The following is a 288,358-nucleotide window of genomic DNA, read 5'->3' as shown; positions in this document are numbered from 1 at the left end:
GAACAAAACACAGATGTGAAGCATTGCAAGTATTTCATTTTGTTTATTTCCCTTTTGGTGCAGAAGCAGGTTTAGCACAGATGTTGAGCAGAGAAAATGTGTTTTTGCACATTGCCTCACCTCAACGTGGGAGAAGGAAGCAGAGCTTTGCTGTAGTGATCATTGAAAAAAAGCATGTGGGAAAATGTTCATGGTGGGTAAGCCTGAAGAGAAGAATATGCAGGAGCGGGCCTCACATATGACTTGGTAGCATTGTCACCGTTGCTTCTACAGGACACCAAAGGGGCTCATTTTCTTTCCGTCTTTCTCTTATTCTTGAATTCTCTCATGTTTTATGGTCATGAATTTCTAATGTGCGGCCAGTGAAGGACGGCAGCACATCAACTGAATGGAAATGTGTATCGGATTAGACATTGTGGCAGTGCATTAACCTTGCTAGGTGTCCATGCACGGTCTCAAACTGAGCGCTAATAAGGTGTGAGGATGCTAGCGGTCAACACCTCGACCTCCCTCTGGGTTAAACGTGCTCGCAGTCTAAATTCATTGAAATGCATTTGTTTTGACTGCTCCGCAGTATTTTACATATATTACATTTACAATTCACAAGTTTTTCGAGGTACTTTTGTTTTTTGCTTTGATTTGTGAGTGCAAACTGAGGGATAAGAGTGATTTATATAGTGGCAATTAGCTTAATGCTAATAAACAATGCAAATCAACATTGACATGCTAAAGGTTAGCTGCACTAGTTAGAAGCAATGGATATTTGAACATAAATGAGGATGCAATTCTTGTGGACAGGTAATACAACAATACTTTCATGTATCATATTCTTCATCTTTAATGACAAATGGCCAATATTGTATTACAGGTTGATACTGAGTCACATAGTAAAAGTAGAAGACGAAGTACTATGGGGTTGATGCCACGGACTTCCGACTTCTGGGTTTCACACATTAGCGTAGTTTCCAGACATTCCAACACTCGCCCAGGGGCGTCTCAACTCTCTGAAATGCTTCCGGCAACTGAGACAGACACACTACACACTCGCACCCGCCGAGAGGAAAGCGCAACCGAGGGGCACAAAGGCGGAAGCCCAAGAACAGGGACGCGGCTTGCACGTCGAAAACAGGAAACAAAGCTGATGTGTCAAAACCAGGAAGTCAGAAGTCCCGCCTCCGCATATACCCTATTCTTCCTTGGTTTGTGTCTACATGACTGCAGCATTATACTGCCTCCCAGTGGTCAAGAAGGGCACACCAGAAGGAGCAGCACAATGGAAAGGATTACAGCATTTAAAACATGATACATTAAACATTTTAGAGTCTTTTAATTATGTTATTAACTTATTACTTTATGTTTTTATATAGTACAATATAGAGTTAATTTTTCCTGTATATATATATATATATATATATATATATATATATATATATATATATATATATATATATATATGTAGGCCAATCACGGCTCACTTTTTTTTCTGGGTTTGGTCATGTGATTGCTAGCTGAGCCTGTGATGCTATTTTCATTCAACAGCAAATGGCAAAATGGTCACCCCTTGCAAGAGATGGATAAAATGGGTGGATTTTGCTGCTTAACTCATATTCCACAAATTCAATATTAATCATATTAATGTCGTGTTTAGACTAGTGTGGCCGAATAGTACATATTATTACAGGCCTTTTTTTTTTCCAACTTGACAACATTCTCCCTACAATTACATTTTACAGCAAGGTGTTTATATCTTTTTTCATTTTGCTTAATTAGATAAAAATATTTGAATTTGCTCTGATGTAGTGCACTACAAACTACAATAACCACCACATTGTTGATAAAAAACTAAATAAGCAGCACTATGGCTTTTTCATTCACTTTTTAAAAAATTATTTCAAGCAAAATTCACTTATTGACTGAAATTAACGAATCCTATGGAAATCCAAAATACTTGTGGTAGTTCCCTGATGGAGCCATTCATCAAATATTCATATTTGAGGTATTATCACGTAATTCATCACATAGTCGGAGACAGTGCTGAATATAATTTTGCCGCTTGCCTGTTTGAAAAAGCGAGCAACTTTACAAGACAATACTTGTTCGTCGTGCTTGTGCCCTCTAGTACTGGCCAGCTAATGCAGATCTAATTTGAGTTTTTTGTGGCTCATTATATTTCTATGCCTTAGCTGTAAAAAAAAAAAAAAGAAAAGAAAAGAAAGAGAAAAAAATCACCACAAGCCTCTGATGCCATTACTGCAGTCTGGATTATTCATTGCTGATTATTGCCGGGGGTCCGTCTGTCTCGTTGGTAATGTTGTGCCACTAAATGGATGCAATCACTCAAAGCACAGAAGTTACTTGTCATGCAGAAAAATCATTTTGTATAAAATGTTTTAAAAACGCTTTGTGAGGCTGCTTCCTTTTGTCTTGATGCTGTGGGATTTTAGAAATAAGATATTACTATACAGCTACAGCTATAACCTAGCTGGTAACCCATTTCTTGGTAGATTCATCTTATCAGTATACAGTGGAACCTCAGAGTTTGAACATCTCGGAACTCGTACAAATCGGACTTCAACCAATAAATCGGAGTAAAAAAATGCCTCGGAGTTTGAACTCATTTTTGGAGTTTGCCAAGCCAAGCTAAGCTGAACATACCTTGAAAATGTGTAGCCGAGTGGAGCGGAGTAATGCCGAGTGCTCACGTTGCGGTAGTTGAGACGATGCACTGCTCGTTTCCAGTCAGATCGCGAATACTCCCGGAGGTGCTCTATACTCGCGAGTGCATTTTGATTTTTCCACGACAATTTTCTTTGCCATGGGCCCAAAAGAAAGACAACAGTGCCAGTGGCAGCAAAGAAAAACATACAGTGCTTCGAACCACAGTGGAATTAGGAAGGAGATTATCGCGCCATTGTAACTACTTCTGTAAATACTGGCACGAGGACCCCCCTAGCTGTTCAACAACGTGCCTGACGTTAACGCACGTAAGAACCGCTTAGTAGTCTAACAATATGCCCAATGCAAAATACACAAATTCAGCATTGAACTAAAGCTAGCATTAACATAGCATTTATCATCCACTGATGCCATCACACCACAACAAAAAAGGTAAGGTATTATTTATTGTTTAAATACTGTACTGTACTGTAAATGTAAAAAACATAAATAGAAATTAACAGAGGATTTTTTTGTTTTTGGAACGGATTAATTGCATTTACATTATTTCCTATGGGAAAAAATGTTTCAGAGGTTGAACAATTCAGACTTTGAACACTTCGCAGGAAAAAATTATGTTCAAACTCCGAGGTACCACTGCATATGATTTTTACCCCTTGTTGGATCAAAATCTTGATCTAACGCATAGTTGTCAAACTCCGGTCCTCAAGGGCCGCCGTCCTGCAGGTTTTGGAGGTTTCCCTCTTCCAACACAAGCTCATTCCAATCAGCAGGATTGTTATCAGAATTATGCAGAGCTTGCTGATGAGTTGATCATATATCAGCTGTATTGGAAAAGGGAAACATCCATAACCTGCAGAACTCAGGCCCTCGAGGACCGGAGTTTGACACATATGATCTAACGTGTTAGGTCAAATCCTCAACCCAATGGGTATAAATAACCTGGCATTGGGTTGGTTTCTTTTGGGTCCAGCGCTAGGCTAGGGTAACAAGGAGATGTGTACTAAGATGTAGTTGCTTACTAAGCAGGCCACACTTCACCATTTTCGTATTTGAAGCATTTATTTATGCAAGGTTGATCTCATTATTGCCTTTAAATAAATGGTTGTAGAAAAATCCCTCATCTTCCGGAAACAAAAGACAACAGGGTTACATTTTCTGTCTGTTATGTCTATAAATGCTGAGCAGTATCTTTTGTGCTGATGCAGCAACGTTTACACTGATACGACATCTGAGAGATGTCCTGGCTGGTCCACAATCCTTCTTGACGACTATTCACTCTCACATTCCCACCTTTGGACAATTTAGAGCACAGGTGTGGAACTCAAGGCCCGGGTGCCAGATCCGGTCACAGCATCATTTTATGTGCCACACTAAAGTGAATAAAGTGTCTACAGTAAAATTCAATACAAATCTTCACTTTTAACAGATAATACAAGCATTTTTTTCATTTTTCTATTTGTCACGTTACGTGTGTGGGGGTGAGAACTCAAGTGCAGGGAGGCAAGGCAGGCAAGAATGAGTTTAATAAGGAATAATGCAGGGAATTTGGTGCACTTCATCATAGCCTACTTGCTGTTGTTGTGATGGTACGTTATGTGCTTTCTTTATTTTAATTTGGGGTGCCAGGCAATATTTTTTTTAATAAGAATTAATCACGTGACTTCAAGAGTTAACTTGCGATTCATTTTATATCTGTTCTACATGTACAATAAAATATATTTTTAAGTTTTATACTCTTGTTAACATATAAAGTGGAAAAAAATGTTAAACTAATAGAAATGTGGCTGTACCTTTTAGTTATTGATACAGTAATTTCTTAATAATTAATAACCTTAAGTTAAAATTAAAAAGTTGCATAGTACTGTAAAAATGAGTGTAATATAGATTTGTGTTGAGGTCATTTTTCTGCCACTAGACGGCACAATTACATTTGTAAGACGGTGGTAACAGCTCAGTGCATTTTTCTTTTCATATTAAGAGCTATCTAATCTTTAACATGATGTAGCTAAATTCTGCCCATTTTTAAAATTGTAAAATACAACTTGACCGCAGTCTCCACAAATATCTGCATTATTATTAAATTTATTACTGTTAATTTTTTTTAATTTTTTTTTATTTTTTCTTCTGTTAAATTTTGACGTGTCTGCTGTGTTGCAACTGGAATTCCCCCAGTACAGGCTTTCCAAGTAAGGGGCGGTCATTAATCGCGCATTTAAAAAAATTGTTGCGTTAAAGAAACTTTAAATTAACTATAAATTAACGCAATTTTCACACACCTTGAGGGCCGGTAGTTCTGCAGGTTTTGGATGGTTCTCTTCTCCAACACAGCTGAAGCTCATCAATAAGCTCTGCATAAGCCTGATAATGATCCTGTTGATTGGAACAGGTGCGTAGGAGCAGGGAAACATCCAAAACCTGCAGGACCGAGCTTGGACAACCATGATCTAAAACATGCAGCAAACATGGCCTGAGGACTGGAGTTGAGACACCTGAGGGTCTGACTGGTGTCCTCCAAGTTCTGATAACTTCATCTCTTCGGGCCATTGAATGACAATCCTTGTGTGGCGTCCTTTAACGTCAAATCCTTATGCAAGTTCAAGACTGGACCTGGACGGGGGCCAAGGGTTAATGAGCGTAAATGTGGCAGATGACGAAGCCTCCATGATTCTAATACTAATATGTAGCACATGAGATGACGCCTGCATGAGATCATGTCCAACTGGTCTGCGGCGTTGTTAACCTTTGAAAGGCAAGGTTGAGGTTGGAACTTCTTTCTCGATGACTCTGAGAAGTTCCTCTTTTTTTTTACTGAATTTGATTTATTGATTCAAATGTTATCAACAAATAATAAGTGGATCTTCGTCGGCTGTGCTTCTCACTGATTTCATAGTCAATCTGTCTGCATCCGTCTCACAGTTTGAAAATGGTATTTTGGAGGGCTAAAGAGGCTTTAACATTCAGATGAATCAAGTGTTTGCACAAAGAGGCTTCTACTGGCGGGGAGGAGCATTTCCATACCTTTTTGCTCTATTTACGTGAGACGGTTTCCATAACAATGACGCCCTTGTGAGGGAGTTTGAATGGCAACTTTCCTCAACCTCCTGTCAATAAACACCTCTTGATTGCTTTGACGCCACATGAAAGCTTGTATTTAATGCATTCTTAGAGGCGCATTTGAAGAGAAGATTGATATTCAGCTTACTATTCTTTGGCTTTAATTATTTATTGCTCTTTTTTTTGCAGGCTTATTTGAAACGAGCAGCAGAGTGTACGCTTTTCCCTTGAAGTAATGAGAAAAACAGATACAATTAAACAGCGGTTGCCTCCAGAGATGCATTTCAGCAACTCGCTGTTCATGAAGAGGAGATTAAAACAATTACATTTTAAAATCAGGCTATTTGCCAACTTGTCCGTGATTAATTGATGGGTTTAACTTCAAATTATACTTTAAAGATATTGTCTAATCTTCCACTTGAAAAGTCATGTTTGCATTTATAAACAACGTAACCAGAGGCTAATTTTGTGCCAGATAGAATCTGGAAGACACATTTTATTTGCTGCCGCATCCATGCGGACACTCAATGTTCACATCTGGCAGGCAGCATATTACACAGCTCTTCTTGTAACTCACGTATCAAAAGTATAAAGCGTCCTTGGCATGTGTTTACGAAGCAGCTGTTCAACCACTCCAACCTGTCTACCCTCAAACACGGCACACACCACATGCTCGTCCGCATGCCGGCGAAGTCATTTCAAGTGAAACCGCGTAACTCCAAATTCAATTTATATTAAAGCAAAATACAATGATGAAAAATCAGTCGCTACTGTTTTTTTTGTTGTTGTTGTTGTTGTTTTTTACACCATCTGTTTGGACGTTTAAGGATATGCTTCCAGCGTGTGTGCAAGCAGATGGATTGTGTGCTTTGCCGTTAATTCAGTGGCTCTTCATATTCACATGTGCACACTGCTTTCATTAGGCTCATCAAAACAGAACGTGCCTTCATCTGCGTAAAGAAAATTGTGGCCTTAAAAGTTATTGCCGCATTTAACCCACAGCCCGATGACTCATTCATTTAGTGCTGCCGTGTGTGAGCTAAACACTAAACATTAAATCGGTGTACACCAAACAATCAGGCAATATTTTAAGAGCCAAGGTGGTAACATAAGCGGTAAAATACGTTTCGAACAATAAGCCAAAAGCGGGAAAAAGACTGAAAGTGTGACGCATCTTCACCGTGACGCCAGCTGTAATTTCTGTCGTCCGGCGAAATTGCCGAGAGAAAGAAAGGACCACAGGGAAAATGAATAGCTTGAACCTGGGAGAGATGAAAGAAACGTGTTGAGACAATTGTCGACTTGTATGACAGAGAAGCTGCAGGGTGGAAGAAAAAGCCCAATTACAAAGTGGAAAAGACACTCACACGCACGCTGGAATGTGCTGCAAGAGTCACATCCCGCAGACTAATAGCACATTAAACAGTCAGCATCCTTGCTGGCAAGCCTCCATGGGAACTGTGTTAAAGCTTCTCAAGAGCTGAGTGATGTTAAGCAAAGTAAACACAATAAGATAAATGGTGCAAAGAAGCACACGCTGCCAATCACTGTGTGGCCGTGACAGTGGCCACACTGTGTTAATAGAGGTTGGCAATGTTTGGAAAGATAGATTACTCCTTCTTCGTTTGGATCACAAAGTACATTGCAAACAGAGAACAAGTTTGAGTGTCAACACTAAAGATCGACCGAAATGTTTTTTTCAGGGCCAATATTAATTATTAGTAGTCAATGAGGCCGTTAACTGATATTTGGAGCCGATATAATATTAGCTCTTTTTCTTCTTCTTTTTTTTACACAAACTCGTATGTTTTAAAGAATATGTTTGTCAAATAACTTTTAAAATTTGCTAAATATTGGAGTTTTTTTTTTAAACCTTAGTCAATAAACATCTTTTGTTTTACAATTCTAGCAAAAAGTTGAGTTAGCTCCCAGGGTCATTAGCTTGTCTTAAACAATTAAATACAAAGCTCCATGCTCCATATTATTTCTACAGTAAAAATAAAAATAAAATAAATAAAAAAAAGCTACATGAAATAAAGTTTCTCAATTTTTTTAAATATCTGGAATATTACATTTTTACTTATCTTAGTTTCAATTTCAAACAAAAACAAAAAATGTGTTCACAGGGTCAGCAGCATCTCTTATAAAGTTAACTGAAAATTTTAATGAATTGTTCCTTAAAGTTAACTGTTTTAAATTGATCTATTGTTGGCCATATTATTTTTCAAAAAGGCTGATGCCGATATTTGTCAAAATGCTGAATATTGGCACACTGGCAACTTTATTATCTCACAGTAAAAAAAAATATTTTTTGAATAGGCCATTAACATAAGAATCTTTGTTGAAAATTACCCATGATGCTTTTTTTCAGTTTTGTATGCAGTTCTTTGCATACACTAATGTACGTTTAATCAAATGAAGCAGCAAAGTTATGAATTGTCCATAACTTATAAATATAAATTGTTCCAATATAACAGTATGAGTTGTGGCCACGCAGGTGACTTTTCCACCGGCAATTAGCAGCAGTGCAAAATCACCACCTTTGTTCAGATGAAGGTTCCTCAATAGTTTTTTTTTTTTTTTAAATCTTGTAGGATAATAAGGTGTTTAGAAGTATTATTTACTCTACTAAAGGCCATATAATATTTAAAAAATGTAACTTTCAGGTACTATATATATATATATACTATATACTATATATGTGGCGGCTCATTAATATGGCTTTGTAGCTACAAGGCTTCTACTTTTAAACTTAGCACATTAAGTCAAGTTCTCGTGTTCAAATTGTACCTTTTGTTTGAATAACTCACCTCAAAGAGCTATTCAGCTTTGAACATATGAATATACGTAACAACTCAAACATGTAGTTATGTGTGAAAAAGTATTATGCACTTAAGTTACAATAATATAAAGGCTAAAATCTATTCATTACATTTTCCAGGGTTGTGTGTGTTGCTGTGAGCTAGCTTGCCTTAATCAAAACGAACGAATATATGTTGTGTTTAAATATTTAAAACTTGAATTTCAAATGCCCCATAAAATGTATAATTCCAACCAAAATTTTGGAGCAAACTGCCATGTTGCGTGTGCGCGATATAGACGGCTAAATTAGCTTCTCACGTTAGCTGTTAGCTAGCCCTATACTATAACCACTTATATAGCTTGGCAAAACATTTGGGAGTGGTAAAACAAACAAACAAAAAAAAAAGGCCCTAAGGCGTGGTTTTTCAGCTGATGTCGGTGGGTCTGGGACATATCCCAAGCCATAAACAAGGCTTCACCGCGTGACTTACTAGCAAAAGCGTCCGTTTCAGTACTCCCACGGAAGCACATCAAATGAAGCAAGCAGCCACAAATACTGAATGTAATTGTCAAGATGTCCACCCCTGACACATCAAATTGCCCTCATCAGTCCAGGAGCCAAGATGATGATGATAATAAAACTACTGTGAGCAATGAGCATGTATGTCATTTACCCAATAACTTGTCACTATCTAGGAAGTAGCAACTCAGTGTTAATGATACTGTTGACAATTCATAATTGCGCCTGTTTTTGTTTCTTTACAGTATTCAAATGAAGCTTTGAAAATTTCCTATAAGCCACTGACACAATGCTTTATAGTACATTTCAATGATCTGCAAAGGTCTGTTTACAGAAATAAAATTAAGCAGCTGTCTTCCCTGAGACATACTGAAGGACAAAGAGGCTTCTCCATGGTTACCTCTATCTGTGCAAGTGCAAAGCGTCACTGAAGCTTGGATTATTGGGATAACGCCAAATGAGGCAGAACGGGGCTAATTCTATTTGAACTTCTCCTCTTGAGTCAACTTTACGGCACGATTAGCTTGCTGACACGAGAGACGGGAACAGAGGGGTTGTGGGAAGGCGACGACGGCACCAAAAAAAATAAAAATCAATTTCCTCTCTGGGCAGTTCAAAACAAATGTTATGAAATTAATATCCTGCCTTTTACTGTAGTTGACCCACTATTCCTCTGTGTATCATTATAAGGAAAACATACTGACCTCAAGTTTTTGCTACTTATTTGTATTAGATTGCATGATAGTAAATAATTTAAGCTGTTTGAAACAATAATATCAACAATTGTGGTAATAATTCATTCCAAACATTGAAATAGAATTCCTACTACTGGCATACATCCTCTTGGTATACATTTCGGCTCAGCATATTCTCATGAGAATTGAGTTCCTAAATGAAGATGTAATATGTGATGAAAAGTCAATATTTACCATAAACTCATTCCAAACTGGTTAGCGCTGGTGTATATGTTATCATTTTATCCACTCATCCATTCATTTTCTATAGTGCTTCCTCATTAGCATTGCAGCTGGGCACATAAATAAACATCCATGCTTACCTTCACACCTGGATCATTTCGAGCACAGGTGGGCAAAGTAAGGAAGACATGAAGTGAGTTTAGCAGACGGGCAAGTTAAGCACCCCTTGTTGCTAAGAAACCATTTAAAAAAAAATCAGCATGTGACTAGATTTTTTTAAGATGAAGACTCCATTACATGAAATCTGAGACGAGAAGAGCCACATGGCAGAAGTGGTAAGACATTTATGTCCAAAATAACTTTTTTTTTGCTGATGAATGTTAATATACTCTATCATAAGGTTCATTCTGATTGTGTAAAGAGCAAAATACATACTGTAGCATTATTTTTTATTTTATTTACATCAGTTAGGTTGGCTATGAGCTGCAAAATTGGATATTTGATATTGCTAGCATAAAAAGCGCACAAAATTAGCGGTGAGGGACAATATATTCAATACGGTAGCCACTCTCAACTTACCCCATCGATTTTATTGGTGTACTTTGGCTGTATGACAAAGTAATAGATGTAAGCTCCAACAGAGCGTGCGTCAATGTGCATTGTCATATTTGATTTATAAACACATATGAACGGGAGGGGAAAAACGTGAAAAGACAAAACAGGTATATGAAGAGGGGTTGCCCCCGCTGAAGGACAGGAGAGAGCAGAAGTCTGTTTGTATCCTGCAACGTGGACAAATGGAATCTCGAGTAAAGTGGGGAGTTGGGAAATGGATGGAGAGAAGGGATAAATAGATGAAAGGAAGGAGGATGGATGAAAGGAGCATGAAAATTGATGTTCATGTTGACAGGGACAGCAAGCAACATCCTGTTTTAAGAGGAATCAGCTTTCATGTTTTCTTTTAGGGCACACATTAGAGCATTGTCAGACCGTTATTGAAAGAAAAGCCTGCAGTTAATAATAATAATAATAATAATATAATAAATCAGAACGTAAGTATTTGAGAAAATGACTGACTTAATTTGATACAGACCAAGGTTGGAATATTTAAAAAAAAACAACAACATTTTTTAAGTTGTTTTTAAATACTTTTCAGAGTGAGTTTGTCAGTTGTTATTAGTTTTTTCCAAAAACGTTTTGCTTTAGTTTCATTTTTATTAGTTGTAGTTACCGTAGGCTTTACACGTTCAGGATTTTTCAGCCAATCACCAATCAGATATCATTTAGTTTGAAAAATATGATAACCGATCGCTGATTCAATCAGAAGATCGAGAAATGTATCTATTTCATTTTTAACTCTTTCACTGCCATTGACGGCTATAGACGTCAAAAATTCATTTGAACTATTTCTATTAGTTTTAACATTTTTTTCCACTTTTGTTAACAAGAGTATGAAAACCTAGAAAAAAAATTATTACACATTTAGAACAGATATAGTTTTTTTTTTTTATCAATCATGAGTTAACTAGTGAAATCATGCGATTAATTACAATAAAAAAATGTAATCACCTGACCCCCCTAATTTTTAATCTTTTCTTCTTAAAAAAAAAAGATTTAAAAAAGAAAAGATTATTAAAAATTAGGGGCGTCAGGCGATTAAAATTTGTCATCGTAATTAATCGCATGACTTCACTAGTTCATTCAAGATTTTATATTTGTTCTAAACATACAATAAAAAAAATTATTGTTAATAAAAGTGGAAGAAAATGTCAAACTAATAGAAATGCATTTTTGACGTCTATAGCCGTCAATGGCAGTGAATGAGTTAAAAAATATTTACTCTACAGTTGAAAGCCCCTATTCCCGGGAAATAGGGACTGGCCCGGCCCACCAATAGCAAAAAGCTGCGTATAATCGAAGTCAAATCTTAAAAAATGCTGATAAACAATAAATATGACATGGATTGTCTTATTTCGTGGAGCCGTTCAATGACATCATTGATTTAATGAATTAAGACATTACAGATTTTTCATAAAATGTGAAATATCATCCGATCCTGATCCAGCTGGTCTATTTTCAATATTAGATTTAGTTAAAAAATAAAATAAAATATATATTTTTAAATGTTATGGTAAATATTGTGTAGTAAGAACTTAAAAACAACCATTCACAAATCAAATACAGGTATTATATAACAGTCCACAGATGTTGAAGTCTCCACACAAACACTGGCAGAACATGCAAACTCGACACAGGCCAGATCGCTGCAGCTAAGAACCAAACCCAGAACTTCTTCAACTGTGAGGCGGACGTGCTAACCACTAGCGCATCATGCCTAGTGTTTCCTTCCTCATCAACATGAAGGTTTGCTCGACAGACTGTCAGGATAATAATAATTTAATGATCAATTTCAGAGTGAGAATGTTTATCAAAGCACATTCTTTAGGGGAAAAATAAAACGACTACTGTAATTGGCTTAATAAATGAAATGTTCATGAGGTTTTGCCTCTCTCTCATCATATCACAACTAAACGTGGTAGCGGCCTTGAATCCGTCCTCAGGAAGAGTTTTACTGTTTAGAAAATAAAAGCTATGAATCAAACCCGTGTTCTAAAAAGCATCATCTCCAAAGCGAGCCGCCTTTCCCGGCGAGGGCATCAATCAGAAAATTCACAATCTGCTGGGGAAAATGGCCAGCAATAATGTTAAATGTGCAATTTTCTCCTTTGCACAGTGGGCAAGACAACGTAGCAAACAGAGCAATCATCGAACGCATTTGCATCACAATTTAGTCAGTGTCATAGAATATAAAGTTTGAGCACAATTTGGCTGGAATAAAAGACAAGATAGAGTGTCGTGCAACTGCAGGAAGTCAAAGGTGAAAACTCCCGAGCCACATCATCCATCAGCGCATGTGACATTTGCTGTCACATTTCCGCGGGCGCTGTTTGGCACTTCTCACTTTTAGAGTATTTACATGAACAAGGCTGCTTTCAGAGGCAGAAAATGACACATAATTATATTTACTGTCATTCTCGCACAACGCTGACCGCCTTCCATGTTTGACCCCTGGCCTTTTGGAACAAAATACGACCTCGCTAGTTTCTCTCTTACATGTGGCAGACACCTCAATGCTCGGTTACCGTCACCTGGAAACAGATAGCGAGAGAGCGGAGGAACTTTTGAACCATTATTTTGTGTGCGTCATTGCTTTTAGACAGTCGCATTACAGCTGTGCTCGTGTTGTTGTCTTGCTGATGGATTATTTCCAACAAATAAGCCCTTAGAACAGCATGATTTCCATTTGCGCTTTCATGAAAGCCCGGGTAGAAATCTTTTTTCATCACAGACAGCGACACACACATCACCGACAGATTTTGCGTGTCTTTGAAAAAACAAACAAGAGTTTCAATTCAGCGGAGGCAGTTTTTGAATGCATTTCGCACGCACACAAAAAAGCCCAAAGGCGACTTGTAGTACGATCCTCAACCTCGAGGTTTTGATGGTTGAAGCCTAAAAAGTTGATTACGTAAGCGTAAACGATTTCAAGTCATAAACACGAAAAAGTTCTTCTTTTACAATGTCAGGAAACAACAAGCCTATCAAATGTCTGGATTCGAGTGGTTTGGAGACATCAACGTTCAATGAAGCATTTTTGCTTCATTTATCAACACCAATCAAATGTTTCACGGAGGCTTCGACCTTGACGACCAGCGATTTCAAGCCCGCGAGCCGGACAGTTCTCTCACATTAGCCAGAAAACATAATTTCGCAGATGTTGCATCATTGTTCCTTAACTCACTCACTGCCATTGACGGCTATAAACGTCAAAATTCCTTTGAACTATTTCTATTAGTTTAACATTTTTTTCCACTTTTGTTAACAAGAGTATGAAAACCTCGATTTTTTTTTATTGTACATTTAGAACAGATATGAAATTTGTGATTAATCGTGAGTTAACTAGTGAAGTAATGCGATTAATTACGATTAAAAACTTTAATCGCCTGACGCCCCAAATTTTTTATCTTTTCTTCTTCTTTTTTTAATTCATTCACTGCCATTGACGTCAAAAATTCATTTGAACTATTTCTATTCGTTTAACATTTTTTCCCCACTTTTGTTAACAAGAGTATGAAAACCTATAATTTTTTATTGAACATTTATAACCGATATAAAATTTGTGATTAATCGTGAGTTAACTAGTGAAGTAATGCGATTAATTACGATTAAAAACTTTAATCGCCTGACGCCCCAAATTTTTTATCTTTTCTTCTTCTTTTTTTAATTCGTTCACTGCCATTGACGTCAAAAATTCATTTGAACTATTTCTATTCGTTTAACATTTTTTCCCCACTTTTGTTAACAAGAGTATGAAAACCTATAATTTTTTATTGTACATTTATAACCGATATAAAATTTGTGATTAATCGTGAGTTAACTAGTGAAGTCATGCGATTAATTACAATTAAAAAATGTAATCGCCTCTTGCCCCAATTTTTTTATAATCTTTTTTAAAAATGAATTTATGGTAGTGAATGAGTTAAGGGTTCAATAGCTTGCCATTAACTCATTCACTGCCATTGACGGCTATAGACGTCAAAAATTAATTTAAACTATTTCTATTAGTTTCAAATTGTTTCCCACTTTTGTTAACAAGAGTATGAAAACCTAGAAAAAAAAATATTGTACATTTAGAACAGATATCAAATTTGTGATTAATCGTGAGTTAACTATTGAAGTCATGCAACTAATTACAATTAAAAAAAATGAATCGCCTAAGGCGATTAATAAAAGAGAAGAGAAAAGATTATTCAAAATTAGGGGCGTCAGGCAATTACATTTTATCTCCTCCCTAATTGCAGATGCTCTCTGCTGCTGGAGGTGCACCCTCACATGTATCTGTTTGTTGGACGGTGATGTTGGTAGCAGACCAGTATCGCAGTTGTCGTTGCTGCCATCATGATTACTGTTGATACGGTTCATTCTGTCAGTCCATCTGAAACCAACCGCCCGAGGCAGATGGTCACCCCACATAGCTTGGGTTCTGATCCTTGGCATTTCACTTTTTCATTTGTGAACTTTTTGGACAAATAGTCCAAGAATTCCATTGGAGTGCATCTGGAGGGATGGCATGAATTTTTCATTTTCTGTTTGCAACCTTGTATACTGACTGAGATTGAATTATATATCGATACTTGTCTGTTTCAACACTGCAGGCTCTGTTCACCAAGTCAAATGTCAATCATTTGTTTTTTAAATATGATGGGAAAACTCATGTTAGTGCCACCCAATGAGGTCATTAAAGTAAATCACTAATCAATTTACCATAATTAATTGTATTACTTTATATATATCAATTATTTTCCAATGGATAGACGGATAGTTCTAATGTAGTTCTCAAGATCGTTTTTGGTCTTGAAACCGGTCTCAAGGCCACTTTTTAAGGGTCTCAGAATCAAAGGCATTTTTGCCTGGTCTTGTCTCGGTCTCGGACTGGGTGAACTCGGGATTTTTGATCAAGAACGCATTTTGTTTCCCGACTTGTGTAAAATTAACACATGATAGAGGATCAGTTAACGGCTCGATTCCGCGTTTTAATTTGCAATTTTAAACGAGAAACGGCTCGTTCATCTTTGGTTGCTGCACGGATCTGTATATATTACTGGATAGTCGATAGGCCAAGACTTTTGAAGCCGCCATAGTGCTTAGTAGAAACAGCATGATTTATGATTATGTTTTAAATTCCTTAAACATACACAAAAGGACTTCAGACACTTGAATACATGTATAATTCATATCCTTAATGATGTTTACAGGAGGAAACTTTTATATTTTTTTTTATTAAAGAATTATAAACTGTAATTCAACAAAAGATGCATCTGCTAAATTGAACATTGGGTTCTAAGGAACTGAGCGATAAATAAAAAGGGGGTCTTTAAAGCAGCACAAACCGTCCACTTATATATATATATATATACAGATCAGTGGGCCGCTGCTGCTTTAGTAGCGTAGAAGAAGAAAATTTTACAGCAGAAGAAGAGTGTCTTTCGAGCGAAGGCAAAACAAGCTCAAACAAACTACGGTCGCATTTTGTTTCCCGACTTGTGCAAAAATAAACACATAATGGAAGGTCCAATAAAAACTCGATTTTTTTGTTTTTCAATGTCCAATTTCAAACGAGAAACATTCCCGTTCACTGGAGAGAGCAACACAATGGAGTAGCAACCAGTGCTACTCACACTGGTGTATGGAAGGTGCGAATGTTTGGTGGTGGTCAGAGGGACCGTAGGCGCACACTGGCAGCCACGCTTCCGTCAGCCTGCCCCAGGGACTATTTTAGTAGCTTACCGCTACCGCAGTGCATGAATAATGTATCCATTCCATTGTAAAGCGTCTTTGAGTGTCTAGAAAAGGGCTATATAAATCTGATGCATTATTATTATTATTATTATTGCCTCCCTGTGGACGGCGGAGGAACGGGCCTTAGACACGTGTGTGTGTGTGAATATCTCAAAACAGCGTGATGTTTGTCTCAAAAATAAATGCGCGTGCGCAACGATCCACAAACGCACTTTTGACAACTCGCAGGCAAAAGTCATGGAAAATGCACGCACAAAATCAAAACAGACGTGAAAATCACGGATATACTTGTGGATCTGAAAAACACGTGTGAAAATCAAGGAAATGTTTGTGGATCTCAAAAACACGTGAAAATCACAAATTTATTTTGTGTGGATTTTGTATGTCCCCATGTTTCAGTGTACTATTTCAATAACATAGCAGAATTAGTTTTTGTTGAAATTTTTTATATTAATAAAATATTTAATGAAAAAAAACATTGGTCATTATTGGCTGTTTTTGTTGTTGTGATTTTTTTCCCTTTGAAATAGTCTTGGTCTTGTCTTACTTACATACTTTTTAGTCTAGGTTGGTGTGGTCTTGACTACAATGCGTCTCCTCAAAAACCTTTCTGATGTTGGAAATATTTTGTATGCAGCGAGTCAAGCCAAAGTGCGTGTGTAACAATAACCAAACAGAAGTCTTCAGCTGTTTCAATCTTGCGGGCAGAGCCGCTGCCCCTTTTTTTTCAAACTGCAATACTGACGGCGTGATGCACTCTCCATTTATTCATTGTGTTTAACTCATCTGGGAAGTAGATGTGCAGAAAAGGAAAAACTCACTTCTACACACATCCTCTCACTGTTCTGGTGATTGTTTCAAATACTAAATGTTAAAAAACTCAAAATTTCTACTTGCACAAAAATGAGATGTTGACTTTGCCTGAAATGGCAAGGACCAATAATGCTTCTTTTGGATGCCGGTTACAGATAATGATATGGAAAAGAGCCCTTCTTTCTGACATCTATATACAACCAACGTATATGTTTTCGAGAAAAAAAACAATACTTCACCATTGCCGTGCCGCATACTGTCACACTGACAGTTATTAACGCAGACGTACAGTACTTGACCTTGGCAAACATCCAACCTGAATGGGGTCATGCGATTTTCTACCTTGAAGCCACTTTGGCAGCAATGAGAGCAAATTGGCTGGTGAATGTCACAATCTGTCACCCGCTCAACTTCAGCACAATAAAAGTGTTTGACTGAGGAAAAAGCTCACACGCTGACAGTCGTTCTTTATTTAGATTGTCCGCCATGTCGCTTTGAGATGCAGTGGAGCTCATTATCCACTCTTGTTTGGCCAAGGTGATCAGCGTAAGGCCATGCTGGCATCTTTTCCAACACCCTGACAGCAAACTATTCAAAAAGACGGTGGTGGCCCTGACAACAAGGCACTTCCCAATCGGCATAATTATAAGCATCTGTCAATGTTGACCGCCTCCTTCTTTCTCTCTTTCCTGATGCCAGCTAACAAACATGACTAGACGGGCAGTCTTGTCACAATCTCGACTCTTTCGAAGCAAAACAGCACCATCTGTGCCTGGATGAAGAGAGTAAATGCTTACATGCTTGTCACTGGGCTAGCACGCTTCAGCATCAAGCGTTTGTAAGCAGCATGTTGGTTACTTTTAACTCATTCACTCCCAGCCATTTTCACTGAAGCAATCCCCTTCACTCCCGGCTGTTTTACTGGGTTTTGACAGATTTTGAAGGGCCCACAGAATATTGTGTTCTATTGCTATAAAACAGCAGAGCTACCAAAAGAAAGATTAAAGTCTCTTCATTCATTAGGAAAAAAGGCATATTTCTATCTGTTTCCGTTTTGCAGCAATTAGCATTAAAATATAGCTATGTTTCATCATTATTCACAAATCTATTTAGAATCATGAGTAATTGAGGGTTTTTTTTCAACATGGCCCTGGTTGATATTTTTTGCTCTGATGCCACCTGCTGGCCGTTTATGAAATAACTACCATTTCTTCAACTGTTCTTTACAGTTGAATGGCTGCATCAAAGCCTTCTGTATGCTAAGGCACAGGTGTGGCCAAGTTCGGTCCTCGAGAGCCACTTACCAGCCTGTTTTCCATGTGTCCCTCCTACGGCGCAGCTGAATCTAATGATCAGTTCATCAGAAAGCTTTGCAGAAGCCTGATAACGATCCGGATTATGAATCAGGTGTGTTAGTGGAGAGATGGAAAACAGGCTGAATAGTGGCTCTCGAGGACCGAACTTGGCCACACCTGCTCTAGTATTAAAAAAAACTTTTTTTTTTTTAAATGCATACATATGTCTTTGGGGCATTTAAAACATTTAAAATAGAACATATTTATACGTTTTGGGGAGAAAATGAGTTAAAGGGGAAGTCAACACCCACAAAGCTAGTCTAAACACGTCATTCTAATTAATATTGTGTTAGTGGAATATGAGTTAAGCAGCAAAATTCTGCAGTTTTTATCAATACCAGAAGGCGGCCATTTTGCCACGAGTGAAAATGACATCACAGTTGCTCAGGTCTCAGGTAACAACCAAACACAGCTCAGCTTCAGAAAACAGGTGAGCCGTAATTGGTCGCTGCCTCAGCCTTGAGCAACTGTGATGTCATCTTCAGTCAATAGCAAGTGGCAAAATGGCCGCCCCCTGAGATGGACAAAAAGGGCTGGATTTTGCTGCACAAGTCATATTCCACAAATGTAATATAAATCAGTTAATTATTGTCAAGAAATGTTTAAGGTTGATTTCCCCTTTAAGAATGCACTCAGATTGAGTGCACACGGAGACTTTCACTTTGAGGCACTTTTTATGCGACACACACAATCAGACGCTCCCAAATTATATGTCAGAAAAACTACAGTTGTGTCAAATGCGGTGTTCTTAAACCTTTAACTCATTCAGTGCCATTGACGGCCATTGATGTCAAAAATCCATTTTAATTAGGCTGGCAGTGCATGAGTTAAGTTACATTTGTATTCATGCGCTAGTATACTGCAGCACACTATATTGAATAACTACTTAAATCCTTTGTGAAACTTTTCATGGCATCTATGAATATTTCACATCATTAACAACCACCATAGATATAAGTTCTCTGTGAAAACGCCATTTTATTACATTACAGGGTCTTGTTTCCTTTTCATGTAATAATAGAACTTGGGAGAAAGACAAGCAAATGAGTGAGCAAAATAATTAGTTTATATGCAAAGATTTGAGTGCGCATCCTCCTGAAATATGTGCAAATTGACATCTCCTCACTGGCTCATGTGTTGAATAACACGCTGCTGTTTAGGAAACACTTGTTGCCAAATTTGTGATTCTGGTGCAACCGACGAGTGTTTTACATAAACACATGAAATATAATTAACTGGCACTTGTATCTCCTCATCCGTGTGGCAGCTGGTGACACGCTTGGACCCCTGCGCGCATATTTTTCGCAATATTATAAAAGACTCCAAGATGAAGCACTTTGAAAAGTTGTGTGCAAAAACACCTGCATGTTTGCATGGCAACTCTCAAGTTGTGGTTTACAGATATTGATGTGCTGTGAAGTTGTTTATCCAAACAGCAAGCGCCATCATAGGTTGAGTGATCAGGGGCACCAAAGACTCCCCTGGGAGACTGAAAGACTCTTCCGTTGCGTTCTACAGCCAAATATCGAGATAGACATAATTGTTCCTACACCATTCCTGAAACCATGACAACAAAGGCCCTCTAGCCATCACCATACGGCTGTCATTTAAATCCAATCCAGCCCAAACAAGAAGAATTATTTTGTTCTTCTTTGTCGCCACTTACTACGTTACTCCCTTCAGCATTCTCCTCAGTAGGTAAAATGCATGCTGTATTGAGTTAAGGTCCTGCGATTGACTTGGCCACCCTAAGACCTTCCACTCTTTCCCACTGAGGAAGTGCTTTGTATTGCTGGCAGTGTTTTGGGTCTTATCTTGCAATGTGAAGCTTATACCCAATACATTTGGATGCAAATGCCAGCCCAAAAATTTTAATAAGTATATATATATATATATATATTGTCATTGTGGAAAAAGCTGCATTGACATTGAAACAAGTATTGGCATTGTAAAAGGTTGTATTGAAAAATAAAATACAGACATAAAAAAAAAACACTATTTTCTTTAAGCATATTTTTTTTTGTATTATGATGTCTTTTTCAATGCCAATCTGCAGATTTTTTCACTCTTTTTTCCCCCCGAGTGTCACAGGTTTTCAGTTTCTCTTCTCTTTTTTCCCCAGTTTCAACTTATTGGCAGTGTTTTAAGCCTCTCCAGGCAGGCGTTGCATATTTGAAACAACTACTTGCTTATCCCCTAATTATTCCACATTCATAATTTTTTTTACTCAAAAGTACCACTGCAGACCTTTGTTGTGCATTAGCAACCAACAGTTTCCCAGAGTAGCTCACTCGATGGCGAGCCCTCTCACTTTCAAAAGATCTGCCTTCTTGATTTTCTAGGCATCAATTTCATGTACGTATCACTACCAATCTAATTTATTTTGAAACCAATACTGCATAAGATGACTCAGGAGAATATAGAGATAAAGTATATGCCAATTTGTAGGTTTGATCTCCTCTAGGTTTTACCCCAGGGGCAGCTGTATTTCATTCTTGCAGATTTGCAACGTGTGCCCGGACATGTACCAATGGATGCCATATGCTTTATCTATTAGTTTGCCTATATTTTGGGCAACAATCAATACTTGGGTTATTTTCCTATCACCAGTGTTTTCTTATTACTTTGAGGTGTCATTGATGGTATACTATATCCTATGGAAAATGAAATAATTTGGAGTGAAGTTACACACAATCAGAGGCAGATTTGATCAAAAGTAATAATAGTAATAGTGATAATAATCATAGTAGACTAGACCAGTAGAGGGCAAACTCGGTCCTCGAGGGGCGGAGTCCTACAGGTTTTGGATGTTTCCCTGCTCTAACGCAGCTGATTCCAATCAACAGGATCGTTATCAGGCTCATGCAGCGCTTGCTGATGAGCTAATCATATATCAAGTCCTAATGTGCACATATGCGGTTGCAAGCCTAGCAATATCATGTGATTTAACGTAATGGAGGCGGCCATTTTTAACCTGAGCTCCCCACAACATTAACACCGTCTGTCAAAGAATAAACAAGCACACGCCAAAACATGTGACTGTGAGAACTAATGAGTGGATAATGTAGGGAGGGGGGCACTGATGGACAAGCTCCATTATGTCGGCTGCAAATAATGGAACGCTGTCTGTCTAATGTAGGAGCAGGACACTTTACTGGGGGTTGAGGTACCATGGAGAACCTGATCCCATTTGTTTGTACTCCTGATGGGTTAGGATCCACTTAGCAGGGATTTTGCACCTGAAACGAGTGGAGGGGGGTGCAAGCTGATGAGGCGATTGCTACTTATGTGCAATCAACACACCACACCATATCCTACATGTACTTAACATGCTAACCTGATTTAGCTTTTTCTCCACTAGTGTTGTTTCCCCCCTGGTATGTATGAATAAAAATGAGCTCAAAACCACATGATTTATTCGCATAAACATTTTTTTAAGTTAAGCTTTTAATTTTGTTTTCATCAAAGATGATCTTGTATCTTTTTAACAGTATTTTTGTCCGATATAGCTTATGTTTTGTTGATCATGAGTCATGTTTTAAGACTGCAGTGGATGTTTTCCCCTGCTCCTTCTTAAAACGAATAAAGGCAAGGCATCTTGTCCAAGGTGCGTTCTAACAGCGGTAAAAATCTGTATTTTTACTTCCTGGTAGGCTGCCTTCTCATTACTTCTAAATATGGGCACGCTGGAAACCGGTAGTTTCGCGTTGCTGCATAACTACTTCACACTGAGTGAGTGCAGTGCGAAAAGGGCTCACAGTGAACCTCGATATTTCCAAACAGTTTTCCCAATTTAAATAGCAACAATCACTCTGCAACATTTGAGGTTTTTAAATTGTTCCAGAGGTTAGGTTGTGTGCATTAATTATACTAAAATAATCATGCCATTTCCTGCCACGTTCCAAAAGCGTGCATGGCAGGTTAATTGAAGGCCCATGGCTGTGAATTTGAATGTTAATGGTTTCTCTATACGCTGGGATAGGCTCCAGCTCACCCATGACACTTACTGTATGTGGACTATAGAAAATGGATAGATAATTATGTGACTATTAATGGTGACTTAATGTTTTATGGGATTAGCTATAGCGCATATGGGATGCTAAATAAGCTGCTGGCTGAGGCTTTGACATCGGCATCTTGTGACAGTGAATCTTTGTCAGTAATATAATGATGGCTGTACATAATCAAAATGTCAAAGGCTTCATTACCAGGCTGACTGACTCGGTTGCATAAATGAGCGGAGAAGCAGCTGTTTGCCTTTCTAAGCCCAGCTAAGACAGAATTCTCCCGCATGAACAAAAGCTTCCAAATGCATTTGCTCCAAGCAAATACACACGCACGCGCTGGTCTCGCAGCATTGACATAATGAGATCTGGTATGGACGGATGTCAGGCCGGATCTCTCGTTACCACAGTGTGAAGCCACTGTCCGCTGAGTAAAGACACATAAATCAACACAAAGTGTGTGTCTGCGCATGGGAACCCAGACCGCACATGCTAATGACAATGCCTGCACAACATCGTTTTTTTGTCTGACAAGAGCCGCCGATGGGATGCGAAGGAAGTTTTGGCTGTGCGCCTTGGTTAATGAACGCAACGGGGTGGGGGGGGGGGGCGAAGCATTTTACCAACACTGCTGACAAATCATTATTTAATAAATTGGATGTTATCAGTGCTCGCATGATGACTTCCAACATGTTGCCAATAACCTTTCAAACGGCTCATGGAGAGTTCATATAATGCAGGCCATGTTGACGATTAAGGAGAATAAGATGCACTGAGTAATAATGTGCTCAAGTTTAAATAGCTGCTACAGTATTCTTGTTTGCAGCATGGTGGGTGAGTGGGTTGTATATCTGTGAAAACGGTCCTAAAGAATTATTTGTTTTTTTTTTTCTTTGTTTTTTTTTAAACAAGTTTGTGTGTTTCGATATGTTACAATATGGTTAAAACGTTAAAAAAATGCAGATTTTTTTTTTTTAGGATTTACACGTACGGGGGTGGGACTGCCACATTTCTCGTTATAAGTTACACACACACGCACAAACACACACAGTAATGACAGAATTGGACCTACACTCGCCTTTTGAAGACGCTAATGACAACAATCTGCTCATCTTGCACAAATCAATTACAAGATTCATTAAGTTATGATGTGCTGGCAAGTTGGTCTGTTTAACAAGACAAGATGACATTCATACATTATTCTAAGCAGACTCCTTGTGTTGCAAATGAAGGCAAGCTCGCATAAGTTCATAAATCCTAGACTGAAGGTCTGCATATGACAAAAGTGTCAATGCGGGGTTTTGTTGGCTAGTGAAGAAAAATGTCTTGGGCACAAACGTTGCAAATGAGGGAGAAAATGATTTATATGTTAAGCTCGTCTTTGGTCTAGTTGGTGTTAGATACAGAATCAGACACAAACTCCGAGATCACCGGAATACCGATGGTCCTTTGATTTTTCAATTATGACAATCGAATGTGTAAAGTTGTAAATTTTCTCCTCTCGCCAGTCGTGGTTGTTTGTCCATATGTGCCCTATGATACACGTATGACTAGACCTGTCAGCCAAGTAAGCTGACATAGCCTCTAACTTCCCGCAACCCTAAATGTAAGGATAGAAAATAATGTTTGAATATAATACTTATTTTCCCACTTCATGACTGTTAAAACATTACCTGTATGCTATAAATGTATGTGTGAAGGCTCAAGGTTGTTTTATAAAACCGCTTATCCTTTTCCGAGTCAACTGGAGATGCAGCGTTTCCCTGCTAACTAGACAAGATACTGGACTACACCCTGACCATTTGTCAGTCGATCATAGGGAAGATATAAAGGCAGACAACCATTCACACTCACATTTACACCAAGACTGAGTGTGTGGGAAGTTCAGTTCACTCGTGTTAGTTTACTGACGGCGCTGCCACATCAAACATGGCGGCTAACCCACTCAAGGCAGTGTCTATGTAGCGTTGTCTAGATGTAGCTTACTATGTCGGTAGTTCCATAGTAGAGCGACAAAATCAGTATGTCATAGTTGTTGTTGTTTTTTATATTTGAAGTTGCATGTTGCCTTTCTCCTTTTTGCCTGATATTATGAAAAACATCATCCTTGAATTCAATTCAAGATCTTCCTTTATATAGAGCTTCATGAGGTAGCCTCTCCTCTTCACGTAATAGCACAGCGGTTAGCAGTTAGCATAGCTTAAAAAAAAATCCCTTTAAAAAAAATCTAAACAATCCCATCAATTTTAAGAGTTAATAGTAATAACTATCTTAAATATAACCTGAAGCCACGTCGCCCCAGCAGTGCACATAAATGAGGTTTTCATGTGTTTTAACTGTGAACGGAAAGGCTGCAATTAGCCTCCCGAATGTTTGCAAAACTTGACCGCACTGATGCTCTTTGCGACCGCCTCTACATCCTGCCATTAAGATGGTCAATGGACACTGGACAGACGCAACTACGGCATTCCACAGTTGACATCATTTTGAAGGTCGACCTTAGTCACGTGACCACCATTTAGTGATCTCGCTTTGGACCCAACACAATCGAATCTCACCTGCAACCTTCACAATTTAGAAATCATTGTGTATTGTTTCTTAATGCTGCCCCCGCCCACCCCGATTTCTCTCTCACACAAATGCAACACAAAACAAACGCTCCCTCCACATCATGGGATATTGCAAATCAGTGGAGCCTGCCCAAAAATTCCACACGGACAACTCGACAGTTCCAAGAACTCGCATCAGCAATTAAAAATAGTTCTTGCGTGTCCCTGTAGGAGCATGTGTTATGTCACTAATACTTTGAGTCATTTACTTTGCAGAACCTGCGCTATTATTTCATCCTCATTACTTCTCTTCTGGTTTAAACCAAATACGTCATCCTTGACTAACAACTCCATGAAGTGATTCTTTCAGAAAGTGAGAGTTAAAGACTTCAGCCTAGCAGAGAATTTGCCACCTATTTATTACATTTCCTGTATTATCGCAATAGAAAAATCCTCGCAGACAAAGCCAAGCCAAAACTTTCAAGCAACATTAAGTACTACATCATTCTCATAATTCACAGGTTTGTTGTAATTGAGAACAGCTCATGGGTCAATGCCATGCCAGTCCTGTTCCCCTACAGTGATTTATAACATCCAAATTTTTCATTTTGGGTTTAGTGAGAGAGCTCCAAATAAACTTGTGGCCAGATTATCACGTCACATTTGGCCTCGCACATCTGGAAAAACTGCCGCTAATCCTATTTCATCAAATCCCGCTCAGCCGTCGGATGTTTGTGGAATAAAATGCTCCTAAATCAAGTATCGCGAGGCGAACAATATGTTTGTTCCCTGGAAGTGTCCTCACTTTTTGTGTCCACTTTTCAGACAGGATCACTAATGTTAATCTTCAATGCGCTCCCAAAAAAAGAGAGACAAATGTTAAGCTTCCTATTTTTATGGCTTGCAATCTTCACCTGCGGCTTTCACACCTCATTTGCACCTTCTGTCCCGAGAGGATAACGTACAAATGCATAATGTAGCACGTCTCCTGAGTTATGCAAAGCCATTAAAGCTCAACTGTACTGTACATCTGATCACCCCCTCCTTATCTCATTAGTGGCAATAAGGTAAGCAGCGGTGGGAAATGAAGTTGATTTTTCAGCTGCTGTACTTTTATTTTATTTATTTATTTTTACTTCCTTCTTTTGAATACTCAGATCTGTACTTTCCATTTCTTTACTTTACAAAATAGGCTCATTACTTCTTCTTTTTTCAACCTCCACAGATGAACACGCAATGTAATAAATAAAAAGCTAGAGAGTGGTAAAGTCAACTTTGGTGGAGATTTTTACCGGTTGTTAAAAACAGGAACAAAAGCAACATGGAGGTGACAGCATTGTGTCTTGTAGCCTAGAAACTGCCAACTTCTGCCTAAATCTGTTAAAAACATGAACAAGAGCTCTTCAGTTATTAGCTAATTCAGCTCATTTAGCTACGGGAACACGTTAAGCTAATGTTAGCTAGGTTGTCCACTTCTGACACCACAACCTCAATTTCCACCGTTGTAAAATGCTTTCTACGGTATTAATTTTTGGGGCCCATCTCTCCCAACTTCAAAATTCTCACCAATTTCATTTTTGATGCATCAAACGGAAGGTAATAGCATGAGCTCGTTTCTGTCCACCTGTTTTCCAATATGCACTTTCGCTGGAACTCTCCTGAGGAAATGTGTGACACTTGAGCTGTTAAATCATCGACTACGCTCCACAGCTGCGGTATGTTTCTGGCGATGATGGGCAGGTAGTTACCAGAGCGCTATCACTGTAGCTGTGAAAAATGCGTGCCGACTGTGCTAATGAGATTTGACAGAAGTAAAGCCGCCGGATGGTCGGCTGCCAGAAACGAGTGGAAGGATGCATTACAACCTCTGCGCCTGTTGAGTTACACAACTATGAGAACGTTTCTTTGACAAACAATCGAGATGATTTACTGTTAGACTGGCCAGACATCAGTATTTGCACTTCCACTTTCGGAGACCTGAAAAGAGAGTCTGTCTGGGATCATTCAGTACTTTCATAAGCTGTTAACTCATTCACTGCCATTGACAGCTATAGATGTGAAAAATTCATTTGAACTATTTTTATTAGTTTAATATATTTTTCCCCATTTTTTGTCAACAAGAGTATGAAAACCTAGATTTTTTTTGTACATTTAGAACAGATATAAAATTTGTGAGTTAACTAGTGAAGTCATGCGATTAATTACGATTACAAATTTTAATTACCTGATGCCCCTAATTTTTAATAATCGTTTCTTTCTTAAATTTTTAATTATTTTTTAAATTATTTTTTTAAAGAAAAAAATATTAAAAATTAGGGGCGTTGGGCGACTACAATTTTTAAACGGAATTAATCGCATGACTTCACTAGTTAACTCCCGATTAAAATAAAATAAAAATATTTTTTTTATTTTTACTGTTTTTTTTAAGAAAAAAATTATTACAACTAATCAAAAATGTATTAAATAACAAATAAATACAATCAATCAAATCTTTTATATCTGTTCTAATACAAAAAAATCGAGTTTATTTTTTTTTTTAACAAAAGTGGGAAAAAATTTAAAACTAATAGAAATAGTTCAAATGAATTTTTGACGTCTATAGCCGTCAATGGCAGTGAATTAGTTAAAAGGCAACACAGCTTTTCAAATTTTACAACCTAATTGATTTACGGTATATACAGTGTTTTTTAGATTTGCCATTTCCTGGACATTTATTGACAAAGAACAATTAGGCAAGACTTTCAGATTTTATTTAGTTTGTTTCATTTACTACCATTATCTTGTTGTGTTGGCCACTATTAGCTAGCCACCAACTGTCTAGCTGCAATACACACCACTTTTTTGCCCTTTCGTGATTTCCTTTTATCAAGAACGTGACAAGCGACAAATCCAGCGACTTCTGGCTAGAGATTTCTATGATATATTGTGACATCTTAATCAGTGCCATTGTCCTCACTTTCTTTCATTTCAGCTACATTAACACAATCTGTCAGCATCAACACACCATTTCAAAGGCCATTGCCACGGCTAGTTTTCAAAGCTGTTTTTGTGATAATTACCTTGTTTGATCACATTAGATTGCGAACATGATTTTGCAGATACCGACAAGTCAATAGTTTACACTCATTAAATTGAAGTCAGAAGGGTGACACATGATCGATCAATCTATTGATCTATAGTTGCCTATGGGGTCATTCCATGTCAATTCACGCAAATTGACTGACTCTCCCCAGTGACACCTCTTCAACAATTTGCCCGATTTTTTTTGCATTCGTACCTCATGATGTTAAAAGGAAGAATCTGAAGTTTGTGTCTCCAAGCTCACAGTTTTCGAGTTATGGCTCTTCAAAGTTTGAGTGACATGCCCATTTTTGAGATCTGGGAATTGCACACTAAATTTTGGACCATATTTGGAGGCTCATATCTTTTTGTTTTAAGGTAGGTAATGTACAGACCTGTAAATTGCTATATCTACGTATTCTGGCACTGTCTATCAGAATCTGCATTTTGCACATTTGTACTATTTTTAATGATATTAACCCTTTAAAAGTGTTTTTTTTCTTATGACTTATAACTTATAAATGTTTTGGGGTATTCAACAGTATTTGGGGGCTCTCCTATGTATTTAGAGAGTTTCAAGGCACTCAGGCCTTTGGTGGGGGTACATTAGGGCTCCAAATATGGCTACGGGCCAAAATGACCATTTCGGACCCCCTACTTCAGGCCACTTGTTGGCCATGTGGGCACATGAGGATCAGAATGAGCTTTTTACCCCATCATCAACATTTGAAGCCAATAAAAAATCCTTCACTGTGAAATAAGGCTTTGCGGTGGATATGAAGTCTGGAAAGTAGTCGATTCATGTTTCTGGCAGCAAAAACAGACCGTTGCCATAAAAGAATCACATCATGTTGTCATGTCTGAATGACTATATTATTATTGCTGCCTTCTCCAAATGGTGATGACGTTAGCCATTACAAAAAGGACGGCACATACAAATTGAAACAGATGAGGCACATAGTAATGCGAGTCACACAGGAAGACAAAGGAGAGAGCGGGAGGAAGATGAAGACTGTGACAAGGAGGGACAGCTTCTCTCATTAGCGTAAAGAGGATAATTGTAGCCTGACCCCTGAAACCCTCTGCTGAATAGCATGTGATGTGACTAGTACATCAGGAGAAAGTGCATCACGTGCATGCATAAGCACTATTGGTAACCCCTTCATCTCATGCCTCCTTATTTTCACACATGCAATAAAACATGTAACATTACATACCCTCTTCTTATTTGTATGCATAGTGCATATACACTGATGCTGGACTTGTTACACACTAATGCGTTCAATTAGGGCTCCAGCACTCTCAGCCATTTGTGGTCTTCTGTGATAAAAGAACGGATTTCAATACACTCACTGGACATAACATTAGGTACATCTGCGCAATCTAACATAGCTTGCTAAACAAAAAGCGCTTTAATAAAGAACATTTTGAATTCATCTTAAATAATACACATCAACACTCATTTGTACTATTGTGCCACTGAGTGTATTTGAGTCAGTGGAAACCTTCGGGATGAATCAATACATGACACATTCACATACACTTTACACCAAATGTGATTCAGTGTGAAGAGACGGTGTTAAATTTTGAGCAAGTCAATGGTGACTCCAATAAGTGAGTGCATTCGGACTTCCCGAGTGCATACGATGCAGCCTTCACACCACCTTGCCATGAGATAACTTGGAAGGACATTTTTATAGACGTCATTATTTGGGGTGGGAGGACATCTAGGGAAAATAATGTTGGGACACTGTCACTGGTTGGGCCATCCATTTTTTGTATATTACTTGTCCTCATTAGGGTCATGGGTGAGCTACCTCTAAAATGGGTTTGTAATTTTGAATACATACAACAAGATGGCGGCGTAGTACTTACAACAGAGAGGATCATTAAGTATCAACACCGTGCACCTAACATGTACACAATCATGAACCCGATTAATCAGTACTTTTGTTCAATCATTCAGCACAAACTTTCACTTGAGCCTCATTAATTGTATTAGCTAGCACATTAGCCTAAATACTGTAACATGCTAGCATAAAGTGTTGTGAAATCTCACAAATGGACAAACAAATGTATGCACTAGCACTTTTCACAATTGGTTTTAAATCAGGGTCATATCGTAAGAGTACATATTTATGCAGAGCAACATTCCTTTTTTCAGATCTTCAGAGTTCTTTGCTATAGAAAAAGCGCACAACTGCCAATGTGGAATAAATATTTGTGACTGGCGAGTAGGGGAGACCGGGGCTAGTTGTATCACGAGTAAGTTGTCACATTGCAATTTTCTTTTCCACCAGAGGGCGCAACGAAAAATTGGAATATTAGTTTTCTTCATATAAATGGTCAGGGGTTGTGTACTGTCTGAGAAGAGAATAGCACATTGTGAGCCGACATGAGTGCCAGTTATCTATTTTACACAAGCCAAAGTAAAAAGTTTCAACTTCATATATTTGGAAACAGGTGTCGTGCAAAGACAAATTTTAGCAGCAAATCATGTGGACAAGTTAGAGGAGAGATTCAGGCATCTTGTCATGCCTCAGTCACTGCTCTGTTTTAAGCTAACTTTAAACTAGAGCAAGTATTAGCCAACATGGTAGTTTGGGGCAACTTGTCTCAGTCATTTCGGGGTATGTTGTCACATATGCAAAGAATGGGCCAATGAAAAATGCACCTCTGGCAATTCGGTTTATATATGCCAGAATTGCCCTTTGCATGATGAGTCTTAGGAATGAGAAAATTAATTTGCCAGGTTTTGTTTCATTGTTTAAAAATGGATTTTCCAGTTGTTGTAACTACAGTATGCCCACGTCAGGACTGGTTAAGATGAACATTAACCGAAATGCTTTATTTTTTAAAAATTCAATTTAATCTGAAATTACTAGTTCAAGGGAAGCAAAACAGGCATTTGAGGCTGAGAGCTCAGTTCTTCAGGACTCATAACATTTTTATGTTAAAGTTTGCTCAACTACTATGGTAAATTTTCAAGATCAATGATAAACTATGTTTTTTGGCTGTAAACACAAAAAAACAAGCAAAAACAAAACAAAACAGGAGAATAAGGATAATCTTGTCCTTGTTTTATTAGTTACCAAATGCAGTGTGACATCTTACCCCATATAGTGTGACAACTACCCATTGGTGGGGCAACATGTCACATGTTCACTCCCTCTTTTTGATAGCTTATAGCGCTGCACTAACGCAAGGTATGAAAATGACATCAATACAGGAAATATACCAAAGACGTTGATCTTTCATCTGGTATACATTTTGTTTATATATGATGTATTGATTCTAAGAAAATATATAACATTATAAAAAGTGATACAACTAGCCCTGTTTTCCCCTACATATGAATGTATTTGGGAGTATGTTAGAACATACTTGCGAGTACTTTTGAATGTACTCGTCGGCTAAATGCTACAAACACAGCATATTTTCCCATAATGCCACGGGGTATTGCACATACGCATGCAATACCCCGTGGCATTATGGGACAAAATGCTAAACCTATATCATGCACTGCAGACTTGTAAAAGTTACGAATAAATAATGTTTTTTTTTTTAACTTAATTTTCAAACGTATTGCTATAATGTGAGCCAAATGCTTAAAAAATTGTTGTTGTGGTTTTGCACTCGGCATTATGGGAAAATATGCTTTGTCGCATTTAGCCTACAAATACGTTCAAACGTGCTCGCAAGAATGTGTGAGGGGAGGGGTGGGGTGGCGTGGCGTGGCGTGGCTCAGTGGTAGGGCGGTGATCTTGCAACCCTGAGGTTGTGGGATCGATCCCAGGCCACAGTGACCATGATGAAGTATACTTGAGCAAGATATTGAACCTCCGGTTCCCATGATGCTGCGTCATGAGAAAATGTAAAGCACTTTGAGGGCCTTGTAAGGTGGAAAAGCGCTATACAGATGAAGTAGGAAAAAAAAAAACACATTTGCCAGTATGTTTGAACATATTTAAATACATTTGAATGTTTGCTCCACATTAGCAGTTCCACGCTTCCGTACTTTGCCATGTGGAACTTTCAGTGACCAGTTTGAGAGCTGTAATACCAAATTTAACACACCTGCTTCCTATTCACACCTGAGCCATTTGTAACACTAACGAGTCACATGGCACTGGCAAGGGAAAAGGACTAACTGTGCTCACATTTTCACTTAGGGGTGTACTCACTTTTGTTGGCAGGGTTTTAGCTAGTTATTTTAGACAATACATTTACAGTTATATAAGCTCTTACAGTGGCTTCGTTTCATTTGTGCCAAAGTGTCATTTCTTCAGCGTGGTCCTATAAAAAGTTATAAACATAACTTTGAAATAAAATAAATAAGTACATAAAATACCTGTTGGGAATTTTGCCATTCAGCTCCATGTTAGAGAAGAGCAAGTTGAGCAAAAAGAACTGAAATATTGAACAGTTGTAGATGTGCCTTTGAAAGTTGAGGGAAGGGCAAATTTTGTTCACCTGTAAAGATTATACAGCATTTTTATACTGCAAGCCCAATTACCCCAAACCGTTTTCTTTTTTCCCCCTAGTAGTCGACAATATGTGCCTTGTCTCAGTTCAGATTGGGAAACACTGCAGTGCACCATCAATGACTCATGTTTGGACCAGACGCTCTCTGTCCACTACCTTCAAATGTACAAAACTCCGGAGGTGCAATTTCAGAACACTGAAGTGAAGTCATTCTGCGGAGAGCTGCCCAGGACATCACTATAATTCACAAGATGAAAGCGTACACTTTGGTGCATCTGTCCGTTCGTTCCTGAAGGAGCATCAGCCATGGGTGAGGAGGCACGTAATCACCGCAACAGCTTGCATTGGCAATCATGCCACACCGATGCAAGACTCCCAAGTAACACAAAACCAAGGCCTTCAACAAAATGACTATTTCCAGGCAGCAATGTGTTTCTTTTGAGTATCATTTAAGAATATGCCATTACCATATTATATGTTACGGATTGACCAACCAATATGGGTTATACCTCAGCAGAAACACCGTCTGATGTTCGTCAACTAAATAAGAGGTGAGCCCCGTACAAGTCTCTGCAAGTGAAGAGTGCGAAGAGGTTCACAACTCGTTTCTTCGTCTTTCTGCTTTCCATTAAATGAGCTTTAGTTCAGCTGTGTTCCCGTGAAACAATGGGAAGTTTTAGGGCACCAGAGTTTCAAATTGCTTCATCTCTCCACTGACATGCAGTCAAGCACAAAATTGCAAATCTGCATGCAGCCGCTCCTCCAACATTTCAGCTCAGTTGCCTCTGACGCTGATTTTAAATATGTAATTACCTCATCATGGTGCCATAAACTATGTTTCTTTCTATGCACACAGATGCATGCTTTGATTATGTTAATTCATGCACTGCAGATTTAAATAATGCTAAACTAAAATCATTGGTACATTTGAGTGGAAGTAGACTTGATGGAGGAACACTTGTACAGAAATATTCTTAAAAAAATAATAATAATTGAGATTTTTTTTTTTAAGTTAGTACGTTAGGGTGTGTACACTTGTGCAACCAAACATATCAATTGTTTATTTTTACTTACCCACCCTCAAATATATATATTTTTTCCAATTGAGTTGTACAGGTTAAAGGTCACATAAACTTTTTTTTTTCTATATCACAAGAGCCTGATATTTGTACAGAGGTGCGTACTGTGTAAACTTTTATATCCACTGATGTCTTTAATTAGATGTTGCTAATGTATGCTTAGCACGTCTGCCTTACAGTTCAGAGCTTCAATACAATCTTGACGAAGCATGTATAGAAATAGAAAAACAATGGATGCATTTAGTATGTCTCCTTGTGCATATAGTCTCGACTCTTAAGTTATTTTCAGGAACAAAAAAAAATCAAGTCAAATCAAATGTCTACCTTAAATTGACTCCTGAAGGGGAAAAGAATGCTGCTTCCCTCTGCTGGAGAACAGGAGTACTGCATTATTGTTGGGCGGGTGGTGAAACGGCAAGTTTTCAAGTAATATTCATTATCTGAATTACTTTTTTTAAGAATAGTGTATTTAAGAGATGCATTGGTTTATATTTAGATAAATTTGCAGGTTATATAAAACATCTATTTATACTCACCTATGAAATTTGTCAGAAACATTTCAGGACTTGTGTTAACGAAACGATATACTGTATTTCAACTCCATTGGGCGGAGGGAACTCATGAAACTTTTCCGATGCACCTCATATCATGTATATTTACTAATAATTGCTTACATTCACAAATCAAGAGCAATATTTAAAAATGAATATTTTTATACAAAAAAAGGTCATTTAAAAAGTGGCAATTCGTGTGTGTATATAGCGAGTGACTTTCCCCCCATAGCAAACAAAACGAGCATACTGATTGTATATTCACAAAGGTCATGCCATGCCATGTGTCATGTCAAGACTTTATTTGCATTGAACACATGCATCAGCTGTTCCTCCTTTAGCTGGCCCAATGTTTTATTTCATGTCATTGGTCTTGCTGGCTAGAGTGCCCAAGGCGCTGAACATGGTGTCAGGGGTTTCGGAATCCTCCAACTGAGCTTTTGTACAGAAGAAAGGCGGGTACAAGTCCATTGGGTTGGTGATGCCAAGTACCCAGTTGAAAGTGCTGCAAAAGGAGGGAAAACTATTGTTGAAATTGTTCAGTTACTATGTATGTACAGTATATTATTAAATAAAAAAATTAAAAAAGCCTCTTCAAGAACCTTTGCCATGGCATGCCAAGTCATACCTGACAATGGTCCATCCACTTGTTGGTGTGTAACTAGTAAACGTCATTGGAATGCAGCCAATCTCCGTGAAGACGCTCATAAAGGTGCCTGAATTTATGCAGATATACAGCATTTGAGGGGTTAACGGCAAAAGCAGTTGCCTCATTAAATTTAAGGAATACAGGCAAAGCAATTCTTAATATTTCTCATGCACATGTCATAGATCCATCAGTGGTTCTTCTCACCGTTGCCGGGCAGATCTCCGTACCAGGTGTTGACCAGCACACCCATTCCCCACGAGGAGGAGGAGCCTAGAATGACCTGACCCATCAAATTGGCATCATCTGGCACTTGCATGGGAATGAAATCTGCACTCAGACGGCGCTTCTTGCAAGACAGTTTGCTCCAGTCGATCTCATAATAGACTTTCTAGGAAATAGAAAAGTGTTGACCTTTAATACATTTTTACGAAGAATTCAATGTTTATTGTGTAGGCAGTGATAACGATTATCAAGCTTAAACGCCCATAAAGAAACCAAGACTCTATCCACTACTTTGAGGGGGCTGAAGGAATTTTTGGCAAGTACTGGCTGTTCAGTACACGAGACAACAAATCTCCAGTCGTCTTCATACTGTATGTCCGGCCAGTTGAGCAGGATGTCAAGATGGACAAAATGTGTTATTGTCCGGGTGAACTAAGATTGACCTTTTTAGTTAAACTTGCCAACAGTATGCTTACTGTAAACAACACTGCTCATTACCATTTGGTCCGTTTACAGGAACCTTGGGCGAGGTGATGGGAATTGTAATCATTTTTAAATACCACAAAGTTTCAGGCTTCTGCTAGAAAGCAAAAAAAGAAAAAAGAAGCAGAAAAAGCCTACTAGAACAGCTGGACTGTATTTATAATGAAAATCCATCAATCCAATTTCCTCCAGTCAGATCTCAGACATACACCCCAATTGTCTCTTCCTACAAGCAGATGCATTGTGCACACGCAAATACCTTGTTGAACAACATCAGCTGGTCCACAGCAAAAGTTTGATTTCCAGCCATGCCATAGTTTCGAACCCGAATCTTCTGACCAAAAGCATCATAGGTGATCGTTCCTGTAGACATGACGAGGCCGTTGAAGCCCATCTGGAAGACAAGTTGCATGTTTATTGACTTGGTGTCAATAAAGTAATATATATGCAGAATATGGCTATTATATTTCTTTATTTGGGGGGGGGGGGGGGGCAACTAACGGACTTACCACAGAGACACCTCCACTCATCAAGGGAGGAGACTCTATGCAAAAGGAAATATAAAGAAAAAAATATATCACTAAGCATAGACATTAATGGCGGCATTTCGGTTTCTCCAAAGAGTGACTAAAAACTGATTGAACATTTCAAAATTTCACGCACTGGCCACAACATTTTAGGCACACTAGCAAAACCACAACAAGAGCTATATCACAAGTTCTGCCTTGACAAATGCACAAAAAGACAAACAAATGAGCGTCCATATGAAAGTCACTGGGTTGCGGAGGTAAATTTAACATTACCCAATAATCTACAGATCTGTTTTATAACAGCATTTCAAAAGGACAACAATGCAGATCTAAAAGCAAATACAAGCTGAGGGATATAACCATCCATAAATATTCAATCCAGAAATGGTCAAAATACAGTACATTTTCACAGCACTTCACTTTTCCCACATTTGTCATAAAACACATTTTGTATACAGAGAAGCACAATCACTGTGTAATAATTAAAATTTCAATCCCAATCAATGTCAATAGATGCATAGAGTGGCAGTATTGAGTCAGACTCACCACATTGTTGGGGTTTCTGGGCACTCGCCGCCGCAAACAGCAGGCCGAGGATGGCCAAAGCACGGGTGACGGTCATGTTGAGAGGCTGCAAACACCTTCCAGTTACAGAGCAACAGGCGTCTACAAATATATCCCATCACATCTGGACAGATCCCACCATGTGTCCACACCTGACTCTTGACTTTTAGCTCCCAGAAAAGGAAAATGATCCACTCAAAATGGAAACTGATCACCTATGGCGTATGATGTTACGTCACTTATCACAGGAAGATAGCTCTTAATTGATTATACTCACATTCAGACCTTTTTTCAACAGTAATTGAAATGTAGCATTTTTTTCTTATTTTAAAAATGATACACATTAAGACAACGATCAAGAGTTGTTGAGTGGAAGCCAATGCAGCTGGAAGAATTCCCACATTCTCTCAACCTCCACCTGTTCTCCTTCTCAAACTGCGCCATCTGCGTCTCAACGTTACCTCGCCGCAAGTTAAACTTCTCATCACTCTTCATAGTTACTCATAGAAAAAATTACTACGGTACTGGAATAATGGAAATGAAACTATAAATATATATATTTTTAGACTTTAAAAGGGGAAAACTTTTTTCTTACCTTTTTTTTGTTGTATACAACAACAAAAAAACAAGTTAATGGAAAACTCACCAGCCCCTTGATGATTTTTCCCTCACCTATTATGACTCCTCAGTCCTCAAACAGCGCTTGAATGTGTTTTTGTTATCAGCACGCTACAGGAAGACCTGATAACCAAGATTTGTGTTTTTTAATGCCAAATAAAAAGGTATTTTACATTCATAAAAATGAGGCATGTGGTGCTCGATCAAAATAGTTTTTTCTAAGCTATGGCAAAGGCGTCTCTGTTTATGACTGCAACAAAGCTGAACTTTCGTGTATTACACAAACAGCACCTCTCTGCAGGCAAGTACCTTCCATTTGAAACATTCAGCAAATGAAAATGCAGTGTGGCATTATTATGCATAATATTTATTTTCCAATGTGCATAACATTGTTTTTCATCTTTATCTTCTCATGTTTGCTGCTTTGTCAACATAGATAATTAATGAATGAAAACCAAGCATCTGATGAGCAAGGAATATTATCACTATTTCAGTTTGCATCCTAATTAAAACCCCCACCACACAATTTAAGGAAATTCACACACAAAAACAAATCAAGTAGTTAATAAAGTTAAATTATGTTTTGTTAAAAAAAACAAAAAAAACAGTCTTGGCAAATAAACAGTAAAACTGTTTGACATGACTTTTGTTTGCATGTTGGTTTTGCAGCGAAGCATCAGAAATGTACACCTGATGTAAACGTATGAATATCAACAACAAGTCCATACCATTTCAGTTATATGAGGAGATTTGTACTCGAGGTGCTTTTGAGTGGAGTCTGAGACCAATGAAGTTCAACATGGGGATTCACAGTGTTGCATCATATGACCATAACCTGCTGGGGGAAGCTGCATGGGGTTTCTGTACAGTCAAAATGAAAATGGACACTTGGTGGCAAGGTTTGGGGGTTGATTAAACATTGGCAGCAAGGTTTCTTCTGCAATTTGACTCGCACTCATCCAAACCAGTTGGATCACTGAAAGCTACTCAAGCAATCCAAAGTTTCATCACACATTCATTCTCTCACCGCTTCCCTTTAACAACTACTAAAAGCAAGCTGCCATTGTGCATTAGTCTGAAATAAATTAAGTTAAAATGACACTAAATTACTGCTCTGTTTGTTTTTACTTCCTTAAAAACACATTAGAAAACAATCTCAGGTCCCTTTTACATCTTTGTCTTCCAACATCCATTTCACCAAATGCAACCTGAAATGTTGTCAACATTAGCGTTCATCCTTCCTACAGTTTCTTGACATATCCGCCTGCCAGTGTCCCGCTACTAATTCAACATTCAAGCATCTCACACACTCGCTGAGACAGTGTATATGAATACAGTGGAGGCATGCATTGCAGTGTCTTTCTGGCCATTTCGTAGCCAAACACTGCAGTGGCATGCAAGGTCCTCCTGCGTGGAGGGCGGCTTGGTTATTAGAGTCCATTTGGGCTTTGAGGAAAAGAGTATGTGAAGTGAGAGGGCTCCTTTAAAATCCATCTTTGAAAAATCCGCTTACCTCCTTGTGGGACAGACAGAAAACGCCACTTCTTGTTGGATCAGAGGTGACTGAGACAGCTGAGCGGATGAGTTCAAGAGAGAGAAGAAAGGATTTCCAGAAAAATCTGGAGTTGAGCACATTGTCTGAGTTCTTTTTTTTTTTTGGCCCTTGATGATCCAATTGAAAATCTTCCAATGCGGTTTGTTGTCAGCAGTCAGACACTTCTGAGGCGTCACTGGTGAGTTTCCTCCGTTGCCTCACACTTTTCTCCTCATCCTGCACAGTAAAAATACATTGTTTCTACGGAAAGTACAGAGGCTGACAATTTAGGACACTACTGCGCCCCCTGTGGTGCAAAATTAGATGATAGTAATATTCCCTCCAGTAATGGGAGAAATTAGGAACCATAATCTGGGTTGCATATCACATTTTAGCCTGAATTTTAGCCTTTTCCTCCTTGTCCTGTGAATGTTGACATGTTATGTTCTTACATATACCTGTAATTGTTTGTGTGGTATTAGTTTAGGTAAGACTTTGTTTATTCTTGTGATTTAGATGAAAGATCAGACCACATTTTATGACCACTTGATGCAGACGTTTAAGAAAATCCAAAGGGTCCCCCATCCAACTACATCAGTGTAGAAGACCACGAAAAACATGTCGAACCGCTTAACTATTGAATGACTTTGAAGTTGTTTGGTCATTACAGTTGTACTCACAGTCTGGAAGACTCCGTTGGGTCCCCACTCTCCAGGGGACTGGTCCTCTGTGTCGTCTGCCTCTTCTTCCTCCTCATGCCCTTCCTCCTCTCTCACAGTGTCCATCCCGTCCTCCTCATACTCCGTCAGACAGTCGGACTCCTCCGCTGAAGGGAAAGATATTACCGCGATAAATTATATAGAGGCTGAACGAACCCACCAACATCCATCAAATGTCAGGGACGTGTTCTGCTGTGTTCCAATAAAAGATGTTTGGTGTAGGTTGTAAGCCCTTATTTATTATACAAGTTAAAGCTGATGAGATCTTGAAGGTGAAATGTGCAAAATGTTGTCTAAAATATGGGGTGGGGGAAGCACATTGTAAGCAATAAAAAAATTGAAAAATTGAAAAAATGAATGAATATTTCACCCTCAGCAGAAACGTAGTTTTGGACTGGCTCGATCCTGGATACAATCTCTGCAAGGTCTGTGAAGTCGGCTCCTTGACATGTGCATGACTGGGACACACATTTTTGGATCATTCAATTATGATGAATATTGATACAGTCATAAAAAAATAATCCACAGAACAACAAACCCATGCAGCATATTACTAGTATTACAAGTAAGTCTCCTATCCTGAAGGTTATGAGCATCCTTTTCACACGATTATTTATTTTAGGGGAACCTTGCAGGACTCTGAGCATTTATTTACACAATCAAGTCGAGTATCTTATAACGGTATTTGTGGCTCTCACATCAACTCTTTTGCTGTCGTTGTAGTCGGCCGATCGGTGGTCCCTTAGCATGTTTTCAATGATGTCACCACGGGCCCAGCCGGTGAACACCAGCTTGCCGTGCTGGAAGCCCACATCCTGAAACAGCACAATCAATCGACAGGAAATGATTGGAACAAAAGGAAAGACAAATGTGCTTTAGTTATAATTAGGGGTGTCAGGCGATTCAATAGTTAACTCACGATTAATCACAAATTTTATATCTGTTCTAAATGTAAAATAAAATGTACAATAATTTTTCCCCCCTAAGTTTTCACACTCTTACCATAAGTGGAAACAAATGTTAAACTAATAGAAGTATGGCTGCATCTTTTTGTCATTGAAACAATAATTTCATAATAATTCATAAAATTGAAAAAATGTACTGTACTGTAAAAAACAAGTGTGACTTTAATTTGTTTTGAGGTCATTTTTCTGCCACTAGATGGCATAATTGCATTTGCAAGAGATTGGTGACAGCTCAGTGCATTTTTCTTTTCATATTAATTAAGTGCTATCTAATCTTTAAAGGATCTTTGTGCAGTTTGTCACTTTTTTACTCGTGACTGCCACCTCTGGCCCAAGGCGTAACTGCAGCATCTGTGTCAGGCTCGTTCATGGTGCGCGTGCGAGTACGTGCATGATCTTAACTCATTCACTGCCATTAACGACTATAGACGTCAAAGATCCATTTTAAGCGACAAACGAAGACATGACTTCAAATGAAGTAAGAAAAACTCCCCAAAGAAACTGTGGAGTGTGCAGGGTCCGCACACTCTGCTATAAAGAGAAGATATAAGATGACAGGTGCAGTCAAGAGTAAAACAGTCAGGGCTCTTCGTACTCATCTGGGCATTGATGGAGCATGCATGATTTAGAAAAAGCTTTAACATTACCTTTTTAAATGGCACAATGCACCTTTAACATGAAGCAACGTGAAATTGTGCACATTATTAAATTTGTAAAATCCAACTTAACCCCTTTCTCCACAAATATATGTATTATTATTAAATGTATTGCTGCTAAATTTTGATGTTGTTGATGATGAGGATTCCAAGTAAGGGGTGGTAATTAATCACACCTTGGAAAAATTGGTGGCATTTAAGGAACTTTAAATTGACTAAAAATGAATGCACTAATTTTTACACCCCTCGTTATAATACCTAATAGTTTATAATTAATATTATGTATGATTGAAGATGATTGCCATAATAAAACCCCTGAAGCCACCGTGACATATATTTATACGAGGAATGTCAAACAGTTGTTCAGAATGTGTTAACATGCGCTTCCATACTCAAACTGAAAGAGGAACGTCTTATAAAGCAACTCACGTAAATCTCGTCAAACTTGCCAAAGTCCATTGTCTTGAAGCGATCAATGGGCGGCCTAATGTACTCGCAATAAGCACTTTTCTTCACCACCTCTAATTGTCGCACACAAGACACATAGGCCAGCCGAGATTGGATCTCCGCCATGTCTGGCACCTAGATGAGGTCGTAAAGATGACAATTACAGTACAATAACTGTAAAACTGCCAAAAGAAAGTCATTCATCACCACAGCAATGCACTGAATGCAAGTTACACATTCATCATGGTCAACACGGACATGCTGCCAAGCCGGACGTACCTTGACTTTTTCAGCCCAAGGATTGATTCGTTTCCACAGCAACCACCAGCCAGACAGACAGTCGCCATAGTTACACAGGTCCGTCTCGTCTTGGCTGCCCACGTCGATGGCAATGACTGTTTTGGCGCCCATGTTCCTCGCAATATCCGCTGCCATGTCCGTAACACAAACACCAGAATGGAGCCGCAGATAAAAGATAAAGATTCCTTCAATAAAAGTCGTATTCTATTGCTCCACAGTAAAAAATAAACTAACGCCACCAAAAGGATTGCCAGCAGGGAATGTAATGAAAGGCCAATTAGTGACTGACTGATGAGGACATTTTAGAAGAGGGATGGAAATCATCATCCGGCTAATGTTAAAAAACCGGGCCTCAACATTGTGGTGGCGTTGAGCCTACTTCAAGACAAAGTAAAAAACTCTAATCCAGTGTCAAGAAGGGCCATAAATACTCTTGATTGATCAAACTTTTCAGGGAGACGGCAGCCCAACAGTTAATCAATAAAGAGGTGCTGATTTTACAAGACCACAAGTCTGTTGGATCAATATTTTGAGGCACGGAGCGCCATATTTCACAAGCTTTACTGACAACTATCGGCGGAAGATGAGACAGGATTGCCGTTCCAAACAGAGATTTGCGGTGTGGAGCTTTGTGAAACGTGGCTGCTCCGTTTTATCAGCATTGACACCGAATCTCGAGGAAGCATTTTCATCTGCATAACAGATTGGACTTCAAAAGTCGACACGTTTTACGCACGTAGCTGTAATGTGCATCTTTAAACAATGATTTGCAGACCAACCAACTCAAATTGTTTTTCCACGAGTTGAAATGCGGAAAAAAGCTAATTTTAGAGTTTTGCTGAGTAATAATTTCCATATGTGAGGACCAAAGTCCAATGTCAAAGATTTCCACATAAATTTCAAAATAGCAAGGAACATTTTCAACTGTGTTGCTCTGTTCTCAGAAAAATGCACATTTCAACTGAGGGCACAAGGACCTGATGTCAGTGAACTGGTGTCAGCCAGTCAGAGAAAGACAGGAAATCAATTTTTCCATGTTTAGAATTACACTGGCAGATTTTTGCACATGTTTCTAGACGTCTAAATGCACAAAGAGATAACTTGACACTTCATACTTCCAACAATTTGACAATAGTTCACGAGGCAGAAATCAGGTCCAAAGTAATACTTCAAAAAAATATGTATATATATCTTTGTAATGTAGTGCAGTGGCTTACCCTCCTCATCAAATGTGTCTGACAAAGACTCTTTTTGGGTGTTTTACAAGAGTTCTTAAATTGAATGTGCGTTCACAGTCAAACCAACCACAAAGTCTTGTTTGAGATGGTAATGTATTCAAACCACACAAAATAGGAATGTTCGATACCACATTTATTCAGACAAACACCAACATCAGTACTCAACTCTTGAGTTCTCCCCAATACAAAGTACCGATACCACTAGTACTGAGTACCCCCCCCCCCCCCCCCCCCCACAAACACACACAATTTCCTATTCTATTTTTAGCTCTTGATCGTAAAACGTCCACAAGGGGCCGCCGTCGCAGAGTCCCGACACCTTGAAATAAGTCCAAGTATCGGCCAGGTATCGGTACATGCCCATTCCCGAACAGAAACCGAGGACGAACATGACAACGACAAGTAGACAAATGAATATCGCAAAATTAAATACAACAATTGCACAACATACGGCCTTACATTTTTATTTATCATATTACCACCTGTAATTTGTTACCATCTATCCACAACTCACCCATTAGTCTTTTTTGCCATGTAGCTAAAATTGCAAGCACTTCCACTGATGCCAGTGTCATTTCAAAGGCCAACAGTAGAAGATGCTGGCTCTTGATAAAGGACACATGTGTTCCATCACACTTAATTAAGTCATGTGTCCTGCACACACGCAAAACAAGTCCGCAGCATCGTGACAAAACAAACAGATTTGAGGACATGACAACTGTATTATGTAATAAGAAAGTTTATATTGTTGCATGGGAATTATTTCTGCCGGGAGATGTTTATTTCATGTTTTCTTTTTTTAAGAAAATAACTTTAGCCATAGTTTATACAAGGATGTATTTATTTGTTTCCCTTTTGAAGTGGATTTAAAAAAATATGTTCTGTATAAGCAAGCACACCATGACGATGACTTTCCAAACCATCCGAAATTAGATTACGTTGTCACTCACAATCATGTTACCCGCTTCAGAAAGAAATACAACATAAAAGGTAGTAGAAGGAGTTTTGAAATTGTGTGATTTTCAATCCAAGTGAGTTTGCAGTTCTTTAGAATTGAGGGGAAAAAAATCATTTTGTTTTTCTCAAATAAAGTACAAACACTGATAGTGTACTTATTTTAAGGTATACACGACGATCGCCGATACCAGTAATGTGGCCATTTCATTATCAGGAGCTAGAAATGAGAAATCTAGTAGAAATACATTTGCTGCTAATTTCATGCAATTTTAAACAGAGAAAAAAATCTATATTGGAATATATAGGCCTCTCTTTAACATTATCTGTCATTGTGGTTGGGGGAGTAATTTTATGTATCAAAAGTGGTAGTCGGTGCTTGGTATCAGTGAATTCAAGAGTTGAGTACTCATAACGGTTACGGTCTGGGAAAAAAAAAAGAAGTGGTATCGAACATTCTTAGCAGTAATATAAATTTTATATATAATTGACATTGGCACTGATTTGACTGAACTGGACGCATTGAAATTTGGTTTGACGAAAACTAAATTGCAGATGTGAACGTACCCTTCTATGCTGATCTTAGCGGTCTGCCTCTCATTCGAAAAACAATGTCATACTCACGCATCATGTGCACATTATTTATAGTACCTCAAACCACCTAACAAGCTTCCGGCAGTCCACTTTAAACCATCCTTCTGGGCCAGGGACTCGGTGGATATTGAGAGAGGGTACCACCTGTACTTGCCTGGCAGGTTGTTGATGTAGCCACCATCCATTAGCAAGTTCCCATCTTTGGGGTCGCAGAGTGGCGGCAGGTACCCGGATAGGGTCATGCTCGCCCGCACATAGCGCCACAGAGAGCCTGGCACACCGGGGACGGAAGTAGGGAGGAGGAAGGGGGGGAATAACATCTCAATTTAAGCTGATTCATGTTAGTGATGATGCAGACCACAATCCCGACACCAGCAAGGATCAGTCACGGATGGTGAGGCGATCCCTGCAAAGTTTGGGACTATGGTTCTGCCCGCCTTCACACTCTGCTGTACACCAAAGCATTACCGAGCACAGAGACCCATTTGTGACTTGTGCGGCAGGTAAAAAGCAAATGGCAGCCATCACAGAGCACCAAGGCTGTGCACATCTCCAAACTGTGTCTTAACAAGAGCAGCAATAGCCATGAAATAAACGGTTGGTCGAAACTACAGATAGACCGATTATCTTGACGCATATCGGCATTAGGTACTTTTTTTTTTTTTTAACTGCCAGCCAATAAGAGATCATCAAACCGCAGGTAATTATTTATTTAAATGTTCAGCTAACTTCCTAAGAACTGGGAACTGACTTTACTTTTAGCATTTGTATAAAACTTAAAACAAAGCTATGTAAGCGAAACATTAACATTTCATTTGGACTGAAATATTGGAAAAGACTGTAAAAAACTAGAGGGAGCTATTTACTAAGTTTTCATTGAACTTTGTAAGACATGCTGTTGAGCCTGGAAGCTGCCTGCATTTTTGTTGTTGTTGTTTATAATAACAATTAAATAATACGATAGCTATTGTCTAAGATAAAAGAAAAATAACTTTTACATGTTGCAAATCTGAAAAGCTGTTTAATAAACATGCTTAAAGACATTTAAATGAAGTTAAATGTTGGGAGTTTATTTTATACTGAAAATGAATATTGGCTCCTGATAATCCATCCATATCAGCCCTAAAAGGGGGGTGGGGGGTGGCAGGGGTATCGGTCTATCTCTAGTCCAAACATGTTGTGCAAAGAAGTCAATGTCAAAGGTGCAGCAGCTGTTTTGTGACAAGTTTGAAGATAGTGCCAGGGAACAACCAGCCTGCCCAATTCTGCAGTACAGTTCAGTGCCAGCAGGGGGCAGGAGGAGACAGAGAGCTGCATGGGTTGGAAGGACAAGGAGCACAGCAGAGATGTGCCAGGGTGTAACTTTGCATGAAGTATTTGTGAATTGGGAAGACATTTAAAGCTATCGTTGGAAGTTCTCTTAATCTGATTTAATGGTCATTTCCAATCTATACACTGGTAACACATGGGCAACAGCAGGATCCAGAACACTTATTCCCAAATACTTGAAGAAACATAAATAAAAAAGATAAAGCAAGTCGAGGTCAAGCACTTTTATGAAAATATATTCATTGAATCAACATGTCCAGAACTGGCATGCACATAGACACAAGCAAAGCCAGGGGAGGAGACAGATTTGCTGCAGGAGCGAATCAACATGTTCCTTCAGGTGAAGATGAACTGAGAGATGGATTGAAATGAAACAGTGACAGCTTCTTCGACAGCAAAAGAAGAAGCCTTCCTCATGGGGAAAGTAGACAGACACATTTCAGCCAAATAACAGGTGCAGTTATCCAAGCCAAAGCAATGTCGTGTAGACACAGTGCAGGGCTAACCCAAACACATCACACTGTGCTAGTTGTTGACTACGACTAAAAATTAAAGCAAATAGCTAATCAAATATTTTGAAAAAGAAATGTGACATTGTATAAATGGACATGAACTTTGAGCCATTCATGCATCCATTTTGTAAAGCATTCATCCATCCTCATCTGGAGCCTATCCCAGCTGAATTGCACTTGCGCAAGAGGCAGGGTACGCTACGGATTGGTCGCCAGCCAATGACAGTGCACGTATAGACAAACAATAATTCACACTCAGATTCACTGGACAATTTAGTATTCACTGAATTTAACATGCATTTAATGTCCACCTTTTAACTACAGAACTTCATTCATTCTTATTATCATTTAAATACAAAAGCTACGTTCAAAGTGCTGGAGAGGACCGGTAAGCCTCCAATCAGATAAAACAACACAGCAATTACAGTACACACACAAGCAAAAAAGCTCTGGTTGGTTGGGTATTGGGGCACTGTGGAGATTCCAAGACCATGCCACCTTCTCTCTCAAGAACCTAAAATCAATCTAAAAGTACTTAACAACTTAAAAAACTGGCTTTAATCTTCACAAACTGCAGTGACTTTCCTGAAGTCGCCCCCAGATGCATGCCACACAGTTTAAAAAACCGCTGTACATGAAAGCAGTCCAGATTTAGAGATTAATAGGACATTTCAAAGCGCACACAGGAGGCCAGAAGCAGCCAAAAGATCATGCAACTAACTCTATGATCCATAGATGCCCATACAATCAAGAGAAAATGTATCCAAAGACAGTTGTAAATTTAAGAGCGAATTGACAAGTATGACATGTCCTATTGGCCATTACTCATTGGAGGATTATAAATGTGGCAGGCACAATCCAAAGACACATCAATAAACATTGACTTTCCTTCCAAACCATGGGCTCCCCAAGTCTAACTGGTCAGGATGGGGTTAGTTAGGAGGGAACAGGAATGGAGAGGGAGACCATAAATCGAGCCACTGTTTGTCGACCTGGAGGGTAAGGGAGGAGGTTTTGGTGCGCGAGCGTTTTCAAATCTGACCTGGGACATTGTTTACATAGCAACCGTCCACAAGCAAGTGGCCATCCTTGGGGTCGCAGAGGGGAGGTAAATAGGGGGTGTAGGAGGCGCTGGCTCTAACATACCGCCAGACGCAACCTGTCAGGAAATTGAGATGGAGGAGGAACACATCAAATCTGGGTTGGACTCAAAAGTAGCAGGTGGGAAAGAGAAGGAGAGACAAAGAGTGAAAGGAGAACACAGGAAGGTGCCATGCGCATGAATCAATGGAAATGTGTTGATCAGCTGGCATTTACCGTCAATGTTTTCACGCTCAATGATCACACTATAATAACTCTGTTACATTGTGTGACTACTAAAAGAGCAATAAAACCCAAATATGGTTGACAAGTCAGTCCATAATACAGTATCTAATACAGTATGTGTAAATGAACACCTTGTTGATTTAAAGTGTTTATAATGAATCATATTAGCATTGTTAGATAACAAGCACGGAAAGCGGAAAATGAGTACAGTAGTGTGTAAGATTGACAGAAAGAAGAGGAAAGGAAGAGGAAGTCCAACACTTCACCAAATATCACTTGGGCCTTCCACTACAATCTCCAAACTGTAGCGCATAGACACACAACTGCAGTTTACTAGCTTCAACATATCTGCATCAGATTGTAGAATCTCAGTGGATTAAAACAATATGAAATGGAAGATTATGAATTATGACACTGAGGGGGGAAAAAAGAAGAAAAAAAGAACACTACTACTAGAAGTAATCCCACTATTGCAAAGTTAGGCAAATACCCACCAGTTATACTACAGAAAGCAATACATAAAGTTAATAAATGAGTGAAGGAAACGTGATGGGATGCCATTTTAGAGGGAAAAGGTTGGGATGGAGTGTTCTGGATCCTACATGCTGAGGTGCACATGGGAGAATTAAAAAGCATTGAAGGGACTGAACAGGTTAGTTCTGCTCCAAAAATCCGATGGGATGTATCTATGTACTGCTTCGAAGCACAGCTGTTTAAAAACCAGTGACAAGATAAACACTTTGATAATGCTGATAAAATGAAAATGGAGGGAAATTAAGCAATAATAAAAATTAACCACAGGGAAATAGAAATGAAAGAAACTGGTCTAGTCAATGGGAACAGTGAGACAGAGAGGGAAAGGCTTTGCTTTCAGCTGTTAATATACATGCCACGATGCAACATATCTATTTTAGCATTATATAGTTTATTGCCCCAAAGCACTCTGTCCTGCAAACCCCTAAGATCCAGCATGCTTTATATTAAAACATACGTTTACAAAACCAACTTTTAATTCTTGTTCCAGAAAATAATTCAAATTATAATATAGCACATTGGTAATCATTTATAGTATGCTGGATTTGTGAGGTGAAGAGGGCAGCGAACTACTGTTAGTGGTGATGCATATTCGTTAACATAAACACCTCCAAATACTGTTTTTGTCTATATAAACAAATCATTTGGTTGTGGCGCCCTAAAAACAGCATCATAGGAATTCTTGCATTATCCGTATGTACCGTTTAATCTATTATTCTATGCACATTTTTTGTTTAGAGTGTGCCACAATAAGTTATAAAACCAAAAGCATGCCAGTCAGACAAAGATTTTTCATATATGTAAAAAAGGTACAGTAAAGTGACAATAAATAAAGTACATTTACACATGGGACTGGCTTATTATTCAATATAGAGACTAAGTAGCATACTTATGAAAGTATTTTTGCACTGTGTTGTCAAGGCCCGAAATAAGCGTTCCTGCACTGCAATTTTCATGTCATAATGTGGAGCCAAATGCATTGACTAGCAAAACTGTGAGCGGGTAACTGTGAGCGGGCCCACCACCCTTACGCAGGGATTATACACCCCAACGGAATTTTGTCATTAAATTAAAAAACAAAACAAAAAACAGACGTGTTGCGCTTTTACAGAGAGTAGCTTTTTACATAGAGAATACCATTTGTGCACAGTTAAATGCACTGATGCTGTTGCATCTTGTCACAATGATGGTGTATTGACAGCTGGAATTTGTAGAAATTCTCTAAGTAAAAGATGCATGAAGCAATCGAACCTCAATAAAAGTCATTGTTGCATAAAGGCTGTTTATGCCTTTTTTATGCTAGAAATGGTAAGTTTAAACAGAAATGTAAATTTGTGTTTGAAATTGCTTCACTGAAAATGGTTCTACACAAGAAAATTGTTTGCTGTTATGCACAATGTGAATTTAAGAAATAGCAACTGTAGATTTTATTTTTTTAGGGTTAGTAAAATATTAAATTTTATTTTTTGTATTAATAATTGCTCTTTAAATCAAGTAAAAATATATGTTATCCAAATATTTAATTATTTGATAGAATTTTCAGCAGGATACTCAAATATTCAAAAGCTGCATCTCTACAACCCCTCCGTTATATTGTCATATTTTTATTGTTAAAATAAACCCTTGTTTCAGGTCACCAGGATTAACCCGCAAAAACTGCTCTTTAATATTACAAAATTGCGCCTCAAATGACATCAATGTCATTGATTGGCAAATAGGCATAGTTATTTCGAGCCTTGTTGTTAACATGAAGTGCTGCATGCTGTTGCTGAGCAGGTTTTTTTTATTTTTACTTTTTTTATTAGAAATATATCATTTGTCGCCCTATATATACTGCCTCAAGTAGTTTGAAGCCAAAATACAAAAGAAGGAATGTCAGTTGTCTCTCTCATGAAATCAGGTGTCACTTACCATCTTGGTGAACACGCATGGCGGATGCGGTGATATCTGTCGTGACGTTGAAATATGGCAGCCACAAGTCCTTAACACACAAATGGTTCCATAAGCATTATGTTTCTACTCTAATATTAATGCATGCAAGTGCTGTGCAAAGCAAATCACCTCAGCTTGCTTGTCCTGGAAAACTTTGTAGATGCTGGTGTTGAATGCAGAGCCAGAGAACATGGAGGTGATGGGATAGGTCAGGTCCAGGACTGTTTTGAATACCGAGTTCATTGCCTATGAAAATACCAAAAAGATAGCGCACTTAAACGTGTATTGTATTCAACAACTATCGGAACTAACTGAACTATGTTCTGTATATAAACTGAACGTGAACATTGGTTAAAATTAGTGCTGTCAAAGTTAAAGCGTTAATTGATTAATTAATCACAAAAGATTATCGCATTTATCATGAATTAACGCAGATTAATCGCACTATTAATTTTGACCATAGACTATCCTTTAGCGTGACAGCGGAGGGCTACGTTTAAGGTAGCACAGGTTGTGTTTGAGCAATAAACATCATTTCATGCATTAAAGTAAAGCATTTAATGAATGTTTGTGTATTACCTTTAGAATATTTGTTCATGTTAAAATATCGGGGTCATTCTTTTTTCCATTTTAAATTATGCAAGTAATTAACCGATTAGAAAAAGAGGAAAATGAGCATGTGCAGTGGATCAAAAAATGTTGAAGACGTCCTCATAATATTAAATATCAAAAAGAATTATCACATAACCGGTGCTCTTCAAATTTGGCGGGGAAAAAATGTTGATAAAAAAGCCTTTTTTATTAGGCGATTAAACGTGATTAATCAGAATTCTAAGATGTGATTAATCTGATTTAAAAAATTTATTGTTTGACAGCTCTAGTTAAAAAAAACAGATACTTTTATAATATATAATATTACAAAACATAAATGACAATAAATCCAATGCAGCCCAGCGGGTTGCAATATCAACATAAATATGAGTAGCACACCTTTGACCACTCTCTGGCTCTCTGCTTGGTTCTGACGGCACTTCTCTCTTCAGCGTACAGCGCACCAATAAATGATCCAATGGATGTTCCGCCAATAATGTCAATGGGAATCCCCGCTTCCTCCATAGCTTTAATTACACCCACGTGAGAACAACCTCTGCAGAGGACAAACAGATTGACATCACATACAGAAGTACATGGTGCACATCTCATTTCACGGTCTCACCTTGCCCCGCCTCCTCCCAGCACAAGGGCTATACTGTTTCCAGTCAGCTCTCGGGCCAGCCGAGAGAAATCACTGTGTCTATCTGCTGTTTTCTCAAAAACCTTTTCGTAAACTTCTCTCTGCAGGACACATGAAACGTGTGTGACAACATTGCAGTAACACCAGCTTCAGGAATAAAACGTATGGTATGTGACAAATCCTGTAAAGAGGTCTCGTTGATCTTCTGTACCAGTTTGCTGGGGCTGCGTCTGGAAAAGATCCTGCGAGGACACTTCAGGTGAAGATGGCCCGAGCACCAGCTACGCATGTTAAGCCACTCGACTGTCCTGGAAGGACCTGGACTATCCTCTCTGTGAAGAAGGATCAGCTGTTTCAATGCACGGACTGCCGTGTTCTCCAGCATCTGCTCCAACTGCAGGCAAACAAAAGAAGAGGACATTCGCATTTGTAAAATCACTTGAAAAATCCAGTACCTGCGCTCTTCCCGTGACACAAACCTCTCCAACGGTCGGTTCCTGTTCTCCCAGGCCAACAATAAGGATGCAATCTGCTTGACGAATGCAGCGCTGAGTCCATGGGGTCATGCTGTTGTCAGTCTGGTACAAGACAATTCGATTGATGTCCTCTTGCTGGGCCAGCCAGCCGGAAAGGCGGTACTCATGGATGCTGGTGGATAGGAATAGAGAATATCACACTTAAAAGGCAAGTGTTATATGAGTATTAGTATAACACAAAAAGGTTATTTCAACAATGAGGCCAAATTATATACAAATGAGATGATGCTGACCTGTCCAACGCAGATGCTCCAAGTCGCTCTCTGATTATGTCACTGGTCAATAGCAAAGTTGGCCCTTTACGGTAAAAACAAACAAAAAAGCAACATCATAAACCAGAAAAATCCAATCAATCATTCAGTAGGAATCCGATCAGACTGAAATGACGGAGGCCTACCAATGGCACTGAGGGCATGGCTGAGCTCCAGGTTGAACGCATTGATTGGCACTTCATCACATACTGGTAGCACAGCCACAGTAGAGAGGTTGCTAGCGGGGTTGGTTACATCAGCACTGGTGGTCATACTGGGCAGACTCAGGGTTGAGCCTGCAAGTGAGCCAAGGGAGACGTGTGAGTGGCAAAATAAAGTGTTATTCCCTCGCGAAACCGACATCTGATCACACTTTATAATCCTCAACATAACCACTTTACCTGAGAATGGACCTCGACCCTGCTGGAGGTTCCCCAGAATTTTCTGACCCAGTAAGTGGATCAACCTTGTCACCACCTGAACAAAAACAGTGAGCCACAGAACCACTTGAGTACGCCTGCAGACAAATACTAGACAACTCTTATTTTTACCTGAGGATATCTTCTTTTGATGTTGTTGAGTGTTCCCTCAGGAAGCTTGACCAGTTCAGTGTCTCTCACTGCATGCACAGTCGTGGCGCGTGGCTGTCTGGTTAATGCCTCCACCTTAAGTATATGGATATTCAAGTATAAGGCTAGCATTTATTTTTGGTATCATAGTAATCACTACTGTATATTGCTATGTCTTCAAGCTCTTGTCATGGGTTTCAGAGGGTCATTAGATGGTAAATGTAAAGGTTTCTGGCAATGTGCAGATTCACACAAGCATTTTTAATAGTGGGCAAGCAAAAATATCTACATATTATAATATTTACAGCGGAAAATAGTCTACACACCCCTGTTTCAATGTGAGGTTTTTGTGCCGTATAGAAACTAAACCAATCTTTTTAGAGGAGAAATAACAAACCAAAAATAACCTGGTCTCTTTTTTTATATATCACACAAACCTGGTATTTGAACACCGGGTGTGTATACTTTTTATACCCACTGTTCACTATCCAAATGTTCACTGTAAGTAAACTCTCACCACTCCAATAAGGTCTCCTCTTCCATATTCCCCCACTAGTTCTTTCTTGCCATTTGCCTTGCGGATAACTGAACGCAGACGTCCATTCAGAACGATATACGTGCAGTCTGACCGATCATCTTGTCTGTATGATTGTAGACACAAAACACATACTGTACATGATATGTTCTAGTTAATTATTACATTTGGCGTAATGCATGCAAACCAGTAAAAAGATGGACAAGGGTACCTGTAGAGGGCTCTACCCGCTTCCACAGCCATCCAGTCAATAGCAAAGTCCATCTGTCTGACAAATGGTGACATCCGGATGGCCACAGTGTGAGCTGCGCTCAAAACAACGCTGGGCTGCTCCCTCATAATCCTGAACAGTAGAATTACATCATTAATAAAGTTGTGAATGAAAGTACTAAGTGAAAGCTTTAAATGAGCATTTAGTTCATCATTTGAATAATGCTTTAGAGAACTACATGTATTGATGCAGTAATGACCGTACATTAGTGCTTCCTTGTTACGACTCGGACAGGCAGTATATTTTCAGGAGACCAATTTGTTTGCTGGCTTTCAAATGATGCATGCAGAAAAATACTCACTCATAGAAATCAGATTTTGATATCTTGAGGTAAGTACAGTCTCGTATGGCCTTGATGGTGAAAATAAGAGGCTCTCCAGTAAGCACAGCGAGCTGTCCCACCATCTCCCCTGGGTGGGTCACAAACAGGCAGACGGCTTCTTGCTTATTTATCATCCGCTGATAGACATGCAGGCAACCAGACAGAACAAAGTGCAGACTCACATCCTTGGAAAGTGAAGAGAAGATGGGGGGGGGGAAGAAAGCAAGGATCATATAGTTTTCTGTGCTTGACATGATTTACTTTTTCCACTTTGCATTGTGATAGTTACCTGGTCTCCCTGTCTGGCCAGGACAGCTCCAGCTTTAGCATGATGTAAAGTAACTTTCCCATTTAGCAGAGAGGGATCCTGAGATTGAGAGGATATACCATAAAATTTGTTAATACATAAAAGGAATAAAAAAAAAATAAAAAAAAAGGAACACTATCGGATTTATTTAAGATTCTTTTTATTTGATTCCAACAAAGCTTGTGCCTAAAAAGTGAAGGATTAGCTACTTCCACGGGTGCACGTTTTTGCCTCAAATGGATAAAACAGAAGTGGAATTTGTTGACATTGAGCATGTCATCAAACGTTTATGTCTATGAGTGTCCTCTTTTCACCATAAATGAGTATACTGCACAATTCCTCTACAGGGGGCCTGCTGACTGACCTCCTTTCAGTATTATAATCTGCAAGCAGATGCTGCTGGGTGATTAATGTCAATCGGCTCATTCATGCAACAAGTGTCTTATTTCTCAATCCATAGGCTAACAGTGAGTGATCTGTCAGTTTCTCAAATGGCATTACAAAAGCACACCGTTTCCAATTCCATTTCGGGAAAAAATACATTTTTGGACTGTGGATATGAAAAGTTGGCAACCCCGTGGGAAATGCCCAGTTTTAGAAAAATGAGCAAGATTATAAATAAAAGTCCTTCATCCCAGGAATGCATTTATTATTACTGCTCGCAGTTTCAATAGTAAATCACCATTTAATAGATACCGACCTCAATCCTCATGAGTTTAAGGATCTCTTTCTGTGCTTCTTCAAACAATGCTGAACTGGACCGACAGGTTACAGTTGTGAAAATATTATCCACCGCTGTCTCTTCCTCTGGATACAGGTAAACCCCTGAAGGAACCTCATCCACTGTCACCTTCCTCTCCCGCTGGTCCTGGGAAGCAGATTGTCATGATGTGCACAATGTTTCATTAGTCTCAATTCACTGGTGAATCAATAACTTGTGACAATAACTTTGTTTTTAAATCAGTCCCATGGTAATTACACAGAGCCATTTGATTATACGATCTAGAATACAGTAATTTCTGGACTACAACCCGCTACTTTTTTTCACTTGCATTCAACCCTGCGGCTAATACAAAGGTGCGGTTTATCCATCAGATCACAAGGGGGCGCACTATAAAGGAAGCGCAAGAGCATCAGGCAGAGCAAAACAAACCAAGTGAGCCCAAATACGGTAGGAGAGAGAATGAGAGCAAGACAATTTGCGCCCTCATTATGGAAAAGAAAGTAGCGGGAACTCGGTGCGGTAACATTAAAAAGACCTGCGGCTTACAGTCGGGTGTGGCTTATATGTGTAGTATTCCCCAAATTTAGCTAGCGCGGCTTATAGTCAGGTGCCCCTTTTAGTCAAGAGATTACTGTAAAAAAAAAAAAAAATCCACAATTTATCACTGGTTAAACAGTATACAATAGTGCAAACTGACCCGAGTGAAGTTGGGTGAGGTGTTGCCATCTTCTGCTGACATAGAGATCCGTCCTCTTTCATATGCCATGTCAAAGTCTGATCTCAGACCTTTCTGTATACCTGCACTGACAGAAGTACACATTAGACATCTCATTCCATTATGAAGAGTTGTCCAAGCAGGATCTAACTAAAAGCTAACAGTCATGTAAAAATACACAATTCAATGACAGTCTGTTAAAAAACAAAGAAAAACACCTCACCAGCAATATCCACAGGCATGGAGATGGTCCTACTAAGAGTCGGTCCATCCTTGGCTTGATCTCCTATTACATACACAAACAAATGCCAGTTGAATAGGCCACCAACATTTAAGCCATAAAGATGTAATTGATTTTCTCAGTATCGCATATTGGTATTTGATGGTCTTTGAAACACATTTCAAGGCTTCAGTCTCATTTCCTTACCGGCGAAATCACCTTTTATGGCAGCTTCGCGTTGCTCCTCAGGCACTGTCAGGCTGCCGAAGCGCTTGCCATGGCGGATGGGACTGGTGCGGGTCGGGTGAGGAGATGGAGGCAGCGGACGTGAGGGATGCAATTCCTGTCATATCGTGTATGTAAGATGAATGATGCAAGATAGATGACGGACAGAAAGTTAGCACGAAGTAATACATAATAATGATAGGCTACATGAATGCGGCCTGTGCTAGTGAGTAGGGCTGGGCATTTAATAGAAATTAAATAGTGATTTCAATCTTAAAAACATATGATTAATGTGCATTGTAATTGTAATGTGCAATGGCAATCCGTGTTTGTAAGTTCCCTATGTTGTGAAAGTATGTTGAATGTATGTTTTTTTGCACAGCAAGCGTGTGTAATTTTGCCCTCCCTGAGCATGCTTTAATCTGTTGAATGACACCCCGGTTGGAGTTTGGAGGGGAAAAAAAACAAAAAACCCAAAAAAATATTATTATTTATTTTTTTATTTTTAAATACAAATTATTCTTAGTTTTAAAAACATTGTCAGAGTTAAAAGTAATTGTAATCCCTTTGACATGCTAACAGGAAATTACCATCAACTTGTTGGAGTGACCTTTCTTCAAAAACCCATTACTATACACACACAAACGCAGTAGGGACACGTACAGACAGGTAATATAACAAAACTCCAAATCACCTATTCTTTCTGATTTGCAAAATGAGTTACATTAATGGGGTAGATGCCACGGACTTCCGACTTCCGGGTTTTACACATCAGCGCCGTTTCCGGCCACTGCTGGCAGCGTTCCAACACTTGCACCCCCACCCCTGCGGCCCCCAACCGCTCCGGCTCATCGGCGGGGGGGCATCTCGGCTATCTGAAATGCTTCGGTCACTGAGACAGACACTACACACTCGCAGCCTCGCACCCGTCGACAGAAGCGCGAAACCGAGGGGCACAAAGGCTGAAGCACAAGTATTGGGACGCGGCCCTCACGTTACAAACCGGAAACGGAAACAAAGTTGATAGGTGAAAACCCGGAAGTCGGAAGTCCCACCTCCTCCATGGCATATAGTCCATGGAACTCAATCAAAACTTCTTCTTTTTTTAATGTACTCTTATCTCATTTTAGGCCATGCATGCACGGCACCACACTGCCCTCGAGGCCAATGCGCGCACAGCAGGAACAGCCACCTGTGCGAACTACATTGACTATAAAGTGCAATCGCACCGCCAGAAAATGCTCAATGCTCATTTGTTGTACAATTAGCCAACATGTCTGCGGTGTGGACACATTTCAATTTATATTGTGCTTTGTTAAAATGCCAGTGTTAAATAAATATTTTATAATAATGTTATAATTTTAATGAACTATAATAAATGCAATGATGGTAAAATTTGGAATATTTTTTTCGGCGTTTCGGCCAAGCATTTTTCATTTTCGGACAAACATTTTCATTTCGGTGCATCCCTAATAGTATAGTATTGCTCTTATTTTACTTTGTTACTTTTATATTCTGGTTGTTATTTATTAATTTATAAGTTGACTTTTCAAGGATTCTTATTATTATTATACCTAGACACATTTCCACATGATATGGCACAAATTGCGATACCCAGGTTAGCCCAGAAAGTCCCAAGATTTATGAAGAATAAAGTGTTCAAAGGGCAGGGGTGAACGATGGAAGTTTTGTGTAGTTGAGTTATAGTATAGTATAAATGTAAATATATATAATAAATATATAATAATAATAATAAATAATAATAAAATAAATATAGTATAAAAAACAAGTTTAGAAATCAATGAATAATTGTTTTAATAATCATTATTTGAGTATCAATCAAAATAAACGTGATTATTATATTTTCCATAGTTGCCCAGAACTACTCCTGAGAGTGTGTAATGAACTCACATGGCTGAAGAGCTCATTTGTTAGGCCCAGGTAGTTGTGAAGGGCTAAGACTGTAACTCTCTGAAGACGAACCATGATAATCTGAAAGACAAAAACTTGACAGATGAGTTCATCCAAAACAAATCTGGTGCGTGAAGTCAGACACTGTATGTCCATTTACATTGGATCTATTAAAAAACAAAAACATGAAAACGTGGGCAGTGTGCTCAGCTAATTTTAAAACTTTTCACAGTATTTATAACTTGAATCCACAGAGAACAAACGTCACCTGTACAACCCGCACCAGACTCTCAGGGTACTTCTCAAAAATAGACAGGAAGGCCTCGACTGGTAAACGAAGAACAGTGGAGACCTCAGCAGCCCGTGCCGACACTGTTCTGTAAGGCTTCTGGTGGCCCTGGAAAGACAACAATTAACAATATATATATATTTTTTTTTTAATGTGTACAAGAAGACGTTGAATAAAGTTAATTTCAAATGATTAATTTATGTAATTATAAAAATGAATATGTATACCATTTTGGGAGGAATTCAAATGAAGTATGAAGTTAATCTTCCATTTGTTTTACGGTGCAACTTTTACAACGTACCGTGATGACGTCCAGAATGCTAAGGAGGCTGTGCACACTGTCTCCAGGGAAAACCTCCTTCACCACACTTTCTTTGCCATCCTGGAAGAAAAGAGTCAACAAATGAGAGACCACAACAGCCCATTGACTATCCAAGAAGTATTTTGAAGTCTGCGCTGAAAGCTAAGAAACAACTGACATTAACCCTCTTCCCAACCAATTCCTATTGCATGGAAGTAACAATTTACCAGCAGAAGAAGAGTGTTAAAATTCAGTTGATACTCTTTACAGCAATAGATACAACTTGTGTAAAATGTTTATACCGTTCCAGTAAGGCACAATTCTAGTTTTCCATCTTGAACTACGTAGATGCTGCTGTCGGGCTGGCCCGGCCTGAAAACATACTCCCCTTGTTGGAACTGTACAAACACCATGTGCTTACAGAGCTCTAAAAAGAGGGGCTTCTCAAAGTGGCCCAGCACACTGCAATGAAAAGACAGGATGAGAATTCACTTTCGGAGGGCATTTGTTCAAATCAGCTGTGTGATCATGCTCAACCTACCGGACATTTTTCAGCATGTAAAGCACCTCAGAAGGAAGGTGAGAGTTGGCCACGTCAAACTCGGTCAGATCTGCCTCCAGCACGGCGGGAGGAGGCTCCTTGGCCTGCAATATAGGCACTTCCTTCTTGAAACGCAGAATCCTACAAATGGAGAACACTTGGGATAAGATGACAGAAAAGCAGTGCTGTGGTTTATGAGATGAAGCCTTTTTTGTACTTTTTGGCAATGTTGAGCATCTTCTGCTTCTTTTTCAGGCGTGGTCGAGAGGAGGAGGATGTACCCACCAGGGAGGAGGTAGACTGGGAGACCTTTGGGGAAATAGCAGTGATGAGAGGGAATGAAAATGAGAATTCCTGAGACATTCAATTCCGGAGAACAAAACATACTTTACGCATGATCTTTCGCCCATAAAACATGACTTTGTCCCTCTTACGAAAGCGGTACTTGGGAGCCTCCTGTGCTTCTAAGTCTGTCAACAACAAGAATGTATCTTAGGAATGTAAAAGCATAAAAGTTGTAGCAAAAAGAAAACATCGCAAGCAACCACTTACTTCTTAGGTGGATCCGCCGCAGAATGAAGAAGATGAGGATGGCGATGAGGACTATGACGACGCCAGCACCAATCACGATTCCCATCATCTGCAGGAAAAAAAACACCAGTGTTAGCTGCACAATGACCCAAAGAATTATACCATCAATGTACAAATTGGTAAAAACAGGGCTAATGAAACCTGTTCACAACACTTACCATGCTGGTCTGGAGTTCCTCCTCCACAATTGACTTGATGTCATTAAACTTGTCCTATTAGAAACAGTGGGGCAACATGATGGTAATCAAGTTGTTGCAACATCTCAAATTTTCATTTGTGGGCTACCACGTGCATCTCCCTCATAAGTTTCCAAGTAACTGCCAAATTTCTGCCTCAAATGTGGTATAATTATATTGTAGCTCTGTGAAGAGCAAGAAGGTGTTTCTACGTTCAAAAAAACAATACGGGCTCACTCACTATAGATAAAAAACAAATAACTATAACCAATGTTGAATATTCAATAAAAAAAAAAACATGCATTAATTTTGGATCATAGGAAGAGGCCGGAGAGCCCGGAGAAAATCCAAACAAGCACATTCCACACAGGAGGGCCTAGACTGATATTTGAGCAGAGAGCTAGCCACAAGACCAGCTAACAAGACATTTAAAAGCAAAAATGATCAGACAAAAAAAAAGTATTTAAAGGAGCCTATCCTAGACACAGAAATCACTCTTCTGTCTCATTTTAAGGATGCATTTGTCTCTTGAAGTCGATAACAGAAAAATTGGAAAATCTTAATAGAAAACGAGGAAGCAGAGGTTTTGTAGCATTCCAGTCAATGAGACTAAATGGCTACGAGAAGAAGATACTGATTATGCAGCAAATACCAAATACAGAATCTTTGGATACTGAGAGTAGTGTTGACAGATTGTAAAAACAAATACAGCATGTGCACTTAAAGTATATTGTATATAAGTAATGTGGAATTTTTGATATGTTGTGTATACTTCTGCATTTTCTTTGACTAAACAACAACAAAAATCACTACAATTTCAATGACCCGCACATTTTTCCAGAACTGCTGCATGACAAACCAACCTCTGCGCCATCTGTTTGGACCTCGTGTTCCGAGGTACTCTGTCCCATTGTAACCTTGTTTCTTCATAGGGGTGATCCATAAAAGGCCGCTGGAAGAAAATCATGGGAAACATTACTGTTACATACATAGTTACAATGTAGTGGTGGTGTTCAGTATAGAAATAACTCAAAATGCAAACACCCTAAAGTATGTCCATGCTCATGTGATGGCTGATGGGCCAGTCACACACTACACTGAACACAGCTGGGTGAGTTTGTTTGTTTGTTTTATTCATTTTTTTTCTTTCGGACACATTATTACATCGATCACATCATATAATTTGCAACATTGAAATCCGAAAAAAGGGCTGACGGGTAGAAACCGTGGCTTATTAGTAACCCGTCCCCATCGAGTCTTACTATACGCATCAGTCATATACATTGATTATGAAGGTCATTGATTCATATCGTTATCAATCCCAGACTTAAATCCGCACACTCCTCGCTCAGTTCATCTTGAGTAATGTCCGTGTATAAGTTACAGCTAGTACCAATCATTTGGAATCTGTAAATCGGTTCCCGAACGCCACCAACAGGCCCACCCAACCAGGCGAGCGCATGTTCGTTCGCCAGTAGCGTCTTCGCTGACCTTGGATCAGCTTTCATACATGTTGCGGTTTCCAGAAGAGTAGCTCGGCTTGCATTCTGCCCATTGCATCCACAGCAATGTTCACGCCATTCTGGTCAGCTCAGCCGCCAGCCCACCATTGTAGCCAGCATCCAGATGATGCTTAGATCTTGACACACCTTAGCGCCCACCACGGCCACCCACCAGCTGAGTAGGCCCCGCCGCCTCCATCCCAGAACCATGTTTACCAACCCATTGTAAATATTTACAGCAGATGCATTGCAGCCACAATACAACCTCATCGCGACAGCCTTGCATGTTACATCAAATGTTCAAACTGAAATAGAGCCAGACAATGTTTACATTCTTACAGAAACAGCAATACATGTTTATCAATGCACGTGTATAAACAAGAATCACCCCTTGGCAGTGTCACATGTGCTTGTGTTGTATTTCTTCAGATATCTTACTCACATATTTCAAAAACATGCCGTTCAAGTTCAGTGTAGACTTTGATTGTCCAAATTGTGACTACGAAAAATTACATTATTTTGAACATTTACAGCATAAACAACAGTTTGGACATTAGACAAGCAAGAGAATATTGGCCATGGTGGTTGAACAACTGCTTGTCAGATTGCATTAGCAAAAACAGAATTTTTGGTTCAAATCACTGAAATGACAGCAAGTGACACAGAGTCAAATATGATTGCATTTTGCAGCAACAGGAGCCAGAGGACACTGAGATGGGCCTTTGTCTATGGTCCATACGTGAAACACAGGCACCATTATAGACAACATATAATAAACCCATGCAGATGGTTGCTCCACACCCCACCTCCATCCACCCCCTTGATGGAGGATCTTACAATCCATCCATCCATCCATCCATTTTCTTAACCGCTTGTCCTCACAAGGGTCGCGGGGGGCGCTGGAGCCTATCCCAGCTGCCTTTAAACAGTAGGCTGGGTACACCCTGAACTGGTTGCCAGCCAATCGCAGGGCGGATCTTACAATATTAAAACAATTATTTATTATTCATCCTGCCGGTAACCAGCTTGCCTATGGTTAGTTTTTACTACAAGATTTCTGATGATATGGCTTCTGGCTGGTTTCACCTCAAAACTGGTATCAATTGAATTCATCTGTGAACCAACACTGTCTGCAATGAGTACTTGCAGCATGTATTCAACATGGAGCAGCACCACAGTCTGGGATCAGCTGCATGAAAGGCCTGATGCACTTCCTGCTCAATCTGGATCATCAGCGGATGGTTGAATGTCACTGAACTGCTGTGTAGAGATCAAATTGAATTACTGAAAGGCTGGGGGGGGGAGCGTCATGTTGCATGAAGTAAGACACAGTGACAAAATAACCCTCCGGAAAGGATGCTGTTGCAATACAGCGAGAAAGGAGGCTTCATCTGTGAGTCATTATCCATCAAACAAGAAGCTTTCAAGGTGGTAGAGCACTTCTGTTAATTGTAACTCTGAGTTGTACCATTTAGACAAGAAATAGGAACACTGCAGTGAAATCTAACTGACCTTGTACTCAATGCAAATGACAACAGAAGTCAGTTAATGGAAATCAATAGCAGCCATAGTCTGCAATTACCGTATTGGGGGAAGTAGCCATCCATGCTCCAAAGTGCGCTGTTGGAACATGATGTTTGCTTTTTAGTTTCAATGTGAGTGTATTTAACTTGCCATTGTACCCTCCCAACTCTGCACCCAAACTGCATTCATGGGCTTGTTACCCCACAGAGATGAGGCAAGAGCCAACCTCTTGCCTCCAAGCAGTGCCTCCCTCCACAAATGCCAACATCTATTGTTCTTTATGAAACAACGCTAGTGTTGACAGTGACACCACTGTACAGAGACGATGCACACACAAACATGCCTGTGTAACATCGTGCAGGATTTGTAATGTAGGGTTAGTTAGCAGATTAGACAGTGCTTGAGCCGACATGAGATTGGGCCTGAAATGGGGCAACCCCCCCAGTAACAACAACAGAAGATTTGAGTACTTGCAAAAACATGTCAAAGAAGTGACCTTGTGGTATGATCAAATGACAGCAAAAAGTTGTTGTTTTTTAAAACAGCGTGTGTACAGCACTACAAAGGTGAACCGAGCAGGTGTAAACTCAAATTTCCCCCCCAGTAGCCAAAATTGTTTTGCATAATTTTAACTTCTTGAAGTATTGCGTAACTGACAATTTGTCTGGTCCTGTTTTAAGCACAAATGTTAGTGGCTAAAATAAAAATAAAAAAACAACAAAAATAATCCATGACAACAAACATTAATGCTATATTTAGCCCCTCAAATTAGCAACGTTAGCTCGTTGCTACCCCTCCCCGAAAACTAACCTATGCATTATATTAGAACGACTCCAGCACAGAAGGAGGGACGCTGTTGTGTTTAAAATTGACTGCTTCTCTTGTGATATTGCTGCATTTGAAAAAGGAAACCCTGTCAAGCACCTTCCTTACATTCAGGGCAGAGGGCACCTGGCTGCCTGTCCCATATTGGTAACGTCATCCCTGGTAGCTAACACTGGTCAGGAAAACATAAGCTAGCGGTCGATGCTACTGATAGCGGTTTATTTCGGCCTTCCGCTTGGTAGATAAGAATGAATAATTCCACGTTATACTGTATTGTAATGCATTTATTGCATTCATTATTGTCTTTCGCTCTGACAGACTTTAGGTATTCAGATAAACAGATGTACTTTGCACCACTCGCTTCTCCTCTAATGGAAACTATCAGTCGGTCAATGGTGCGACTAATATACATAAAATCAATACACAGACATGTAAACACACTTGCAACAAAAGTTAGTAGGAGGGGGGATTTACCTGAAGCTGGTGGACTCCAGATTTTTCGCCAATGACTGTCAAATAACCGAACAGAACTCATATTTGATTAACTCCTCCTTTATTCTTCCGCAAGACGCTAAACCAATCAGCAACTGAAAAGCTGCAGAAATGAACCAATCACAGCGCGTTAATGCGAAAGGGGTCGAACATAGGCCGATAGCGGTGTAAATATACCCTCGTTGTCCAATGAGCATTGAGCTACAAATTCTGTCGCTAGGTTATTGGGTGGCAAGAGGATTGACAGCGGACTGTAGCCTACTACTGCACGCTGACAAGCTTCCGACAATGGTACAGTATATTATATTTATTTTTTAAGGTACAACGACGAGTTTATTTGATCATTTGTTGTAAAATAACTGGCCGCTATTCAGAAGGAAATGCGACAGGGCTGACCCGGGCCGACCCACAAATATCGAATATAAAATTTTGACAACAGGGATGCATCAATTAGCTCAAATCAGTTTTTCCACACAAAAAATAAGGTTAGATTCCCCAGAAGAAAAAAATATATTGAAAAATATACCCATAGATTAATCTGCATGTGCCAAACCGCAAGTATGCGGTCCAACGTACACCCCAAATCCGCCTACACAAAAATGATCAAAACAATTTGATTATTAATTCAAAGTTGGAATGTCTACACATGATCTTAATTGATATGGGAAACAGTGCAATGGCATACTTCAGTAAAGTACAATTAAATGTAGTATAGTACATAGCATATTGTTTCAATACAAACACTGCAAGTATGGAAACAATTTTTCTTCAGCCTGCATGAATGCAAATGGTACATACATGGTGGTTTCATGTTGACAACGGGAGGCTCTGCTGCAACACTAGTATTAAAAAGTGTAAATATACGTATCAAAAGACACATACTCAATACACTTAAAATACGTATTTTTTATTGTGGGTTGAGTGTCAAGTCAATTAATTAATTAATTACAAGTCAGCAATGGGCTTATGGGGCCAATATGGATATTTGACCGTGTCCAACTTGGTCTCTGGGAAGGCCTCGTTGAGGTCGTCAATGGTCATCTGGTCGAAGGGGATCATATTGTTCAATTTCTCCAACTGTGAGCAAACAGGGAGGAAAGAAAAAGATAAAGAGAAAACATTAATAATTTCATCAGGTTACTCATGAGATATTTTAGCAGCTATTCACTCTCACCTTTGCCTCATACTGAACAATGCGACCTTTTGAAGCTTCTATGTAGGTTTTGGCATCTTTGTCCTGGCGAAGGGAAATAATAAGAAACTCAATTCCAGTTAGGAGGATCTCTTTTAAATGATGTTTGGTGATGGCATTCGTTATTTGATGTTAACACTTACAGCCTCCACCTCCTGCGTGTTGATGGCACTTGTCTGCGTATCAACAGGCTCAGGGATCTTCAGTGCTTTGAACTATAAACCAGACAAAACAATGACGCAACCAGGAAAATAAACAACTGGATTCAGTCAAAGTTGACTTGTAGATGCTGGCTTGAAGTTCCATTCACCTTCTTCTCAAAGTCATCAACCATCCCTGCTTTTGCCACAGCGCTCTTGTAATAGCTCCAGTCGATGGCAGCGGGAGACTCTGGAAGGGAAGCTAGTCTAGACAGGGAAAATAAGAAAAACATTAAATGAGCATGTGCTGTTTTACTTAGAAAGGCTCCATGCAAACAAAAGTGGAAGCTTTTACAAATTTAGCGAATGAGCTAAAATGACAATCAATGCTGTCAGAATATCAGCAGTTGTCAGAACGCCTTAGGTACTACGGTAGATCTCTTTTCAGATGGTCAAGACCAACTCTGGTTTTATTGCTTGTCTGACATTTTGTCTTTTAACCTTTTGGAGGATGTTACGAGCACAACTTGAGCAAAGCAAGCATTTTACACCGCAATATTTTTGCTCACAGTTATCTTACCGTCACAATCTAGCATCAGACCATGCCTTTTGACTACAACCGCATAACTGATGTCATAAATGCATTGATCTTAATGAAGACCCAATGAGACCCTAGTTCTATTATAGTCTCACTGGGTATTGGTCAACCAACCTAGGCACCATTAGTGTCGTATTAGTGCTAGCATCAATGCTAACAATGTTCAAGGTTGTGTTCCATGCTCACACGAACATTCAAACAATTTATGTGAAGTTTGAATTATGCGCATAAAGTTTGTTTAGCTAATACAGTCATTAACTGTAGGTACTGGCCAATTTCTATCCATCACAACTGATAAGAGTAAATTTAAATTTACAACTATACAATACAAGGCATTATTTATTTATTTGTAATTTGTTTTAAACACTAGCAATCCTTTTGGCTCCTTGTTTGATCAGTTTTGTCAACAGGCGGCAAAAGTTGGAGAGGAACAAAGCATACGTGACAATTAAGTGCAATGGTGATGACATTTAACTGACTTAGCAGAAATTGCATCAGTGCGGGTCTTCAGGGCATTGAACATGCCCTTCTGGTTGGGTGGAACGCGCTCAGCAAATGCCACCCAGTCAATGGCCTTCAGGGCTACACGGCGGCTTGCCATCTTGACAATCTAGAAGACACAATTGTACACATTGAAAATATTGGACATATACAGTGAAGGATGTATAAAAATGTTATGATGTGCAAATGTTGTTCAATAACAAAGATCAGTAAAATATTTCTATATTCACAATTGACTTAACTATTAACCACTGTAAATATTCAAGTAACTTCTTAACAACTTCCATTAACACAGAAAAAGTGCCATTTAATTTCTTCTGCAATCATGACAAATTGCATATCAAATGTAAAATGAGTGTTTCACAAGCAGTCTTTCATCAGAACGTGCTAATAAGCCATATGAGTTTGCCAACACAGATTATGTGGATATCAACTACTCATTTCACTGTTGACATAATTTCCCAAACAACTGGGTTTAGTCGAGGCACTTTTATATTACAAATAAAATTCAATGTCACACTACCAAACATAAATCACACAAGAAGTGGCTGGACGGGTTAATTATGTACATTATGCCGCATAGTGGAAGAACATTTATTTATTCAGTCTGTCACTAAGCCACTTGCGTACATACTGTTGATGAAGACACATTATTTGTAGTACCTCAGAGCAAATAGGGGAAATTGTGTCGTTTTCAGTGGAACACCTGATGAACTCTGTCGACACACTGCTTAGGAGTAATCCATGTATGTTGATCAAAACGCTACATTAGAAGGTGGGCTAATAATAAAGTATTGGGGATATTCCAATTAACTCGTGTCTCGTGTCAGTTTAACCATCAGAATCTCACCAAACACCAAAACGCTTAAAAGTAAAGTAATCGGGGGAACTACCGTATTTTATACCACATTTTTTCCCTCGTCCTTGGCGTGAAATTGAAATTGGCTGCAAAACGACGCTAGCATTGTTAGCCGGCTAGCCAAGGTCAGAGAAGAGCTTTTCGAACGCCAAGGTTTCAGCCAAACATCTATTAACAACAAGTTCACGTTTGCACAGAAAGGACATGCAACAGATACACTTGCACACCGGCTCGTTATTTAAAATAAATTTAGCTCCGTTGCTTCTATGAAATGGACTGCGTTGCGGCGAACTCACCTCGCTTCACCAAATGAGTCTCTGACAGTACTGAGAAGCGGAAGTGATTTTTCTAAATCTTCTTTGAACCAAAAAACTCTGTGATGAACCAGTCATCGCCCTCTTGTGGTCATACGGAACAATTACATTCTTTATTTGTTTCACCCGCGTGTGTGAAGAGCAGTAGTGGACAAAATTGTGCTCAAGGACTGATAGACGAAACTATCATGGATGAAAAGAAAAAAAAGTTATTTATAATAATAAAATAGCAATTCATTCATGTTTTAAATGTAATATTTATAATTAAATTTAATTAGAGTTTTAAAGAACATTACTTAATTAAATATATAGCCTACTAATGTTTATGTTTAATGTTATTTATAATTAATAACTTAACAGTTTAACAACTTGTTTAGTACATGTTAAATGCATATATGTAAAATGATTCATGACCAACTAACTATCTAATGATATTAATCCATAAGCAAATTTCAGGGGGGAAATAGTGTCATTAATTTAATAAATAAGTAGTTTACTGTCAAATAAATGAAAATAAATATTCAGCAGATTGCGTGAATTTTATTATTTATCGTTACTTTTAATGTAGCAAAGAATAGGCCTACATTACATTTGTTTTGTATTTATTTTTTGCAGTAGATTAATCAACCATTTTTAATTAGATAAATAAATTTAAACATTTATTACACTTTTTAATTAAGCAGGTTGGGGGGAGCGTGTAAATTAAAACAATTATTGTAGGACGCTTGATAATAAATACATAAAAAAAATAAGTTTTTTGAATTACACAACAGAGGGCTCTGGGGCCCATTGGCCATACTTTTTTTAAACCATAATTTTCCTAAACGTGGCGTCGTTTTTAACTCCGAGAGCCACAATTAAATAATATCCATGATTGTATAATTTTTTTCGCGATTCTTTGCAAAGATGCAGTTGAAATCATCGCTGTCTGTTTAATTTTATTTTGAACACCAACGTGTGCGAATAGCCTCAGGTGCCCAAAATAATATTCCAAATGACTTGAATGACACTACGTTCCAAATTTCCAATTTACATAAATTGTTCGACTCAGAGAACACGTTGTTTTGACTCATTTAAAATAACAATAAAACGTTTGCCAACTGATTAACTGGTTTACATTAAACAAAATGAATCTTTTACAACACATTTAAAGAAACAAAACATATAGGCTATTCGGATATTTTGTAAGTTTATTTACAGGTCACTAAAGATTTTCAGAGAAATGTACACAGTACAGATAGAAAAAGATTCAATAAATACAAATGTCCTGCTTTTCCTCGATTAAGACTGCGGGACTTTTTTATTATTATTATTATTTACATACAGCAAAATCCCATAAAATTCTATTGTAATCTTCAGAAAGGCAACGCTGGGAGAGTAAACACTTGATACACACATTTTTAGAAAATTGTCTCTCTGTTGACAACTTCGTGGTAAGAAAAATAAACAGTTGAACAATTAAGATGACAAAAATTTGCTGGCAACTCTTGAAGGCACTTTAAGTGACTGAAATTCATACAAACACACTTTCCCCTCCCACAAATGCACAAAAAGTGTATACGTGTCCAACCATATCAGTTTTGGAGGTAAGAAGAACGTTTGTCTAAACGTATAGGCTTTATGCCTGTATTAAAAATATATATTTTTTTCCAGTTGGAAAACATTTATTGTGCCTTTAAGTGTTTTTTGCAATCATGTCCTATTTACTAATAAAACACACAATCCTACGACAAATAGTACATCCCGTACGTGACAGGTCCACCAAAGAGTCCCGGTACCGGCAGACTGGGCCTGGAGAATGGGTTCGAGGGCCCCCAGGCTGCCGTGCCCTGCACGTGAGCGCTCAGCGGGAAAGGCAACGCGAAGGCGGACAGGACAGGCTTGGAGGCCATCTTAAACTTCTCCAACTCGGCTTCCTGCAAGCGCTTGGCTTTGGCCCTGCGGTTCTGGAACCAGATCTTCACCTGGGTCTCGGTCAGGTTGAGCGAGCTGGAGAACTCTGCTCTCTCGGCGATGGAGAGGTACTGCTTCTGGCGGAACTTGCGCTCCAGGGCCAGCAGCTGAGAGGTAGTGAAGGGCGTGCGAGGTTTACGGTTGTTTTTGTGTTTGCGTAAAGTACACTGGGATGGACTGGAACTCCCTGGCACAGAGACAGAGATAGAAGTCAGTCAGCTATAGGGGGCGAAATACGCACAATTGATTTATTGGAAATGGATGGTAAAGAGCTTGTAGCCACTGCAAGACAAAAGTCCTAAATAAAGTAAGAGGCCATGCTGCTCGCTGTGCATTTGCATTAAACAATTCTTCAGGTTTTTTTGCAATTCAGTGAAGATGTGTTGGCATGAACTGATCAGTTTACAGTGCCGTTTATTATTTTTTATACCCTCTGGATGTATTAACTTTATTCATAAACATGAAAACACGAATAATCCAGCAAGAAAAATAGTCCAAAATTTATTAAAAGGTTACACTTCAAATTGCTGGGTCAAAAACAACATTTAGGTTAAAAAATTGGCCTAACCCGCTAAATCATTTGGGTCAATTTGACTCAACTTTTGTTTTGTGCAAAACAACCCCGAAAGATGGGTCAAATACTGACCCAATAAGTTAGCAGATCGGTCCAGTTTTTTTAACCCAGCATTTTTAAGGGTGTAGCTTACACAAGGAAGTAATTGCGCCATACATAACTTTTAATCATTATTGCCAACATAACACGACAGTCAGTGGTGCACTTACGAGAGTTGGAAGAGAAGCTATTCGCCTGGAACCAAGTGCTCTGATCGGTGTCAGCCGCGTGCGGCGTGTCCTCCGCTGAGCTGCTGCAAACAGCCGGCGAGCCCTCTGCGTAAAAAGTCCTCGGAGCGAAGTGCGCCGCGGGCTGCTGAGCAAGCCCGGCCGACTCGAAAGAAATCCTACAGGTGCTCTTTTTGGAAATCAAAGACTCGACGCTGAACGGGAGGCGGCTCCTCTCCTTGTCCCTCGTCACGTCTTTGGGCTGCGCGTCCTCCGTCTCCTCCTTCGGATGGACAACTTGGGCGTCTTGGGACGGCGTTTCCTGCGCTGCGTTCATCGTCAGGCGAGGCGATGGGGCCATGCACCTCACAGCGGCCCGCTGGAAAGAGTGACGGAGTCGGTGGTGCGTTCACGGAACGATGCGCGTCTCCCGGGTCAGCGACTCACACTTTAACTTTTAGCCAGCAGACAGGAAGAGGTGTGTTTCCACTACTCACTCCCACCAATCAGCTGGCTAATTTGGGGTCAGAGCGCGGTTTGGATTGGCTCGCAGCCTTCTAAAAGAACATCAATAGGCCTTTGAAAGGAAGGAGTAGTTAATCATACAGACCCCATGCTGCGAGAGGCCATTCATGGCCCTCACAAAGTAGCTTAGACCAATTTTAGTGTAATTAACCAGTGGGGAGGACTCTCTCGACCATTTACATCCATTAGCCGGACACTCCATCGGCAACAATCTCCCAAGTAAGCGGCTATCACGTCTCAGCGGAGATAATGACGTAATGAATTGAATAACAATATTGTGTCATGCATGCACCACGTGATCATGACAATCCATGTGCTTAAAAAAAAGAACTAGAATTAAAAGAAAAGAAAAGAAAAGGGGGAAAGCTGTCTAAAAAGACTTTCGAGAAGAGTCCTCTAGAAGAAAATCATATTAAACACGTCCACGGACAGCGACGCGACGGCCTGATTGGTTCAAGCACGCATGCAGTATCACAGCAATTAAAAGCCTGTCACGACCCTTTCTGCCTTCACAATGGCTTCGGCTGAGAAACAACAGGCCTTTTTCTTCCTCCAGCTCCAACTATTTAATAAGCCAGACAAGTTGTGTTTTGCAGGCGCCAGGCTCTGCTGGATCTCAAAGGAAGATACCTCCGGGAGAAAGGACTCCACTAAACCAATTGTCCACCCAAATATTACATTGAGCACTGCGTGGATGGAGAAACGTTTCTCATCCTGCCTGGAAGTGCAATTGGGTGTTGTTTAATATGGTTTGGAGTTTTTAATTTTACACACACGTATATATATATATATATATATAATCTATAGGCTAGTACATGAAATCCATAATGTTACATTCCAATCATGCATTTTTCGTAACTTGTAGCTAATGCAGCCCCGTTTTAATCTGTGTATCATATATCGTATTTTAATCTGCCATACATTGGCGTAGTCCACTGATATATGGCATATTCTAAATCTCTGTGATGCTCATCGTTCAGCGAGCATAATTACCCTTTTTTTCCTCAAGGATGGTGAAGCCATGACACACCCTCCTCTGCCTCTAATTGGCTGGTATTCCTTGCCGTCACTGATTAGATTGCCTAACTTTAGGCATGAGGACTGATGAGCCAATCAGAGGCAAAGTAGGGTGGATCATGTCGGGGAAAACAATTCTTCAAATAGTGAATTTTAGCTCACGGGAAGCTCTCTGCGCTCTTTCACCAGAGACGTACTTGCAGCGTGGGTTCGATCCCCAGGGATGGATGCTGCTGGTTTCATACTAACTACATGATCATGTTTAGTTTCATAGTAGCTAGGCTAAGTAATTCAAAAAACAAGAATGGGGAGAAATAGTTTGAGTTTCGACCTAAAACAACATTGCAGTCTCTCCAGACTTTTTTTTTTAAATTATTGTTTTTGTTCATTGTTCACAAAAAATTCTCACATGTCACCAGGACGTGGACTACTTAAGAAAAAAAAACAACTTAAAATTGAGAGTACACCTTCTCAAAGTACCACTACTCATGCTGTCACATAATGTGTAAAAAGAAGAAAACTATAATTGACAAAGAATTGTTGCAGACACTTGTGTAACTCGTTATGTATTTTGCTTCCTTTGTCTTCATGAAATCACTTCCAAAATCTGCATTAGGTGGCTGATGAAGAACTGGCCCCCTCCGGTGTAAATGTAAGGGGCGCACCTTTTGACTGGTGACTCAACATGAGTAAATCCTCATGTGTCCATTTGACAAAGTCAGACCTCTGTCTCCACACATACTGGGGCCTCTTGTTACCCACATGGTTTGGGTTTACGTCTCTTGAAGGCGCCCTTCTATCTACTTGAAGACTCAGGCAGGGTTTCATCTGGTGCATTCAGGTACACAAAGCCATCGACGCAGCACACAAGTTGACAGTTCGGTTCTCTCCTCTGTTTTATGCCCGAAAAAAACCCCAAAAACATTGATGCAACACTGTGCATGGGAGTAAGACATGTCAGAAGATGTTAGTGAGTTTGAAAGCAGATTTATCCATCAAGGTCACACAAGCATGACAGGAAGCATGTTCCCGTCAGCCGGCGTCACAAATGGAAAAGCATTCAAATGCTGACGCAGCGCTCACTGGTCACTTCATAAAGCGCGCGTTCACTATTCACTGACATGCAATCATGTAAAATAGCCTCTTTACAAAGACATTCACGGGTTTGGTAATGTTGGAAAGGTTCAAATTTAAGATTATGATGTTGCCCAAATGCAAATGAACCACAAATGAACCACAAATTAATATGAAAGACAGTTTATTTGTTTACTTCTATGAGAGTGTAAGTAAATCATGAATCAGATTATAACAGCAACACAAAAAAATAATCTGTGGCCAAAATTTGTCTTTACATATGTTATATATAGCTCCACTAGTATAAACATGGCATTCAGATAAATACTGCATTTCAGGAAAATTAATAAAAGCAGCAAAATCCACCTATTTTTTAATCCAACTCCATTTTTCATTATAGTTGTTCAAGGCTGGACTGGCACAAACAAAAATCGGCCCTGGCATTTTGACTTCAGCCCACTGGCCCAGCCAGTCTTGCCTAATATGTAGTTCTGCCACTAATGTTTATTGATGATGTTTTTAGTTTGCTATGTATGTTCGAAATGGATTAATGGACTGGCCCTTCTATATTGTGGGCCAGTCTCTTGTGGTAAAATGTAAAAAAAATAATCATGAAAAAACAGTGCATTAGCCCCAAAAGAGGCCGGCCCTCCGGGCACCTGCCCTATATGCCAGATGGCCAGTCCAGCCTTCAGGTGAGCAACTGTGATGCCATTTTCACTCGACAGCAAGTGGCAAAATGGCCGCCCCCTGAGATGGTAGAAAATGGGTGACTTTTGCTGCGTAAATCCTATTCCACAATCACAATATTAATCATAATGCCATGTTTAGACTAGTGGGGGCACAAAAAAACTTATCTAGACACGAAATAATAAAATAAATGAGGCCTACCAACAGAAACGAAGCGTTTATTTTATTTTTTAATCCATTATTTTAATGCTTATTTGAAAATGGCATTCGACTATATTGCGATGTCAAACTCAATTTGATTAATTGTTAAGCCCTGGAATCAGAAGAGCACAAGTGTGCTGCGTGTAGTGAGTGCATTCGTATGATACATGTCATACTAAAAAAGTCTCATTTCTTTTCACGTTTGGTCTTCTTCAGTTGATATGAGGTGACAAGGAGCCCAACTTGGGGTTCCACGACACTATAGAATGTGCAATATCATGAACTTTCATTTGACATCACAACTTGATCCAAACCAGATCAGAATTGCTTCAGTCCAGGTTTTAAAACCTGGAGTTGACTTTTTCTGCCAAAGCCACTACCTCAGAAATTTGAACTATTTTTTGCCTGGCTCAAACAGAAGAAGCAAACTGACATTTTTTGGGAACATATAAAAGTAAAGTGTCCTGTGGCGATATACTGTAAATGTGTTTTTGACGCAATGTTTGATGTCTATGGTGAAACAATTAGTATTTAAACCATAGCAACCTTTTGAATACATATTAAAAATCACATGCAACATATTTGTTTCTCTCAACTCAAAATAGGAATCTCTCATGTCCAAACCAATTGGCTGATTTTTCTTGGGCGTAGGCTTGACAAACAATGCGAGTTAGCCAATTAGCCTGAAGTCTGCAGGACATTTAAATGACCATGTGCACACTGTGGTCACATTCCCAAACTCAAGAATGCTGCTGCATTTTTATTTGCTCACAGAGGCTTAAGATGTGATGCAGTATAGCGAGAAACATGGCAGCAGCAGCAATTTTCATTTTCATATGTTACAGTAAAATCTTGATAGGGTCAAAACCAGCCATTGAATAACTGATCTTAAAAATAATTCAGTATTTTTTTCCCTTTTATTAGGCGTGTCAAAATTAGTGGGTTAATTTTGAGTTAATTTAAAGTTCCTTTAACGCCATTACCAAAAAAAATAAAATAAAATATATATATATATTTTAAACCCGTAACTACTTGGAAAGCCTCTACTGGGGGAATTCCAGTCGCAATGCAGCAGACATGTCCACGTCAAAATTTAGCAGTAATCAATTTAATAATAATGCATATATTTGTGGAGATTGGGGTCAAGCTGTGTTCCCTCGCTATAACGCGGTTCACTTTTCGCCGCCTCGCTGTATCTTAGATTTTTTTTGTGCGATTTTGCATACATTTTTTTTTACAGTAATGTACCTAAAATTTATTATGGTTTGAACATTGAGAAAGTTGAGAGAAATGTGAGAACATGTAAATGCCTTGATGAGAAAAGTGTATAAATTGTGTGGTGAGGGGTTGTAGAGCCTTAATACATTTATAATAAATGTAAAACATAATGCTTACTACTTTGTGGATTTCATTTATTGCGGGTATTTTCTGGAACCTAACCCCATCAGAAAACGAGGGAACACTGTATTACAATTTTAAAAATGTGCAGAATTTCACAAGTTACTCCATGTTAAAGATTAGATCGCTCTTAATATGAAAAGAAAAATGCACTGAGCTGTCACAAACGTTTTACAAATGCAATTATGCCATCTAGTGGCAGAAAAATTACCTCAAAGCAAATCAATATCACACTTGTTTTCTACAGTGTAGTATAATACAGCTTTATAATTTTAACTATATTTTAGGAATTATTGTGAAGTTATGAATGATTAAAAGATGCAGCCATATTTCTATCATTTTAACATTTTTTCGACTTTTATATTAGCAAAAGTATGAACACTTAGAAGCAAATATTTTATTGTACATTTTATTGTACATTTAGAATAGATATAAAATTTGTGATTAATTGTGAGTTAACTATTGAAGTCCTGCGATTAATTCCGATTAAAAATTTTAATCGCCTGACACCCCTACTTTTCAGCTAGCAAAATGATAATATTGACTGTGGCTGGAGCATTTCAACCACTTTTAATGTTTCATATCATATCATATCAGTTGAAGTTATTATGAAGATTAGAATAATTTTACTTACTACTTCTGGTTTTAATGAAACATTTATATTTGGATTTTTTGTAACTCTGGAGGGGGAAGTAAAATATGAATCACAATCAAAACAGAACTCATCATACATTCGCATTTAAAACAAATGAATATGACCATTAATGTTGATCCTTCAACTTTAATGCATTTCAATTAAAACATGTTCAAACCATTATCAAATCTTTTCATGACAGTGGAATTACTAACGTGAATGGGTACCGCTCGTCTTCTAGCGATAACGTTATTGCAGGCCCCGAAGGTCCAAACAAATGAAATGTGTGTGTTTGAATATGGTGAGATTACAATTTCAAAGTGTTCCCCTTGTGAAGGGGAACAATGGCGTGGGTGGGAAGTTAAAAAAGCGTCTCTCTTTCAAATAAACAAGCATGGCTTGCTTGTGAATAGGACTGCCACGGAGCAGCCGCATTGGTTCTCAGAGAGCAGCCACAATCTTCCTCCCCCTCTTCCACACACGGTAAACCCAAACAACCTGATGGAGCACTTTGGTCCAATTCTTCGACTTCACTTTAGCCCCCGCTGAACATAGCACGGACGGGAAAGTTGATTTTGGGGCGGGGTGGGGGGTGTCAGAGCTTCCCTGTTTTTGTGCTCTTGCTTAATGAGCCTGAAAATACTATTGAAGATAGCCTGCAGGCTGGTGTAAATTAGCAGTGTGAGGAAGCCCAGAGGGTTGAGTCTTGCTGAGCGTGCAGAATAGGAAGATGGTGAGTGGAGAAAATCCTGTTAGGAAACTGACACGGAGGAACCACGGTGCCTTTTGGACCCCGACTGCGGCCGACGGGCTCACTTGCTGCACTGGCAAATCCCGGATTTGTGACAATGGAGCGACTGAACGGCAGTTTTTCAACCCGCAATTCCAGAACCACCTCACAATGGCGCTCCCGTAATCATCACTCAATTGAATTTTCTATGCTTGCGTCCAATTCAAGTGGTGAGAGTGTCCCACCTAGCATATGTCCTCTCACGAGCGCTGGCTGCTCTTTTGACCGCTCCGCTTGGCATCTGCTGCCCGTAGCCTGCCGATATCTGCATTCTAATGCACATACCCTGCTGGGATGTTAACTTTAGGCCCTCCGTAATTGATGGCTTCCACACTTCAGCCGGGTCCCCCCCCCCCCCCCCTTGCCCTCTCCCCACCGATTGTTGGTATATCTCCGCGGTTTGGGGGTCTTTCACTCTGCCATTGTTCTTTTATGGCGGAATTATAATAGACTAAAGTAGGGGGGAGCAAAGAGAAAGAAGTCAGGGAGTAGATAAAAAGAGAGTCACTGCTGATATTTAGTGGACTCTGAAGGGGGAGTTTTCATTCTCATTCTGCAAGTTTGGCACATGCCTTCTGTTACTAAGTGGCAGAGCATTGAAAGAGGGTCTTGCATTTCCCATTCTGTGGCTCTGCTAGGTGCCGAGACTTACAACCCTGGCAGCTGTTGGGCCTTCTATGAAGCTATACACTCCTCTCCACAGGTGAGCTGCCCTACCCAACTCACAGTCTCCACTCAATAGAGCCCCTTTCAAGTCCTGGACTGTGTGTGTGTGTAATAACAGCAACACAAACAGTGACTTTAAACATAACACCTGCAGTTTGATTCAAAACGATGGATCGTGCGTCATGCATCTGTTTGTGACAACTGTCTGCCTGCGCCTTGATCAAATCTACAAAAATCATGTTACACCACCAGCACCACAACTTAGACCTGGTTTCACCTGGTCTCAAGTCTAGTCTACTATCTGTCACAAAATTGTCTGGTGTGCCGGTGGTGTGTAGCAAAAAATGCCTTCAGTCCGTTCAGACGTAGCTTGGTCTGTTAAATTCCCAAACACGCTAAACTAGACTGAAGATATGCTAGTTTTTCATGTGCGTGTGCCCATCTACCAAAATAGTGTTTTCATTTTCTTTGGCATTTTTGGCAAAAAAAATTGGCAAAAATAAACAGGCAAGACCTCAGCATTCTGGGTAATGCCTCAGTGTACCTCACGTGACCTTAGTTCAACAAGTATCAAAGGAGTAGCTCTGTGCTTGTGTATTGCTTTTTCTCTGTTTTTGAGCAGCTCAGCAAGGGGTTTGAAAAGAAGAAGAACATGAGAAGAGAAGAAGATAGGAAGTTAGTGTATTTGAGGACTCACATTCAACGCAGTAAGACTCCAAGGTCAGCATACCTGTCGTCATTTGTTGTCAACGTTTTTGCATTTTTACCAAAAGAAAGAAAATGAAACAAAAAAAACATTTATTTAATCATGTAAAATTTACACTGCTGGGTAAACGCAAATTGAGTTTATTAGCTAAGCTAACCCAGTGCTTGGGTTCAAAAGGGATTGAGCCAGTGCTGGGTTATTCATTACCCAGCGCATTGCGTGGAGAATTTGACCCAGCACATTGAGTCAAGATTTTGATCCAACAAAACTATTCATACATAGGTCTTAAAGATACACAAAAAGAACCCAATTTGGGTCAAAAATTGGACCGACCTGGTACTTGGATCAATTTGACCCAACTTTCTAGGTTGTTCCGTCCAAAACAACCCAAAGCTGGGTCAAATTAACACAAGTAGAGGGGTCAAATTGACCTGAATATCGGGTAGCACCTTTAAAAATGTTCCAAAAGTCCTCTTCATAGTCATGGGTCAAAATAATACAAATTTAATTTCTAAAAAGAATAAACAACCTCTCCATGTCAGGGGTCAGCAAGTCACTTGTATGGTGTTTGGCACAGTTTTTCACCGGATACCCTTCCTGATCCAATATGCCAGGACCAGGATTTGAACCACAACTCGTGTGTCAAAAGTTAGTCACTGAGCCACCATTTTCTTAGAAATTTACTTCAACTTCAGTATGCAACAAAACTGTCCAAAATGTTGACCAGCTTCACCTCTTCAGCTTTCCCAAATCTGATCTTCAGCTCAACCGGCTTTGTGTAAAAGTAACCCAATCTGCTCAAAATCCACAGTGAGTGGGTTAGGGCTTTAAAAATGTTTTTTTTTTCTTCGTGTGTATGCATAGCTGGAGAAATCGGAGGTTGACTAGCATCCTAGAAGGAATTGTGTTTCAGTTTCGAGTCTGTTGTCGTAAGTGTGCATTGTGCAGTAGCTAATTTGCGTGAAGGTCATGAAAACCATTTAACTAGTTTGATTAGCCACTTTAAATGAAGTTTGTTTGTTTTTCAGGGCAGGTTTCCGCACTTTTTCCTCTGAAGTCGGTGGCAGAATATTCCCCTGTTTATTTTCTTCTTCTTTTCTCCTGTGTGATGCGAGCTGTTCCGTATTACTCGTGAGGTGTGGTGCCGCTTCCCTCAAAGGCCTCCACTGTTTCCCCCAAACTGCTGCCAAGCTGGGCTATCTATTCATTTGGTTACTTAAGTGTAATTGCTTCCCTTTGAAGCCTCAGAGAGGCAAATCATTTGCTTTGGCCCCGGGGCAGTAATGGTCACCGAGCCAGCGACCCCCTCCTGGTCCGAGAGCGTCGGAGAGACCGCGAGAGGCCAGAACCCATACAGAGAAGAAATAATACAGCCAGGGCCGCTCAATTTCACCTCCCTTTTCATCCCATTCTTTGAAAACTTTTTATTAACAACAGCTTTCTCTCTCAAACCGGAGCGCCAGGAGAAGGGGGGCACAAGCAGGGGCGGCGGCGGCGGCGGTGGCATGAGAGGATATCGGGGGGGGCGAAGGGGGTGCCGGTCCCCCCGTAGATGTCTGCTGGATTCTCACACACTCTCGTGCTCGCTCACATGCACACATCATCAATAGTGACAGGTCAAGGAGGCACTGAACCCCCCCTCCCCGTACACTCCCCCTTTTGGTTCACACCGCTAAGCAGGGACTCAAGTTTCGTATACCACAGTCTTACATATATGAATTTACTTAGCTTTATATGTGCTCACTTTCAGCCATGACAGGCCATAGAAATACTTTATATGGTGCACAAAGAGCCCATTTAATGCTGAAAATGACTGCAGCACTTACTGTAATTGTCACAACTCCAAGTGCATTGACATTGTAATCTCATAATAGCATAATGGCGGCTGAAACTGTGTACAGGAGGACAATTAGAACTGTGTAGCACAGGGAAAACATTTTCCCATCCAAGCAGAGAGGGGGAAGATTGTGTTGGTGTGTGCATACATGTGTGTGTTTGCGCCAGTGTGTGTTTATTGCTTGAACCAGAAAAAAAATGGAAAATGAACTACAGTACAGTCATGGCCAAAGCTTTTGGCAGGGACACAGATGTCATGCTTCGCTAACTTTGCCCCTTCAGAGTTTATGTTTGTGATTTATATTGATTCTGTATTACTGCATTGTGCGGCTTTTATTACATTTTCTTCCCAAAGTCCCAAAAGTCAGAATTACCTTAGAAGCTCATATTTACACTAAGTCAACACTGTATTGACTTTTTGTACAAACTTGATTTATTGTAAAATCTAGTGAATAACGTTGTTTTTCTTTTTAAAGGATCCCAATTTGAGGTGGGGTATTATGCAAGCTTAATCTAGCCTTACTGTGGAAAAAGTGTTTTCTACTGTAGCTTAAAAAACAACAACATACATTTCAAAGACTCATTTGGAGTCACATCTTACAAACAAAGTACAAGGTTGTGTGAAGTAGAGCTGAAACTATTGCAGGTGGTCCCTAAATTTTGTAATTATAATTCGAAGCAATGTACATTATAAATATTAAGTTTTACCAATACAGTAGTAACAGTTAAAAATGCAAGGTAAACACACACACGCACACATATATATATATATATATATATATATATATATATATATATATATATATATATATATATATATTAGAAACATTTAAAAATCCCGAAGCAGTGAAGTTAGTAGATTACTTTCAAGGTTTTTGTGCCAAATCAGTGCAAGCATGCATTTTCCTCTTATAATTGTAACTTTGAGGGTTTTTTTGTTGATGTTTTTTTTGTTGTTCTGTTTTTAAGAGAGGAGATTTCCCTGCAGTCAAGCCAGATGGGAACAATTCTTGGACATATTATGGGCTGTTCCGTGCCAAATAGCATACCTTTGGGCTATGTTTTCAGCGGGTTATAAAAGCCAATAAGGTAATTTTGATCTATTTGATCAAACATCACCCTTCCCTGGCTACACTGACACCGAACAAGAATTTGATATATTTTACTTTTTACACACCCTCAGTGCACATTTTCAATATCTGTCCTGCTGTGTGCTTTTGTTTGTTTGACTTTTGCAATGGGATGAAATATGCGGAGATTCAATGCCGTAAGGCTTTTAATATACAGGATTAAAAGTTAAAAGGTCGTGGTCTGTGAATTCATGTGAAGGACACTTGTGAGTGGAATTTTTTTTTTTAAAGCCTGACCTTCACATCCCAGAGTAATGCTGACACAGTAGCAAACTATCTTGAGTGGTCCACCATCAGCTCCATGACTCACCACTGACCTTGCAATACCTTTCCAGACGCATTTACCAACCTTAAGGGACCATCACACGGCCCTGCAATCCATATGAGGTTCCGTGATACTAAACACATCGGAGAACTTCATGTCAACCTGCATAAAAACAAACACATTACAGAAAACAACCAAATCTCGGAGAACTTTCCCACGAAGGAATGTGCAGTCGCAGTAAAAAACCACATCAAGGTGCGACAATGGAGGACATGAGCTCAGGTTTTCCATTGTGAAAGTTATTTTCTTCTCGGCCCATCGCATGCACGAGTGGAGGCCTGCTGGGTGGAATTGCCGGCTCTAATGGCACTACACACTTTTGTAGCAGGAAATGGGACAGCCGCGTCGTAACTGCTAAAACGGTGATTAAAAATACTCAAATTGCATCATGATGTGGCGGAGAAAAACAAGCCCTGCGAGTGGAGTGACGGACCCGTTCTGGGATGTGTAAATGTAGCCGTTTTGTGGAAAGTAAATAAATAAAATCCTCCGAATGTTGGCCAACTAGTAAAGTCTAATTAAAGCTCACAATATTAACTCTGTAATTTGCTCGTCTGAAGAGTCATTAGGCGTCTCCCTGGCTCAGTTTAATGGGATACAAAGTGCACTTAATGAGACAAATACTTACCCAAGTTGTGCCTGGCTAAATGCTGGTTGTGGATGCTGGAAAGTTCTTTGTACTCTGTTGAGAGAGTCATCGTCTAAATGATGTGTTTTAGATCACTTTGGTCAGGAAAAGAATGAACGCCTTGTAGAAGACAAAAAAGGGTGTCGGAGTGTGGTGCATTAAAAAACATGGACTCAATTTAACACCATATGAAAAGTATAGCGAGTGCCATTTTGTGGTATCTTGAAGATAACAAAACAATTTTCCTATGATAAACTGTCTTTGTCTGTCATCTCCAGCGGTCACTTAAAAAGACGAGCGTCCGCATCCACGGGAGTCGGACTTTTTTTGACCAAATGTTTTTCCTCTTTATTCCCCTCCTCGCTGGGAATTTGTGGTTTTGTGCAAACCTTTAATGAACTCCATCTTTGACCTGGCTTGTACCTTCCCGGAGATGTCATGTCTCCAAAGTCAAGGAACGGCTTTCTCTGTCCTCATGATTTAACATGAAAGGAAGGCAGTCAAAAAACAGGGCACAGTGCCCAAGACATGTAAAGATATCCTTGTAAAAGAGAAACTGTAAATGCTAAACACATACAGATCACAGGAGGACAGCAGCAGTGGGACGGTGAAGCCTCCAGGATTGAACAAATAAAGCAACATGTGACTCTAGTTAACGTTCATTTTTCATTTTCTCACTAACTTGCTTTTAAAACTGCATGCACTATAACGCAAAATCAGGTTTAGATGAAGTTCATTTAGAAATTACTCACATCATTTTTAAAGTTCTTCCACTGCCTTTATTTTGTATTTGTATTTGGAACGGAACACGATTTTAAGTGACATGATTGCTGTCATATTGTTTGAGGTTTTTGCCAACATAATCAAATTTGGGATGGTTTGGAAAGCCATCGTCATGGTGTGCATCCTTATGCAGAACATATTTTGCAACATATCCACATTAAATGGAAAAAGAAGAAAAACATCCTCTGATCAACTATGTCTACATTTATATTTTCTCCAAAAAAAAGAAAAAGTGAAGAAATAAACCTCCCTCGGGATAAATAATTTCCATGCAACAATATAAACTTTCTTATTACATTAAACAGTTGTCATGTCCTCAAATCTGTTTATTTTGTCACGTTGCTGCAGGCTTGTTTTGTTTGTGTGCAGGAAACATGACTTAATTAAGTGTGATGGAACACATGTGTCCTTTATCAAGAGCCAGCATCTTCTACTGTTGGCCTTTGAAGTGACTTAAACGGGGGCTTCTCTAGGGCTGCCCCACCATGGATGAGCTGATTCCTGGTGTGTCTTTAAACTTGTTAGTCAACGCGTGCACACATATATATATATATATATATATATATATATATATATATATATATATATATATATATATATATATATATACTATATACTATAATATGCTAGCTACACACATATACATATACATACTTATATAAATAATTAATCACATGACTTCAACAATAATTAACTCTCTTAAAATGCTCTTGTTAACATAAAAGTGGAAAAAATGTTAAACTAATATAAATATGGCTTTTAGTCATTGATACAGTCATTTCATCCATCCATCCATTTTCTTAACTGCTCATTCCTTAAAAGGGTCGCATGGGTGTTGGGCCGCTGGCTTCGGGCAGTAGGCGGGGTACACCCTGAACTGATTGCCAGCCAATCCAGGGCACACATAGACAAACAACCATTCACACAGTAATTTCATAATAATTCATGAAATTTAGTTAAAATTATCCTTATTTTATTATTATTATTATTATCATTATTTTCTTGAATTGAGTTAAAAAAAAGTGTACCATACTGTAAAAAACGAGTGTGATATTGATTTGTGTTGAGGTAATTTTTCTGCCACTAGATGGCATAATTGCATTTGTAAAACATTGGCGACAGCTCAGAGCATTTTTCTTTTCATATTAAGAGCTATCTAATCTTTAACATGACGTAACTTGTGAAATTTTGCACATTTTCGAAATGATAAAAGACAACTTTACCCCCGTCTCCACAAATAAGTGTAATATTATGAAATGTTGTTACTGCAAAATTTTGACATTTGTGTTGTGACTGGAATTCCCCCAGTATAGGCTTTCCAAGTAAGGGGCAGTCATTAATCGCGCATTAAAAAACATTGGTGGCATTAAATTAATTCAAAATTAAGGCACTAATGTTGACACTCCTATATAAATGGCTTCAGAAAGAGAGAGAGAGAGAGAGAGAGAGATATTTTTTATGGCCTTTTGTATTGTATGTTAGCATTCATTATACGGTTTGGTTGAATATTTTGGTGTTTAAAGATACTATATTTCATTACCTTTTGTTTAGTGTCTGTTAACCTTGCTTGAAGCAATCATACCTTGCCTCTTAATTGGATTCTTGTCATTCTTGTCTACCATTTCTTGACAGTGTGAGATTTCTCAGATTTGCACTTATTGCGGGAGAGCCTGGCATTTATCTCCCAGGATGAACGCGGGTTCAATACCTTTTATTTCTGGTCCTTAACTCCTATAAAAAATAAAATGTGACAGGGTGGTCAATAAGGGAACTGCACTTTCCTTGTTGTGGGTTTGATTGTAAACAAGCAAAGAATCCTGGATCCTCTCTTACTGTATATACAAGTAATCATGCACACACACATACACACACACGCGCAAACTTGCACACACAGCTCATGACTCAGATGCGCCTGGTAATTCCCAAATCAACAGCACCCACAATGGAGCAGTGTTTACTGTTATGCTGCATTCATTTCACATTAACAAATCAACAATTTTGGCTGGCTAAACAATAAAAGTGACAGCAAGCCTGATTTTCATTGGTGCTTAGAAGCAAGTGTGGGGGGGGGGGGGGGCGTAATCTTTGGGAAAATAGATTCCCAGCAAAGCTCTTGTGTCATCTCTCATCTGCGCTCGGCATCACATTAACCGACAGTCCAATCATGTCCGTGCCTTTGCTGGCAGCCTGCTTCATTTACCAAAGTTTGATTTTGTTTATCCATTTTTTTTTCTTCCTGGCACAAAAGAATGTCCAAATCTGCCAATGTTTCAGAAGCACACATAAACTCCTAAAGCGTTTTCCTAATAAATAGCACTAGATTTAAGTTTTACAGCAAGAGCAGTCAACAGGAAGAGTGAGCGGCATGACTTGGGGCCAACAACTTTAATTGGCTGTCTGCAGGAATTTGGGCTGTGGCAAACTAATTGAGCCACAACTCCCTGGTGCTTTATCAACAACGCCAGGAACGCCACTAGGCTGATAAGCAGCCAGTCTTGTAAACCAATATATAACCATTGGCCAATTTGAAACATGTGTTATTGGCTATTTTTTGATGATTCCCTTCTTCTATTTGAGTGAATGTTAGCCTTGAAGCGGTTGTTGGTATCTGAAAAAGCCCTTAAATTAAATTAAATTAAATTAAATTAAATTAAATTATTATTAAAAATAATTTACTTCATTTTTATTATTAGTTTTATTATTTGTTTTACTTTTATTTTTGTCTAACAATAGAACATGTTCCCTTTCACTGCTTACTGTTACGTAACGGCTTTTAGCTTCATAAACTGACCGGCTAGGCGTGTTCTCACAAGCTCGTGTAGAGTCACTGATCTTTTGACTTGGGACAAGAAAAATGATGCCATAAACGCTCTGAGTGGGTGCGACAGGTCTCAGTGATCAAAACCAGCTGCCAATTAACTTAATGACTGAATCTATCACATTCAATTAGAGGGAGTCTACGAGCTGCCAATCCAGCCCTCGGATCGCTCTTTAAACAAAAACACAGGCCGAGTGATCATTTTAGGAGCCGATGTCTGTGTCTTTGTGATCCTTATCTGGCAGGCCCTGCGTCGTATTTGAAGCAGCTCCCCCCCAGCAGTCCCACGGATGAAATGCTGCATGGAAGGGATCACCTCAACCTCTGGAATCCATCGGCCGCTTTCTGTCTTGCCCGGCTGACAAATGCTTTCCAACAGCACCCAGAGAGAAATTCCCCGATGTGTGACTGTGGAGAGGGTAGGAGCAGAATATAAGCGATCAATCCATCCTAAGCAAGATAGATGGTGCAAAACAAAACACATAACGAGAGCCACTTTCGCTCAATGATCGGACCTTGGCAAAGGGCCTTCTTTTATTCCCCAGAGGAGCAGCTATCTGACAAGGGTTTGCTCCATGGTCAGTGTCTTTAACCCCACATGATAACACTTAGCCCAGTCATAAAGAATTGGCCCCTTTAACTGATCCATTAGCGTCTGATCCCTAAGAGCGGACCCGGCGGTGTCTACTGAAACGTACCAGAAAAGCTTGAAAGGAAACAGCATGGCAGACGAGCGACAAGATCAAAGCGCGTCTCCCTCCTCTTCCTCAGCTCCCAGTCTCTATCTGCTCCTCTCCTATCTGCACATTAGACACAACAGTCAACGTAAATCTGGTCTTCAGCTATATATGTGCCATGTTTTTTTTTTCATAAATTAAATAAAATTAAATGGCTGGAATAGGTCGGCCTCCGATTTATACACATTTGAAACTAATTTGAATAGGAAATAATATAAATACATCTGTTCCAGTGTAGTGGTGGTAGTAGAAGTAGTAGTAGTAATAAATAAATAAAAATAAAAATAAAAATAAAAATAAAAATAAAAATAAAAATAAAAATAAAAATAAAAATAAAAATAAAAATAAAAATAAAAATAAAAATAATCCGGCTGGGATAGGCTCTGGCGCCCCTGCGACCATTGAGAGTGGTACAGGAAAATGGATGGATGGATGATAATAATAATAATAATAATAACAATGTTTTATTTTTGTATGTGCAGCAAAGTGTCTTTGACTGTCAAAAGAAGTGCTAAATATATTTGAATAATAAGAATAATCATCATCATAATCATAATAGATTTAGCATTCTTCACTGTCAAATACAATGGCACTGAGTGCCACAACTGCGGGGTTTCAAGTCATGAGTCCACACCTGGATGATTTTTTATTTTTTTTACTTTGAGTTGCAAGCCAAAATTAGAGGTACGAGTTACCGTCAGATCCGCCATCAATTGAAAGAAGTGGAAAAAAATGGAGCAAGTAAAGTAATGTAATGCCCTTGCATGTGGGAAAGGAGAGCTACACTTGCCAAATTATTGCAAGCTCCGGGACAAACAGTCAAACATACAAAAAACACAATGAGAACACTCACATGGAGTTGCTATATAACAACTCATATACCAAATTTTCGCATCACAGGCAAATTAGCATTTTATGCTAAATCAAAACACATTGAAATACAAAACTGAGAATCAGTCAACCTACATTGTCCATGAAAGCTTCACTGGGCTGGATGTGCACATGCTTGGAGCAACATGCCAGTCGGGGGTCGAGGTTCAAGTAGCTTGGTGCTACTTACGCAACACCAGCTAGCGAGCAACAAGTAGCAAAAAGCTTCGGCTGGCTACTGCTGCAGTCACTTCTAATTCAGTAATCATCACCTCTGTGGCGGTGAAAAAGTATCTTTCTCACGAAGAGGAGACGAGGAAAGACGGAGAAGTCATGCTAATTGCTATGCTAACCTAAGACTGACATGGCTAGCGTGTACAAAACCGGAATTAAGTGCTTGGGGTGATGGAGTCAGTTTTTTTTTTTTTTTTTTTTTTACAGATGTCTTGCTGAAACCGTGTTAAAGCGGAGAACATCCAAATTAGAACATCAAAACAGCAGGCAAATTAATGAGTGTCAGGTCTCAGGAGAGAAAATCTACTCGCTAAAGAACCAGAACTGGAAAATAATTATGGTACGCTACAGCCAGGGAGAGTGGCTTAAAAGGATGAAAATACATTAATATCAATAATATTATTTTCTGAATTTTGATTTTGACATTTAAGGTCTGCACAATAAATATAAATGGTCTCAAATTGTATTAAAATTGATTTTATCTTTAGTGTTGCTTATAGACAAGAAAATGCAATTTGATGTCATACACAATGTGGATTTGAGAAATAGAAACTCTCAAACTGTTGACTCGTATTGTCATTTGGGTTTGAAGTTTAGCTGTCATGACCCACTAAAAATGATTGATGGCTTGTTTTATTTTGCTGAGTCACTGCTATCTTTTAAGATATCGTTGAGGAATCAATTTGCAGTACGATTATAAAATGACTGAGGACTGATTTGTTGCTGAGGGATGATGCAACGGATCAAGCTTTTCAGAATGTAACAGTTCGCAACTGTTTGAGGGATTAATTGAACAACGTATTTATTGTTGTGTGTGTATTTTCCAGTGGTGCAGAACGGTATTGCGTCATACTAGAAGCTGTTTCTAATAAGTTTTCCCTCTCATGGAGCCAAGCAATAAAAGCGCCGAAAAGAGATGATTGACGGGATGTTTTTTTTCCCAAAATTTCCTTCTCATCTTCACACACTTGTCATTGGCCCTTGATACAAGCAGTTAGTGGTATTCATTTTAAGTGTGCTACTTTTATGATGATCAGATATCGTTATGATCAGACACGACTCTGAGGGCGAGAACACGTTGCTGTCATAGCTGTCGTGAGACACCGTAAACGCAACTTCTTGTTGACAATTTCTCTCTGTTCTTTGTCTTAATCTTTCTGCCACTTTTTTTTTTCTCCGGAGCATCTCTCCTCTCATGCTCTCTCTCCTCCCAAACTTTCCCATGCGCAGCTTCTCTTTACTACCAGCGCCCCCCTGGCTTCCTCCCACCGGTGTTTTCAATTTAGCACCGGTTCACATTGCAACGTTATCAATTAGTGCGAGACTCGGCACATTTTATGGGCCCAGGAGTGAAACGTGGTGATTTAGTGGCTGCGAAGGAGATGGAAGGGAGCGATGCAGACATGGGCTGATATGAGGCTCTTCTGTGGGAACCGAGTCGATGCGGTGTGTACCTTGAGGATTTGGTCCTGTGTGCGGTTTTTGGTCCCGGTAGAAATGTGGTTCAAAATCCTTAAGATGAAAAGCCTTGTGTGAGGAAATGCAAGGGAGAAGGAAAACATTTTGATATTCTCTGAGAGGTCAAATACGTTTTGGATTTCAACCACACACTTTTTTTTTACACAAATTGTATTCTGACTGTGGAAACGATAGCCGACAAAGAATTGAATCCTAGATTTTGGATACCCTCATACGGCACGCATACACACATTGGCTAAATTACAACAAATTTATCAAATGTTGAAGTTGAAAGAAGCTGATAAAGAGCCTCATGTTCATGAAAGATTTATTTATGCACTCACATATACACAGTCCCTAATGTAATCAAAACCTGGGAGTTCTGTGACCTTACATAACCTTGACCTTCTAACTTACAATTGCTGAGCACATTAACCGAAGTCGAGCTTTGGCGAATGGGACCTTGGAAAATGTCATCATTAACTAATTAACTGCATATCTGTGGTGAAAACAGTCATGCTAAAAATATGTTCATGAAAATTTGGAAAGTAACGCTACAGTAAACCATTTTATAATATCACATTAGTTGACTGATAATACTGTAAGAGTTTTGTATTTGAAGGTATTGGGTTAGGATTAAGCACATGGACGTGAATATCTTTCTTCCCTTTTTTTTTAATGCAAAAACAACGTACAAATTAATTTGTGTCAATAAATTTAGATAGAGGCCTTTGAGGATTTGCTTGACATTAGAAATATAATAACATATTGTTCTAATTATACTGTTATATTATCGTCACAGAATAATAATATTTAGGGGTGTCAAAATTAATTTTAATTAACGTTCCTTTAATGCCACTCATTTTCTTAACGCTCTATTAATGCCCGCCCCTTGCACTGTGTGTCATCAATATCCAACATTAAACGCTTATGCCATCTACTGGCAGAAAAAGGACTTCAACACAAATCAATGTCTCACACTCTTTACAGTACATCTTTTTAACTTTAAATGACTTTATGAATTACTATGAAATGACTTAATCAATTAACTAAAATATACCACCATATTTGTATTAGGTTAACATATTTTGCCACTTTTATGTTAACAAGAGTATGAAAAATTTTATTGTACATTTTTATTTTACTGTACATTTAGAGAAGATATAAAATGTGTGAGAAATTTGCGATAAATCAGGTGTTAATGATTGAAATCATGTGATTCAAAAATGTAATCAACTGACAATTGCTTGTGCGTGTGTGCTCGCGTCTGTTACAAGAAACCAAAGTGGGTTTGTTTGCTCGTCAACACACACCAGTGGCCCCCATGGTGTCTTCCTCTTGATTACCCATCATTCCTCTCAGGGCCCGGCCCCTCACAAATTACGCCACATTGTCCATCGCCGATCGGCCTGTCATCGCGCGGCTCCACATTTCAGAGCGCGGCTCATTGTGGACCGAGAGCAGAGCTGGGGGGGCCGAGACCAGACGCGCACAACGCAAGCATTTGTGCGTGTATGCGCACACTCTCTGACTGGCCATTAACGGTGGTGCCAGCTGACTGTGTGACCCAGACGCTTTTCTGCCGCATCAGCAGCACCAAATGACAGCGGGACAGTATGAATATCCACTACACGTCAGACGAAGAGAGGACAAGTGTATTGGATGGTGTATGTGTGATGGTCTCAGTGGAAAAGTGTCTTTTTCTGTTGATTATCAACCTAAGTGCATTACTTTGAGAGAGAGTGAGAGTAGAAGTGACCTTCTGTTCTGCATAGGTTGATGAATGTCATGAGTGAAGTGTGTGTGAGAGAGATAGAGAAACCGACAAGCACATTACACATTAGGTTAGCGCTGGTCACGAAGCTCAATTGACAACTATTGACTCTGACATAAGGGCAGATGCCGGCGACTTTTGGAGTTGGCGCTGTGCTATTTAGTTATTATTTTACTCCAAGAGTCCGGCTCACAATTTAGATGGAGCTCATCCACTGCCATTGACGGCTATAGACGTCAAAAAATAATTTGAACTATTTCAAATTTTTTCCCACTTTTGTTAACAAGAGTATGAAAACCTAGAATTGTTTTATTGTATTAGAACAGATATAAAATGTGTGATTTATTGTGAGTTAACTAGTGAAGTCATGCGATTAATTACGATTAAAAATTTTAATCGCCCAGCGCCCCTAATTTTTAATAATCTTTTCTTTAAAAAAAAAATATTATGAAAAATTAAACAAAAAATGAAAAAAATATATATATTATTTTTAACCATTTTTATTTAACACTTTTGTTAACAAGAGTATGAAAACCTAGAACCATTAAAGTCATGTGATTAATTACAATTAAAAATGTTAATCACCTGATGCAATTAGAAAAAAAAAGATGATTAAAAATTAAACAAAAAATGTAAAAAAAAAAAAAAAAGATTATTAAAAATTCTGGGCATCAGGCAATTCAAATTTGTAATCGTAATTAATCGCATGACTTCACTAGTTAACTCACGATTAATCACAAATTTTACATCGGTTCTTAATGTACAATTTAAAAAAATTCTAGGTTTTCATAATCTTGTTAACAAAAGTGGGGAAAAATGTTAAACTAATAGAAATAGTTCAAATGAATTTTTGACATCTATCGCCCGTCAATGGCACTGAAAGAGTTAATCCTGCATCATCCATAAATGCGACATTCCTTCAATTTAATTCTCTGCTCTTCCAACTGTACAGTTCTCCTCATCTTGCTGGAGAAAGTCACTTGAGAGGTAGAGCGTGTGAGTGCCAAGTTGTTGCATCAGCTGAACATTAAAAACGGATTGAAAAACAAACACATAGTAAACTATAATTGGAGGCATTGGCAATGAGGGCTTTTAATTTTACAAGTTCTCCCTATTATTAGCCTAAATGCGAGTAAAACACTAATTAATAATCACAAGCACATGCTGTACAAAGCTTGGATTATTATTATTTTTTACTGGGACGTTTGGTGTGAATGAGATTAAAACGTGCAATAACGGCCGCTCAAGCGCTTCAAACAACATGGAGGAATGACGCTTTTTACGGCCCAAAATACGACCTTCATTTTATTCCAAATCATAGTCGGCTGGACTTTTCATGAGGACAAAAACGCGTTGGCTCAACTTTCCATGCTGCCTGAAAAATGACCACAACGTGTCATATGTGGATAAAGAATGTAGCGCCCTGCGGCTCCCAAAAACAAATACCTCTTAATTACAAGCAATTCCCTATAAGTGCTCACTGGGACACATGAAAGCATCAGGAACTGAAAGAGTTGGAATTTGGGGTTGGGGAGTCTGGTGGGGGGTTTTGGTTGATGTGACTCGGCTGTACAAAAAAGAAAATAAATTAGAACGTCTCCCTACAGGCTGCAGTTTGGTGTTCGAATTCGGACTCTGGCCTTTCCGTGGACAAAAACATGCATTTTAGGTTTATTAAAAAATATATATATATAATTAATAAACAAATAAATAAACACATAAATAAAAGAAAAAAATGGAAAAAAGGAAAAAATTAAAAATTAAAAAATTAAAAAATTAAAAAATTAAAAAATTAAAAAATTAAAAAATTAAAACATTAAAACATTTAAAATTTTTACATTTTTAAATTTGAAATTTTAAAAATGTAAAAATATTTTTTTTTACAAAATGTAAAATAAATAAATAAAAATACATAAAAATAGAATAAATAAAATACAAAAATTAAACCAAACAATTTTTTTTAAACATTACAAATAAATGAACGAAATTAATTTAATTTTTTTTAAACAAATATTTAAAACACATTAATTACAAATAAATAAATAAATAAATAAATAAATAAATAAATAAATAAATTCCTTTAGGTGTGAATGTGAGTGTGAACAGTTGTTTGTTTATACGTGCCCTGTGATTGGCTAGCGATCTGCTGGGATAGACTCCAGCTCACCCGCAACCCTAATGAGGGTTACAAAATGAATGGATGCAAGGTTACTCATTGAATACACTCACTTCCTTCCTATCTAATTCCCTCTATCACCTAGAATGGGAAAGCAAAGGGGGTTATCATCTACATTTGGTACTGATTAAGACGAAGCAAATTTTTTAAAGGAGTGTGTGCGGGGGGGGGGGGGGGGGCTTGGAGACCACAGCAGTCCCACACATGCATCAGAAGGCTCCTTCTAATTTAGATGTCTAAGAATTCACTGCCTCGTGCCAGTAAAGTCTCAGACTCGTTGCAAATAAATGGCACAGGGCAACGCGCCCTCAGCCCCATTTGTAAGCCATTAAAATATTTTCGATGTGACATATTAATTAAGAGCGTTGCCTTGAAGGTTCTGAGCTTGCGAATGGGAACGTGGCGCTCCATGCATGCTGCATGACGTAGCCAACGCCAGGATACAAATACGTTTGCTGATGATCGCTTTCAATCATCTGTAACTCGTCATGTCATTACAAAACAAAGACATGCGTCCATTGAGATGACTCGTGTTGTATTTTTACTGCGAGTTCAAGATTTATTATAGGGATGCTTTAATACCACTTTTTTTTCATGCCTATACACTCTAAACCCAATTTAGTAGAGTTTACTAAAAATTTGCGTAGAAACCCTATAAAGCCAAATGTATCATATTAAATACAAGACATTTTATTTCTATTTCATGAGTATAATTTTTTTTCCCTTAAAACCCTGATGTATATGATATGACACGCATTGCGCGGATAATCCATTAGAGGGCAGTATACCCAGCTGATGGCTTTACCAGGGACCTTGCAAGATCGCCCAAATTGAGAAAGGAGAGACACCTATACTGATTAATAGTGGGAAATGTTCTTTCTGATTTTTGGAAATACTAATATGTTTGATATGTCTGTTTATTATTATCTTTTTGGCAGTTATAAATGTACGAATTTAAAGCATTGTGACCGGCTGTATCAAATATCACCCAAATCAAAAGTCATATGTGGAAGTTGATTTAAAAACTGCGCGGTCAGGTGGATGCTTTTACCTCTTTGACTGCCAGACGTTTTCAGAAACGGGATGTCGCCAGTCCAGCCGATTTAAGCATTTTGACTGATCTTTCAAGGTCCACAGAAAATGTTGTGTTTGGACTATGGAAACACACATACTACCAAATGAAAGATTGAACTCTCATCTTTCATCAGAAAAAAAAGTTTGTTTCTACCTTATTCCGTTCTTCAGTAATCAACAATAGAAAATGGTTAGTTTCACCGAAATGCTCTGTTTTGAAACAAAAAGCGGAGAAAAAGAGCTTTTTGTGAAACGATGTTATTTCATGCACTCTAGTGAATTCTACACTTCTTTTTGTCCATGAATGATGCCACAAACACCTAAATAGTGCTTTACTTCTGTAAAACGCTTTCACCAACAATGAAAAGGTGTTTTTTGGTTGCAAAATACGTTTATTTCCATTCAACAGTGTAACAATTTGACAAAACAATTTCGCAAAATATTTACAAATGTGTGCAACTGTGGTACTATTTACAATTATGTGGATGTTTCAAACACAGTTTTTCTTTTTGTAACGCTCTCCTGCGTGCAAGGAGACGCAGCAGGATTTGCACAACAGATTAGTTTCACTTGCGATGGCTCCTTTCGCGTGCAGACGTTACACTTTCTTGACGGCCTTTTTTTTCCGGGGAATAGCAAGTAGCAGACTGTACCCACTCCTCCGATGAATATGCATTGGACTCGGAGCACTCTTCGTCGTCCGATTGAACGTCCGCCTGAGCGTCCGCCTGAGCGTGCTCGGTTGTGCTCCGCATTTTCCGGTGTTAGCATCGCTAGCCCGTGAACCTTTATGACGTCGTCATAGCCACCGCGTCAACGCTTGCAACTTCAGCGTCAACCTCGGAGTCACCATCATCATCATCGATGATGATCATCGTCGTCATCAATGTGCTCTTTAGCGTTGGTCGAAGCCTTTCGTCTTTGAAAAAAATTCCCAAGTGTGAGCTGCCTGCAACTGGTCACCATTGTTTGCTTCCTCAGCCATCTAGCTCCGCCTCACGTCTTCTACTGCCGCGTCAATGCTTCCAACCTCGGAGTCACCATCATCATCATCGATGATGATCATCGTCGTCATCAATGTGCTCTTTAGCGTTGGTCGATGCTTTTCGTCTTTGAAAAAAACTGCTCGAGCGTGAGCTGCTTGCAACCGGTCGCCATGTTCTCTTCCCTTCCCCAGCCATTGTCCCATCTAGCTCCACCTCACGTCTTCTACTGACGCCTACCCAATCTTGTCAAAAGAGAGTCATTGCTGCCATCTAGGGGCCAAAAATAGTCATTAGGCTAACTGGATCTGCTTGAAACTTTCACCACAGCTGGCCAAGGCTTTCCTCCACCCGTTTAAAAAAATAAAAATAAAAATATTGGATGACGTCTTTTAACGTCATTGGCGGCCCTCCGTAGATTTTTACTTGACGTCTTTTAACGTCCATGGCAGTCAAAGAGTTAAAAACATTTTTAAAATGATAATCATAATTCATTCAATGAATTGATTTCTACAATGATTCAGAGGGATTGTCCCACGCTGTTGCCATATTTATGAATGAAATACGATGACATGCACCACGATCAAATACACCAAAATCGTGTTACACCACCTGCGCCTAAATTTAGACCTGCTTTTAGCTCATCTAAAACGTAGTCCACTTTTGGTCATCAAATTGCCAGATGTGGTGCCAGAATAACTGTGGAGGCGTAGTGTGGCCTACCAAATTCACAAACACGCTAAACTAGACCAGCACAAAAATGGAGATGCGTGCCAAAAAATTGATTCTCATAAGAATCGCGATTCTCATTTAGTAAGATTCAGAATGGATTTTAAATGTCCCAAAATCGATTTTATTTAAATTATTTCATACTGTCTTGCCTTTGTCTGTGTGTGCCTTTATTTGGAATGCTGTTCATGTTGTACCCGATTTGGCCACTGGGGGGCAGATTGGTTCCACACGGTCTAATACAACTCTTAAATTGTAGCCACATTAGAGAGTAGAAGGAAAAAGTCACAACTTTTTGCAGCATGGAGCTGATCTTTTCAGTGATAAAAGTGCCGCGAGTCGCGCGCTAATTAGCATTAGGGAGTCGGACTGGAGTAGATCATTACAATTCCTTGCACATCTATAGATCGAAGCAAAAATCATTGTCAATCAAATCATTTTGAATAAAAAAACTTTCTTAATCATAAATCGATTCTGAATCGAATCGCAGGCCCAAGAATCGGAATCGAATCGTGAGACATTCAAAGATTCCCACCCCTAGTCTTTACACATGGGCCAAGATTTTGGATAGGTTCTTTTCTATACTGCATTCTGACGCAAGATTTCTTGGAAGCTTGCAAACAAACAATTGAATGCCGCTATATCTTCTTGTTATAACATCTGAAATGTGTGCATTTTCCTTGGTGCCACAGTTGTCACAATAATGACAACACTGATTGTTTTTAGACTGGAAAAAAACAGAATCTCCTAATGTGCTTGTGCCACTGATCCAAATCCCTCGGGGGCCGTCGCCTTCATCATGTGGATTGTCTTTGTGTCTCTCGGAGAATTAGAGCGCTAATAACTTTCATCCCCAGCCCCCGTAGCGTCACTGAAATGTTTACAACAAGAGGGGCAGCAAGCTCCTTTTGGTGAAGCAGTGCAACAACACCAACCTTTGACGCAATTCACTGCGTATAAATATATCCATTTCATTATGGAAGCCGGTCAAATATTTGTTGCGGCGGTTCGCCCCCCCCCCCCTCCCCCCATATAACGTAAATTGCTGCAAGCTGTTGCAGAAGGCATTCTCATGATGCTTGTCTCCCCCTGACACAAATCACATCTAAATGTCGTTTTGAAATGACTACTGGCAGCCAGTTTATTCCCCGAAATCACGGCCCCCTCGCGAGCCCCTTGGTTTTTAATGCTATTGATGTTTGTTTTGAAATCACTGGTACTGTATCCGTTTTTGTACTTTCCCTAACATACTTGTTTGATCTCGAGTTACACATGAAACAAAGGAAGCTTTCAATATGATGTCATTGCCAGGAGGCAACTGAGATCAATGAAAATGTAGCTGGAAAGTGGCATTCTGCAGTTCCTAGACAGCATGAGCGGCTGATTTTTGAGTACCGTAAAGTTTGGACCAGCCCTCTGGCTTAAAATGAGGATGCGGCTTATTTGAAGATTTTGTTCTTGTCTAGTCATTATTAATCACAACCTACTGTTTGTGTCACATTTCACTGAGCTACATGTCAATTGTTCCAGCTCATCCACAAAATATGCATTTTCACAAAATCAGGCTTATGTTGCCAAAAAAAGAGATTTTTGTGTATTCTAATTGTAGTACACTGAATGGTAATACATGGAAGTACCTAAGTACCTCAAAAGTTACAGGGTTGCTCGGTTGAAATTCCTTGTTTTGCGAAAAACACTTTTACATCCCTAAAATTAAACAAACAACAACTTTAAAGTATTAAAGTGAATGTATAATACACTTGAATTATTTAGAAGAATGCATTTTATTTATTTTTTATATGACATTTGTATGAATGCCTTACTGTTACTGTGACTACAAATATTGAAATATGTTAACTCATTCACTGCCATTGACGGTTATAGACGTCAAAAATTATTTTGAACTATTTCTATTGGTTTAACTTTTTTTTTTCACTTTTGCTAACAAGAGTATGAAAACCTAGGAAAAAAATATTGTAAATTTAGAACAGATTAATCGTTAACTAGTGAAGTCAAGTGATTAATTACAATTAAAAAATTTAATCACCTGATGGGCCTCGTAATTATAATTTTATATGTGTTATAAATGTACAATAAAAAAATCTAGGTTTTCATAAAAAATGAAATGAAATGAAAAAATGTTCAATAGAAATACTTCACATGAATTTTTGACATCTATAGTCGTCAATGGCAGTGAATGAGTTAATATGGGAGTAAACATGTAGCCGGTAATCATCAGATTTAAAAACAAAATTGCCAACTTGGTGACTTTCTTGTTAAATATGGCAACTTTCCAAAGCCTCTTGGTGACATTTTTCGGTCAAAAGCGACTAGCAACGAATGTAGCGACTTTTTTTTTTCTGATAGACAAAGCATCATAACGTTCTTTTGAGAAGTAAGGGCCAAAGTCAAAGTCAAAATAAAAAACAAACCAACAAAAAGTTCATTTGTAGTGCTAAATATGTTTAGGGTCTTTTTTACTCACTTTTTGCCTCTCCCGTGACAGATTACAATTTCATGCAAATTGCATGATGTATTTGAAGCATCTTTTAAACACATGATCACTTGTCAAAAGAGAGGCCATCCTTTCTGTGAAAGCGGTGTAGGCTACTGTCGTGTCCAAATGTCATCGAAAAAGTCACCATACATGTGGAAGTTGACGTGTGTAACAATTTACAGTTTTTTGGATTGCAAAACAAATGCACTCTTTGATAAATCAGAGGTTGGTTTTGGCTTTGAGTCATTTGTCAGATTTTGCACAATGTCTAAACAATGGACTCTTAGACAGTCAAAACAGAGTTGTTTTTTTGTTTTTTTGTTTTTGCATAATTACAAACTAATGAAGAATTTCATGGCTACTAAGTCATTTTCAAAAAGCCCATCTTAACTCATTCACTGCCATGAATTCATTTAAAAAAAATAAGATTTTTTTTTAATTGTCATTAATCGCATGACTTCAATAGTTAACTCACGATTAATTACACATTTTATATCTGTTCTAAATGTACAATAGAAAAATTCTAGGTTGTCATTCTCTTGTTAACAAAAGTGGGAGAAAACAAAAGTTAAACTAATAGAAATAGTTCAAATTAATTTTGGACGTTTATAGCTGTCAATGGCAGTGAATTAATTTAAAAAAAAAAAAGGAAAGAAAATATTGTTAAAAATTTGGGGCGTCAGGCGGTTAAAGTTTTTAATCGTAATTAATCTCATGACTTCACTAGTTAACTCGCGATTAATCACAAATTTCATATCTGTTGTAAATGTACAATAAAAAAAATTTAGGTTTTCATATTCTTGTTAACAAAAGTGGGAAAAAAATGTTAAACTAATAGACATACTTCAAATTAATTTTGGATGTTTATAGTGTCATGATTTGGGTCAGCTGGTGGGCTCCGCCCACCATACACACCTGCTGCCCATCATGCAATCAGACCTCAATAAAGGCCTGATGGACACAGCAAGGAGTGTCGGGTGATTACCCCGAGACGCCGCTCTCTTGACCCGACTGTACTCGTCTTACAAGTTTTCTCCTGAAGCCCATGACTTACTTTTTTGCCGCCACTGTGCGTGATTTTGAGTTTGTTTGCTATCCGCCTGTGCGCGTGAGTTTGTGTTTGTTTTCGTCCGCCTGTGTGCGTGATTTTGAGTTTGTTTGCTATCCGCCTGTGTGCGTGAGTTTGTGTTTATTTTTGTCCGCCTGTGTGCGTGATTTTGTGTTTGCGTTTATCGCCACATTAAATCAAAGTTATCTGCATCCCTGCCGTGGCTCGCCTTCCTCACTGCATCTGGGTCCGCCCTTCTCAAGCCGTGACAGAATCACCCGACCAACTATGGACCCCGCAGATCCCAGCAGCCCGCGCCAGGTCCTGGCCAGCCATGGACACTTGCTCGACCGGCACGAGCAATACTTCCAGGATCTAAAGGAGGTGATGTCGGCACTAACTGCACAGATTGGATCGCTCACCTTAAAGATGGAGCGGAGACCGGAATCCACGGCCGCGGAAGACTCACGACCTGCCAGAGCGTCTCCTGTTTTCCCCACTTCCCGATCAGCAGGCAATCTTGTCTTCCGGGAACCCAATATTCCGCATCCCCCCCGCTACGCTGGCGAGATTGGTGGGTGTGACCAGTTCCTTCATCAGTGTAGCCTGGTCCTCGACCAACAGCCGTACACCTTCCCGGACGCCGGCTCCAGAGTTGCTTTTATTATGAGCTTGCTTTCCGGCCAGGCAGCATTATGGGCGATGGCGGCCAGCAAAACCAACCCGGAGCTCCGAGCCTCAGTTCCTGCCTTCCTGACTGAATTCCGTAAGGTCTTCGACCACCCAGTAAGAGGGAAAGAAGCAGGCAGCCGCTTACTGGACCTCCAGCAAGCCGGCTCCTCCGTGGCGGAATTCTCCATCTCTTTCCGGGTTTTGGCCGCCGAGAGTGGTTACTGCGACGCGGCGCTGTGCGGAATTTTCCGGCAGGGACTAAACCCGCGGATTAAGGATGAGCTGGCGGCACGGGACGAGACGTCCACGCTGGAGGAGCTCATCGGCTTGGCCATCCGGTTGGATAACCGGTTGCGGGAGCGACGGCGGGAACGGGAGGAGGAGGAGCGACGACCGGAGGCAGCGGAGACGTCTGCTCAGCCGGTGTCGGCCACGTCCGCGGGGCGCTTCGTCGACGCCCCGCCTCCCAACGCTTCATGGCGATGCGCGCCTGCCAGAGATGGCGCGGAGCCTTTGCAGCTGGGAGGAGAGCGGCTCTCGGCAACGGAGCACACGGACCGGTGGAGACACCTAGCGGCCAAGTGTGGGAGGCGGCCTGAGAGACACAGGCACGTCGCACCTGTTCCAGCCCCAACCATCCCATTCCAACGTAACCCAAGGAGACTACTAGTCTCAGGAGAGATGACATGGGGGGGGGTAAACGCTAGGATGACGGCTCTGGTGGATTCAGGGTCGGATGAATGCATTATTGACCCGAGGATGGTGGACATCCTGAAATGCCCGGTGGTTGAACTCAAGAGAGCCAAGGAGATGCGCGACCTCGACGGGCGCACCCTGGGTGTGATTTCACACCGAACGGAGAGCCTACAGATGCGTCTATCGGGGAACCACGTGGAAACAGTTCAGTTCCTCATTATGCCGTCCCGGTCGGCCCCAGTGGTCCTGGGCCTGACTTGGCTGGCCAGGCATAACCCGGACATTAACTGGGGCATTCCCAGGGTGGAGAGATGGAGTGTTTTCTGTCACTCGCATTGCCTGCAGTCAGCAGTGGATGATCACCGTGGCCCTGCCAAAGCCACGTTAGAGGAGATTAACCTGGATAAGGTACCGGCAGAATACCACGACTTGCGGGAGGTGTTTAGCAAGGACCGGGCCATGTCTCTCCCTCCACATCGACCTTACGACTGCGCAATAGAACTGGTTCCTGGGGCACCGCTGCCTGGTACACGCCTATATCAGATCGCCAAGCCGGAACGTCAAGCCCTCACGGAGTACCTCACCACGTCCCTGGCGGCCGGACTGATTCGGCCTTCCAAGTCACCGCTAGGGGCGGGGTTCTTCTTCGTGGAAAAGAAAGACAAGACCCTACGCCCGTGCATCGATTTCCGTGGTCTGAACGACATAACTATCAAAAACAAATATCCGTTGCCGCTAATGGACTCAGCGTTTGCTCCCTTACATTCAGCCACGGTATTCACCAAACTGGACCTTCGCAGTGCCTACCATCTAGTGAGGATAAGGGAGGGCGATGAGTGGAAGACAGCATTTAAAACACCTATTGGGCATTTTGAGTACTTGGTGATGCCGTTTGGCCTCTCAAACGCTCCCGCCGTGTTCCAGGGATTCATTAATGACGTCCTGCGCGACATGCTCAATCATTTTTGTTTTGTTTACCTGGACGACATTTTGATTTTTTCAAGAAATCAAACCGAACATCGACAACATGTTCGGCTGGTCCTGGAACGACTGCTGGAAAACCGGCTGTATGTAAAAGCCGAAAAATGTGAGTTTCACGCCAGTTCAGTCCAATTCCTCGGCTACATTGTGGAGAAGGGTCGATTGAGAGCCGACCCAGCGAAGATCCAGGCCGTGGTCGAGTGGCCCACTCCCACATCCAGGAAACACCTACAGAGGTTCCTTGGATTCGCAAACTTCTACCGTCGATTCATTCGCAACTACAGCTTAAAAGCGGAACCACTAACAAGACTGACATCCACCAAAATTCCGTTTGTTGGACCCAACAGGCAGAGGCCGCATTCGTCAATTTAAAAGTATTATTTTCGCGTTCCCCGGTGTTGACACACCCCGATGAGACTCTTCCCTTTATCGTCGAGGTCGACGCTTCAGAGACAGGAGTGGGGGCAGTGTTATCCCAACGGTCACCGGAGGACCAGAGGCTACACCCATGCGCCTTCTTCTCGCGCCGGCTCAACCAGGCTGAGCGCAACTACGACGTGGGCAACCGGGAGCTGCTGGCCGTTATCCTTGCGTTGCAGGAGTGGCGGCACTGGCTGGAGGGCGCGGCGGAACCTTTCCAGATCTTTTCTGACCACAAAAACTTGGCGTACCTCCGGTCCGCCCGAAGGCTGAATCCCCGCCAGGCACGCTGGGCCCTGTTCCTAACCAGATTTAATTACACCATCACCTACCGACCAGGAGCCCGGAACACCAAGCCGGACGCCTTGTCCAGAATACACAGTCCAGCCGCCGAGGGGTCTCCACCCGAAACCATTGTCCCGGAGGACAGAGTATTGGGAGCCCTCCGGTGGGAAGTGGAGCGGAAGGTGGCGGATGCAGCGGACGACACGCAGACCCCGGTCGCGTGCCCTGAAGACAAGTTGTTCGTGCCCACACACCTTCGGCAGGAAGTGCTGCAGTGGGGGCATGCGTCGAAGGTAGCATGTCACCCTGGGGTGGGTCGCACGCTGTCCTTGGTAGCACAGAGATTTTGGTGGCCTGGGCTGCGCAAGGACGTCCAGGACTATGTCACGTCCTGCACGGTGTGTGCCCGTAATAAGTCCTCCCGCCTGAAGCCATCTGGCCAGCTCCGACCCCTGCCCATTCCCCACCGTCCCTGGTCGCATGTGGCCCTGGATTTCATTACCGGATTACCTACTTCCAACGGGCGGTCGGTAATCCTGACGGTGGTGGACCGGTTTTCAAAGATGGCCCACTTTATCGCCCTGCCCAAATTGCCCACCTCGCTACAAACGGCGGATATCCTGATAAAAGACGTTTTCAGGATCCACGGGATTCCAGTGGACCTCGTCTCCGACAGGGGGCCCCAGTTCGTGTCCCGGGTTTGGAAGGCCTTTTGCAAGTCCTTGGGGGCTACGGCTAGCCTGTCGTCGGGCTACCACCCCCAATCCAATGGGCAGACGGAGCGTGCCAACCAGGATTTGGAGGCAGCGCTTCGATGTGTGTGCCATCAGCACCCTTCCTCGTGGGCGTCCCACCTCCCTTGGGTCGAATACGCCCACAACACTCTCGAGTGCTCGGCCACAGGCCTGTCCCCGTTCAACGCGGCCTGTGGCTATCAACCCCCCTTGTTTCCTTCCCAGGAGGGCGGTGTTGCCATTCCCTCAGTCCAGACCCACCTCCGCCGGGCTCGCAGGGTTTGGCAAGACACTAGGAAGGCCCTGTGCCGCACCTCGGACCGCAACAAGCGGCTCGCGGACAGGCACCGGGTTCCGGCACCGCTCTACCGACCGGGTCAGAAGGTGTGGCTCTCAACTAGGGACCTACAGTTGGCGGGGAGTTCAAGGAAGCTGGGGCCGCGGTTCATCGGCCCGTTTGAGGTCAACGCTATGGTCAACCCGGTAGCGGTCCGGCTCAACCTGCCCCCTACTCTCAAGGTACACCCAGTGTTCCACACGTCCCTGCTTAAGCCTGTCTCTGCCAGCCCCTTGTGCCCGCCGACCGCGCCCCCGCCGCCTCCCCGGGTCGTGGGGGGGCAGCCGGTGTACACAGTAAGGGACATTCTGGACTCTCGAAAGCGGGGCAGAGGGTTTCAGTATCTGGTCGATTGGGAGGGGTACGGACCCGAGGACCGCCAGTGGGTTCCCCGCTCCTGGATATTGGACCAGTCCCTCGTTCGGGATTTCCATTTAGCACACCCATCGGCGCCGGGTGGTCCGCCTAGGGGCGTCGTTAAGGGGGGGGTACTGTCATGATTTGGGTCAGCTGGTGGGCTCCGCCCACCATACACACCTGCTGCCCATCATGCAATCAGACCTCAATAAAGGCCTGATGGACACAGCAAGGAGTGTCGGGTGATTACCCCGAGACGCCGCTCTCTTGACCCGACTGTACTCGTCTTACAAGTTTTCTCCTGAAGCCCATGACTTACTTTTTTGCCGCCACTGTGCGTGATTTTGAGTTTGTTTGCTATCCGCCTGTGCGCGTGAGTTTGTGTTTGTTTTCGTCCGCCTGTGTGCGTGATTTTGAGTTTGTTTGCTATCCGCCTGTGTGCGTGAGTTTGTGTTTATTTTTGTCCGCCTGTGTGCGTGATTTTGTGTTTGCGTTTATCGCCACATTAAATCAAAGTTATCTGCATCCCTGCCGTGGCTCGCCTTCCTCACTGCATCTGGGTCCGCCCTTCTCAAGCCGTGACATATAGCTGTCAACGGCAGTGAATTAATTTAAAAAAAAAAAGGAAAGAAAATATTATTAAAAATTTGGGGCGTCAGGCGGTTAAATTTTTTAATCGTAATTAATCTCATGACTTCACTAGTTAACTCGCGATTAATCACAAATTTTATATCTGTTCTAAATGTACAATAAAAAAATTAGGTTTTCATATTCTTGTTAACAAAAGTGGAAAAAAATGTTAAACTAATAGACATAGTTCAAATTAATTTTGGACGTTTATAGCTGTCAACGGCAGTGAATTAATTTAAAAAAAAAAAGGAAAGAAAATATTATTAAAAATTTGGGGCGTCAGGCGGTTAAAGTTTTCAATCGTAATTAATCTCATGACTTCACTAGTTAACTCGCGATTAATCACAAATTTCACATCTGTTCTAAATGTACAATAAAAAAAATTAGGTTTTCATATTCTTGTTAACAAAAAAAAAAGTTAAACTAATAGACATAGTTTAAATTAATTTTTTGACGTTTATAGCCGTCATTGGCAGTAAATGAGTTCAAGACAAATAATAATGAAAAAGTGTACAATGTACTATGGCTATAGTTGAAGGACTGGCACCGCATTGGGCCTCTGCAGCCATGGGAGATGACCCCTAGGTGGCAGCCTACCTCATGAATCCTCCACTGTAATAATAACATCAGTCCGGTGATGAAAGCGCTGGCTTTTATTTGCTCAGTGGGCAACAAAAGAACCCTGGCTAAGTTATGTTCAGTCGCTCCCGCCCTTTAAACATCAGCTCGATAGGATCTGTTGTGTGCGCTCTCAGCTTGTCTAATGTTACTCCCATCAAAGAGGCCCCAGTCGAGCTGAATGGAGATGATGTGTGTACTGCCTCTGCTTAGCGGAGGCATTTCCAGCTGGCGCCAGCGTAGAGGAAACCCACTGAGACACACAACAACACATACAGACATCGGGGTCAGCCCCGATTCACCCTCCTATTGCCTGCCCGCAACTCCCCTTTTCAGGCTAGACTGCCTCTCTCTCTCTCTCTCTTTGGCTTTTTCTTCGAGGCTCATCCGTTTTATCCTACATGCTGGATCCCCAATTCATTTGGATTAAGCTCGATAAGGGGGAGGAGTCAAGGTTGAGAAGCCACCGGCACCAAATGAAATGCAACAAAGGAGCTGTAAACAAAATTAGCTCAGCTTTGATTGCCACTGTCAGAGAAGTCTTCTTTACTAGAATATGTTGTAGTCTATGCGCCCCCCACTAGTCTAAACACAGCATTCGGATTCATTTTTGTTTGTGGAATATGAAGCAAGCAGTGACCACACAGATCACACTTTACAAGACTATACCAACAATTATTTTCAATTATTATTTTGAATACGCAACTTAGCTTGAATGGCTAACAAGCGCGGCCAGAGCTGTGATTGGTCAACTGCTGGTCACATATGGACGCCATCTTGTTACCCTGCCGAAACCGAGTTGGCCAAACTCTGGCTGTGTCCGAAGGTCCACCCTTATCCCTTAACCCCTCGTTCACTACATAGCCACGCACTTTATAGTGGCCTAATATGCAGTGCCCTCATTCTGTTTGGTGGCTCGGACAGCCCAGCTCACTACTTCCTCCTCGTCGCATATCACGTGACCTGTAGCATGGCGCATGGCGCATAAATGAAAATGTTTTAAAACTGTACTTTATTTCTGCTGTTGTACACATTTTCAACTAAAATGATTTAATTATTTCTATAGTATATATTTAATGCATCGCTTTGATTCCTGCGTTTGCGCTATCGCTCGCGCCATGTTTTTTTTTCATACTCACAATGCATTGTGGTCTATATCAACCCGGTTGAGTGAATGTTCCCTACTTTTTAGAGTGCATTGAGGGTCATTTTGAGTGCCCTACAATTTCGCTCCCTGGACATTCGGACGCCACTACAAAATGGCGTGACCCCGCAGTAGGACACTATAAAGCCTTTCTATCAACAGCTCTGGAGCGGCTAGCAGAAGCTAGTGAGGGCAAAGCGGAGGGAGACAAGCTGCTGCAGCTCAAATCACGAGACTAAGTGACGACCACCTGCAGGTCCCACCTTTGGACGGTAAGGAAGATCTTTTCTTTTTCTTTTCAGGGATCTGTAGCAAAAAGATGGCGGCGAAAAATCTCAGCATCCTGCAAGGTGACCTTTATATAATTAGCGATTAAATTATATTACCCAAAAATGGATGTTGATGTGATCGAACCTTTATTTATTTTTTTGCATCTTATTTAAATTAGTAGTTGTTTTTTAAATGGAATTAATGGTTGTTCGTCTCTGTGTGCCCTGTGATTGGCTGGGAACCAGTTCAGGGTGTACCCCGCCTACTGCCTGAAGCCAGCTGGGATAGGCTCCAGCAACCCTTGTGAGGACAAGCGGTTAAGAAAATGGATGGATGGATGGCACTAAATAATACACACAATTTTATTTCACAGAATGTAAAGTTAAAAAAAGTGTTATGAACATTTTATTTTGTTTGAAAGTGACTGCAAAGACGTTTGCGATGGGGTGGGGGGGGGGGGGGGAGTGGGACGCTGATCTCCTCAAGTGGCATTCTAGGAATATTAACAGCAAAAAATGAGCATTGTGGGTCACTTCTGGGCAAGGCAACACCTTAAAAAGCCAGTCTGCTATCCTATTTTCTGTTTAGCTCCTTTCTCAAGCTATAAATTCAAATGAAGATGATGGATGAATTTCTGGCAAAATGTGCAAAACATTTACCATGGGAAGAATATTTCAATAAATACCCAATAAAGGTTTTTGTACGTATTCGCACCCTTGAGCCAACTGAAAGTAAAATGTCACCAATATCACTACAGAGAAAAATATACCCTAATGGTGGAATATAGACTGTGTTTAAAAGTTTACAAGGGCCACACACACTCCAAACCCTGAATTACTGATTCTGAGCACGTGTGGGAAAATATATGAGTACAAATGAGATGCAGATGAATATCTACTGTTCACGTGAACAGAATTGTTGCTAACTTAAAGAAAGAAAAACTTGCAAAAGTACCAATGAATACAAATATATTGAATATTCAAAGGAAGCAACAAAACATCAGCAAACCATTCAAAATAAGCCAACAAAAGAACTTAAGTCCAAAGGAGTTGCAAATTCAAGCTTGAATCATTTCAGAGACAAAGAAAAGAGACTTATGAATGAAAGAAGTCAAATTTTTTATTTATACCCGTGCAGTGACATCCGGACAGATGGATGTGATGTAAGGACAAGCTGTGCTGTGATCTCACACTCCTACACAAACGCACATGTTCAAAAACATAACAATTTCATTGCCATTTAAAAAAAAAAGAGAGAGAAAGAGCTTGGAAAAGCAAAAAGGAAATATGTCAACATGATAAGATTGAAAATATATTATTAACTCATTCACTGCCATTGACGGCTATAGACGTCAAAAATTAACTATTTCTTTTAGTTTAAAATTTTTTCACCACTTTTCTTAACAAGAGTATGAAAACTTAGAAAAAAAGATTGTACATTTAGAACAGATATAAAATTTGTGATTAATCATGAGTCAACTATTGAAGTCATGCAATTAATTACAATTTAAAAAATTAATCGCCTGATGCGATTTAAAAAAAAAGAAAAGATTATTAAAAATTAGGGGCGTCAGGCGATTAAAAAAATTTTTTGAATTGCATGACTTCACTAGTTAACTCACGATTAATCACAAATTTTATATCTGTTCTAAATGTACAATTTAAAAAAATCTAGGTTTTCATACTCTTGTTAACAAAAGAGGATTTTTTTTTAAACTAATAGAAATATTTCAAATTCATTTTTGACGTCTATAGCCGTCAATGGCAGTAAATGAGTTAAAATGGCAACAAACATACAAAGATATTATAATGCAACTATGTTTTCAACATTCAAAATGAATGTACAATTCGTTGTAAAGTAACAGAAGATGTCATTGGTAGTATAGAAAACATGTTGCACATTCCAAAAAAAAAGCTATAAAATGTAAATGTGTTATTCTTGCACAGACAAAAGTCGCTACATCAGATACATTCATATTTCAAAATCACAAGACTTAATGTCATTTACTTACATACTACTAATAAAAATGACAATTATTCTTGTATGTGCCATAACAGTCAGTTCTGACACTCAAACATTTCTTGTTTCGTTATAAGGATAGCACAATTCCTAAAATTGTCCCACAACAGCAAATAATGACAACGGGCACGTCATAAAAACGTGTCACCTTCAACATTCCACCATGACAACGCCACAAATATGGATACATAATGAATTCATGTGTTGTTATGTCACAACTCAGTCAAACTGCAAGTGGCATTTTCCAACATTGTATTAACATTCTTGACCACAACCTAGAACGCACACACTCGCACGCACACAAGTCGATTATGGGATGTATTGAAGCATCACTGACTCCCGGTGGGGGAAAGAGAAAAAAAAAAGCACACCAACATTCACTCCTCTCCCTCCAGTGCCCCTTTGACTGGTCGGCTGTCATGTTTGATGGCGTCGGTCTCCTTCAGAGCTCTGATGACCGGCAACCACGGCGACGGCAACTCGGGTCCTGTCCTCTTGACCTGGTTGAGGCGGCTGAGGGCGGCGTAAAGCCCGGAGTTGGTGTTGCCTTGGATGTCTGCTGGGTTCTGCTGCTCGCTGGAGAACATCTCCAGAGCGGCCGGAGTGCAGTGCCTCTCCTGTTCCCACAGAAATAACAGTGTGACTGACGCACATCGTCACAGCCAGGCTCTTTGTGGTGTTTTTATTTTTTATTTTTTTTTTACAGTAGCTTACTTCTTTTTATGGCGGCAGAGTATGCTTCATATTATACATTCGGCATTTGTCATGACACGTTTAACATCCTAATGTTATACACAGGCTTGGGGAGTAACGGAATACATGTACTGTTGTTACGTAATCAGATTGCAAAAAAAATGTAACTGTATTCCATTACAGTTACAGGAAAAAACATGTAATCAGATTACAGGTACATTTATTAAAAATGGGGATTACTTCGAGGGATTACAATTTCTATGACGAGAGAGAGTGTGAGAGAGAGCGAGAGAGGGCGAGAGAGTGAGAGAGAGAGAGAGAAGGACAGAGCGAGAGAGAGCGTGTGCACGCCCCGCGCGAGTGGGACCGTTGCTACATGTCGGGGAGGTGGGAACGAACAAACTGACTAGTCGCGTCCTCCATACGCGGGCAGTTTGAAAAAGCTTCACGGACGGGAGGAGGAAATGGCGACCGGTATTCACTGGAACTTACTCGGAGCGAAAGTTTGAGCTAAGAGTCCAGCGGCATGCTACGCGCTGTAGCTTCTTGCTAGCTAGCCCGCTAGCCTACAATCATAACGTGAGTTACACCTTCCAAACAAATCTTCCTCCCACCAATTCACTATTTGAACATCATGCACAACATATACACGGCTAAACTTCTGACTGGGATAAAAGTTTATTTTGCAGTTGATGTCACACATCGTCATCCTCATTGGATGAACTATTGAAGTCATGCAGTTAATTACAATTAAAAAATTTAATCACCTGACGCGATTTAAGGGGATTGAAATTTGTTATCGTAATTGAATCGCATGACTTCAATAGTTAACTCACGATTAATCGCAAATGTTATATCTGTTCTAAATGTACAATAAAAAACAATCTAGGTTTTCATACTCTTGTTAACAAAAGTGGAAGAAAATGTTAAACTAATAGAAATATTTCAAATTCATGTTTGACGTCTATAGCCGTCAATGGCAGTAAATGAGTTCAAATGTTTTTTCTCCAGTCTTACTTTGATAACAACCTTGCTCATGGTTCAAGGTACAGAATCTCCTGAGCTTCTCTAAGAGTCCTGAAACATCTCATAAGTATCATCCGACAAAAAACTTCAAAGGTTCCCCATTCCTCCTTCCCTGCTGTCCCCTCATAGCTAAGCCTTTAATCACAGTTTAGTCACGCTCAGCCCTAATTAAAGACCCTTCCGATTCACAGATGGGCATCCCGGCCGCCGCCTGACCAGAAACGGAGCTCTTTCCCTCCCTCCTTCTTCTCTTTCCTCCTGCGAGAGAGCTTCTTTAACTAACATGCGTGGCGGGCGACGCTGCCTCGGTACTCCCCCGAGGTGTCGTTAGGAGATAATGACTTTCCTGCTCCAGTGCCGAGAAAATTCTTCTCAAGTGACGGATGTGCCGGGAAACTTAGTGCCAGATGAGCCACATTCTGTGTTATATACTGCTATAAAGTTCGCTTTGGACCGGACGACTTAATAAGTTACTCCCTTTATGTTGTGTGTGTGTGTTCTGTACCTGAAGGATGAAACCCTGTGGGCAGGTAAGACGGTCGTACCACATGGCTTTGTACATGAGTAGCAGGAGGAGGCTGGTCAGGAAGGCCAACATGATGAGGATCAAGCCTGTGATCTGAGAACACACGTATGCATTTACTGTAGAGTTAAAAATCCCCAAAATGATCAATTGCCTGGTCAAGGTTGAACACTGCAAAAAAGGGAAGTAGAAATTTAAAGAAAAAAAATGTAGTAAAATAAGAAAATTATTACTTCAAATAAACAAAATGATCTGCCAACAGAACACATTTTTTTTTTACTTAAATTTACCTGTAAGATTATGAAAAATAAGAAAATACTAGGACCAAAATGAGAAAATACTAAGAGCATATCAACCACAGCGGTCTTGAAAATAGTATTTTTAGACAAAAAAGTTATATTGACTAAATAAATAAATAATAATAATTAAAATACATTCACAATCATTTGGCCAACTTCGCCTCAATGTCAAGCTCTTTTTTTCTTTTCTTTCTTTTTTTTTTTAATACTTGGATGATCCAGCCAGGTATTGAACCCACAACCTCCCAGTCTGAGGGTAGATACTCTACCACTAGACCACTAAACTAGTACTATACTGGCCGGAAAGAAGAAAAATGAGCTTAGTAAATATAACAAAACCACAAACTGAAGTGCTATATTGAACTTTTGTCCAATTATTTTCACACTTATATATTTTTTCTATTTATCTTATGACTTGATTATGCAAAATCTTAAAATAAGAAATCAAATTTATGAAACCCCAGTTCAGGGCTTTAGATGTTGGTTAGCCCTCTAAAAATGTGGAAAATGCTTGTTTTAAGCCTCACAGTACTTAAAACTGGCTGCTAACACTATTGACAATCTTTTTTTAAGTAAAAAATAACTCGTCAGATCAAAATAAGCCAATTTAGGTGAAATTTAAGAAATCATATCTTACTTAAGATTTCAGTTTTTGCAGTGAATGCATTTTTATTTGGCAAAGGGGAAGAATATATCTTTTAGATGGATGAGGCAAAAGAATGTAAACACTTCAAATTCTCAGCATTCAGAACAAAACAAATTTGAGCTGGCTTTATAATGATGCACATGCACCAAGTAGGAGGATTGGGTTTTTTTTCTCTCTCTCTCCATCACACAACAGCGGGCGAGCCTACACCCAGCCTACGCTAATGCTCTTTTTTTCTAAGGTGGATGTTATGTAAAATTTAACACTTGAGACACTGCTTGTGTCCACTGTCAACAAAGATTGAATTGTAGGGCTGGGTTTTAAAAAAATATATTTTAATATTTAATATTTTAATATAATATAATATTTTATTTCATCTCTTTTTCCCATAAATTCAAAAGAAAATTGAATTTTAAAGACCAAAATGTTGTATCTATCTTTCTGTTGTATCTAATCGATTGAGGAAATTAGAACCGATACCCAGCCCTGTTGAATTGATCCCAAGATAACTTCCTCTTTTGATTCTTTTCATCATCATCCGTGACTAGTCGACGTTTATCACATTAGCTTTTGACAAACGAGTGTACCTTGGCTCTGTCTGAGACGTCTTTGTACAAGTTGATGTTTAGCTTCTCAATGCTGGGGATGAACAACATCTTCTTCTTCTTCTTTTGCTGCTGCTGCAGTTGGTAGTGAGTCGTCGTTTTCACAGTAACCTGAAACGGGGGCGGGAATCAACTACAAATAAAATAACCCGTATTTTCACCTACTTGTAATTGAAGAGTGAGTGTGATGCAACAGATTAGAGGGAGATGTAATCCGCAATGTTGTGGTCATGCTGCAACGTTATCAACAGAGAAAAGAAAGGCGGGGCTTACCTTGTCCGCAAAGGACTGCCGGAGCTGGCTGACCTCCAGCGGTGTGATGAGGGGGACGTTATCAAATCCATCATCTGCAGACGGCTGCTTCTCCGTCTTATCAGACAGATTGGTGCCCAGCTTCACCATGACTGCGCTGTTGCGGGCCGGACAGGCGACTCGGATTTACCAAGAGTTAGGTTGCAAGTCCTTGATGAGAACGACAAACACAATTTAGATGCTAGGGATGGCGACAATAAATTCCCTTATCACTTTTATCAGAAAGTAAACATGAAGAGAAAAAAAAAAGTAGGTTTTATTTGCTATAACTTTTGCAATATCATAAAGTCGCAGACCAATGGTGGGCAAACTCTTTTTGCTAAAGGGCAATATTGCATTTTTGACATGTGTGGCACGTCATTTTTCGATGAGATAAAAAAATACTTAAGATGTGCATGTGAAAGAAAAAAAATACATGTTTTTAATATTATTTAGCTGTTATTCTCAACTAGTGGGTCGGACGTAGAACCCAAGCGTGGGTCGTGGGCCCATCTTGGGTGGGTTTCGGACAATGTATTTTTACCTCCATACAATATTAGCTAAGCATCAGAAATTTTTTATTTTTTTTTTTTTGCACAGTGCAATTTTTTTTTTTATGCTTCCCACCCGCAAGAAGAGGAAACTATTTCACGACCCCCCAACTGTTCCCCGCAACTCTAAATAGTACCATTCGTTTAAAAAATTGCTGTTAGTTCACCTGTGCAAAGTGACCATGAAAGTACCACTGCCACCTACTGTAGTGGATGTGCAATTACACTTCATACTAGTAAGACCAACAACAACAAAAAAACAGTCTCTGGGGTCACATGCGCCCTCCTGGCATATAACTTTGCCGCCCCTTACATATTTATTTTTTTAATTTAATAAAATAAACAAATTCACCTATCCCTTACTCCTACCGTTGATTCTCACAAGTTAAATTTAGTCTCCTGTTCTGTACATATTATCGGTTCATTATTCAATCACTCAGTAGGCTGTAGAAACGTAAAGATTAAGCGTATGTAAAGAATTAGTATTGTTCTAGTGCCCACACTTTCCAGATACATTATAAGTTTGAGACTTTTAGGCATCGTCTCAAACCTGCAGGGATTATAACCTTCGAGGACCAGGATTGGGGAAGCCTGATCTAAACAATTTCAATATATATAATTATTATAATAATAAAATAGGGGCATGGTATAATATATGCATTTTGATGTGAGAAAAGTTCGCTTTTTCCTGATTTATTTTTTATTTTAAAAAAAAATGCTATGATTCATCTGCCGGTTTCATTCAAAGTTCAGTCTTCACTGTTTAATTTGGTTCTCATTGATACCATCTCTATCCCTCTCACTTTAAACAAGTGATCATCCAACTGTGGCGGGAAGGGGTAATGAGTCATCCCGAGGTCATTCGCACGGCGTAATCATGAAGAGCCCACTGGCCCACTGCTGCGCTGACTCACCAGTGACGCAACACCACGGATGCACATAAAGTTCTTTTTTTAAAGGCAAAAATAATCTGTGAGATGATTTTGTGGTTAGATAAAAAGAATCCAATCACATGCAGTTATGCGGAAGCCAGACCATTACTCAAGTACATGCAATGTTCTCAGAGTGTGGGTGGAGGAAAGTGTGAGAGCGATGAATCATCCTGATTAGCATCTGTGATTAGCAAATAAGCCTCGAAAAAACACTCCACATTCACACATGTGAGAACATATCAGCCAAATAGAATGGCTGCAAATGAGAGCAAATTCCATTTTAAGATCATGTGCATTTCTGTTTTTTGTTATTGAGATAACACTTATTTTGTAAATGGACATTAACATTATAGATCATGTTAGATTCATCACAACCAATTCATCAGTTAATTTAGTAAGCATTCTATTGATAGTTTTGAATTTATTGTTGGTTAACTCCTTCACTGCCATTGACGACTATAGACGTCAAAAAATCCTTTGAACTATTTCTATTAGTTTAACTTTTTTTCCCATTTTTGTTAACAAGATGAAAACATAAAAAAAATATTGTACATTTAGAACAGATATAAAATTTGTGATTAATCGTGAGTTAACTATTGAAGTCATGCGATCAATTACAATTTTAAAAAAAATTAATCGTCTGACTTCCCTAATTTTTTAATAATCTTTTCTTTTTCCAAAGTGGGCATCAGGCGATTACAATTTTTGATTGTAATTAATCACATGACAACTAGTTAACTAAAGATTAATCACAAATTTTATATCTGTTCTAAATGTACCATACATTTTTTTCTAGGTTTTCATACTCTTGTTAATAAAAGTAGTAAAAAATGTGAAACTAATAGAAATAGTTTAAATGAATTTTTGACGTCTATTGCCGTCGATGGCAGTGAATGAGTTAAAAGCAATTTAGGCAAACGCAGTGCAGTGCACTACTCGGTACAACCAGCAGAGGCACAGCGGATTCAATTTGTGGTTGAAAGAAAAAGAATATGAGGTGACTTATGAGAAGATGAAATAAATTATACACACATTTGAATAAGCAACAGCTAAATGCACTAAGAAACACTTTGAAAACACACAAAATTGCCAGTGTGCCTTTATGAGGCTGGGCCTGGTGGCGAGTGTGAGCTGTGGCATACAGCAGCTTCTGTGTGACTGCACGCATTGTGTTTTAATCATCTCTCTACTTTCACGAAATGGCTGAAAAGTGCACCGGCGACTCTAGCTCTCCTTTCCCACATGGGAGGGCATTACAGTAGGTAAAAAGTAATTTACAAAAGCAATCCCTTATAATCTGCATTCAGCAGTGGTAGGAACGATGAGCCGCAATATAGCAGGGGAACACTGTACTGTACATCCATTTGATGGAAATTCATTTGGACATCATTATTGAGCTCAATACATCACCGGGCACAGAAACGGGACTTAATAAAAAACAATTAACCGATAATTTCCCCCTATGATGGATAAAAGAAATATTGAAACGCCATCTTTGGTTTTGTACGCTTCTCAAGTTGAGGTTGACTGCCCATGCAAATGTGAACTTGCTGCATTGAAGCTACATGATCAAACAAAAGAGGTGCAGTCAGACAAAAGAGCATCAATACAACAGCACATCCAGTGGACATGTTAAACTGATTAAAAAAAGAAAAGAAAAAATGACGATGCAGCTCCTCTAACATATATGGTGGGATCACTATCATATGCAGCCAACATTGAAATAAAGACAGTCAATACCAACAACGGTCCAGCGTGTCACACACAAGGTAAATGATCACCTGCACTTATCAATGACAATCAAATGAAAACATATTCGTCCACAGCGACATTGTAACAGCTCGGCGTCTAATTTTGTACCTCGAAACGCAAGCTGCTGCAGTCAGGAAAAGAGAGAATGAACTTACTGCGGATGTCTCTGCTCTGTGGCCAAGCGGAGGTGATCGCACTCCACGGATGCTGCCGGGGCTGTGAAAGATGGTTGCCGTGGTGATGTGTTGTGACCGCACTGCGCATGTCGCCCAGCTTGCGGCAGCTTCCGGAAGTTGAATATGAACTCTGCCGTGAGAATCATCTAATGGCAAGTCAGAGATGGTGTGCAGTGTTTTATTCAAATATTAAAAGCATTTAGAGATTTGGTGAGAATATCAAAGTAAGCACATGCCCATATTTGGAAGTCAATGACAATTGACTAGAGTAGTGATTTAATTCATGATGACATCATTATCATGGTTTGTGTCACATGAACTGTGTAGCTTAAGTAGAATTATTTTATGGATAACATTCAGACTATACTGAACAATTTAAAAAAAAACATTTTAATTAAATGGCCACCACCAACTATAGGCTTACTTAACTGCCGTTGACGGCTATAGACGTCAGAAATTCATTTTCAATTCTGAGGAAGAAACAAAAAAAGAAAAATAATTTCATTTTAATCATTTCTATTAGTTTAACATTTTTTCCACTTTTGTTATCAAGAGTATGAAAACCTAGAACTATTAAAGTCATGCGATTAGTTACAATTAAAAATGTTAATCACCTGATGCAATTAGAAAAAAAAAAGAAAAGAATAATAAAAATTAGGGGCGTCAGGCGATTAAAATTGTTAATAGTAATTAATCGCATGACTTCACTAGTTAACTCATGATAATCACAAATTTTACATCTATTCTTAATGTACAATAAAAAAATCTAGGTTTTCATAATCTTGTTAACAAAAGTGGGAAAAAATGTTAATCTGATAGAAATAGTTCAAATGAATTTTTGACGTCTATAGCCGTCAATGGTAGTGAATGAGTTAAGAGACCCATAAATAAATGTAATAAAGCTAATTAGTTACTAGCTAGTTGTAACAAAGATAACTAGTTACTACCAAGATGATAGTAATTGCTAGCTAGCTAGTTACAATAAAGCCAACGACGGTAGTTACCATCTTGCTGGTTATTAGTCATATAATGTTAAAAATATGATACAAATCTGAAAGTATCACCTCTGACAACAACACCTGCCACGGCTCACTTAGCCGCATGGTTAAGATGGGATGTTTTGTCGCGGGAACAGATTTGTAAAGGCTACTCCTTACTGATCGAAGTCTCATGCTACCTTGGATGTAGAAAAGTTACTGTGATGACAATTGTCAATGTGAAATGTGCAAAAAAGTTAAGCCCCGATTGTCATGCTAAATAGGGCCCAACTGTTATGAATTTTTGAAACCCAATTTTGGGCAGAAATAAGTACATAAGTGATTACCGATTATTTGGCCAATTAATTTAGAAACTATAATGAAAGGAAAAACAACAACATTTTCTTACCCGCATTGCGTTCCAATGGGCGACATTTTTATTTATGGGCCAGCCTGGCCCCTATTACTTGCGAATATTGGGAGTCAACTGTAAATATATTGCTTATTATTATTATTATTATTATTTTTTTAATATTTGTGTTTGTGATACCAGCAGTTGAATGTGTCATATTTAACACATTTACTGTATAATTAATTTATAAAGTATGTTTTTATTTTATAAACAAAAGCATTAGAATGTGTGTAAAAATAATGACATCAAGATCAAATCCATGCATAATATTTGCATTGCTCACCTAAAGTTTGCTTGTAAAGTTGTTAAAAGGCACTTTATTTTGAATGACAAGTCCATAGAAAGACTTTACCAACACATTTCATTTCACAGACTCGAACCCAGGACCTCTAAACTGAGAGGCGGATGGGTTAACCGTTTTACTCACCGTGCCGCCCAACAAATTTTTATATCCAGTGTTTAAGGATACATGGTTTACAATTCTGTGTAATAAATAATGACAGCAATGTTACTTGTGTACATTTGTTGCAAATGGTCAAAGTGCATAATCAATGAGCCGATTAATTGGTCGGCCCCTAATAAAACTTGAAGCCTATTTTGTTGGATTCTTTGAACCCCAAAATGTATACTTTAACATCAAATTTGCCATTAAAGGGATAACAGAAGCAAAGGCGTGAGTATTTTGGGTGAATTGGCGGACATTTTTTTGGGAGGGGGGAGTCTATTGCGAACCTATAGTACCGCAAATTGCACTTTTTGATACTTTTATTTTGTTTTGAGCATTTTCCTTTTTTCTTAACTATGACTTACAAAATTCTTTCATCTTTTCCACTGGGGTTCTGGAAATCATGTGTAATGTTAAGCGGTCATTTAGAAGAAAACGCCTTTAAAGTTGGGCAGAAGGTCAAAGGCTAGTAATCCAGGAGCACCCTTCATACTTGCCTTTGACCTAGGAACAGATATGATTTGACCTCAGTGACCTACGGAGTCTTCAAACATTTTAGTATCAGTGACGTACCACCACAGAAAGCACACTGAAGGTTTTTCTTTTAGGCGCGATGATCTGGATGAGCTCACTGGACGATTGTAACGGGGAGCTGAAGCATATGAAGATGTAACGTCTTGCAAAAGAGAGAAAAGAGCTTTAAGTACGTGTGTGTGACACAAGTTTGCTTAAGGGAGCTTTGAGAGGGAGTGGACAAAAGCTGTAGATTTAGCTCAACGTTTTCATGGGGACAAAGGACCCATGCTGGTTCCCTCTTTGGCCATGCATGACTGTAAGAATTCATTCGGCCTTTAGGAAAGCACTCGTCCAAAAATCTCAAGCCCCGCTGCATGCCGCCTCCTCCCCCTCTCCCAAACCATCAACTGAGGCTACATTTATTATTTTGACCTTTTCTTGGCAGGGGAGTGTTGATTAGTTGCCTTGGCTTACACAGAGACAGAGGCGTTATCGTCAAATTGTGAGAGAGTGACAGAATGGGGGGTATAAGCACTGGAATAACAATCAATTAGCCTGCAATTCATTCGTATCATTGAGTATTCAATAATCATTTGCATATTCGTGATAAGTCTGCTTTTTTGTATAGTTTACAAAATTGGTTCAAATTTGGTGATACGTTTGTTGGTTTTATTTTCCACCTAAATTGTGAAACCAACTGACTGCTGTTGTGTTACATCAAAGGCATTATATGCATATATATTGATCAAATTAATTTGCAGTTAGTCAGACTGATTATTTTATAAAGTTATTTTAGAGTCTTTGCAACAATACTGTGTTTTACTTTAGATCGAAAACAGTTTGCCTAATTCTTTTTTTTTGGGGGGGGGGGGCAGTTGGGCCTACTCTATTTAGATTAGAAGAGAATAAGCAGGAGCAGCAGCCAAAGGACACAAAAACATTAAAAGAAAATAATAATAATAATAATAAGTTAACTCATTCACTGCCATAAATTCTTTTTTTTTTTTTAAGATTATTAAAAATTCGGGGCATCTAGCGACTAAATTTTCGCATGACTTCACGAGTTAACACATGAATATATCACAAATTTTATATCTGTTCTAATTAACAAACAATAAAAAAAATTATAGGTTTTCATACTCTTGTTAACAAAAGTGGAAAAACATCTTAAACTAATAGAAATAGTTCAAATTAATTTTTGACCTTTCTAGCTGTCAATGGCAGTAAATGAACTAAAAAAAGAAAAAAATATTATTTAAAATTTAGGGCTTCAGGCGGTTCAAATTTGTAATCGTAATTAATCGCATGACTTCACTAGTTAACTCAGGATTAATCAGAAATTTTATATCTGTTCTAAATGTACAACAAAAGTTGTTTTTTTAATAGGTTTTTATACTCTTGTTAACAAAAGTGGGGTAAATGTTAAACTACTGGAAATAGTTCAAATGAATTTTTGACGTTTATAGCCGTCAATGGCAGTGAATGAGTTAATTGTCATTTTTGTTGACACAAGGGGGATATGAATTTTATTTGGCATTGTGCTATAATTACACACTTGCGGTTGAGGTTTTGCTGAACATCTTGGTGAACGCTACTGTTATTGTCACACTAATCAATTTAGAAAATACTTTTTGGAATATTTTCAACATTGTGAAAAAAAATATTTGTGATTAAAAAAAATAAATACACTATACTAATACACTTTTCATGCAAAATGGAGTGACGTAAAATCAAATACAGTGCTTTTTTTTTTAATTACAGAACAGTCATTAAATGAGAATGTTAAAATTCAATTGTCCATGGTTGTCATTTAGTCCTGCATATAAGTAATAAAACTTCCATCCATCCCTCCCTCCATTTTCAGAACCACTTATTCCTTGTCAACTTGAAATACATCACGCCAAAATGTATTTAGATTTGATGTCATAAAACCCAACGCTATAAATGAAAATGAAGGGGGAAAAAATATTTGACTTGTCTGGAATACATAGTAACGGCAGGTTTTTGCATTCATATTCAGTTAGTTTCAGATATGAGAGTCTTTGATGAGCGTTCGAATGCAAATGCAGAGCAATAAATATTTTTTCTCGAGTGTGTGTCTGTCTTGTAGAACTCACCTTACAGGGAGGTATGGCATGAATGGCGTCCAACTCTCACGCGTTTCAAAGTCAATTGTTTTATCAAGAGCGCCACCTCGCGGGTAAATGACCACACTACAGTGTTGCTACTAAACTGGACCTGGAAGACAAATATTCAGTCACAGCTCATTTGAAGAGGTGACGCAAGTAGAAATACGGTTCCTACTTGTGAAGAAGTTAAAAAAAAAAGTACACACACAAAAAAAGAGAGAGAGCAATGATAATGCCGTGTTGAATTGATAAGATTACCGAATGAACAATAGAGCTTTCTCAGAACAAAAAAAAAAGTACACTTAAAAAACTTTTTATCCATCTATCTAGGTGACTGCTATTTTGCCCCTTGCTGTCGACTGAAAATGGCATCACCGTGAGTTTGTGAATGTGAAGGCTCACCTGCTTTTTGGGTTTGGTCATGTGACGTGACGGTCGCAAGATGAGCCCTTAATGTCATTTTCAGTCGACAGCTAGGGGCAAAATAGGCACTCCCTAAGATGCATAAAACTGCTAGATTTTGTTGTTTAATTAATATTCCACAAATACACATTTAATCCGAATACTGTTTAGACAAGTGGCAAATAGAACATATTGTCGAAAACGCTGGTTGTCAACACGGTCCTCGAGTATCCCTATCCAGCCTGTTTTTCATGTCACCCAACCAACACAGCTGAGGATCGTTATCAGGCTTCACGCAGAGCTTGATGATTAGCTGATCATTTGAAATACCTGTGGAAAAAAACCATCTATATTGATTATTGAACATTTTTAATTACATCTGGAACGTTTTTAAGCTTGAGCAATCATTGTTTTGGAGGTTTGAATGCTTAGAAGAGAGGAAAGCAAGTTGTTTTTAAAACCTTTATTGTCTTCCAAACAATTTTAAGACAAAATGTAAAGACTGGTTAGATATTTACAAAACACATTTGATGATGACATTAAAATCAACAGGAAAATATTGGTCATAATTTCATAGCAAATATAATATGTATTCAAAAATATACTTTTTTTTTTAATTTATTTTTTTATAAACCATTGGTCGGTCTTCATTTGCTGGATTCAGACTGACGTCCCTCGATTTCTGGAATTGACAGAACATTGGAGTTGAAAAAAATATAAACAAAAATACAGTGGTGCGTTGACTATTGATTGGCCAGACATAAGATTTTCTAGACGATTAAAACCAAGCGGGGTTACTGTATATGCCATGTTAGGTAGTAAAAAGTGTGTTGCAATCGTGAGAAGAAATCAGTGAGTTCAGTTCATAGTGTGACTGAGGAACGGCATCAAAAAAAAAAACTTTCAATCCATGCTATGCAGTTAGTCAACGTGACCTCATGGTCCGTTCATTAGCTGCGTAATGCTAAATAAAGTATTTAAACATCAAAAGCATTTTTTCTAAGTCTTTTTTTCAGTCATTTTCTAGAACCTTGTTTTCTATGTTATTGATGTATTTTTTAATTTATTGTTTTAATGAATTAAAACACTTTTAACGTTTATCCTCACTAGAGTGCTTTGGCTTTTGAACGTGGTCACGGGACAAATGAACTCTTAAGTCAAGACACCACTGTTTTCCACAAAAGACAAACATGCGTTTAATGTGTAGTCTTGTGTGCAAAAAATGGGCACATACTCGGGATCTCATGAGGCCAAAAGTCATTACAAGCAGGGCACCGAGGCTCAGTCGCTCCCCGGAAAAATCTCGCCACGCATGGGTTGTGTATTTTTATGCCACATGTCGGATTCTCACAGATTTGGCTCTGAAAAATCAAATTAAAGGACTTGTTTACTTATCGGTTTGACACAAAAACATCAAGATTGCTTCAAAGACTTTTCTAGAAGATGTTTTTGGGCGGCGTGGACCTGGAAGGCAATGTTGCGACAGATGCGGCACATTTTAACCTGGTCCTGATACATAGTGCGAATGTATTGATCCATCTCGATGATACATCTGGTGGATAAGCAGTATTCACCCTCTTTCTGCACAGAATAATGACAAAAAAGTGTATTTCTATTTTTAGTTGACATTATTTACATGATGAACGCAAACGTATTACAAATATGAATCAAAAAGCCTTTTGCTCAAGAAATGTTAAGTGATCAATATAATACCCTACAGATTTTTATTCTGGCAATCTCTGACGCAATAAAAAGTTATGAGCGACTGAGGTCTTAATTATTTATTTTTTTATTTTAAAGGGCAAGTCATCCCAACAATAAATAAATAATATGGTATTCTGGTTGATATCATGCTAGTGGAATGAGTTAAGCAGCATAATCCAGCCATTTGATCCATCTCATGACATCACTGTTGCTCAGGGCTCAGGCGACGACCAATCACAGCTCACCTGTGTTCTGAAGCTGAGACCTGAGCAATATTGACGTCATCTTCAGTCGACAGCAAGTGGCAAAATGGCCGACCCCTGAGATGGATAAAAACGGCTGAATTTTGCTTCATAACACATTTTCCACAAATGTAATACTAATCAGAATGTTATATTTAGACTAGTGAGATCGCATATAACATATTATTGTCAAGAAATGTTTAAGGTTGACTTCCACTTTAAGAAAATAATTTGATGATGATGTAGTAAAGTGTAAGGCAGCACTATGAACAAGTTGTTAGCATGTCTGCCTCACACTTTGTTTGGGGTTTGAATCTTTGTACTGGATGTAAAATGTCAACACACCCCTTTCGAATGCCAATTTATTGTGTATATAAACAAAATAGATCAAGATAAATAAAACTTTTTCCCCCACCATTAATGTGATCTACAACCTGAAAAACTCAACTGAAATTGTCTTTAATCTTTAAGGAAAGGGGGAGTAAAACCGCTAATACAATACCTTATTCTGTTATTAAAAATATATATATTTACCTCTGTGAGCCAATTGTCTCGCACAAGTCGATTGAGCAGCAGTTCTGTGTCTTTCTTCTTTGTTTTTCTGGTCAGGGTGATGGCGCAATTGAGAATTTCAGTGGAGTAGGCCCTGCCGGTGTCCGAGTCCACGACCAGGTCCATCTTAAACATGAATAGTGAACACACAAAACGTTCAGAGTGGGTTTTTGTTCATCTGTGTTGCTTTGGTTAGAATTCATAAAACATATTGTAGGGAAGTGTCCAAAGATGCTAGTCTACATAACTGAACGCACTATTTTCCGGAAGATCTCCAGTTCATGATCGGCGTAGTCAGACGTCATTCTGGTGACATCCGTTTCAATCATGTTGACCTGGACAGCAGTCACATCACAGTAATTAATAACAATCCTGCAAGATTATGTCATTAACTGTAACAACATTTTCACACCAACATACATGAATTACTGCTGAATTGTGAACTCTTAACTTGCCGTATAAAGTGGAGCCTTTATATTCCATAGCCCTTGAGGCCCCAAGTTTTTTTTTTTTTTTTTTTTTTAAAGCTAATGATCGGTGATAAGTGGTGGGGTTCATAGCTGTTGAGGTACAAATAAATTTACAGAAGTCTTGAAACTGGGCTACTTTTTTTTTAGAACCGCAAAGGAGGAAGCACCAGAAAAAAACAAATAGAGTAGAATACAGTAGAGCCAGGTGGATTTGTTGGTGGAGACGGGGCTAATTGCAGAGTAGAGTAGAGTAAATACCAGTGGTGGAAATAAGGCTTAAGAGTAGACAGTGGTGTCCAAACTCGGTCCTCAGAGAGACTACCCGGTGAGCGGGAGCGGCGAACAAGAACTCAATGGAGAAGCTAACAAGAGTGGCTAACACAAGCTAGCTGGAGCGGCTAACAAAAGCAGCTAGCAGAAGAATCTAGCAAAAGCTAGCAAGAGCAAAGCAGAGAGAGACAAGTATCCTAATACTGTTTTCACGCACAAGAGGCATATGCTAACTATGTTAGCGAAGTTCTTCTCCTTCGGGTATCGGTAGCAGAAAGATGGCGGTGAAACATGACAGTGGTGCAACCTATGTAATATAGCTAGCGATTACTAGACCTATGATTATATAAAAGAATGTATGTTTATGTGATAGAATTTATTTTGGGGGTTATTTTTGGAATTAATAGTTTTCTTTTAATTTAAGAAATTATTAGTTCACCAATAGATGGCGCTAAATAATGCACACTGCCACTTTAAGCAAATTTCATCATGGATTTTTTTTTTATTCAAAAAGAAAATCAATATTAAATCAGATTAGAGAACCTAAATTGAAAAGTATCATTTTTGATCATTGTTTGTTACTCTTCATGATGCAGCTGAGGCCCTGCCTCCCCTGACTGCATGTTCGCACTCAATATAATACATTTGGTCAAATTTATTGTGCTCAACCTACACAGGTTCCACTGCAGTTTGTGATCTGAAAGGCTATTAACAATTACAATACTCTTAAACATGTTTAGGAAAGATGACAGACCACATACGGATGATGATGCGACATCACTTACCAAAGCATAGTGCTGCAAACCGCTGTCTTCACACATCCCTTTTCTAATTTGCATGAACATGGGCTCCAGAATAGAGTTGATCGTATCAATAAAGTCATCAAGACGGTTTGGGGAATAAGATGCTGAAAACGAAACAAAATATAAATATCCACATTGTTTGTCTACCTTTCATGATTATGTAAGTGCATTAAGAGTAATGTATAGAAAGGCCGTACGTGCCATCATGTGTTAGCATTAGCAATGTTCGTTTATGCAGTAACTCACTATTATGTGTTGTACAGCAATGGCGATGAAGTTGCTTTGCACTTGGTTCATCAACAATGCCACTGCGCATAAGCGCCTGCAGGAATCTTCTGTGGCTGTCGTCCATCTGGTGGCACAGTTCTTAAAATTCGAAGAGAAATACTGTTAAGGCCAGTTGTAATGTTTGCTAGTTACAAATGAACGGTGTAACATAACGTGCTTACCAGGATGGAACTTCTTTCGTGTGATAACGCCAGCCCCAGTTAACCATGACACTATGTACGTTCCATTAAAATGTTATGCCGTTGCTATAGGACGTCTTTTTCAAATTATTCTATCAGTATTTATGAAGGGGGGAAAAAAACACATTACCAACTTTTAATCAGCTCCTCGACTTCCGCGCTCTTTCACCTTCATCTTTTACGCCGACCCTGGAGTAGCTACTAGCTATAAATTATTTAATGGCGACACCTGCTGCTCCGGAGGAGACATCGTGGAAAATAGAGACGAGGTGTAAAAGTGTACTGTATTGCTGACTTCAAATCAGAAAATCAATACATATCACGTTCTAACTTATCACTGTAGTAGGTTAAAATGGTAAAAAGTGTAGTTTCCGCTATTGATTCGTGAATGTCTTATTTGTTGTACACAACGTCCCAAATGCATTGGAAGTGGTGCTTATATGCAATCTAACAGGTTAATTTCCCTGCTGTCTGATCAATATACCCTCTTCTTCTATGTTGTTGACACTTTCAGTGAGTGTATTTCATCCAATACATCAAAACAATGGTAATTGTAAATGCTTTAATAGCCTAACAAATTAAATAAGAACATATAGTACAAGGTGTCCAAGTATTTGATTGCAATAGAGTCTATTATTTAAATACAGTTTTCAATAACATTGACTTTTACTGCAGCATTTCAACAAATCATCCTTAACATTATCCCACATATCCTCAGCTCAGTTACATCCAAATGTCCAGGGCTGAATTCAAGCCAACATTGCAAAATGAAAGTCCGTGATATCCATTCACCAAAGTGAAAAATCTAAAGGCAAAATTCTGATTAACCTGTTCATATGGTTTACAGTACTCTTTCAGAGCAAACAAAATGTCTAAATAATGTTCAAAAATAACATTGATACATGAGGAAATGACTGAATGGTATGGTATGGTATGACTCTCATACTGACACCAGTTATTCACACGTATTTCCCTTAAACATGACTCACACAGAGGGGGCACTTTAGAGTTACCAATAACCCCAATTTGCATTTGGGCTGTGAATAGGGTGACCAGATTTTCAAAATAAAAAGCCAGGACACTGCAATTTTGCTTAAAATCAAATATACAATAAATTCTCACCAGGAACAAGTGTAATCGCTAGTCAATCTGATGACCGGTGGTTGTGTTGTTTTAGCTAATGCTAAAAGCTATCTTGGTTGACAGTTCAACAGCGCTTAAATCATTGCACACACAAAAAAAGAAGAAGAAAAGACGACAGGAGCGGACCTGCGTAAAAGTGTGCCAAAACAGTGGGGCTGGTGAAATCCACCGGGACTCCAGACACAAGGCTGAAAACCGGACGTCTGGTCACCCTAGTTGTGAGGGGACAGTGGAACACGCAATCCTCTGCATCAATGAATACAACCCTTTGCAAAAGCATTCACTACAGCAACACCAACTCAAAATATGTTTGTATTGACTAGAAATAAATTAGCCACATACAGTAAATATATCATTTGTGTCATCAGAGCTTTAGTGTTTTAACTCATTATTCATACCAAGGAAACATTTGTTTGGTTTGCCTTTCCATCCATCCATTTGCTTATCTTCATTAGCGTTGCTGGTAAACTGGAGACTGTCCAAGCTGACTGGGTGAGAGGTTCGGTCCAACCTGGACTGGTTGCCAGCCAATCGCAGGGCATGGTTTACGTGGATGCAATTTCAATTCCTGAAATTAGGACCGCATGCGCTTGACCTTGTTTGTCTGTGTTAAATCCCTAATTGAATCAAATTTCAGAGGGTTTACGAAATGAATGTGCAACTGTCTACAAGACAAGTGTCAAATGAAAGTGAGCAGTAGGTTAAATGGGACACTATCATACTGTCATTACAGAAGGAGCCTTTTTCCTCAGAAAAGAATGATCGTGGTCATTGAGCTCTGTATTTTTTTTAGCAACGATCGTGCCATTTCTTGCTTAATTGAAACCAAGTGTAAGGGAACATAATACTGCCAAATGCTATTTGTACCTTCTTCCAAAAGTGTTTACCCACTCACCACTGGTCAAAAACCCTTCATCGTGATATTGATCAAGTTTTCTGAAGAATTAAACTGTACAGCATGTGCAAACATAAGAACTTAATACATGATTAAACTTCAGTAATTTGTTGAGGCCTCAAAGCATGTACCACTTCTGCACTTCTGTAATGACCCTTAATTCAGTGTCTTCCTTTCACATGACAAGACTTTAGTTTTAGAGCTCAGAAAAAAAAGGGGCTTCTGGGCAAATTTGATTTTGTTCTCCAAAATGCCGAAGAATGCTCATCATATAATGTCTTCGTTGTTTTGGTTGGCAGCAGTTCGCTGAGAGAACGTCAAACCTGAGAAGAAATCATTGCAAGAAAAGGAACATGTCAGCTGTCACTGATATAAATGTCTGTAAAGATAAAAGATACAATCCCATTCAAAACTATTGGACCAGCAAGGTCAATTATTTACTTTTTGTTGTACACTGAAGACATTTGGGTTTCAGATCAAAAGATCAAAACAAATCAGAATTCCAGCTATTATTTGATGGTATTTACATCTATAGGTGGACAGTATGGAGGACCATAATGCCAACATAAAAAATAAATGACAAAATAGATAAATGAATGAAAAGGAAAATAAAAATAAATAAAAAAAATATAATTAAAAAATTAAATACAAAAAATAAATAAACCATTTTTATTTTTACTTATACTGTATATACATTTTGTTGTTTTTTATTTCCATTTATATTTCTTTTTTATATTTCTTTTTTTAATTATATTTTTTACATCCGTTTTTATTTTCACTTTTTTATTTATTTATTAATTTATTTATTAAGTCATTTATTTATTTTTAATTTTAGCGATTTGGGCCCTCCATAGGACAGAGCAGCTCCCCCAATTTGCTGGTATCTATGCAAAAAAAATTAATTACTATCTGTATAGTAAATTTATAGGAATTTCTCATGCCAGACCTTTTTTTGGTTAACAATTTGGTTGTTAACCCTCAAGCCCACAGACATGAATAAGTAGATAGGACATGCCTCTTTTGAGCTCCGTGAGTACGGTGACACGAAGGCCAGACAAACACAGACAATTGGGATGTTTTTGCCCCGACTTTGCTCCTTTCTGAAGACATCAAACGTCTGACTATCTTATCTATAAGATTGTCCTATTAGATTATCCCCGTGTCTGAGGTGTGTTAAGAGTGGATGTGCCCCGACAATTTGGTCCTAAAACGAGTCGGGACAACAATCTTAAATATTGAATGTATGGCTGGGCGATATTGCCAAAATTCTAATAATAATAGATTTATAATGCACTTTACATTTATAATCGATTGCATCCCTTCACGGTAACGGTATATATCACAATATAAAGTTGAGGTAAAAAAAAAGATATTTCAAATTAATATTTTCCTAAATTATTAGTTTCTGGATAGTTTCAAGTTATATAGTCCATTAGAGAAGCTACATTTATTATGCAAATCAAATAATACAGCTGATACTTTAAATTAAAACAGTGTACAACAGGCTTTTAGTTTAGTTTTCCATACAGCCTTACCTTTTTCTACTAGACACGACTGACATAAAAATATTCAGCTTCATTGACATCAAAGCAAGGATATTAATAACGAGATCCATTGGGATCTAAGGCTACGCTCACACTGCAGGTCTTAATGCTCAATTTTGATTTTTGGGGGTGAAATCAGATTTTTTTTGAGTAAGCGTTCACATTACCTAATAATTGCGACCTCTGTCTGTCTGCTATGTGGACATAATGCATCCCCAAAGTGACGCGCATGCGCAGAAGAAGATACAACGTCACAACGCTGTGAGTGCAAGTAAATTCGTATGGTTCAGCGTGTCGGGGCCACAGACTTTTATAAGTCCGAGGTCGGGGCTCATTTTTACCATCTCATATCTACAGAGTGATGCAGGAGGAGATAGAAATAATATTTTGTGAAAAGGAGGCGAGCCTGTTTGGGCGCCTCATCTCACAGAGACCTCTTTTTCCCTTCTCCCTAACGATGACGTCACGTCATTGCCGCGCGTAATAAATGAGCCATCTGCGTGGCTAAATTACTAATAACTAAACTAAATGACTAAAATCACTTCCATGTCATCTTTATACTTCATGTTTCAAGTGGGATAGTGGTCAAATAAAGTCAAATAAAAAGTCACAACTGTTACTCGAAACAACTTTGCCTATACACGTACGTCTCCCGAGCCGTGCGGACCTCGCCGTTGCGTCAAGCATATATCAAGCTTAATGACTTTTGATTACGTCGAGGTCGGATATTGGCCGTATGGACTGCAGTCGCATTGCAAAAATTCGGATTCGTATCCGATCGATGACCATATATGAAAGTGACCCGGGTCGGATATGAAAAAAAAAAATCGGAATTGAGCTGTTCAGACTGACATAAAAAGGTCAGATAAAGGTTGCATTTGGGTTAAAAAAAAACCGATCTGGGTTGCATTCGCCTGCAGTGTGAATGTAGCCTAAAGTATTGGCCAAAACAAAATACGTCAAATTTTTACCACAAAAAATGCTTGTGGAAGACAGTGAATATTTATAATTTACACTTAACATAAAACTAGCTTTCATTATATTAGAATGAGATCACTATTGGCGTACCTTGTGTTCTAGTGGGTGGTAGGAAACTGTTCATGTGTGGGGATAGACTGTTGCAACTTCTCCTCTTTGGCCCTTCTGCTGTGGCAAAGCTGTACAGTAACATAAATAACAATAATAATGCATCGGATTTATATAGCCCCTTTTTTATCTAATCAGATACTCAAAGACGCTTCAATGTGAAGGCACATGACTTGAGAGAGCGGGGATCAAACAGCCGACCTTCTGGTTACTGAACGACCGTCTCTACACCCTGAGCCACGGCCGCCATAAAGACACTCAATATACTTCTTAGAGGGCCTATATTCTCCCGTTCACCCTCAAGTCCCGGGCTTGTGCACTTTTCATCTGCATGCATTCTTCTGTCAAGACCCACCATGCTTAACCGGCGAATACGTACATAAACACAGATGAGACACGATACACTGAATTCTCAGGATGGCTGTAAACGATGGTGTTTCATTTTATTGAAAAGCCATTAGCACCGCCAAAAATTCAAAAATTTTGTGCCAATAAATATTTGTACAGGTTGAAGTGGACATGAGAAGGGCTGTGCATATGAATTTTGGTGAGAATTGGTCACGGTATATGGCATTAGGGTGAACAAAAATTAAGTGGATAGGAGAATCCATGCAGCCACAAAAGTGTGCAGCTTTTCCCTCGTACGCACATGGGAGAATATGGCCCATAGTGAATTTTATTGCTAGTCACTAACTCACCGTTCTCTTTTCCATGAAGCTGGTCAGGAACTCATCTATGTCAGTGCGTCCTTCTAAAAAGTTTTCAGCGGTCTCTTCTGACTCCTCCTCTGCTTGATGTGCTGCAACCTTTAACCGAGCCTGGAGAGTCCGCAGACTACAGCTCTACAGTACGGGAGAGAAATGCAATTGCTTTCCTTCCATTGTACATGCACTGAAAACAATTACTACCGTACATGTGAATGTGGAACTACAGTGTTCCCTTCACTTTTTCGCGGGTGATACATTCCATGAAATAAATGTTCCCCCTCCCTTTTTAAAAAAAAAAACTGGTCCGACTTGGAAAAATAGCCAGAAAACCCGCAAAATAGTGAGGTAACATTCTCTTGCATCAAACTGGCTGTGCCTAATCCAAACTAAACACCCCATAGGATGTCTCCATATAGGGAAATTCATTATGCCACGATGAGGTTTACCTCACTGAGATCATGTTGTTTCTGCATCTTTGTCTCAAAGGCAAACTTCAGTTGTGTCAACTGTTCAAACTGAACACACAGAAGGAATGAGAGTCATTGGAAAACTGAAACAATTGGTACATTTGAAGTAAATATTTTTGGAATAACAATATCAAACCTTGTAAATAATTTCTTGTCTTTTCCCTTCCAGTTGTGGCTCCATTTGAAGGTTTCTTTCTGCAAAAAGAGACAAGTGTTGTTCCCAAATGATTTAAGCTTCTCCTTCCAGACTTGGCTGAGCATATACAGTCCAGGGTTGGGAAAGGAACGTACTTGCTATATCCACAATGTTATTGACAAGCTCCTCTTTATCATTTGTGACTTGCTTGAGCTGTGGCAGCGTGATGAAGAATCTCAGTAAAACATCCTCATTTTCTGACATGTCGGAGAGTTGAGTCAGACTGGGGCAAGGCGCAGCAAAATGTGCAGGATGGATTGATAGATGAATAGAAGAAGACAATGAAGAAAAAGAAGTAGACAGAATATGTTCTTCAATTTCGCTCACACAAACATGCTTGAATAATGGCTTAACACTTGAGAGAATACATTACTTCAAGTCAGAGAGTTCAGGAAAAGACTCGGGAATCTCAGGCATTTTATACATGTGCCCATTCAGGCCAGCCTGAAAAGACAAATGGTAATAATGGACAGAAAAGAAAACATTTAAGTGCAAGTCAGCCTATTAACAGGGTCATTCAAAACTATGTATTATCAACGATCCATTTCTGCTGCTAGATTCTAAACTGTAATTTCCAGACTACAAGCCTTTACTTTTTCCACACGCGCTGAAACCTGCAACTGAAAGAATGATGCAGCAAATTTATAGATTTTTACGAGTCAATGAGCTTCGCGCTGCAAATATGTAGCTCTCTGATGTGCCCATTCATGAGAACGAAGGGTGCCCAATTCTCAGAGGGTTAAGTAAGGTTTAGGGTATCAGGAATCAGCAACAGCTCCGAGATATGGCAAACGAGGTACAGCCTGATGTGAGACCAAGATCAAATTTCTATTTAATTGTGCAACTATAACTTGAGTCACTGTCTATTTTTATTTATAGTACAGAGTACAGAGAAAAAAAATGCTATTGAAGGGTGATTTTGGTGGAGTTAATATACACGGTAATGTTAATTAAAAGTAAAAAATCTTTGTGCAACATCTTTCTGTGTAAATATCCCATGTAACACGATGGACACCTGCGGCCTATATTCAAGTGGGCTTTTATTCAGGCAATAGTTCGGAAATTAAGGGTATTTTAGTCAATATCTATTCCTGGTGAAACTGAACTAAACTATTCTAAATCGTAACTAGTGCTTTGAAACATTAAGAACTAAGTTAACATCTTTACTTTTTTTTCCCATCAATGTACCTGTAAGTCTCCAACAGGTACAGGCAATGGCAGGTCGGTAATGAGACCATAAGGGGCTGGACCCCGAGGGGACCCATGGACAGCGTCAACTGCAGGATGAATCGCTGATCCTACTCCAGATGGAGCCGGCGCTAGAGGTGGCGTCTGACTTTGTCCACCATGTCGAGGGCCATAGTGGTAACCCGCAGTCTGGTAAGGAGAGATGCTCGATGGCTTGTACATACTGCTGCTGGTTTAGATCAAATACCATTATGTTATTATTTGCATCTAAAGAAAATTGAGCTGTTTAGCTGTTTGTACAAGCCATTTTTAAAAATTGGTATCTTGGTCAATGCAATTCTTTAGAACTAGAACAGACTCACTATGGAAAACCAGACGGGCCAGTGGACATCTGGGCGGGAGGACTCTTCCAGAACTCATCCAGCAGACTTTGAATAACCTTACCCAGGTCTGAATGCATCCCAAACTACAACAAAAAGGAATGCAGGAAAAGCATGATTAACTAATGCTATCAATTATCTCTAGTCCTGAGGGGCCACGTTAAAATTACAATTCCGGCCCAAATCCTTGAACAATAGTTTAACAATTTGTAAATGTCCCAGCCATACTTACATTAGTGATGAGGGGGCTTGTAATCAACGTGCCATTATTGCTGTCGACAAGGTGGTGGCCAACAGGAGGATAGATGCTAACCACTGGCTTCTCCTGAGGGAACTGAGGCGGCAGAAGACTGGAAGCAAAGAAGAGGTTGACAACCTTAGCTTTGATTAAACTTTATAGACCTCTCTCTATATAAGAAATCAATACTGTGGTAAAGTATGACAATAGCTTGTATCTAACAGTGTTTTTTTTTTGGGGGGGGGGGGGTAACAGCTCTCAGAAGCATTCTAGCGTGACTACATTGGTGGCTGACACTAATGAAGCCTTACCAAACAATTACACAACAGTAAGACTCTTTTCTCTAAAGTTGCTCCATTTGTTCAGACATTTTTTTTCAGTCTTTCATGTCCGAAAAGGTAAAGCAAGAGGTACTGTATTGTATATGGAACGTCCAAATTCCAAACTGTTTGAAGGGTTGAATATGGTCAGCAATTGACCCCTGTAGCTCTCAGCTTAGGCCATCATTAGACAAAAACTCTCTTTACTGACCATTGTGGCCTATTTAATTTAGCTAAACATGCTAAAGTACATGTGATACTCAAAACCTGTTAACTGTGTCTGCAAATATGAACTCACATGTTAACAGTGATGGTAGAGTTGTTGACTGTAAACGGGATCCTGTATTCCACATCTTTCTGGATTTCTGCAATGCTGTTTGGAGACAGAAATCCAGTCAAGTCGGGAGCCTTCAATATGTCTTTGCAGTTATGATGCTGACAGGAATTGCAAACTAACAAAGATGAAAGTAAGGGCTGGGGGGTATGGGGAAAACAGCTACCACGGTTAATCAACCACAAAAATTGGTAAAAAAAAAGGGGGGGGGGGCCACCATTCCTTTTTCGGCATACACTAATGACATTTGACACAGCCCGCAAGGCCACTTACAAGATACAAATGAAGTAATCAAGACTAAAATAATAGAGTTTCTCTTCAAAACTCAGTGGTGAATAAAGATAATTCGGTTTTAGAAGCAAAAATAGTTTCCTTCCACTTTCTGCTCTGTGTCAAGGTCTGAATTATGAACATACTGTTTTAATGATACTCTAGAAGCTGTTTTAAAAATAGTCATCTTACTCCACTTTGCTCTAGTTTTGGTTATGAATGTGGCAATGGGCTTCAGCTGCTGCTAGAAAACAAACAATATAATTCCTTGCTTGATTTGATTTGAATTGAAATGCTATAACTCTATTGTTTAATGAATTAAAATTGAAGAATTTTAAAGTGGTCTTTGCATCCGTCCATTTTTCTGTAAGCAGCCCTCAAACGAAAAAGTTTGGACACCCCCGTTTTAGATTCTCTTTCACTATTTTAACATAACACTGCACAGTGCTATTTTTCTTGATTAAAAAACATAGCAAACACTGCTTGATTTTTGCTTTTTTAGAAGCTAGAAGGGATGAAAAGGATTTAAATTAATTTCAATGGGAAAAAATTATCTGATATATGACTGAATTCTGTTACAAGCTTGGTCAAAGAACCAACAAAAAAGTGGCTTCTGAGTCTTGTCGGAAGGATCTAAACAGTGTTAACAATTTCCCAGAAGTGACAATCACAATGGCTGCCAAACCAGTGACATCACGCTGCTGTGTACGCGCTGGCTGACAAAGCGATTAAATCACATGCACTTAGTAGTCAACAATGACGGTGAATTAATACGGGGACTAGAAAAACACTCAAAATGCACTTTTGTAAGACACACGTGACATGAAACGATATCACAAGACGTGACCGGCCTGCGACAACTCGTGTTGTTAACTCTAAAGATAGCCACGGCCATAGTCACAGTTGACAACTAGATTAGCCAACACGCTGGGCTACCAGGAAGTATTAGCACCAAGGCACATCATCAAGCACCCGCGTAACAAAAGGTGCTTTGCACCTAACCTTCCTGACGTCCACTTCGAACGAGTCTTTAAATAATCAGAATATAACACTGCGAGTTCCACTCCTCGCTACATGATGACAGTTTAGTGACGTGTATGCTGTGAAGTTACACAATTTGAATGTTATTGGGATTAAAATGACAATACACATTCCACTGGTATAACAAAATGATAGGAGTTTACCGCAACCAACATGACCGCGTTGACGTTACCTAGGATGAGCAGCTTTTAGGGACTCAATCTGTCGCTGCCTTTGTTGTTGCAGACTGTTGAGTGGAGTGTGAGGTCCAGAACCCTTTGACATGGGGAAAAGCCAGTTCATTCTCTCTAAAGCAGATGATAACACTTAACTTGGCAATAAAATAAAAACGTCTGATGTAAACGTCTGATGTAAACTGAAGCGAAACAGTAGAACAGCACACGCTAAGTGGAGCTTTGTGCGGCTAACCCCATTAGCTAATAAATAACGTTGCTAACTCGGGTTTTGTCCGCACACGTGTTTACAGATACGGTAAAAAAAAAAAATCTGACGGAACAGCGTGTTGTGCCAGATTAAATGTATTCGCTCGGGTCTCTCGTAATCAGTTTGTTTTCCGTTTGGCAATGAAATTAATGTAACCGGTACGTGAGCTAATTCGGGCTAAAGGAAAACAACATTGACGCTCAAGCAACTTCTTTACGTAGTTCGTCACAGCAAAGCAGGTAAGGTGAAACTTCCTGTTTGTTCTTTCAAAATACAACATGCATAAAGAAAATCATCAACTCACTCATTTTCATTACTTTTATTTAGTTTGAAAATTTGATTTCTATTGCTTTTTCAATATCACATTTACTTGCACTCCATCATAGAGGAAGTTGGAAACAAGCTAGACTATAGCTTTCTGGTTTATTTCTTAGGAGGAGAAAGTATTCCGTCTTATATCCGTTTGTATCCTGATGTGACGGATGTTGGGCGATACTGCACTAACGCTTTCATTAATCGTTTTTGCACTAAGCGTTTTGCGCTTAATGTAAACGAGAACTATTTATTTTTATTTGATTGCATTTAAGTCTTGACAATAGTCTGGCTTGTCATTTATCTTTTATTTGTTATTTTTCGCGTTCACTATGTTTTGTATATAATTTTATTTTTTATGTTGGGGTTTCTGGCTCTTCATTTAAGTGTTTTTTTTTTTTTTTGCACTAAATGTTAATGAAGCCTATTTATTTTATTTTTTATTGCATTCGTCTTTTTAATTGTTTTAGTTTGAGATTTATCGTTTAATTCATTATTTCCCACTACATTATTTGACAGATATGCATAATAATCTTCAGTGTTCAGGATACGCTTTCATTGGCGCCCGTATATCCAAGCTAATGGCTAATGTGGATGGCGATGCAAAATATTAAAAAGCACACGGATTTAGATAAATAAATATTTATACATTTCGATTAATAATCAATAGGAACCAACATGCATTAGAGGTGCGATGGTTTTGTTAGTGATGGCCGGGGCGGTTTGGGAGCGTGTGTCGAGTAGTCCAGGAAGAACTTTCTAAAGCGCGTGTCGGGGGGTGATTCATTTCGGGCAAATGACGTCATCGATGACGTTGCATCATTAATTGCTATATTTTCTACAGTATTGCTTATTTTCATAACATCACATTACCCACACAATTTTAATGAACTGATTAACTGCATGAGTGTAACACACAAATGTACGTTCAGCGTAAAAATATATATATAAACAATACCCATATTAATAATACACAAAACAAATATTACAATTAAATAAAAATTGGCAACTAAAGCATGTGTAATTCCTAAACCAACACTAAAAAAGGCAAAGTGGTTCAAATTACAGTTTCAATTTCGACCACCAGGAGGGCTTGTGTGCACATGTAGCAGAAACATTTTGTTATCCAATTTGATGGAAAACTTTCTTATAACCTCATCTGCTAATCACAGGCTTATGTCAGTGACGATGATATCGACACACGCATTCATGCTTTAAGGCGACATTATTTTAACCATATATCGATAACCACTCTGAACATATTCCTTCCATCAATGCTCCATTAAGAAGCAAAGAACGTTCATCAATGGCAAGAAATGTATGATAAAAATCATTATTCATTGCCAGCTTCACGCTCAGGAAGAAATATCTCCTCTCTTCATCGTGGTTAGCGAGACCAAACACTTTAGAAACACATTTCTCAAGTTAAGAACTATAGAAATGATCCCTGAAAGTATAGTCTTAACTTGCTATTGGGCGACGACGGGAAGTCATACGCGAGAGTACTATTTTCACCTCAAGGTCGCGTTTGTAGTTACCTTTGTCCAAACCACACTACATTACGTCTAGTAAGAAAAAAACAGGAGTACAAGTCAATAAAAATTGATCGGGATGCCTCAAAAAAGAGTTAATACAGTTATATCCCAGTACACAATCCCAGAATGCTTTGCGTTATCTGTTTTGATATAATTCGTCTTTTTAATCGAAATCACGTATTTTTTTTAAGTCAACGCTAAATCAGTATTAACATAAAGTTAAATACGTAGCTACATCAAAAGGTTACAATGAGCTTTAGTGTACCAGTGGTTTAATTTAGCGTTTATAATGATAAAATCGAAACAACTGTGTGTCAGTTATAACGTTCCGACAGTAAACTAGTAAAGTATAACTGTTCCGCAATCGTCACGTAAAATACTGTACTATATTTACAAATGTTATTAAACAGTTTAACACTCCAAATTAGGGAAACTGATTAATACAATCATGTGATAAACAAACGAGGCATAATATAGGTCTCAATACTTTGTTAAATCCCGAACACTACCCACATTAGGTCGGGCTTCGATTTTGACTTGCAGTCAGCTTCTGTGACACTTGAGGGCAGCATTTTGACAACGACTTTAATAACCATTTACTCATTCAATGAGCTGTCTGCTTCCATATTCTTGTGATTGTTTCTTAACATTGTTCATGGTACAGGTGACCCTCTAATGTTTCACCATAAAAAAAACACAACACAATGCATTAAAAAAACAACAGAAAATGAAAAAGAAAAAAAAGGGGAGAACTGCAGAATAATTTTATCAAAATTTTCCCTCTAGATTTTCCCAAACAGGTTCATTTGACCCACACCATAACAAGAGGGTTGATATGTGCTGCTTTAATATTACAATAACGCAGCACCGTTTTCTTAATGTCGTACAAATACATTAACTGACGTCGAATGAACACTAAGTAAAACGTTAGTTTCTGTTCACTCTTCTTTATATTACGTTGGCACTTCAACCAATGTTGACTTACCAGTACATTGTAGACGGAGGAATGGAACATTCTAGCTCATCAATGCAAACTAAGAAAGTAAAAAAAAAAGTTGTGTTCGAACTTCTTGGGCTCATGTCATCATCCTCGAGTTAAAAGCTGTTACGTGACGAAATTCATTGCGCATGCGCAAAGCAAACCGATGCGTTAAATTTTCACCAAGTACATTATTCAATTAATATATTTAACTGGGAGACGAAAACTTCCAACTCAAACAAATACATTTATATCTAATATTTCAATTAAATATGTACACCAGAATAACAACTCTCATTTTATTACACAACTCAACATAGAGTGAGCAGATTACTCTTGCATACCCAGTACATAAAAATAATCAAAGCAAACATCAGTAATCAAATAAATAGGGATAACTAAATTAAATTAAATCAATCATGCAAATACATTAGTAAGTACATACGTAAATTAAAATATCCTTGGGCTATAATGGCCACTAAGCTATTTCAATGTATAGTTTTTTTCTGCGGGTGATAAACATTTTACATTTTGTCATGCTGTAAAACTATTAGTAGAACTCTTCCAAAACGTTCAGTATATTTCATCTTGTTCTTCACTGTTGTTCCGACATTCAGCAAGTCTATATGTGTCGCCCATCCAGGACCAGTCTATTTGTCTTGACAGCAGGGAAAGGAGATGTGGCATTGGGCTTTCACCTAGTAAACATACAGCAAAGGGGTGGCATGGTCGTGATAAAACTGAAGTTATGAATACTTTTGTATTACGGCATATTTCAAAATCACATTCTAAAATCGACTACTAAAATGGCTAACACAGACAAGTTGGTGTATTACACCTGATCTTTTAACAAAGTGAAATTGTTGGTTATACTTATCTGCTTGCCAGCTCTCTTTTCAAACAGGTTCTAAAGGAGATGGCTCGCTCCATTGCTTTATATCCCTGAGAATTTGATGTGATGACGCGACAGAAAAAGAAAATGTAGGGAGATAAATGAGCAGGGAAAAATATGTTTGGAGCAGTTTAAAAGAGAGGAAGGCAAGTGGGGAATGAATTAAATGTTAACAATGTAACAAGCATGAAAGGACAAGATAATGCATGCAAGTGTGGGAGAGGAGGGAAAAAGACAGAGAAGAAGTGTTTAGTTATTAAAGATAATGACGTCAAACACTTGCTGGGTCACGTAAAAAAAAAAACTGGAACTACAATAAAAATAAAAATAAACTAGAACTAATGTTAGCTTAATTTCGTTGAACAGTTGACAGTCGACTGATTTACGTATCCACTAGAGGGCAGTGTGTTTACTCTAGAGGCAGCTCAGTGATGCGACATGAGGTGGTTTCCATTTTTCTTGGGAGTTTTTTTACCACTTCAAATAATTAGGTGGAGTTCATAGCAGCCTCTCTTTTTTCCTCCAAGCTGTCATAGATGGCAAAGATCAAACATATGAAAAAATCCCCACAGCTTTCACTATACAATGGTGAAAGGAAGAGCAATTATTTTGACAAGAATCAGTTCATTAAAATGTTTCATTCAAAAAATTTGTTGACTGAATCATTCAGTGCTTTGTCATTTGGTTCATGATTTATGAAAAACAAGTTAATGTGCAGGACGCTATATCAAGTGCCCGCTCTCAGTCACTTCTTTCCGTTGGTGCGTATCGATAGAAAGATATCATTCCTCACCCTGGCGCCTCGGTGCAGCCTGTCCTTCATGATGCCAATGAATTCCTTGTAAGAGAGCTGGTCATCGTGATCCACGTCAAAGATCTTGAAGATAGTATTGACTAAGTGACGTGTCAACTTGAGACCAGTGGCCACATATACTGCCCTTGCAAACTCATCTGACAGGAGACAAAGACACATATTGTGTGTTTCACTGCACACAGAAAAAGGGGACCACATGTGCCTATAACTCTAGCTTGACAGCTCTGTCCCAACCTTGTCCAATGGAGCGAGAAGCAAAATTGTACATCTGCATGGCAATGGCAAAGTCTTCAAGGTTGTTGAGAAATTGGAAGAAGGAGCGGAACTCATCAAAGGTGATTCCCTTAAACAGCAAAAGAAAAAGATACACATTAAGACTCTTTGAGGCACACCACCTCATTGACGTATCCATTTAAAAAAAAACACGCACACACAGCAAAACGTGTAGAATGAGCTAAAGTAGCTGCTCATGGGAATAATAATAATAATGGCAATAATGTAAAAATATGTATATATATATATATATATATCATGTGACTGGCTGGCGGTATAACCCTGTTTTCACATTGTAAATGGGAAGTTTATTGGGAAATAAATTATCATATACCAATGTCAATCAATCAATTTCTGACATACTGTAAATAAAGAGACATATCCAGGTACACTAATAGATGAATACAGTTGATCAAGAAAGCAAAGACCAACTGCATTTGTGTGTGTGTGTGTGTGTGCGTGCGTGTTGTCGAGAGAGGCAGTGGAGCGTTGAAGTGTGGAGAGTGACAACAGCTGCAGGAAGAAATGGTGGTGGGAAATTTCAGGTGCTATTCATGGCTGGGAGGCAGGAGAACTTACAGAGGAAGAATAAATCAAACAGATGTGTGAGGGAATTGAAGAAGTGCTGCTGCTGGCTAGTGATAAAATGTCAGCCAAAACATCACTTGAAATTTGTGTAGCAACAATTTGCAGTAACTAGTCAGTGGATATCAGTTTGTTCTTTTTCTGAAATCCCTATTTTTTTTTTCTTGTCAATGACAATCTTTTTAGTAGCTTTTTAGCCCTTTAATTTTAAACATCACTGTAAACATCAGCTTTACATATGTCAGGTCCGCTCTGTAGGAGTAATATGAGTTTTGCAGTTTACAGTTTACAGCTATCTCATCAAATTTTATCAACTAAAAAAACAAGATTTTAGACAATTTTTTGTTCAAATAGACAACAGACCAACAAATTTATTGGAGCACTATCGGGGGGAAAACATTATGTAAAGTACCTTTTCATCAGGTATACTGTGTCTGACGTTTTCCAGGTAAGCGCCAATATTCTCCACATTGGTGAAACGCAAGAGGATCTTGGCAAAGTCCTCTTCACTGATGGTGGCCATCCCTTTAGAGTAGGTCAGAAATTCAATCTCCAGCACCTCAGTCTGCAGGTTGTCCATGAACCTGAAGATATAAAACAAAGGATATCAAAATTGGGTTAAAAAAATACTATAATAATAATAATTTTAAAAATAAAAGACTTTCTAATTGGTAGTGTGAAAAGAGGCGTGCATTGAGTCGTCACATGCTTTTGTGCAAGCTACGAAATAATACCTATAAAAGTCATCAAAATTGAGCTCAGCCTTCCCTTTCTTCCCGAAGAAATGGACCAGCAGGGTGGTATCAATAGTTAGACTCTCATCCGCACGCTAAAGTCAAAAGCAAAGGAGACAAAAAGGGAAACGAGAGAAGACTGGTGAGAGACCACTCAACAAGAGTACCACTTTTTTTCTTTAGAAAACACCGTCCGTTTCTCAATACCAAAGAAGGGAGCCAATGCAGTCTACATGAAACCAAAGCGATCTTTGTGCTCAGTGCACACTGAAATAGCTAATAAACTGAAGTGGGACGACACTATTAGAGGATTTTGACTGTCAAATTTGATCAGCTCACAGATTAAAAAGACCACACACACAAATACACAACAATGTATATTGAGAAACTGAATGAGTAGGACGAGACCATTATTAATCCAACAATGCAAATACACAGTCAAGTCATTTGGTGTATGCGGATCATGTCAATCAATTGACATAAACAAAAAAAACAGTCAGCAGCTACCATGACACCAATTCACCAGCCCAGGTCGCAATTATGTTGTTGTTTTAGTTTTACACATATAGCAAGTTATCCAATTCATGCTTGAAATAACAGTTCAAACATCTGACAGCGGTCTTGGCAAACTTGTCTAGTTTGTACATTATTTGAAGACAAGTATCATCATTACCACAAGAAATCAAGCGAAGATCAAAGATGCACACTTGAAGACACCCTTAGAGCCTTCCAACTATTATTTTTTCATAATAGATAGAGCTCAACACAGTTCTAATCATCAAAATTATGTAGCCCAGACTGGTGACTCTTGTTGTTACAGCAGAAAAGAGACTTTTGCAAAGAAATGATTCGTACGTTAAAGCACATAACGGATACAGCTGAAACTTGTCATGCTCATTGTCACCAAACATGCCGGATGTAGAATCAGAATATAGAAAAGGAAGAAGATGTCAAAGAAGGAGGGACAGAAGAAAAGGCTGAGGTTGAGACAGACGAAGTGTTTGGTGAAGATGCAATCAAGCTACCGCATTTCATGCATTTTTGCCAAACAAACGGAGTCACACCATTAACAGCACAGCATTAAGAGCACACATGCAGAGCATGTGAGATGATTCCACCTTTTTTTCTTTCATTTTATTTTCTCATATTCGCTTCCGTCCAGTTAGGCAAGTAGGTCTACATTCAGTTACTAGAGCCAATTAATAAACGTTGTGCTATTTGTTATCTTTACACATAATATAATCTGTTGCTTATCATGCTTTTGAACTATTATAAAAGCTATAAAAAGTCATGTAAATACGATTTGTGAAGGTTTCTTTTGAAGTGACTAAATGTGGGGCATATTTCCGGATTGGCACGAATAGAAATTGGCTTTTGATCAGTTCCAATAAAAAGACATCCAGCATCGAGGCAGAAAAGGGGGAAGTAGATAACAATTGTAAATCACAGCCATGCCCACCACTGCCAAACTTTGTTTTTGATGGCCATGCTTCTGTATGCAGAGATGACGCTGGATCAAATCTCATGTTTGCCAAAGATGGAGGAGCATTTATGCCATTATCATAAACATTTGCACCAAAATCTTAAATGGGGTTCTACCTCGAGATTAAAATCCTAAAACCCAAAGCAGGACAAAGACAAAAAAGTCAAAAAGGGCAAATATTTTTGCGTTTTTAAGGACACATGAATTAAGATTACACTTTGCATGATTTAGATCGTTTCAAAATGAAGAATATTTAAAATGTGAAAATAAGTCACAGGAAATAAATGCTGTTGGTTAATACTGTATTTGCAACAAGAGCTGAGAAACCACTGAATTAACACACAGATGTTCTCCAACATCTTGTATCACATTTTTTCCGGAATAGTGGAAACTTGTATAGCTGCAAAACGGGTGACCTACTTCATATTTTCTTCAATATTCACTCCCTGTAATGGCCAAGTGTCCCAAAACATTTGTGCATGTTGTGTAGTTTGGAACGTGATGACTCAAAACGCAATGCGGGAAATCAGTAGAATGAAATTCAAAACTATAAAAGTTTTTTTTATAGTTTAGTATAGACATGACGTTCCTCAATATGAAGAACGCAGAAAACGGTCTCGTGAAATCGCCAAGTACGCTGTTCCAAAGAGAATATACGCGCAAACATTCGTGTGGGAAACTGAGAAAATCCACGTAAGACTGGGCATAACGTTTGAACCCCCTAACTCAGAACTGTGAGGCGGATGTGGTTACCACTCATGCAATGTGCTGTTCCTCATAATATAAATGACTGCTATACATATTGACCTCTTCACTAAACCTGCGGCAATAATGTGGAGAGATACAGATACAATGCCAAAGTGATCACAACAATGTTATCATTCCTGCAAGTGTGGCAGTACTATTGTGAGCCCAACCACCCCCATGACGACAACATAATTACTCTGCTCACGGCAGAAGTGTGTGTGTGTTCCAAAACACTTTTGATCATTTATGTCAAATGTAAAAACAGTAATTACTGATGTCATCCTCCGAACCTGTGACTAATACCTCAAGGATACCAGGTCTTCGTCAGTCTTTAAGTCCGACTGTCGGTTAGCAACACTTTCCAGGGACACAGGCTACTCCCAAGTTTTCCTTCCCATGACCTGGTCTTTTCTCCCTTGTCTCTCACCTGTCATTCCCTTTTACCTTCCCCAGCCCCTTATTTTCCTCTCATTCTGCATGTTCTCAGTTTACCCTTATTTCCTTTCTCCTCATAGTGACTGTCAGTGCCTCCTCCTCTAGCTGTCAGTAAGAGCCTCTTTTGCTACACAAAAGCAAAGAGCTTGACTAATCTGTTGAGTAAACACATCCTTCTTTAAATACAACCTGCTTCTTTCTTTTGCACTCAAAGGGCTTCCCGAGGCTCTCTTCTACCCACCCACTTTGTACTTTAACATTTGTTGTCCGCTGACCTCTGGCCGCCAATCTTGCCTCACCTTTTGGTGATTTTATCTCTTCCTCTTTTACTCCATTTATCTGATCAACTACTTCTTATCTCAAGTGTATTCTATCACTTGGGTGCATTCCTGTTTCCACAATTTAGTCTACCATTTGCGTATGTTTGCATAATGTATTCACGTTCTAGCGTCAAGCAATTTGAATTTGGCAGATGTTTTCCATTTAGTTTATTGTTTTTTTTCTTGTCACTTTGCCTGATCCCGTGTGCGCTCTGTCCATCTGACATCCCGGCAGATGAAAGGCTCCTGAGTAAATACAAGGTCAGACCCAATACACTTCACTGTCATTACCTCCACCTAAGCTTCCGCCGCCACGGCAGCGCCGCAGCACAAAGTCTGTCATTAGACAGCTAGCCAGCGTGCTATGTTTGAGCTGTTTGTAATCATTAGCAACACCTACAAGGTGCGTTTCAGGTACTTTTTTTTTTTTTTTTGTGCACAGATTGCTGCCTTACAAACTATTTCATGTAGTTTTACAACCTAAAAATATCGAACCGTGTGCTCAGTGATTTCATTATCTATAAATGTTAGAGATTGTTATTCAGCAGAATTATGACCATTCATCAATTCAGTGTCATCAGTGTCTACAACAGGGCAATGAAACATTTGGTAAATTACTCTATATTTAGTTATTTATATTAAGTAAAAATGAATGTCACGTAAGTTGTTCCAGTCAATTAGCAGAAAAAGGTCATACTAATTGTGAAAACTCCTGTACATTCTAATTAAATATGATGAAAGATAAATAAAGTATATCACCTTTAAACTAAAATAATATTTGACAGTTTTTGAAATCAAAGTATTCTAATGTGCAAACATTTCTGAGGTAAGCATTTTGAATTCTAAACGTTTTAATTGAGTCTTCTATAACACATATTGAAAGAGATAGATACAAATAAATAAATAAATAAAACACGAGATTGGTTATTAGACAAACACTACATTATACTGTATCACCTAATATTATTGGACAATCATGTCATACCAGCATAGTACAGGTTTAGAAATAATAACAACAAACACACATCGAGAATAAATGTGCTATATCCATAAGAATGCTTTTAAACTTGATTTCTTAAAAATAAATACATTAATTTAGGTGAATAAAAAGGAATACAAGTTGACGTTTATGTACTATAATGAGTGCTTAAACTACAAGAAAAAAAGAAAGAGTCTAAGGAGATGAAAATGGGGGGAAAGTGGGGGGAGGCTGGGAACGACATGGTGGCACATCTCAACTGATGTTAAGTAGACAAATGAATAAAGACATTTGAGACATCTTGACTCAAGCCAACATAAAAGGCCTTGTAGTTTAATAATGCAACTTGTCAATTGCATAATTTTTATGCTTTTTTTGTTTTAAGGGAAGTCATTGTGGAAATAGCCTCATTGTCTTCATGCATTTTAGGTCTTATTCTGGTTTGGGTGATAACAACAGACAGACGTACAGGGAATTAGAATTAAATTAAGAACAAACAAACGGGTAAACACAGTAGGAATGACAGGATAGAGGACAGTTGGGTCTGTGTACCTCCGCCAGGTCAGAAAAGAGGATTTGGCTGGCGCCTCGCCTTAGAACGTCCCAGTAACTCCGTGCCACAAACTCCTGACTGTCTTTTTTAAGCACCTGTAGGGGTGGTCAAGGGGGCCAAGGTCAGTTCACTTCTAACACCACCACTTCAGGAAGTAGCTTCTGCATTTTTCCCATGATCAAATCATAATAGTAATACAATGTGGGGTTTAGATTAACATCAAATGCTGGCCATAGCTTTTTCCCCCCAACCACATACACAAGCAAAATGTGGTAATAATAATGAAAATGTTCTGACTAAAACATGACTTGTGTCCTTGACCCTGACATATAGTTAGTTGTACTGTGCTTCCTCGAAAAAGTGGAGTTGTAGTTACCTACCTCTCACTGTCTTCACGGAGAACACGACTGAAGCCTTTTTTACATGATCATGCCCTGCTGTTAACTAGCGTCATTGAGACAAAGCATCTATCCACCACAGCACTTCACACAGATCACACTATGCAATGTTTTATCACTGACAGTATGTTGCATTTCATTCGATGTTCAGTTTGGAAAGTGCTGCATGTGTACTGCTTATGTATTTAAAGTGCCCCATCATTCAAAACCATAATACTCTCATTCAGGCCTGGATTGGGTAAAGTAGACGTTCTGGCAAATTCCCGCTGGGCTGTACTGCAATCTACATTGTTCAAGCTGCTCGTCAGTTAGTCCTTCTCATTTTTATCACAGAGCCAATGGGAAAAAAATAAAATAATTTTAAATTAAACCGAGGCTATATTCCTTCTCTTTACCTGACACTTCCTACATATACCTTCACAAATACATACGATACAGTTTTCCTATGCATAACTAGCAATAAATATTACTTAATCTGGAAATTTCACCCTTTAATCACATTCTTAAACCGTCTAAGGTGAGCAAAAAGAACACTACGCGGGTATGTTTTTGGATACATACGCTGTTCATGGGGGCAACCTGATATCCATACAGCTGCATACTCTACCACATGGAGAAGAGGCATGAGGGAGAGAGAGAGAGAGAGAGAGAGAGGACGACAGAGCATGCAGTCAGAGAGGGAGGAGAGAAGATAAAAGACATGTTAGTACATGCGAGGAGTGGTTGTGGATACACTCTGCATAGGGAGGGACATGTCATTTCCAATGCCTCTCTGATTATATCTTAGAGCAACACACAATTCACAAAACATGTTTTAAAATGAGCATCTAAATATGATCTAGATGTATACTAAATTACTAGTATATACAAGATGTGTTTTTTTTTAATAATCTTAAATGTAATATGGAGAACTTGATGTTAACACCTGCCAGCCTGTTAAATGCGGGTGAATTTCAGCTGTGGTGGGTAACAGTGCTACTCCCACTTTGGCAGGTTGTAGTAAAAAAATAAAAAAATAAAATTAAAAAACCTGCTCATATCGCAACCAATTTTCATGTAGTTTGATTTTTTTGTCAGGATCTTCTACCAAAACATTTGAGGGGGAAAAAAAGCCCAAAAATATTTTTCTTACCCATGAAAAGTTATTCACAATTCCCTTGTTGTGATTTGACATGATGATTGTGCATAGTTTTTGGAATTTATCTTAAAGTTAAAATGTTGAAGGCCGGGGTACCAGTATTATTAGTATAGCTAATGAATACAAGAAAATGTTGTTCCTAAGCCTTAATCAAAGAAACATGGAATAAGACAAATTATACAAGAGTATATCCATTTGATTCAGTACAGTTGGGATGTCAACGTCCAGGTACAACAGAGAACAAAAACTTGTAAGGCAGCATGCACTCAGTCATGGTTAGATGACAGGTTAATATTCTAATATCTCCAAAGATGACAATAAACGGTGATTTAATGATCTAGGATTTTAAATGCATCCACAGTTTGGCACAGCAGTTCAGTAACCTCAAATGCATACCACCAAAGCAACCAGTTGCATCACAATGCCTTTGTGAATGATTTAAAATGATCAGAGTCTTTAATGTATACTGTTTGGATTATTAATATTACTATTAGTCTCAATACAATGGATCAGTGGAATCAGTTTCAAGTCTACATTGACAATCCATAATCATCACGCCATCAACTATATTCAGGACGCTTGGGAAAATTTGTTGTTATATTTATACTATTATACCGTATGGGTCCTTGATCCTGATTACCAACTCACTTACCAACTGTGCTGACTTCTCAGCATCCCCTTTCCTCCCCTTCTTCTCATTTTTCTTCCGGAAGATCTCCTGAAGCTGCAAAGGGGTCAAGAATAAAGCTCTTAATGACATGAAATGTTTTTTGTTTTTTTATACACTGTGATCAAAAATATCAAGCACATTAAGACAGATCCTCATCAGTAATGTAAGAAATAAAACTGACAACAGAATGAAAATGATCTCATGGATGATTGGGTTACGCTTCCTATTAGCGACTTACCACCAAGAACTCCCTCTTGTCCACCATCTGGTTGCCGTCTGCATCAAACATATTGAAGGCAATCTTAAAACCAGCATGGGGCTCTGCAGCAGAGGAGAACACACATGGTGAGAGTTATCAACAGAGTCTGTTAAAGGTGATTGTAAATAACCAAGTAGCATACACCACACTCATGACAATGGTCAGATACAGTATAAATGAGCATGTCCTTGACTTTAGGTAATTGCTTCACTTCATTATATTGACCTACCTATAGTACTAAAGAGGTTGCCTGAAGTGGATTGCTTTTGGACCTTATCACATGAACGTTCACAACAAAAAAACAACCTTTGCAGGTATGGAGTGAAATCAAGTCGTCGCTAAGCTGTACCAATACAGTATATAAAGCACTGCATTTCATAATAACACTAAACTATTATTCATAATTTCATATGTAACTGTGGATAAAAAGTGAAACATGGAGAGTTCTAGTCGCCAAAATGCATGACAGCTTTCACAACAAAAGTTACATTCACATTCACGGATAGATGGGAATAAATAGACATCCATTCGGCCATTCAGCTGTATCATATTTAAGCATACATATTTATGTTCATAAATACATATGTAGTTGGCTGTGGCTGAAAAAGCAAAAGGTGGAGCCAAAACGCCTCTCAAATATCAACACAATCTACTTTTATTTCACGGCTGTTTCCTCTCTTGGTAAAACATCAGATACAGAGGCCAGGGCGATCTGCTTCTTCCTTGTCAATCACCATGTTGTTTGTGGTTTAATGAACTGTACTGTACTGTACTGGGTGGGATCTCAAAATGTTTCCTAATAAGAACCCCAGGGGTCGCTGTTTATCCGTTGCAGCAAGTTGGTATTTGTGCTGGGTCAACCGGTCAGTCGCTGACTGATTTGCTCACGGTTGTTCTATCTATTACATTTATTTGACCTTTTATGCCTTTCCAGATTATGACCACGGCTTGGTATGTTGAAAATGTAACTTTTGTGCTGAAGGTTTGCACTGTAATTACCATGGTAAAGTAAATTTCACTTCACAGTTATAGAACTACAGTAGTTGTAGTCTTTGTGTCTAACTTACCTGGAGGGGAAATTGCAACTACAGCAATAGCTGATGCAATACTTTCACCAATTTTGTTCTCCCAAATAAGTATAGTGCACAACAGCAGGATATAGACATACTCACTTGTCAGGATGCAGACCAGGAACAGGTACTCCGTGTATGAGATGATACCTAGCAACAAGACCACGAGGGAGTCAGAGACACAATAACACACAATCATTCTTTCAAAAATATAGCATATTTTCATGTATCTCCTTGAAGTAAACCAATAGTCCATTTGGTCACACACTATTTCTAACAGCGTGACAAGAGAGCGCTGTAAAAAAAAAAAATTCAAACACCTCTAAAATCCTCCATTACAGATAAAATCATGAGAAAACTATTGCTGACTAAAACACATGATCTACCCTATTGCCTACACTGCTCTTCTCATGAATAATGTTTAATTTGCACTATTTAAGTTGAGTTATCTTAAAATAATAAATAATGCAGTTTGCAACATCACTGTAATTTTAAGGAGCCCACTTGAGAATTGTTTAAGCTTTTTTTACTGATATTTTTAGCTGAAATGTCAGCTAATTGAACAAAGCAAACTAGCAGACAAAAATGAAAGCATCGATTGCAGCTGTGCATGACATCCAAACAACAAAGGCAAAGTTGACGGAATTGTGTTTCAGGTTTCAGCATAATCCTTGAAACCAATAGCAACTGTTAATGACAAAGATGTCATTGGGTTGAAACAACAGATTTCACAAGCAGACGCGACTCACAGCACACATCCCTGTACAATAATTGAATGTGCAGAACAGCACATTTTTATTAAGTCAAAATTTGAACATCTTAACATTGTTATATTCGTTTTGAGAAAAAAAAAACATCCCTTGAAAATATGTTTTACTTTTTTTTTGTTGGGGAGGGGGGGGGGGGGTAAATGAGCATGTTCATAAGAAAAAGCTAAAAATCAAATTCAGCACAGCAATTTTTGTAAAGCTATGTTGAGAAATAATGAAGTAACAGTATATGGTTTTACCCTAATTTGAAGGTGTTTTTCTGGCCAAATTTTAACTTGGCAAAATAATACAAGTGTTCCTCCAGAAAGGCTATAAGGCCTCACACAAGCTAAATTTCTCGGAATTTTCAAAATATTTGCTACTGAGGTTGAATTTGAAAGTATTTTGCAGTCAGATGTTGAATTTTGACAAATGTTCATTTTGAAGAAATCCGGTCATGTTGCGACTATTTCCTTCTATTCAAGCCTGTTGTCAAGTAAAGAGTGTGCGTGCGTGTTTGTAAAAGCAGGTGAAAAATGTTTCAGGACATGATCCTTTCTTGCTTTGGGCCTATTAACACTCTTTTTCCCTTTCTGTCTGATTGTCCAGATAGTTCAGGGTGACTCGCTTGAGTGTTACGGGACATTGCTTTCCCGTGGATGTGGATTTGTGTGTATGTGTGTCGGTGAACATGACACCAGGTAGAACAAGTGACGGGCTTGTGTTTCCTACTGCGCAACTACTTTGTGTAAAGGAGCTGAATTGGAACCGAAGTCCTCCCCATCTCCCCTGCCCCCCATGTCATGCACTCAAACCACTGAGGGCGCTCTAGGAGACAGATGCTTGCGAATAAATACTCTGTATACACTACATTTAGTTAGATTTCGACATGCGTTTTCACACATTATTCAAGAACGGCTTCACCAAATGCAAATCTTAGTTTTAAAGTACTGCTGATAGTAATTCTTAAGATTGACAACCCTTCTGCAATACCATTATTTTATCAGTACCTGTTCCTAAGTCTCGTCCCATTTTTTTTTTTCAAGAACATCAAACCCCATTTTTATAATACAACTACAAAGGAATCTTAATATCACAGATGGAAAAAACATGAAACACACACAGAGCATTCCATTTAATTTTGTCATTCTCAGACTCTTGTAGCCATTCCAAGGAATTTAGCTGTTCCCGCTCCGCATAGGAATACGTGTCCAGACAAACACAGTTTGTATTGCATACATATCAGGACATTAACTGACATATTGCGAAATTGAATGGGGAAATGCCCACAGATATACATCTCCTTTTTGAGAGGGGGGGTTGCTATAATACCTCATTATCTCATTCTCATATCTCATTGGTGTTGCATACTTACAGGTATGTTATACAGTATGAGGAAATGAGAGGAGTGAAGAGAGGAGAGGAGATGTGGTTTATTTTTAGTTTGGTCAGCAGGTTGGTTGGCTGTCAGGAGAGACAGCATGCCTCCAACCTCGGATTAGAGACACCTACTGTGACTCACAAAAATACACACATTGGCAGGTAAACCCTGAAACTGAGCAAAATATGGAATTTGAGATGTGAGCCTCATAGATTCATAAATATAATCTTAACCAAGTGAAGTGAATAATGTGGTAAATAAAACACTGACACCAAAACAACAATTCATAATCCGTAGTGATCTGTAGAAAATTAGACACGGTTACAAATAGTGGTTTGGATGCGCAAAGTGCCTTTTCTGCTTGTAGTATTTGTGTGTACATGTGTGTGATTGAGTGCATATTGTACCTCGTTCTCTCAGGTTACGGAATAGTTTGGACGATCCTCTCCATACAGGGGGAGTATCTGATAGGATTTTCTCCAGCTCCTGGAAAAATATGCACCAAATAAAAGTCACCCGTGAAGATTCTATTGGAAATTGGCCAATATTATGTTTCATTCACAACGATTTACTGTCTGCAAGCATTGCTTGAAACATATCACAAATTCATATATAAGAAATAAAGTGTTATATTTTTTGTGCTTGTGGCAAGTCTTTAATTTCTGAAAATCTTTTTTTAGAAGCTAGTGAACACACTGAATTGAGTCTATTGTGAGGAATTGATTGTAAATGGTTTGTATTTTGAGACAAATTTGAGTTCACACTGGGTGCATTCTTGGCTGTAACCAGCAGGGGCACTGCTACTTCATTCTCAACTAGTTTCTAAAAATAGAACACCATAAAGTCAACTGTTGAGTAACATCCACTCATGCCCCCACTATGAAACAACCTCTCCATGCAGCATTAATCTGCCTAATGCAAGAAGAACAATAAAATAGCTATTGTCAGAGTCCATTAAAGTGAATATAAAATAAAATAAAAGTTAATAAACAATTAATAATTTTCCTCATAATTAAACACATTTAGTCAAATGGCGATCAGCAGAACTGTATATCTCACTACAAACATAATATGAAACGGCTACATAATATACATGGCAATAAGGGAGTTAATAAAGAAAGTCAATTCAAACAGACAACCACATGTAAAATACAACAAATGCTGACAACATGGAGGAAGGAATAAAGAAGCTTTTAGAGTGTGTCTCCCACCTGTTTGGTCAGGGACCTCCAGGGCCTCTTGCCTGCCAGGGAGCCAGACAAAAGAGAGAGAAAGAAGGGAAAGAGGAGAAGAGGGTTTGGGTGGGCTCTGTCAGATAGCATCTGTATTATCTAGAAATGGGTCTTAATGTGCACGGTACAGTCACAACACACAGCACGCACACGCGCGCGCACACACATTGTATATACAACTGTGATCATCACAGGCCCATCTAAAGTGCCCTGTGCTCATCTTTGTAGTAGGTGGAATGTCCCAGTAAAAGCACATGCTACTTTTGTTCTGTTTTATACAACAAAGTTCATCTTAATTCAACTTCAAAGGGGGCATTAAGAGGATGTCGGCTGCTGAGTGTGTGGATTTGTGTGGCTGTATCATATGTCAGGCGCGGCGCACATGTAGACACTCATACAGGTGCATAATACGCAACAACTGCCCACTTAAGAACAGAAAATGTGATGTGTGGGGAAAACTGTGACGATAAGGGGAGTTCAGATATTTGTTAATTATTACAAAGTGTAAATGTGAGCAAATGTTGAATAAAGGGAGGTCTGTGTGCGTCAGTGTCAATTTGTATATGTGTCTGACTAACAATAACCTTAGACTAAACAAAAGCTCTAAGGCCATCTGCTTTGAGGTTACCTCAGCAAATTTGTTTGTAATGGCAGCAGGTCGGCAGAGATAGCCGCGATCAGGTCAACCATGGAATTGTGTACATTAAAACATACATTAACTCATTCACTGCCATTGACGGCTATAGATGTCAAAAATTCATTTGAACTATTTCTATTAGTTTAACATTTGTTTGCATTTTTTTTAACAAGAGTATGAAAACCTAGATTTTTGTTCATTTAGAACAGATATAAAATTTGTGATTAATCGTGAGTTAACTAGTGAAGTCATGTGATTAATTACGATTACAAATTTTAATCACCTGATGCCCCTAATTTTTAATAATCTCTTTATTATTATTATTTTTTTAATAATCTTTTTTTTTTTTTTTTAAGAAAAGATTGTTAAAAATTAGGGGCGTCAGGCTATTACAATTTTTAATCATAATTATTCGCATTACTGCACTAGTTAACTCACGATTAATCACACATTTTATATCTGTTCTAATACAATAAAAAAATTCTAGGTATTCATACTCTTGTTAACAAAAGTGTGAAAAATGTTAAACTAATAGAAATAGTTCAAATGAATTTTTGACGTCAATAGCCGTCGATGGCAGTGAATGAATTAAAAAGGTAATTACAAACATGACATGCCAGATATTTTTAATGTCATGCAAAAAATAAGGCATCTATTGAGGTAGGCATTTCTTTTTTAAACAAGGTGATGCAACCAGTGGTTAAGTTAATTAGGGCGCTATGAGAGAAGAGCAGGCCTAGGCAATATAGACAAAATTTTGTATCTCAATATACATGGCAGGTACATATAGCAATACGATAACGATATATTGCAATGGGCTTGGCGAAAACTAAGCCTTTTTTTAAGAACAAGCAATTAAATAAAAAATATAAATCTAAAAGGATGTGGAAATATTAAATAAATAGATTGAAAAAATAAAAAAAATCATTGTACTGCAACTGTGCTTTAACAATAAATAACCACTTTATGCTACAACAGAAGTATTTGTTGCGTTTGTGTGCGCGTGTGTTATCGCATCAACATGTGTGTTGTTCTGTACCAATTTGTCCATGCATGTGTGGCTTCATGCACTACGTAGCTTTAGTGCTAAGGCCCGCCTCACAGAGTAAGATGCTTCCGAACACACAACTTGGACCAGGCTATCGCAAAAAATAACAGTTGGCCACTTATGCCCGCACATTGAGCAATTTAATGTGTGCACTCAATGTGATGTGCGTGTATCACGTTTTCAGGCTCCTCGTAAGCTATGTTGTATTGTATTCACTTTTCTTTTCTTTTTTACACAAAAAGGTAGTGTCACTCAAGGAAGAGACAGGTTGCTAAAGGAATAGGACATGGGCGAGAATGATGAGCAAAGTGTGATATATTGAAATTCACTTGAATGGACCGCTGACCACAATTTTTGCTATTTTAACCATTGGTACACATTAAATTATATATATGGTGAAGTATTGTTGTAAAACACAATTCTTGGCAGGGCCACAGCTTTGTCTCGCTTTGCATTTCTGCGTGTGTGTCTCTCTCTCCTGCTGTCCATCAGATGATGGTCATTGGCTAGCTTTGGCTGTCGATCAACGCCAAACTTGAAAGGAGGTATGAGGTTGGTTGGTTGGTTGGTCTGAGTTGTATATGCAGCGTGAGCGTGCAAAGACTACATAGTTGAATGACATTGACTAAATTTTCTATATTCATATCTTGAATGTTCATATCTAGATAACAATACAATAACAATATAACACCCAGCCCCAGAGCAGAGACTACCATTTTATGGAAACTATTGACGAAATTTGTATTCATGTGTTGAGCTTTATTTAAAGTTAATCAAACAATCATGTTCCAAAACAAATGTGTGCGTACGAACTGACACCAAAACACATTTTCTTTTACTCATGGAAGCATGTGCTGTCTACAACATCAGTAACAATGAAGAAGGCCACAAAAAAAAACACAAGCCCCTTCTACTCTGTATTTTATGTGTAGAAAACAATGCTATACGTACTTCTCGGTTCACTCATGGTGACTGATTCGATGAAGTTCTGAGGAGTCATGTAAAGCTGCCCTTCATACTCCACAGAGCTAAACATACGGAAACGATGCTCATGGGACGACATGTGCACATCTCCCTCCTCAAAGTCCATTGGATGTGCCTGTAGAAAAAAAAAAAAAAAAAGAACGGTACACTTTAAAAGTGATACAGACAGAGAGCTAGAAAAAGCATCATCATCATTACTATACTACCATGTTGCCAATATTGTAGCCATGCAGTACATGTCAAGTTGAAGTGTGTTGGAACACCATCACGAAGCCTCTTGAGACATCTTTACTAACTTTCTTAAGACAACTTGTCCCCTTAGATATATGACGAAAAAAAATGAAATAAAGTGATGAACTATTCTATATACAGTATATTATTCATTGCTGATTTGATGTAGAGATCTCAGCCCCATATACACAAACTAAGCCTATAATATAAAAAACATGTCTCCTTTTTGCTGTATCTTTTTTTTTTTGTATCTTTGCACAAATCCTCTTCAAATTATAAATAGAGTCAGGCCCTTTAGTGTGATAACAAGCTTCAGTGCAAGGGCACACGCATTTTTTTTCTCCAGTATACTTTCAACATGATTGGAATCTCTAAGCAGCCAGCCCATCAACTTGATTAGCTGCAGTGCTACGCCACCAGTTGGTGCTGCATGAAGCTTCGTAATTACAAGACAGCTTTCCAAATTTAAACCTGCTCGGCCACAGGGCTCGTTGCAGCGAGGATTTCTGCACAGCTCAGCTAACATGCTAATGAGCATACCGATCCATTCATAAAGCTTTGATGCTGCCTTCACTGAGGGAGCATAAATATGAGATGAGGGTTCTGCTACTTTGCAGAGAGTAGCGTGAGAAGGCTGTGGTTTTGACTCTCACTAAGGAATAAAGTTTCAAAAGTGAGACAGTTTCAGACAAACAGACAAGTTTCTAATGCCATGCTAGATGAGTACCAAGGTCAACTTAATTTGTGTTTTTTTAAATGAAAGGTTAAGATATGTAATGTGCTTGTGTATAGCCAAAAACAACCTTGCTTAGTCTTTCTTTTCCGACCACATAACAGATGGTGCTCTCACTTAAGAGTGATTATCAAACGTTTTACACCGGGTACCACCTTAGCCCTCCAAGTACACCATAATGACCAGAATTAAAATACAGCAGCGTAAAAGGCGTCAAGTGTTCATCAAAAACGAGACTGAAGGTTTATTCCTAAAAAGTATATTTAAGATTTTCGTAAACCCCTGCAACATTAGCAAAATGAAAATGCTCCATACAATTGGAATAAACACGGCGAATCCTAATGGAATTTCATTCATATAGGTAGATATAGCCAGGCTATGTCATGTCTGCACAAGCTCCGTCTTGACGTAAATGTGCAATGACGTCGTTTACGCACCTTCTAACCACAGCTGGTCTGGAACAGGAGAGCTTGTTTAAAATACATGTGACTTGGTTTTCTCAAGCTGTTGCTTAAAAAATAAAAGTGTAATATTTTTATGTATTTTGTTAAACAATCACACTGTGCTGGAGTCAAGCTTTATATGTTTACATCGGGATCTATGTGTGTCACATGGCTTTTCTGATTAATCTAATGGCACATAACAGTTGACCAGATATCTGCAATCTGAATAATTTCCATCATAATGACAACAAGTCTGCATGTAAACCCAGCTATTATACAGTACTATGAACAGTACAAATATAGGAAACATAGCATTTAAATAATGAAAATTTTAAATGCATTGCGCATAAACATCAAATGAAAAGTCACGGTGGCCAACTGTTATCATAGCCACCTCACAGTTAGTTTGGGGCTCCAAAATCTTTACCAAAATTGAAAAAATTATTTTATTTTTTCATATACATATATTACATGTATTTTACACTAAATCGCTTAGTATAATTTGAACGGTAATATTTAAATTTGTTTGTCACTATTACTACACTCCCACTACTGTGTATGTGACAATATAATAAGGTGATTATACATTTATAATAATAATAATAATAAAACCATGAATACGATGTGGCCCGTAATGGAAATGAGTTTGGCACCCCTGGAAGAGGTTAGTCATATTATATATATATATTGCTCTCATATACAAATTAAATAGCTGATCATACACCTCTATCCATCCATTTTGTAGACTCTATGACCACATTCAGGTCACGGATGAGCTGGTTATAATCCCAGCTGACTAGGGACAAGAGGTGGAATTCGCTCTGGACTCTTCATCAGTCAATCACAGGGCACAAACACAACAAAATAACCATTCACCCACGCATGGACAATTTAGCGCAGTGATTCCCAACCACTGTGTAGCACCATATTATCCTATCAGCGATCATCAGGGCCCGGTTGTTCAAAACTCGGGTATATATTTAACCACTGGTTAAGTATATGCTACCACTTAGCAGTAATACAATGCCAAGTCTCACGCTGAGTCAAAAGAGAAAGAATAAAAATGTGTTTTTGAAGACGAGTTCTAAAAATTGACAGAGCCCAACATTTAGTGGGAGGTGATTCCAAAGAGAGGTTACCTGATATGTTTCTTGCTTGCTTTCACGTCAATAATCAAACAGACAGCAACACTGTGAATAGCGATTAACTATAATTTTTTTATTTATAAGTTTAACTCTTTTTTTTTAAACAATTACGAATAATTAAATATTATAATAATATTAAATATTAGATGAAAAATACACACATACTAGATGTAAATATAAAAACAAGACAAATAATTCTAAACTATTTTATCAAAATATTACACAAAAATACAAATCAGTCAAATATACAAATATGTTAGACAAAAAAACTGACAAAAATATGCGAGACAAAATCAGACAAAAACATGCAATATTATATGCTACAAAATATTAGCAAAAATACAACACAAAAATATTCACTGAAAAAATTAATTATGATGAAAAAAATATACATATGCATATATATATATACAGTATATATTTCACATAAACTCCTAAATTGCTTCAACCATTGATTAAATAACGTTTTCTTGCGCCGAGTGCGAGGGATCGTTTGGATAGTATCCATTTCTTGCGCCGACCCGGAAGTAAACAAAAAGAGGAATTGTGGGATGTATCAGTGCTAACCAGTGACAAACGGCACGGTTAACTTTGACCATGCCGTTAACAGCGAGACTAAACGTGTTTTGAACAACGCATATTTAACGGCCGGTTAGTTAACGGCGAGTTAAGAATTTAACGAAAATTACGTATGTAACTACGGTTCTATGAGTCCAGCACCGCCACCTGACAGTCGGGAGGGAAGAAATAGAACCGCCAGTTAGGGGTTAAACAGTGGTTAAAATAACCGAGAATTGAACAACTGGGCCCTGGTCGGCTGCAGGAAATTATCCAATCTCACATATTGGGTCCAAGTTCAACATTATTATTTTTCTAATACCAATAAAATGTTCATGAATTTATGCCAACGATGTATAGTGACAGGCGGAACAATTAAATGCTCTTCCACCAGATGGCAGAAGATATATAACTTGTGTATCCACATTTGTGACATTTTTGTTTTGAGATTATTTTCTAATGTAAAATATGTGCTGATTAAATATCAGGAAACACTGATTTCAAGTGTTTAATGAACCTTATAAACCAACCTTGCATGTTTTTTGGGGGGGAATGTGGGTGGAAACCAGATTACCAAGAAAAAACCCACTAAGCACAGGATGAACATGAAAACTCCAAGTTAATGCAGCCCTTCTAAACACCCAGAGGCGGACTTACCAACCTAGGCAGTTGCCTAGTGCCTCACGTTACTAGAGGCCCCCATAAAATTCCTCCTACACAAATAGCCAATATAGTTTTTATTTATTTACGCACATTAATTATGTTTTTATCCAAATAATTTCGCTAAAATGCCAGCAAAAGGCTTTTTGGATCCACCGTGCTATCGCTGCCTGTACACCTGCTTCTCAAATTTCAATTCAAAGCTGTGTTGCGGTGACTGCTCATGTTGACATTTCAGCACCAGCTGGAACGGAGAGCGCCATCACTGCATGTGCGCGCGCACATCGCCCAGCTGCCAAATAGTGAGCAGCCCTTTTCGGAACAAACTACATTCTATTTTATACGGACAACATCAAAACATAACGACTATAATCATATTCGTTCATTTGTGAGAGTCGATGTGTAATTAGTCGAGGATTTCTTCCACAAAGGATGAAATAAACAAGGCCCTGGTGACCAAACACGAACAAGCATATAAATTAGTAGCGCTGTCTAATTAAGTCGTATGGATGTCATGTTGCCTTAGTACCGCCCCGGTTAGCAACCCACCTTCTCTTTGGCTTCAACGGCCGGGATGGAAGGCAGCAAACCGTGGATGCTGCGAGTCCTCCTCCAGCTTCTGCGGTTAGTCATGTCCTCGTAGAAGTAAAGTGCCACCGCACCTCCCGCCGCCAAACAAAGCCCTAAAGTGAGACACTTCCGCGCTCTTGAGGCCGTCTGACGCCCGGTCAGCTCGTTTCTCGACACCGAGCACAGGCTAAGCTTAACGGCCAGCGAAGCCACTCTGCGGAAGGCGGCCATTGCTGCTGTTAATGATGCCGCTAAGATGGTGCTGGTGTGGTCAGAACTTTGAGGACAGCTTGGAGCTATCGCGTGACTTGGACTATCGCGAGAAGTGCTGTATAATGTAAATATTGACGTGCGTTTAGAAAAAAATGCTGATTACGACCGACCAAGAATCATGTTTATTTGTTTAAGGCAACGCGTTTGAGTTTATGCCTTTAATAATGTTTGGCAGATTCAATAATTAACATGTGGGATATGGCCAACACGTCATAGTGAGGTGTCTGGGCCAGCAAGGCTTCTGCTGGGCTTAACACCATCATAAACACTGAGCTTCATTTAAAAGTTCAACCCAAATTCTAATATTTGTTACATGAGATTATATTAAATTATTCCCAACACTGTATTAGCTTCATTTCATAGCATTTCTCTTGGCTTCACTGACCCCAACAAGCCCAAATTTGCCGCATTTGCAGCATAGCATGACTTATTTGTAATAGAATGTTATTATAGCACTAAGTTTTTATTTTTTTCCTACAATCAAAAAAATCGTAATTAAGTGTTACCATGGGTGTTAGTTACTATTACCAGGTTTATACTGATAGTTGTTTTTTTTTTTTAAAGCAGATTTTGTCAAGGTGTGCGGGGGGTTATGAACCCAAATGCATGAAGCAGTGAGGGAGGCCAGGTGTGCTCACAAAAATGTTTAATTAACTAAACTAGGCTTACTATCAAAAACAAAGTCAAAAATAAAACAGATTAAAAAAAAAAACACTCAGACTAAACTCATATAGACAAGACTACTAACCAGGATGAGGTGTGACCGCAAACAAAATGATCCAACAAGAACTGCACAGAAACCAGGAACTAAATACAAGCAAACTGACCAGACGAGTGACACCTGGACAAGACACAAGTGGCTGGGGAAGATGATTGGCTGACACAAGAGAACAGGTGGACACAAAACCATAACGAGAAAGACATGAACCACAAGAAAAGAAACCAAGCAAAACCAAATATGAAACCAAACAAATACGGATCATGACAGATTTGTTCCATGTAATCAGTCTATATCAACATTTTTTATCGCATTGCGTTTGGGTATCGGTACACTGGTTATTAAAAAGGTTAAATAACCCCTTAAAAAATGTCTTCTTCCAGAAAATGCATGATTTGTCGCATGGTTTGTTGAAACTAAATTGGATATGCAGATCAACGAAACCACAAGGTTTATGGAAGGTGGCACAAGACATTTACTGAAATAGGGACTATGTATATACTATATTTATATATGTCTATTCATTTGCTTTTGTAATAAATCTGTAATAGTTTTGTTGTATTATGAAGAGACTTTATAGTAACATCTATCCAAATGTAGATAATTCTAATCATCATATATTTTGAACTTTCTCTGTTCCTCTGTTTTGCTTTTAATTGAGTTTTTGAGCCAAAACTTTGTCTTTTTTATGAACATGGTAAAAAAAATTAATTAATAGCTTTAATTGGAGAGGATCTATGAAACCAATATCACTAAAGTCATGTGTTGTACTACTGGCTTGATGAGGTTTTCTCATGTCTTTGAAAGTCAAAGAATAAAGGCGAAGTTTCACCTAAACCACAACTCAATTTTAACCCAATATCATATTGGATCAAACACTTTACCAACAGTTTTTTTTTTAAATCCAAATTAATTAATTTTTTTTTTAAGACTTTGCAGTGTTAATTATCTTTGCATTCATAAGACTGGTGGTGACTGGTCATAGTAAGGTTTGATGGGAATGGTTCTGTATTCCTGGCATGTGTGAACAGCATTTAATAGCTTATTTCAAACCGCCCCAACCCAGTGACCCTAAAAGAAGGGAAAATAAAAAATGATGCTTAATAATGAGATGGGGGGAGGGTGATACAATCACATCTTGTACATTGAAAAATAATGATATTGACTTTATATTGCAGATATTGTGACTAACTTTTCCAGGCTAGAGTTCAGCCAGACCAATCTGACAACAGTGTACATTAACCTTTAGGCTATTTAATTATTACTTCATCCAGCCATCCGATTCAATGTGTAGGAGGGTCCAGGTTGGGATGAGGGGGGGCTGTTACCCCGGGGGCCTCCTCCATGCACCTCCTACATCCATAAATAGTTCCTACATGGTTGGCTTCGCTCTGCCCCATGCCATTAAGGAAGCATTAAACCAAACAATCATCTAGGGTAGAGTCACATGACCATGGGAACGCTTCACTTTGCACCTCATGTGCCATTGTCGTTGACGTCTTCATTGTGACCAGATCAATATCTAATATATCAGGACCTGATCAGCCTGGGGGCGATGCTGATCGATCCTTTGGGGTGGGGTAGAGTTATTTTGTGGTCATAAATACTGATGAATCAAGGGAAAGCAAGAAGCACATCATACATATATACACTTTGTGTCTGGTGTTTTCAATTTAAAAACACACAAACACACATAAAATAAGAGCCCTTTTCGTCTATCTAGAGAAATAGACATGAGTACAAAATGATCTGCTTATTGATCAAAGCGGCGCACACACACGTATGGACACACACCCACACACATGCATGCAAAACACAAAGCACATGCTACCTGACCTTCAAGTCATTCATCAATGCAACTCTCGAGGGAGGGAGGGCAGCTGTATGTGCATGTGTGTGTGAGTGTATGGTCACCAAAATCAATGCAACATATAGCTGGAACTTGGGCTCCTGCTTGAGACAAAACTACTTTCCAACAAACAGAAGAAAGTATTCATGACGAAAAGATGCAAAATTTGTGTTAAATAAGGCAATTAACCATGTATGAGTTTTTTTGTTTTTTTTTAGCCTGGATGCTGATTTGTTCTAAATTAAAAGTTATATGATATTGCTCACAGCCATAGTAATATCCAGCATTGTGCTGAGTTCAGGACGCCTTAAGACATGCAATGCTGGAGTGACTACATTGCAACATGTAGACCTAACTTAAAGGTGGCATGACCAGTTTCTACTGAGGATGTGAGCCAGGCTTCTCTCAAATACTGAAAGCTCTAAAATGACCTGGAGACTTGCACTTATTGTACATATTTCCTTAAAACATTCTGATACAATGAAAGTAGGCTTACTTCATAATACATTCAAAATATATACACGGTATACCTTTTATACTCTATCCACTTTTACACAAAGTTTGCTCATTCTGAAACAATCACAATGACATTTGTAGCCTCTATGGTAGTAATCACATTATTGTGGTTTAATGTTCAATTGCACTGCTATCATATTGAGCACTATTACGATGGCTTTGGTCAGCAACCATAGATGAATTGCTCTTCTTGCGGTATGAAGCATATACAAACTATGACAACAAAAAAATCAATCAAAGTCAAGCATTATTGTCTTTGTAAAAGCAGAAATACAGCTGAAATCACAATGCTGAATTTGGTCAACTCGATTTTATTTTTTTTCTGCTGCATTTTCTTGGATTGCCTTACAGACACTTGCATTGAAATAAAAAAAAAAAACGTTTTGCTTTGAGAACTGCGTCCCAGTAATTTGACTACTGTATATGAATTGTTTGTTTTCTTGCCTGCAATTACGCTTATCAATCTTGTTCCTCTTCTGAAAAAAATTAATTAATAAAAAATTGGCCTTTAGACCGGGTATCGGCCACTGGTGAAATTATTTGAAGCAGCAGTGTCAAACCTACGGCCTGCGGGGCAGAACCGGTCCGTCAGAGGGTCCAATGTGGCCCACGAGCGCAGAATACAAACTTGTTTTTCACTAAAATTAACTGTTGTTGCTAATTTTGTCCAATTGAGGGTGCACTGACGACCATTTAAATGACTAAAATTTGGCTGTTTCAGTACTCAGGATTTGATGCAAAAAATTTGCACTAATTTTACTTCAGAAATTTCCGATTATGCTGCAATAAGATAATACGTGGAAATATTTTCAGAATGTGCTTGTAATTATTTGCACAAAAAACAGGAACATTTTGATCTGTTGCTAGTTATAACTTATTGGGTCACGGACATACTGGTCATGGCCCACTTGAGATCAAATTTGGGTGAAAGTGGCCCCTGCATTAGACGGAGTTTGACACCCTCATTCTTGGGTGTGATTTAGCTGACAGGGATCACAAGGAAGGAAAGGAGGATGTACTTGTAGTAAAAAAAAAGAACTACTATACTAAAATTTCACATTCTTAGCTGTGAATGGGCTCACATCACAGCATGAGTTATAGAAGAGTGAAGACAAAAAAAATCCAAATGTTGAGAACCACTCAGCTCAATATGTCAGCTCAATTATCACCACTTTAGGTCTATCAGAACCCCTATTTCTGACAGCACAGGCCTATATATATATATATATATATATATATATATATATTTTTTTTTTTAAGAAGGAAAAAAAGGAAGAAGAGGAAGAAGAAATCACGGATTACAAATCCAAGTGTCATGTGTCGGGGTATTTTGGAGGTCTGCAGTTCAAACAGGTATTTCCCCACTCCTGCTTGTTTTTTTTGCCTGATCCTCTTACAAGATCTTCTGCACTTTGAAGCCTTTGCGTCTTTGATTCGCCATTAAAAACCACAATTAAGGATGTATGAGCTCCTGCGCTGTTCAAAGATCCCCGGAAAGATCAATGAAGGGATTGACAGTCAAGTGATGTCGTTTGCACAGGTGTGTACGGGCCGCTGTGTGTGTGAGTTTGCGCCTGTACGGGCCTCGTAAATGTGCTGCTGGCTTACATAAAACGCGGGGGCAATAAATCAGCAGCCGTCTGCGAAAATTACGCAAACAGGGGCTTTCCTTCTCCTTGTTGCTGCACGGTGCACCTGATCCATTTCTATTTGGGGGCGTGTAACGCTGTGCCTATGGGGCTGTAAAGCATTTAGGGTAATCGCAAAAATCACTTTCATGCTGTTTGGCACGCGCACACTTTCTCGCAATGTTTATTTTTCACACTAAGGTTGCTGGCGCTGCATGCACTCGGGTAAGTGCACAAACGCTTGATTGGTCTAACAGGGATTCCCTGCCATGCCCATGCATGATAACCCCCCCCCCACCCCCCCAAAAAAAATCCTTAAAGTAGCCTAATATTTATTTTAAAGTCCATAATGACATAAAGGCCGTGAAAGTGCGCAGAGAGAAGAGGAGAGTGCTGTGGGGTGAATGGGCTGTCTTTGAGGGGAAGTGCAGAAATGCGCAAGAAAGGAGGAGATCAAGGCTCATTTGCATAAAAGATCACTCGGGGCGAGTGTCTACCCAGAGTATATAGGCGTGAGCGGCTGCTGCCTCTTGTGCTTTCCATTCTGTCGCTAGAGCAGGAGACAAGTGCATAAATAAAAAGTAAGGAGGAGGAAGAGGAAAAGAGAGAGAGAGAGAGAGAGAGAGAGAGAGAGAGAGAAAACCCTCTAACGTGCATCGGAGCAAAGAGGAGTAGCCTACTGTATCCCAAGGAGAGGCAGCGCACTGCTGTGATGATGATGCGCTGATAAATTGCAGCGCAGAGGAGACCGGACACGGTTGTGCAAAACGCGATGTCTCTGTACATCCACTCCACGAGGTGCTGATTAACTGCGCTGCAACTTTTACTATTTCCTCCAAGAAGCTCTACGGATCTCCACTTCGGGTCTTGTAAACCGGATCGGTTTGTTCTCACTGTGATGGGGGCAGCAGCAGCTGAGGTTGGGCTCTTCAACGGATTTCTGGACAGCTTTGGATCCGCGGGTGGCGCTCATTTCCTTCTCACCCCGGCGGGCGCTGTGGAATACAACACGGTGAGCGGACTCATGCGGCAACGGCAGCAGGAGCACCTGATGTCGTCGGAACGCCTTTCCCGGAGCTTAGCGGACCTCAGCCACCTGAAGGGGATTCTGAGGCGGCGGCAGCTCTACTGCAGGACCGGCTTCCACCTGGAGATCCACCCCGATGGTACCGTGCGCGGTACCAGAGAGGACCACAGCAGATTCGGTGCGGAATGTCATTTTTTATGCTTTATTTTTATCAGCAGTCCCATTCAAAATTTCCGCGGGAATTTTTCACATTTTTATACTGATTGTAAAATCTCGAGGGTGGGGCGGGGGGGGGGGGGGGGGGGTGTAAGTTCAACTCAGTTGTATTGTGTTGCATGCCTCACACACAAAATCACTCATATGCAGGCATGCATGAGATATGTCAAGATCAACATGTCTCGATTATCATCTCTACAGCAATTTAGTTGCCAATTTTATATTACGTCCAAGTGCAAGACTTGAACTCTCTAATTCAAAAAACCCAAGTCCTTACAGCTAACAACTGCCAACCCATAAGCATCACAATTAAGTTTGGCGTAAGGATAAAACTGCTTTTAGTAGGATGCAGTGTAGTACACCAACGCAAGCATCCATCAATCCACTTTCTATACCACTTTATCCTCATTAGGGTCACGAGTGAGCCTGAGCCGAGAGGCGGGGTACAGCAACCATTTACTTAGACAATTTGTAGCGGCTTCAATGAACCTGTAGTAACCAGAGGAAACCCGCACAGGCACAAGAAGAACACACAAACTCCACACAAGATGTGAGGCGGATGTGCTAAACACTCGGCCACCGTACTGCCCAACAATAACCATATTGTTAAATGAATAGCTTCCTTGCAAAGTCACTCAAAACAGCATTGTTATCTTCTCAATTCTCAAAGGAAATATTTTGATGCAGCATTGAATCGTTTTAGATTATGTAATTGTTTATAATGATGTAAACAGTCAGGCTATTACTGATACATATATCATCCATGGTATATTGAAGTACTTATAATACTTTTTAACTACTGCGATGACAGCTGCTGCAGTATATTGAGCTACACGGTCAGTAATGGAGTTCCATAAGAGTCCATTTGTATCACATAAGGCTGACTACAAACCGTTTGAATAAGGCAAAATACACAAATGTTTGCAAGCTTTAAAAGCCAAGTGTCAATGGTACAAAATGTACTTTATATGCTGAGAATGTACACGTGGGCGTTTTGTTTGCACATAGATTGAAAGATTTTCATTATGTCTTGGGTTATAAAGATGATCAAAAGCTTTATCATACACATCAAAGTAGGCCGCTTAAAGATTTATTTTGCAGCTCTGAGGTAGTAACTCTTCTGGCTCTTGATTCATTCCCCCTGAGATCCAAATGTGACTCCATGCCAGAGGCCATTCCAGACATCTAACCTCACTTCTCACATCCATATTCAAGTTACTGTAACTTAGCTTGGAGAGTTTCATTTTAGCTTAGCGAACAACTTGTGAGGAAATGAATCGAGTAGGTTGGCAATATGAACCGTAAAATTACGTTTTGATTTTTCCAGATGAAGAGTTCTGTGTTTTAATGTGTTGTAACATGTGCACAGGTATTTTGGAGTTTATCAGTCTGGCTGTGGGGCTGGTGAGCATTCGAGGTGTGGACAGTGGCCTTTACCTCTCCATGAACAGCAAAGGAGAACTGTATGGATCGGTGAGTATATTTTATTCAATAAGGAGGAATACAACTCCACCTCTTGTATGTTTTACGTCAAGGGAGCGTTTGCATATTTGAATTTGTAGATTATATTTGAATTTGTATGATTATTAGTTTAATTATTGTCTTTTATCATTTATGTACAGCAATTTCCTACAGCTGGCGTTGCTACAGAATATACTAAAATATACGAGAAACAGTATATTTATTTCCTATATTTATTTATTTTAAGAATATATTTGTACAGGTATGAATCAAAATAAAACAAGATCTTTTTCTGCCAGTTTAATTTGTGTGTGCAGTGCTGTATAAATAAAGTTGAGTTGCAATTTAACGGAATTATTATTACATTACATTTTAATTGAAACAAAAGAAGCCCAAAATAAACACAAAGTTACTCGCAACTCATAAATCATCGCCCTTCACATAGACCTAAAGGAACTTGTCACATTATCACGATCAAAAATTCCCGGCCAATGCCTTTCTTAAGACAGCTGACAAGAGCGACAATTGTAGTCTTCACTTAAGCCTGTCTGTAATTTTGTTGCGGATCCTATGATTAAGTCCATAAATCCACCATACCTGTTCTTATCCATGCGGCCCGAGCTCTACGTTCTACTCTGGAAATACGTTGAAGTGACCTCTCTGAGTTATGAAGACAAAACTAGAAACAATGTTGAAGCCTGGCCAAGCGTTATTGTACATGGCAGCCATATTGGATGGGGCATAGTTCCATCATAGGCAGGAGTCACTCAGATTAGCCATAGCCGGAGAGGAAATTACGTCGGCTTTAACGTCAATTCATACAGATGTTCAGAAGTATTTCTAATTCTATTATAACATTTGATTTTCATTATTTAGTTTTTGTGCTTTTCAAGATGGCTCAGGTGGGCACGAGAGGGGCGCCCTAGCATTCCCCATTGATAAGCTGCCACTGCTCATTTACCAACTGTTGTCACATTCTAGTCTGTTGACCTTAGTTCTCTTTGGTTTTGCAGCAGAAGCTCTCAGCAGAAAGTGTTTTTCGGGAGCAATTTGAAGAGAACTGGTACAACACCTACTCATCCAACATCTACAGACATGGAGAAAAAGGAGCATTTTACTTTGTTGCTTTGAACAAAGACGGTACATCGCGGGATGGGACACGATCAAGGCGACATCAGAGGTTCACGCACTTCCTACCGAGGCCGGTAGATCCAGACAGAGTACCAGAACTGTACAGGGATATACTTGGACAGAGCTGAGGCCTAACCAATGTGGGCCACAAACCGAACAAGTGATCATGTGCATCTAATATGTCACCTCTTCTTCTGAGGCGAATGTTTGATTCAAAAGGGATCGAAAGAAATGCACCAGAACCAGATTCCCAATTGCTGGTATGATGGAAGGATAGCGACACTCTATCAACCACTTTGCAAGGGAGTTTGACAGAAAAGCACCAGGAAATGTTTGGGATAATGCAACAGAAACAGAACCACTATATATTATAATATTATTGGCATATGCAGTTATGATGGATTTTCCTTAAGCGAGCGAGCACATCCGATTTTTGTTGTTGTTGCTGCTTTTCTGTTTCATTGCAGGATCCTTTCTTTCATGCTATACATTACTGAGGCTGCAAAGTAAACCACTTAAAAACTAAACGTATCGCCCGCTCTACGGTATGGCTGGTTTACAAAAAAGGGTAGTTTTATGCACTGGAAAGCAGCCATGTTTGTGCTGTAGAAGGGAGCTAAAGCCATCTGAAAGGTCCTAATTGCTGATGCACTGATAATGAGAATGAGGAATAAGACAGAGAAGACAAGCAAATTTGTATGGTCTTCCTTTGTGGTGGCAGTGTCCTGCTCTGAACTCTCATGGTACGACCCGGTGAAGGAATTGTACTGCTCTACTTGCTGATTGCAGTCAGACAATGAGCACAGATTGGACATAAAGAATTTACATACCTGTAAACAGATTGTATTCTTATTTATGAGGCTCTAAATCATGGGAGAAACAGTATATTTATTTCCTATATTTATTTATTTTAAGAATATATTTTTACAGGTATGAATCAAAATAAAACAAGATCTTTTTCTGCCAGTTTAATTTGTGTGTCATCATTTATGCATACTTATACCTAAATGTCTATTGTTGGAATGGAAAGCATCTGTCTGGGGGGAAAAAAATGTTTTTTTCCTGAAAAGTGTAGAGATCTTTAAATTTGGTAGATTCTTTTTTATCTCCCCAAACAACAAATGGCCTTTTTGTTCTCCAGATTAAAATAAAAATATAACAGAGAAACCACCTGTTTTTCAGGGGGCGGCCATTTTGCCACTTGCTGTAGCCTGTAAACTGAAAATTACATCACAGTTGCACAGGGTTCAGATAATGACCGAGCATGGCTCAGCTTGCGAATGTCACATAAGCAAACTGAAAAAACAGGTGACCTGTGATTGATTGTTACCTGAGCCCTGAGCAACTGTGATGTCATTTTTATTTGACAATAAGTGGCAAAATGGCCGCCTACTGAGATAGTTAAAACAGGTGGAATCTGCTGCTTAATTCATATTCCATAAACGCAATAGTTATCAGAATGCCGTGTTTAGAGTAGTGACGGCGCATAGAACATAATCGTAAAGAATATTTTGGCGTTGACTTCCCATTTAATGTTTAGGTCAGGAAATTTGAGGTGCTATTTTACAGTTGGAAATAGGCAAGCTGAGTAGATGCAGGACATACAGAGGCTAAACACATCATAGGTCATGGAGTTTATAACCTTGATATTGTGAAGGAGATATCAACATGATAGCTTGCTAGCTTTTTTTAAACAAAAAGAGAAAAAAAAATCTAAATTTATTGACTACCGATTCCAGTGGCTGACACTAAACAGTACAGTTAAAGTCCTAATGAAATTTCAGAAACATTTAAGCATTTTTAAAGGGACGTCAATGTGATTTACATAAAACAAAATGGGATTGTTGACATTGCTTCTATTTTCTCCTAGATTTTATGATTAGAGGAGGCGTCTATATTCATAAGGGCAGAGGCCCAATTTTATGGTCGCCTTGATAAAGGTCACTTGAAATACTGGTAGATGTTTCAATAAAACAGTAATCGATTCCATGCTGTGCTTTTATTTTGTATTATTTAGTTTCAGCAATCTGCGCAGTTGGGTACCATGGTGACAACAAACATCAGGCACACATTTCAACTGCAACCATGTTTTATATTGGAAATAAAGGGATTGCTATTTGATGTACGATAAACGTACCCTTTAAACAGTACGTCAAAATGAAGGTTGGCATCAGGTGCAAGAGGTATGGCTCATTGAAGCCAAATAGATGCTGATGGAGGCATTGAGGAAAAAGCAGAAACTCAACATGAAGTCATCAGTGTGAAGAGACAGTTTGCACTTCCACTGACATTCACAACAATTAACAAATGACTGGTATGCCGGATGCGGTGCAGCGGTCTTTCATCCTCTCCTTCATCATTCCTTTATTTCTCTCTTCACCTGCCTACCTACAGGTGAGTCATCCCCTTTTCTTGGAACAACTCACAATGAATACATCACGCTAGCAGAGAGAGCACAGAGTGATTGTGTCAGTAATGATGTCCCAAAGTCAATCAAAAGTTTTGAGTTTGAACGTGTGGGGAATCCAGCGGAGGGTTATTTTTTTCTTATCAAAAAATGTCACAAATGTGTTATTCTTTTTTTCAAGAGAGAGAGTATTTCATTATCATTTAAACTTTTGGTTGCTAAAGGAATGATCATGTTTTTGCATCATAATGTTGAGGCATTACCAAATGGCCAATGAAAAAAATGATCATTTTGAATCTTGAATGGAATTTTGTGGGCATCTGTGACCCACAAAACATTTAAAATGATTGCTGATTTGAAGCTCGTCTGCCTCAGTCAAGAAGCTCAGGGTGTGAATCATCAACCGCGATCCATCCATCAAACCGTTTTCTATAGTGCTTGTCTTCATCAGGGTCGTGGGTACAACCTGGATTACTTGCCAATAAATCACGAGTCAGATATTGACAGTCATTTCCGCTCACATTGGACAATTCTGAGTGTTCAATGAACCTAACGTGCATGTTTTTGGAATGCGGGAGGAAGCTGGAGTGCCCATGCAGAGATAACCCACGCAAGTGAGAACTTGTAAACTCCAGTCAGGAAGGCCTGAGCTAAGATTTAAACAGCGAACCTCAGAACTATGAGGCAGGCGTGTAACCACAAGGCATTATACTTCCCCTCTTGGTTTCATAATTCTGATCAAATGCATCATCTATCAATCTGAATTTTGACCTGTTCTATGTAACCTCACTGGTCTAAATATGGTATTCTGTTAAATATTGTGTTCGTGGAATATAAATTAAGCAGCAAAATCCAGCCGTTTTTATCCATCTCAGGGGACGGCCATTTATTGAAGATGACATCAATGTTGCTCAGGTCTCAGGTGACAACCAATCACAGCTCAGCTTCAGAAAACAGGTGAGCTGTGATTGGTTGTCACCTGAGACCTGAGCAACATTGATGTCATCTTCAGTCGACAGCAAGTGGCAAAATGGCCGCCACCTGAGATGGATTTTGGTTCATAACTCTTATTCCACAAATGTAATATTAATCAGAATGTCATGTTTGGACTAGTAAGGTCACTTACTATAACATATTATTGTCAAGAAATGTTTAAGGTTGACTTCCATGTGTCTGATACTCTTTTGAGTAAGGTTCTTGCTTTGATAGAGGATAATAATCCCCAAAGGGTTGATGAAGATGCTGACAGGAAAATATCTACTGACTGACTGATCTCACCTTTAGCCACATAGCGAGGCCTGATACCCTCACACTGCCAAGAGAATGTTACCGTTTTTGGTCATTTTTCCATAATTGCTAAAACATATTTCTTGAAACCTCCACCAATTTCCATCACAAATATGAACGGCATTCATAAAAACACAGACTCTTAACGAAAAATAATACAAATTCACTTTGAACCAGTCTCCAAAACCTTGTCTTTGTGTCTTCCTGGCAAGAGGTCTTTGTTCACATCACAGGCAACATTTGATACACTTTCTGTTTTCGTGGAGTCAGCTGGCATTGCCCATGTCACCAATAATTGCTTCTAATTGCTGTGAGAAAAAGAGCAGCTGCTTCCCACCCTTGTTTAGTAATCTTTCAATTCTACCAAAATGAAAATGCACTTTATTACAACCAGTAGAACAGTATTTTCAGAACAATATTTTGTATGTCAAATTTTGTTCAATAAGAAAAAAAAAAGTCCTGTTCTTTCATCTCAATTTCTTGAGAATGCTGGCCAAAGAAAAGCTGCTCAAATTGGGTTGGACTCTTCTCTCTTCATTGCCGTCCCATGAACAAGGACATTGAGTACAATTGTTGCCAGAATTTCATCAGGATGATTGTTCTCAGCTTCTTTCTCATTCAGTGTTTACAATTTGGTATCATCAGTATAATACTGTATGTTCAGTGATTTAGAACAGTGTTTTGCAAATGGGGGTAGGCCTACGTGCACCCCTGTGGGTATTTGACGGTACTCCAGTGGGTACGGGAGAGTTTAAAAGAATAATTAAATTCCATGCAAAAATGCTTTAAAAAAATCATTTATAATTTATGCAAATACATGTAAATGTAAGTTCATAAAATAAATGTTATTCAACTTCCCGAGTCGCCCCATTGCAGAATGGTTTGACCCAACCTGTCACATGCCACCTAGCATCATCTGTCAATCATTTCAAAACTTTATTTAAAATTAAGATAGTTATTTATATTTGAGAGTGCACAAATCTATAATTAATTTCATTATTTCTTTCTTTTTTTTATGTAACATCTTTTTATTTCCAAAAAGATGTTGTTTTGCGCCGGTTAGGGGTTACTTGAATATATATATATATATATATATAGAGAGAGAGAGAGAGAGAGAGAGAGAGAGAGAGAGCGAGAGAGAGAGAGAAAGATCTCCTTTGATGTAAAACCAACCTTTAGAAACAGGGGGAACATTGTGTCAGTTTAGAAGCAGCGGTAACATTAGGAATAAAGTCCAATTGGATGTAATCCTCTGATAGGGGTTCGCAGTGTGCGGTGAGACGACCTCAGAAAGATGGCTGAGTACCAGCATGTGTGTGTTTGTGTATATGTTGCTGTTCAAACCAGGACAGAGTGAGGAAGGAATGGCTTGAAGGTTTGCAAGAAACAGGTGGCTTTGTGAGTGGAGGAATTACCAACAGTAACGCTGCATGTGGGTTCGAAGTGTTGCAGCCTGTCATGCTGCAATCTTCCTTTGAAGTGTGTGTGTGTGTGCGTGCGCACGCTGAGAAGAGGGAGGCATGTTTATGTGAGTCAAAGTGACTGCATAGATTCATGTCAGCACAACTTCTTTGTGTGTGCATAATATAAGTGTGCGTTCGCAAGAGCAAAAGAGAGAGACAGTGCGTGTGTGTGTGTGTGCGCCAGAGTGTGTGTGTGATCTATGAATCTGTGTGAAGGTGAGCCAGGGGTTCTCCTGACCAGAGGCATGTCTGACTGATGTGTGAGGGCTTGTGTGCGTGTGTGCGCACATGCATGTGTGTGAGCGTGTAGTGCCCCGCCTCTTTCCCCTGATTATTTGTGGTGCAGTCCTCTGTGGGGTTTTCCATCAAATGTTAGATCGCCCATAGTGGATCCAGCAGGCAAGCCGCCATTAAGGAATATGACTGGCATGATTGGGGTGGCGGAGTAATTCTTTCTAATGTGTATTTTATACGTTGATGATTCATCATGAAATGAAATGCACAAAATTCCATCGTGTCAACACATAATACAAGAAGGCGCAAATCAAATAGAATTGTGAGGAATTAAGAGAGTTGTGTTAAAAAACATTCTTATTTGAATGAATGAGCCATCTATCGCAGTATGCAAAATAGCATGGACCATCGGTCACAATTGATCACTCTGATTGGCTGTTAGCTAGCGAATCAATGCATGGGGTAGAAGTAGACCAGGGATGGGCAGCTAGGAGTGGCCGCTCCAATGATTTTTGAACGTTACTCATACGCCTTCTTTACTACTTTAGCTCTGAGTTGTAATTCCACTGTTCACCACTGGATGGCAAAGAACACATTGCGACACTAAAGAAGGAAACTTATAAAAGGAAGAACAGTTTACATGCCAAAGTGAAGCCACCGGCGGCTATCTTACGTTACCACTTGATAAGATATCCTAATTTGAATACACTACACGATATCTGTAGTGTTTTCACGTTATTTTATGCCTCTAAGGCAAAAACGCCACCGTATACCTTTATGTTGTAGTCTGGGAGAAGTGCGACATGTACATGACATCGCTAAGAATATCACAGTCATGGTTTCAAGTTTGCAGTGTGCAACACAAATGCAACCCAACAGTTAGACACACATTCAACGAACTGCATCAAGGTGTTTTGAGCGGCCGTCATATGGCAATCTTCATATCTTCAACATTCGGGACAGCCTTCCCTCATCATCAATACATCAATATTTCAAGCCGAACTGCATTATAATCGTCAATCTGTCATTTTAAAATTCATGCGGCTCTGTTCTTGATTCATAGAAGAGAGAGACTGCCTAGTTGCAGATCCAGCCTGAACCGCCTCTGTCCCCTGGTAGTGTTGATGAAACCTTCATATAAGTTGCCCATCCCTCAAGTTGACTTTGATATAGTAAAAAACAAAAGCAAAGCAACGACAAAGAAAAAGACAATATCTAGTGAAGTAAAGCTCAGCAAAATGTTGCTTTTTATTTAGACTTGTTCCTGCTGTATTATGAATGTGTTGGGTAATGTTCTGTATAGTTTATATTTTATTTAATGAAACACCGACTGTGGATGAACAATGACTTCTTGGCCATGCAAATTATGCAGCCAAGGTTGAAGTAATTCGTTTTAGAGTTGTGAGATTACAGGTACGCTTGCATGTGAGATTTGCTCAGCTCCACTCAATACCAAGTAGCTCCAACTGTAAAACTATAAAACTAAATATTTTTTTCTTTCTTTGTCTTTTTTTTTTTTTGCACATGGCTGTTGTTACGGACGACGGATTTGTGATGAACCAGAGGGACAAACTTACTATTTACTGCTCTATATACAAGTGAGTGATCCAGCCTATTATTTTGGGGATTTTGACTGACATGCAACACAAACATACTGTAGTATAATGCGAAAACTTTTGAGTGATTAGATTTTTGTGAAAACATGCACTAAATGAATTAATGCACTCAAACAACAAACTGGGTGAGACCGGATATGCAAATCTATAAGGCTGCCCTATAAATTCTGCCTAGAAACTACTGGCAATGCAAAAATTTGTTGAGCAGCGTTGTGGTGCATAAGGTGTGAAGAATAAAGTTATTAATAATAAGTCATGGCAAGTCATGGGCGGAGAAACACAATCCGGAAAAATTCCAAACTGTTCACGCACAGACACATTTTTGATTATCGGCCTTTCACAAAAGATTTAATTGGGTGTGTAATTAGACATTTTATGGTTAGGTACACACTTCCTAGACCATTTTTTTGTGTAATTAGACATTATATGGTTAGGCAGGCACTTCCTAGACCCTTTTATTTATTTATTTATTTGCATACAAGCAATTAAAAAGTCACTTTCCCATAATATATCCTCTTCAAGATTTAAAGGGGATTACCACTATTATTTATCTTTATTGAAATGCCTTTGATTCTGTAGTTGAGTATATCATCCAATAATCCCTGCAATGTCGTTTTTAATTCTTCAGAGCTGTCAACACATTTCCGACACGATCCCATCAACGGCGAGATGTGTGTACGAAGGAGCATGTGCTCGTGTGCATGAAATGGCTGAGGGGTTTTTGTTGTTGTCAAAAGGCGTGCAGGTGTGGAGGTGATCCCTGCTGGTACGTATCTCCAAACGCGGGCCATCCTCCTGCGGTCGACAACACACGTGCGCACACATGCAACATCACACGCGCGCTGTCGTTCATCGCCTCGCCGTGCGTGAGATTAATGGCGCGAGTGACTCAGCTGTGGTGGATTCAGACAAAACAAACCTCTTGCCCAAAGCTCACAACAAGATCTACGGCTTTTGACTAACAAATGATTTGACCTCTCATGACTCCTGAGAGACCAAGAGTGACTTTACCTTTAGATATGTCTCATATACTGTACATTTGAATGATATATAGCCTAATTTGGCTAACCCTTCGCACTTACATTCACACCTATGGGAAAGTTAGTGTCTTCTTTTAATCCGTCATAGCCTACATGTTTTTTTGGAAGGCAGGAACAGATGCGAACTTAACACAGTGTAGTGACATGCTAATCACTATTGCGCTAGGCTAATCAGAATTCCAAACGTCAAAAGTATCATCATTTTGTATTAGACCTATACAACTTCTAAAGGAGGATGCTCGAAAGTCAAAAATCCCTGAATTTTCAGAAAAATATGCCTTTAACATCACGCAAGCCATCAGAGCGCAAACTACCACATTGCATCATGTGATCCTTCCCGCATGTCTCTGCAAACAAGATGAACATATTTTCTTTCTTTTTCTTTTTTTGGTGATTCCACCCCAGGGGAGTACTAATCTTGTCAAAAAGGAAAACTACGATGAGATCCACAGAACCGGAAAGGGAAATTAACGATAAAAGCGGTGCATAGATATATTTCTGTCATAGCTGTTAAATATAGCACGTCAACAATATGAACACCGCTCCACATTATTTAAAGCCTTTTTTTTTTATCATCAACAGTTATTTAACATGCTGGGTGAAAAAGCCAATTGCAGACTGACTATGGTCTTCAACTCAGCTCTCCGAACCCTGAAATCACAAAAGTGCTCCTAAAAAGTAATTGCCCTCTTATCACTGTCTCAATTGAAATGATTATTTATATATTTATTTTTACATAATTTCCCACTTAAATATTTAAGATCACCAAACAAGTGTAATTATTGGACAAAAATAACCCAAGTAAATGCAGTTTTGAGAAAAAAGGAATACTTTCTATAAGGGTCCCAAGGATGTTAAGGCCCACTCCATTTTTTTTCTTGATTAATAAAATGTGCCATCGGAGAAATATTACTCAGCATTACCTGTGTATTGTGAGGCGTATGTGCTAACCACGAATCCCTATATTATTCTAATAAATTACATTTTGTTGAAATTACTATATACACCTGCAAAACTAACAAGCCGTTTGCAATGAACCCCCACAAAGAACATTAAATAGTTCAACTGACATTACAAAAAGTCACTATTACATGATCATCATCACTTGAAAGTTTTCAATAGGGTTGGTCAACAACGTTAAATAAAACTATACATGTCAAATAAAGTCATAAAGTCTGTCGGATGCTCCCAAATACTCAACAGATGCTGAATTCATTAATGTCACTAATTTTATTGTCCACAATACACTTGTCTAACATGATTACGGCCAGCCTACCCTACCCTACACACGCTTCTCTCTCTCTCTCTCTCTCTCTCTCTCTCTCTCTCTCTCTCTCTCTCTCTCTCTCTCTCTCTCTCTCTCTCTCTCTGCCTCTCAAACTGAGTGGAAGTAATTAAAGCAAGTGAAGCTAAATTGAAGTGTATTGAACTCATCTCTCACACACTCCCACTGTCAATAGATCACTCGCCAAGCAATATTGACCTCAGCAAAGACTGCAAAACACTCCTCTCTGCAGTGTGTGCATAAGTAGGGAAAAGGGAGGAGAACGAGGGGTAAAGATTTGTGCAGTAATGTGCAGTATGTGCCCTCTTTTCTACCCACTCTCAATATCTTGTGGGAGGGGTAATGATTTTAACCAAACAGCCTTACAATTCCACACACCACTAGATTAGCAAATCAATAGAACAGCATTTTGTGGTCATACGTGTGCCTGCACAATCCATATAGTGTAGACGGAGGAGTCATCATAAACACCCAGTGACACCCCAGGTGACTCTGCACTGCGCCAACCATTTACTGACGTGCAACAAGAACAAACATGAGAACTGTGGTGCAGTGGAATTAACCGGGGAGAAGCAAATAATAGATTTTTATTGAATATTCATCAGGAATTCCCCTGAAGGTCTTGACATGACAAATGTGTCTCTGACATAGCATCAATGGTGAAGGAGAAGAACGCGTCTGCTGTTGTTGAAATGCCGTTTCCCTTGACTTGATGTCAATTCAATTGGAGTTGAATTGATTATGTCCATTTTGGGATCAATACTAACTTGGTTTGCTGACTCAGGTCTTCCGCTGTGATTTGACGGAGATCATTTGGCCCTTTTCCGACTTAATGTTAGTTAATTCAGGTTGCACGTGGGATTCTTAGGGCCACCCTAGGAAGAAATTACATTAAAAGGCCATTTATTTTCCTTCTTCTTAAAAAATCTACAATCATAGACATGCTGTACACCTGTGTTAAGATGATGACTGAACAGTTATTGCAGTGCGTAGAGATTTATGTGTGTTCCTGAGAAAGAGCTACGCAGCCCGAAATAACCTTTTTGAGGGTTTTTTCTTTCAGTAAACAGATTTATGAAAAATACAAAACAAATCTTGACATATCAATGATCGTGTACAGATTAGAATTTCGATTGGGATTTTTTTTCTTTTTCTTTTAAATTTGCTGGCCTTGAGTTTTTTTTTCTAAAAAAAAAATAATAATAAAATAAAGATATATTCATAACTTTAAACTAGATCAAGAATTAGCCATCATGCTAATTTGGGGCAACTTGTCTCAGTCATTTTTTGGGTTTGTTGTCACATATGCGAAGAATGGGCCAATGAAAAAGGCACCTCTGGCAACTCTGTTTACGTATGCCAGAATTGTTCTTCAAATGATACAGTCTGAAGAGTGAGGAAATTAATTTGCCATGTTCTGTTTCGTTATTTAATAATGGATTTTCCAGCTGTTTGAACTACAGTATGCCCAAATGTCAGGACTGGTTTAAGTTTCATGATGAACCATCCATCCATCCATGGATGGATTAACTGAAATGCTTCATTTTTTAAAATTCAATTTAATCTAAAATGTCCAGTTTAAGGGAAGCAAAACGGGCATTTGAGGCTAAGAGCAATGACCTATACACCAGAAGTTCCTAAGAACAAAATAAACAGGTCCTTGTTTTATTAGTTGCAAAATTTAATGTGACATCTTACCCCATATAATGTGACAACTTACACATTTATTTGGTCTATACTGAAAATACCCCTTGTATGATATCATTCATGATAAGCATTACCATGTAGTACCTTAGTGACCATATTAGTGTTGTTGTTGCCCTTGTCCCACACAAAGGTATGCAAAAGTTATGGACTTGTATGGACCAGTCCACGGTGGGGGGAAAAGGTTGGGGACCACTGATGTAAAGATGTGCACATGTGTCACTAAAGAATAGCCACTCAGGCCCTCATGTTGTTCAAAGACTGTGGAGAGAGAAGGAGGTCTCAGATGCAAGTAAAAGTTGACAAAAGGCTTGTAACATTTCAGAACATCCACAACAATGTTGAAACGAGACCATATTTGATCCAAATTCCAAGCACATCACCTAGCAAGCATCATATGTGACAAATACACCTGTTATTTTGATTATTATTTTGATCGTCCATCTGAGAGGCTGAATCCATGTTGAAGCTGCCCAGCTGTGAAGCACAGAGCCTGCGCATGTTAGGACAGGAACATCCACACAACCTGTGATTTATCGCCGTGTGTACACATTCTCGCACACACATCCACACGCACACACAAACCGCAACGACACCGTGACAGGTGTGTTTTGCATATGGCTTGGAAGCACAGAGACAAGATCAGTTGCTCTATGCACTGTGTAATAGTGTTCCCATACGGATGATGCTTGAAGTCAGGTGGGCCACCACATTAGGAACATCTTTGAAGGTGTGTTTATGCATAACACACGCACACACACACACTGACCAGCTGTTTCTCTCTTCACTGCTGTTTGATGTCTATACTTTGCCATTCTATCCTCAGCACTTGCAATCTCCATGTCTATCTTTCTTGCACTTAACAAACACACACACACACACAGGTTTGCTTTACTATTTTTGTGGGGCCATCTCATTGACATAATGCATTTTCTAGCCCCTCCCCCTAACCCCAACCATCAACAATGATTGCCTACCCCTATTCCTTATCCTAACCTCAACCATTACCCAATTCAAACCTAAACTCTAAAACCAAGTCTTGACCCTCAAAAAGAGGTCTTGAGTTGTGAGGACCGGCCAAAATGTCCTCACTTCACAAAAATGTCCTCAATCTGTTGGTTAAAGGCGTATTTTTGTCCTCACAATGTGTTATGTACAAGTACACACACACACACACGCACACAAGAATTCTTCCATCGGTGTTGTTTTAACGCCGAAAGAAGCCAAAAGCAACTCAACTCAGTTATTTAAAATATGTACTGCTTCCGCAACAGTCGCAGCTGTAACAAAGGACTGTACATATAATAATGAGAATAAAACGATCATAAATGTCCAAATAAAAAACTTATTCTTCAATCAAAACACACCATATAGCTTCCTTCACGTTAGCACAGCCTTACATAAAGGAGGTGTGCAGAGTTGTATTGAATCTGAGAGGAAAAAATATGAAATATTTTGTCTTGGTTTGATTTCCTAATGTTAGTAAGCATGCTACTTTTTGACAGCAAAATAGAATGCGTTCTTCTTTAACATCAGCACCACCCCCTTTTTTTGTATAATCAATAATCATTCTCAACAAACTAACATATCAAAAACAGTAGCCTACCACTCATGCTAGTTAGCGGTAAGCAGCATGTGGTTCAGGGAAGGATATCTAGCTCATGTACTCAGAATTTTCCCCCCCAAAACCATCTTTCCTTCATCTCTAAGCTGTCAAGACCTTCTAGTATTACCAAGTCTGTCTGTGTTTTCCCCCAGGCCTGGGCAGCAGGTGAATAGGATGCCCATGTAGGGGGGTACACTTGATACATGCTAGCACCCCAACAACAATCACTCCACCCTCCAAGTCACCCTTAAAGCCCCCGAGTCCTCCTCTTGCCTGGAAGCCAGCTGCCTGCCTGACTCATGGACTCACAACAGGAATGAAGGATGTTATTGTTGTCATCAACGCCACCCCATGCTCCCCACGTGAAAAAAAGTGTGTGCGTGTGTGTCATGTGTATTTGCTTTCTGTCTATGGAGCCCATCATTGTCTGTGTGGTGGTCCCTGTCTCAGCACTGAACTCCATATTCAGCTTTGAAGCTCCCCCTCCTTATTGACCTCTACGCTGCTTTGATTTCCTTTCCTGTCAGTGTGAACATGTGAAAATTAAGTTTTGGGACACCTGACTACTCCATTTTTAGCGACTTGCCACTCGTGAAAGACGCAATGCTGAAGGCCCTCCATCTTTTGTCCAAATGTTCTGTTCACCAAGTTCGCTCAGCAGCATCAGTAAACAGTGTCAAATCCAGCCACCCGCTTGTTTGCAAATAAATAAAAATAAATAAAATCAACACCAGAACTAAAGCTCACTACACTGTCGCCTCTCACTTTTTACTGCACGTCACCAAAGTGCCAGAATGGCTGAGTTGCTTTGAAAGCCCACGTGCAGAATAACAAGCCTGCCACTTGCATGATGATGATAGTTTGTCTTGGCTACTTGAAGGGCAATGAAGGGAAACCTGTTCATTGCATTTTTTACTACGTTCACAAACAGCAGTAAGTGTAACGCCTCTGCACTACACATCTGCTGGGCGTTAAGATGGCAATATAATTCTCCTTCCTGTTTAGTTTGCACTGACATTCATGAATACACAAAGGTACTTGAAAATTGGAACACTACAAAGATCATACCGTTTGAAACTGAACACAACTTGCATTCAAAATATGTTTTAAATTGTCTACATATCATGTAAGATGTCAGACACTTTAAATAGTTTGATGTAAATTTACCAGCATGCTACTGACTCATCAAATGGCATTACTGTAATACTTGTCAGTGGAAATCTGTGTTATTTTTGAAATATTGCATGTCCCGTGTGTATGTTATTGTGAATGTGACTCAATGAAAATGAAAAACGGCTTACTTGGATCCCTCAGCTGTTGAGCCGCACAGTGTTTTTCAAACTGCTAGCAGAAACACACACACACACACACACGCTGGTCACTTTGATGGATTGACCCTATAGTATGTGCTGTCACAATTATTGGCAAGCAGGCATTGAAGGGGCAGCATGAAATATTAATAGTGTGTATTGAATCTATGGTGAAGAACGAAAGTGAAATGAGGGCGAAGGCAAATGTTTAAAAACCTGCAAATCAAGGGTGGAAAAAAAGCTACATTTTTACAGACAATATACTCATTCTGTACAATTCAGCTCGGAAAAAAATAAAAATGTGGAATTGAGAAAGTACATAAAAATATAAAATATAAAAAGGAGTTTATAACAAGTACAAATAATTCAAATTATAGTTCTTTCAAACTCATTAGGCTGTGATTTTCCAGATTGACAGCTTTTGGTTTTGCCATTATCAGTGGGCAGACTTTGCCAAGTCAAGCTGTGCCACGAATGAATACTGTTTAAGCACAAACAACATAAGCAAAGTATTCCATTAAATAGGAGCAAATTCATGCAGCCTTAATTATTTTTGTTGCACAGTTAAGTGATTTCCCAATTTATTTACATAAAAATCCGGATTTTCTTTGTATACTGTGTACTTGAGTATTATTTTATATCAAAAATAAAAAATTGCGTAAAGAGTCAACTTTTCATATACAGTGTATGACAAACACATCACAGTACTTTGCCAACCATTTCTCCTTCGCATACTGAAGTGTGTTCAACATCCCTTCACTCTCACAATTGCAGTGTGTGCCTATTATGTGCTGGTTTCGGTATGTGTGCATGCAGAATGTACTGATGCAGCTCGATCTGCAGTAATGATTTCCCATAAACACCTCAAGTTGATCTAGAAACCATGTAAGAGGGTGGGGGTGGCAGCAAGTCAAGAAGGGGGAATGAAGATGGAAAGAAATAATGACAGAAAAGTCATGTAATAGATAATTAGAACATTAATAATACTGTATACAGTATTACATTTCTGTGTTAGTCTCTGATGCCAAAACTGTACATTCAAAAAAGAAAGAGCAAGACGAAGGGGCTTTATTTTCATAAATGGCACAGCTGCGCTCGAGCATAAAAACCGGCACGTTTTAATTTTTGTGCCGGTGCAGGTCACGTTTTGCACATTTGAGAATTTGGCAGACCACTCTGCACCATATGGGTGTTCTGGTGTACTGAGGGCGCTTCCTTTGATGTACCCGGTGCGGCACACCTGAGAATTTGGTGGCTGAAAGTAGGCTAGGACTGAATCTAAAGGGGATGAGAGGCGCTGCTTTGATTGGCAGCGAACCAAGTCGGCTGTGTTCATGCCCACAACGGCACAAAGCAAAAACAATGTGTTTTTAACTATACCGAGGTGTGTGTCTGCGAAAATGCAAACACTTGTCCAGCCCATCTCCTTATAATTTCCAACAACTAGACTTGCATTGTGCATCAAGAGATTCTTAATAAAAATGTAAACCTTATACATTACTGCTAAAAACATACTTCCAATAAAGTATTGGCAAAACCAGTTGTGATTTATGTAATTTGGGGTCGTTGCCGTCTGCTAAAAGTAACTCAAAAATGAACACAGGAGCACAACAGTTCCTATTGCTCAACATTTCCTGAGCACAGGGGTACAGGACAGACTTCCGTCACTGTCATGCATGCAAAGGCGGGTCTAGGTCAGGGGTGGGCCAAATATGGCCACATATGACCCAATGTGTTCCCTAACCTTATTAACCTTAATTTGTTGCACTAATTTAGCTGTTTTCTATAGAAACGGTTCATTGTAATCTATTTATTTCATATTTATTTATCTTCAAATAAGTGTAAATTTATTGTAAATAAAATGAATATTTTGGAAGGTGGCTGGAAGGCGAAAAGGGACATATAGGAAGGCTGAAGCTGAGATTTTAACCATGTAACCTCTTAATTGTGATGCAGAGCTGCTAACCAACCACTATTTCACTGCCTTTAATGAGTTGTAATGTAATTAGCTATAAAACATACAAATTATAAATGAGAAATTGACCTCTAGCTGGCCCATTCTACCATTTAAAAATCAATGATGAAAATAAAAAAAATCAGGTTGCTCTAGGACTCGGTTGTGTTATGCTGCCATCTATCGTCCGATAGATGTAGTGTGGCGGCTCACAACAGCTCACAATCCAAACAGTAACAGTTGATGTAAGTAAAGAAAAATCAGACGTATTTACAATGAAAACAATTGACTTTAGCACGGTTACCTAACAAGCTACCGATAGTAAATTTGATTGGCTGCTTTTACGGCCGCTTACTCCATGGGGCCAATCAGGCACCACGTTAATTAGTTGATTGAGTACACCAGCTGCAGCTATTTCACTATAAAAATGTGCCCAATGCCACTCACATTGTAGCTCGTTGAAGTGTTGTAGGACGACGAACCAGCGTCATAGACAATGCCCACCAAAAATACCCCCAAGGAGCGCATCAGTAAATTCAAGTACAAGGGGAAGGATGTGACCGTAAGTTTGAATTTATCATTGGAGTGAGCGCATAACAACGTCACGATGAGGCTCTCGTGTTGTCTTTATTTGTGTCCAGAAACTTCGAGAAAATCGGTTTTTGGAGGGCGTGGAGCTGCGCAAAGCTCAAAAGAATGAGAACTTTATGAAGAGAAGGCACATATCGCTGTCCTGTCTCCCCGACGATGAGACCCTTTCCCCTACATACATCTCCGACGACAAAGTATAGAGCTCGTGGACGCTTTGACGTAATTGGAAGGTCAGCGTTGGCCTCGTGCAACTGCCTAATTTGGCTGTCTTTTGTAGGTTTGCACTGTTGAGGAAATTCTGAAAGACGTTAACTCGGACTGTAGGAATGCTCAAACTCGTGGATGCCGGGCTGCCAGGTGAGCTAAATTTCTGACATATATATATTTATATAAATTACTCAAAGTTGAAGCTCGTGGCTCAACTTTTTTTAAATCAATACTTTATACACAGCTTTTTAACGAGTAGCTGGCCTAAAAATAAAAACATTTACGTGTCCCTAACCTTGAATTGACCTATAAATTATTATAATTATTTTTTTGGGAAGTTGCAGCCCTATGATGTTCTAGAAATACAGTACACTGTTTTTAAATACAATACTTGACATATTTATAATTTAATGTGCCATCCGATAAATAGCAAAACTCATTGTAAATATGAGCAGTCCATGCCCTGGCGTGTTTCCTAACTTTTAAGCCAAGAAACATTTTGCAATGCACCACCAAACAAGTATAGAATACAAAAACAATTGATCTATTTTAACCCCTGGACGTTATTTGTTCATTTTCTGGCATTTTTATGTTTTTCTGTTTTTCATCAAAGAAAAAGAATTTGAAAAAAAATACACTAGGGACCTAACATTTTACCAGGATTGTTAAAAATTGTAGAAGTTCAAATTGGAGCCATGCTGTAATTTATAATTATTACCCAACAGGAGGGAGAGATTTACACGAAATTCTTGTAATAATGCCCGATTTTGGCTCATTGACTCCCATTATAAATCAGTTTTTGATATGCCGTAAACCTGATGTAATGCATTTTCCGTGATTACTGATGCAATCGCTTCTTTGACGAGTCATAAACATGAAAATGGAGGAATTTGTGTGTTGAGAGTGTTAACACAAATCCACTAGGTGGCGCCAAAGGCTAATAAATGAATACAAAATGCATGCATAAAAAAAATTCTATTGTTATGACTTATGGACTTGTTTGAGCCTCTAACTATGTCATATGAAATATTCAAATTATTATTTTATTTATATCGATCTCTCTCTCTCTATCTATATCTCTCTATCTATCTGCAAAATACTGCTATTGTTGTCCATGGGGGAATTAAAATAAATAAATAAATAAAAACTATATGGGTCTGATGCCAGTGAACATTTTGAGCGGTTGAGAGTGAAAAAAATATTCATAAATGACTAAGTTATCACACTTCAAAGGAAATGCCTGATTTTGGCAAAAATTACAAGAATTTAATCAAACTATAATAATGCCCAGGTTAATCACAAATTATGTTCCATCAACAGCAATAGGTACATACTCGGGTTAATTGTACTTTCTGCCATCTAGTGAAAGAGCATTAAAAAAAAAATTCTGTGAAATTGGATTGTTTTTTTTCCTCACTAAACCTGATTTCTCACAGCACCGTTGCTGCGTAGTGCTTGGCCATAACTGGTTTTCAACAATCTATTTTAATCTTGAAACTTCCATCTTCTGCTGCTTATCTGAGGTCGGGGTCGCGGGGGCAGCTGCCTTAGGAGGGGAAACACAAACTTCCCTCAACCAGCTCTACCGGCAGGATCCCATGAAACTTACCATTTTTAACTTTTTGGTAACCTCTTTAGGAAACTACTTTCGCAGGAGTTTAACCCTCCCCTAAAGGAGATCGTAGACGCTGGCCTCCTGGCCCGCTTTGTGCTCTTCCTGTGTATGGATGATGAGCCCAACCTGCAGTTTGAAGCAGCTTGGGCGCTGACAAACATCGCCTCTGGAACCTCTTGGTATACAAAACAGGTGAGGGAGGGCACGGCATGAATAACGTGAAATAAATGTCAAATGTAACATTTAGGCACATTGTATTCTTTAAATCACTTTTTTGTTTGATAGAGCAGAATTTTTTTTAAATTTCTCTACGCAGGTGGTAGATCATGGCGTTGTACCCCTTTTCATTTCTCTGCTGGCCTCACCACATTTGCACATCAGTGAACAAGCTGTATGGGCCATTGGTAACATTGCAGGTGATGTGCTGAATTGACTCAACTTGTGTTATACATTTAGTGTGTAAGAATTTGAGTGCTTTGAAATGTTTGTGCAACATTAGGCTTTTTTGTGCTTGTTAGTTTTCAGTGCTGTCATTATTTATTTCTAACCATAACTTGCAGGTGATGGCCCAACTTGTAGAGATTTCCTCATTGAGTGTAATGTGATCCCTGCCTTACTGGCACGGGTCTCCCCAGAAACGCCTGTAAGTTTTCTATTTTGCATTTGTGCATGGTGCGTTGCCATTTTTGGTCAGTTGTTGTTGTGAATTGGGGAAGACCTTAACCTATAATGACGACTCGTGCGTAAATTGCGGGCTAATTCTCGTTTCTTTCAGGTTGGCTATCTACGCAACCTCACGTGGACATTGTCAAACTTGTGCCGAAATAAAAACCCATTTCCACCCTTGTCCGCCATCCAACAGGCAAGTCTGTTACTTTCGTCTATAGCTTTCTAAAATGTGCTTGGAAATGGTTCCAATTATTTGGAAAGATGGATCGCTAATCTCACGGCTTTGATTCAATTGACTTTACATTGCAGATAAAGGCCCAACTTTATATTGAATTTGGTTATTTCTAGGGCTGTTAAAGTGCTAACTAATTAAAAAAAATTAATTGCACTTAATTTTGACCACAGATGGCTACATTAAAGTAGCACAGGTTGTTTGAGCAATAAACATGACGACATGCATTTAATGTTTGCATATGACATTAAGAATATTTGTCAAAATATGGGGGTCATTTTTCCCCCCATTTGATATAATGCAAGTAATTAACTAATTAGAAAAAGACATGGATGAGTGTGCAGTAGTTCATAAATGTTGAAGGCTTCCTCATAACATGAAATGTCGAAAGAATGAACACCAGGTGCGGCAAAAAATGTTAATTAAAAAAGCCTTTTTAATTTAGCGATTAATCAAAATTCTAAAATGTGATTAATAATTTGGCAGTTCTAGTTATTTACCACATACAGTACAGCGACCTATTCAATATCGGATTTCATTAATGAACTTAAATGACCAACATGTGCAAAAATATGAAACTGATACAGTTGGCATGGACTGACTGGCTATAAATATGTGGCTCATTCATGTGAGGATTAAAGTGTTAAACTCCTGCAGGTGCTTCCTGCATTGATCCAGTTTCTCCATCTTGCGGACAAGGACATCTTGTCAGACGCATGCTGGGCAATCTCCTACCTGACGGATGGTAACAATGATCGTATCGCTATTGTGGTCAAAACTGGCATCGTCTGCCGGCTGGTGGAGCTCATGAGCCATAAAGAGCTCAGTGTTGTGGTGAGCAAATTCTTCAAATCTTTTGATTTGTAAATTAAATCGTTGACTATCCTTTGTTGGACCCGTGTACTTCAGACTCCCTCCCTCCGTGCCATCGGGAACATAGTGAGTGGCTCAGATCTGCAAACGCAGGCAGCTATTGATGCTGGTGTTCTTGACATACTTCCTTGCCTCATGAGGCACCCAAAGGCCAATGTGCAGAAGGAAGCAGCCTGGGTCTTGTCAAACATTGCAGCTGGGCCATGTAAGCAAATCCAACAGCTCATCACATGTGGCCTACTCCCTCCTTTGGTAGAACTACTTAGGAACGTAAGTGGTCAAATGGCACAGAATCGGCACTTAAAATGATTAAATGTCATAAATTTCAAAGCTCATGTTTTGTTTCTACTAAAGGGAGATTTCAAGACTGCAAGGGAGGCTGTGTGGGCAGTAACGAACTTCACCAGTGGGGGCACTGTGGAGCAGGTGGTCCAGTTGGTGCATAGTGGGGCACTTGAGGCAATAATCAACCTTCTGCAAGTCAAAGATGCCAAAATCATTCTGGTCATATTGGATGCCATCAATAACATTTTTATGGTGAGGGAGAAGCTGCACCGGAGTTGGAAGGATCACTTGGAGTCTAACTCGCACTGTTGACTTACTGTTAAGGCAGCAGAGAAAGTCGGCGAGACGGAGAAACTCAGCCTGCTGGTCGAAAAGCTAGGAGGACTGAATCGCATTGAAAGGCTCCAGAACCACAAAAATGACACTGTGTACCAAACGGCACACAACCTCATTGAGAAGTACTTTGCGGATGTAAGTACATTCCTAAATGCTAAATCCTTTTGTGGAACATGAATTAAGCAGCAAAAAAAATTTTTTATCTCAGGGGACATCCATTTTGCTACTTGCTGTCAACTGAAAATGACATCAGTTGCTCAGGGCTCTGATGCTGCCCAATTATGATTCACCTTATTTGAGTTTGGTCATGTGACATTCGCACGCTGAGTTGCAACTGGTGTCACATTTAGTTGACAGCAAGTGGCAAAATGGCCGCCCCATGAAATGGGTGGATTTTGCTGCTTGATGAAAAGTAAATAGAATACAAAATTGGTTATCCAAAGTACTAGCTGAGAAGTTTCTGCTTCAGGATGGCTGGCTCTAATACTGTACACTTGGATTCTGTGAAGCAATTTGTGGCTTGATCCAATTTTGCGTTGCTCTTGTTCTCCAACAGGGTGAGATGGAGGGGCTGACGAGTGAGCCCACAAAGATGGATGATCATTTTGCATTCAAGACCCCTGAAGCTCACAAAACATTTGAATTTTAGACTGCTGTTCTACTACAATAATAAATAAATAAAATATTTTCATAACAAACTGACTTCTCTGAATGTTTTGGAAAATGATCCTTTTGTATAAAAGTAGTCTGGAGTGTGCATTCCCACTCAAATCTTCATTTTGTGCCAATTTCTGAAAGTCAATGGCGCACATTAATTTGTTTCTCAGCAACATGTGGCCAATTTGCTGAAGGACGTTCCAGAGCGTAAGAACCATTTTGAATGTGGTGGCTGAAGCACAAAAGTACCATTTGTATTGCTTTTGCCAGAGCACCAAAAAACAATTTTTTTCAGCAAATAATGGATAGGTTAAGTGTTCACAGAAGCAGCTTGTCATGTTCACATCAAATCCTTGATCACCCAATATGCACCCATTTGAATTGTGACAGATTAAAACCTGCTCCAAGTTAATTTCTCACGTCTAGTAAGGGTGTACACACTGCAAATATTAGGGGTGCACCGGTCACAATTTTCTGGCCGATCACTCACTGATCTCTTAAAGTCTGACCTGCCAATCCCAATTTTTTCCAAACTAAGCAGGGTACACCTTCAGAGTTCCAATCTTATTATATTGGAAAACATTGAACAATATCTGTAAAATACAAATGGGTTGTTTTAAATGCAAATTAAGTAGTTCTCTGAAATGAAAATCATATTCGTCATCTCAGCAGAAGAGGACAGTGGTTGACTTTTTCAGACCTCTGAGGAATGAGATGAGGAAAATATCAGTTTATATTTAAGGAATCAGCTGATCACCGATCCCCCAAAAACTAAGGAAATCGGGGCTGATAAATCCCTAACAAATATGCCCATTAACTTTATGCAGCTTGAGGTTTGCTTGTTTCAAAATAACTAAATCACACAATGGAAATGTCCTCAAACATTAGGATTGAGTCAAACATTTTATTAGAAAATAATATATAACACCAAAAGTGAGGAGGAAGTGGAAGTGCTACGGTGTCTATTTACATCTTTTCATAGGTGAGTTCATGCCCGCAGGTCTTGCAAGTTTTCTTGTAGAGGTCCTCTTCCAGATCAACCACCACCTCTGGTCCATATTCATGTTGGTGAGCGCTGGTGTCTTTGGCCCACATGCTGCTCCTCACTGCCCGACGCAGCTCTGACAAACACATTCATAAAAAAAAAAAAAATCTTCAGATTGCACGCTAAGGTGCTAATGCTAATTATATGTTTGAGCATTTCACCAACCTTTGACTTTCTTGTTGAAACGTTTTTGTTTCTGCACTTCTCTGTTTTCTTCCCTCGCCTCCTTGGCTTCCTCTAGCGCCGCCTCCGAACCCCACACCTCCATACATCGCTTCTCTACCTGCAATTTAAGGTAGAGCTTCATGTCCCCCCAGTGGGGGTTGTGAGGGTTTTTCCTCAATATGTACTTGAGAGGAGGCTCTCTCATGTCCAGGTCGCAGTCCTTCAGCAGGTAGTTGTCCTTGGCCTCGGTTCTGGAGATCAACTTGTGTTTCTCGTTGCTGTCTCTGAAGGGGAAATTATAACTTATAAGTGCTTGGTCGTGTATATTTTCAAAGTTTAAAGTAGGGCAAAGTAAATTCACTGATTAATCCAGGTGTGTCTGGCCATTGTTGTTGTGGTTACCGAGGTCAGGCACACCTGGATTAATTAGTTTGTCCAATCATGAGAGACAGGAAATGAAGGAGTGGTACTGAGTTCAGGAAGTAGTAGATTTGTGCATTTTAGGTTCATGCTGAAACACACAAAAGCCTTTTAACAGCATAGTAGAAATACGTGCCTTGGTCAACGAAAGGTTGAAAAACACTATAGTAAGGTATTAAGTGTATTCATGTACCTGCACTTGTCACACACAGACAGGTCAAAGCTGTTGCTGAGGTAGGAATCCATGAAGGGCTTCTGACAGTCATCGCAGAACAGGTAGTCTAGTTCAATGACCGGAGCTGCGACCCAATACAGGACATGAGAATATGAAACGAACCCACAAAAAGACACCTCGCGCACCTACCTGGTTGGTGCACCACTTTACTGGCCTTCTGCTTCTCCTCCAAACTCTCCTCTTCCTCGATGAAAAAGCCCGCACCGGAGTCGATGGTTTTGCATATTTTAGCCGGAGTCCCGCTTTGCTCTGCGTCCGAAGGGCGGCTCGCTATGCGGGCTTGTCGGAGCATCAACGCTCGCTGTCGATTCCTCTCGATTTTAGCCCGCATCGCAGCAGAAAGTTCGGATTTGGGACTTTGTTCAACGACGGGACCATCGGGAACGACCACCCCCGGTGACCCGGAGGGGTCCATATCGCTCGATGGAACCAAAATGACTTAATTAAACAATGCTTCTACGCTGAGACAAGCCTGCTCCAAATGTCCACTATCCACGGTAACGCACAGCCACAGATATACGCCATCACGCTATAAAAAACCCGGCTAAAAACGCGCCTACGTGGCGGCCATATTGGGAGGGGCGACATTCCCATTGAAGCGAACGAAATTATATTTAAATTAAGGGTAATTTACTATTTTTTCCAACCAATTTTCATGAGGTTTACTTTTCTTTTACCGTCAAATCGCGTGCTATTAATACTGAACATTTGGGGGAGGGGAGTCGGAACGGTTGATACTTCTCAAAGGTAATTCCCAGGGCCCTAATCGTGATTGTGCGGCTTTTGCGCAATAGTATGCCGCAGACCTACACAGGCATCCTTATTTTGCTTTTGTTGCTGTCCAAACACGATGTTATGTGATGCATCCCCCCCCTACTAGCTTAGGGTTGCTGTAGGCACGCATGGTAAAAGGCCATGACGTATATGCCTATGGGTTACGTAAAAGTCACAGCTTCACTTCCGGAAACGTCTTCATCTTGGGTTGCAGGTTGGCGTGGGTTCGCTTCCCCGCCTGGGAGACCGTGTTTGTATGTGTGCGTGTTTGTGTGAGTGAGTGCAAAAACAAAAACAAAAAACGTCTTCATCTTGTTTTTGTTTTGTTTTTATCACTACCGCCATCGTGTGGTATGTATCTGTACTGTATATGGACATACACTACGTACACAACAGGCATGTTATTATTTTGTGGAGTTAACAATTAGTAATAAATCAGTACTCGGTTCGTTAAAAATAACACAACCCATTCATTAATTCATCAATTTTCTATAAAGTTCATCCTGAGGGTAAAGGGAATGGAGCTAATTCTAATTGACTTTGAATGGAGGCAGGATACATAGGCTACACCCTGGACTGCAGTAGTGGGATGGGTAATAGTACAAAGTCATTAGCTACTATCTATCTATCTATCTATCTATCTATCTATCTATCTATCTATCTATCTATCTATCTATCTATCTATCTATCTATCTATCTATCTATCTATCTATCTCTCTATCTCTCTATCTAGCAATTATTTATAATTTTATTTAATGTAAAAAAATGAAGAATATCAATTCTAATCCAAAACAATACATTAATGAATGCATTTCAGATGGCCGAAATTTTATAGTATCAGCACAAGATCAGTTATTGTTGTTTTTAGTTCAGTATTATTTATTTAATAACATTTTAGACAGTGAGTTGAGGAATACAGTATTTTTTTTTTTAAACATTGTTATAATTCAAGTAACAAATGAGAACAATTCCATGCTTGCATAACAATAGGATGGAAAAAACAAATAAAAATGCTGGTCATTATATCCAGTGATGGACTCTTGTAAATGTTTGCGCAATGGACGCATTTCCATGTGCAACTCACAGATAATCATCAAAGCAACAATTTTAAAATGTTACTGCATGAGCGCCCTAAAGCTGACTTCTCAGAATAGACGTTGAAATGACTATGATTACATACAGGAGTTTATATACAGTCTTGTTTATATATATATATTGATATAATTTGTTTTCTTTTTACAATTATACACACAAATGCAAAGCAAAACACATATTCTGACAAATATTAGGTGAGTTCAATTTATGTATTTAGGGAGGAGAAAACAGAGATCAAGTATGTTTTTGTGTTGCTGATTATTTTTTTCACCTGGATAACAAGATATGTCTAAATAGGAAAAACTTCTACATTGATGACCAGAGAGAACGGTGAAACACACAAGCAAATATATAGATGAATATGAAATAATTGTTTGGGGGGTTTAAAAATCTAGAGGGGGGGGGGGGCAGATTCCAGCACCTCACCACCTTACACTTTGACTATACAGTACATGTATTGTGTGCTGATTAAAATTGCACTGAACAAGTTGACATTTATGTAAGCACAAAAACAGTTTGGATGACAAGACAAAAATGCAGCGGATGGTGTTATTCAGGAGGATTGTGCCTTTATCGGGTGTTTCATTAACTTCCTGACATTTCCATCTCACCATGTCTGTACTAGTTTGAAAACATGGGTTCAGTCAATTCAAGTAAAAAATTGGTACCAGTATTTACTTTTAAGTATATTGTAACCTCTTCAATACTATGATGAAATTATATGAAGCTGAAACGCGTATCTTTGAGGTCAAGTGTGACTAGAAAGGAAATGTTCCGTAATTATAGCGACAAAATTATTGACACACACTATTTCATGAGTTGGTGAATGAAATAATGAATCAAGGTTGGGCTACACCTCTGATGTCTTCATGAATCGTGATTATTTAGCTAAGTGCTGCAAGGTACATATAGCCTCGGTTGGATAAACCAGTGACTACTTAACAACCTTTAAATAGGCCCGACTGAGTTGACACTTGTGATGCTAATTAGAGGACACACCTTAATTGAACATGTCCCCATGGTCAAATTATTTCCAATCTTTACCCATCATTCTTGTCCTTTTTCATGAGTTTTTTTTATGGTTTACCACAATCTTTCATTGGTTAATTTTCCCAATTTTTTTTTTTGTCAGATTCAAGTTATTTTTGTATTTTTTTGGGGGACTTTTTCTTTCATTAACAGAGGGCAACCAATAATGTTGTCCATGTGTGTATAACTAACTCTACATTTTTCTTCCCATTTTCACTGTCGGTTTAAAGTGTCTCAATACTTTTGTCCGTAATGCGTACCGACTGAGAAGTTCAAGATCAGTATTGGTTTTCTGGATTAGTGCATCGCACACATAAACAGCAGCGTGTGAATGCAAAATTTAGAGTGCCAACAGCCACAGAGGATTACAGTCAAGACATGATGCGTTGAAAGGCATACCAAAAACAAACATGGTATTGATATTATCATATGGTATGAAAAAAATAAATAATCATCACATACTGTACTGATATTGGCAGAGAACGGGCACCTCAGTCAGTTAAAAATCTGTATGCTGTACAGTACATTTTTAACAGCTTATATTTGTCATTTATGGAACAGTAACTACAAATGATTCTGATTAACCAAATTGAATGACAATGTACATGAAATAAAACGTTTAAAATCTAACACAAAATAATGTCCATTTTTAATCCTCATCATGAATCATGCAATTAACATTATTGCTTCCATGGATAGTTGTGTGTGAGTTTTCCCCCCCACACACACACACGTCACCATCTCTGATGATGAACCTTGCTTGGCCAGTCAATGTTCATACAACTGGTCCATCAGTCTCTTCAAGGTAGGTATCAACCCACAAAATGGAGCCTCACGGCTGAAATCAAGTTTTTAAGTGGCACCGGTACCGCGTGCCAGTCTCAGACGGTTACCGGGCAGACTAGAATTTTGTCCTCCAGCATGACGCTGATGATGAGGAAAACAAAGTAGAGCAGGAACATGAAGAAGCCGAGGAACTTGCTCATCCTCCACTTACAGGCTGCGATGGAGATGATGACGAAGAGGAGCATGAGGAAGAGGAGGACGATGGCGCAGAAAAGGCCGTTGCTGCTCACCTCCACCGGCTTGAAGTCGTTGAGGATGTTGTAGATGAGCCACGGGAACGGCAGACTAGACGGAAAGTTGGGAGTGCAATCATGAGCTGGTCGTATCATACCTCGTGTAAAAAAGCGTCCACTTACCCCACGGTGATGTCAAAAATGTTGGAGCCCACTGAGCTGGACACAGCCATGTCACCGAGGCCTTTCCGGGCCACGATCACACTGGTGATGAGGTCAGGGATGGAAGTGCCCGCTGCTAGAATAGTCAGACCCATGATCTCCTCCGTGATCCAGAATGTCTCCCCAACCTACAGGACAAAGAAACATTGGATTGATGCTTCATGATGTCATCATTTAACTGCAGCCAGAAACATGCAGAAAGGCTTAACGTGTCTCAAGATTACAAAAGACGAGGAAAAAAACAAAACAATAATTGGCACGTTTCACCCGAACAGGACGTGTTCTTGCCAGGCCTGCTAACACCGCCAATGACAAAAACACTTTAAGAGCCTGTAATGAGAATGAATGAGATTTGTTTCTCTTGTCCTCTTTTGCCCACTTTTTTTAAAGCCCTGTCCGGCCAATCTAAAAATAAAACGAAATAAAAAGATTCATGAAAATGTCCAGTTTTCATTGTAGGAGGCGCAGTGCACTGTTGTTACCACGACTGGTAGACCATGGACTGCCCCCAAGTCAATCGCGAGGAGTGTAGGGGGGGAAAAAAAGTAGCTTTTGTGTGTGCAGGTTTTATTGTTGTACTGTATGTATATTTAAAATACATTCTTTAAAAGAAAATAATTGCAGTTCAGCTTATTTCCTGATTGTTCAAACAAGGTCAACTAAGTCATAACATTTCATTGTATTTAATTTAATGAATAGTGAATGTGTTGGTTCTGCATATTTTGATTAATAAAATAAATATGCAGAACCAACACATTCACTATTTATTAAATTAAATACAATAAAATTGTATGACTTAGTTGAGTTTAAAATAGCACAAATAACATATAAAGCATACAACAATCTACTCTGCCACAGTACTCAGAAGCTATATGAAATTAGAGAGAGTCCTTATGACATAAGGGGTACAAGTGTCTACAAAAAAAATCAAAACAAGAACAAATATTAAGCAAAGGTGTGTTTCTGTGTAAATTTGTGGAATAATTTTTGGTACTGACCTGAAAAGTCATTTGCTGAGTTAAAAAAATAGGTTTATACATTTTCTTTCATTGAAATATGTTAACCTAGTATTGTATCTATTGAAGTAAGTCAAAACACAAGGGGTAGGACTAGATACGTTTTTAACTCCTTCCTACTCCCTTTGAGCATGTAAACTCTTTTCATTCTTCCTATTCTTGTTTTTTATTTTTACTTCAACTTCTATTTTATACTCTAATCTGTTTTATGTTTATATGTTCAATAAACAAACCAACCAAGGTCCCACGCAGAATTCGAGCTCACTGGTAGCGCTGTGCGCTCGCAAACCAGTGATGTAGTTGTGGCGCAGGTTTGATCCCTTTCATTCAAAAAATATATTTTAAAAAGTCATTATTTACTCATTTGTCAAGTAAGACTTCAAACCTGTATGTTTTTTTCTTTTAACCATACAGAGGAGACATACGTGTCAATAAAAATATTATAATGTATGGCGTTTTTGAGTACACATCTCAAACCTCTGTTCTCTTTTTCGGAAATCAATATATGAGAAGTTTGAAGATAATTGCTGAAAATGTGCCAAGGCTGACAACTGTGTAGTACTCAATAGTGGAGATATAATATAGCTTTCAACTGTTCTTCACCAGTTCAGTTTTCCTGATCTTTATTTTTATTTTTGGAGAGGGGGATAAAATGGCGACCAGTAGCGCTCTTTGGCAGCCGCTGTATAAGAACTGAGCACCTTTGTTCGCATCGGTGTTTATTGTTAACATTTTACTATTTCATTTTATATTCTACCTGTTTCGAATTTAGTTATAGTTGTGTAGATGTAGATATAACTATGTTAACTTAATATAGCTTGATGAGTAATGCTTTTGTCCTCTTTGTTATCTGTTCTCTTTTCCCAGAAATGAGAAAGTTAATACGTTTCTTTTATTTATCTAAGAAGTCTCGTTTCTGTTCGTTAGAAATCCGGTTTTTGAAAGTTCAAGGACGAGCTAGCATACTGGGAGAAAGTAATCAGATTTTTGTACTTGAATGGAGGGGAGAGGCGTTTTCCTGGGAATCACTGTTTTTTCTAATAAAAGTCCCGTGTCTGAGAGAGACGACACACATTTGGACAGAAACACGGCTTGGTGAAATTCCTTTGTGTCATCAGAAACTTTCTGATTAAAAAACCTTGCAAGGACCCTCTTCACGAGATCTCAACTCTGATTTATTTGAACACGCAAAAGATTACAAAAACAGGTAATCTAACATTATCCAGCACAATTGCAAGTAGTTAAGATCACCTGTCACATTTTTTTTACCGCTACAGGGTGAACTTAGCTAGCTAGCTAGTCCTACACCATTAAAAAAAATCCAAGTTACAGAAAAGCTCGGCGCGGTAATCTAAACCTCCAAGTTTGACGTATATTGTATTCGGGCTACCATAATATTTGAAACGTAACGCACTGGAGATATGTAACTAGCAGGAAGCATGTGCTAAATGTCTGTCATGTAGCGTGAGCCACAGGTTAAATAACGTGTTCCGCCTTGTTTAATAAAGAGTTAACTTTCCCTGAAGTGTCTCTTTTATGTGACTGTACACATCAACACAACACCAAGTATTGGAGGACCCCACAGCTGGTCTGCGGCGTCCAGAAGCTTCTTGTTAGCCTGCAAGCTAGCGCCTCTCGTCGCGCCATAGAACGCCCCCGCGATGACTCGGCTATTTTGAAACACTTGGCTTTTGTTTGTTCGTTGACTCGTTCAAATTTGACAGGCTTGTTAATAACACTCAATGGTACGTAAAATGTGTATGATACTTGTACTTAATTTTCACTCTACAGGGAGGGCAGCATTTACGCAGAACCGAAAGTCCCTCCGAAGGTTTGCACTGAAAGTCAACATCAACAAAAGGTTGATTCAGCGGATGCTTCGAAAGGTGATAAAGATGACATCAGGTTGTTGAGCATCATAGACTTTTTCCTGAAAGCCTTTACACAACTTGAAGTGGGTAGCTAAAGCTTTCTCACGCTCCAAATTTGCTGAATCAAGCTTTTGTTGATGCTGAGTAAGCAGTCGAGCCATTCTGGATAGGCTTTGCGCGGACACCTGCTCTAGGAGTTAATTATTTTTGTCAATGGTGGTAATAGAAACAGTTTTATGCCCCCGTGATGGGCTGCCCACCGGTCGAGGGCATCGCCCAAAGTCAACTGGGATGTGCTCCAGCTCACCCGCGACCCTAATGAGGATAAGTGGCATAGACCTTGCACGCATGATCTCTCGCTTCATGTCTGTCTTTTGCATTTGCACCATCAAAATAGAGCGTTGCAGGTTGATCTGGCTGTGGCTCAAGGCAGATTAGCCAGAGATTAGCGGCAGAGGTCATATATTTAACACCCTGACTGCTGCATTCGGTGTGCAGCTCCAAAATAGACAGGAGAGAATTATTTTTTTTTTTTAACCCTGGACAACCCAAGAACCCTTTTCTTCTTTGGAAAATTATGAATTATACATTAAATGACTGCTATAAATTCACTGAACACCAAAATATATGTTTTTTCAATTTTAACCCTTTTTTTTTTAACTAGCTCAGAGTTGCTAATTTATCAAAATATATATATAAAACATACTCCTAGGCATTCTGCAACATGATATGAAATAGATTAACAAAAAAAAACAACAACACAATTTTACCATCTGATGGTTTGCTAAGAAGATGGTTTTGTTTGGATTGATTTCCAGCTCAACAAAACAGCACGTTGCCAGCCATCTTGTCACCACCACTCTGGCTCATGTAAGTGCAATATTCATCCACTAGATGGCCCCATGCAGGGCTCAGAAGTGGCACTCTGGACTTTTGAAGTTAAATTTGTAAATTAAAAAAATAAAAAATAAATAAAAAATAAGGTCTTTGTTATTTGAGTAGCAGAATTTATAGGGGCCAAATTTGACCCCGTGGGTTCTCCAGGGTTAAGTGTGTGTGTGTGTGTGTGTGTGTGTGTGTGTGTGTGTGTGTGTGTGTGTGTGTGTGTGTGTGCCACTTACCTGATGAGCCCACCACACCATCAGATAGGAGAAGAAAGCAATCCAAGAGATGGAGCCAATGAAGGTCATGGGGAAGAACTTTTCTGAGGTCTGAAACAACCACAGAGGATATTATTCAATGCCCAGCTGCTCTATTTCATGGCCTGTATACAGTATAATAGCGCATAATATTATGTTCTCTCATGAAATGTAGAATATTGAAAGTTATAAATCATATTGCAATGGTTCTCAAACATTTTGCATCAAGAACCACCTCAAAAAGTACTCCGCTCTCCAACATGACCATAACGACAATAGTAGGCAAGTGTTGATCAAAATATGGTTGAGGTTTTATTCCTGAAAATTTATAATTAATACATATAATTTGTTATTGCAAACGTGAACGTTGGCCGGACCGGTGAGATGAACTAGCTTAGCGCTTGCTAGGATGGGGCTACATGCTAGTAGCCTACAAAACAATTGGGATGAATTTAACTCATTCAAACCCAAAACGTATAAATACGTTTTTTAATACTTTGTCCTTCACTCCCAAAAATGTATTCATGCGTTCTTCTGACATGAAAAGGTCGCTTAAAGCAATGGTAGTTATAACAAAAAACGGCCAGCAGGTGGCAGCAGAGTATAAGAGATCAGACAGGGCCATATTGCAACAAGCTCTTTTTTGCCAGTGTTTTCAAAAGGTTTGTGAATAATGATGAAACTTGATGATGATGAAAACGGGCAGACAAAACAAGTTTTACTTATTTTTGTCCCCTTTCATTTCTTTTACTTTACTTTGAACTTGAATATTGCTTTACAATTTTGCCTTTTTTATTTTTATTTTTTACAAATGAAATAAATGATTAATTGATTGATTGAAACTTAGCTATATTGCAATGCTAATTGCAGCAAAACGGAAATACAACAATAAACAAATGTACTTTTTTTCTGATGAAAGAAGAGACTCTAGTTTGTCTTTTAGTAGGTTTCATGTTTTTATAACAACAGAACACAATATTCTGTGGGCCTTGCAAAAACAGTTAAAATCCAGTAAAACAGCCGGGAGCGAAGGGGGTTGCTTCAGTGAAAATGACTGGGAGTGAATGAGTTAAAATGGGACCAAAACAACATCCTGGGTTCTACATTAGCCAGCGTAGGATCCTGGAGATTAAAGTGAATGCACTTCATTTATATAGTGCTTTTCCACCACAAGGCCATCAAAGCGCTTTACATTTTGACACAGCATCAAAGAGCAACTGGGGGTTCGCCATCTTGCTCATGGACACTTTGATGTGGTCACAACGGCCTGGAATCGAACCCACAATCTCAGGGTTGCAAGACCGCCACCCTATCACTCTTGTGATATCATTATTTTAAACTGAAAAGATTATTTAGATTACAGAACACTTATTCTCAAATGTTTTTTTTTGGTAACACATTATTATGAGTGCTTATTTGTGAATTTTGCTGCTTTTTCTTTCCATCTATCCATTTAAACAGTTTGTGTGTTTGTGTGCGTGTTGTCACCTCTCTCCTGACATCGGGCAGTGTGAGCCAGAGAGGAAAGACAATAGGGAGGATGACGAGGTAGGTGAGACGTTTCCGGGTAGTATCAGGCCAGGCCAGGCTGAGAGGCTGATCTTCATCTTCCTCCTCCTCGCCACCCTGACGGAAAGCCCGTTTGTGATATTGTATTTTCTGTCAAAATTTCTCAGCTGCTTTTATTGAAAGATTCAACATACCTCCTCTCCTATGACGCCATTCATGGGAGGCGTGACTTCCACTGCGACCTTGGTACTGGTACTTGTGGGAATGGTTTTGATGGCTTGAGGAAAGAACACACACAGAGACATTTGGGAATAAAAACGCATGAATTTAAATGGAGTGCAGTGTATGTCATATTGACTAAAAAAAAAAAAAAAAGTATCTTAACAAATAAATGGAAGAATAATTGATCAGGTCAAAGTGCTGATTGCCACTGCACATCAGTCAAACTGTATCCATGTTGTGCTAAATGTAACCATCCATACTAAAGAGAATTTTTCTTCCATTTTCTTTAGCTTACTGTATTTGTCAAACCGCTTGCGATGGACGGATGGAAATGGAAGATAACTCACCAATACCGTTGGCACTGACAGCCTGTTCTTCTTTACACTTCTTTTTTGCCATTTTGTGAAGGATTGAAGCCTTCTCTTTGAATCGTCCTTAATAAGAAAGTTTCAATTACTTGATTACATTTGTGCATTAGGGGAAATATGCTATTTATTATTATTGTTTTGTGTGTGTCAAAATAACTCATATAGCTACTGTATTATGTCGACTAATCTGTTAGGCGTGGTATTTGACAATGTTTGTCTCGTTGAAATGTTGGAGTGCAAGTGTCTGCATGTGTATTTTGCCTCAACATACCTTCATCACTCAGGGGGTCCAGTGTGTGTATCATGAGCTGGAAAATGCTGTTTCTCATCAATGAGTTGTGCAGTGAAGCACAGCTGCCTTCCCTCTGTAACCTTGGTTTGGCCTGTAAATATGTCAACGTTGTCACCATTGATAAATCTTACAAACTTTGCACACAGCAAAGCGGACTCACCATCAGTTTGTTCTCATCATCTGCAGGAGGGGCGTTGACCTGTTGGGGAAACAGAGGGAAAACGGTTCATTCTCCCCACATATTTTTTTTTTTACAATTTTTGCAATACCATGCTGGTCCACTGCCATAGATTTGGGGTGCCATGCGAGAAAAATAACACTTCAATTCCACTCCTAGAATCGTCACCACCTTTCTCCCACTTATGACACCAATTTACAATTCAACAATGGCAACGTTTTCAATTCTAGTCATTGAACTGTGACAAAGCAACTTATATTAGTTTCACAAATGAAACGCAATGAATCAATGTGAGCAAATAAGCAGGAGAGAATGAGCAGTAAAATCACAGTATAGTGTACAGTATTAAGTAAGCGCGTACATGTTGAGTAATATACTGTATAATTTTAGCTCCATTAAGACAAAAAGTAACATGTGACTTTGTTAGGGGGGGTGGGGGAGGGTAGGATTTGTGATTGGGGGGGGGGGGGCTTTGGCTAAATGATAATTTAATTAGAGAATCAAAATAAATTGCTTCTGTGCCAAATTTCCACCGAAACCTGTGCCATTTTTATCCACAGGAAATAAAATGTATAAATGCACGATTAAATGAACTGTCAAATTCATTTTTGTAATCAAAGTGCCTGCAGGTTAAATTGATTGCATATTTAATAAATACAATTAAAAAATATTACATCATTTAAACTACAGTACCTTGAACACTGGAAAAACAGCATTTGTCATCTGTCATAGAAATCAATTTATTAAATGGATTATTATAATTATTTGTAGTTTTATCATCTTTAATATATTTTTAAAAGCACCATTGCACTGTTTCACACCGATTTCAGCAAGTCTGTTTCTGCTTTCGCAATGTAGACCGCACGCCTCCCTGAATTTAAAGAGTGTGAGAAGATCCACATTTCTCGCTATGCCCATCTAAAAAAAAAATAATAAAAAAAACGAAAGACAACGCCACCCATGCGTGCACTTATACTGTACCTTGCGCAACATAGACAGAGCTTACACCTTCATTCATTCACACAAACATAAGTTTATTATTACAAACCTTCAATTTTTTTTTTTATTATCAACAAATGTGTCGCATCTGCGGGTATATTTACCTTCAACGCTGGAGCGCAGTTGTAATAACCTCGGGGGAGCGAGTGGTAATTATTCGTCGTCCATTCTGTTACAAAGCCGTCAAATTTTTCAACATCCTCATTATTACTGTCGACTCGTTACACTGATTCGAATTCCTCCCGTGCTGTCATCAATCGCGTCATTTATTTAATAACTCCCGCAAATCTGCGTCAGCCATAAATGCTTGAATAAAATTCCAAGAATTGGTAAAAACAAAATGACGTATCCGCAAGAATTGGTAAAAACAAAACAAAATGACGTATCCGCTCTCCCGGCTTTAAAGGCATAAGCGCACTGGAGCGCTCCCGGCACAAAGGGGGTGCGATGGTGTGCCGGGCGGCGCTTTTGGGCCCTTTCCCGCCGATCATTTCGCTACTTCGCCCATTTCGCCGGCGTTGGTTGAAATGAACTTTTGACGCCGCCGCGTCAGCGACAGCCAATCGGTGTCGAGATATTCCACGAGATATTGCAGACACCCGGAGCTGGACAACACCGCGAGCTACGTGTACCGCGACCGGGCCAAAAAGGAGATTGCTCGGAGGAAGAGGCGTGGATGTTGCCTTACCTGGTGAGTTTGTTTGTTTAATTGTCGAAGTGTGAAGCAAGCTAGCAATGCTACAATAAAGTTAGTCAGCACCACCTACCGAAGCGGAAATCGCTCCTCCTCCGTTGCGGCGCGGAGCGAAACAAATCCCATTTGAGAACGCCGCGAACAAACACGCGTGACCAGCGTAACGTCGCGATATTTTCGGCTCGGTCTGAACGTAGCATTACGGTAAAAGCGTGGACACGCGCGCCCGGCTTTAATGGGTTAAGGGATTTACAATGGTGGAATATCAGCATTGTCTCTTATCGAAAACCTTGGTATTAATAATTTTTGTGACTTAAAAAAAAAAAGCATAACATTTTTACAAATGTCTGGTTGGCTCAATAAAGGCTGTGAAACACTGCAATATAGATGGAGCATAAGTGTCATGTCTGGGTTGGACATTGTGTGGAAATGATTGAGAGAGCGTTGAGATGTGTGTTTGCTTTTTTTTTTTTTTTTTTAAGAGCTCAGTATTGTTCATTCGGTAATTTTACAGATTTGACATGTCATCATCATTGCTATCTTTTTTATTTTTATTTTTTATTTTTATTTTGTATGTATGGGTGTGAGTGCGTACTCATTAGTTCACCTAAAACCTAATAATAATCCCATACCATTCACCTAAACCGAATACTTTAGAATGAGAGATGTGTGTTTGCTGTCGTCACTGCAGGTAAGAAGATGTTAAGGGGATCAGAGAGGATTGGTGTCTTTCGTGCTATCTACAAGCAAACTAGCAGCTTCTCACTCTCCTTTCAACACAGAAACTGAATTAAATGTTTGCTTCAGTCTCTTAACTTTGTGCTAACTTCATGATGTTGTCAGGCTGATTTGAGGAGAGGTCTTCTTGTTCTCCACCCTTCTGCTTCCACCCTCTACCACCAGAGAGCATCTGACTATTATTAGCGGCTATAATGGGATTAGAGAGCATTAACCTTTGGGATTATTTAGCAGCAACCATTACACGAAGACAGGTGGACATCAAGTGCCTTGCAACAAAAATGGAAAAGCTCTTCGTGGGGGCGATGTTACGTAGCCAACAGGACAGCCGATTCCCAGAAGGCAGCAAAAGCCACACAGCATTTCATTGGTTCAATGCGCTTGTAACTTTAGACTATATTATATACAGTAATATGAAAGAATTTAGGATGAAAGCGCGGTACATGACATTTAGTGTTAAGTGTGAAACAGTTTTTTTTTTAAAGCCCCAAAAATGCAAGTCATGCTTCTTGAGAGGCAGTTTGTTACTAGCAACTGTTAGATGATCATCAGAAGGAATGGAGGGGCTTGCAGGCTCATGCTGCAGATCATCAGCTCACAGACTCAACTAGCTTGATTTGCATATCATCCTGGTTTGTTTCGGTCTGTGGAGTGTTCTAGTTCTCGACATCGGTCTTGGGCTCGAGACCGGTGTTGAGCACACTTTTACTATTTATTGTCTTGGACCAAACTAGTACTACTGTGAACAGTGTGCAACGCATAGTGCCTTCCTGGTATCACCTGGAGTGTGTGTTTCATTGTACTATCTCAGAAAAAAACACAGCAGATATTGTTTTTGTTGCAAATGTAATGAAAGAAGATATTGGTTATTTGGTTCATTTTTTGGTGATTACAGTCTTGGTCGCATCTCAGTTTTGACTTCCATAGTCTTGGTTTTGTCTTGGTTTCAACCTTCAAAAGTCTTGGTCTTGTCTCAGCCTTGATTTCCAAAAGTTTTGGTCTTGTCTTGGGTTTGACCACCAAAAGTCTCGTCTTGTCTCGGCCTCCACCTACAAAAATCTTGGTCTTCTCTTAGTTTTAACCTCCAAAATTCTTGGTCTTGTTTCGGTCTTGACGTTCAAAATTCTTGATCTTGTCTCGGCCTCAACCTACAAAAGTCATGGCCTTGTCTCGGTCTTGACCTTCAAAAGTTTTGGTCTTGGCTTGGTTTCGACCTTCAAAAGTCTTGGTCTTGATCTTTTTTTTTTTTTTAAAGAATATTTTATTTTTTACATGTCAGCAATTTGTACAAACACATAACAATCCAGGTAAGGTACAAACAGTCTTGTCTCTGTCTCGACCTCCAATAGCTTTGGTCTTGTTTTGGTTTCAACCTCCAAAAGTCTCGGTCTTGACCTCCAAAACTCCTGGTCTTCTTGGCCTCAACCTCCAAAAGTTTTGGTCTTGTCTGGGTCTCAACCTCCAAAAGTCTTGGACTTGTTTTAATATCTTGGTCTGAACCTCCAATATTGTTGGGTTTTTTTTTACGAATATTTTTATTTTTGTTTTTTCAGCAATTTGTACAAACACATAGCTTTGGTCTTGTCTGGGCCTCAACCTCCAAAAGTCTTGGTCTTGTCTCGGTCTCAACCTCCAAAAGTCTTGGTCTTGTCTCGGTCTCAACCTCCAAAAGTCTTGGTCTTGTCTCGGTCTCAACCTCCAAAAGTCTTGGTCTTGTCTCGGTCTCAACCTCCAAAAGTCTTGGTCTTGTCTCGGTCTCAACCTCCAAAAGTCTTGGTCTTGTCTCGGTCTCGACCTCCAAAAGTCTTGGTCTTCTTGGCCTAAACCTCCAAAAGTCTTGGTCTTTTCTTGGTCTCAACCTCCAAAAGTCTTGGATTTGTTTTAATATCTTGGTCTGAACCTCCAAAATTGTTGGTCTTTTCTCATTCCCAACTTCCAAAAGTATTGGTCTTATCTCGGTCTCGATACTCTCTAGTCTCGATAAGGTCTCGGTATCGGTTGGTGTGGTCTTGGCTACAACACAAATCTTTGTTTGACCTTGTACTATGTTACGAAGCACAATAACACTCCATAATTTTGACTTTCAATGTGAAGTGATTGGAAAAGTGGATGTCAAGTGATTGCCTCTGTTGAGTATGTTAATACAAGACCAATCCACAGACAGTACAAGTCACGAGCACAACCGACCAAACCACTCTCCGTACAGAATCAAGAGGCATCTTCACAATGTCATATAGAAGACAAGACGTGTTGAAGGAGTAAGTGGTGATGAGAGAGATACTTAAAATGGTCTCTTCTGACATTTTCCTGCCCTTTAAAATGCAAAGCAGATTTAGATTTACATTTAAGACATGCAACACCTTTTTAGAATACTTAAAACCCAAATGTCTGTCGATGAATTGAGCCCAAGTCGTTGTGCTGTTACATCAGCCCCATTCTGCGAGCGGAATGGTTTTGAGTCTGGACCTGGTTTCTAAAAGTAGACGCTAAAGATGAAGCCTGATCTTTAAGTCAGCACGAAGACACCGTGGCCTGTGGCTGCGTCTGGTACACCCTTTCTCAGTGACAGAAGCACAAGACAAACATTTATAACCTTGCACTGAGGAATTCACATGCCTTTGACCTTCTGTTAATTCCTGAGTGGTGTATAAACACCTTGTGTGCTCCTGGCTCATCACACTGTCTGACCTCTGCCGTCTGTGAGAAAAACATTCTCCCAGGAGCACATGAAAAAAACGACCTTTGTAAATGTATGTTCATGACTTTTAGCTGTATTTAATGACTATTTCATAAGACTTTCTTTAAAAAAAAAAAAGAAAGTCAATTCAATACTAGAAACCAATTCATGTCAGGTCTGTTATAGTTTGGCGACTACCTGAATGTGGACGGATAAGCAGAGATAATGCGCTCGTGTTTGTGAAGGACGATGAGCGATAAATGTAAGGACTGATGGATGGAGGGACAACCAGAAAGATTTATAGATGGATAGATGGGTGTGTGATAAATGCAGAGATCAATAGATTAAATTACGGATGACAAAATGGATGGATGATAGGAAATGATGACAATGGATTCATGTAGTAATGATAGATCCAGAAACAAACAAATTGATGGGAACTTGAAAGGATTGGGTTTATGGAGAACCAAAAGTGTACGGGTGCAGAGATACAGAGTGGGATAGATAAGATTAGGAACAGGATGGAGGAACAGAAGGACCGATAAAGGGGCAGTCAGGTGGATATTTGGACAGTTGGTTTGATTCGTGGATGGTTAGATGGACAGACAGTGGGATGAACCAATGGATGGATTGATTAATGATGATCAAGCCGATAGGTGATTGGACGAATGGGTGAACGGCGGAGTGGGCGAAGAGGCCGACAGATGGATTAAGGGACAGATAGTTCAATGGAAGAAGGGTTGATTGGGTTGGAAGGATGGATGAGCAATGAAAGTAGTTGGATCAACTCATGGATGGATGGATGAATGGATAAACAGACAATGAACAAATAGATGGACGGATATAGTAGGTTGACCCAATGGATGGCTTGCTAAACGGATTAATGACAATCAAACAGGCGGTTGCATAAATGGGTTGATGACTATAGATCGAAATGTACACAGAGGACAGATGGACAGTTTGGTTTTCGAGAAGAAATGGACATACCTTAGGCGCAGTCTCCATTATATCCACCCGGTGTCTGCCCAGTTGTCTTTTGATGAGCAGTTCTATTTTGGCATTGAACTTCATGAACGTCACATAGGTGCAGTAGCACATGAGCAGGCCGATACTTTCCGTCAGCGTGATTTCATTATCCAGAAAGAAGTAGATGAGCATGAGCAGGCCGATAATGTAGAAGGAGACGTCTCTGAACAGAGGCCACCAGGTGAGGTTCAGCACCTCTTTGGAGAAGATGGCGCACATGCCGATCACGAACAAGATGTTAAAGACGGCGGAGCCAACGATGGTGCCGATGCCCACGTTACTGTGGGAGACGAAGACGCCTATGACGGAGGTGAACAACTCTGGAGCCGAGCCGCCCGCCGCCATGAAGGTGGCTCCTGCCACATCGTCAGAGATCTCCAGCTTTTCGGTAATGACAGTCAGCGCCGGGACAAAGAATTCATCGCACACAATGGCTAAGGCTATAAACATGTATAACATGCCAAACATATGAAACGCCACAAAGCCTTGGCGTCTGTCCTCCACGCTAAAATAGTCTGTTGGGTAGTCCCCGTGATTCATCTCGATTTCTGATGTTTGCTGGGTGGCAGGTTCGGACGCATTCTGGTGCTCTAGGAGAGTTCTTTGGGGCACCTCTGCATCACCTGAACCCTCGGATTCAGGCTGACTGGTGGTGACAAGAGACAAGGCACTCCATGAACACACTGAGCAGACCACCGCCAAGCTGAAGATAAAGCCAAGAATTCTCCCAGGCCGCAGTTTTCTCTTCACGCCCTGATAGTGGTGCCTCATGCAGCTGCGAGGAGGTCCGAGAAGGGGAACGAAGCTGGACGAATCCATGGTGTCTTGTCTTCTTCTGGGCAAGAAGGACTCCATCATCTTTGGGTCTCAGGCAGAGCTGAAGGATCTCCAATCACCTCACCCAAAGATGGGTTGGTGGTGCCGTTGGCTACAAGGGCGGGGATTTGACAGGCCACGCTGGTTCACGGATTGGTTTGCATTTTGCTTCTCCTTTTAAACCCAATGGAGGCCTTTCAGTCGGATTCCAGGGTCTAGCCCATTTGAAGGCTTCCTCATATTACTCCCTAGACACACACACAAATAAAACATTTTAATTCACAAGAACTATCCCAATATTACAGTCAAGTACAAAAGACAACCATCACTGAGATACCACAATTCTACCTTTGCAAAAATTTCAAATAATGATCACTTTTAAATGGCAATGTCAAAGTAGAATGAATCTTGCGACATACTTATTAATAAATGTGTGCACTGCATCATATTGAGTGCTGTAGCCATTATTTTGACTATCATGGAGAAGCTAAGTGAGATAACTAAAATATTAGAAACTTTTCCGTATAAAGCAACATAGTTGGCCACCAATGCAACAATTTTTTTTCCACAATAATAAACATATTGTTAAATAACTCACAACACCTCTCTGACCGTGTCAAACCTGAGCATTATTATATGGTCTCATTAGATTCAAGTGCAATATTGTGGCGCTTGGTTACTGTATGTCAAATATACCAATAGTAGACAATAAGAAGGTACTGTGAATAGTGAATACTACTGCACTTTTACATATTTAATTCATTTTGGTGGTAAAACGAACTTCAGTACATTAACCTGAATGGAAAATAGCCACGGTTTGATATGTCCTCATGTAAACTCTTATATCTAAACTGTTGTAAAGCACATGTGAAACGGAATCGAGCCTTGTTTAGACTGCAGTCCTCCCTATTTCAAAAACATGTTTTTGAAGCAGGACACTACTCATAGAGAGGGTGCGTGGGAGAGGGCTTGGCCAGCCCGGCTTCTCATGCTCGCCCCTACTAAGAATAAAGAATAAAAGACGGAGTGGCACGCGGTTTGGGTAGAGTCAGCTGAGGGAAGCGTACGTTCGCCCAGCCGTTAAGCAGCTCGTTCTACCCGGACCGTCGGCTCTCCGGTCCAGTGTCAAGGTAAGCGCTGATGAGATTATATTATACTGCTTAGTGTTGATTGCTGTTTGCGGGGAATAAAGGACACAATTATTCTAGCACAGTATATCAGTCTCTGTGTATTCATTGTTGCCGCCAATCACTCACGATCCTGCATAAAAATATAAAGGTGAAGCAGTGTTTTTCACAAAACATAACCTTATAGGTATTTTACGGTGCCAATTAATGAACTTTATTAACTTAACGTACATGAATATTTTAACTGAAATGTATTTGCAAATTAAACATGAGAAGTTCATCACTAGCAGGCAAGAAAATGATCAAGCTTGCATGAAAAACTAAATACATGATAAAATGGACGCAAATCGACAGTACATTTTCAACGCCAATTTTAGTTTTATTTTTGCCCTGCTTGGCTATATTCTGTGACTGCAGCAGCCTTCTTAACATTGTGCTGAGAACCTGTGAGCATCTCCTGACATTAGTGAAATCTTATTAGGAGGCTCTCTAATCCCTGATAAGATATACTTAGATAAGCCACAGAGCCAGCAGCACACTGCTCGCTGCACTAAGTTAAAAAGTAGACCTCAGCATAAATCAAACATCAATTTTAAGGTTGAAAAAAAATAATAATTGCATACAAGGGCAAGATGATGTATAAATTTCAAACTTCATGACTGATTCACAAGTGTTCATCTAAATAAATAAATAAATATATATATATATTTATATATATATAAAATTGGAAGAAACTTTAATCTGGGAATCAAAGAAGCACATCAGAGCAACAGCATACTATAGCCAAAGATTAAAAACCACACAAATATGCACATAAGAAACTCTACTCTCACCTGAGTTGGAGGTTGCTCTGCCAACTGGCCCGAAGATGGAATAATAGTCCAGTCAATTCAATCCCAAAGAAAAAAAAAAAATCCCACCTGATGTTTACTTCAAAGCTGCTAATCGATGCATTCTCCGTGAGATATTCCACCCGGAGACGAAGTTCCAAAGCGAACAAGCCAAGCGCTGAACGCCAAGTGCTCCTCCCCTCGCTCCTTCTCCCCCCCCTTAGACGCTGCCTCCCTCCTTCTGCATCTCCCAGTTCCTCCCTCTTCCATTCTCACCTCACCCCACCATCTTTTCTCTTCATCCTCACACCCAAGTCGATGGGTGTTGTCAGCCTCAACGAGCTTACGGCGCGATAAAGCTGTGGCCTACCGTGCTATCGGGTCACTGGCCTGCGGAAAACTATTCCCAGTACTTTTCTTTGATGTAACAGCAAAGTTCAACTGAGATGATGCCAATGTTATTTACAGCAGGGGTCATGAACCTTTTTGAAACGGAGAGTTCATTTGTGGGTACTCGTGAATAATGCAAAAGTATACGAGTTATCATTAATAATTGTATTTTTCAACAAAGAACGTTTCAGTGAATGCGCATGGGAAACTGGTGGTGTACTGTTCAGTACCTCCAGCAAGGTTAAGAACCAGTGATTTAAATAATCTGGCCTTTTGTTTCTCATCTCCTACTGTTCCTATCCAATTAAACAGGAGTATACTTAATGGAGTGGCGCTCTTACTTTCACTCACCAGCAAATGTTGCTGTGGACGACTTAGGCAAAGATTGGCTCCATCCTGAGCCTGCCAAGACCCCTGTAACAATCCTCTACCATCTGGGAAGGCTTTTACAGTAAGTAAGGGAGGACAAATCGATTTGGACTCACTATACATTCTCACATAAGGGAATATTTTACAACTTGAGGTGACTTTTCTTTTTTTACATTCTTTGAAGACAGTAGTTGCTAAATTAAGGCCTGCGCAAGTGTCCTGTCAGGACTAAACCTGTTATATAACCAAGCAAACTAAGATAGACTTCCTTCAAGGTAGCCTGAGATACAGTAGATCACCTGCGTAATAAGTCTCTTCCCATGCAAGAGAAACCACACTTGACTTTCCGTACCACAAATAGTATGGATGCTTTTTAAAAAAAAAAATATATATTTCTCCTGTTCAAAGGGACTGAAAGTGTTAACGTGTCTGATGAGTTCCTGCCTCACACAAGCAAGGAGAGAATTCCCTAGGTATCACATTGTCAGTAAAAATATATCAGCCATGGTTTTTTTTTTTTTTAAACATTGGTTAAATTCAGAAATTATTGGGCTTTATTACATTCTTGATCAGGTTAAGTGCAAATTTTATTACATTTTGAGGAAATTATTCGATTAGAAAGTGCTACAAGCCCTGCGCTTAGGTCACCCTTTTAGCAATGGGCTTGCGTGGGCTCTGTCGTTTTTTTTCTTTGGGGTTGTCTATATTTGATGGTTTGCGCCAGGGCCTACGACGAGGTGAAGGTGGCCTTGCCTGCGCTTGTTTCTCTTCTGTGAGCCAGTCCCGTCTTGGAACGATGGGCGATTATGACACCTGAAGTGTGTTACTTGAGTTCGTTCATTCATAATTTAATCACTACTTGATTTACTTTTAGCAACCAAAGCACATTGGTTAAAAAAAAGAAAAAGATTAACATTCTCTATAATATGGGTAAAGGTGAGTTCATGTGTAGAAAAGTAACAATGTCATGTCAATGTACCCAACTTTTAAGGTTTGATGTCAAACGTAAAGTGCTTTACAAATAAAATGTATTATTATTAATATTTATTGTCAAGCAACACAGCCATGAACCAATCTACCATCTAACCAGATATCCTTTTTTATGCTTTTTGCGTACATCCATCCAATCCTGGGGATTAGCTGCTATATTGAATGCAATGAAGTATAAACCAATGTCACGTCATGTGCAATGTGTTACTTGTTTACATAGATGAAAGGATACAAAAAAATACACTAACTTCTGACATGCGGATGTACATTTATTTTTATTAGGCATAAACATTGAATTATACACAACGCAATGCAACATGCGACAATTTAGTGCATCTTGCTGAGGATAATTAGCAGCATCCACCACAGTTTGTGACAGTGGCTACATTTGATTCGTTTTTCTTCAGTCTGTCTCAAACGAAGGCCCCAAAGTGGGTTTGTGCCAGCTTAGAAGACAATTACCTCCTCCTCTTCCTGATTAACAAACCTATCTGAAAGTGAATCACCCACCATATTACGCCCACATGATTCAGATCATCACCATTTAAGTGCTTCTCACCCCAACCTCAAATCTCTCCTCTCTATCCACAGCACTTAGCCTTCTTTCCATAGCTGTCCACCACGTCCGGTGAGACACTCTCGTCTTCCCCTATGTCCGCTGTGACGGCCTTGCCAACCAGCTTGAAGATGTCCTCGGCCGCTACGCCCATGGGTTCGGCCACCTTCACTGTCAACATGTCCAGACTGAGGACAGTCCCTTTGGGGATCTTCACCTTGGCCACAACCGACTTCCCCAGCTGGAGAAAAGGAATGTAATTAATAGCCATTTTAAAAATGTAATTGTTTACTCAGGTGTGAAATATATTTCTCAAACAACAAAGTCAAACACAAACATTCTTTATTTTATTTCATGTAAATTATTATTTTGAATAATTATTTTTTAACAAAGGCCTAGTCAAATGGGACTTATTTTAACACAAATATATGCCACACAAATGACAAAGCTTTAGAAATGTGACAACAAACGTGATGGTGGCGAACGTCACATGACCACACTCAGAAAACAGGTGAGCCTTGTGATTGGTCGTTATCTAATGCTGCATTTGCGGAAAGTGGGAAGTCAGACTTTTCCAACTTCATACCAGGAAGTGTGTACGGGAACGCCTACTTGAACTCGGAAATCCCACTCGCAAAATCGGGGGGGTGAAATAAAGTACCCCAAATTCACCCACCAACTTCAATGTGATGTCACTCAATGGCGACCACTATAAGAAACAGAGACCGTGAATGGTAAAACACAATTTACTTGAGTATGAAACTAGAAAGCTTTCTTTATTTATAAATATTCAACATGAATTCACGTAACACAATCTAAGTGACAGTATGCCGCCATCAATGAACTGTATGGAATACTTAAGAAATAAAGATTGAAAAAAAAACCCAGAATATTTACCTCATTCTTCACTGTTCCTCTCCTATTTGATTTGTCGTGAGAAGACAAGTTTGCTGGAGGTTAAAATGTGTTTTGAGGATGCAAATAAAAAAATATATTTTTTAGGGCTGGGGAAAAAAAGTCGGCCAAGTCGGTTGGGTCGACGCAAAAATGTATGCGCCGAAGGTTTTTTTTAAAAAAAAATTTAAACATATTTGGGGCACCTGGAAGTTGTCGGAACCAATATTTCATGCTTCCGCACGGACACTTATTGCTGACTGACTCCGACCGGAATTCACCACTACTAACTAAGATGCTTCTTAGGCTTTGTTTGTGGTCTCTTTAGACTGAAAAGGGAAAACATTTGTGTCGTTACATGTTCTTATGTTTGCAACAAAACAATCCGCGTCATAATCGCTAAATAAATCCAGAAAAATAAAAAAAATTAAAAAAATATATATATTTTTTTAAAAATCGCTAAATAAATAAAAGCATGCATTTATTGGAGCCAAACGCACGTAAGATGGCGGCCCTATGTGTCTTCAGCTAAATTTGGACATTTCTAATGCTATTTAATGACAAAATATGTCCTAACTATTGACTGCAATATTTTGCTTACGTATGTCCAGTGTGTTATAGGCCCAGGAGTTGCAATAATGTATTTTGTGTCTTGCGGAGCGGCGATATCGCACCTTGTCACGACACGGCTTCTCGCAAGGTAGCAGCTCCTTGATACCGCTTCCCAGTGCCCTCTCTACCAGTCGGATGGAACGAACCAGCTCGGCCAGCTCAGAAGCCACCAGAGATGCTGCGTGGTCGCTTCCCTTCCAAGTCTTGTCCAATGTGATGTGACGCTCTATGACCTTTGCCCCTAGGGCAACAGCCGCCACTGAAACGCTGATTCCAGACTCGTGGCCGGAATAACCAATTGGGATATCGGGGAATTCCTTCTGGTATTCCTGTTGATGAGAAGATAAGGCTTGTTGCTACCATATCATTTCAATTGGGTTTAGGTTATAGCCATTTTTGTTGTATTTACAGTGATCACTCTGAGGTTGACATCTTCCGGCTCAAGGGGGTAAGCGCTGGTACACTGCAGAATGGCAAAATTTTCGTTGTGCTCCTTCACGGTCTTGTACACCCGACGCATGGTCTCCATGGACTGCATCCCACTGGACACCACCATGGGACGTCCTACAATATGCACAAGAAGTGCAAAAATAAGATCATATAAAGCAAAGTTATTTAATGGATGCAAGGTTGTGTTTCTAATAGGTGCTGTGCCACGATGAGTCGTCAGGTCCATCATCCACTAGAATCAGTCTCTCTAAATTCTCAACCTTTAAATGAGCAAAGGCACAAATTTGACATTGGTAAATCTCACAAAATGCCACTACCAGTACTGAAATAATGATGCTCTCATCTAAATGTATTCACAAATTAACTGTGTCTGTGCTCTGACTGCCAACAGTTTAACACAGATTAATTATGCATCTTCTGCCATCTAGTGGAAGAACATTTAGTTGCTCTGCTTGTCTAAACAGTCCCCCTTCAAAAGTATTGGAACAGCAAGCTCAATTTCTTTTGTTTTTGTTGTATACTGAAGACATTTGCGTTTCTGATGTGTTAAACAAGTCAGGACAGAGCACCTTCTTCCTAAAAGGAATACCATTTACTATTTGATGGCATAACCACTTTCAATCATCGTCTCAAGCCTGTGACCCTTCACCAGACTGTTGCATTCTTCATTTGAAGAGCTTTTCCAGGCCTTGACTGCAGCCTCTTTCTCTAATTTTGTTTCTGGAGGTTTCTCCCTTTAGTCTTCTCTTCAGGAGGTAAAATGCCTGCTGGTTAAGGTCCAGTGAATGACTTGGCCAGTCTTAAGACCTTGCATGCTGCTCCATGCATACAAGCAAATTATGAAATTGAGCCAATACATTCCCACGGCCACTAGTTGAGGAAATCGAATTCATACTCAATTCAGGTATTGACAATTCCGATCTTACGTCACAAGTCAAAATGGTGGTCAACTTGGTGAAAGGAAGCTCTCGGCTCACTGGAAAGCACTGGAATTTGGATCGTTGTATTGGATTTCAAAATGTATTGAAATGTCGTTTGACTACTATAACTGCTAGTCACGGGCAAAAGCAATACAAGACGACGCCTGCAAGGAACGCATTTGCATTGCGGAAATATCAGAAATGCCTGAATGTTCGAATTGTCAATTATCACCTTTCTTGGCAGTCTTCTCCAGGTAAGGGAAGTTGTTGGTGTCTCCTGAGCCCACTTTAAAGAAAGGCACATTTAGCTCATGGAGGAATTCTACCGCCATCTAAAAGGTGCAAATAGTTCAGGTGGAAAATGTGTTTTATATACTTGTTTAAAGCGTAAAACCTGCAAATACATTAAGTGGCCTACCTCATCCATCCCAGAGGCAGTGAAGAAGATCCCCACTTCTTTTGCATACTTCTGCAGCTCCCTGTACTGCTCATGGCTGAACTCCAGGTGGCGTTTGTGTTCACCATATGTGTCCCCCCATGAGTGTTTGGCCTTGTATGGACGCTCTAATGCACGTTTGTTAAACTTGTGCTGCAGCTCACTCTTCTGGAACTTGGCACAATCCGCACCACAGTCCTGTAAAAGTGCAGTCAAGTGAGGCTCGAGTATAACATATATTTGAATCAAGGTACAACATCTACAAGTAGTACCACAAACGAATAAAAACACAATGTTAGAGAGACTGGGTAGGGTTGGAAAGGGAGTAGCCCCTGAGAGTGTGTACATAACACACTAAACAAATAAAACGTTACAAATGAACTGTCAGCGGACTGAGAGGTTTAGAACTGAGTACATTTTGAAATTACTTATTTTACTTTTGGTTCATCTAGATTTCTGTCTTTATTCAGCTTCCCCATGTCCATTTGTTGTGCGGCTTTTGTTGCATACCCGTGTAAAAGTTATTACCTTTGCCATTTTGATCATTTTCTTAGCGAGCTCGATGTCCCCCTGATGGTTTTGCCCAATTTCAGCGATGATGAAGCACGGATTGTTTGCTCCAATCATTCTACCGGGGCAAATCTCGAACTTTAAAGGCATGGTGACGACAGAAAAGAAAAACAAACACTATGTGTAACGATGAATGAAATTGCTCGAAGAGAAGCGAAGAGTTTCTCTCGCCATGAACTCAGGAAGACCGACCCGGAACAGTTAATGTGACGCATTTCCCGGAAGTTCCACCACTTCCGCGTTCGTTGCACGCTCCTTTTTTTTTTTTTTTAGCTTTCTGTTCCTCTACTCTGTTTTATGTTTGTTAGTTAGTTAGTTTGTTTGTTTGTTTGCTTGCTTGCTTCTATTGACAATATTTTCACAATGCAAATGCTTCATTTACACGGTGTAAACAAACGCTGTATTGTCTTGCTTTTGCCAGTGACTAGAATACAAACCATTTCATCACATTTTGAAATCAAAATAACCCTCACAAATCAATCGAATTACAACAATCCAAAATCCAATGCTTTTCAATGAGCAGAGAGCCACTTTGACTTGTGACGTAAACTTGGAATTGTCAATAGTATTCTTTTTAGTTGTTCTGTTCAGTTGTTCTGTTCTTTATTGTAATAGAAGATGAAATTATTGATTGTCTGGAATTCCAACAATAACCCACCAAAACCTAATGACAATTGCAAAATAAGTTTGACTTAATTAATATTTGTGTATGAACTCTAGTCCGAACAACACACTTACATTAGTAAAAAAATTAATTTAAAACGTGAAATGTAATGAAATTCACTAACATAAGTAGTACATGTTAGGATTTTCCTATAATGCATACAGCATAAAAATGCTTTTATTTTACATTTTGTCTAAATTAGTGTGGTTACGGTAAATGCTGTTCATTCTTTCTTACTGTAGATTCTCAATGTTTTATTATTGTGAGATTAGCTACTCAATGAACAATTAAATGACACGTCAACATCCAAGTGATATTATAGTATACTTAAAAAAAAATGCTGTGTTTTTTCTTATATCTGAACACTTTGCAACCCTTATGAGGAATAAGCGATCATGAAAATGGATGGATGCACACTTCAACAGGTCAACAGGTTTTTGTAATTAATCACATGACTTCACTAGTTAATTGACGATTAATCACAAATGTTATATCTGTTCCAAATGTACAATAATTTTCTAGGTTTTCATACTCTTGTTAACAAAAGTGGAAAAAAATTTCAAACTAATAAAAATAGCGCAAATGAATTGTTGACGTCTATAGCCATCAATGGCAGTGAATGAGTTAAAGGGGACTTATTTAAAGGCGCTCCATTTTTTTGTGGTAAATGTTATAAGACATAGCAGACAAATATAACAAGGCTTGATTTTGATTTCTATTTTTATTTATTTATATTACATTGTAATATTCAAGACAAAAAAATAATAATTTTAAATAAAAAAAATATATAAAAAAGACTATGGCTAAGAATTAAATGTTCAAAATAAGGAACATAAATAAAATTATTTTCATTTAAATATCGGTTGTGTTACATTCTAGAATCATCAACACATACTGTATGTGTGAGGGGGTACTCATGGCATGACAAACAGGTGTGGGGATACACCAACCAAAAAAGGTTTAGGATAGAACCTCTATTTTACAGTGTGTGTGTGAGCGAGAGAGAGAGTGAGAGGGAAAGTGAGACACGCACCTACTGAGATGGTGTGTTTAATTTCCACTGAAAGTCCTAGAGCCGCTCCCAGTACCATCTGTGCCCATGTGCTTCATCCTGTACATGTTAAAATACTATAGTCAGTAGCCTACTTGGTAATACTTATATGGCAATAACAAATTTGATACATGTAGACTCTGAAACCACTTTCTTCTAATCTGCACCCTGCATTACCTGGTCACAGGTTTCTTTGCACATTGTCAGACTTTACTAATACAAAATGTGTGATGATTGATATTCCTGGCAGTAAGCAATAATACAGTTGCACTGATTTGTTCTTTATTTTCATTATGGTCACAGTGAGCGGGGAGTTCATATGAAGGGTACATGTTATATATAGACCAGAGGTGTCCTCAAGGGCCCCCATCCTGCATGTTTTAGATGATTCCCTCCTCCGACACACCTGATTGAAATAATCAGCTCATCGGCAAGCTCTGCAGAAGACTGATAACAGTCTTGATCATTTAAATCAGGTATGTTTGGAGTAGGGAATTATCTAAAGGATGCAGAATAGGGGCCCTCTAGGACTGCAGTTGGACACCCCATATAGACAACTAACCATTTGCCCTCACATTCACACCTACAGACAACAATAACACGCATATGTTTTGGAATGTAGAATACACACACTAAACGTGAAAGCTGCTGCTGATATAATCAGAAATTACAAAATCGATATACCTAAAAAAAAAAGTGAGGATCGTGTTGGTTGAGACAAGAACACACAGGATACAGGTTCTATTCCAGTATAACATGTCTTATGACATTAGTGGAAAAACGCACATAAAAGCCTATGTTTGTTTGTTTGATTTGCATCATTTGCACAGATGCCCCATCTTTATGACACTACCTTTAACAAATTGACATAACAGTTCTGTGTTGACATAACAGTTCTGTGAAGTACAGTGGGGCTTTTTTAACCTTTGTCTTTTTGGAGTGATATCTATTTTTACAAATGTATTTTTCACTAATCTTTCAAGTAATATGTGAGTTTGTCACGCAATTGTCATTCTAGCGTATTCATGAAAAAAAAAAACATCTGTCTAATAGTGTACATACATACAGAATGTAAAAATTAGCGGTGTCGGGCAATTAAATTTTAATCATAATTAATCGCATGACTTCAATAGTTAACTCACGATTAATCGCACATTTTATATCTGTACTCTAGTCTAAATTGACATCTGTCTCTCCATTTACATAATTAAAAGAACACACCGCAAAAAGTTCATTATCCTGCATTTTATTAGATAGCGTGTACAAACATCAGTGCAAATGTCAATGACACCTGATTCCCAGACTTGTGTTGGGCGCATACTTGTATATACAGCCCATCATCTAAGCAGCAATAAAAGATGTTTTTTTGAATCTTGATTTAATAGAAACAGATGAGCGAAGCAACAAATGATTTTGTATCAAATGCTGTTGAAGCAAAATTTGTACATCCCTTTCACAGTGTTTGAGCTACTCTAAGCAAGTACCTACTAGAAAACCCCTGAATAAAATCATTCACATTTTTGGAAAAAAAGCTACAGGCCGTCCACCACCTCTGGTATGACGCTCTCATCTTCATCTACATCCTCATTGACAGTTTTGCCAACCAGCTTGAAGATGTCTTCAGCGGCGACGCCCATGGGCTCGGCCACCTTCACTGCCAACATGTCCAGACTGAGGACAGTTCCTTTGGGGATCTTCACCTTGGCCACCACAGACTTCCCAAGCTGAGGAAAAAGAGCAAGTCATAATGATTTACTTTTTGAAGCAAATGCGTATTATTCTGCAATAATCGTATTTGTTAATTTTAAAGGGGAAGTTACCCCCCCACCCCCAATTTGACAATATGTTCTAAGTAGCCCCACTAGTCTAAATACGGTATTGTGGTTATAGAATATGAGTTAAGCAGCAAAATCCAAGCAGTTTTTATCAATATCAGAAGGCGGCCATTTTGCCATTTGCTGTTGACTGAAAATGACATCAATGTTGCTAAGGTCTAATAACAACCAATCACAGCTCAGCTTCAGAAAACAGGTGAGTTGTAATTGGACGTTGTCTGAGCCCTGAGCAACTGTCATCACTGTTGTCAAGTGGCAAAATGGCCGCCCCCTGAGATGGATAAAAACAGCTGGATTTCGCTTCATAGCTCATATTCCACAAATGTAATATTAATCAGAATGTCATGTTTACACTAGTGAGGTCACATATAACATATTATTGTCAAGAAATGTTTAAGGTTGACTTCCCTTTTAAGGGTATGTTCCCGCCCACTATTTAGAGAAGTTGAGTAACAGTATCTCACCTTTCTATGGAATGACTCCTCGCAGCACAACCTCTTCTTGAGACCACGTCCCAGTGCGAGCTCCACCAGTCGGACGGAACGAATCATCTCAGCCAGTTCAGAAGGCTCCAGAGAAGCCGCATGGTCACTTCCCCTCCAAGTCTTGTCCAGTGTCACGTGGCGCTCTATGACCTTTGCCCCCAGAGCAGCCGCTGCCACTGAAATACTGATACCGGACTCGTGGCCAGAATACCCGATTGGGATGTCGGGGAATTCCTTCTGGAATTCCTGTTTAGACAAGCGGACAAGAAAAGTTAAGGTGTGCTTCTACCGCATCATTTCATTGAATTGCACTCATTTTCCGTTTTATTTACTGTGATCACTCTGAGGTTGACATCTTTAGGTTCAAGAGGGTAAGTGCTGGTACACTGCAGGATGACCAAGTTTTCATTGTGCTCCTTCACTGTCTTGTACACCCGACGCATCGTCTCAATGGACTGCATCCCGCTGGACACCACCATGGGACGTCCTGACACACGCACGCACACGCACACACACACAAGAGATGCATAATGGACTGGCCAACATCTCATTGTTAGTGCTTAATATGACCACTGTCATGTCACATGTTACAGAATAAATCACAATTTTGCACAAAAAAAGAGCAACGTAACAGCACACGTGCAACAAGTCAATTATTAGGAGAAATTCAGAGTCAATACTTTATGTATTTAATACTATGACAAAAACAAAAATATAAATAGAACATATCGTACTCACCAGACCAGGGCTGTACGAAATTCAGAATTGAATTAAGAACTAGAAAAATTCCCGCGGAAATTTTGAATGGGACTGCTGACTCTTGTAAATGAGCTGAACAGTTTAAAATTTAAACGACTGGAATCGGTCAAGAAATGTGGAAGTTAACCATAATCAACATCAACTAAAAGTATCTTACTGTCCCTTTAAGAAACATGCACATTCACGCACGCACATTTGACTTGGAGACGTCACGCACCCACATTCCATTGATATTGTATGAGAGACGCACCCCTCGAACAAAAGCCTCTCACGTCTTAACGGTTCAAGATGCAGATTCAAGAAATGGCTCGTTAGAACGGCAAGGGTTTGGGGAACACGAGCATGTTCTCACTTTTTTAATCGGATGAAAAATGACCAAATGAGAGCAGGTTGAAAACTTGGAGAAAAAAATGGAGAGAGAAAGACGCCTCAATTTAACATTGAAAAGATAGGCGAGTTTGTCCGACTTGTCCTCGCTTAAAGTGAAAATAAAGGTACTAAATGTCACCTTAGCCAAATAAAAGTTAGTTTGTCTGAAAGAAGAGACTTGTCACTACAAAATGTGAGAATTTGATGTCTAGTGAGCAAAGATTGTGGCCATGGTGACGAGTTGAAGTGAAACTTTTGGAAATAGCCCCTGAATTCCAATTCAATTCTTGAATTTGAATTGAGGTGACAAACAGGAAGCAGATCGAGTTGCAATTGAAAATCGAATTGCATTATGTAGTATTGAGATTCACAGAAATTCATGACTGTGTCCCCATGCAAAGGGCTCTCTTGAATAAAACGGCACAAAACTGCTGAACAATCATTTTGAGCAATACCCCCCTATAAATTGATGTAGTATATTTGTCCTGCATATCATTCCAAATAAACAAAACAAATATTAGGCCAACTCATGTTAGGCTACAGGGTGGAAACGCAACAAAGCCATGTTTACCAGTCTGCCATCTTGTGGTGATATTACAAATTTAAAAGCATTCAGGAAAAAAAAAAAAGTCAGGAGACCCCAAAATTATATGTTTGTTCAACCATTAAAATTAGGCTATATCCTCAATGAGTCCAAGCCATTTTCAGCACTTTTACAATACTTTGGTTAATAATGTGTAACGCACACGTGGATTTGCATATTCTCATATTTTTCATTTTTATTTATTCAATATTTTTTTTAATTAATGTTGTGCGATTCTCTCTCTCTCTCTCTCTCACACACACACACACACACACACACACGCACACACACACACACACACACACACACACACACACACACACACACCCACACACACACACACACACACACACACACACACACACACACACACACACACACACACACACAATATTTAAAATGCTCACCCCCACAACCCCCGCTCCAAAAAATGTCAAACCAACCAATCACCTTTCTTGGCAGCCATTTCCAGATAAGGGAAGTTATTGGTGTCTCCTGAGCCCACTTTGATGAAAGGCACGTTAATTTCATGGAGAAACTCGACCGCCATCTAAAAAGTGCATGCAATGGGTAAGTTATAACTTCAGAGTACTTCAAAACGTAAAACCTGCTAATAAATAGCATAATGTATAGTAGTAGTATTAGTACCTCATCCATCGCAGAAGCAGTGAAGAAGATCCCCACTTCCTTTGCATATTTCTGAAGCTCCCTGTACTGTTCGTGGCTAAACTCCAGGTGTCGTTTGTGTTCGCCATAGGTGTCACCCCACGAGTTTTTGGTTTTGTAAGGGCGCTCTAAAGCACGTTTGTTAAACTTGTACTGCAGCTCACTCTTCTGGAACTTGGCACAATCCGCACCACAGTCCTGTCAAAGTAAGCGCATTTGACATTTGTCTTGAACTATATTGACATCCAGATACATGAGTTAATCAGCAATTATTTTATTTTGTTACCATAGTACATTATGTATTTAAACAATCAGATCAAAGCAGGAGCGCTGCTAGGATATGTCCTGGGGCACTCAAATGTCTTTCAAGTAAAAGGCCTTTATTGACAACTTTTACACCTTTGAGTGCCCCAGTTTTCTCTTTTTTGGAAATATTTCATGTATTTATTTGACATTTTATGCTTAGTTTCCACTGATACTAAATTTCAGTAACTGCTGTAAACACATACATGACAAATGAATACTCACATACAAACACACGCATGCACACTCACTCACACACAAATCATGAATTAAATTGTTGCAGTCAATAATGAACAGTGCATAGCAAAAAAAAAAAAAAAAAACTGTCAATTTTTCAATTATTACCTTTGCCATTTTGATCATTTTCTTGGCTATCTCAATGTCTCCCTGATGATTTTGTCCAATTTCAGCGATAAAAAAACATGGATGATCCCCTCCAATCATCCTACCTGGACACAGCTCAAACTTTAAAGGCATTTTGCTAACAGGCAAAACAAGTTTAAGAAGAATTCTAAGCTTGAAGTGTAATGAACTGGAGATGTACCAGTGCCAAAGAAGGTCGCAGATGCGTTGTAATTGCCTATTTATGCCAACAATGGGCGTAGTCAAGTTTTCAAAAGTGGGAGTGGTTTACAAGTTTACAAACTGTGCTGTTATGTGCTTCCAAATAGTGTGTCAACTGTAATTTTTGACTGCCAGACATTTTCAGAAACGGGTTGTCGCCAGTGCCGGCCGATTTAAGCATTTTGACTGATCTTTCAAGGTCCACAGAAAATGTTGTGTTTGGACTATGAAAACACACATACTACCAAATGAAAGATTGGACTCTCATACTACCAAATTAAAGATTGGACTCTCATCTTTGAGTGCAGTCTTTCTTCAGTTTCACTTGTCTGTAACGACTCAATTCAGGTTCCATTTGGTTTTGTTGTTCTTGAGTCTTGACAGTCTGTGCACTTTATGTGTCATTTTTTGGGACCCTGTGTGACAGGTCACACGTATCTTGGCGGTTTGCCCCCATTCTGAACACTGGCCCATCACCATCGCTTGGTAATGTTTGTGTTTCTTGCTCTGCAACTTTTACTTACCACAAACGTCACTAACGTCTATAATAAGGTATATATGGAATAAGGTATATACGGAATAAGGTAAAAACAACATTTTTCTGATGAGTCTCATCAGAAAAATGTTGTTTTTACCTTATTCCGTTCTTCAGTAATCAACAATAGAAAATGGTTACTTTACTTACTTTTTTTTTCCGGGGAATAAATAGCAAGTAGCAGACTGTCATCGCTAGCCCGTGAACCTTTATGACGTCGTCATAGCCGCCGCGTCAGCGCTTCCAACTTCGGCGTCAACCTCGGAGTCACCATCATCATCATCGTCATCAATGTGCTCTTTATCGTTGGTCGATGTCTTTGAAAAAAACGGCTCGACCGTGAGCTGCTTGCAAGCGGCCGCCATTATGGCTTCTTCAGCCAATGTCCCCTCAACACTCTAGCCCCGCCTCACGTCTTCTACTGACGCCCACCCAATCTTGTCAAAAGAGAGTCATCGCTGCCCTCTAGGAGCCAAAAATAGTCATTAGGCACAACAGACTTGCTGGAAACTTTCACTACAGATGCCGAAGAACCGGTTCCCTCTACCCGTTTCAAAAAAAAATTGGATGACGTCTTTTAACGTCATTGCTGGCCCTGCGTAGGTTTTTACTTGACGTCTTTTAACGTCAGTGACAGTGAAGACATTTAATATTTTCAATTTGATGTTTTACTGTTTTTGAATTTACTTATAGGCATATCAATGTGATATAATCATGAGTGTTTAAAAAGAATACAGTGGAGTAATGATTTTGTGAACTTTATTTTATCCTCTCACCCTCAAAGCTATTGAAGATAGGAATGTGCATGATGTTATTTAGAGCCTTTTGGCATTAGAGACTAAAAGTCTGGGGTTAGATCCTAATTGCATTTCTCCCCCAATCAAGAAGGGGAACTGTATAAAGATGTCTGTTTACCATCAACCTTACACCTTTGTTCAATCTAGGAGATGACATGTCTGCCCTTTGTTCAATCATGAGCCAGGAGGAGGAACCTTTTATCTTTTTTGTATAAATGAGTCGATGTTCATACAATTGTCACACACTTGGAATCATCACGTTGCATTCTGATGTGATATTCTGACTGTGTCTTTAGAGGCCTCTAAATAAATTCTTGCAGGAAAACTTCTTCATCAGATCCTGAATACAATTATTTGGACACGCAAAGATTACACTTAAAATAGTAATCAAAATATTCCTTCAACAGTGAAAGAGCTAATTGAGAGACATTTATTGGGTAAGAAAATTTCAGAAAGAAAATTATAGACGTTAGTGACGTTTGTGGTAAGTAAAAGTTGCAGAGCAAGAAACACAAACATTACCAAGCGATGGTGATGGGCCAGTGTTCAGAATGGGGGCAAACCGCCAAGATACGTGTGACCTGTCACACAGGGTCCCAAAAAATGACACATAAAGTGCACAGACTGTCAAGACTCAAGAACAACAAAACCAAATGGAACCTGAATTGAGTCGTTACAGACAAGTGAAACTGAAGAAAGACTGCACGCTTCAGAGACAGGAAAAAACAATCAGGGTATTTAAATGAATATATATACTTCCCTCTCCCCAGCCACTTCAACCAGCTCCTCCGGCGGGATCCCAAGGCGTTCCCGGACCAGCCAATGCTGCACGAATCTTTGGATGAAAACAAATTTGTGCAAAACCCAGCTGATTGTTGTGTTTACGCAAAAGTAAACAAATGTGAGAAAGTGATCATAATGATATTGTTTGATGGCTTGATTAGGCCTATTGTAATGAAAACGTGAAAGGAATGGGTAAACAAATAGTAGTCCTACCTAGGTATCATTTTGAACAAAGTGACAAGTGTATAAAACTGGCACAAAGAAAGTATGCTGAAAAACTACTTCAAAGGTTCAACATGCACGACTGTAAACCATGAGGGACGCCATGTGAACAAAAACTTGACTTGGGTCAACCCAAAACATTTTTTGCCAATAATATGCTCTATGTAACCTAGTCTAATCACGTTATTTTGATCAGTATTACATTTGTGGAATATGAATTAAGCAGCTTAAATCCATCTGCTTTTATCCATCTCGAGGGGCGGCCATTTTGCTTCTTACTAACGAGTGAAAATGACATCACAGTTGCACAGGACTCAGGTAATCACAGCTCTGCTTGCGAATCGTGGCTTAAATAAGAACATAGATGACTGGTCATTATCTAAGCCGTGAGCAACGATTATGTTATTTTCAGTCGACAACAATTGGAAACATTTAAAAATAATAATAATTTAAAGAAGAAGTTATCACAATGTTTCGCTACACCAACAGTAAAACATGTCCTAAGGTAATGAAAGGGTACGAGTGACAGCAGACTTTGCTTCACAAACTTGGACCCCAACCATACAGTGATGCTGATTGGACAGCTAGCTGACGCTAATGACAGATGAAGCACAACGTGATGCTGCTGCTGCGTAGTACCACTCTGCCAACAAGCAATCATCCTGCTCATATATTGTATAAAAGCAGCAACAACAAAATTGAGATTTATTGAGAAATCCACACAATGCAAAAATGAAAACAACCCAACAACCTAGACTTGCCCAGGCACAAAAATGTAGATGTGAGATCAGCTAAGCTAATCAATTAGCTTATTATTAAGTCGTTTATTGACATAAATATATACTATTCATCTGGTTCATCTAAAAACAGATAGACATATAATTGAAAGTATATTTATTCATTTTCATATTTACATTTGTGTGCCTTTCATAGAGACTCAACTGGGAGCCCTCTTTTGACAAGCCACTACAGGCAGGAGCCTCAGTTTAATTGCCTTTGAGCTTCAGGAAGTTCCTGCTCATCTAGCTTCCGATTTCATCAAGACAAATGAAGAGGGAAGTGGGTGGTATTGGAATGGAGACCTCTGTGTCACCATTGTAGCGGTGATAATGGATCCCAATGTGACGAGGTAGCTAAAGAATGAAGCGAGGTGGACCTAAGATTGATCCCTGGGGGACATCCAGTGAAATCACTCAGACATGCAGACTTGTGGTCAGGGTTGGGGAATCCTGGTCCAGAAAGTAAAAACACTGAAAGAGTTTAGCTTTAGTCACAGTTGCTTCTACTCAACAGGTGAAGATGAGCTTGTTTACCTAAAATGTGTCTACTTTCTCTACTTGTTCTCCATTCATCAAGATTAGCTCATTATTTCTTGTGTTTACATGCAGGATCTTGCACACGTTGACGTTGGCTTTTCACTACTCACTAGCCTCTTTGTTTTGTTCTGCGTTTGGTTGATGACAGCTATATGAAATTGTCTGCATGGTCTAATTCAGTTTCGCTTGAGTTGCGCACATGAGAACTTGGCGCAGCCCAATCCAAAAAAACCTGATTAATATTCAACATAATGGGAGATCGGTAGCAACGGTAAGCCGCAGAACCAGTATGGCGGAGAAGGGGTCGAGAGTTGGAACTTTGCTGGAGACGGGGAAACCAGTTTGACTTCGTAATTAGCTTCAGACTCACCAGCAGGTTGGAGCGTTGGGGAAGTGCCTCACTTTGCGTTCTAAATAAGCAGATTGTTTAAAATTGCTGCATCAATCTCTAATGCTGAATGCTATCTGAGGGGAGTGGTAATGGGAAGGTGGAAAAGGGAAGCTGTAGCGGTCGGCAGGTGTATTTTACTTTCCCGTAAAGAAGTTGTGGTAGATGGATAAGGAAAGTAGCAAATAAAGAATCATTTACATTGTGACTCATCTCTGACCTACCCAGTGGGTTCTATTTAACTGAAATAATTAAAATGTCTATTGAGGGTAACACTTGTGTTAATTATACAATTTAAAGTGGAAGTCAACCATAAACATTTTTTGTCAATAATATGTTATATGTGACCTCACTAGTGTACACATCACATTCTGATTAATATTACATTTGTGCAATATGAGTTATGAAGAAAAATCCAGCCATTTTTAGCCGTCTCAGGGGGCGGCCATTTTGCAACATGCTGTCGACTGAAGATGACATCAATGTTGCGCAGGGTTCAAGCAAAGGTCAATCACAGCTCACCTGTTGCTGAGCTCCGATTGGTTGTTACCTGAGACATGAGAAACATTGATGTCATTTTCATATGACAGCAAGTGGCAAAATGGCCGCCTTCTGATATACATTTAAAAAAAATGCTGGACTTTGCGACTCATCTTATATTCAACTAACACAACATCTACCTGAATATCATATTTAAACTAGTGGGGCTGCATAGGACATATTATTGTCAAGATTTTTTTTTTTGGGGGGGGGGGCTTCCCCTTTAACTCTTTGACTGCCAAAAACGTTAAATGACGTTAAGTAAAAACCTACGGAGGGCCGCCAAGGACGTTAAAAGACGTTCTCCATTTTTTTTGGGGGGGAAACGGGTGGAGGAAAGCCTTGGCCAGCTGTGGTGAAAGTTTCAAGCAGATCTAGTTAGCCTAATGACTATTTTTGGCCCCTAGATGGCAGCAATGACTCTCTTTTGACAAGATTGGGTAGGCGTCGGTAGAAGACGAGAGGCGGAGCTAGAGGGGACAATGGCTGGGAGAGGGAAGAGAACATGGCGACCGGTTGCAAGCAGCTCACGCTCGAGCAGTTTTTTTCAAAGGCGAAAAGCATCGACCAACGCTAAAGAGCACATTGATGACGACGATGATCATCATCGATGATGATGATGGTGACTCCGAGGTTGGAAGCATTGACGCGGCAGTAGAAGACGTGAGGCGGAGCTAGATGGCTGAGGAAGCGAACAATGGCGACCGGTTGCAAGCAGCTCACACTTGGGAATTTTTTTCAAAGACGAAAGGCATCGACCAACGCTAAAGAGCACATTGATGACGACGATGATCATCATCGATGATGATGATGGTGACTCCGAGGTTGACGTCGAAGTTGGAAGCGCTGACGCAGCGGCTATGACGACGTCATAAAGGTTCACGGGCTAGCGATGCTAACACCGGAAAACGCGGAGCACAACCGAGCACGCTCAGGCGGACGTTCAGTCGGACGACGAAGAGTGCCCCGAGTCCAATGCATATTCATCGGAGGAGTGGGTACAGTCTGCTACTTGCTATTCCCCGGAAAAAAAAGGCCGTCAAGAAAGTGTAACGTCTGCACGCGAAACGGACAATCAAAGTGAAACGTATCTGTTGTGCAAATCCTGCTCCGTCTCCTTGCACGCAGGGCAGTGCTACAAAAAGAAAAACTATATTTGAAACATCCACATAATTGTAAATAGTACCACAGTTGCACACATTTGTAAATAGTTTGCGAAATTGTTTTGTCAAATTGTTACACTGTTGAATGGAAATAAACGTATTTTGCAATCTAAAAACACTTTGTCGCATTCTTCCTTCACATTCTTATCCAAAATATCTACATCACGCACGCATACCAACCATGACGTAAAAGTTGGTACATTCGGAAAAATGTTTTGACATTTTCCCATCCGGTGTTGAAGAAATGTTGAAAACAATCTCAACATGTTTAACAGATAAGAAGAGAACACACAACAGCATTGATCTCCAATGGAATTTCAAGACATCAGTCAACAAACCACCATCATTTACAGAACAGGTCTAATTGTTACAATGGCACATATTCCCAAACTGCAGTCAAGAAAAATTGATGTTAGGATTTAAGATGCAACACATAACGTAATTAAGTGAACTGTAAATCCGTACTGTAGCGCTTGTCCTAGCGTCACAAGGTCTTTTTGTTAAAGAGTTTTTATTGACAGTGCGAGAGGTTCTTTGCTGATATTTATTGTTGATATTGCTGTGAATGAATTTATGTTTTTGTGACCTTTTTTGGGCAGTATACGATCAATACTTTTGGAAAACAAAATGACATATCCATCCATGGAGGCAAGTTTTTTTGTTTTTATCAGCTTTTGTCCAGTGTTCAAAAAAAAAGGTGCTATTCACCACTTACAAACACTTGACAACATATTTGACTAACAGCTAACGATTGACATGAACACGGATCCTCTTGTAAAGTGAAGTCAAAAATAAATATACATTTATTGCGGCAGCTTAACTCTTTATATGTCTCTTATACTAAATGATTTGATTTCATCCGTTTTTTTTTCTTTTTCTGGTTCAAGGGGTTGTCAATGAAAGATAAATTCAGCTTCAACAGCATTGTCTAAGTGTGAGCCACGATAATCGGAGTGAAGCAGAGAGACTTGGGCTGGAAAAGCCACAATAATTTACTAGCCAAAAAGAGGATGTCCTTGCAACAGAATTTGCCGTGATGCCCTCCGGCTGGTGCTACTGTTGAGAACAAATAGATACTGTCTTCTACCGAAAGGCTGTTCAACGCTGGCTTAAAATGAATACCATATTATGTGACACACAAATGATTGTGTGACATTACACCCTGAGAACTTTATCATTAAGTTCTCCGATGACACAGCTATCGTCAGCTTGCTGCAGGCCGGCGGTAGCCCACTGGACTATTTCTCAGAAATAGAGACATTTGTCCAGTGGTGTGACCGGAATCATCTTGTGCTCAATGTGGGGAAGACAGAGGAGGTGATATTTGATCCAAAAACTGTTGGTGACCACGGGCCAGTCGTCATTAAAGGCAATCACATCAGCCAGGTGGGTTCATACCGGTATCTGGGGGTCCACATTGACAACACACTCAGCTGGAGGGTACACGTTGGAAGTCTCTGCTCCAAACTCCAACTCCAATTTCCTACGCAGACTTCGGGTTTATGGAGTGGAGCAGAGGATCATGCTGTTGTTCTACCGGGCTGCATTGGAAAGTATCATCAGATACGGCATTGCGGCCTGGTACGGCAACCTGACTGTGCAGTCAAGGTCACAGATTGCCGGTCTGGTGCGGACTGCCATGAAGATCATGGGGGTCAGGAATCATCCTTCCCTACAGATGCTTTATGAGCGGTCCGTCACCGGACTGGCACAGAAAATTGTTAATGACCCGACTCACATTCTGCATCATGAGTTTCAGCTACTGCCTTCCGGCAGGAGATTCAGGGCCCCCAGAACCAGGCTGAACCGCTACAAGAACTCATTCCTGCCGACATCCATCAAACTGCTTAATAACCGACATTAACTAAGTGGTGCAATATATATATATATAGGAGTGTGTGTGTAAGGGTGTGTACAGTCCTCATGTACAGACGCTCCCCTACTTACGAACATTCGAGTTGCGAACAACGGTACATACAAACATTTCTGCGCGTGCAGTATGTCGAAAAATGTTTGGAAAGAAATGCTGTAAGTTAGATTTTGTATTGCGCGTAGTGCTTCTTTCCGCCGCTAATACCGACGATTGGCGCTGTGAGAGCTCATTGGAGGCTGAGCAACGTGGCGAGGAGGAGGAGGAAGAAAACGCCGATCCCCATGAAGCAGGAAATAACTTTTGAAGCCGATTCCAGCGACGACGAAGAATCTCTCATGATATAAAATCCTCCTCTTCCTCCTCCTCCATCATCTACTTAAGCATCGAGTACATCTTCCAAAAGTAAGTTAAACTTCATTTTATTTATCTTATTACGTACATGTACATACTGTGTGTGTGTGTGTGTCTTTCGCTCTCTCTCTCTAACATACGTAGTACAGTACAGTACTGTACGTATTCTCTCCATTTTATTAAGTTTTTTTCAGTACAAACCAATGCAGGTTACTTGTACAAGCCTTAAACATACTTATATAAACCTTCAATATACTTATATAGGCTTTCAACATAAATTATAATACAAAATATAGCACTGAAGCAACTTACGAACAAATTCACCTTACGAACGATCGTCCGGAAAGTAACTCGTTCGTAAGGTGGGGAGCGTCTGTATGTACTTCTCTACACATGTATACTTCTGTGAAGACTTCTACTTATTGCTGCACTTCTTATTTATTTTAATTATCTCTCTCTATTCTGTTGTTTTTCTTACTGTAAACTACTGCTGCACTTCTTATTTAATTTTGATTTTATCTTTTTCTATTCTGTTGTTTTTTCCTTACTGTAAACTGCAGCTGGACGGAGTCCAGGAAAAAGTTCCCCACGGGGAAAATAAAAGTATATCGTATCGTATCTATGTGATTTTGTGTGCACTGCTTTTATTTAGTTATTACAGCCTGTTTCATCAACTATTTAGCATGTATTTTCTGACCTTGTCTTATTAGGTTTTTCTGATTTTTTGGGGTAAAGAAGTTGTCCAAATCTGAATATGTGAGAGGTAAATGTTAAATGGCCGATACAGCATCTCATAAATAAACAACCGCTGCTATAAGTAGACATAAAAACATCTACTAAAAAAAACAATAACAATTACGGGAATCTGCTTCTTTACACAGATCAACTTGCAATTTCTCAGCCAATCTAGACCGCGTTTCACTTAGTTAAGATGAAAAGTGAAGGCATATTAGGAAATACAAATCTACTCATTAATGGATTTGCGTATTCATAAGCAGCATGTGACGGCGATCATCAAATCAAAACAATAGATGACGGACGGGGAAAGACAGGAAAGAAGGCTAACTTCACCATGATGTAGGCTACATTGATTTTTGTGTGTAAATAATATTAATAATAATTTTTTTTAAATTTTTTTTTAAATACAAAGATGTACATTATGAAACCCTCAATGCAGAGGTCGAGTCACAAGGTCATGATTATTGGCCGTGATTGTTGGCGGCAGGGCGCACAGCGGCAAAAAAAGAAAAAGAAGCGAAAAATACAATAATAATAATAATAATAATTTGGTATGATACAAAAGTGAGCATGAAGAAATAATTTCACCAATCTTATTGTCTTTACTTAATGCACTATTAAGAAATTGAGTTGACACTGCAGAGGCAAAAATGAGACGATCAATAGGCCGCCTCATTAATTGTTATTATTATTATTATCTATTATTATTCCTAATGTGTTGCTTATGGCTGTTCATTGAACATCACCACGGCTGTGTGGACTGCTTATGACAGACTTTAGTGACGCATTTCTTTCCTTTATAGCTCATTTTTATCCGTACGGTCTTGTGTCAATAGAATAGTTTTATGTAGCCGGCGGGTGAAATGACTGTAGTTGTTGCGCGACGCGATGATGTAATGTGTGCAGCATTTGTCCACATTAGTTGACATTAATATGATTTATTGCATGATAGGTGATCAATGAGAGAAGACGAGCGTTTAAAATGTTTAATTAAGTTCATTGGTGTGCTTTCTGCTCCGCTTGTGTACTTGTGTCATCGGAGCAAGTCTGGAGCAATTAACTTAATCAAAAATTCATCCAAAGTGAATATATTAAGTTTAATGAACTCATAATTAATTATACTTAATATATTCACTTTGGATTAATTTAATTCAATCGTGTGTTCCTAGCAATTTTGTTAAATTGGTCAACAATTCAATTTGTTAATCCAAAAGTAATCCAAAGTGAATATATTAAGTTTAATGAATTCAGATTTAATGAAATTTAATGTATTCACTTAAATTAATTTAATTTAATCTTGTGTTACCAATTGAAGCAATTTTATTAAATTGGTCAACAATTCAACTTGTAATCTTCATTTGGTTCAACGATTCTCTTTTTAGAGCGCACCTTCATCATTTGTCAAAAGGACATGTCATGTTCGTGAAAAAGTGGACTTTCAATATAGGCCTTTATTTATTTATTTATTTATTTGAAATAACTCGCCATCTGACTGAATGAATGCAGAAATCAAATGTCGCATGTGGCTGAAAGGAGGCGGGTACAGGGAAAAACTCGAGATTCATTGTGATAAACCTGCTACCAACCAGGTTAGATTCATAGACTCTTTTACTAAGGTAACTGACCGAGAGTTTAAGTTACCTCTTTTTATGAAACAGGCTAGAGTTACCTCTTTTTCTGTGGTTTCAGTTACCTCCTTTTCTGAAACGGAAAACGGAGTTTCCAGCATTTCAGAGTTAACAGACTCAGGGTTCTCACTAAACCTGCTTTGTGAAATTGACCCCAGGAGGCTTAAAGGAACACGGTTATGGTTTGGGTCTGGTTAGTTCTGTTGCTTTGCCTTTTGTCATGATCTGTGTTTTGTTTCCTTGTTGTCATACCTTGCTTAACTAAATGAAGTGAACTGTAAATCCATCCATCTTTTTACTGAAGCATTATATCCCACAAGGGTCACGAGATTTTTTGATTTATGAGTTTTTATGAAACATGTGAAAAGTTCTTTGGTGAGTGTGAGTGTTTTATTTTTGTTGTTGTTGTGAATGAGAGATTTTTTTTTTGGGGGGGGGGGGGGTATATGACCAATAACACAAGTTACACACATGGTTAATATATTTTTTAAAAAGTAATTAAAAAAAATATTGGCCTCTGGAGGTCAGTCATTCAAAAAATGTTGTTTTAATATTTCCTGGTGGTGATTTCTTCTCCGAAACCCAGATAAAGATCCCAGTAATGTTTTTATGAGGTTTGTTTTGGTTATCGCAATAATACAATCAATTCCTGTTTGGCATTCAGTGTTCATAAAATAATAATAAACATTCAGTACTTGGCATGTTTGACTGACAGTGAATGTTGATAATGAACACGGATCCTCTCATAAAATGAGGTCAACAACATTTATTTCAGCAGCTCAACTTTTTTAAAAATTTTTATTACACTGTTAAACATCAAATGCATCTTTTAGGTCAACAACATTTATTGCAGCAGCTCAACTTTTTTTTTTTTTTTTTTTTTTACAATGTTAAACATCAAATGCATTTTTTACCACCTGATTCAGTTGTCAGTGAAAGGCAAATGCTGTCTAAACAGCAAAGTGTAATCCAAGAGGAGTGAAGCAGAGAGACTTGGGCTCTTATTACAAGAAAACAGGCGGCTGAAAAAGCCTCAAGAATGACAAAAAGAGCATGACCTAGCAACAGAATTCAGTCCGATGCCCTCCGGCTGGCGCTACTGTGGGCCCTCAGTGCGGACAAATGGATACCGTCTGTCATTTCTTCTATTCTTTCGGACATTAGGCTGTTCAACAATGGCACCCCTCTTTTTAAATGAGTGGAAAAATTTCATATTTTATGTGATTTTGTGTGCATTGCAACTGGTTTCAAATATGATATTTATATTTGATGACTATTACTTATGAGGTAAACGTGATTTGGGATTTGGAAGCAAAAGAATTGCCTGCATCGGCGTCAATAGCCTAACATAATGTAAACTCTGAACATGTGAGATGTCAATATTTTTGGCCTATATAGCATCCCATAACCAAACAATCAAACCAGATTGGAGGGTTCACGAAAACATCTACATCTAATTTCAGGAAAACGCTTTTTTAGACAGATAAAACTATGGTCAACTTGTGTCGGTGGTCACATCTCCAGCCAGTAGACTACAATACAGTTTTCTCTTTGGAAAGTTTGGTCTTTAACAGCCTTTACATGCTGTTTAACTCATTCACTGCCATTGACGGCTATAGACGTCAAAAATTCATTTCAACTATTTCTATTAGTTTAAAAAAAAATTCTACTTTTGTTAACAAGAGTATTTTTTTATTGTACATTTAGAACAGACATCAAATTTGTGATTAATTGTGAGTTAACTAGTGAAGTCATGCAATTAATTACGATGACAATTTTTTTATTATCTTTAAGTCGCGCCAGGCGATTAAAATGTTTAATTGTAATTAATCGTATGACATCAATAGTTAACTCACGATTAATCGCACATTATATTATATCTGTTCTAAATGTACAACCATTTTCTAGGTTTTCATACTCTTGTTAACAAAAGTGGAAAAAAAATCTTCAACTAATAGCAATAGTTCAAATGAATTTTTGACGTCTATAGCCGTCAATGGCAGTGAATGTGTTAATATTAATAAACATGATATAAACTACGGCCGCCGCTGTACTATATTAAATCGAATCATAATCCCACTTAATCAAACCCAATTTTTCCACTTCAAAATGCACTGTTCTTGAATTGTAAATACACACTCGGTATGTTTTCTAGCATTTACGACATGTTTTTAAGGCACTTTTAAATACAAAAATAGTAAATAAACAAAAGTCCAAAACAACAAGGGTCAAATTACAAACAAATATTGGGAAAAAAAAACTTGACTTAACTGGAGACGGAAACAAGACATGACAAGTAAAATGAACCAACAATTTGACTGAACGAAAATAGGGAACCGATGAGAAACACTAGACAAGACACGAGGCCGAGGGAGCTGATTGGATGACACAAGGGACCGGGTTGACAAAACACAGGCGGGCATGATAACGCTTAACGAGACAGACTGATACTAGGAAACCATGACAACTAAAACCGAACCTGGAACCAAATCAACAAAGCACAGATTGTGACACACACACGTATAATGCAGTAGCCTATGTTGAGAGAGGGCAACATCAACAGGGTATATGCCACGGAGGAGGCGGGACTTCCGACTTCCTGGTTTTCACACATCAGCTTTGTTTCCGTTTCCTGTTTGCGACAAGTTGGGCGCATCCCAGTTCTTGCGCTTCCGCCTTTGTGCCCCTCGGTTGCGCGTTCCCTTTGAGGGGTGCGAGTGTGTTGTAGTGTGTCTGTCTCAGTTGTCCGAAGAATTTCAGAGAGTTGGGGGGGCGCAGGGGTGGGGGTGCGAGTGTGGAACCCGGAAGTCCGTGGCATATACCCCATAGAGAACACAAAAATATTATATGGGTAGATGAAGGGAAAATAACCATGGTTTGATATGTCCTCATGTAACCTCTTATATAAGGATATGTTGTTGTCCTGAACTGTTGTACGAATCCAGGTGCCCAACAATTTGTAAATAAAGGGCGGAATCAGCCTGGGAACTCTTCCTTGTTTATATTATAGTCCTCCCTGCTTCGGAAACATGTTTTCGAGGGTGCCTGGGAGAGGGCTTGGCCAGCCCGGTTTCTCACGCTCACAACCTTTTGTTAACGAATAAAAGACGGAGCGGCACACAGTGTGGGTAGAGTCAGCTGTGGAATACGTACAATTGCTCAGCCGTTTTGCAGCTCGTTCTACCCGGACCGTCGGCTCTCCGGTCTAGTGTCAAGGTAAGCGCTGATGATGATCATATTATGCTGCTTAGCGTTGAAGTGTGTTGATTGCTGTTTGCGGGGAATAAAAGGCACCATTATTCTAGCAAAGTGAGGTGTGTTTATTGCTGTTTGCGGGGAATAAAAGGTACAATTATTCTAGCGCAGTACAGGTGTTGATTGGTGTTTGCGGGGAATAAAAGGCACAATTATTCTATATCAGTCTCTGTGTATTCATTGTTATCGCCGATCACTCACGATCCTGCATAAAAATATAAAGGTGAAGTAGTGTTTTCCACAGAACAGTAGAATAAAATTTAAAAAACAACAATAGTAAATGTTTTAACACTATATATTTAAAAAAAAACAGTACTACCCTTTTGGACGGCAAAAACGGAATCACACTTTAGCATCTTTTTGCGTCAGCTGTGGGAGCAAGGAAGAAGAGGGCATTTTTTACATAACTCAAAACTTTATGATGGTTATCAGATAATGATTAACAGTAGAATCAGGTACATCAAGTGAACTTCTCTGGCATTTGTCTCGGCTCTTGGGTACAGAATCTCACAAAATGTATTCCACCATTTACATTTCTGATATTTAATATCTTTTCATGGGACAACACTGAAACAATGACACGTTGCTAAAGGTAAGGCAGCTTTATTCATGTCGCACATTTCTAGGGCTGTCGCTACTCAATAATTTAAGAATTAATTTTTCCATTGACTAATAGAATTGGATACAATATTATTTTGCTTAAAAGTGTATTACAAAACCATTTCTTCCTTATACTGCTTATTAACCAATGATTGTTTTTACTTGTCATGACTTGTTTCCGTCTCCAGTTAAGTCAAGTTTTTTTTCCCAATATTTGTTTGTAATTTGACCCTTGTTGTTTTGGACTTTTGTTTATTTACTATTTTTGTATTTAAAAGTGCCTTAAAAACATGTCGTAAATGCTAGAAAACACACCAAGTGTGTATTTACAATTCAAGAACAGTGCATTTTGAAGTGGAAAAATTGGGTTTGATTAAGTGGGATTACGATTAGATTTAATATAGTACGGCGGCGGCCGTAGTTTATGTCATGTTTATTAATATTAACACATTCACTGCCATTGACAGCTATAGACGTCAAAAATTCATCTGAACTACAAAATCACGCCATATCACATGACAGCCTAAACCGAAGAATTTTTGGAGGTAGATTATTTCCGTACTTGGAGCGTGTGTGGATTAGAGCGGTGCAGACCACAGCCGCAGTCCAAGGACCTGCTTCCTCATCAAGGACGTTTTACAATGTGAGGCACACATGCAAGCCACTACACTAGACGTGCTTCAGGATTTGACATAGAAAAGACAAAAAACCCTGCCTAAAAACTTCAAACACAAACCAGCATTGCCTGATGCGCCAGTAAAACGAATTGTCTTTTAATCACATTTTCAAGCTAAGATTTAAGTGGGAGGAGACTCAAGGGATAAAATGAGGCAGGTGGGAAAAAAAACAGGACCAAAGTTTGGATTCACCATTTACTGATATTGAAACAAGTGGGCAATAGACATGCGTGGTCGAACAACAGTGGACTAATATTTAAAACCACAACTGTCAGATTCTATAACATATAGGTTTTATATTCTGTATATATAATGCCTTCTGTATATGTACATAGGTGAACATAAAGTACGTACACACACTGAGCTGTCAACATGTTGAACTTGTAATGAACTGGACGATTCCTGACAGGGGAGGGAGGCGCTTTTCATGAGAAAATGCATAGATTGAACACAATATGCCACAAGCCGGCACTACATAGACACTTACAAAAAACACTTACTGGAATATATTTTTTTTAATTTGGTCCTTAACCAGAAACAAAAAATTTGGAGGAAATTTTACGTATGGATAAACCACAATCTGATGAGATAATACAAAAAGATGTCAAAAGCCATCAATCAAATCTTACAAGAGTTTGAGGGGTTACAGCATGCTACGATGGGATCAGTATCATCCGCTGGCTTTGTGGACCCAAACAAGGAATTGCAAATGATTTGTCGGAAAATGCGTCATTGAAAAAAAATATATTCAGTGTCAAAACAGTGATTAGATGTTCCAAGGCTAGGTCTGTCAGGAGAATACTTTGTGTGGTTTGAGATCACTGTCTCTATCCTTCCACTACAGAAAACAAACTGTGTGTGTGGTAAACAGTTATGGACAGAAGGGGAATATGCCACCATTGTTTTTTGTCCCCCCACCCCCGAAATACAGATGTGGATCATGATCTGTCGGTTGCATTTGCATTGATGATGATGATGATGATGGCGACTGATATGGAGCGCAGTCTAGCGGACGAGCGGGGCCTGCTTCAGGGAGATGAGGACGGAGCGCATGCGGGACACGTCTTTGGCCTGCTTGCTAGACTTCGGGTTGAAGTCGCAGAGGCGAGCCACTCGCTCCCATTCCGTGCCGGGGTTAGTCTCGTCCATGTCGGAAATCATGGCCTCCTCGGCCGCCCTGCGCCCGACAGGGGAGAGAGGAAGGGAATAGAAACTTGTCAAAGGCGGAAAAGGTGATATACAGATGACAATAAAATATGAAATATAAAAATAGTACAGCTTTGAGGTATTCCTCTGCTGATAACCAGGTAGCCCAAGTCGGGAATGGGAATGTAGCGATTAACATTTATCTTCTGTTGACGGTACAGCTGGCAGATATTTGCTCATTTTGAGTCAATGACAATTTAGGGGGAAAAGTTACCTTTTGATGCCGATTGAAACTAAAATTGGAATGCTAATTCCAAAATTACAGTTTTTTTTTTTCCCCCTTCACAGCTGACAAACTTCCACTGATTAGCTGGAGTAAGAAGAGCCGATTATGCGATTGGACTCATCTGCATCCATTCTGTTTGCTGGAAAATACTTGTGTCATTTGTAACGATTCACATGCATATGAAATCCAATTACTCATGTCAATATACTAAGTATCAATTGGTTCAGCAGAGGCTACCTGAGAGCAACAAATAAAAACCCCAATACTCTCTTAAGACTACAGTTCAGTTACCTGTATTTGTAACTGGGTTCAACAGAAAGGTTTGTAATGAAAATTGGGGGGGGGGAACAGCCAACAAGCAAAAAGTGGCACTTGTAGATGTGGAAAGCTATTGTTGTGTTTCAAGCTATTCTCAGGCGACATGCTTCGAATTTTGTAGTCATTGCGCAAGCTAATCCTAGAAATGGCAGTCTCACCAATTGGAGCTGGCCCAAGTCCATACAGAGTTCCAGCACTACTGGGCGTTTGCCATGCATGGAACTGGTCAGCAGGCGTTTTCAATAGGCAGGATATGGACTGTAATTATAACATTAACTCACGCCTTCTCTACGAAAGCATGGAACTGTCAATGTGGAGTGAACATTCCAACGTACCGAAAATACATCTGAACGTATTTGCAATTGCAACTATGTTTGAACGTAATGCTAACCCCCACCCCCTCCCAAAAAATAATAATTTTCCCCACATATATCACACAGGGTATTTACTTGTGCATGTGCAAAAAATAAAATAAATTAAATAAAGCATTTGGTCTACATTATACCAAAATCGTTCAGTGTTTTTTTTTTTTTTTTTTAAAGACAGCTTCAGAAGCTTCTGAGGAAGGCGGCAGTCGTCGCCGAAACTAGTGAAGGTAAAACACAACCTTTTTTTTGTCTTAAAAAAAGCAAAAACACAGGACGATATAAATTTGTAGCCAAGGAGATTTTTTTTAGCTATCATACCAACATTTTCAAAAAACTAAGTCAACTTTGTCTAATTGTCATTTTTATGATTTGATTATGTCTCCAGTGCATGATTTCCATTCGGCAATTGTCTCATGCTGCCAAGGAGTACGTACTGTATGTGCATGCGCATGTCAATACCCTGAGGTATATTGGAATTTCCCCATAATGCCACAGGATTTTGACTTTCACACACTCTAAAAAGAGTTGGCTCAAAAGTAACCCAATTATGCATCAAAAATGGACCGATCCACTTTGTGGGTCAATTTGAGTCAAGAAATGAGTCTTTCAGCGTAAAACAAGTCATAAATATTGGTCAGATCCTTTACTTGGGCCCAAAAAAAAATGGGGTCATTTTTGTATAAAACAACCCATAAAGTTGAGTCAAATTGACCCATTAAAGTGGATCGTAACTTTCTGGGTTGTTTTATACAAAATAACCCAATTTTTTGACCCAAGTAAAGACTTATCTGACCAATATTTACGAGTTGTTTTACGCTGAAAGACCCATTTCTTGACTCAAAGTTAAATTTTGTCAAACAAACCCAAGTAGAGGATTGGTCCATTTTTGACCCATATTTGGGTTATTTTTGACCCAACTGCTGTTAGAGTGCACATTTCACACACACTTTAAATACATTTACAAATATTCAAAAGTACGTTCATTTGCCTGTCATAAATGTTCACTCCACATTGGCGGCTCCCGTACTTCTCAAACTAAACCTATACATGTAAAAACTGTAGTAGTGTTTTTGAATAGGTGCCACAATGTCATGGATATTCACCTTAAGCCTGACCCACGTACAAATACTCTAGTTACACCAACCCTCCCTCCAAGGTCAACTAGTAACTACAACACACTACACAAAGCAAAATGGGGATGAGGAGCAAATCAAACGTCACCATCACAACCAGCACATCACAAACGAGGAACACATACAACTGTTCAACTAAACTGGCTTTATACGATATATGGGGGCTAATACACAAAGTTTCATCAAATCCCACCCCAAAAATCAAGATGAACTTAAATGGACATTTTGGTGTTTTGTTACTTAACTGGTCTAGGCGGTAGCAAGGATGGTTAATGTGTGTGCTTTAAAGGTGCAGAGGAAAAGAAAGGAGGGAGAAATAGTTTTACAGGTCAGAATTTAGAAGCGAAAAAGGGAGGGGGGGAATGAAAGACAACCAAAAATGAGCTCAAGGCAAACGTTTTAAGCAAACATGCAAAAAAGTGAGTTTTTTTTTTCTTCCTCTCTTCCCAACCATTCTCGAGTTCCAGCAAGATCAGCGAGCAGCCTTCACTTCACTGTGCTTGCTTACTGGAAACTGTCATTTGTTCGCTACACAAGGACACTCTAATCTACATGATTGAATAGGAGCTGATTTAAAAAGGCTGCTAAAAATGATCTTATGCAAATTAGGTGGATACTTGATCTCAGGACTTTTTTGTTCCATTGGTGACAGGACATTCTGCGTACTTACCCGGTACACTGCATTGAGGTGTGCGTAATAACTCTTATAGGCTAAAACAAAACAAAAATATTAATTATATAAATTTGTGATTATATATATTCAATAATACTACAAAAAAACCTGCAATGCCAATTCTGGACTGTGTAGAGCTGGATGCACACCACAATGCAGGCTCAAGACCACTAACATCATCAGACAGTCAAAGCAGAGGCTGCACTGGTCAAACTGGCTGGCTGGCATGTCCTGTTTGAAGCAGTTGTGCGTACGTCTTGAGGACATCTTTGTCCCCCCCGTCGCGCTTTAGAATCCATTAAGGCTGGAATGCGGTTAAGAGCAATCCTGCTAGTGTCGGGACATGTAATTATTGTATGGCCACAACATAGTGGACTGGTGAGTTGCAGAGCTGTCTTAACTGTAAACAAATTGTAAAATCGTAAGTAAGTTGACAACTTACTCATCTGAGAAACTTGACATTACATTGGCATTTTTATCTATCAATATCGAATAATGAGTATCCTTACATTGAAACATGTCAACATACCTTTTTGTGTAGTAGTATGTACTTGTTATGTGGTGGCTCACCAAATTTGAAAGAAAAATAAAAGGCATGCAAGGAAGAAGTTAAAAGAAAAAGAATAGTCATTATACTAAAGTAATCACACAACTGCTTCAAAACATCCTACACTTGATTACGTAGTAAATGTTTTGGGGTCAATTACATTCTTAAGTTAAAAAAAATAAATAATAAATGAAGCACCATCAGGGCTTTTTTTTTGGGAATGAGTGAGAACTTGCACACAATTACAGAAAAAAAAAGCGCAGATGCAACGGGCAGTGTGAATGCGAGTTGAACTTGTTGACATGCAGAATCATTCATCTCACGCCACATGCCGATACCGTCAACCACAACCTTGACGACAAGCATCAAGCATGACATTTCTGAGCTATGATGGATAGGATACAGACTGATGGAAAACTAATCTAACAAATGAGATAAGTATGATTGCCACATGGTTGGATTGTGGGTGACAATGGAAGAAAAATAAAACAAACAACAGCAAAAAGCACAAAATGAGAAGCGCGGATGTTAGTTGGAGCAACATACACATAACCAATGAGTTCAGAGAAGGGCTGCTTGTAGAAGTCTTCGTCGAGCACCCTGGACAAACATCCGCCCGCGCGATAGAGCGGCAAGAGGGCAGAAGAGGAGAGAGAGAGAGCAAGGAAATAGAGAAGAGGATGGAAACAAGTGTTATAGTACAGGACAAACATACTGGTAAAGAGAAAAGTCATGTGGATTCGGGCATGGCAACACTCGCAATTTGAGTCACAATTAATGTCATGTGGTAGGTTCATAAACCAGAATTATAGCCATATAATGGGCTGAACCATTTAAAAAAAATAAAAAAAATAAAAATTGTGATTCCTCCCGCCCCCTTCAATATAGCAATTGCGATAATATGCAATTATTTTCCCAAAGTCCTCCTCTCATGTATTTGTTTAACAAGTAACAAATTAATTAGATCAGATTTATTATATATTATATATACATGAATTAATATGAAAGTCTTCATGCGTCCTCACTGGCGTTGAGCCGCAACGTCATAAGTGACAATTTGGCATATTACATATTTAAAAAAATAAATAAATAAAATTTATACTTTTGGTCAGTTCACACGTGTGGGTGTCATGTTTAAAAATAATCTTAAGTGTTGAATATGGCTTGCTCTCTTTGATGATGCAATGAAAGCCGTTTTTTTGGGTGGGTCTCCTGAAAAGTGATCATACAAAGTTTTGGGCCAACACCAGCGAATAACCGACCAAAATTAAAGGCATACTTGACTCATTGAGCCATTTTCAGCAGTGAAAAATAAATATTTTGTGCAGAATGAATTTGATAACTTCATTAGGTTTCATGTACAATTAATACCTTGAAAAAATTTTTTTCCCACTTGCTGTCGACTGTCGATGGCATCACCTGTGCTGAGGAAGCAGTTAACGACCAATTATGCCTCACCTGTTTTCTGTGTTTGGTCAGCAACTGAGCCATGATGGGTCGTTATCTACTTCCTCAACACAGGTGATGTCATCTTCAGTCCACAGCAAGTGGAAAAAATGTTTTTAAAGGTATTAATTGCACATGAAAAGTTAGCAAATTATTCTGGATAAAATATTTACTTTTTACTGCTGAAAATGGCTCAATGAGTCAAGTATCCCTTTAAGTTAAGATTTTTTTTTCCATATTAGTAGCCTTTGCCATTTGAAATTCATTCTAATACATTGCGATGTTGATTTGATTAATTATTCACTTATATTTATATTTTTGTAGTAGTAGTAATAGCAGTGTTCTATGGTTGCCAGTAGCTCAGACCAAATGGAACAAATGTCCGAATTTTGTCAGTTCACAATCTAATCTCTCGGTCTAACAAGAGCTGGAGTCTGTTTCTCACAATTTGAAAATATTTTAGCTTTAACAGGTAAAACCAGAAAAGTGGACAAATGTTCAACAGAAGACCCATCATTAACACCAATCACAATCATGATCCGGTCCAGTCAGTATAGTTGGGGTCGATTTTGAAACTTTAGGGGCAGTACAAAAAGCAAAAGGTCTTTTGTAGAGGCAGACAGATGTTTTTTTTGTTTTCCAGGGCCGTTGCAAATACCGATGATTAGTAGTCAGGGAGGCCGATAATCGCTATTTGGAGCTGATACTCATTTTCACTAAAAAAGAAGATATTGGGGTCAAAGTTTTTAAAAGTACAAACTCCAACTCTTAACTTTGCAGAATTAAGTCACAATTTGTTAAAAAATATATATATAATAATTTAAAAGCCCTATTGGTCATTCCACACTTTTTTTTTTTGGGGTACAAATTATTTACCAATCTAAAGTGTTGAAAATGAATTACTCTCCGAGGATGCAATGTTAATGGAATAATTGAACAAACGTGACATTTCAGGGGTCTCCTGAAATGGGACGATTTTAGAGGTAAAAGGTTTCAGACCAACACCAGTGATGTTTTTTGAACAACTTTTAAGATTTGCAAAACATAAAAAAAAAAAAAAAGTTTTTATTTTTTATGAATTCTTAGTCAATAGACAACTTTGTTTTTAAATTCCAACAAAAAGTTCAGGGACCTCTCATGATCATTATCCTGCCTAAAAAATTAATATATTGCTGCCATAAAGAATTGTGGGTAATACTCTTTCGTAAAGGTTGGACAAGAGTAACCTTTGCTAAAGGAATCTTAAAGGTTGCATCAAGGCACCCTTCGTAAGCATTTGCAGAATTTGAGCGATCATATCCTCAGAGTACTTCCGGCTCATCTCACTTGGAGAGGACAGGAAATATTTCCTAGGCAAAAACGAGAATTTTAAAAGGCTGCGGTTTCCATCCTATTGTCCTTCTCTTTTTTCTTTTTCTGTGGGGTCAATTAGAATTTGGCAGGTGGTGACTGAATGTTGTTAAGTGTGCTAACGCTATCTGGTGGTGGCAGTCTGAAGTGCACTCACATCTAATATTTTGCTCATCTCGCTAGACCCCCCCCCCCCAAAAAAAAGGTCTAGTGATGGATCATGTCTCCCCCAAAATAACTGAGTCAATACATTCATATCTTAAGGCACCGCTGTAATAACCCTTGAAAAACAAAATGGCTTACAGCTAAGTAAGGTACAATGAACACGTCCTACACTTAAGTTGGAAATGTACATTTTTCATTATAATCTGGGGTTTTATTGTTAAGTTAAAAGTTAAATTGTGATTTCAAAAAAAGTTCCCCCAAAATGTAAACAACCTTTGAAGTCAGTACCTGTTATTGACTTTGGTTTTCTCCAGTTGCTCATTTTGCCTGGCATGCCATTCCTCAAGTTCCACCTTGGCCTTGGTCTTCCACTCAGACTCTTGCTTGCGAGAGTTATCATCTGGTCAGGGAGGTAAGCACATAGAAACCAGATTTAGTAAGGGAGATTTGACCAAGTACTTGCCCAATCTAAAGTAAACCCTCCAAGAAATGTCTTCATCGCTGTATTTGCAAATCCTATATGGGAAAAAAAAAAAAAAAAGATTACATGTGATTGACGAAGTTCATTTATTAGGGATCAAATTATGGGTTGCTTCGGGATTTGATAATGAAAAATGACATCACAGTCGTAAAAGGGCAAAAATAACATTCATATACTAGCCTAAATAAATCTAATTCATTTGAGTAATTTCTCCAGTAACTGGCAATCAGTTAATCAAGCCGTTGGCGCCATCATGTGGTGTGACAGTGGCATTGCCTTCAACACAACAGGTTGACAGGAGTGAGTCAGGAGTTCTACTTCACATCCCTGTCTCAGCGCTGCACATATTCTTTCAGTCAGACAACATCTTGCCTATGTTGCGTCTCTGCCATGACTTCAAAAGTGGAATACTAGCATGTGCGCATTCCAGGTTGTGCTTCTGTGTTTCAACATAATAGACACACAGGAAAATGCAGGCTAGTGTGAAAGGGGCCGAAGACATTGTGTTAAGTTAGCACAAATTAAACTGGTTGCTGACAGATTATTATTATTTTATTTTTTTTGCATGCGATTCAATCTTTGGCTAAACTTTGTCTGCCAGTTTGCCAATCCAATAGTTTAACACAGTGTTTCTCAACCACTGTGACAGATACTGTCTGGTGTTCTGTGGGAAATTGTCCAATTCCATCTAATTGGTAACAACCAGTGTCGGGAATAACGTTGGTTAAACGAACTCAGTTCTTTTTTCAGAAACAGACTAATCTAATGAATTATTTTCCTCATATTTGAAACGCCGCTATCGTTATTGTATGCAACATGCATTGCGTTACAATTCATTTATTAGTTTCAAGGCTCGAAGTAAGCTTACAAGACGTTGTGCGGTGACTGGCTCTGAAAAATGTAATTTGCGCATAGTTAAGAGACACTGTTGTTTTCGGACCTCGTCACAATAAACGTGTCTTGACAGCTGAACGGTGTAGTGACTTTTATTTTGGAGGTGACACACTTTCGTGATGGACATTAGGGGTGGGAATCTTTGAATGTCTCACGATTCGATTCAATTCCGATTTTTGGGTCTGCGATTCCATTCAGAATCGATTTTCGATTAAGAATGATTTTTGATTCCAAATGATTTGATTGACAATGATTTTTGCTTCAATCTGTAGATGTGCAAGGAATTGTAATGATCTACTCCAGTCTGACTCGCTAATGCTAAAGCTAATTAGCGCGCTACTCACGGCACTTTTATCACTCAAAAGAACGGCTCCACACTGCAAAAGAACAACTTTTATTGGAACAACTTGATCATTACTTTTTCCTTCTACTCTCTAATGTGGCTACAACTTAACAGTGTATTAGACTGTGTGGAACCACACTGCGCCTAAGTGGCCAAATTGGGTACAACATGAACAGCGCTCCAAATAAAAGGCACACACAGACAAAGGCAAGACAGTATAAAATAATTTAAATAAAATCGATTTTAGGGACAGTTAAAATCGATTCTGAATCGTACTAAAAGAGAATCGCGATTCTTACGAGAATCGATTTTTGGGCACACCCCTAATGGACATGTCTTCCTTCCTTAGCCTTTTAGCAAAGAGTCTTTGACAAGAGTGACATTAATCAAAAATAACAGTAGAGATTTGCCGAAAAACGGCCTCCATGAGGAGCGATTTGTTGACAATTCTGTGCCACCAAGAACCATTAACATCGCCACTCCACAAGCCCCATAACAGCGATAAAGAAACGATAAGCGACCGGTAAGTCTTAGCGACACACTCGCCTACTACGCCTAGTGTTATTAACAGCGCCACCAATTGTATTTCTCTGATTTCACGAGTGCTAAACAAGTGAAAAGTGTTGAAAGAAATATGCAGGAATTTATACCACTAGATGTAATCTTGTTCTTGTGGGCTTACCAAGCATCTCCAATCTGTCTTTTTGCTCTTCCCTCCATTTGCGAAGGCTTTCAGGTTCTGCCTGCAGGCGATCGGCATTGGAAATTGCTGCATAGGCGTCAGACGGGCCGTTGCTTTCCTAAGAAACGTGATATACATAGTAGTGACAACGGATACTTCTTACAATTCGGATAGCTCCAAATACCATCTAAGAGTTGTAGTTGTATTTCTTGCAGTTTTGCACTTTGCAAAGAGTATGCAGTTTATTGTCTCTAAAAACAAATCCAATGCCATTTCTTGTTCTTCTCTTAGAGGCCAAAGGAAGTCCTGACAGTGCAAAAGGCAGCAATGTTGCAATGACAGCACAGGAAAGGGAAATTGGGAAGGTCCTAGCAGCCATATTCATTCAACAAAGCTTCTGACACATACAGTAGTGTACGCTTTACTTTGAGAGCAAACCTTACATACACAAGAACAAAAGGCTTTAAGAGCAATTTTGTTCTACGAATAACAAGATCCAGAAGCAGGTCAGACGAACAAATCACATGTTCACGTATAGCAAGCAGTATATTCACTTGAATGTGGTGCCGTTTCATTTTTACAACATTGGGAGGAATAATTGTTTGTTCATTGGTCCCTATTCATGCCCTTTGTGCAACAATAGTGGAATAGGATTAAACAGAGCTTTTTAAAACTTAAAAAACAGCAAATTTAATTAAAATGGTATACTTTTCGGGCTAAACATGAATACTGTGTGCATACATGGAGGAATGAGTCCGACAATATGACTGCCCCTTTTTCATTTAAATCTCATTTTGTGTGACAATAAAAAAGCATTTATTGTATTCTATTTCATTGTCATGCCAGTACGTACCTTAAATTGATCAGCAGATGGTGTCACTATCAACTCTACTCTTCTACTCTGTCTCTTTAATGTGGTGATCAAACCTCAAGAGTACTTGGTAGAATTGTGGTCAAATGTGGAGTGCATGCATCTCAGTTTTTCTAAAACCATGCGTGAGATTAAATTCCCTGAACAATTTTGCTGGCTGGCATGTGGATTTTCATATATACACTTTAAAAAAAAATGTCCGACATGAAAACGTTAAAAAAACGTTTGCTGTTCTGGAGTTGCAAAGAAAGAATAAAAGAAATGAAGACTAAAAGATGTACAAATTACCCCATGGAACTCTCCATTGACAGCGCCATCTACAAAGAAAGCAGGAAATGTTCCATTAGAAACCAAACAGAAACAATGTTCTTTAAAATCTAGATCACAGCTCCAGAAATATAACCAGTTAAGCACAAAGTTCACCAATTAAAAGAAAGGAAGACTTTAGGCCACTACAATTAAATGTAAGGCACATTCACTGATATGATCACTCAAGGTTAAACGACAATACTGTTTGTATATAATAAAATGTAGGCATTATGTATGAAATATATTTGATCATGGACGCAGACTACCTACAAATTAATCAAAATTGATCCAAAAACATTTAGCAATGTTTACAGGTCAGATTTAAATATTAGGAGCCCCTTTTAGGCATAATTATTTATTTCTCATTTTGGAAAAACTATTAAATACTCACTTTCAGGGCTTTAAAAAATAATAATAATAAATTTAAAAAAAAATATATATATATATATATATATATATTTTTTATTGGTAATGTTTCTTTACTATTCATTAAAACAAATACACTGTTAACTAGTGGGATCATCGCTGTCCTAAGCAGACAAACCGGGGACAGTCTAAAATGATTATATATATATATATATAAAAATAAAAAAAAAGCTTAGCATTGGTTAATGTATTTTGGATTTTATAAGCCTTTTTCTCCCCATAGATGGTCAGATGCTTAACATGGCTTAATGTTAGAAAAATACTGACAAAAATCATCAAAATCCATTTGCACATCTGTACTACCTACGCTCACACGAACTTCTTGAAAATATCATAACAATTGTCACCTTATTTAGGATTTTATGGACATTATAACGTCTCTCTCATTACATCTTATATGTTGCTCAATGACGAAAGCATTTTTCATGTCCATAAAATCCAAAATACTGAGGCGATCGTTTTGATCTTTTCAGAGGTTGAAGTGGGCATGATGAGAGACGTGCGTGTGAATTTTGGCGACGAATTGATTTCTGACATTAAGTGACGTTAAGCCCTTTATCGCAGTGTTTTACTTCATTTCGCTCGATATTACACAAAACAAAGCCATTAAAAAAACGTCAGTCATGTTTAATGTTTCTACCCTTATCAGTATTTAATGTTAGTGATTTTTTTTTTTTTAAATACAGCTAGTGTCAGGTTAGCTTAGCACAGCTAGCTGCGACCGAGATGGACAGGATACACTACATATAAGTTCGGATCTATGCTAATATCTGACTGCAAGACTACATTTAAACGACTTTTATAAAGGACGTGAGAGCAAATTGTGCTGAGCTGAACTGCTGCAGTCACCCACCGTTGGAATCTGCCAGCGACGAAGGGACGTCTCCACTGTCCAGGATGCTGAAGCCTTCGTCGTTTTCAATCCCCGCGATTTCGCTCTCCTGTTGGGCCAAAAACGCCGCAGCGGGGTCCTCGTCTGAGCCGACGCCGTTTCCAGCAGCCGGTGAGTTGAGCATGTCAAAATCATCCATATCGGCTTTTTATGTGTCGTAAGTGTACAAATGATTCAGCAGGTGTGGATATTGACCAAAGAGCGATTAAGCTGAAAGGGAAGGACACGCAAGGGGGGGAAAAAAGGCTTATAGACAAACGGAAATGGACGAGTAGCAAATGGAAAGCCGTGAATAGTGATCGATTGGACTCTGAACCAATCGGAGAAGCCCTGCCTCAACCAGTGTCCAATCAAATAAGAATGCCCACCCAGATGCAGGGCTCGTGACCTGTACATGCTGTCACAACTTTAATGAGAAAAAAAAAACACATTCTTCAACACTGTACTGCCAAGCCTTTAATTACGTCACTATTATTTAGCTACCCTGCCCAAACACACCTATCTATAATACATTTGCAATTTTTTTTAAAGTAATGTTTTGTAGTTCATTATATAGTATATATTCTTGCGTTGCTTCCTATTTTAATCAATCCAATTTTAAGACTTTTTAGTTTTGAGGTGTTCTTTTCATCGTTACGTTTAAAATGTACGGCATACAAACACGCCCGCATCGTGAAGGGACCAGTGTACGTGGCACGTCATATAAATCAAGAAAAAGAAAAGAATCGCTTAAGAGCCAATTGTTCTGTGGCCCGGGAGTAGCGTCACTGTGGTTAAATATTTAACTGCCCTGACAGTGTCATTGATCAGGTGCAAGGCATCTGACTCAAGGTGCAGAGTTTCCATTTCAACTGTCTGATTACCAGGTTTCAGAATGTGCTTCCAAGGAGAAAACAAATGCTTAAGAAATATTTTCTTTATTCAACTAGTGTATATATGTGAGATTATGTAGACTAGGACAATGGCTAGTGAAAATGTAGATTCAACACATTTCTGCTGAAGTATTGAGCAAGACTTTGAACCTACAGTGAGGTTAATGAGCTGCTTACTGGTCTATGACAATTGTGTCATTGAGGCAATAATTGTTAAATTGCTACCTTGAAGGTATAAGGTAAGTGCGTTAAATGCAATCCATTCATTGTGTATTCATTTGGACCATCATAAAAAAAAAAAAAAATGGCAGTACATTATAAAGATTACATACAATGTGTACCGCTGCAACCATCCTCCATCATAGCAAAAACAGTAAGTTTCACTCACAAGTTTTCAACCTATAATTTAATAATTAAAATTGAATTATCACTGAAGTCTTTGAGGCTTCCAACCAGAATATCATTACAGTATTTACCCCCACCAAGTCTTCAATGAACGAATGACGGACAAGAAGACAAGAACTATGACACACATTTATAGACATGTGAAACGAGAAGTAATAGAGAAACATTATAGGGTCGAGCAAAAATTTGGTCATGAGCAAAACAAGATTTTTAACAGACTCATTAATTTACATAAGTACCTAAATTCATGCCTGGTATAGTTATGATTTATTTTTTTAAATAAAAAAAAAACGTTTTTTTTATTTTAACCAGGACAATCAAATAAGATTTGATCTGAATTCCCACTGGATTCACTTGACACAGTAAGTATCCATGTGGGAACATGGCCAACCTTTGGTTCGGGATAAATGAATTGTCAATAATTGGAAAATTGGTTCCATTTTCATGAACACAACATATCGCCAAAGAGCAAAAAAAAAAAAATAATAAAATAAAAAAAAATTTCAATTGAATAAACTAAAGGTGGATACATTAAATAAAATATCCTGGGAACAACTCAGATGACGTCTTCTTGAGGGCAGAAGTCCTTCATGAATCAAGAGACAATTATATATCCTTTAATAAGTCCTTCTCGTAGCGTAGTCTAACACCATGCTGGCAGCTCCTAGTAAAGCGGGTTCTTCCAAGTCTGACGTGACCAACTTGGTGCTCTGAGCCGGCAAGAGGGCTCTGCTGGCAATGAGGTGCTTCACCGGCTCTTCGTAGATCGAGGCTAACACGCCAGATAGGATCACGAGTGAGGGGTTGAGTGTATGCAGGATGTTGATGATGCCCACGCCGAGTGCCGTGGAGGCTGCAAAGAGAAATAGATGTGTAAAAAAAAACAACAACACACATTTAGGAATGTATGGCATATTAATGGCTATACAAAACAGGAGAACGTTCCATTGGTATGTGTAGGTGTGTTCATTTAGGTTCTCACCCTTGTTGAGAGTTGCTACAGCTTTGGCGTTCCCTAGTCTTGCTGCACTGATGAGGTGAGCGGCGGTGATGGGCTCGGACAGCTTCATAGACAACCCCCCCTCCCCTTTCAGCAGTTCATCTGAAAAACACAACAGTATTTCACAGATTTTGATCTTGTTGGATTCATTCATTCATTGTATGCAGGGATTTAATGTCATACCAAATTTCACCCAAACGTGACCCGCATCGCGCTTTTTGGAAGCAATTCAAATTGAACATGAGAAAAATGTGCTTGAAACTTTACATCAATTAGTTATTAACTCATTCACTGCCATTGACAGCTACAGACTTAACTATTTCTATTAAACTTTTTTTTTCTCAATTTTTGTTAACTAGAGTATGAAAACCTAGATTTTTTTTTGTACATTTAGAACAGATTTAAAATTTGTGATTAATCGTGAGTTAACTGGTGAAGTCATGCGATTAATTACGATGACAAATTTTAATCGCCTGATGCCCCTAATTTTTTAATAATCTTTTTTGTAAAATAACCAAAAACATTTTGTTTAATTTTTTATAATTTTTTTTTTTTTTAAAGAAAAGATTATTAAAAATTAGGGGCGCCAGGCGATTACAATTTTTAATCGTAATTAATCGCATGACTTCACTAGTTAACGAGTAATCACAAATGTTATGTTCTAATACAAAAAAATATATCTAGGTTTTCATACTCTTGTTAACAAAAGTGGGAAAAAATGTTAAACTAATAGAAATAGCTTGAATTAATTTTTGACGTCTATAGCCGTCAATGGCAGTGAATGAGTTAAGATCCCAGGTTGCAGCTGTTCACTCAACTTTGCAACACATGACAAATGCAAGCATTTTCACTTCTCTTGCCATATTTCTCATTAGTAAATGCTAACCGCATTCAAAAACAAGATCCAATCAAACTGTCACTCACCATCATTCATTTTTTTGGCCTCTCTCTGCAGGGCCAGGCCGGAAGCGAAAGCCTCGATGCATCCTCGGCTTCCACACGAACACTCCGGGCCGTCTAACGACACCATGATGTGACCCAGTTCAGCGCCGCAGAATGTGCTGCCATGGATCAGCTCGTTGTGCTGGATAATCCCTCCTCCAATACCTTTCACAGTCCAAGGTAGCAAATGACTAGGATGAAACTTGTAACATTACAAATTACTGTATCAATGCCATTTCAACAAAGTAACTTAAGTAAACTACACACATATAAAATGGTTGATATCTCTTTATTAACTCATTCACTGCCATTGACGGCTATAGACGTCAAAAATTCATTTGAACTATTTCTATTAGTTAACATTTTTTTCCACTTTTGTTAACAAAAGTATGAAAACCTAGAAAAAAATTATTGTACATTTTGAACATATAAAATTTGTGAGTTAACTCATGCTATTAATTTTAATCGCCTCAAGCCCCTAATTTTTAACTCTTTGACTGCCATGGACGCTAAAAGACGTCAAGTAAAAACCTACGGAGGGCCGCCAATGACGTTAAAAGACGTCATCCAATTTTTTATTTTTTTTTAAACGGGTGGAGGAAAACCTTGGCCAGCTGTGGTGAAAGTTTCAAGCAGATCTAGTTAGCCTAATGACTATTTTTGGCCCCTAGATGGCAGCAATGACTCTTTTGACAAGATTGGGAAGACGTCAGTAGAAGACGTGAGGCGGAGCTAGAGGGGACAATGGCTGGGGAAGGGAAGAGAACATGGCGACCGGTTGCAAGCAGCTCACGCTCGAGCATTTTTTTTCAAAGACGAAAAGCATCGACCAACGCTAAAGAGCACATCGATGATGATGGTGACTCCGAGGTTGACGCCGAAGTTGGAAGCGCTGACGCGGTGGCTATGACGACGTCATAAAGGTTCACGGGCTAGCGATGCTAACACCGGAAAACGCGGAGCACAACCGAGCACGCTCAGGCGGACGTTCAATCGGACGACGAAGAGTGCCCCGAGTCCAATGCATATTCATCGGAGGAGTGGCTACAGTCTGCTACTTGCTATTCCCCGGAAAAAAAGGCCGTCAAGAAAGTGTAACGTCTGCACGCGAAACGGACAATCAAAGTGAAACATATCTGTTGTGCAAATCCTGCTCCGTCTCCTTGCACGCAGGGCAGTGTTACAAAAAGAAAAACTGTATTTGAAACATCCACATAATTGTAAGTAGTACCACAGTTGCACACATTTGTAAATAGTTTGTGAAATTGTTTTGTCAAATTGTTACACTGTTGAATGGAAATAAACGTATTTTGCAAACTAAAAACACTTTTTCATTGTTGGTGGTGGTGTTTTACAGAAGTAAAGCACTATTTAGGTGTTTGTGGCATCATTCATGGACAAAAAGAAGTATAGAATTCACTAGAGTGCATGAAATAACATCGTTTCACAAAAAGCTCTTTTTCTCCGCTTTTTGTTTCAAAACAGAGCATTTCGGTGAAACTAACCATTTTCTATTGTTGATTACTGAAGAACGGAATAAGGTAGAAACAAACTTTTTTTTCTGATGAAAGATGAGAGTCCAATCTTTCATTTGGTAGTATGTGTGTTTTCATAGTCCAAACACAACATTTTCTGTGGACCTTGAAAGATCAGTCAAAATGCTTAAATCGGCTGGCACTGGCAACATCCCGTTTCTGAAAACGTCTGGCAGTCAAAGAGTTAATAATCTAAAAAAATATATATATATATTATTAAAATAAATGTCTAGGTTTTCATACTCTAGTTAACAAAAGTGGGTAAAAAAAGTAAAACTAATAGAAATAGTTCAAATAAATTTTTGACGTTTATAGGCGTCAATGGCAGTGAATGAGTTAAACAAAACACAAGGGTCATGGAAATCATTTTAAACTAGGGGTGCAACGGGTCCAAAAACGTATGGATCGGTTTTCGTAGCACAGTTTTAAGTCATGGTCGAATTTATTTGATTAATCGTCATTGCAAAAAATCAACTCGTTGAAAATGTGCTAAATCATGAAATCGAGTTTTGTCTTCTGGATTATTAAAAGCTGTTGTTCTTATGTTCTTACATCCAAATGTATTGTGGCATTTAAGCACAGGTTTGTTAAAAAATGATTTAGAATCCGTATGCATTATTGTCTGAACATTTTGCACAAGAATGATTTCTGAATAAATGTTTATAAGATTAAAATTGTTTAAAATTGTCCAGCATGACTAAAAATAAATAAATTGTATTTTATATTTTGCCCATATCGCCCAGCCCCAAGTCATGGATCAGAATCGTAAAAAGAAAAAAATATGACAAAGAAAACAAGACAAATAGAACCTTGATTTATTTTCGAAAATGCTTTTGCCCATAAAAAAAAAAAAAACTAAAAAGAAAAAACCTCAAAATGTCAAATATCGCCGTTTAGATTGTATGAACTCAACTTTGAGTGCAATTTGTATAACGCATGATACCATCTTCTAAACCTAGGGCTGCAACTGATGAATATTTTGGTATTTGGATTTCGTACTGAAAATGCATTGTATTGAATACATTTTTTTTTTTTTAAGTATGTATGTTTTATCTTTGCTTGGTTAAAGAACAATTCTCAAACATCGCAAAAGTTGATTTCTTCAACATGTTCAAAAGCAGCTCTGAGGCAAAACATATGACCTACAAGCAGCTCACCTGTTCCCGTTATGACCGTGACAAAATTCTCCACTCCTTTCCCGTGACCAAACTTCCTTTCGGCCAAGGCTGCGCAGTTGCCATCGTTGTCCACCCAGACGGGGAGATGAAAGGCATCCGAGATGGGCGTTCTCAAATCCACCGACGTCCACTCCTGGATTAGCTGTGTGGAGTCCAGCACCACGCCCTCTTGTGGGTTCACACGCCCCCCGGTGGACACTCCTAGAATGGAAATCACGTCCTGTTTATTGATCCATATCGCAAGGTCGGTCGTGTTGCGTGTTAATAGTTTTCGTACCGACGCCCAGAATCCTGCAGTTGAGGGACACGGCATCTTGCATGGCGTTCTCGCACATTTTCAATATGAGCTGCATCCTGGGTTCGAAGCTCTTTGGATTTGCTTGAGTATATTTCTTCACTACAACACCCTTGATGAGGCAAAGGGGCAGCAAGAAAGAGAAAGGATGGTGGATTTGTGAATGGTTTTAATCTAATGAACGTATTCAGATGAGATTCCCTAACTTACCTTTGAGCAGACGATTGCCACTCTGAGGTTGGTACCGCCGAGGTCCACCGCCAAAGCGCTTTGTTTCTCCAGGATGTGATCAATGTCTTGGGATATGGAGTCTTTCACCGAGGGGAAGCAGAAAGTCTTCTGAAGGGGCTTATTTAGGTCAATGGATTGTAAGAACTTGAGGATGCGAGGGACGGCGTTTCCGTCGCCGTAGATCTTAGAACTGCAAAAGGAAGTAACGTTGAGAAGAGAACTGAGAAGAATGGAGTCAAAACATTCGGCACCTGTGAAATGGATAGTAAGAGGGCGGGGCATTGAATGTTTAAAGTACCAAATAACACCCCCCCCCCCCAAAAAAGAAAGTGGTTGGACAAATATGTGCAATATGAATTCACATGTATAACGGAATGTATGGTGTTCCACAGGGTTCGATTCTGGGGCCTCTGCTGTTTTCATTGTATCTGCTGCCCCTGGGTTTCTTTTTTGTTTTTAAGTGCTCTATAAATAATGCAATTAGGACACTGACTGCATTATTTGCAAGGTCAAGTTGAGCAATCCTATTCGAGCACAACTAGCTACCTGGCAAAACAAAAGACTAAACTGCATTGAGATGGGGGAATACAAAAACACAACTCTTTCCGATTTCAAGGTGACGAGAGCCAGATTCGATGAAAAGGCTACTTACTCTCCCTGTTCATTTTGTTCACCAATAAATCCTACACATTGTCAACGCAGAAGGATTCAGTGAATGCACATCGGAAGCTGGTGGCGTTCAGTAGCTCCAACTAGAGCTGTCAAGTTTAATCGGTTAATCGCCAAGTTATCAAATTAATTAGTATTTTAATAATTGACTAATCGTTTGGAGACATTTTTTATTTAAAATGGTCAAAATCCTGATTTCCGCATATCAGCGGTAATCGTTCACTGATTTCTGTCGTCCTTCATGAAAGAAAACTGTATCAATGCCATTTCAACCGTTCTGTGTTGACATTTGCAAACATTTGTTTTTATTTAGAAAAACAATGACCGAACCTCCAACATTCTACAACATCACCCCGCCATCCTTTTTTTTTTTTTAAACCACTATACAAAAACAAAGTGCAATAAACATCAATCACTGGTTAATAAACAGTAATCAGGGGGAAAACACTTTTGTAATACACTTTAATGCAAAATTAAAATGAATCCGATGAGTCGATTAATCGATTGAATAATAAATCGATTAATCGATTCAAAAAAAATTCGATAGTGACAGCACTACCTCCAACAAGGTTAAGAACCACTGCTCTAAGCAATTTAAACATTCTGAATCACATTCTGGAATCTGTACTGCTGTTTTCAATAAAAATAAAAATAAATTTTTACCAGGGGTATCGCTTTCCAAACTGCAGCTGCAGGGCATGGTAGATTTTATTATGTGAATCCGCATCCCTCACATGCAGAACATTTTCACCTAGCAGAGAAGGCAATCAGAATTTTTCACGTCCATTAAGAGCCTAAAAACATTTGAAAGTCCAGTAGAAATTGTAACAGCCGAATATGCACAGCAGGGGGCACCAGAGGCCCACATCCACATCAACACATTCTCACCTGTCTCTCTGCCCGTTTGTCTCGTTCCCAGGTTGATGACCGGCGTGCCAAAGGCCCCGGCCTCTCGCACGCCGCAGCTGCTGTTTCCAATCATGCAGCCGGCGTGGCACACCAGCTGAATGAACTGCTCGAAGGGAATGTGCTTCACTGCCCGGAAGTTGGGATGCTGCTCGATGCCCTTTTTTCTCATCACACGCACCATTTCCTTACTTCCTGTAATACAGAGTTAAGTGTATGACAAATCCAAGAACGTATTAACTCTTTGACTGCCAGACGTTTTCAGAAAAAGGATGCCGTGGGTGCCAGCCGATTTAAGCATTTTGACTGATCTTTTGACTGATCTTTCAAGGTCCACAGAAAATTACGTGTTTGGACTATGGAAACACACATACTATCAAATGAAAGATTGGACTCTCATCTTTCATCAGAAAAAGTTTGTTTCTGCCTTAATCCGTTTTTGAGTAATCAACAATAGAAAATGGTTAGTTTCACCTCTGTTTTGAAACAAACGTCTTTTAACGTCTTTGGCACTCCTCCATAGGATTTTACTAAACGTTATTTAACGTTTTTGGCAGTCAAAGAGTCAAATGTGGTCAAAAGTGATTCTCAACCCCTGACTAGTGATTTGACAAATTAAAAGGTAAATGCAATTACTCATGCATAATAACCTATAATACTAACCGGCATCAATGTTGGGAAAGAGGATGAGGGTCCTTTTATTGAAGGAGATCAGTGCGTCCAACATGAGTCCATAGATCTTAATAGAGTGCTGAATATCAGTGGTGACTGGGTGCTGCAAAGCCACAATGTAGTCATGATCCTGCACATTGTCGCCTGTAGAACGACATCGAAATCATCCAACTTGCTTTTTTGCGCGCGACGACGACCAATCGACGTGTCGGACATACCCAACCAGCTCTTGATGATATCCAAATAGTCTTCGCGGTTATGAGGGCACAGCAGCTTATCGTAGGAGGGGCAGCCGGCCAGTAAGATACGAGAGTGGTCCTCGCACATGGAAATGAGGTGTTGCTCTGCCCTTCGCGTGCAGCAGGCGTGGTAATGGGCCAGCTTGCTGATGGCGTGGCGGATGGAGTCGTCGATGGTGCCGCTCACCTTGGGGATGAGCCAGACCAAATCTGATATCATCAACAAGGTACACCACACCCAAAAAAATGGTATAACTTGGAATGCAACTCTGACAAAATTGGCCAACTACAAAAAAAGTCTTTAAACGATTATTCGATTGCTCAAATAGTTGTTGATTAATTTGATAATCGATTAGTTGTCAAATATTCAATTGATTTTCACACTTTGATGTTGTACTAAACAACTTTCTTTAAACCGATTCAATTGGTCATCACTTTCCAAAGTAAAAGCAAATGTTTGCAAATATCTTATTTTTGAGGAACACAAAAGATCATTAGTCACACAATTATGACAGTCGAGAGGCTGAAATTGGAGGATTTGGACAATTTAAAAAAAAAAAAGAAAAGAGGCTACAAACGATTACTCGATTATTAGCTCATTCACTGCCATTGACGGCTATAAACGTCAAAAATTCATTTGAACTATTTCTATGAGTTGCATGACATCACAAATTAACTCACAAATAATCACACATTTTATATCTGTTCTAGATGTACAATAAAAAAAAATCTAGGTTTTCATACTCTTGTTAACAAAAGTGGGGGAAAAAAATGTTAAACTAATAGATATTGTTAAAATGAATATTTGACGTCTATAACCGTCAATTGCAGTGAATGAGTTAATATTAATCAGTGAGGGCATCAAAACAATTCCCATTGAATATCTTTGGTGGTGCGTTACACCAGACTAGTTCTGCTCTTATTTTGTGGAAAAACTAATGGAAACCCAGTATTAAATGAAAAACCCAGCTTTTTTTTTTTTTTTAATGAAAACTTAGGGCCTACTACGCTACTGCACTTTATTATTCTTAATTCACTGTCTCCTCACCTCTCCTCCCTCTAGGTGAAGTATTCTAATGTTCATCAGTGCGGCAGCAGTTGCTAGAGCCAACGCGTCAAAACGATCCCCGTGGATGACGACGATATCCGGGTGCAATCTTTGCAGGACATCTGGAATTTTGACCAGAGCGAGCCCAACACTCTCCACCATGGCGGCCTCATCCTCCCCCCTTACAATCGTGTGCAGCTTGGAGCTGATGTCAAAGTCGTCCTGCTCAATCATACGAAATGTGTTCCTACGACACAGGCAGGCAGAAAGCAAGGTTTCAATGACTATGCTGGACAGTGCAGTGGAGGATCCCTACAGATTTGTGGTTTGGCATTGACAAATTCACCGATCCGTGGAACATTATGGAATCGATTCTGTTATTCATGGAAAAGCTAGCACTTTAGCAATTTTCTGTAATGTGGCAAAAGTCTGAAATCTTTCTAGATACTTGGGGTGGGAATCTTTGAATGTCTCACGATTTGATTCGATTCCGATTTTTGGGCCTGCGATTCGATTCGGGATCGATTTTCGATTCAGGCTTGATTTTCGATTCAGAATGCTTTTTGATTCAAAATGATTTGATTGACAATGATTTTCGCTTCAATCTATAGATGTGCAAGGAATTGTAATGATCGACTCCAGCCTGACTCGCTAATGCTAATTAGCGCGCTACTCGCGGCACTTTTATCACTCAAAAGAACGGCTCCACGCTGCAAAAAAACAACTTTATCGTGACTTTTTCCTTCTACTCTCTAATGTGGCTACAACTTAACAGTGTATTAGACCACGTGGAACCACACTGCCCCTCAGTGGCCAAATCGGGTACAACACGAACAGCGCTCCGAATACAGGCGCACACAGACAAAAGCAAGAGAGTATAAAATAATTTAAATAAAATGGATTTTGGGACATTTAAAATCGAGTCTGAATCGTACTAAATGAGAATCCCTATTCTTATGAGAATCGATTTTTTGGGCACACCCCTGCTAGATACACTTGCTCATCCAATAACACAATGAAAAGTAATATGACAATATAATATGAAATGACACAATGAAAAGTAGTCAGTGTATAGCTTATAATAACAGTGTCAATTTATTACCTCAAAATCACTTATTATCCCTGGCAACAAAAGTGAGTACACCCCTACGTGAAAATGTCCAAATTATATATATATATGGTTTAAACTATTAATACAGGCAATTATAATCACGTTCGCAAAAATAGTGTTTTCGCAGTTGGGCTTGGTTTGTGTGTCCGCAAATACAAGCAGTCCACTGTACTTTTTAAAGTTGTGGTGCGAGAGTGACATCCATTACATTCGTCAAACTAAAACATACAGCAAAGCTTTATTTGAGGTCTATATGGAAGGTTGCGTGTGCATCTTACCCATAATCATCAATAAGATGCGAACCAAGCACCACCACATCCAGGTCGTAGTCATCAGGATGGGATTTGATCCCAAACATGATCGGAGCCAGTTTGGAGTAGTCGGCCCTGTTGCATGTCGCCACAAGCACCCTCAGCCTCTTCTTACCCTGCACCAACGCAAATACGACAGCCACACATATCAGTCAATGCTAGCAGTTTGCTAGCTAATGATTATTAATCTGTCACACCTGATTCAGATTGTCCATCTTTTCCCTTTTCATCTTTTCTCTGCTTTGCATCCTCTTGTAGTAAAGCTCCTAGAAAGAAAGAAAAAAAAACACACAACGGTGTCACTCAGTTTAGACACAATAAAACCATACACATTTCTCAGATCCAGTGGAATGTAAATAGAATGGGGCACGAAAAGCAAGTCTTTGTGCGTGACCAAGGCAACCCACACCCACTACTTGCGTCACGTCAGAAGAGGAAAAACGTGACCACATACTAAGTCAAATTCATGTCTCTAACTTTTGCAAGCAAGCTGTTTGTTGTAAAACAGAAATATGCCTCTATATAAATTCCTCATTATTTTTACATCATCAATCATCATTATTGACTAAGTATGTTAAAAACACACAGGGAATTTGTCTCCAATAGTTGCAGCCACTTTAGCTCTTTGACTGCCAGACGTTTTCAGAAAAGGGATGCCGTGGGTGCCAGCCGATTTAAGCATTTTGACTGATCTTTCAAGGTCCACAGAAAATGTTGTGTTTGGACTATGGAAACACACATACTACCAAGTGAAAAATTGGACTCTCATCTTTCATCAGAAAAAAAAAAGTTTGTTTCCACCTTATTCCGTTTTTCAGTAATCAACAATAGAAAATGGTTAGTTTCACCTCTGTTTTGAAAAAAAAAAAAAAAAAACGTCTTTTAACGTCTTTGGCACTCCCCCATAGGATTTTACTAAACGTTATTTAACGTTTTTGGCAGTCAAAGAGTTAACAGTACAGTAAAGAAGCAACACAATTATATGAAAACATACATTTATTTTTTAGGGCCTTAACACAAGTACAGAGTCTTTAAGCGATGTCAAGTGTCCATTATTGTGATAAAACTGATACACATACAAGTGTGTGATATGAGAATGTGATAGCATGACACTTTTGGGTTAAGGAACAAGCTTGCTGCTTGTCGATGGAGAGATCTTTAAACCAGACATGTGGAATATGTAGATTTGACTTAAGTAGGTGGTTTCTGATCAAATGATAAGTGTAAAAAAAATGCCTATTTGAAAAATGTGTCAAAAATATGCGCGGAGCGGCCACGCCTAAGCCGCAGTTGGAAAAACTGAAACACTTCTATGATATTGCTTTCTATTTTGATTTGCATGCCAGGTACCCTAACCCTGTTGACATTTTAATATTTCATTTTATATTTTAACTGTTTTGAATTTAGTTACAGTTGTGAAGATGTAGATATAACTATGTTAACTCAATATAGCTTGATGAGTAATGCTTTTGTCCTCTTTGTTATCTTTTCCCAGAAATGAGAAAGTTAATAATGTTCGTCAGAAATCCTTTTTTTGAAAGTTCAAGGACGATCGAGTATACTGGGAGAATGTAATCTGATTTTGTACTTGGAGGGAGGGGGAGGCATTTTCTAATAAAAGTCCCGTGTCTGAGAGAGAGGACACACATTTTTGGACAGAAACATGGCTTGGTGAAATTCCTTTGTGTCATCAGAAGCTTCTGATTAAAAAACCTTGGAAGGGACCCTCTTCACGAGATCTCAACTCTGATTTATTTGAACACGCAAAAGATTACAAAAACAGGTCATCTAACAATAACTTATCGATGACTCCTCAAAAAGTGTTGAAAGGTAGCTTCTTTATATCGACATTGTGTAGTTTTCAATAGAGCTGGGCAAAATCGTCATTAAAGTTTTTTCACATCTGAAATTGTAGGAAGTAACATTTTATTTTTGCTGTTTTTTTTTGTTACATTGATGAAACATATGGCCAAATGTACCCTCTTAATATGTGACCGCTGGAAAACTTTTCAAATAATTTGACTGTTTTTTTGGAGTCTGGCTGATAGCGGAGGATTTGCGATTATATAATTGTTATATTTTTATTGTGTATTGTATGTTTTCTTAATTGGCTTTGAGTCTGCTGAATAAAGTTGGTTGATTGATTATAAGGGGCAACAACTTCAAAAAAAGTTCCATCGATATATTCTGATGGTATGATAACTGCCAGCAAAAATATCATGGTTTCACAGTATTTAACCCTGGAGAACCCAAGAACCCTTTTCTTCTTTGGAAAATTATGAATTATACATTAAATGACTGCTATAAGTTCACTGAACACCAAAATATGTTTTTTCAATTTTAACCCTTGTTTTTTGAACTAGCTCAGAATTGCTAATTTATCAAAAAAAAAAATATAAAACATACTCCTAGGCATTTTGCAACATGATATGAAATAGATTAACAAAAAAAACCACAATTTTACCATCTGATGTTTTGCTGAGAAGATGGTTTTGTTTGGATTGATTTCCAGCTCAACAAAACAGCACGTTGCCTGCCATCTTGTCACCACCACTCTGGCTCATGTAAGTGCAATATTCATCCACTAGATGGCCCCATGCAGGGGTCAGAAGTGGCACTCTGGACTTTTGAAGTTCAATTTGTAAAAAAAATTGTTATTTGAGTAGCAGAATTTATAGGGGCCAAATTTGACCCCGTGGGTTCTCCAGGGTTAAATTACAGCTCTCAACTGTCCTTCAAAAAATAAAAAAATAAAAATAAAAATCTCTTAAGAACTATGTGCACCCCACTAAAAGCAGTTTGAAGCCCACATCAGGAATCATGCAGTGGAAAAGTGGCATAACAATTGTGTCCCAATTGTTTTCTACATATTTTTTTTTTTAAGCAGTAAACGTGTTGTGTGAAAAAGTGAGTACATCAGACTGGATTACGATCTCCCACGGCATAACACGTAGATGCTGTGCAATACCAGAGCTTCGGTTCAGGATGGTGACAAACTAAAAAAACAACTTGCCCACTACTATACAATAGAACCGGTTGTACGGGATTCGCACCACTTGATAAGACTGGCCAAAACAAAACAGTAAACGCCCGAGTTTACTTTCCATCTTCTAGCTGTGAGCTTTTTAAGTAATACTTGGACAATGGCGCGAGTAGGTGTGGAACATGCATTTTGGATCACAGGAGGACATTCCATTGTGATGCCAATGGGAGAGTAATGAATGTCATACATGTTATCACAGTATCAAAAGCCACATTCATTGATATGATGATGTCATATTGCATACCAAGAGTTGCAAAGATCACAATTGGTGATGAAAAACATTAACGCTTAGTCTGAAGTGGATCCGACTCAGTGTGCCAGGTCATATGCTCTGAGAGCTCTAAATTTAATTGTGAGGAATAAGCGGTTCGGAAAGATGGATGGATTGGCAGATTTTTTATTTTTTTTTTTATAACAAATAATGCACCTTTCTCCATCTAAAAACTGCCTGCAACATATAATGACATACAGAACAAATCAACGATCTTCTATTGGATGGCAGAAAGCATATTTGTGGCGGTCGTCGACCGGAAAGTCGGCTGTTCGATCCCCCGCTCTCCCCAAGTCATGTGTCGTCGTGTCCTTGGGCAAGGCACTTCGCACACATTGCCTCCAGTGCTACTCAACACTGGTGTATGGAAGGTGCGAATGTTTGGTGGTGGTCGGAGGGGCCGTAGGCGCACGCTGGCAACCACGCTTCCGTCAGCCTGCCCCGGGGCAGCTGTGGCTACTTAAGAAGCGTACCGCCACCACAGTGTGAATGTGTGAGTGCATGAATAATGTATCCGTAGTGTGGTGAGTTTCAAGAAAAGCGCTATATAAATCGGATGCATTATTATATAACTGACGCGTATTCATAATTTTGTTTGATAGTGTGCCGCTAAATATCTCATATTTTTTCCTATGTGAAATATGTGTAATGGCTCAAAAAAGCTTGTGAATCACTGATTCCAACTTACAATAAATTCTGACAAAATCTGAAAAAAAAAAAAGAGCCTCAATCGTTAGGAATGATCCATCTGCTCTTTTTCCTTGACTCTTGAGCTACAAAGAACATAATCTAATCTAATCTCAATAACTGATGAGGACATTACCCACCGTCTAAAAAAAACTGTTTCCTAATTAATACATCACTTAGCAAAACTATTTTTAACACTAGCTCTCCCAGGGCCGTCATTTTGACTGTTCTCAAAATTGGATTTGTTGTTACTCTGTTTACGTAGATCAACGATGTTTCTGGTCTTTTGACTTTTTCCTCTCTCTCTGTATGTATATCATTACCGCACTGGCATTTTATTGTATTAAAAAAAAAAAATCGAAAAATATTTAGGACTCATTACTACTTTACCTCCGCGACAGTCAATTTGACGGCTCTAATCATTTCAATGTTCGCGTTGATGGGCTTCCGTAGTTGGCGCCGCTGGGCTTCCGTAGCAACTACCATTCAACGCGGAGGCATCTGGCTTTGGATACAAGCTTGATCATCATGTTGAATGAAAAAAAAAAAAAAACTCTTCTACAGAGGAGACTTTAACGCAGCTACATTCTGAGAAGCTGAAAGAGAGTCTGACGAATCACGATGAGTGGTCGCTGGATCGCTCGGCAGTTTCAGACGGCAAGTCCGAACAAGACCAGCCCACCCCTGCTAAGAGGAGCCGTGTATTGCACCACCGGAAGTGGCGACGCAGCTCAAGGTAGAGTAAAAGTTTATACTAGTAAAGAATAGGCTCCTAGATGTGATGGAGTCATGACGTTTTTTGCCAGTATAAGTCTGATCATCGAAATCAACAAACCCGTTTTCTACAGAAAAGCAAGAAAGGGGCTTTATTAGCTACTCAAAACAGTGAGTAATAACCATTAGCCATCAAAATGACTGATCTGGGAGGGAGACATTAGCTCATTTCCTGCGGCACACCGGATGATCCCTCACGCCACACTGGTTGGGAAAGGGATCTGCTCTAGAAGTTCAAATGCACAAAGTCGACATTCATGTCTAAAGATCACATGGCAGCAGGCATTCAAGCTTCTTTCTTATGGGTCATTGAAATACATTTAAAGACGGGAGTTTGTATCATCCGCGAGACTGTCAAGAACTCACTAGGGGGGCAGCTATCAGGTTTGTACTCACAATTACGTGTAAAAAAAAATTTTTTTTAAATTAAAAAAAAGTTGCCCTTTTAGCAACTGGTAAGTAGTGGGTAAATTTGGACATCGTGTTAGGACCTGAAAAAAAAATAACATTAATTTTTCCCCCCAACAAATATATATTTTCATTATATTTTTACTTGTGTGGCTAGCTAGCTTGATTTGTTTAAATTGCTAATTGTTAGCCTCACAACTTAAATTTTTTTATGTGGTGCGAGCATTAGCTTTCCATGATAGATGTCCTGAATTAAAGATAATAGTAAAATTGTATATAATAGTAAATATTACAGAATACATATTTTATGTTTTTTTTTATTTTTATGATAAATTAACTGCTGGGTCTGGTCAAACCTTGGGTGGGGGGGGCTGCATTTTTGTTCACTGGCTATTCATTTGTCAAAGGACAACCCCTGATTCCTTCCTTTATAAACATAAGCCTTAATGTAAATTAAGGTGCGACACAGTAGCGGTAGTCTAAAGGTACCCAGTTTTAAGTTTACGGTAAAACATTTCCACTAATGATTGACTCAACACAACTGAATGCAGTAACTTTGGAGTGACTCTACCTCCACAGTCTTTTCAAATAGGCTCAACTTTGACTCCAGCAAACAAGTCAGTGTCCTTGGCTACGTTTGAATCAACAGAGAAGGTTTGCTTTTATCATGTCATGCCCACTAAAAGATTAGCCAGCAGTCAAATCCAACCTGCCCAACCAAAAGCTTTGCCTTGACAAGCTGTTTTGACTGCAAACGGAATGGACGGACATACTTTTTATTGTGGGAAAGTTTGTCCTTCTTCCTGGATGTCTGTCTCACTAACACCTACTTTGAGCCACCGCTAAATTGCGCTTCATCATTTGCAATGCCACAATTTTGCAGCTTTTTAAAACCAAAACTATCATTTTAAAGGGATTTTACTGTCATTTTAGTTGTGCGCCTTCAGTCGAGGACCATGTTGAGATGGAAAATATCTGAAATAAAGTGGTGTGCTAACACTTATGGATTGTTCTCTTACAGCACAGGGAAACAAAACAACAACAAAAAACACCACCGGTATGTAGCCAAACGTGATGGAGAGCTAATCCCCCATTCATCAAAATATAACTTCTTCTCAAGCATCACAAGACAGCATCAGCAGCCACTTGGCATCATAGTGCGGGGGAAGGTACGCATGCGAATCGGAAAACAGGGATGACCAAGCAGCGGAGATGGAAGATGATGTACAGGTAGAAATAAAAATAAAAATTTTTTTTTTTAAAAAGAGCATGACTGATACAGGGAAATGTCAGACTATAAAAAATTGAGAGAGAGGACACAGGAAAAATGTCACATGACTCACATGAGGGTTTTTGCACACAAAACCACGATGCTTTTCCATCCCTCCGCAACAGGATCTTCCAACAGTCCACTATGTCGTATTTCAAACCTTCAGTCTATTTCTATTGCTATTTAAACGTGTTATATTGGTAAGCGGAAATGTGCGGGGAGGCGAGGCAAATGGAGCGGCGGAGACAGAGAGAGGGAGGGTGACATGGGCACGTAGTCGGGGGAGGGGAGGAATTGGGTTGGGCTTATTTGAATTGGAGTCCGAGACTGGCTGAGAGGGCGGAAGAAAAAGCGAGAGGGGAAGGCTACAACGTTATTGTATTCTCTAAGAAAAAAATGCAAAAGTAGGGATACGAAATTGAAACAGCACTTTGTGCCACATCATTGTAGTCATATATGAAGTCATCATTTTTGCATAATGCTATAGCATCTGGCAACTGATTTTCTCAGATATAAACAACATGATTAATAAAACATCCTGTAGGCAACAAACCTATACACTCTTGTAGTATAATAATAATATTTTTTTCATTTTTGTTTCTTACTTGATGATCTCTCAGCACTAATAACAATTCAAAATAATAAAACTGGAATTAAAATATCAAGTTAAAATTTAAAAAAAAATTAATTAGGCATGTACATTCATGCGCTAGCAGAAAAAAATAATAAAATGAATTTCCTTTTAGAAACAGAGGCAAACGTTTCTACTTAACTGAGACCTTGGAAAGAAAGATACGTTTGGTACGTTCACAAGCATTCACCGATCAGTGAGATATGACCTTAATGCTGTATTTGAGGAAGGTGGGACGTCAGACATATCCCATTTAGAATCTCCCAGTTCCGACCTCAAAGCATTCGAAACGAATGTAAACAACAACGAGCGCTGATTCCAATTAATTGTTTGTTGTCGAAATCACGTTGGGTTACTTAAAACTCTTTTTTTTTTTAGAATAAGTAAATTCATGTTATAAATACATAGATAAGAATGTTTATATTCATGTGAAATAGGTTTTGCCATTTATGGTCTTTGGCTCTACGAGGTTCGCCATTTGTTGAGTGACGTCAGATGAAGACGCCGGTGAAGTCGGAGTTCAAAGGGTCGATCCCGTGCATATCAGTACTTCCTGGTATTTCAGGTACCTTCCTCGAATGTAGCATAAGTGTCAAATCGGGCTCACTCGCGTGCTAGATATTACGTATTTTATGCTTGTTATAGATTTTTTAAATCGTTGTATTTGATCAATTCAGCACTTTTATAAGACTTGTAATTTTGATGATACAGCACTTTGTATGTTGCTTGTATGTAATTTTAACTTGCTCTGTTATTCTATTTTATGGGGACTACGGATGGAAAATTGGAAACTAGCATTGTGCTAAATCTGGTGCAGCCATCTGTATGTGGACATGAACGAATGGAAAATAGCGACAATACAGACAAACACGGTATGATTCAAGTGCTCCGTCTCTTTGTTGACACAGTTGTGACATCCTGTTACGTGGATGGCACTGATAGACCACACACAGGTGTCAGAGTTCAATGCAGATTCCTGAAGCAAACAAAGCTGAAAGTCAACTTGATTCTCTGCAGCATTGTTCATAAATTCAAAACACATTTGACACCCATGAGGCACATTTGTATTTGTACAAATCAGGCCAAGTTTCACTCGAGCCATTGCTGTACAGCAGAGCTCTATAGTGCCACTAAATTTGAGCCAATGCTCCATCCACTCATCCATGTGTTTTTGAATGTTATTATTATTTTGTTGCTTAGCAACTTCTGCTCCACACTTCAGTTATTGTCCAGAAACTGAGCAGAAACTGTCCTGTTAAACTGTTTCATGATGTTGCCATTGTGCTGGATTTCAGTTTGGCAATCATTATATAGCCGAGACCATATGCATATGCATTTTTTTTTTTAATGAGTTAAAGGTCTATTTATTGAGGTAGGTCAGGCCACATAGGATAATATTGTAATGTTCAAAACAAAATGCAATTTGTATTTAAAACAACAAAAACATGAACTAAATAACAGAGGTGTGCCAAAAAATTGATTCTCATAAGAATCGCGATTCTCACTTAGTACGATTCAGAATCGATTTTAAATGTCCCAAAGTCGATTTTATTTAAATTATTTTATACTGTCTTGCCTTTGTCTGTTGGTGCCTTTATTTGGAGCGCTGTTCATGTTGTACTGATTTGGCCACTGAGGGGCAGTGTGGTTCCATGTGGTCTAATACACATACAATACAAGTTGTAGCTACATTAGAGAATATAAGGAAAAATTCACAATCAAGTTATTCCAATAAAAGTTGTTTTTTTGCAGTGTGGAGCTGTTCTTTTGAGTGATATAAATGCCGCGAATAGCGCGCTAATTAGCATTAGCGAGTCAGACTTGAGTAAATTATTACAATTCCTTGCACATCTATAGATTGAAGGAAAAATCATTGTCACTCAAATCATTTTGAATCAAAAATCGTTCTTAATCAAAAATCGATTCTGAATCGAATCACAGGCCCAAAAATAGGAATCGAATCGTGAGACATTCAAAGATTCCCACCCATACTGAATAAGATGTCATTTCTATTTTTGCTATATATATATATATATATATATATATATATATATATATATATATATATATATAGAGAGAGAGAGAGAGAGAGAGAGAGAGAGAGAGAGAGAGAGAGAGAGAGAGAGAGAGAGAGAGAGAGAGGAAAATAACGCATTTCTTTTCAGATTAAAAAAAAAAACACAGTAAAGAAGGAAATATACAGTATAATGGTGCTTGACACATTTGAAGTGTGAGAATGAAAAACAAACATGTCTTAGTAAGGAAAAAGCAAAAAATAGTTTAAAAAAACAAAAACAAAACAAACAAGTACTCGCAATTTATATCAAGAACCCTGCTAAAGCTGCTCTATGGAGGAATTTGGCCAAAAATATTTTTACAATAGCCTTTTTATTTGACAATTTACGACTCAAATATCTATTTAGCAGATTAAGACTTTAGCTCTTCACAATGGGTACTCCTGCAAGCCTCTGGCCAAACATCTTCAGACTGGATTTGGGTGTGCACTTATGATCATATTAATTAAGAAACAAATATCCAAATGTAACACTTTATTTCTACAAATCACTGCCAGTGATTACATTTTTAAATGATCACTTCGACAATACAGTATTCCTATAAAATCACAATGTCCCGTCACTGGTGAGCCATTTTATTTTATTTTTATTTTTTGTAACTCTGGTGGTCTTGGGTGCTAGCTAACACGTTGACGACCACTGCACTAGCATACATTGGCAGCTGGATAACTCTAATGACAAACCCCAGACACATAAATGAAAAAGTAGAGGTCATTTTTATTAGGCGAAATGACATTGCAGATTTTTTTTTTCTTTCTATAATGACATTTCAGATCTTTGAAGTTCTATGTCAAAAGTGACGTCATTTGTCCTGGGCGATGGAGTTGCATTTAGCCCATGCGCAATTCAAGTTTTGACTTGGCACAACTCAATTAGATAAAGTATCTGCATCTGTCTTTTCGACTGAATGAAAATTCCCACTATTGAAAATGTATTGACAACTAGTCAGAAAGACGTTGTCGGTATCTACGAATGTTAATCCCGGATACACTCGAAATGTTGAATGGTTTACCATAGCTTCTGACCACTAGAGGTGTGACGTGCCAGCCGCAAACCTCATGCCAACGCTACGAGTGGACGCAAATCCTGCACCATTAAACAGTACTCACGTTTTCTACGTCCTGTATATGCTGCAGCAGCGCTCAAAATGCGTTTCTGTCTCCCCTAGAAAGCCTTGAGCGGCTGATAAAACGATGAATGCGGGTGACATAGCGATGCAGTACGCCGAATCGACTGTGCTGCTGGACTTATGCTAGCCCGTGACATGAAACAACACCGTATCACAATTAAGTGGCTGGATATTTAAATTGCATTCACCTCGAGTCATCCTTCCAAACGGACTCTGAGTGTCGCAGTTAGCTGAGTTGATTCACCACAATTCAGTGTCCAAGTTACGCTAACGGTTAGCCAAAGTTGACGACCCAACCTTACAGCCACTGATAAACGATCACTGGTTGCTAGCGTTACCTTTAATTATCCGAAGCGAGAACTTCAATATGGAGTGGTAGCCGGTCGGCGTAATCACCTCTTTCTTCGGTATTTTTGGCTAGAGGCTTGTCCGCAAGTCGAAACCTGAGTTTACAGTAGTGTAGTCTTATTGTGTCGGGATTGGGGAAATTCCGAGTTTCCAGACGTAACTGAACGCCCCGTGGTTCTAATACCTCCCATTTCTTACTTTCAAGATGGCTTCCTTTGTTTACGGTTTCAGCTTGAAGAGCGAAAGTTAACAAAACAAAGCTTCATCCTCGATAATATCGTCAGCATTTATAAATACGGTGATGGCGAGCTTTAGAGGAGTTTGCCATTGACCGCTGTGGGTAATGCGTGATTTTCTTTTGACCAAATCACAACCATTTGGAGCCAAGGCACATATAAATATAATCTCCTCTCACGCCACACTAACAAGCAAATTAATAATATACTGAAACAATTGTAATCTACTCTCAATTTACTCAAAATTCCTTACTCAGTCTAAATTGTTTGTTTTAGGAAAGTCATACAGGCGGATACTCGGGTTAATTGTATCTTCTGCCATCTAGTGGAAGAACATTTAATTGCACAAAGATACATTATTTGTGGTAAAGTGATCCGTTTCAGACCAGTTTTGTGAAATTGGGGTAACTTCCAATGCACCTATGCGTATACCTTATTATTCACTGATTATGTCGCCCATCAATTGTAGCTCAATTTCAATAATAGTACTCAACTCTGTATAAAACGAATACAATAGAGCTTTGATAGCTCTTGCAGTCCCCCCCAATAAACCCCATGCACATTTTCTGGCCCAGTTAAATCCTAAATATCTTACTTGACTAAAAAAGCAAGTAAGATTCCTTTCCTTTTACATAATGATAGTGTTCAAGTATTAAAGGTTAATCTAGTGGGCATATTTACGGCCCAGTGAACATGAAGTTCTTGGGCTAAAATCGTATTTTAGCATATTTTCAGATCTTTTGAGTAGGGTATTGCTACAGCCTAGAGACCGAAGTTGTTGAAGCCGGCACCGGCAGCTATCTTTATTTTTCAAAACAATATCGAGCGCACTGCCGGAAATAGAAGTAGAAGAAGAGGATTATGGAGTCACACTTAATTTACTCTATGATGCAAAAGCCTATCTATAAAAGTAAACTTTAGATAATATTGTGATCTAACGTTATAGTGTCACGTTAGCAGCTGGAGCAAAATAATATTATCGCGAGTAAATTGTGTCATTCTGCGAACGTGCATCCACAAATGTAGACTTTAGATAATATTAGCTAATGTTAGCGTGTCATGTTAGCAGGTGAATTAAAACAATATGGAGTCACGGGATGCACGTTTGCATAAAGATCCGAAAATGTTTCTGAGTTGTACTACAGTACTTTTCTTGTGTATTTATGTATTTTAGGATCTCCCAAGACAAGAAGGTGGCAATGGTACAACTTTAGAACTTTCATATAGTACATTATAGCTTTTTGATAAATGAATTGACATGTCTAACAGATTTATATTGTACCAAACTGATGATGGATTAGAACGATTTTCTATTTACAATGTGATTAGTGTTATTTATGCAATTAGTTCATCTCATGCCATCCATACGCCGAACCTAAGTTTGTGAAAGTTTAGATAAAATTTTGTTCAATTTTTTTTTATAACAAAATTGAAGTTTAGATTATCTTTTAAGATAATGCCTGGCCTAATGGTTGACGTGCTTAAACTTTTTCTTTTGAATTTCATTTATTAAGCACACTCCAACAAAAAAAATTAAAAGATTTAAAATCTTCTCTTCTTTTTGTATTCAATTGATTAGTCATGCATGACTGGTGCTACAGCACCATACCTGTTGTTGCTACTTTGTGTGCTGCAATGCAGGACCTAGTTGCATAAGAACTGATGACTTCCTAGTGGTTCCCTTAAGAGAGAATTGTATTTGCCGTGGGTGTGGAGATGATGGAAAATTTTCAGACGGAAGCAGATGCTCACTGCAAAGTGTGTTTTTTGTATGTGTGCTCGCGTATGTGGTGCAACTCAGAATTTTTACAACAAACTTGCATAACATCTGCAATGGACCGGTGGGGTGCCTGGCGGGCCTGCAGTGCCCCGTCCTTCTGCGTTGGATTGGGGGGGCGCTCCTGCTCCTGGGTTTGCTCTCCGGCCGGTGGCCCCTGCGGGGCCCCGGGGGTTGTCCCTTGGCGCTGCCGTGGCTTGGGGGGCCCTGAGGTGTTGCACTTGCTCTGTCCTGGCGGGGGTCGACGGCTCCCCTCTTTGGTGGAGATTTTCATGCATGCCAGATCCACCACACCAGCATCTATCGAAACTCAGAAACTCCTTTGGTCTCTTGAGGTCTCCCTGATTTGTTGGAATTTTGATGTTTCTGGGGTTGGGTGGTGTCTGGTCGGTGCTGGATTTCACTTTCCTTTCTTTTCTTTAGTCCTTCCTCGGGTCTCCTGACGGCCTCACGATTCTGGCTGGAAGTATTCGGTTTAGGTGAATGGTATGGGATTTTTTAATAGGTTTTAGGTGAACTAATGAATACACACTCACACACACAAAAAAATAATAATAATTAATGCGGACTTCGAAGCCAGCCTTCAAATCTGGCCATCGTTTCTATGGGAATGGGCCCTGATTTCCACCGAGTGGTTCGGACCAATCACAGAGCGACATTGTGTTTGGCGGCATGATATGCAGCTCAGCTGTAACAAAACCAGGAAGACAGCGCCGGGGCCGGGGCAAATAAACAAACCTAACATAGACGAATAGACGCTGCAATTAATTCTATCGTCGCAGAATTACTCACTGTTTCCTTGTTGAATGTTGAACAGCGAGGCCAACTTTGTGTATTTTTAGCTGGTAAGGTAAAGATGTTAGTGCTGGAGACGACATTTTCATCCGTGGCCGTGATTGGTCAAAACAAAGGTTTACAAGATGCCACATCGTCCAATCAGCTCGAAGTATTGTACAGCATGCCCCACCTTTCCCGAGCAAATCAACGCGGAGCAGTCCAAGATTGATATTGTGGAGAACTCCCTTGAGTGAATCACAATATCAATCTGGTTATTGCAAGGTTAGAAATTAACTGAAGGCTTGTCCAAATTTGCCACAGTTTATGCGGTCCATGGCGGCTACATTTTACACTTAAAAAAAAAAAAAAATTAAACTTTGTACCAATAACAATCCAGATGTGTTTTTTTTCCTTTTTGACCTGGTGACATCCATGATTTCCAAAATCAATTTGAAAATATGGACTCGTCAGACCACAGCATACTTTTCCACTTTGTATCAGTCCATCTCAGATGAGCTCATGCCCAAAGAAGCTGATGGTATTTGTGGATTTTGTTGTTATATGGTATTCTTGCTTTCGGGATGCACGTTTTCTCAATTATGACACTGAATTGTTTCCAATTAACTTTTTCACGTATTAAACGTACCAAACAGATTTTTTTTTTAAATAGCTCTCCTCAACTTTCCCAGTCTTTTAGAGCAGCCGTCCCACTTTATTTATTTATTTTTTTGTAATGTATTGCAGGCATCAAATTCAAAATAAGAGAATATTTGCACACACAAAAAACATTTACTTTCATTAGTTTGAACATTAAATATCTTTTGTTTGTTTTTTAACACAATGTCCCAAGTTCAATGCAATGGGGTTGTATTTGTAATTGTAAGCATTTTTATGGGATTATTGATGAACAAGTAAAACAAACAATCTGTAGCCGGTTTCTTTTGTTTAAGGAATTCCCTACTTCCCTACCCGAGTAAGAGTTGCAGCATTTTAACTCCTTTATGCACTTTTCCATATTGTCCAGAGGGAGGCAGTGGTGCAACCAGAGTCCTGTTCTTGTTCCTTTATAATGACTGCAATGCAAAGCAAGGTCTCTCTCAAGGGCACACATCATATCTGCAAAGTCAAATGAAAAGCAGGGAGAGGCTGTGTTGGCGTTTTCTGCTGGAGTAATTAAAAGGAGGAGCAACACATGCACAAATAACACTGTTTTCATTTCTCAGTGGCTACAACTGTACAGCATAAGACTGAAATGTAATACTTAAATATCAAAATCAGAGGTAATCATTTAAGCCTGCAACTGGCCTGAATGGTACCTTTTCCTGCAACATTTGGGTGAATAATGATTAACAGAGAATGCGAGCTTTGCTTGAAGCAAGAACAGTTGAGCCGTCGTACCTCTCGTACCTCTCGTACTGCCTTACCTTTTCAAAGTCATCAAATATGCATGGCCCTTTCTGAGTGTCCATATACAGTAATGTATTCACAGATCTCGGTTGAATTGGAAAGCTCCCCATCAGCAGTTTGCGTGTATGGGTGTGTGCATGCGGGACCAGGAAGTACACAAAAATCAATAACTCTTGATTCATGCTCTTCGAGAAGAAAGTAGCTTTTGCTGTGGGCCAAATTGTTGTAGCATGTTTTAAATGTAAAGTTTAAGTAGATTCTAACTGAAAATGTGTTCTTGTTCAATTGTTAGGCTATTCATGTAACATGTATGCATGAAATCTTGCTCTGGCTGTTAAAATTAGATTACGCAGTGTTTATTCAGCATCACTAGTCATGATTGTAGCATACAGTGATTTTTCCCTTTATATTGCAAAAGCCATTTTCTATTGTGACTTCATTTCCCATTTTGGACTTTTTGACGTTATCTACAGATGTTAGATGTCATCATGGTATTTCATCGACATCAAACGCCTCGATATGGGAACATTGCTTCCAAATGTGAGTGGGAAACTAATGCTTCTCATTACTCTCTCACTTTTCCCTCCCCCTTTCTCTCTCGAGTCAGGCTTACAGTATAACACACACTCGCTCACTCTCTCTCAATGGACATGAGTCATTGGTGGTTACTGTAAGAAGCCTTGTCAGCGCAATCTTTATTGCTATAGGAGTGAATGGGCTGCTTGGACATATGTGTCTGAAAGCGGTTATAATGTGTGTGCATGCCTCATGGAGACAAACTATATGATGCTGATGTATTGATCTCCATTGCCTTAATGATATGATCTAGTCCACGGGGACTGCAAAAAACACACCATCAGAAAGATCAGATAAACAGAAAGATGGAATCAGATAAAATGCATGTTTACAAGACGATTAGTCTAAAATGATGTCTTGTTGCAGTGCAGTGCGCGTGACTCTGAAAGGCAGCCCCATCCTTTGTTGCTCAAAGGGGCATCTGTTAGGACACGTGTGGTCTGTCACGGGTAGCGCTCTGTGGGGAAACTGCCTTCAGTACAGTCTGTCTCTTCAGGGGGAAGCGATGCTTTGGTTTTGATCCAGTCATCGCTGCTGTTGTTATTTTATTTGTCTATTTTTTTGCTAGGGATTGCTGCGTCACCATAAGTCATTTAACGTACTGTAGGTTTAAATCAGTCACCGCTCTTTGACCATGCTGACTTTTGAAATGTGTAACATCAGCTTTTGTGATTTGATGCGCAGGAAGACATTATTTCATTTGCACTATTATATTTCTGCCTTATGGTATAATCTATATCCCTGTTTGGGTTAATTATTTGACTTTGTGGAATGGTTGAAATGATCACAATTCACAACATTTTCAATGAAGCACAAATCCCAGATATTGTTATGAAAAATATTCCAATTAAAGATCATTAATTACACTGTGTATTGGTTATTCAGAGTGCACCCAAAAATACTAAATACTGTAAGCCCAGTGCAACAGGCAGTACAAGGAAAGTAAACATTGATGCTGATTATTTAGGCCGCGTTCAGAAATTTATTTGAGCGGTCTGCTAAAAATCTATGTTTAAATTATATATTTTTATTAATATTATTATTAATATAATTAATTTAATTAATAATTTGAATCCTGGTGGATTATTGTGCCTTTTGGCGCAGTAAATTCTTATTGTCTTCTTTGTCATCTTGTTCATCGTAGTCTTCTTCCTTGTCATCAACTTTTTCATTGTTTTTGTCGTCTAAATGGAAGGTGAAGGATTCAGAGCACAAATTCATCAATTACTCTATTCTTTGTTTTTAAAAGTTACACATTTATTAAGTGTAACGAGTGTTTACAAGGCTGGGAACCATATGGGGGATTGTAATGGCCAACTAGAGGCGGGAAAAACAATGTCAACCCCCACTTTGCAGAAATTCAGCTATCACGGGGCATCTTGGAATATGTAACACCCTTGAAAACTGAGGGAACAATCAATATACTTCTCGATCAGGGGTCAGCAACCTTTCCAGCAAAAATCTGTCTGGAGCCACAAAACATTTGAATATTGTGATGAAGGAATCAGTGTATTAGTGTTGGTCTAATGTACTGAGGCTCCCAAGAACTAATTAGAGCTGCACCATAAGTCCACAACACAAAAACATGGAACGTCCAATACATAGAGATCCATTTACCTTTCGTCTTCTGTTTTTGGATTTAAAAAAATATGTATTTTTCCATTTACATGCATTTTAGACTTTTTTTTGCCTTTCTCTCAAATGTTTTAAATATTTGTCAATTTTATGGATATATAGTCATCTTTTGCGTCTCCATTTTTTGGGGACATTTTATGGCTATTTTTTGAAAAAAAATTCAGTCAATTTTCTGCCATTTTTGGAAATTTTGTGGACAATTTTTTGGCTTTTCTTCTTTTATGTTTTTTTTACATTTGTAGTTTAGTTTTATTTATTTATTTATTTATTTTTTTCATCTACCTTTTGTCTCTCTTTAACTTAAAAATGTTGACTTTAATTATTATTTTATTTAATCAGTAATTCATTTGAAGAATATTTTATCTGAAAAATAAAATAAATATGTAAAAAAAAAAATCTATTTTTGTTTATTAGAGATCCATTTTTTGGGACATTTTATGGCTATTTTTTGACATTTTTTTCTGCCTTTTTTTGCAGTCAATTTTCTGTCATTTTTGGAAATTTTGTGGACATTTTATGTTATTTTTTAGCTTTTCCTCTTTCCTCATTTTATGTTCACTTTTTTTGGACATTTTTAGTTTTGTTTGATTTATTTATTTCTTTTAATTTTTTCCTCTACCTTTCGTCTCTCTTTAACTTAAAAATGTTGACTTTAATTATTATTTTATTTAATCATTAATTCATTTGAAGAATATTTTCTCTGAAAAATAAAATAAATATGTAAAAAAAAAAAATCTATTGTTGTTTATTAGAGATCCTTTTTTTTGGGACATTTTATGGCTATTTTTTGACATTTTTCTCTGCCTTTTTTGCAGTCAATTTTCTGATATTTTTGGAAATTTTGTGGACATTTTATGTTAATTTTTTAGTTTTTCCTCTTTCCTCATTTTATGTTCACTTTTTTTGGACATTTTTAATTTTGTTTGATTAATTTATTCATTTTATTTTTTTCATCTACCTTTCATCTCTCTTTAACTTAAAAATGTTGACTTTAATTATTATTTTATTTAATCATTAATTCATTTGAAGAATATTTTATCTGAAAAATAAAATAAATATGTAAAAAAAAATCTATTTTTGTTTATTAGAGATACATTTTTTGGGACATTTTATGGCTATTTTGTTACAATTTTTCTGCCTTTTTTTGCAGTCAATTTTCTGACATTTTTGGAAATTTTGTGGACATTTTATTTCCTCATTTTATGTTCACTTTTTTTGGACATTTTTAGTTTTGTTTGATTAATTAATTTATTGAATTTTTTTCATCTACCTTTCGTCTCTCTTTAACTTAAAAATGTTGACTGTATTTAATCATGAATTCATTTGAAGAATATTTTATCTGAAAAATAAAATAAATATATAAAAAATAAAAATCTATTTTTGTTTATTAGAGATCCATTTTTTGGGACATTTTATGGCTATTTTTTTGCCTTTTTTTGCAGTCAATTTTTTGACATTTTTTGAAATTTTGTGGATATTTTATGTTAATCTGAAAAATTAAATAAATATGTAAAAAAAATAATCTATTTTTGTTTATTAGAGATCCACAGGGAGCCACAAAAGATGGACTCAAGAGCCACATGTGGCTCCAGAGTTGCTGGTTGTAGACCCCTCCTCTAGCTGCAAACATTTGAAACGTGTGAAATCTAGACTAAGGAATCACAAACCTTTGCGCTTGCTGTCTGGGACATTTCCCTCCTGCTCCTGTGTGACTGCGCAGTGGGTGTGAATGGAGCGCCTGCCCCGTCCTGTCACACTTTTCTCTCCCCTGCATTGCTCCGTGACAGTACTACTGCACAGGCTCTGTGAGGCACCATGCGCCACACTCTGCGTGCTATCCAAGTCTAAAGTGAGATAAGGGGGGGATCCCTTGTGCGGTTTTACTCCTATTTCAACATATTTGCGTGTGGGTAAAAGGGGAAGAGAGGATGCAGACAAGAGTTGCAGTTTTTATAGCTTACAAAAGTAGAGAAAAAACTTGAAAAGTGCTGCTCTGCTTGCAGCTCAGAGAGAAGAGACGATGAATAGAAGCCTTCACTTCCTGCAATTGAGGGAAAATCCCAGTCAATCCTACAGCGCCCTTCAGTAGTTTACATGGCATTTCATGTCTTCACAATGGAGTGTTTCCAGTTGTCATACTGAGCTGCTTCCTTCGCCACTCCTTCACCAAGCTGCTGGTCATCAGGCAGGAAGTGATCTCTTGACACCGCAATCTGGTTATCTTTGGTGCCACGCCCCGGAGAGAAGCTCCTGTCTCCAACCATGGGCACGGCGGCTTAAATGATGAATGGAATTCCGCGGCTTTTCGTGGCCTACATACATGACTGAGGCGACCCATGTTTTTGTCTTTCTCATCTTAATGATATTTGGACTTAATTCTCTTGTTGTGGAGTCACCTGTCAAGAGATCCTAAAATGACGACACCGGCGCAACACTCATCACTTTTGCATTGCGTTAATCTTTTGAGGCAGCCGGCAAGCCCGCCGCTCGGTTCTCCGCATGAAGAGGCGGCTTTACGCATTGCAGCACAGCAGCACCACTGCTCACTGCACGGGACCTCTGAGGGCCTTGTGGGCTGATGGACACGAACACACACACACACACACACGCTATTACCTTCAATATCTCAGCCCCCTCCCCCGCCTGTCTTTATTCTCCCCCTCTGCCTCTGCCTTTCCCTCCACCCTCTCCAGGGACCTGAGAGTGCTGCATGGATGATGGACAGCAGACTAATGCAAAAAGCTAAATCACTCCTCCCCTCTGACTTCACAAAACAACCTCACAGAGGTCACAGTGCCCAGTGAATATGGTAATATGTGTGAAAGAGAGAAATCATATTCGAAAAATGTTCGTGTCTCCATGCAGAAAAAAAGGAATGAAACGGTTTAAATGTTTTTTTATGTGGGGTTTCCAGGTCAGGTGTGAATTAGCTTCCAATGCAGTCAGGTGCAGAGAGAGTTCATATGAAGGGCACAATGCTCAACTGTCAAGACCCAGCAGAACTGATGTCTCTCCCAAAGCATTTCTTATTGACCAGGCTGTTACTTTGGCCTGTGCAGCGATGAATGCTAGGCCTAAACCAGCGATGTTTTCAAATGCATAATCCTCACACAGTTTCCTTTCATTTTTTTGTAGGTCGGATATTTTGGTACTGTATGCTGGTATCTGGGCATGAAAAAAAAGATGCTGCCAGAATTTCAAAAGGCTTTTTCTGAGGATCTACTGATGCAGAAACACAAACTGATGCCTTTTTACTTGAACTTGCCGGAGGAAATGGCACTAAATTGCTAAATTAAATTGCTGTTCCATGACACAATTTCACTGTCCTGGTACTGCAATGCAGTATGAGCAGATACTACGATGCGTGAAACGGCAACTTCCACGTAGGCAGAAAACCTGTTGGAAGACGATTTCTTTGCTTCTTATTTATGTACATACAGCTACAGTCAGTGATTCACACACCTCACCGTAGAAATGGCACACAAATACAGTGGAACTTCATAGATTTTTGGTGCTAATATTCTCTCATTTTGAATTTGATCCCTGCAACACGGTCCCAAAAAAGATGAGACATGGGCCACCTTTTCTTTCAACAACGTTCAATAATCTTTTTGGAACTTGGTCCTTTGTAGATGGGAATTATTTTCCAATGTCAGTTGCTCAACAGTACGAGGTCTCAATCGTCATATTTTGTGCGTCATAACACATTTTTAATAGGAGACAGGTCTGGACTAGCCTGGCAATAGCCAGATTGATTTGTGCTTCACTCGAGGGAGTTCTCCACAATATCAGTCTGAGACCGCTCCGTGTTGATTTGCTCGGGAAAGGCGGGGCATGCTGTACAACACTTCGAGCTGATTGGATGAAGCAGAATCGTGTGCGCGTCTACCTACATTTTGTTTCGACCAATCACGGTAAAGGATGAAAATTATGGGGAGAGATTTGTCGCAAAAATCTTCACACAAATACATTTGTGATTTTCACGTGTTTTTCAGATCCATAAATATATCCGCGATTTTCACGCCTTTTTTTTTAATTTTGTGTGTGCGTTTTCCATGACTTTTGCTTGTGAGTTGTCAAAAGTGCGCATTTTTTTTTTAGACAAACATCACGCTGTTTCGAGATATTCACACACACACACAAGCGCTCATATATTCACATATGTATCTAAGACCCGTTCCTCTGCCGTCCCTGGGGGGGGGCAGTGTTACTGTCTCCATTGAAAGGGAACGAGCCGTTACTGTTTATCGTTTTAAAAACGGAAATCGAGCCGTTATTTGATCTTCTATTAAGTGTAAATCTTACAAAATTCGACCTAATTTTAGCTGTTTTAGCTTGATTCGAAAGACACTCTAATTCTTTGGCTGCTGCTGCTTTAGTGGCGTAGAAGAAGACATTTTAACAGCAGAAGAAGAGTCTTTCGAGTGAAAGCCAAAACAAGCTCAAAGGAAACAAATTAAACAAAAAAATTGTGTGATTTTTTCCCCCGCAACTATAGATACGTTTGTTATTGCTTATTTACATCACATTCATTCTTAGGATTATTTCTTCGAGGTGGTAATATCAGCACCACTGTTGTTTGTGTGACACTGTTTGTGTGACAGCAGCACTATGTTAATTCTGACCTTTTTTGAATGGCAGCCGGTCCCGGTGGAACTCTACTGTTTATATTTTCCTTTGGAAATGGCTGATGGAGATTTAAATGGCATTTCAGTAGCTCATACCTTGACTTCCCTAGTTTCTCACATACAGTAGTAGCCTGCAAGTTAAGATAGGTGGAGAAATGCATTCCAACTCTGCTGAGAGACACCCCAAATAAATGAATTCATCATTGAAGGACAAACCCAAGTCAACCTAATCCAGATTTGTTGAAAAAATGAATTTCGCGCCCTTCTTCAAATGTGGCTGTCAGAGGAAAAATGTCATTACAGAACATTACTGTCAATTTATATTTTTGACCTCAAACCGAAAGCTTGTAAATTGTGAGCATGTGACACATTGTGTGTGTATGCGTGAATGCAAGCGCTGCATGCTGCAGTTGTCTCAGAGCAGTTCCAGGCTATAAACAAGGTGATGGATGTGTTGGTGCCACAGCGGGTTGACTGGACACAGTCTCCTGCGTCTTGATTAATTGATGTGAGATGCAGCAGTTTAAGCTCCCCCTGGTCCTCTGTGTGCTCTCTGTCTGTCCATTCCCATTGAGTCTGCCAATGTAGCCACAGGGGGAATGGCAAGGACGCTTTAAGCATTTGCCGGGGCGTGCTATTTTCGGGGGCCAGACAGCAAACACAGTTAGCAAAAAGAAGGTACAGTAAACACTCGCATTTCATATTTTACAAATGCTGTACTTTGGTAGCACAGCTGTTGGGTGTATAAAGTGGAATGTGTTTTGCGAAAATTGGGCCATAGAACCACATGGCGCAAGGGTGTGATTAATAATTTCATTGGTTTGGATTATTTATGTTGACAAAATTATATTCATGAATATACATTCATTTTATGTAGCTTACGTACTGTTTAATTGGGATTTTTGAGGTTTTTTTCTCCATTGCTGCCATATTTTCCTGCAACCGTACTACAGTATAAATAGAAGCTCATAGATGACCCCAGTAAATTACAATGGACGTTTTTGGATATGCAAGTAATTGAAGGCCCATTTAGTGTCACTGACGCTGGAAAATTACGAGCTACATGACATACATTTGTCCAAATTGAAAAAGCTGAGAGTGGACAATTGGCAGTATATCTAATACATATCATATATATATAGCTATGGCTATATATATAAGATAAATTGGCCAAGAAATAAACTAAGATTGTTCCAATGTATGTCTGTCAGCTCAGCAGTCTCAAAACAGGCAATGTTGTTCCCAAAACCTGGAGTGGCGGAAAGAACAAGGGCCAAAAAAAAAAGCAATATATTGATGCCCAATGCATTTGACAGCTTGCGTTTGAAGCCATAAACACACAATATGTAAAGGGTAAAATAAATACACAAGTGTTTGTGTTTTTCATATATTATTCCATTTATTTGCGATTGTTTGAGCTGACAAAGACCACACATTTAAGGGCGAGTCATGTGCTTCCACTGAGTGAAAACTTGTTTACAATATGCGACACCTTTCAAGCTTTATGGAGTTCAAAGCCTTGGTTGGCAGTTCTGCTGACAACTTGGCTAGCGCAACAAAGATTCAGGCAATTAAAAAGACGGATAGACTATTTCCTTCTAGAGTTAGCTGAGCCCAAATTAGCACTCAGAGTGGAGTGAGAGAGGTTCTCTCCAGGTGGCCAATGAAGCCGTTATAATAAATGTATGTGTTGCTTTGTGTCTCCTGGCTGTGCAAATAGTTTGCTACTGCCAATATTCCCTTTTGAAATCTTTGCATTATGGTGTATGTGTGTAAGAATTGTGCGTGTGTGTGTGCATGGAAAGACAAAGAGTTAAATTTGAGTATATGAAATTACAGATATATAGGGTGTACAACACCAGTCATTCACTTGTTTAAAATTCTAATTGTTTAAAAATATTAGCTTTGTGAACTTGCTCATTTATACTTACAACAAAATGCTCTTTAAATACTTTAACATAATGTAAATTTAAGAGAAGCACAAAATGTAAACACTTCATTAGGACCGAAGGTTTCTTTTTTAGGCTACGTTCACACTGCAGGCAAATGCGACCCAGATCGGATTTTTTTGCCCAACTGCGAACTGTATCTGACTTTTTTTTTTATGTCAGTCTGAACGGCTCAATTCCGATTTTTTTATATATATTTTTCATATGTGGTCCTAGATCGGATACATAACCATGTAACTGACCCTCAAATTCAAAATAGGCTACTTAGATCTTTTTTCAATTTATTTTTAACATTCATACTGTTTTATTTTTTTCAGTGTGTAAACAGAGGTAACTAAACCCCACTAGGTGACACAGCTATGGAGGTGGTCACATAAACGATCGTGGGGGCTTGGGGGCGGTCTCCAAGTGCCCACTTCACAGTGAAGATAAGCTTTTTGGCCATCTCAAGACTCTAGTGTGTGACTAGGAATGGAAGGTGCCACTCTCCTTGGTCATGTACTGAAGTCAACTGTGACCACTCCCATAGCGGCGCAGCCCCCCCTCTCGCCGATCTACCTGGGAAAATTACCAGCATCTGCCCTTATCCGCCTCCTCCAGAATGGAC

At 39.1% G+C, this 288,358-nt stretch overlaps 16 protein-coding genes, 2 long non-coding RNA genes and 1 other non-coding gene across 35 annotated transcripts; 4 read left to right on the top strand and 15 right to left on the bottom strand.

Annotated features, from left to right (window-relative positions):
* Positions 1–34,501: 34,501 nt before the first annotated feature.
* On the bottom strand, positions 34,502–37,488 carry LOC144054875 (ependymin-like). The gene is made up of 6 exons (XM_077570255.1): positions 36,659–37,488; positions 36,092–36,126; positions 35,842–35,976; positions 35,082–35,265; positions 34,857–34,944; positions 34,502–34,733 (listed from the first exon to the last, which is right to left on the bottom strand). Exons 1-6 carry the CDS (start codon positions 36,732–36,734, stop codon positions 34,583–34,585), a joined length of 669 nt encoding a protein of 222 aa, XP_077426381.1. The 5' UTR covers positions 36,735–37,488; the 3' UTR covers positions 34,502–34,582.
* A 912-nt stretch (positions 37,489–38,400) lies between these two features.
* Positions 38,401–65,132, bottom strand: pnpla6 (patatin-like phospholipase domain containing 6). Of its 2 annotated transcripts, none has more exons than XM_077570254.1 (36): positions 64,378–65,132; positions 60,916–61,004; positions 60,035–60,088; positions 59,838–59,925; positions 59,673–59,755; positions 59,503–59,594; positions 59,286–59,426; positions 59,047–59,206; positions 58,745–58,825; positions 58,423–58,551; positions 58,155–58,235; positions 56,226–56,361; positions 56,022–56,084; positions 55,781–55,881; positions 55,060–55,227; positions 54,342–54,419; positions 54,032–54,237; positions 53,671–53,802; positions 53,442–53,565; positions 52,907–53,020; positions 52,757–52,832; positions 52,502–52,651; positions 52,338–52,401; positions 52,048–52,216; positions 51,780–51,962; positions 51,551–51,669; positions 51,325–51,481; positions 50,464–50,580; positions 50,314–50,383; positions 47,585–47,701; positions 41,895–42,043; positions 41,598–41,750; positions 40,246–40,362; positions 39,918–40,005; positions 39,509–39,654; positions 38,401–39,065 (listed from the first exon to the last, which is right to left on the bottom strand). In XM_077570254.1, the coding sequence occupies exons 2-36, from the start codon at positions 60,961–60,963 to the stop codon at positions 38,997–38,999; spliced, it is 4,023 nt and encodes a 1,340-aa protein (XP_077426380.1). In that variant the 5' UTR covers positions 60,964–61,004; positions 64,378–65,132; the 3' UTR covers positions 38,401–38,996. The 2 variants fall into 2 exon arrangements, with proteins under 2 accessions (XP_077426380.1, XP_077426379.1); XM_077570253.1 differs by lacking the exon at positions 47,585–47,701 and adding an exon at positions 44,856–44,972.
* A 154-nt stretch (positions 65,133–65,286) lies between these two features.
* LOC144054876 (ATP synthase peripheral stalk subunit d, mitochondrial-like) lies at positions 65,287–68,069 on the bottom strand. The gene is made up of 6 exons (XM_077570256.1): positions 67,982–68,069; positions 66,805–66,935; positions 65,898–65,994; positions 65,731–65,802; positions 65,570–65,632; positions 65,287–65,472 (listed from the first exon to the last, which is right to left on the bottom strand). Exons 2-6 carry the CDS (start codon positions 66,924–66,926, stop codon positions 65,341–65,343), a joined length of 486 nt encoding a protein of 161 aa, XP_077426382.1. The 5' UTR covers positions 66,927–66,935; positions 67,982–68,069; the 3' UTR covers positions 65,287–65,340.
* A 1,106-nt stretch (positions 68,070–69,175) lies between these two features.
* Positions 69,176–71,153, bottom strand: LOC144055306 (homeobox protein MSX-2-like). Its single transcript, XM_077571163.1, has 2 exons — positions 70,736–71,153; positions 69,176–70,139 (listed from the first exon to the last, which is right to left on the bottom strand). The coding sequence occupies exons 1-2, from the start codon at positions 71,091–71,093 to the stop codon at positions 69,724–69,726; spliced, it is 774 nt and encodes a 257-aa protein (XP_077427289.1). The 5' UTR covers positions 71,094–71,153; the 3' UTR covers positions 69,176–69,723.
* Positions 71,154–107,778: 36,625 nt separating this feature from the next.
* Positions 107,779–116,336, bottom strand: caly (calcyon neuron-specific vesicular protein). Of its 2 annotated transcripts, none has more exons than XM_077569747.1 (5): positions 116,170–116,336; positions 112,762–112,950; positions 112,471–112,599; positions 110,921–111,034; positions 107,779–109,313 (listed from the first exon to the last, which is right to left on the bottom strand). In XM_077569747.1, exons 2-5 carry the CDS (start codon positions 112,888–112,890, stop codon positions 109,074–109,076), a joined length of 612 nt encoding a protein of 203 aa, XP_077425873.1. In that variant the 5' UTR covers positions 112,891–112,950; positions 116,170–116,336; the 3' UTR covers positions 107,779–109,073. The 2 variants fall into 2 exon arrangements, with proteins under 2 accessions (XP_077425873.1, XP_077425874.1); XM_077569748.1 differs by having other exon boundaries at positions 116,123–116,180.
* Positions 116,337–121,663: 5,327 nt separating this feature from the next.
* Positions 121,664–125,779, bottom strand: nsmce1 (NSE1 component of SMC5/6 complex). The gene is made up of 9 exons (XM_077571035.1): positions 125,714–125,779; positions 125,562–125,612; positions 125,359–125,478; positions 125,095–125,216; positions 123,827–123,904; positions 123,552–123,695; positions 122,536–122,652; positions 122,306–122,432; positions 121,664–121,753 (listed from the first exon to the last, which is right to left on the bottom strand). Coding segments are annotated over exons 1-9 (795 nt in total). The 5' UTR covers positions 125,715–125,779; the 3' UTR covers positions 121,664–121,718.
* Positions 125,780–126,126: 347 nt separating this feature from the next.
* On the bottom strand, positions 126,127–138,902 carry vps37a (VPS37A subunit of ESCRT-I). Of its 4 annotated transcripts, none has more exons than XM_077570533.1 (13): positions 138,644–138,828; positions 135,561–135,643; positions 134,042–134,116; positions 133,418–133,535; positions 133,168–133,271; positions 132,806–133,034; positions 131,991–132,061; positions 131,713–131,840; positions 131,558–131,616; positions 131,401–131,469; positions 130,946–131,089; positions 130,230–130,318; positions 126,127–127,940 (listed from the first exon to the last, which is right to left on the bottom strand). In XM_077570533.1, the coding sequence occupies exons 1-12, from the start codon at positions 138,671–138,673 to the stop codon at positions 130,238–130,240; spliced, it is 1,191 nt and encodes a 396-aa protein (XP_077426659.1). In that variant the 5' UTR covers positions 138,674–138,828; the 3' UTR covers positions 126,127–127,940; positions 130,230–130,237. The 4 variants fall into 4 exon arrangements, with proteins under 4 accessions (XP_077426659.1, XP_077426660.1, XP_077426662.1 ...); XM_077570534.1 differs by having other exon boundaries at positions 132,806–133,031; XM_077570536.1 differs by lacking the exon at positions 135,561–135,643 and having other exon boundaries at positions 138,644–138,902.
* LOC144055847 (small nucleolar RNA U3) lies at positions 137,371–137,586 on the bottom strand. The gene has a single exon (XR_013294948.1). It is a non-coding gene; the product is annotated as a small nucleolar RNA U3 (small nucleolar RNA).
* A 20-nt stretch (positions 138,903–138,922) lies between the features above and the next one.
* micu3a (mitochondrial calcium uptake family, member 3a) lies at positions 138,923–160,628 on the bottom strand. 5 transcript variants are annotated; one of them, XM_077570527.1, is made up of 15 exons: positions 160,338–160,628; positions 155,986–156,133; positions 153,329–153,360; positions 152,525–152,603; positions 150,090–150,137; positions 148,897–148,979; positions 148,641–148,712; positions 147,412–147,453; positions 146,452–146,547; positions 141,936–142,030; positions 141,614–141,785; positions 140,578–140,686; positions 140,323–140,480; positions 139,515–139,579; positions 138,923–139,338 (listed from the first exon to the last, which is right to left on the bottom strand). In XM_077570527.1, exons 1-15 carry the CDS (start codon positions 160,587–160,589, stop codon positions 139,332–139,334), a joined length of 1,458 nt encoding a protein of 485 aa, XP_077426653.1. In that variant the 5' UTR covers positions 160,590–160,628; the 3' UTR covers positions 138,923–139,331. The 5 variants fall into 5 exon arrangements, with proteins under 5 accessions (XP_077426653.1, XP_077426654.1, XP_077426656.1 ...); XM_077570528.1 differs by having other exon boundaries at positions 138,923–139,579; XM_077570530.1 differs by lacking the exon at positions 147,412–147,453.
* A 5,209-nt stretch (positions 160,629–165,837) lies between these two features.
* On the top strand, positions 165,838–170,040 carry LOC144055230 (fibroblast growth factor 20-like). Of its 2 annotated transcripts, none has more exons than XM_077571038.1 (3): positions 165,838–166,547; positions 167,955–168,058; positions 169,063–170,040. In XM_077571038.1, the coding sequence occupies exons 1-3, from the start codon at positions 166,241–166,243 to the stop codon at positions 169,303–169,305; spliced, it is 654 nt and encodes a 217-aa protein (XP_077427164.1). In that variant the 5' UTR covers positions 165,838–166,240; the 3' UTR covers positions 169,306–170,040. The 2 variants fall into 2 exon arrangements, with proteins under 2 accessions (XP_077427164.1, XP_077427163.1); XM_077571037.1 differs by having other exon boundaries at positions 165,844–166,547; positions 169,060–170,040.
* A 4,005-nt stretch (positions 170,041–174,045) lies between these two features.
* On the top strand, positions 174,046–182,543 carry LOC144055396 (uncharacterized). The gene is made up of 4 exons (XR_013294863.1): positions 174,046–174,146; positions 176,132–176,166; positions 176,813–176,950; positions 181,972–182,543. It is a non-coding gene; the product is annotated as an uncharacterized LOC144055396 (long non-coding RNA).
* Positions 182,544–185,502: 2,959 nt separating this feature from the next.
* kpna7 (karyopherin alpha 7 (importin alpha 8)) lies at positions 185,503–190,593 on the top strand. Its single transcript, XM_077572118.1, has 12 exons — positions 185,503–185,645; positions 185,725–185,868; positions 185,952–186,031; positions 187,520–187,688; positions 187,813–187,912; positions 188,057–188,139; positions 188,272–188,358; positions 189,055–189,231; positions 189,307–189,540; positions 189,625–189,807; positions 189,880–190,026; positions 190,448–190,593. The coding sequence occupies exons 1-12, from the start codon at positions 185,580–185,582 to the stop codon at positions 190,538–190,540; spliced, it is 1,563 nt and encodes a 520-aa protein (XP_077428244.1). The 5' UTR covers positions 185,503–185,579; the 3' UTR covers positions 190,541–190,593.
* An 839-nt stretch (positions 190,594–191,432) lies between these two features.
* xpa (xeroderma pigmentosum, complementation group A) lies at positions 191,433–192,939 on the bottom strand. Its single transcript, XM_077570972.1, has 4 exons — positions 192,543–192,939; positions 192,372–192,477; positions 191,759–192,042; positions 191,433–191,669 (listed from the first exon to the last, which is right to left on the bottom strand). Exons 1-4 carry the CDS (start codon positions 192,826–192,828, stop codon positions 191,515–191,517), a joined length of 831 nt encoding a protein of 276 aa, XP_077427098.1. The 5' UTR covers positions 192,829–192,939; the 3' UTR covers positions 191,433–191,514.
* A 2,754-nt stretch (positions 192,940–195,693) lies between these two features.
* slc24a2b (solute carrier family 24 member 2b) lies at positions 195,694–212,232 on the bottom strand. Its single transcript, XM_077571469.1, has 10 exons — positions 212,058–212,232; positions 209,243–210,345; positions 203,130–203,168; positions 202,949–203,060; positions 202,657–202,743; positions 202,282–202,364; positions 202,067–202,204; positions 200,561–200,650; positions 196,514–196,680; positions 195,694–196,442 (listed from the first exon to the last, which is right to left on the bottom strand). The coding sequence occupies exons 2-10, from the start codon at positions 210,137–210,139 to the stop codon at positions 196,193–196,195; spliced, it is 1,863 nt and encodes a 620-aa protein (XP_077427595.1). The 5' UTR covers positions 210,140–210,345; positions 212,058–212,232; the 3' UTR covers positions 195,694–196,192.
* Positions 212,233–214,059: 1,827 nt separating this feature from the next.
* Positions 214,060–218,461, bottom strand: LOC144055589 (N-acetylneuraminate-9-phosphate synthase-like). Its single transcript, XM_077571700.1, has 6 exons — positions 218,200–218,461; positions 217,654–217,869; positions 217,468–217,567; positions 216,275–216,429; positions 215,928–216,194; positions 214,060–214,600 (listed from the first exon to the last, which is right to left on the bottom strand). Exons 1-6 carry the CDS (start codon positions 218,329–218,331, stop codon positions 214,385–214,387), a joined length of 1,086 nt encoding a protein of 361 aa, XP_077427826.1. The 5' UTR covers positions 218,332–218,461; the 3' UTR covers positions 214,060–214,384.
* Positions 218,462–221,186: 2,725 nt separating this feature from the next.
* On the bottom strand, positions 221,187–225,532 carry LOC144055446 (N-acetylneuraminate-9-phosphate synthase-like). Its single transcript, XM_077571412.1, has 6 exons — positions 225,302–225,532; positions 224,636–224,851; positions 224,438–224,537; positions 222,609–222,763; positions 222,256–222,522; positions 221,187–221,680 (listed from the first exon to the last, which is right to left on the bottom strand). Exons 1-6 carry the CDS (start codon positions 225,431–225,433, stop codon positions 221,489–221,491), a joined length of 1,062 nt encoding a protein of 353 aa, XP_077427538.1. The 5' UTR covers positions 225,434–225,532; the 3' UTR covers positions 221,187–221,488.
* Positions 224,479–229,769, top strand: LOC144055447 (uncharacterized). The gene is made up of 3 exons (XR_013294881.1): positions 224,479–224,557; positions 227,623–227,753; positions 228,791–229,769. It is a non-coding gene; the product is annotated as an uncharacterized LOC144055447 (long non-coding RNA).
* Positions 229,770–240,567: 10,798 nt separating this feature from the next.
* Positions 240,568–252,976, bottom strand: clta (clathrin, light chain A). Of its 3 annotated transcripts, XM_077570677.1 has the most exons (7): positions 252,678–252,976; positions 251,378–251,406; positions 250,219–250,336; positions 248,107–248,218; positions 245,404–245,457; positions 243,883–243,918; positions 240,568–241,563 (listed from the first exon to the last, which is right to left on the bottom strand). In XM_077570677.1, exons 1-7 carry the CDS (start codon positions 252,853–252,855, stop codon positions 241,392–241,394), a joined length of 699 nt encoding a protein of 232 aa, XP_077426803.1. In that variant the 5' UTR covers positions 252,856–252,976; the 3' UTR covers positions 240,568–241,391. The 3 variants fall into 3 exon arrangements, with proteins under 3 accessions (XP_077426803.1, XP_077426804.1, XP_077426805.1); XM_077570678.1 differs by lacking the exon at positions 243,883–243,918; XM_077570679.1 differs by lacking the exons at positions 243,883–243,918; positions 245,404–245,457 and having other exon boundaries at positions 252,678–252,974.
* Positions 252,977–253,617: 641 nt separating this feature from the next.
* gne (glucosamine (UDP-N-acetyl)-2-epimerase/N-acetylmannosamine kinase) lies at positions 253,618–274,905 on the bottom strand. 5 transcript variants are annotated; one of them, XM_077571245.1, is made up of 14 exons: positions 274,757–274,905; positions 264,328–264,396; positions 264,098–264,246; positions 262,709–262,955; positions 261,640–261,847; positions 261,413–261,565; positions 260,732–260,944; positions 260,507–260,594; positions 259,154–259,364; positions 258,926–259,055; positions 258,628–258,849; positions 255,918–256,100; positions 254,976–255,095; positions 253,618–254,846 (listed from the first exon to the last, which is right to left on the bottom strand). In XM_077571245.1, the coding sequence occupies exons 2-14, from the start codon at positions 264,376–264,378 to the stop codon at positions 254,611–254,613; spliced, it is 2,211 nt and encodes a 736-aa protein (XP_077427371.1). In that variant the 5' UTR covers positions 264,379–264,396; positions 274,757–274,905; the 3' UTR covers positions 253,618–254,610. The 5 variants fall into 5 exon arrangements, with proteins under 5 accessions (XP_077427371.1, XP_077427375.1, XP_077427372.1 ...); XM_077571249.1 differs by having other exon boundaries at positions 274,815–274,886; XM_077571246.1 differs by lacking the exon at positions 274,757–274,905 and adding an exon at positions 274,607–274,752.
* Positions 274,906–288,358: the final 13,453 nt, after the last annotated feature.

Source organism: Vanacampus margaritifer, chromosome 7, assembly GCF_051991255.1.
Source record: "Vanacampus margaritifer isolate UIUO_Vmar chromosome 7, RoL_Vmar_1.0, whole genome shotgun sequence".
NCBI classification, from domain to species: Eukaryota; Metazoa; Chordata; class Actinopteri; order Syngnathiformes; family Syngnathidae; genus Vanacampus; species Vanacampus margaritifer.
The sequence above is the reverse complement of the archived record's forward strand: the minus strand, read 5'-3'. Positions and strand labels throughout refer to the sequence as shown.

What these genes read in the sequence shown, in the direction of transcription:
- LOC144054875 (XM_077570255.1), bottom strand. Translation starts at nt 36,734, where the DNA reads ATGACCGTCACCCGTGCTTTGGCCATCCTCGGCCTGCTGTTTGCGGCG. An exon ending in TGAGTGGAGGTGTCTCTGTG is followed by an intron (nt 35,977 to 36,091) that starts GTAAGTCCGTTA and finishes CTTGTCTTCCAG; the next exon opens with ATGGGCTTCAACGGCCTCGT. An exon ending in CGGAGATCTGCCCGGCAACG is followed by an intron (nt 34,945 to 35,081) that starts GTGAGAAGAACC and finishes GCATAAATTCAG; the next exon opens with GCACCTTTATGAGCGTCTTC.
- pnpla6 (XM_077570254.1), bottom strand. Translation starts at nt 60,963, where the DNA reads ATGGGACAGAGTACCTCGGAACACGAGGTCCAAACAGATGGCGCAGAG. An exon ending in GGCGAAAGATCATGCGTAAA is followed by an intron (nt 59,595 to 59,672) that starts GTATGTTTTGTT and finishes ATTTCCCCAAAG; the next exon opens with GTCTCCCAGTCTACCTCCTC. An exon ending in CCATGCCCTCAGTGCCATTG is followed by an intron (nt 52,402 to 52,501) that starts GTAGGCCTCCGT and finishes TTTACCGTAAAG; the next exon opens with GGCCAACTTTGCTATTGACC.
- LOC144054876 (XM_077570256.1), bottom strand. Translation starts at nt 66,926, where the DNA reads ATGGCAAGCCGCCGTGTAGCCCTGAAGGCCATTGACTGGGTGGCATTT. An exon ending in ACACGCAGGAGGTGGAGGCT is followed by an intron (nt 65,633 to 65,730) that starts GTAAGTGTTAAC and finishes TCCCTTCGCCAG; the next exon opens with GACAAAGATGCCAAAACCTA. An exon ending in TTGTTCAGTATGAGGCAAAG is followed by an intron (nt 65,473 to 65,569) that starts GTGAGAGTGAAT and finishes GTTTGCTCACAG; the next exon opens with TTGGAGAAATTGAACAATAT.
- LOC144055306 (XM_077571163.1), bottom strand. Translation starts at nt 71,093, where the DNA reads ATGGCCCCATCGCCTCGCCTGACGATGAACGCAGCGCAGGAAACGCCG. An exon ending in TAGCTTCTCTTCCAACTCTC is followed by an intron (nt 70,140 to 70,735) that starts GTAAGTGCACCA and finishes TCTCTGTGCCAG; the next exon opens with GGAGTTCCAGTCCATCCCAG.
- caly (XM_077569747.1), bottom strand. Translation starts at nt 112,890, where the DNA reads ATGGTGAAGCTGGGCACCAATCTGTCTGATAAGACGGAGAAGCAGCCG. An exon ending in GGCAGTCCTTTGCGGACAAG is followed by an intron (nt 112,600 to 112,761) that starts GTAAGCCCCGCC and finishes CCCCCGTTTCAG; the next exon opens with GTTACTGTGAAAACGACGAC. An exon ending in ACGTCTCAGACAGAGCCAAG is followed by an intron (nt 111,035 to 112,470) that starts GTACACTCGTTT and finishes GTGTGTTCTCAG; the next exon opens with ATCACAGGCTTGATCCTCAT.
- nsmce1 (XM_077571035.1), bottom strand. An exon ending in ACGAAAGAAGTTCCATCCTG is followed by an intron (nt 125,479 to 125,561) that starts GTAAGCACGTTA and finishes TCGAATTTTAAG; the next exon opens with AACTGTGCCACCAGATGGAC. An exon ending in GAGACAATTGGCTCACAGAG is followed by an intron (nt 122,653 to 123,551) that starts GTAAATATATAT and finishes TATTCTGTGCAG; the next exon opens with AAAGAGGGTGAATACTGCTT.
- vps37a (XM_077570533.1), bottom strand. Translation starts at nt 138,673, where the DNA reads ATGTTCCATTCCTCCGTCTACAATGTACTG. An exon ending in TAACATTGTGGATATAGCAA is followed by an intron (nt 131,617 to 131,712) that starts GTACGTTCCTTT and finishes CTCTTTTTGCAG; the next exon opens with AAAGAAACCTTCAAATGGAG. An exon ending in AACAACATGATCTCAGTGAG is followed by an intron (nt 131,090 to 131,400) that starts GTAAACCTCATC and finishes CCCGTACTGTAG; the next exon opens with AGCTGTAGTCTGCGGACTCT.
- micu3a (XM_077570527.1), bottom strand. Translation starts at nt 160,589, where the DNA reads ATGGCCGCCTTCCGCAGAGTGGCTTCGCTGGCCGTTAAGCTTAGCCTG. An exon ending in ACAAGAGGGAGTTCTTGGTG is followed by an intron (nt 148,713 to 148,896) that starts GTAAGTCGCTAA and finishes ACCCCTTTGCAG; the next exon opens with CTTCAGGAGATCTTCCGGAA. An exon ending in TTCTCGCTCCATTGGACAAG is followed by an intron (nt 140,481 to 140,577) that starts GTTGGGACAGAG and finishes GTCTCCTGTCAG; the next exon opens with ATGAGTTTGCAAGGGCAGTA.
- LOC144055230 (XM_077571037.1), top strand. Translation starts at nt 166,241, where the DNA reads ATGGGGGCAGCAGCAGCTGAGGTTGGGCTCTTCAACGGATTTCTGGAC. An exon ending in AGAGGACCACAGCAGATTCG is followed by an intron (nt 166,548 to 167,954) that starts GTGCGGAATGTC and finishes ACATGTGCACAG; the next exon opens with GTATTTTGGAGTTTATCAGT. An exon ending in AAGGAGAACTGTATGGATCG is followed by an intron (nt 168,059 to 169,059) that starts GTGAGTATATTT and finishes TTGGTTTTGCAG; the next exon opens with CAGAAGCTCTCAGCAGAAAG.
- kpna7 (XM_077572118.1), top strand. Translation starts at nt 185,580, where the DNA reads ATGCCCACCAAAAATACCCCCAAGGAGCGCATCAGTAAATTCAAGTAC. An exon ending in CGTGGATGCCGGGCTGCCAG is followed by an intron (nt 186,032 to 187,519) that starts GTGAGCTAAATT and finishes TAACCTCTTTAG; the next exon opens with GAAACTACTTTCGCAGGAGT. An exon ending in CCTCTTGGTATACAAAACAG is followed by an intron (nt 187,689 to 187,812) that starts GTGAGGGAGGGC and finishes TTCTCTACGCAG; the next exon opens with GTGGTAGATCATGGCGTTGT.
- xpa (XM_077570972.1), bottom strand. Translation starts at nt 192,828, where the DNA reads ATGGACCCCTCCGGGTCACCGGGGGTGGTCGTTCCCGATGGTCCCGTC. An exon ending in TCTGTGTGTGACAAGTGCAG is followed by an intron (nt 192,043 to 192,371) that starts GTACATGAATAC and finishes TTTCCCCTTCAG; the next exon opens with AGACAGCAACGAGAAACACA. An exon ending in TTTCAACAAGAAAGTCAAAG is followed by an intron (nt 191,670 to 191,758) that starts GTTGGTGAAATG and finishes TGTGTTTGTCAG; the next exon opens with AGCTGCGTCGGGCAGTGAGG.
- slc24a2b (XM_077571469.1), bottom strand. Translation starts at nt 210,139, where the DNA reads ATGATGGAGTCCTTCTTGCCCAGAAGAAGACAAGACACCATGGATTCG. An exon ending in TAATGGAGACTGCGCCTAAG is followed by an intron (nt 203,169 to 209,242) that starts GTATGTCCATTT and finishes TTTCCCCAACAG; the next exon opens with GTCAACGCCCCTCCTGCAGA. An exon ending in TGGTGTGGTGGGCTCATCAG is followed by an intron (nt 196,681 to 200,560) that starts GTAAGTGGCACA and finishes TTTGTCCTGTAG; the next exon opens with GTTGGGGAGACATTCTGGAT.
- LOC144055589 (XM_077571700.1), bottom strand. Translation starts at nt 218,331, where the DNA reads ATGCCTTTAAAGTTCGAGATTTGCCCCGGTAGAATGATTGGAGCAAAC. An exon ending in AAATGATCAAAATGGCAAAG is followed by an intron (nt 217,870 to 218,199) that starts GTAATAACTTTT and finishes GCACTTTTACAG; the next exon opens with GACTGTGGTGCGGATTGTGC. An exon ending in TCAACCTCAGAGTGATCACT is followed by an intron (nt 216,195 to 216,274) that starts GTAAATACAACA and finishes TCTCATCAACAG; the next exon opens with GAATACCAGAAGGAATTCCC.
- LOC144055446 (XM_077571412.1), bottom strand. Translation starts at nt 225,433, where the DNA reads ATGCCTTTAAAGTTTGAGCTGTGTCCAGGTAGGATGATTGGAGGGGAT. An exon ending in CTGCTTCTGCGATGGATGAG is followed by an intron (nt 224,538 to 224,635) that starts GTACTAATACTA and finishes TGCACTTTTTAG; the next exon opens with ATGGCGGTCGAGTTTCTCCA. An exon ending in GGAAATGGCTGCCAAGAAAG is followed by an intron (nt 222,764 to 224,437) that starts GTGATTGGTTGG and finishes TGCGTGTGTCAG; the next exon opens with GACGTCCCATGGTGGTGTCC.
- clta (XM_077570677.1), bottom strand. Translation starts at nt 252,855, where the DNA reads ATGGATGATTTTGACATGCTCAACTCACCGGCTGCTGGAAACGGCGTC. An exon ending in AAAACCAAAGTCAATAACAG is followed by an intron (nt 245,458 to 248,106) that starts GTACTGACTTCA and finishes ATGTTTGTCCAG; the next exon opens with GGTGCTCGACGAAGACTTCT. An exon ending in TCTGAACTCATTGGTTATGT is followed by an intron (nt 243,919 to 245,403) that starts GTATGTTGCTCC and finishes GCACCTTTAAAG; the next exon opens with CACACACATTAACCATCCTT.
- gne (XM_077571244.1), bottom strand. Translation starts at nt 270,695, where the DNA reads ATGGAAAAGCATCGTGGTTTTGTGTGCAAAAACCCTCAT. An exon ending in ACAAACGGGCAGAGAGACAG is followed by an intron (nt 260,595 to 260,731) that starts GTGAGAATGTGT and finishes CTTCTCTGCTAG; the next exon opens with GTGAAAATGTTCTGCATGTG. An exon ending in TGGCAATCGTCTGCTCAAAG is followed by an intron (nt 259,056 to 259,153) that starts GTAAGTTAGGGA and finishes TGCCTCATCAAG; the next exon opens with GGTGTTGTAGTGAAGAAATA.